Source organism: Sorex araneus, chromosome X (assembly GCF_027595985.1).
Source record: "Sorex araneus isolate mSorAra2 chromosome X, mSorAra2.pri, whole genome shotgun sequence".
In the NCBI taxonomy this organism is placed as follows: Eukaryota; Metazoa; Chordata; class Mammalia; order Eulipotyphla; family Soricidae; genus Sorex; species Sorex araneus.
In genome coordinates, this window is record NC_073313.1 from 140,488,040 (window position 1) to 140,776,397 (window position 288,358).

The 288,358-nt window shown below is 44.6% G+C and overlaps 7 protein-coding genes and 1 pseudogene across 8 annotated transcripts; 5 read left to right on the forward strand and 3 right to left on the reverse strand.

Moving 5' to 3' along the window:
* Positions 1 to 2,444: 2,444 nt before the first annotated feature.
* LOC129399783 (uncharacterized protein CXorf49 homolog) lies at positions 2,445 to 5,461 on the reverse strand. The gene is made up of 4 exons (XM_055121158.1): positions 4,178 to 5,461; positions 3,412 to 3,571; positions 2,828 to 2,904; positions 2,445 to 2,555 (listed from the first exon to the last, which is right to left on the reverse strand). The coding sequence occupies exons 1-4, from the start codon at positions 5,459 to 5,461 to the stop codon at positions 2,445 to 2,447; spliced, it is 1,632 nt and encodes a 543-aa protein (XP_054977133.1).
* A 655-nt stretch (positions 5,462 to 6,116) lies between these two features.
* LOC101555168 (uncharacterized protein CXorf49 homolog) lies at positions 6,117 to 10,079 on the forward strand. Its single transcript, XM_012935648.2, has 3 exons — positions 6,117 to 7,400; positions 8,674 to 8,750; positions 10,010 to 10,079. Exons 1-3 carry the CDS (start codon positions 6,117 to 6,119, stop codon positions 10,077 to 10,079), a joined length of 1,431 nt encoding a protein of 476 aa, XP_012791102.2.
* Positions 10,080 to 35,899: 25,820 nt separating this feature from the next.
* LOC129399784 (uncharacterized protein CXorf49 homolog) lies at positions 35,900 to 39,676 on the forward strand. Its single transcript, XM_055121159.1, has 4 exons — positions 35,900 to 37,207; positions 37,710 to 37,866; positions 38,402 to 38,478; positions 39,551 to 39,676. The coding sequence occupies exons 1-4, from the start codon at positions 35,900 to 35,902 to the stop codon at positions 39,674 to 39,676; spliced, it is 1,668 nt and encodes a 555-aa protein (XP_054977134.1).
* Positions 39,677 to 56,249: 16,573 nt separating this feature from the next.
* Positions 56,250 to 60,170, forward strand: LOC129399785 (uncharacterized protein CXorf49 homolog). The gene is made up of 3 exons (XM_055121160.1): positions 56,250 to 57,506; positions 58,172 to 58,372; positions 60,090 to 60,170. Exons 1-3 carry the CDS (start codon positions 56,250 to 56,252, stop codon positions 60,168 to 60,170), a joined length of 1,539 nt encoding a protein of 512 aa, XP_054977135.1.
* A 68,760-nt stretch (positions 60,171 to 128,930) lies between these two features.
* Positions 128,931 to 133,395, forward strand: CXCR3 (C-X-C motif chemokine receptor 3). Its single transcript, XM_012935696.2, has 2 exons — positions 128,931 to 128,981; positions 132,172 to 133,395. Exons 1-2 carry the CDS (start codon positions 128,970 to 128,972, stop codon positions 133,270 to 133,272), a joined length of 1,113 nt encoding a protein of 370 aa, XP_012791150.2. The 5' UTR covers positions 128,931 to 128,969; the 3' UTR covers positions 133,273 to 133,395.
* A 2,844-nt stretch (positions 133,396 to 136,239) lies between these two features.
* GCNA (germ cell nuclear acidic peptidase) lies at positions 136,240 to 163,155 on the reverse strand. The gene is made up of 15 exons (XM_055121161.1): positions 163,143 to 163,155; positions 159,375 to 159,849; positions 157,681 to 157,740; positions 154,729 to 154,806; positions 153,439 to 153,513; positions 152,572 to 152,618; positions 151,952 to 152,099; positions 149,240 to 149,319; positions 145,109 to 145,405; positions 144,113 to 144,188; positions 142,429 to 142,476; positions 140,984 to 141,128; positions 139,197 to 139,335; positions 137,929 to 138,133; positions 136,240 to 137,083 (listed from the first exon to the last, which is right to left on the reverse strand). Exons 1-15 carry the CDS (start codon positions 163,153 to 163,155, stop codon positions 136,834 to 136,836), a joined length of 2,136 nt encoding a protein of 711 aa, XP_054977136.1. The 3' UTR covers positions 136,240 to 136,833.
* Positions 163,156 to 165,193: 2,038 nt separating this feature from the next.
* On the reverse strand, positions 165,194 to 220,418 carry OGT (O-linked N-acetylglucosamine (GlcNAc) transferase). 2 transcript variants are annotated; one of them, XM_004621523.2, is made up of 22 exons: positions 220,167 to 220,418; positions 217,025 to 217,205; positions 214,921 to 215,164; positions 205,866 to 205,934; positions 202,394 to 202,510; positions 198,269 to 198,348; positions 197,059 to 197,254; positions 196,668 to 196,808; positions 195,440 to 195,540; positions 195,131 to 195,284; positions 194,940 to 195,041; positions 194,609 to 194,788; positions 180,704 to 180,862; positions 180,477 to 180,566; positions 178,742 to 178,867; positions 177,999 to 178,169; positions 177,786 to 177,902; positions 177,525 to 177,695; positions 176,691 to 176,843; positions 173,454 to 173,706; positions 172,882 to 173,005; positions 165,194 to 167,447 (listed from the first exon to the last, which is right to left on the reverse strand). In XM_004621523.2, exons 1-22 carry the CDS (start codon positions 220,201 to 220,203, stop codon positions 167,273 to 167,275), a joined length of 3,141 nt encoding a protein of 1,046 aa, XP_004621580.1. In that variant the 5' UTR covers positions 220,204 to 220,418; the 3' UTR covers positions 165,194 to 167,272. The 2 variants fall into 2 exon arrangements, with proteins under 2 accessions (XP_004621580.1, XP_004621581.1); XM_004621524.2 differs by having other exon boundaries at positions 217,025 to 217,175; positions 220,167 to 220,417.
* Positions 220,419 to 224,663: 4,245 nt separating this feature from the next.
* Positions 224,664 to 227,893, forward strand: LOC129399786 (acetyl-CoA acetyltransferase, cytosolic-like; annotated as a pseudogene).
* The last annotated feature ends 60,465 nt before the right edge of the window (positions 227,894 to 288,358 follow it).

Sequence of the window (288,358 nt, forward strand, 5' to 3'; positions counted from 1 at the left end):
CTCCCCATCTCCAGTGCAGATCGTGTGTGTGTGTGTGTGTGTGTGTTTGTGTGTGTGTGTTCTGCTCTTATCGCAAGAATGGCTTCCATACATGGATTGGTTGGACAAAATCCCCAGGTGTTTGGAAAGTTTCATCGAACTTTCTCAGACAGTAGCGTGCTAGGAGATACCACTGTTGGGTGAGGGTCGAAACTCAAGCTTCAGCAGTCAAACCTGACTTTTCAGTTGGGGAGTTTTTACTGAAAGAGTTAATCCCCAAGGGGCTGGAGTGATAGCATAGCGGGTAGGGCGTTTGCCTTGCACGCAGCCAACCCGGGTTCAAATCCCAGCATCCTGTAACAGACAAGTAACACCCTCAGGAAAATCCATGTCACAGGGATGTTGAACAGTATTTCCCACCGGCCATGAAATACTGTGAACCACTGTTCACGAGAACATTGCAGCCTGTCACCCATGCACACTTGCCATAGAAAATGACTGGTCCATTTCAGCCCAGGGTCGGGAGATGGGTGGCAAGCCATCTAGGACACAAAGGGTGTCAAAGGAACTACCAAGTGCTAGAACACCTGTTTCTAGCTGCCAGTGGGCAGTTTTCTCCAACTTTGGCCAGAGGCACTCGTCTCCCTTCCTGGCCTCCTGCCAAGCAACTCCTCAGGACTTTCCTTCCCCGTGCACCCCTTGTTGTTTCCTAGCACACCCGATAGTGGCTTCTGACGCCACCCCCTCTACTGAAACCAAGGAGGGAGAACTCACAGGATATGGCACCGAGTGCCAAGAGCAAGAGCTACAGGGGAGGAGGGCGACCCTCCAGGCCCTGGGTGAGGTGCTCCTAAGCGCAGGGTCACCAGAGGAAGAAAAGACCTCCACCGAGAGGACAGGACCCGGGATGAGGTCCGATGGGATTGGGCGTCGGGGTGGCGGTTGAATTCAATTAAGCCCTTTTGCCACCTGCCAAAGCACGGATGCGAGAAAGGCTGCAGACAGCCAGTCCTGGAGAGATCCAAGTGCTTCTGACACAAAGGCGGGGTGAGGCGGGAACAGTAGGCCCTGTGAGGGACTTTGGGAGGAGGGAATGGAGTCTGGAACGGGGTCCTGAGTTCCTAGGGAAGAGGGGAGGGAACAATAGTGAGGAATGGGAAGCCTGAAACACTCCCACCCCCACCCCCACCCCCAGGGGGCAGCAGTTAGAAGAGAACATGGAGCAGTCCTCCATGTAGGGAGAAGGAAGAGATGTTCCCGAGGCCAGGTGAGCGCACACAGAAGCCAGACCCAGGCATGGCAGGGCTTTCTGACTGCAGGGCTTCTGCTCAGGGGCAAGGCCCGAGTACCCACGGGGAACAGGTCGACTGCAGAATGCCAGAGGCGCTGACCTGGAGAGCCTCTGAAATGAAGCAGATCCCCGTCCTGACCTAGAGAGAGGACAGACAACGGAACGTGAGAGGCACTTTTATTTCATACGGATAAGCAAGAGGAGCCCGTGATCAAGCAGCTGGAAATGAAGGTGATCAGCTTGTCCGTAGCTCCCGCGCTCCAAACGCACAGGCTGCTTCTCTGGTAGGAAGACGGCCATTCAACCTGAGAAACAGAGCACAGTCAGAAAAGGGCCTCAAGACAGGGCCAGCCCACAGCCCTCCCAACAGCCAGCACTTTGGGAAGCTGTGTGGGGTGTGCAACACTCACTGGAAAGGGCCTGGAACTTGTAGCTCAGGGACTTCAAGAGGGCTGAAACAGAGAGGCATTAGCAGGTGATCCAGACACAGGGAGATAAATGAAAACTGTCCCCTAGGCACCTCTTCCCTCCTCCCGCTTCCCCAGCGAATCATCTAAGCCCCTCAAACTCCCTCCAGCCCTCACCAGGGAGCTCAGGCACTCACCCATCACTCCCATTCAATGTTTTCTAAATGGCTACAAAAATATACCCAGGCTCTCATGCTCTGGGCCTATCAGACCCATTCGGGACCTGGCAAACAAACACGTAAGGGCCGTAGGAAGCCACAGCAGGGAGTACTGAAAGGAAGATTGGGGGAATAGAGGGAATAGACGAGATATCTCCAAAGTATCCTAAGACAAGGACAGCTGTAGACTTTTTGGATCAAGTGTAGACATAGGTCTGAGAACAATTTTCTCTCTATATATGCACAATGAGCTGTCAAGGCAACAAACTAAAGGAAGCATGAAAGACAGACAAGCACAGACAGAAAAATAGGGGGAGGGAGGGAGGGAGGGAGGGAGGGAGGGAGGGAGGGAAGGAGGGAGGGAAGGAAGGAGGGAGGGAGGGAGGGAGGGAGGGAGGGAGGGAGGGAGGGAGGGAGGGAGGGAGGGAGGGAGGGAGGGAAGTGGGAAACCAGAAAAGTGATCCGAGTCCAGGCCGGCTGGGTTCTCCTGCACTGCTGGACGCCTACACGTGCAGTCCACCCACACCGCACTCCACCCTTGCTTCTGCACTAAGAAGCCGCTGTCTGCGTCCGCCCCCGGTTGTGAGTCTGCCCCAGCCAGAGATTCTTCATACCAATTTGATCCTTAAGGTTGGTTATTTCCTCCTTTAGAACAACACACTTCTCGGCAGACATGTGGGAAAAGAAAAAAAAATGAGTTCATTCTGGCCTCCTCTTTCCTCCTGCCTGCTCCCCCACCCCACCAGCCCTACAACCCAAAGCCAGTGGCTGTATTGGCATCCCTCGTGGGAAGGAGGTGTCTCTGCATGCCGGAGGATGTGAACGGGGAGAGGGGAGGCGGCAAGGTGTGTCACTTTGGCCTGGACTCGGACCTTCCCCCCACCCCCAATCTGGTGTGGGCCTGCATATCCAGGAGTCAGCGGAAGCATTACCTGAGAGCAACCCTGTCCTCCAGGGAGTTGCTGCTGTCTTCCCTGTCTCGAGGGACGGTCAGGTGGTTCCTGGTCACCTGAAAGAGAAACACAGACTCCAGTCTCCAAGTCCCAGAGAGGGGTGAGAAGAGCCTACCACAGTCCGCCATGAGGCAGGACCTGGCTCTGTGGACAACGAGTTGTCCCTGCTCTGTACAGAAGCTCCAACCTTTTCCCAGGGCCCAGCCCCTGCAGCCATGGTCCACAATGACTGTGGCTGTGCGTCAGTCACCCACACAGCTGCAGCCACAGCCCACCTCTGTGACAAGCTATGTAGCCCGGCAAATGCCCGGAAAGTTCCACTGAACATCCACACCCCGGTTGCAGCTTAGGGTGCTCCTACAAACCAGCCCCGCCACGCAACCCTGGAAGAAGTTGAAGTGGCTTCATGTCAGCCCTGTCAGCATCTCTTTTCCTGCAGGTAAAGCTGCCTGGTTAGGCAGGGAGGCTTGGAGAGGAGAGGCTGGGTCTCCAGCAGTGACCGAACCAGTGTTCTCTCCTCAGCCCCTTCCCAAACCTCCCCAGCCAGACCCACCGAAACTCACTTGAACGTGCAGGCCCTCTGGATGAGGCATATCCCTGGTCTGAGGCCAAAGGCAGAGAGATTCCTGAAACTCGGAGGCCTCTAAGGTCACGGTTGCCGCCACTGCTGCGTTCTCTACGATACACACTCTGAGAAGATGGTCCTGGTCTGTGTGTTGGAAGCTAAAACAAAAATTTCCCACCGAGTAAGAATAGAAAACGGTGTGACTCGGCACACGCACGTGTGTTTGACAGGGGCTGTGTCCAACCCTGGAATAAGACAGGGAATCCCGAGGGAAGACACGGAGGGAATTCCCTAGCACATTATCCCTCAGCCAGTCCCCGGGTCAGGCTAGGTGGCAGGGCTGATCGAGGGAGAAGACAGCGACGGGAGAAAGCCCAGGGCCCCTATAAGGCAGGCTCGGGTAAGTGCCAGGAGGTAGGAATCAGAAGTCCATGAACGCAAACACCGAAGCTTGGGGCCCCGACTTCTCTGGGGGCGCGGGGGAGGGGGGGCGTGAGCCAGATCAGCGACCAGCCCTCCCGGTACAGCGGAGGAGGCAGGAAACCTCCAAACTTGTCAGGTTGGAGAACGATGGTGCCATCGTAAAGGGTGCTGGCTTCACTTGTGTCTCTAACCTAACAACCCGTATCCGGCATCCTGAGTGATCACAGGCATCCAATGTCACCCCCTCCCCTCCCAGGATAGAACAGAGGGCGCATGAGAAAAGAGAAGGGGTGTGTGGTGAGGAAAGGAGAGGGTGGGCAAGGAGGAGGTGGCCTACCCACCTTCTGGTCCTTGGTGACTGGATTTCTATTTGCATCGTTGTCTTCTCCGGTCACCTGCTCACGCTCCCTGGGCTTCCTGGCCACACATTTCTTCCCAACGGCACCAGTGGGCTTGGGCCGTTTCGTTGGCTGAGGCACCTGGGGAAGCCTCTTGGCCGACCCAAGCAGGGGCACACCAGCGATTGGTGGGAAGCTGGCAGGTTCCGGAGGAACTGCCGAGACTCTCTGGCCCCAGGAAGGAAAGATTCTCCCCAGCGCCACTTTGGAGGGACTCACAAGGTGCTTCCTGTCTTGGAGCTCTTTCTTCTTCCTAGCCCCTGGCGGGCTGCGTGTAGGACAAGCTCCAGAGCAGCTGGGCCTGCCCCGCCCCTTTCCCCAAACCGTACCAGCCACGTGCTTGGCGGGAGAGGTCTCCCGACGTGCAGCAGCCTGCCCCCCCACCGCCATGGGGGCTCCTCGGGCAGCGTAGGGCACCGAGGATCCTGACATGTAACACAGACTCTCCCCACCAACGAAACCTGAGGCTGGGGCCGAGTCTCCGGCATTCTCAGGGCTACTGGCGCTGGCTGCATCCACCTCTTTTGTGTATATACGCATTCTCACCATCTGCAGCTCACTGACGTCATCGGATGACTCGGTGTCAGAAGGCAGCGTGCCCAGGCCTTCTGCAGTGGGCCACCGCCAATCCCCGGAGACACTCAACCTACCCCTGGAGCCTCTCTCAGGGACCCGCCAGGCTCGCCCTCTCTCGGGCCCACTGACGCGGAGGGGGGCAACTGACGCCTTCGGCACTTCTACACGGCTCAGTATGCGCGCACCTCTAGCACGGGCCACCCAACGGGAGGGCACTTCGACCGAGCAGCTCTGTGGGGGCGAGAAACTACGGACGCCATAGGCATCCCGGTCAAGCAGCTGCTGTATGACGGTGGTCGCAGACTCTTGAGAAAAGAGGGCCGCAGGGGCCGAAGGGTCACCTTTGCCGTCCTGGTTGTCGTTGTAGTCGTCGTCGCCTCCCCCGCCGCCGCCACCGTCATCTTCGATGGCAGTGCTAGGACGTTCTTCTCTTCCCCAAAGCACTGCCTCCCTCGCTTCTGTCTCAAATTCATAGCCCCAGGGGCCCTGGAACCCGCCCTCACCCTGGCCACTGTGGGCCATCTCCAAGCTGAGGCCAAAACCCCGACCTCGAAGAGCTCTGGAGCCTCTTCGGAATACTCCTGTCGGTTCCTCATCCTCAGAGCTATAATAACTCACTCTGGAAAAGGGCCTCTCATCGGGGAAACTCATGTTGTGTCCAAGTCCAGGTAGCCCTGACTGGGGAGAACGCGGCCCTAGTCTTTACTGGCGGTAGAGGCAAGTCTTTGGTGAACCCTGGTCCCCTTGTGCCACTCGCAGCCCGCAGATGCAGTCAGACAACGAGTGACACAGAGCCTCTGCACACGGCTCTGAAGTCAGCCCCGCCCTCTATTTCTCATCCTCTAGGTCGTGAGTGTCCAATGAAAAGCATTTCCTTAAAGCTAAGGCTCTCTATTGGTTAGGACTTGGAGCGCAAAGGTTGATGGGGAGATGGTATGTGACCAATGAAAAGCATTTCCTTAAAGCAACGGCTCTCTATTCTATTGGTTAGGACTTGAGCGCGGAAGTTGGTGGAAGACGGTGAGTGACCAATGAAAAGCATTTTTCAAAGCAATGGCTCTCATATCTATTGGTCAGGACTTGGTGCGCAAAGGTTACTGGGAGATAGTGTGTGACCAATGAAAAGCATTTCCTTAAAGCAAAGGCTTCCTAATGGTTAGGACTTGGAGCGCAAAGGTTGATGGGAGATGGTTCGTGACCAATGAGAAAAGGAGGGCGGGGCTGACTTCAGAATCGTGTGCAGAGGCTCTGTGTCACTCGTTGTCCGCATTCTCCCCAGTCAGGGCTACCTGGACTTGGACACAACATGAGTTTCCCCGATGAGAGGCCCTTTTCCAGAGTGAGTTATTATAGCTCTGAGGATGAGGAACCGACAGGAGTATTCCGAAGAGGCTCCAGAGCTCTTCGAGGTCGGGGTTTTGGCCTCAGCTTGGAGATGGCCCACAGTGGCCAGGGTGAGGGCGGGTTCCAGGGCCCCTGGGGCTATGAATTTGAGACAGAAGCGAGGGAGGCAGTGCTTTGGGGAAGAGAAGAACGTCCTAGCACTGCCATCGAAGATGACGGTGGCGGCGGCGGGGGAGGCGACGACGACTACAACGACAACCAGGACGGCAAAGGTGACCCTTCGGCCCCTGCGGCCCTCTTTTCTCAAGAGTCTGCGACCACCGTCATACAGCAGCTGCTTGACCGGGATGCCTATGGCGTCCGTAGTTTCTCGCCCCCACAGAGCTGCTCGGTCGAAGTGCCCTCCCGTTGGGTGGCCCGTGCTAGAGGTGCGCGCATACTGAGCCGTGTAGAAGTGCCGAAGGCGTCAGTTGCCCCCCTCCGCGTCAGTGGGCCCGAGAGAGGGCGAGCCTGGCGGGTCCCTGAGAGAGGCTCCAGGGGTAGGTTGAGTGTCTCCGGGGATTGGCGGTGGCCCACTGCAGAAGGCCTGGGCACGCTGCCTTCTGACACCGAGTCATCCGATGACGTCAGTGAGCTGCAGATGGTGAGAATGCGTATATACACAAAAGAGGTGGATGCAGCCAGCGCCAGTAGCCCTGAGAATGCCGGAGACTCGGCCCCAGCCTCAGGTTTCGTTGGTGGGGAGAGTCTGTGTTACATGTCAGGATCCTCGGTGCCCTACGCTGCCCGAGGAGCCCCCATGGCGGTGGGGGGGCAGGCTGCTGCACGTCGGGAGACCTCTCCCGCCAAGCACGTGGCTGGTACGGTTTGGGGAAAGGGGCGGGGCAGGCCCAGCTGCTCTGGAGCTTGTCCTACACGCAGCCCGCCAGGGGCTAGGAAGAAGAAAGAGCTCCAAGACAGGAAGCACCTTGTGAGTCCCTCCAAAGTGGCGCTGGGGAGAATCTTTCCTTCCTGGGGCCAGAGAGTCTCGGCAGTTCCTCCGGAACCTGCCAGCTTCCCACCAATCGCTGGTGTGCCCCTGCTTGGGTCGGCCAAGAGGCTTCCCCAGGTGCCTCAGCCAACGAAACGGCCCAAGCCCACTGGTGCCGTTGGGAAGAAATGTGTGGCCAGGAAGCCCAGGGAGCGTGAGCAGGTGACCGGAGAAGACAACGATGCAAATAGAAATCCAGTCACCAAGGACCAGAAGGTGGGTAGGCCACCTCCTCCTTGCCCACCCTCTCCTTTCCTCACCACACACCCCTTCTCTTTTCTCATGCGCCCTCTGTTCTATCCTGGGAGGGGAGGGGGTGACATTGGATGCCTGTGATCACTCAGGATGCCGGATACGGGTTGTTAGGTTAGAGACACAAGTGAAGCCAGCACCCTTTACGATGGCACCATCGTTCTCCAACCTGACAAGTTTGGAGGTTTCCTGCCTCCTCCGCTGTACCGGGAGGGCTGGTCGCTGATCTGGCTCACGCCCCCCCTCCCCCGCGCCCCCAGAGAAGTCGGGGCCCCAAGCTTCGGTGTTTGCGTTCATGGACTTCTGATTCCTACCTCCTGGCACTTACCCGAGCCTGCCTTATAGGGGCCCTGGGCTTTCTCCCGTCGCTGTCTTCTCCCTCGATCAGCCCTGCCACCTAGCCTGACCCGGGGACTGGCTGAGGGATAATGTGCTAGGGAATTCCCTCCGTGTCTTCCCTCGGGATTCCCTGTCTTATTCCAGGGTTGGACACAGCCCCTGTCAAACACACGTGCGTGTGCCGAGTCACACCGTTTTCTATTCTTACTCGGTGGGAAATTTTTGTTTTAGCTTCCAACACACAGACCAGGACCATCTTCTCAGAGTGTGTATCGTAGAGAACGCAGCAGTGGCGGCAACCGTGACCTTAGAGGCCTCCGAGTTTCAGGAATCTCTCTGCCTTTGGCCTCAGACCAGGGATATGCCTCATCCAGAGGGCCTGCACGTTCAAGTGAGTTTCGGTGGGTCTGGCTGGGGAGGTTTGGGAAGGGGCTGAGGAGAGAACACTGGTTCGGTCACTGCTGGAGACCCAGCCTCTCCTCTCCAAGCCTCCCTGCCTAACCAGGCAGCTTTACCTGCAGGAAAAGAGATGCTGACAGGGCTGACATGAAGCCACTTCAACTTCTTCCAGGGTTGCGTGGCGGGGCTGGTTTGTAGGAGCACCCTAAGCTGCAACCGGGGTGTGGATGTTCAGTGGAACTTTCCGGGCATTTGCCGGGCTACATAGCTTGTCACAGAGGTGGGCTGTGGCTGCAGCTGTGTGGGTGACTGACGCACAGCCACAGTCATTGTGGACCATGGCTGCAGGGGCTGGGCCCTGGGAAAAGGTTGGAGCTTCTGTACAGAGCAGGGACAACTCGTTGTCCACAGAGCCAGGTCCTGCCTCATGGCGGACTGTGGTAGGCTCTTCTCACCCCTCTCTGGGACTTGGAGACTGGAGTCTGTGTTTCTCTTTCAGGTGACCAGGAACCACCTGACCGTCCCTCGAGACAGGGAAGACAGCAGCAACTCCCTGGAGGACAGGGTTGCTCTCAGGTAATGCTTCCGCTGACTCCTGGATATGCAGGCCCACACCAGATTGGGGGTGGGGGGAAGGTCCGAGTCCAGGCCAAAGTGACACACCTTGCCGCCTCCCCTCTCCCCGTTCACATCCTCCGGCATGCAGAGACACCTCCTTCCCACGAGGGATGCCAATACAGCCACTGGCTTTGGGTTGTAGGGCTGGTGGGGTGGGGGAGCAGGCAGGAGGAAAGAGGAGGCCAGAATGAACTCATTTTTTTTTCTTTTCCCACATGTCTGCCGAGAAGTGTGTTGTTCTAAAGGAGGAAATAACCAACCTTAAGGATCAAATTGGTATGAAGAATCTCTGGCTGGGGCAGACTCACAACCGGGGGCGGACGCAGACAGCGGCTTCTTAGTGCAGAAGCAAGGGTGGAGTGCGGTGTGGGTGGACTGCACGTGTAGGCGTCCAGCAGTGCAGGAGAACCCAGCCGGCCTGGACTCGGATCACTTTTCTGGTTTCCCACTTCCCTCCCTCCCTCCCTCCCTCCCTCCTCCCTCCCTCCCTCCCTCCCTCCCTCCCTCCCTCCCTCCCTCCCTCCCTCCTTCCTTCCCTCCCTCCTTCCCTCCCTCCCTCCCTCCCTCCCTCCCTCCCTCCCTCCCCCTATTTTTCTGTCTGTGCTTGTCTGTCTTTCATGCTTCCTTTAGTTTGTTGCCTTGACAGCTCATTGTGCATATATAGAGAGAAAATTGTTCTCAGACCTATGTCTACACTTGATCCAAAAAGTCTACAGCTGTCCTTGTCTTAGGATACTTTGGAGATATCTCGTCTATTCCCTCTATTCCCCCAATCTTCCTTTCAGTACTCCCTGCTGTGGCTTCCTACGGCCCTTACGTGTTTGTTTGCCAGGTCCCGAATGGGTCTGATAGGCCCAGAGCATGAGAGCCTGGGTATATTTTTGTAGCCATTTAGAAAACATTGAATGGGAGTGATGGGTGAGTGCCTGAGCTCCCTGGTGAGGGCTGGAGGGAGTTTGAGGGGCTTAGATGATTCGCTGGGGAAGCGGGAGGAGGGAAGAGGTGCCTAGGGGACAGTTTTCATTTATCTCCCTGTGTCTGGATCACCTGCTAATGCCTCTCTGTTTCAGCCCTCTTGAAGTCCCTGAGCTACAAGTTCCAGGCCCTTTCCAGTGAGTGTTGCACACCCCACACAGCTTCCCAAAGTGCTGGCTGTTGGGAGGGCTGTGGGCTGGCCCTGTCTTGAGGCCCTTTTCTGACTGTGCTCTGTTTCTCAGGTTGAATGGCCGTCTTCCTACCAGAGAAGCAGCCTGTGCGTTTGGAGCGCGGGAGCTACGGACAAGCTGATCACCTTCATTTCCAGCTGCTTGATCACGGGCTCCTCTTGCTTATCCGTATGAAATAAAAGTGCCTCTCACGTTCCGTTGTCTGTCCTCTCTCTAGGTCAGGACGGGGATCTGCTTCATTTCAGAGGCTCTCCAGGTCAGCGCCTCTGGCATTCTGCAGTCGACCTGTTCCCCGTGGGTACTCGGGCCTTGCCCCTGAGCAGAAGCCCTGCAGTCAGAAAGCCCTGCCATGCCTGGGTCTGGCTTCTGTGTGCGCTCACCTGGCCTCGGGAACATCTCTTCCTTCTCCCTACATGGAGGACTGCTCCATGTTCTCTTCTAACTGCTGCCCCCTGGGGGTGGGGGTGGGGGTGGGAGTGTTTCAGGCTTCCCATTCCTCACTATTGTTCCCTCCCCTCTTCCCTAGGAACTCAGGACCCCGTTCCAGACTCCATTCCCTCCTCCCAAAGTCCCTCACAGGGCCTACTGTTCCCGCCTCACCCCGCCTTTGTGTCAGAAGCACTTGGATCTCTCCAGGACTGGCTGTCTGCAGCCTTTCTCGCATCCGTGCTTTGGCAGGTGGCAAAAGGGCTTAATTGAATTCAACCGCCACCCCGACGCCCAATCCCATCGGACCTCATCCCGGGTCCTGTCCTCTCGGTGGAGGTCTTTTCTTCCTCTGGTGACCCTGCGCTTAGGAGCACCTCACCCAGGGCCTGGAGGGTCGCCCTCCTCCCCTGTAGCTCTTGCTCTTGGCACTCGGTGCCATATCCTGTGAGTTCTCCCTCCTTGGTTTCAGTAGAGGGGGTGGCGTCAGAAGCCACTATCGGGTGTGCTAGGAAACAACAAGGGGTGCACGGGGAAGGAAAGTCCTGAGGAGTTGCTTGGCAGGAGGCCAGGAAGGGAGACGAGTGCCTCTGGCCAAAGTTGGAGAAAACTGCCCACTGGCAGCTAGAAACAGGTGTTCTAGCACTTGGTAGTTCCTTTGACACCCTTTGTGTCCTAGATGGCTTGCCACCCATCTCCCGACCCTGGGCTGAAATGGACCAGTCATTTTCTATGGCAAGTGTGCATGGGTGACAGGCTGCAATGTTCTCGTGAACAGTGGTTCACAGTATTTCATGGCCGGTGGGAAATACTGTTCAACATCCCTGTGACATGGATTTTCCTGAGGGTGTTACTTGTCTGTTACAGGATGCTGGGATTTGAACCCGGGTTGGCTGCGTGCAAGGCAAACGCCCTACCCGCTATGCTATCACTCCAGCCCCTTGGGGATTAACTCTTTCAGTAAAAACTCCCCAACTGAAAAGTCAGGTTTGACTGCTGAAGCTTGAGTTTCGACCCTCACCCAACAGTGGTATCTCCTAGCACGCTACTGTCTGAGAAAGTTCGATGAAACTTTCCAAACACCTGGGGATTTTGTCCAACCAATCCATGTATGGAAGCCATTCTTGCGATAAGAGCAGAACACACACACACAAACACACACACACACACACACACACACACGATCTGCACTGGAGATGGGGAGAAGGTGATTGCTAGGGTGAGGAAGTGGAGAAGTTGGTGAGTTGAATGGTGATGCTGGAGGGTCTGAACAGAGTGTTCTGCTTTGGCCATCCTCCTGTCCCTCCTCTGAGCACACAGTCCTTATCTTCCATATTCAGACCGTCTTGCTGCATTATGATGCTGCTGTAAACAAACACACAGCAGGCTAGGACTCTATGCCGAGTCCGTCTGTTGCAGGGGGAAATAAGTGACAGGCAGTGACTCTTAGCGAGGAACACTATACACCCGGGCCCTAGCAGGAATGATGCGGTCTGTCAGACCCTTCTCCTAATTCGCTGTGCCCTCTGTGCCTTCCCCTTAGACCCTATTCACAGTGGTAGAGTGTAAAAAAACACGCTCGCAGTACGTGTGTTCATGGGCACTCCGGGCGCCTCTCTCACTGCCTGCGTTCAGTGCTCTCGAGCCGCTGTGTCGAGCGGCAGAGTATGGACTGGATCGGGATGACTGTTGGCGATTGGCAAGCGAGGGAAGAACGCGAGGACCAAGCTGGTTGCTGACTAGTTGCCGTTTATTCAATCGCTCATCTCTCCCATCTTACACACTCTTCCTTCCTAGCCCCTCATTCCTCGATCCCCGCTCTCCGGATTCTCTCTGACTCTGACCTCTGGATTCTGACTCTGGCAGCTTCTCTCCCGACAACACCCTGACTCTCTTTTTCTGCCTCTCTCCCACTGTCTCTCCACCCCACCCTCTGCGCCCATGCTACACCCAGTCTGCTAGCAAAATGAACATAAGAAAGCCCTTCCTCAGGGATTGAGTGATGATATACAGAGGGTAGGGCGTTTGCCTTGCACGCGGCTGACCCGGGTTCGATTCCCAGCATCCCATATGGTCCCCTGAGCACTGACAGGAGTAATTCCTCAGTGCAGAGCCAAGAGTAACCCCTGTGCATTTCTGGGTGTGACCCAAAAAGCAAAAAAAATAAATAAATAAAGCAGTCCTTCCTGTCTGCCCATCAGGCTCCAGGGCAGAAACACCCCTTAGGGGTCTTCCTTTTCTCCTAGCATCTTAATTAACATTCGAATATCAGTAATTTTTGTATAGATACAGTGAGAGATACATTGAGGCTTGTAGGGCAGCTCTCCTGGGAACATCTTGCTACAGAGTCAGACTACAGTTCTCAGGCCAGATGAATCATTCCTAACCCTAGCAGGGTCCCGATCTAGTTATTACTTTCTGGATCATGACAGAAAATTTGTCCATGACCGTGCTCTGAACTTTTAGTTAAGCATTACACAACTTGTCCAGGCCCATCTCGATGCCAGGGTAGCACCTAGCTCACTGCTTGTCCTCGTCAGGACCCCTTTTTTGAGGGGATATGAAGTAAGGGCAACTGAGGCTTACCTTGAGAGGACAGAAGCCCAGGAAGTAAATATCACTGAGTGTCAATTCACTCCCAAGTTACAAAAGCATAGCATTTACTGTCTTCCTGTGCCCATACAAAATAGGGCATTGCTCTGAATAAACTGTGCAAAGGACTTAAGGATAAGAAAAAACAGTATTTAAAAGTCAACAGAGCACAAAGAAAGATGTTACAAATAAACACAGAGGAATGGGATCACAATTGGGATGGGAGTAACCCAAAGAAACCTAAGCTCCCTGCTGCAAGGCAGAAAAGACAAAGCAATGTCATCCTACAATAGTGTGAAGAGCCTGCTGAGCTCTGGGCTCCATTGCGCTTGCTTCCACTACATGACCAGCTCCTGGGAATCCATGTCCCTCCTTCTCCCTGCCACCATGGACACCAACACCAGTGTCCCAACTGATCTGTTGGACCTACGGGGAGGGGGATGGCATACCCAGGTGATGGAGGAGGAAGTGAGCACCGGAGAGAGGGAGGAACGTATGGCAGGCAGGTAAATGGTTCCTGGACCCAATAATTATGTTATCTTGCTTGGCAACTGCTAGGGTTGTGTTACTGATGTAAATTAGGGCGGCTACTTCGTTCAACTTATGTGGTGGGGTTGGGGGTGTGGTGGGCGTGCAGAGATTCTCTTCAGAGTTTTCCAGGCAGGTTTGATTATATCTTTTTCTTTCCTTTCAGAAAAAAAATACAAATTTTTATTCTCAATATTTTTAATTAAATCACCGTGAGACACCGTTACAAAGCTTTCATGTTTGAGAAGATTCAGGGAAACTTAAGTGGGATCAGCTCCCAGGCAGGAATCCTTTCCCCACACAGTCTTGATCAGCTAGGGTTCAACTGAAGTTCTAATGGATGTAGTCAGCAGGTTCAGCTCTAGGCCAAGTAAGGCAGAGGGGAAAAAGGTGCAAAAGGCAGATAAAAAGCCCGAGGAAGGCAACAAGCCAGGAAAAGGCCAGGAAGATGTAGCAAGCTAAGACAGACAGAGTTTTGCCAAGGGACCATCCTTTTTCATAAGTCATTGCCGGCACTCAGGCAATATGAGAAATTCTACATCGATACCCAAAGATTCTCCTTTAGGTTGCTTATTGAGGGGCTTCCAACTCGGTAGTTGAAATAAGGAGCATCTTGTTGACCTCTGTAACACCACGTGGCGTGGCCTGAGGACAAGCTAAGGCACAGGGAAAGATGGCCAGTGCATGGAAGTTTGGCATTACCAGACCTTCTTGCAGTTCGATCTTTTTGCAGGAAGAAAAAGAAAAGGGATTATCAAAGCAGAGGAGGCAGGAAAATGCAAGATCATATGATCAACTGTTTGTAGTCAGATCGTTGACTGTCTGTTAGAGCCAGGTTTGATGAAACCAGAAGTATGCAACCCAGCAATTGAAAAGGTTTAAGAAAAGGAAATTCTCAATCTAGATCTTACGGGAAAAGTTAACAGTTAATCTTGATTCCCTGAAGTTCCCTCAGCTCCAGAACCTGTATTTAGAAAGGGCCGGGACCAAAAGTAGTTCCTCAGGATTCTGGTTGATCTGCAGCAACGCTGCCTCACAAAAGTGTGGTCATCCAGGTCGATTCTCAGCGGAGCATGCGCTGGTATCGGCCCGAGACTCCCCAAGTGTCCTGCTGTTCCATGTATATAATTTTTCCCTCCCCTTCCTGCGTCTCTAAGTTCGTCCCTGCTTAATAGACCTCATAATATGGTGGACGCCACACCGCGTTTCTCCCAGAAAAGGGGAAGGAACTGAGAAAGGAGAATATTTCCTCTCGTCGGCCGGCGTGGGCCTGTAGCTTAGTTTACAGTCCAGAGAAATGGCTGCTACTTTGATTACCTTCAATATTTCAATAAAAAAACTCAGTATTATTGTTTGGAGTTTCCCCCCACAGTCAGACTATCTCTCCAGTCTCAGCTATGGAAAACTAATTATTAAATGCTTCATTGGCAGCAGGGCTGTCTTTCTTGGAGGAAGACTCCAATAATAGTGAGTGTTGCACTGAACTATGGAAAGTAATCAAGGTAAAGAGAAAATGAAGTGAAATTTATCAATTACACAGGTGGGGATGGGGGTGGGGGGACGGGTGTTGGGAGGTAGACTGTGGTCTTTGGTGGTGGAGTGTGGGCACGGGTTAAGGGATGGGTGTTTGAGTATTGTATAACTGAGACATAAGCCTGAGAACTTTGTAACTTTCCACATGGTGATTCAATAAAATAAATTTAAAAAAATAGAAAGGGCCGGAAGCTAGAAACAAAAGCAGCAGAGTGACAAGAGCTTTGTGAGACATGGCAAAGATAAGCTTAATGAGAATTTAGGGTTGCTTTACAAATAACAGAGACATAGAAGACAGCAAAAGAACATTGGCAGTTCAAATGTTTTCTTATGCTTATATCAAAGTTTGGTTAAAAACTAAGGGCCTCTTTCTGTGTCTGAAAGCATGGTTGTATCTGGTGTAGAAAGCTCAGGATTTGAAATAACTAAGGTACAAGAACTATAGAAATTAAGTAAAACAAAAGGTTTCTCAGGTTTCATAAAAATGGATAGTTCAGCTATGAGGCAATACTCCTGGCCCTTGTATCTACTGAAGCCTGCTTCGTGAGTGTAGGGGAGAAGGCAGATGGAAAAGAGAAGGGATCACTCAGAAAATCATGGCTGGAGGAATCGGTCGTGATGGGAGGTATGTGCCGAAAGTAGATATAACTAAGAAATAACTAAGGTTCAAGAACTATTGAAATAAAGTTAAAAAAAAAGGTTTCTTGGGCTTCATAAAAATTGATGGTTCAAAGGTCTTATGCTGTTATGGCAATGTACATATTTGTATCTGTAATGGATTAGAATATTTGACCCAGAAAATCTTGTGAGTTGAAATAATTATGACACTGGTTCAAAGAGTAATGGTTTAGTTTAGAACATGAGTTTCTAAAGTTGTAAAATTGGTTGCAAAACTTATCCTACCAGTGCTCTATTTAATCGCCGAGAATTTTGGTACCTAACATTTCTCGAACTACTAAGTAAAGAGTTATAAAATGGGTTAATCTCAGATGTCAGCCTGCTGTAACAGTTTTTGAGAAGGGAGAATTTCATGGGAAACCTGGGAAAATAACTAGACAAATATTTCTGACTGTATTGTTAGTCCATTCAGTATGTGAAAAATGCATGCATTTATGATAACTTTTATGATAACTTTATTTCATGCAAAGCTTTGACACCAGGTATCAACCTATTCCCCACCTTCAGACAAGTGTGAAATCCTGATTGTTTCATGGTAATCTATGAGTGTTTAATACTTTTATGTCTGTTTACCTAGGCATCAGAATTCTAAAGAGGTCTCCTAGTTAATTTCTAATGTGAAGTGATCTTTTGCCCAGTGAATATACATTGTAAGAACTTTAATTGTGAGCATTTTAAGGTCTTTTGAATATCTACAGAACTGATCTAATGCTTTTGAAAAAGCACTAGAGTACAGGTTTCTCGTGTTAAATGAGATGATTGATAGCTTGTGTCTAATTGGGAGATCATGTTGTACTAATAGATGTATGTCGTAAGTCAGAAAGTTATTGCATGGAGATATCACCAGTGGGAAAAAGGAAAGGAATCCTGTTAAACTGAAGTTGGTTTTGAAATAGGATGAAGGAAAGTTACAGGACAGAATGAATGTTAAGGAATACGCAGAAGGTTTGAGGTTGTGTTTTAAGGAAAGGAACTGATTAAACTGTATTGTTATAAGAAACTCTCTACATTACATATGCAGATTGTTCTAGTAATATTTTGGTAAGCTCTACAGAAAAAAATATTGAACAGTGTCTGGACTCCTGTTACAGTGCTCTTAGAGAATTGAATTCTTCAAAAGGCTGCAGGAAATCAAGATTTTTCTTTTTTAAATAGTCAAGTATCTTTAATTTAAAATCACGGATCTATCAAAAGGTGGGACCAGAATTCAGTCTTAAGTATTTTCATTACATTTGTCTAAGTGCTGTTTTTTTTTTAATTCTTAAAATTTTATTGAATCACCGTGAGATAGTTACAAGCTTTCATGTTTGGTTTACAATCTCACAATGATCAAACATCCATCCCTCCACCAGTGCACATTCCCCACCACCAATATCCCGAGTATAACCCCCCTTTCCCACCCTCCCCCTGCCTCTATGGCAGACAGTATTCCTCATACTCTCTCTATATATACTTTTGTGCATCATGGCTTATAACAGACACTGAGAGGTCATCATGTTTGGCCCATTATCTACTTTCAGCACGCATCTCCCATCCCAACTGGTTCCTCCAGCCATCATTTTCTTAGTGATCCCTTCTCTATTCCATCTGCCTTCTCCCCTCATGAAGCTCATGAAGCAGTCTTCCAGCTATGGGGCAATCCCCCTGGCCCTAGCATCTACTGTCCTTGAGTGTCAGCCTCATGTGATGCTACCCTACACTCCACAAATGAGTGCAGTCCCTCTATGTCTGTCCCTCTCTTTCTGACTCATTTCAGTTAGCATGATACTCTCCATGTTTATCCATTTATAAGCAAAGGAAATCAAAGTTTTTCAACATGGGATTAAGTGAATCAGAGAAGTTAAACTGTATACTGGACTCCTAGTACAGTGCTCTCAGATAATGGGAAGGCAAGGTTTAAACATGATGCTAAATTGTATCCGTTATCGGTACAGATTTAGCTTCTTTTGACTAGGAACCACAGCAAATGGGTATATTACATCTCACTGTGAGTAAAGTGAGAGGCTTGCTTTTGTCTTCTTTGTACCTTCAGTATGTGTTTAATGCTTCATGGTACTATGTTGGTTTGCATAAATCCAGATAAAAGTCTTTTCTCTCTGAAATAGGGTCTACCCTTCACACAGACAGGAAAAACCAGTTATGGGACCCCAAAGCCCTCTTCGAGGGAAACAGTCAAGGGATTGGTCTAAATGACAGGAGCAGGTATTAAACAGGTATGGTACTGTTTGAAGAACCTACACAGCTCAGAGGGACCCTAGAGGCAGGGCAGATCAAGGAAAGCCTGGAAATTATCTCTGCTATGAAGAACCAGGAATCTGGGAATCTGCAATGACTAAGAGAGCCTGGGCCTACTGTCAGCATCAAAAAAACAAACAACCAAAAAAAAAAAACAACACGTAAACCAGGACCTCTCCCAGCCGTGAAATGGGATGGGATGGTTTCCTCTGTTCCAGGACACTCCTAAGGTAGGTGAGAGGCCTGAGGCCACATCTAATTCAAACTAAAGGGTCGAGGCCACGAGGCCTTGTCCAGATCATTGTGGGACATCTTATGGCCAGGCCCGGGTAACTCTGAGGTGCCAGATAAGATCAATGCTGTTATTGGTGTGTGCCCCCTGTCTTTAGCCAACACCAGGACTTTTCAGTTAATAATGGGTACCACAAATGGAGAGTTCTCTAATCTTGCTGTGTTTATGCAAAAGAACAAGCCAGGTTTCTTAAGTCATCTGGCAAATTTCTAATGAAGGTAGAGAGAAATCCTTGTTTCTGTAGCTTGCTTTTTGTTAAGAACCTGATTCTAATTCTACAGAGGTGATTGAAGAAGTGCATTCTAATCTTGGTTTAAGAGATACCCCCTTTAGGAAATTTAGATAAAACTTGCTTTACTGATTGTAGAAAAGCAGCCTAGCATACATAGGAATTCAATGTTGTACATGCTGTCACTAGCCTGCCCAGGGTATCGGAAGCCAGAGCTTTCCCAGGATAACCTCAGCTTAAAGATCAGGATCAGTTGCTTCCCCCAGACAGACAATTGGCTAATGTGCTGAGAGTAGACACCTAAAATGGTTCTAAGTATTCTTTCTTAGTTAATGTTTATAGTCATTTGGAAAGAAGAGAGATTTTTTTAACAGTTCTCAATTCTTGTTCCATCATGGGATTAACTCCTCATTTAGAGAGCACATCCTCTAAACCAGAGCAATCTGCAGAAGTAATAGATAGGCATTGGAATGAGGTTTCCAGAGAGAAGTTGAAAATTACGGACCCCTAGACTAAAATGGTAAACTATTGAACGGATTGAAATGAAACAGTAAGGGAAGTAAGTCAGAACTGTGCTTTCTGTGCCATTAATGAACCTAGTGAAAAATGTGGGCCTTCTTTCTTAGCACCTGTTCAGCATCGAGGAACTTATGCAGAGGTGGATTGGCAGCTTGATGTCATGCAAATGATCAAATGCTCAAATGTTCAAGGTATAAATATCTATTAGTTTTTAGTGATAGCTTCAGTGGGTGGGCAGAATCTTTTTCCATCTGTACTGAGAAAACCAGAGAGGTTCTTCGGTGTTTCTATGTCCACGAGAAAATCTGGACACAGGAGGTCCTTTTCTATCAACCATGGATGAAACAGTTATTCCTTTCCATTTTTATACTAGGAATGGTATGCTGTTGCTTTAACTCCCATGTTTTCTAAGACAGCAAACAACTCTGTCCTTACTGGATCAGAAAAGACCTTTTCCTCCAGAGTCTAATCATTATCAAAGTGATGTTCTCTTTCAGATATCTTCAGGAGCCCCACCAATTCATTGCCTGGGGCCCATGAAAATGAAGGTATCTTGAGATTTCACCCCTTGTGCAGGCAGGGTCAGAGTCCCTGTGTCAGCAGGAAGCAACTCCAGAAGACAGAACTTCAACCGTTCTCCCTTGAAGATTCAAGGTGGTGAAATCTCTAGGGGGTTGTAGGCATGTAGACAGGGAAATGGCCTCGGCACTGGAACCTAGGTCAACTAGATTCCTGGGAAGGAAAGCTCTAAGATTGATCCATCCTGTGGATACTCATAAGACCTTGACCCTGTGGAGATTGGAAGCCCCCCATAGAGGAAATTCCTTGAATACCCTAGCATTTGGGAAATGTAGGTAGGTAGATCAGGGAAGCCGCCGCCCCCCTAAAATTCCAATTGCCTTTTGTGAGTGCGAACCCCATTGGCGGAGGAACTCTGCTCACTTTTTAGTTCTTTTGGGGTCGACTGCCTCTACTCCAACTCAGCCTTGAAAAAGGAAGTGTAGGCTAGAGTGTATGATCTCTCTCTTCTCCACTCATTACTGGCTCACAGGTATCAAGGCCCAGCTCCATGCGGGGAGCATTGGCAGCAGGATTGGCAACTCTCCATGCAGGGCTAGGAGCACACCACCAGAGTGAACTCCACATCCATGCATATTGGGAGATCTGGACTGAATTAGCCGACATGAGCCACCCGTGAGGTCCTTACGCCATGAGCCTGATCAGACCAAGTGCTCTGAAGGTGGGTAGAATCAAGACCTTGGTCCATGCTTCACACGTAAAAGCTGCTCCCCCTTTGGAGACAAAATGACACCGGCCCGTGGCATAACCTGACGACAGGAGATGACCTCACTCCAGAAAAGACTGGAGAAAGTGGCTCAAAGGGACTATGGGAAGAAGGGCACCGGTTATTCTCTGTTTCTGCATGCTCATAATGACAGCCGCAGAGCGAGCTCCTTACATGCCCCAGTTTTGGCACTGGATACTCTCTGATCCTGAAACAAGTAGAATTAACCTTGATCTGTGCCAGTTCTGACACAAGCTGGGATGTGTGTTTGTTCAGGGTCCGACTGAGCCTATTGTCTTACCTGTAACCCCTTGCTTTTCCCCTTCTTACTTTGCCAACTCCAGTCCCCCTGAATTGTGTTTGAAGGTAAAGATTGTGCTTCATGAATATTGTTATAGGAAGAGAGCTGGGAAAGTCAACTTGTCACCCTGGTCCCATGTCTTCCCCCTTGAGACTCCTAGAATTTCTGGTTTTGCTCCTGACCGTGGGCTTCTGCATCCAGAAAAAGTTGGTGTCTTTTGTTAAAGATAGGATGAATGCGGCACAGTTGATGGTTCTCAGGCAGGAGTACGAGAAGCTCCCAAACCTGATGAGCCTACACTTGAGTGGCCAGAATGAGGAGGATTCCTCATCAGAAATAACTAAAGGGGGGGATGTGAGGAAAGGACCCACTTCGCCGGGGATCTGCCATGACAGGCTTTGTGGCCTTCTGGGTAACTTAGGCCTCGTCCAGGAGCAAGGAAAGCAGAGAAGCCAGATGCTTTTGTCAAAGATTACATCTCTAGAAAAAGATTAGATCTGCGGAATGTAACTGTTAGGGAGGGGGCTGGATGTCTCGGGCCAAGAAAAGGTATAAGAACTCGCTGAATTTAGTGCTCTGTGTCCTTGTTGAAGCCTGCTGAGTAGGGCGAATACTTGGACCCCAGCTGGCTGGAACAATAAACCTCGCTATGTGATTTGCTTTATCGGCTCTGTTCTCTGTCCTTGAGGGGGGGTTGACTCCACATTCTAACATTGACAGATGAGTGGCTAAAGAAGTGGTCAGAGGTGCCCCTTCCTCCAGCATGTGGGGCTAGCCTCCAAGCCTTGGAACCAACCTCCTGGTACTGATCTCTACTATTTTTGGCTGTTAGTCTCCTATTCTGTTATTTTATTTTATATTCCACAGATGAGTGCAATCTTTCTATGTCTGCCTCTCACTTTCTGACTCATTTCACTTAGCATGATACTTTCCATGTTGATCCACTTATATGCAAACTTCATGACTTCATCTTTTATAACAGCAGCATACTATTTCATTGTGTAGATATACCAAAGTTTCTTTAACCAGTCATCCGTTCTCGGGCACTCAGCTTTTTTCCAGATTCTGGCTACTGTAAACAGTGCTGCAATGAACATTCAAGTGCAGATGTCATTTCAACTGTACTTTTTTGCCTCTCCGGGATATATTCCCAGAAGTGGTATTGCTGGGTCAAATGGGAACTCAATCTCTTATTTTTTGAGAAGCGACCACACTGTTTTCCAAAAGGGCTGAACCAGTCGGCATTCCCACCAGCAGTGTAGGAGGGTCCCTTTTTCCCCACATCCATGCCAGCAGCTGTTGCTTTTGTTCTTTTGGATGTGTGCCATTCTCTGTGTTGTGAGGTTGTATCTCATAGTTGCTTTGATCTGCATCTCTCTGATGATTAGTGATGTAGAGCAGTTTTTCATGTGCCTTTTTGCCATTCGTATTTCTTCCTTGAGAAAGGGAATACCAGGTAAAGTGTGGTCTGAGGACTCGCACGGGGTGGGAGATGCACTCTGAAAATAGAATATAGACCAAACACGATGGCCACGTAGTGCTTCTGTTAACAACCACAACACCCAAAAGGAGAGAGAGAGAACACGGGGGAATGCCCTGCCACAGAGGTGGTGTGGGGTGGGGGGGATGGGGTGGGAGTGTGGGAGGGATACTGGGAACATTGGTGGAGGGGACTGGGCACTGGTGGAGGGATATAAACAAAATGCAAACATGAAAGTTCACAAGTTTGTAATTGTAACTCATGGTGATTCACTCATAAAAAAATCTGAAATTAGTAGTAAAAATAGTACATCTAAATTAACTCAGAAATCGCTGCTAGAGAAATTGTGTGATGCAGCTGACATTTATGCCAGCTTAACGCAAATTTATTTTTTTAATTTTTATTTATTTATTTTTTAACGCAAATTTAAATGCTCAAATTGATATAAAATGAGAGAAGATCATTGCATAAGCCAATGGAAATGTTTTCATGAAAAACTACAGTAACATCTTATAGACATGTATGCATTTTTGTTTTCCTTTTAAGGATAAATTATGTAAGCTACTAAGCCTGTCATCAAATCAGAAAACTCTTCTTCTTATTACCAAAGCCACAAACTTATAGCACATCAAGTCCCCATATATATTTTTTCTTTTGTCACTCTTTTTCTATAAAACACAAGTAAATTTTTCATACTAAAGGAAAAAAATAGAAGTGGTCAGAGGAATAGATAAACATGGAAATATGCATCCCATGGAATATACGTGCCTATCTATTTGTTGGATAACTTTTCTGCCATTAAAATGATGAAATCATCCCTTTGGTGACAATAAAAGGTGGAACTGGAGGTGATTATTCTATGTGAAATATGTAAGGGAGTGAAAGACGATTTATTACCAGTGTTTGATTCCTATGTGGAATACTAATAGCCAAAGTAAACTGGGAAAATAACAAAACTGGCCCCTAGACTCGGTGAAAAGTGTGTTATTATTGGAGGGAAGATGGAAGAGGCCTGAAAGGAATGCATAGAGGAGTATTTCTGGTGTCGAGGTCGTTCTGGAACCTTATTGCTAGGTATGGCATTACAGCGTTACAGGAGTAAGAAGCCCAACCCCTGAAATTCCATGACGTGATACATCAACAATAATAACAACCATAATAATAAGCACCCTGATGAGCTATAGACCATAGGGGAACGGAAAGGAAATAGAAATTCACTTATGAAACATACTATACTTACATATAATTGGAGAACCCACAGGCCTACTATTCAACAAGTAATTTTGAAGTGATCAAGCCTCATAAAGATCACCCAAGTGGGAGAAAAAGGCGTGCACAGCACCCCAAATTCCCTTTAATAGATGAAAGCCTCATTAACCTCTGACAGCTGCTGTGAGCAGTCCCTTTTTTAATTGCCATCCCCCACCCCCCGATTTCTGACTGCCTGTGAATTCTGCGTGGCTCTTTTTGATAAACTAGGAGTTAACAATTGTCCACCATAAAATTCTGCCCCAGAGCTTAGGCTCACCTGCAGGCTAAGATGATGGGCAATACCTAAGACAAAAGGCCAGACAAGGGTCTTTTAATACCCTTGCATCCTCTGTAACACTTGTCAGTTGATAAGAAATGCAAAGAGCCCAATTTTCCTTTAAAAGGGTCTACAAGGAAACCTTTCTCTTTAACCTCCCTGCATTCTCTGTAACACAGACTCAGTTTTCTTACAAAACCCCCACAGAAAGAGCCACTTAGTCCCACCTGGGGAATTCATTTTCCTTTCTCTTAGGCTTTCCCATAAAGTTTTCTGCTTCCCAACACTGAGTCTGGGCATCTTCATCAGACAATATTTTCATTCTTGAATATATCGAAGAACCTGCGTCTCACGGACAAACAAAGTGACCCTCTGTCAGTGTTCCTGCATCTCCTTTCTGGGAAGGATGTCAAGCTCAAGTTTCCATGCTATATTGTTCCTTTTTTTGGGGTGTGGGGGAATTTAGGCAACACAGGCAATGCTCAGGACACTTAGCAAGACACTCGCAGCCGAAGAACGGTAAGTGCGCCAGACCTGGGGTCCCTGTTACCCGTTTCTTTGTTTTTGGACTCCTTTGTTTATTGCCCTGTCAGAAAAATTGGGCACCCACCATCCAGCCTGAAGGAGACTAGCACTGTGTGGCCATGCTTACGGTGGGTAAAATGTCTGTCCAGCTGCCCTTCTCTGTGATCCCCACTTTCCCACGGAGAGTGGAATGTCACAGTTTAGGAAGTTGGGTTTTTTTCTGGCAACCCAAAAATGCTGCCTCTGCTCTTGCTTCTGTCCCAGCGGCCCGACAGCAGCTCGAGTCCTTAACACAGCATAATTGGCTCACACATGGTCTCCCCTTGGCTTAGAGGCTCGCACCCGGCCCTCCAGCGTGTGCCCTGACACATCTTTAAATTGGTCTCCACCTTCCAGTCACCCGTCAGTCCTCTGCCCCTAGACTCGGTCCTCCTCTCTGCAGGACCCTATGGCATTTTCCCGAAGACTGACCGTGAACAAGCTTGTTTCCCTGGGAGATGGTCCAAAGGCCCGTGCTCCTGAGCCCTGTGGCAGCGCAGCCTGCCCTTGCTCTGGTGGCCTTTTGTGCCATGGGCAGTGGGGTGTTTCGTGTGAAGGCAGCAGAGGCCACAAGGCCAGCCAGGCAGCAGATGATGCGAAGCTACTACTCTAGGGGTCAGTAAGGCAGGAGTCCAAAGTCCCTCTCACTCCCAGTTCCAGGTCATTCTTACTCAGTCACCTTCCTCCTTTCTCCAGGGGGCAGTTCACGGATGTTTATTTCAGATCTCTAGGCATGGTGTCCGACTGAAACTGTGAGAAGCAGAAGATTCCTCAAGATGATCATAGAAAAGGGGGGAATGTGAGAAGATTCCTCAGTGAGATGCTAGCAAAAGGGGAATATGAGAAGGAGCTAGCTTGCCACTTCTCACCCTGGTTGAAAAAGTTGTAGGGGGCAGCTCTGGCCAAGAGGGATGTATGATTTAACTGAGTTAACTAGTTTACAGTAAGAGATCCAGAGAAGTTCCTGCAGGAACCTAAGGGCAGAAAAGGAAATTCAAAGAAGACATCACCATTTCCCAACCCCACTGGTAACCGCCTTCGCAACGGACTGTTATCTAGGTAGAAACCCACGTGAGGGTAGGCTGGAGAAGCCCTAGAAAGGCCACTTTGAACAAAGGAAGGGTGCGCATATGCTGCCCGAGCCCATGTGCTGCTTGTGCCCACGTGGCCGAGCACATGTGCCTGAGCACATGTTGCCCGCATCTCCCCTCTTGAAATGTATACTTTCATGCTTTTGTGTCTAGCTTATAAGATGCTTTCTTGATATATGGGGACTTTCTTGATATGTTGGGAATGTCTTCTTCATTGGGAAGGTTTGTTTTCTTGATAATTTGCTTCTGCATGCCTTCGTTGACTTTGGAACGTTTGAAGTTACTTTTGCCTTTGGAATTGTTTTCCTTTGAGCTTGCTCCTGAGGCCTCAGTGCCCAGGATGGCTATATACACCCTTGGCTGTAAACCCCCAGGGTCGAACTCCGACCTGACTGCAAAATCAGGACACCTCGGTCCCAGCTAGCTGGATTAATAAAGTCTCGGTGTGTGGTTTGCAATCCCGCTAGACTCTTTGTCCCCCTGAATACTGAGGGCTGGTCTCGGTCCTAAGAAAATTTGCCGGCATCTCCCTACCTACCAACCCCTTTGTTTGGGGGCTAGAGCCTGTTTATATTAGCACAGAGTCCAGAACTGATAGTTTTGGCATTCAAAACTATTTTGCTCATGTCAGGCCCCCCGGCAAGGTCTGACACCTATGGCTAAGTGAAGTGCTCCTTCTGTCCTGGCTAGGACCTCTGTGAGCGGGAAGCTCAATGATTGCTGGCTTTTCTGGTGCCGCTTTTACCTTGTGATGACACACCACACTTAAGGATGGGGTAGGCTTCACCGGTAAGGGGCAGTTAAGTCTGACAGGGCCGTTCAAACATGTGCTGCAAGGTTTGAACTCGCGTGTGGAAGAGAGGACGCTCTCTTCCCCTCATTGGGTAGGTAGCAAATAGGGACCACGGGGGCACTCAGGAATCTCCCTATTTCTACAGACGGCGACCACCACCTCCGGATTTACTCCTTAAGAGAGCATTCGTAGAAACTGGCAATCATCTGATCCAGAGACTCTCAAGGACAGACAGGTTCTACCCCGCCCCCCTCCACACACACACACACCTCAGGCCTTAGTACCCTCTGGATGGTGATAGGAACTGCAAAATGTTGATTTTGCTACCTGTTTTACCAATCAATGAGAAAATGGTGAGAATTCCACCCCTCCACCCGATAGTTACTCTGGGAACTGTGCCTGGCAGTCCCAACCTTACACAGGCACTGGTGCTGCTTCCCTCTGAGGTGACCCAGTGGCCTGCCTTGCCTCTGCCTAGAAGCTGCCAGTTGCTTGCCCCTCCCCGCTCTGAGGCCACTCAAGGGACTAGGTCCTGTGGCACTCACTGACTCCCCTCCTGCTGGGCTAGGCAGATAGCTCTAGAGGCATCCTGCAGGGCCTCACTCACTCACAGTCCTTGGAAGCCCTATGCATTTGTCTCACTGTATGTAGCACTGGGATGTTAGAGCCACGTTGAACTCAGAAGTAGAAATCCTGAGACTTCGACAAGCTGCTTCGTCACTAGAGGTCAGAGTGATATTCAATCCAATAATTTAAAAATGTGGGTGCTTTTGGACCATGTTAGAGCAGTATTAAACTAGAAAGTTTCTAAACAGAATGTTGAGCCTACAGAGAAGCCAAAGTTCTCAATAAGAAACCTAGTGGCTGGAGCGATAGCACAGCACGTAGGGCGTTTTCCTGGCATGTGGCCGACCCGGGTTCGATTCCAGCATCCCATATGGTACCTGGTGCACCGCCAGGAGTAATTCCTGAGTGTATGAGCCACGAGTAACCCCTGTGCATAGCCGGTTGTGACCTAATAAGCAAAAAAAAAAAAAGAAAAAAAAAAGAAACCTAAATTTCTTATTGGAGGATATTACATTGTTCCCAAACCTGAAATTCTTTTGAAATTTTGAAAATCTTTGAGAAAGGAGGATTGCCCCATAGCTGGAAGACTGTTTCATGAGCGGAGGATAGAAGGCAGATGAAATAGAGAAGGGATCACTAAGAAAATGATGGGTGGCGGAATCACTTGGGATGGCATCATAAGCCTTTAGGATATCTATAGAACTGATTTGATTTTTTTTTTTTGGTTTTTGGGTCACACCCGGCGATGCACAGGGATTACTCCTGGCTCTTCACTCAGGAATTACCCCTGGCGGTGCTCAGGGGACCATATGGGATGCTGGGCTTAGAACCCGGGTCGGCCGCGTGCAAGGCAAACGCCCTACCCGCTGTGCTATCACTCCAGCCCCTGATTTGATTTTTTTTGAAAGAGTATTGCAGAGTACAGTTTTCTTAGCTAAGGAGATAATGATTCGCAACTTGTGTCCAAACTTTTTGGCAAGCAAGGTGTACTAAGTTCAGTAAAATACGTAGGTTCGACCTATGGGATGTGACTATATGGAAGGAGTATAGAGGTATACTTTAAGTAAGAAAGATAATGGATGGAGATAGCATCAGTGGGAAAAGAAAGGCATCCTGTTAAAATGAAGGTGGTTTTGAAAAGGAATGAAGGAATGTTACAGGTTTGAGAATGTAAAGGAATGTAGGAGGTCTGAGGTTGTGTTTTAAGGACAGAAGCTATGATTATACTGGATTGTTATTTAAATTTCTCCTTATATCTTTGAATTATATCTGCAGAGTTGTCCTAGTTTCATTTTGGCAAGATCCACAAAAAAGATATTAGACAGATGATCTGGACTCCTGTTACAGTGCTCTTAGAGAATTGGGTGGAAAATCAAGATCTCAACATGGGACTAAATTAATTCAACATGACACTGTTTAGCTGTATATTCTATCTCTGCAGATCTTACTGCTTCTTTGGACTAGGGCCCATAGCCAACGGGTAAACCTCATCTATGTTAAGAGTGGACAGCTTGCTTTTTCTCTTCTCAACACCTTTAACGTAGTTAATCCTCGGTGGCAGTATTGTTTTGCGTAGGTCTAGGGAAATGGGATATCTTACTGAAAGATGGTAAAGGGCTTCCCTTTTTTACCCTATAGGCCGAATAACAAAATGTCTCACGTAGGCTTGGGAACCTCAAGGGAGAGCTATGAACCTCAACACTCAAAGTCTCAGGTGGGTCTTACAGAACCCTGAACGTTTGTCATATTGGCTTGACTTAAGCTTCAGTTGCCCCAAGATTGGCTTCAGATCCTAACACCCCAAAATGTGGGTTCCACTGAGGGCCTCAGTTGGACCCCGGGTAGTGTTTGTGCCCCCCTGGCTATGACATGGGAAAGCCCAAGAGCTAGAAAAGCACATTGGTAGGAGGGCAAGGTCTTAAAGAGACAGCCACGAATCAGAAGAGAATGGCGCAAGTGGAACCTCTGTCACCTTTAAGACCTGGAAGAAGGTCTTTGCCTTTGAGGTTAGGCAAACTGAAATTGACTCGCATGAGGCCTGCAGTTGGAAAATATGACCCGACGCTTCCTGGGAAAAGCCACTTGGCTCTGATTTAACTAAATTTAAGAGCTACTATCCCAGTCAGTCCTCACTGTGCCAATGCAAAATAACAGCCACGTTTACGAAAGACAAATGATGTGTGATGTTAATTGCAAAGGTGGAGAGAAAACCGTGCTTCATTTCAGCGACACGGTTTTGGTGTGAAAAGCATAATCTTGGTCCACGGAGGGATCATAAAACTCCAGTTAGAATCCAGGGTAAAATCGGCCACGCCCTCTAAGGCATGCAATGGGTTTGGCTCTAGGAACTTAGCCTCTGTTCAAAATGATTTTATTTGGGGTCTTGTTAGTTAATCTGTCATTGTGTTACCAGAAAAGAGCCCCTGAGAAGGACAAAAATAATTTCTAATAACCTTAAGTCTCTTGCCTGTGTCCTGTTATAGTTTTTCTAAAGAGATATCCACGTCCTTGGCCCACTCTCTATGCTACTTGACAAGAAAAACAGGCAGGGCAAGCTCAGGAAATGGCCCTTAAGGAAGGGAATCATCAGTATGAAACATCGCAAGGGTGGCCTAGCTGATGCTTGATAACCTGGGTGACCTAGTTTAGCCCGAAAAGCCATATAACTGGACACCAGAAGATAAGCATCTCGGCATCCTCTCTCCTACTTTAGCAGCTGTGTTTCCGCTCCAGCCCTGAAACATCCCCCTAGACTGAGGATACAGTTAGCAGTTAGCCTTTGACCTCCAAATATTACGCTCATCCCCTAGACACGAGGTCATTTCAGTCTATCCTGTGTGTACTATGCTTGGAAGGGAACATTGTGTCTTCGTGCATAAGTCTTGTTGGATACAGACCTTTTAAATATAATTTTTTATTAGTGAATCACTGTGACGTTCCATTACAAACTTATGAACTTCCGTGTTTGTATTTCAGTCATGCAGTGATCGATTACCCATCCCTCCACCAGTGCCCACTCTCTTCCACCAATGATCCCAGTATCCCTCTCACCACCCCCACCCCATCTCCCACCACCTCACCCTGTCTCTGCGGCAGGGCATTCCCTTTTGTTCTCTCTCCTTTTGGGTGTTGTAGTTTGCAATAGAGGTATTGAGTGGCCTTCATGTTTGGTCCTGATCTATTTTTAACCTACAATGAAAGCCTTCCAATTCCGGGAGCAGGCTTCTCAAAAGTTGTTTTCCTGGAAAGTACTTGGTCTGGGCCTGCTTGCGTTCTGCAATTCTCTGGCCCTTAGGGGACCTCTGCTTATCATAGCTGACGACAGCACCTGGTCTTATAACCTTCTTGTCAGGTTTATATCCTTTAGGCTTGAGTCCATCACTCTACAGATGGTGATTAATGAGGAACCACGGATGCAGGTAACTGAGGCATGGTATTGCAGACCTCCAGGCCTCCCTCTTCCTGAGACTCCCTGGCTGCACCAGAACCCCTATGTGAGCTACGTCAGCAGGGTTCCATTTCTCTCCATCGACCTGCCACATCCATCCCCAACACCCTCTCTTTAAAGTTCCTGGAGTTCCCAGGACCGTATCCTTCTGTCCCAGAACTAGGAGTCACAAGAATCAGATCATGAATGAACAATCCCCAAGGCAGGTGACCAGAGAGACAAACCATCCCGACAACCCTAGAGATGCTCTGCATCCTCTGTCACACAAAGACCTAGTTTTCGTAGAAAAAGTCTCACAAAAGAGCCACAGTTAGCTTAGTCTTATACTAAGTTCCTCCCCACTTGAGCAGCTCCTTTTCTGCTGCTCCTTTTCTTCTCCTTTCCAACAAACTTTTTTATTTTCCGGCTCTGAGTCTGAGCATCTTTATTAAATAATGAGATAACTCAATTGTAATTAAAAAAGGCAATCAGCAATCAAATATACCACTTCCTACCTATCAACAGTGGAATTACTTCATCCTGCGTGCACGCAACGTAGTTGAAGATAGGACAGCTAGGCCATAAAAGGCTCAACAAATTAAATCAGATTGACATCTGTTTTCTGACTGCAACATATTTATAAAATATAAATGCTTATATATTCATTTAATAAAATTAACTTCATAATTTCTATATAAAATATCAGTTATATTCAGAATTTTTTTCTAAATTCTCCCAGGAGATGAAACTCTTATACTACTACTATTTTTTGTGGGGGGCCACACTTGGTAGATACACACTAGGCTATTTTAAAAGATATACCATAAACCTATAGTTCTTATGAAACTTTATGATTAGCACACACACCACTAGGTGTGGCCCTGGTTGCCCCAGGACAGCTGGAAGACCTCACCAGAAAATAAATTGACCAAATATATCTCTGTGCAGGCAGACAAAGGAATTACTTTTGGATTCTGTTCTGTGTGCCAATACAATAAAATGGTAAATCATGCAAATCTAGAAAACAATAAAGTACTGGCAATTTTGGTAGTTAATTGCAAGGGTTGATTTTGCAGAGAAACTGGACATCCACTTTGTATGGAGGGAACGCAGAAGTTACATTCACTCCACAAAAGAGCTTATCAGAATTGCTTTAGCTATTTGTGGGGGCTTGCTGTTCCATATGAATTTCCGGAGTGTTTGATCAATTTCTCTCAAGAATATTATGGGTATCTCTATAGGGATTGCATTGAATCTGTATAATGCTTTGGAGAGTATTGCCATTTTCAAAATATTAATTCTTCCAACCCATGAGCAGGGGATATGTTTCCATTTCCTCCTGTCCTCTTTTATTTATTGAAGTAGTGTTTTGTGCTGTTCTTTGTACAGGTCCTTTACCTCCATAGTTAAGCTGGTTCTGAGGTACTTGATATTCTGAGGCATGACTGTGAATTGGATTGTTTTTTCTTTTCATATCACTTTCTTCTCTCTCATTATTTGTGTATAGGAAAAGGATGGACTTGGGGCATTGAATTTATAGCCTGTGACTCTACTATACAATCCCATTGTTTCTAGAAGCTTCTTGGCAGAGGCTTTAGGGGTCTCTAAGTATAGTATCACCTAATCTTTGATAAAGGAGCAAAACATGTGAAGTGGAGCAAAGAAAGCCTCTTTAACAAATGGTGCTGGCAAAACTGGACAGCTCCATGCAACAAAAGTAGGCTCAGACCTCTACCTAATGCCACGCAGAAAACTCAGATCAAAATGCATTAAAGACCTCAACATGAGAACACAATCTATAAGGTACATTGAAGAAAAGGTCGGCAAAACCCTCCATGACATTGAAGCTCAAGGTATCTTCAAAGATGAAACGCCACTGACCAAGCAAGTGAAAGCAGAGATAAACAAATGGGACTATCTTAAATGATGAAGATTCTGCACCTCAAAAGAAACAGCCACCAGGAGGCAAAGACCATCTACAGAATGGGAAAAGATATTCACCCAATACCCTTCTGATAAGGGTTTAATATCAAGGATATACACCATACTAGTAGAATTGTACAAGAGAAAATCCTTCAACCCCATCAAAAAATGGGGAGAAGAAATGAACAGAAGCTTCCTAATAAAAGAAATACAAATGGACAAAAGGCATATAAAAATGCTCTTCATCACCAATTATCTGGGAGATGCAGAACAAAACAATGGGATATCATATCATACCACAGAGGCTGGCATGCATCCAAAAGAACAAAAGCAACTGGTGTTGGCAAGCATGTGGGGAGAATGGGACTCTCCTTCATTGTTGGTGGGAATGCCGACGGGTCCAGCCATTTTGGAATACAATATGGCATTTCTTCAAAAGCTAGAAATTGAGCTTTCATATGACCCTGCAATACCACTTCTGGGAATATATTCTGAGGGTACAAAAAAGCAGAGTAGAAATGACATGTGCACCTGTATGTTCATTGCAGCACTGTTCACAAAAGCCTGATTCTGGAAACAACCCAAGTTCCCAAGAACAGATGGCTGATTAAAGAAACTTTGGTACATCTACACAACGGAATATTACATAGCTACTAGAAAAGATGAAGTCATGAAATTTGCTTTTCAGTGGATGGCCATGGCGAGTATCGCGCTAAGTGAAATGAGTCAGAAAGAGAGGGAACGACATAGAATGACTGTACTCATTTGTGGAATATAAAATATCATAATATGAGGCTAACACCTAAGGACAGTAGAGATAAGGGCCAGGAAGATGACTCCATGGTTGGAAGCCTGCCTATGAGCTGGGGAGAAGGCAGCTGGGAAAGATAAGGGATCACTATGTCAATAACGGTTGGAGGGATCACTTGGCATGCGAGATGTGTGCTTCAAGTGGATAAAGGACCAAACACGATGGCCTCCTTTTATTTGTAATCTATATTGCAAACCATAATCATTATAAGTAGAGAGAGAGAGAGAAACGGCAATTGTCTGCCATGGAGGCAGGGCGTGCGGTGGGACGGGGTGGGGATACTTTGGGACATTGGTGGTGGAAAATGTGCATTGGTGGAGGGATGGCTGTTCTATAATTGTATGACTGAAATTCAAACATGAAAGTTTTGTCACTGTAGCTCACGGTTATTTAATTTTTAAAAAAGTAGGTACAATCTGTGCTAAGTGGTGAAAAAGGAATTCAGATCCACTGCTTGTGGGAATGCTATTGTCATCTGGTCCAACACCTGTGGAGAAGAGAATGGAGGAGCCTCAGTAAACTTAGAAGTGCGCTCCACCAGGACACAGCAATTCCACTTTTGTGCATCTACCCTCCCCCAGGACTTAAAAAATATTCATTTAAAAGGACCTATCTACACCAGTATTCATTGCTGCATTAGTCCAAAAGCTAAGGTATGGAATCAACTTAGGTGTCCAATGAGAGATGAACTTTTGATGATGTGGTATATGTACATAATGAAATACTACACAGCTGCAGGGAGCGATGAAATCAAGCAACTGGCTGCAACCTGGTTGGAACTTTGAGATACCATGTCGATTGAGTTAGGTCAGAACAAGAAAGACAAATACCAGATGGTTTCTCTCATAACTGGATAAGGAAATGTAATGCAGTAAAGGGAGGATGCCCAGATCACCCTTGACCTCACCCAGAGCTTAGGAGTAGAGGGACATAGAAGGAAATAAAGCAAGGGGAACGAAAGAAGGTGAGAAAGGGAAGTGATGAGGAACAGGAAATCGGCGTTTCAGTCATACTGATGATGCGGGATAACGGTCGAGTTATACATTAAAAGCACAGACTTCACACGAAAACCGTGAGACCTAACTGCAACCACTGATTTTCTAATGCACCCGTCAAAGTGGCAGGTGGGGGTGAGTGGGGTGGTCAAAGAGATGCAGTATGGAAACAATGGTGGAGGGAAGTTGACACTGGTGGTGGGATTGACGTTGGAATATTATGTGCTTAAAATTCAACTTTCAATAACTTTACAAATCACATTCGTTTGAACCGCAAATAAAATCACTGTCACTGTCACTGTCATCCCGTTGATCATCGATTTGCTTGAGTGGGCACAGTAACGTCTCCATTCATCCTAGCCCTGAGATTTTAGTAGCCTCTGTTTACCCATCCTTCCCAATGGTGCCACATTAGAGGCTCTTCGGAGTCAGGGAAATGAGACCCATCATCGTTACGGTATTTGGCATATGAATACTCCATGGGGAGCTTGCCAGGTTCTTCCCCATGCTGGCAGTAAACTCTCGGTGGCTTGCCAGGTTCTCCAAGAGGGAGAACTCGGCTATCAGATGTCGCACTTCCGGGAGCTTGGTTTTTATAATCTCTGGATGTTGGCTGTTGACGGGATTACACAGCACCGGGTACAGTTTCTGGGTGTGATGGCCTAGCTACTAGAAAATGGGGAATCAGATGAAGGAAGCCCAGTCCCAATCAGAGCAGTCTTGGAGATCTCGGTGCACCTGGCTTCCTCTGCCAGTTCCTTCATGCGTGAGGATGAAGGAATGTAATGTAATGTAAAGTAATGTTGAAATATAAATATTAAGCCCCATATCTTGGTACATATTCACATAAAGATCCAGTACACCTGCATTTTTCTTTCAAATTTAAATCACAGTTAATTTCATCTTTTGCTAAAACAGATTATCTAGTTTATATGATAGTGTTTCTACTTTTTGTTTTTTTGCTGAAAAAAATTTCGATATTATTCTACTATATATTTTATATATATTATATATATTATTCTACTATATATTTTATATAACATAGATGAAGATAGAACAGATAGGCCATAAACGGCTCAACAAATTAGAAAAGATTGACATGTATTCTGACTGCAAGAGATTTATAAACTCATAAAATATATTTACATATTCATTTAATGAAATTAATTTCATAATTTATATATAAAATATAAGTTATATTCCGAATTTTTTTCTAAATTCTCCCAGGAGATGAAAATCTTATACTACTACATTTTTTTTGTTGTTTTGGGGCCACACTAGGTGATACTCAGGGCTTTTTCTGGGCTCTGAGTTCGGGGATCACTCCTGATAGGCTATTTTAAAAGCTATACCATAAACCTATAGTTCTTATGAAACTGTATGATTAGCACACACACCACTAGGTGTGGCCCTGGTTGCCCCAGGACAGCTGGAAGACCTCACCACAAAATAAACTGACTAAATATGTCTCTGTGCAGGCAGACAAAGGAATTACTTTTGGATTCTGTTCTGTATGCCAATACAATAAAATGATAAAACATGCAAAACCAGAAAAGAATAAAGTACTGGCAATTTGGCACTTAATTGCAAGGGTCGATTTCGCAGAGAAACCGGACATCCACTTCGTCTGGAGGGAGCGCAGAAGGCCGATGCCCCCACCAGAGCGTATCAGTCCCGTGGGCTCACTTCCGGGACAGGCAAGCGCTTCTCCCCGTCCCACAGAGCCCTCTGGGCAGTGCGCCCGAAAGGCTGCCGAGGAGGCAAGTCCTCCCTGCGAGTGCGCAGAAGAGGAAGAGGCGGGACTGGCGCCCAGCGAGCGCCCGCCATCTTGTCACGTGCGAGACAGGCAGGTTGCCGCAGTGTATGCCGGGCCTTTAAGCGAAGGCCCCGCACCCTATTGGTCAGGGCGCAAAGCGCAGCGGGTCGGCGGGCTGGTTTCTGGCCAATGAGCAGGAGGCGGGCGCGGAGGCTGATGACGTCACAGTCCTGCGCAGAGAGCCCGCCATTGCCCGCGGCGGCCGGTTGGTCGCCAGAGGCTGCTGCTCGCCTGTGGCCCGGGGCCAGTTGGCTGAAGGCGCTCCTCTGCGTCCAGGAAGGACCCGGCGCGTCCTGTCCCCACAGTCAGGGCTCCCCAGACCCGGAGCATGAGTTCCCCGGAAGATGAGGACCAAGCTGAGGTGACACTGCGTGGAGGGAACGTGGGCCCCAGGGCTGAGGAGACGCTCAGGTTTTTGAGAACAGGCCCCAGAGCCCCAGGCGCACCCGGCCTAGGCCTGGGCCGCACGGTGCCCCCCAGAGGCCGCACTGAGCGGGGCTTCCAGGGCCCCGGGGCTCCCGGCTGCGGGTCCCAACTGATGTCCGTGGGGGAGGCGGTGCTGTGTGACCCGGAAGGCCTTCTCGGCACCTCTGGCCTCCGTGGCGATGCCGGCAGGCACGAGGAGCGGCCTGACCTGATGGCCCTCATGCCCGTGTTCCCCGAGGAGGCCGAGGCGGCCCGGGAGCCGCTGGTGCTCTACCAGGGGCCACGGGATGTCCGCAGAAACCCATCCCCAGTGAGCTGCTGGGATGAGAACTCCGCCCGTTGGCAGGGGCTCAATTCAGTGGTCTGCGCTAGGCCCCCGTTCCCTCCCGATCTCATAGAAGTGCATCCGCCTGCTGCCAACTCTCGCAGCCTCAGTGGGCCCCAGGGAGGCCGAGACGGGAGGCTGGCCAGGAGAGGCACCAGGGGCCGCTTGCACGTGCCTAAGGCCCTTCTGCAGCGGGCCCCTTCTGCGGAAGGCCTGGCCAAGGTGGATTCTGACCTGGACTCGCCAGATGACTTCAGTGAGGTCCAGAGGGCGAGGGAAGGGAGAGGGGCCGCCAAGGCAGGGGCCTCCAGGGAAAGGGGCCCAAGCGGCACCCTGAACCCGGAGAGTTCTAGAGATACGCCCAGACGCACCAAGTTCCCTGGTCGGGAGAACTTGTTTTACATGCGAGGATCCATGCCTCCGTCCCCCCCGCGAAGAGTCCCCATAGCTGTGGAGAGGCAGGCTGCAGGAGGTCGGGAAGCCTCTCCTGGCAAGAAGTGGCTTAATGTGGTTGTGCCGAAGGGACGGGGCAAGCCCAGCTACCCTGCAGTGCCCCTAGATAGCAGCCTGCCCCTAGGCACTTCTAGGAGTGCGATCCAAGAGAAGAAATCCCTTGGGGGTCCCTCCAAATCGTCCCTGGGGAGATCCGGTCCTTCCTGGGCACAGAGAACGTCAACAGCCACGCCGGAGCCCGCCACATTCCCACCAATTCCTGGTGCCAAAACGCTGGGGAGGTCCGAGCGCCATTCCTTGCTGCCTGTGCCAAGCAAGCAGTCTAAGCACAATTGGGCCAGTGGCAAGAAAGCTGTGGCCAAGAAGCCAAGGGAGTGCGAGCAGGGGGCCCCAGATGATGACACGAAGAGAGAGACATCTCCCAAGAGCCAGGTGGGTAGAGATCCTCCTCCTCCCTCCACACCCTTCCCTTTCCTCACCCCTTCTCTCTACCTTGCTCCCTCTGCCTTCCACGTGGGGCAGGGGTGCCCGGGTCAGTAGGATGCCAATTGTGGCATGTTTGGCTAGGGAGAAAGATGACAATAGCATCCTGTAGGCCAGAAAATGTTCTCCAACCTGGCAGGTTTCCTGCCTCCCCCCACCCCCGGGAGGGCGGGCCGGAAGCTGGTTTGGCTCAGGGCAATTCTGCAAAAACTGGACCCCTGACCTTCTGATTCCTACTTGCTGTTACCTCCCACAGCCTACTCTGGACTAGACCTGGGTTCTTTCACTATCCTGTTCTTCCCGACTCTGCCTTCGGAACTGCCTGAGGGCCTGACTAAGGAAGGCAGTGCTATCAGGATTATGCTCTGAATTCTTTCTCTCCTTCCTTGCGTCAGCCTAGCCCCTGAAAATACACCTGTAGTTCAAGTTCATGGAAAGTATCCTGTTTTAGGTCCAGACGAGCAGGCCAAAGCATTCTGGCCAGGGCATGCGTTTTGCAGAAGGCAGCGGCGGCAGCCTCAGCACTAGAGCCCAGCGAGCTCCAGGCGACTCTCAGGCCTTGGTTTTGAGCCAAGGAGACATCAGTATCAGACAACCTGTTCGCTCAGGTGGGTTTGTGGGTTTGCTGGCAGTGGAAGAAGGCAGGGAGAGGGAAAATGCTGCCTCTGTGCTTGTGGGAGATCTCAGCCTTGCCTACTTGGAAGTGTGATGACAGGAAGCGAGGTTGGGAGAGGACAGCGTCCCGCAACCTCATTCCTTTCCCTGGGCTGTGTGGCCAGGGTCTTTTGTAGCAGTGTTGCTCCCTGCAGCTGGGATGTGGACTTTCAGTGGAACCGGTCCTTTTCTGTGAAGTCAAAGGAAATAGATGATACTAACTATATTTGCTGTAATGAAGATATATGTGCTCAGCCACCCTGCTTACCTCAGGGGCAGACTGTGACTTCAGCTGTGTGTCTAAGCCAAGGCAAGGTCACTGAGGACCACAGTTGAGGGGGGTGTCTCCATGGGACATTCTGGAGTTGCTGGCAGGGCAGCGGCCCCTCATTGCCAGCAGAGGGAGATGCTGCCTCAAGTTACAGCCCCTGTAGACACTGCCCACCCTCATCTGAGCCTTGGAGGCTGGAGTGTGTGTTTCTCTTGCAGGGCACCAGGAACAACCTGAGTATTCCCCAGGACCAGAATCTCTGCCCCAGTCCCCTGGAGGAACGGACTGCCCTCGGGTAATGCTTCCTCTGGCTCCTAGAAACGCAGACCGAGAGCAAATAATGGGCTCTGAGTCAGGGTTCATTGTCCCTCGTGCCATGCCCCACAATACAGGGTACTGTATCGTACAATATGGGGTTCCAGGAGGACCCCGTGTCACTTAGACGCTGGGCTTTGTGATGCAAGGCCAGGGGTGGGTGGTGGGCGAAGGGGGAGAGAGGAGGCCAGAGTGCTAATCTTCTCTCTTTTCCCCCTCTCTGCTGGCTAGTGTGCTGTGCTGCAGACTGAAATAGCAAGGCTCAAGAAGAGAATCGGTATGAGGACCTGCTGGCCGGGCCAGGGACATCGAAGGGTGCTGGGTCTTACTGCCGTGTATCGGGAGGGCGTGGGGCATCCAAGCACTGGGAAGGTACCAGATGCACACACCCTCAAGGAAACAAGGTTCCTTGGAGAGGAGAGCCCAGCAGGCCGGGCCCTGGACTCCTGTATGCCTTGACAGCTAAGGGAGTGTCTGGGAGAGGAGGCCAAGTCTTGCCTAGCCTCTCTGTTTGCTTTGCCAATGAAAATGAGCCCTGGAGATCTTGACCTTCTCCCTGCGTGTCTGGAGCTCTGGCTCCTCTTGTGCCTGTAACGGCCCAGGTATGGCTTTCATAGTGTTTCCTTATGGAGGAACTTATTTGACAAGTTTAAATTGGTTCTCGTGTACCCCAGAGCTTGAGAACCTCAGTCCATTTTGTGGTTATTTAGAAAACTTTGGCACATCGAATGGATGGGATGGTTGAGCCTGTCAGTCCCAAGGCTTCCTAGATAGAGGTGGAGCTGGTTGCAGGTTGCAGGGCTAGGCATTTCTTCTGGGGGCCCAGTGGACCAAGGGGGATCTCAGATCCCTCCCTGTGTCTGAAGTCCGGAGTGGCTGTTCATGCATCTTTCTTTTTCAGCTGACTTGGAGACCCTCGCTGACAGATTACAGGACATCTTAAGTGAGTGTTACATATACCATGCACCTTCCCTTAGTACGTACTGGGCTGTTAGCAAGGCTGCGCGCTGGCTGTAGTGGAGGCCCTTCTCTGACTGTGCTCTCTTTCTCAGGCTGAAGGACGGTTTTTGTGCGGAAGAAGCAACGTTCGGTTCCCTGGAGATACAGACAAGCTGGTCGCTCTCAATTCTGCCCGAACCTGCTCCTTGTTCATGAGACCCTTTGACATCCTGGTCTAAAGGCAGTTCATCATTAAAGTGCTTCTCATGTTCAGTGGTCTGCCCTCTCTCTGGGTCAGGATGGGGATCTGCTCCATTTCAGGTCTTCCAGGTCAGCCTCAGGCATTCTGCATTTGTCCTCTTCCCCGTGAGCACTCTGGGCCTGCCCCTAAGCAAGAGCCCTAAAATCATGCCCCTGCCATGCCTGGGTCTGGCTTCTGCATCATCTGTGCCTACACTCTGAAGGGTCTCCTTCTCCCCGAAGGTCCACTGCATGTTCTCACATAACTTGCTCCTCGTTGGAGGGGTCATGTTTCCCGTTTTTCACCACTCTTTCCTTCCGGATTCAACCAGAACTCAGGATCCCCTTCCAGACGCCAGTCCCTCTTCTCAGCCCTCAAAGGAACCACTGTTCTGCTTCTCTTGCCTCACCCTGCTTTTGTGTCTCGAGCCCTCTTGATCTCCCTGTGGCTGGCAGTCATCTGCCTTTCCTGCACCTGTGCTTCAGTACGTAGTAAAAGGGCACATTGGAGCTTGCATCCCCCTGTGACCCCCCCTCCCCAACCACCACCTTCCTCAACCCCATTGCCCGTCCTGTTTGCCTGTGGAGTCCTTTTCCTCCTGGCATTGTGCTCAGGAGCATCTGACCCAGGTTCTGGCACGTCGCCCTCTCTCCTTAAGTTCCTACATTTGACACTGGTTGACAGATCCTGTGGGTGATCCCTCCCTGGTTCCACTAGAGGGATGGAAGCAGAAGTCAGGGCCCAGGGCCCAGGTGCATGGAAGAGGAAAAGGAGATACACAGGGAACCAGGAAGGGAAACACTGGTTACACCGGGTGGGTGGTCAGGAAATAAGTCTTTTTGGTGTATCAGCACCAATGTGGGGGAAACTGCTCAATGCACACTGCACACTGCGCCTGCCAACTACTGGTCTAAGCACTGATTGGTGTTTTTATCTTCCATGTCTTTCCCAGATCTGGGGCCGGCCTTTCCAGGTTCATTCTTGGGTGACCACACACACGGTTGAGCTACCTTGTAGAGGTCCGCGGTGAGTGTCCAGAGCATGTCTTTTAAGGGCTCCAACTTGTCATGACGAGAAATTTTGCGCAGAAGTTTTGTGGATCTCAGTATACAAGTGGGACAGAGAGTACATTTAAGAAGCCCCATCTTTGCAAAAGGAGACACTCCCCCATAGCTGTGACCCTGTGGCTCTCTCGGCCAGTGTTAATAATGAGGACAAAGGTCCAAGCACACACATCCTCTTTCTCCCAGGCACCCGCTGTAGTGCATAGGTTTTCCCATTTGGGGGCTCCTGACTGGTACTTGCAGGGATTTTTAGTGGTTTCCAGGGATAGCTGGAGTTTGTCCCTGAGTTTAAGCCTTGACAGTGAGAGAACCTCAGTAAATCTTGCTAGCCTTCCTTGTTGACCCTTTCACAAATGACAGATGATTGTTAAATAAGTTTTAGCAGCTCCTTAAAGCTTCCCAAAATCAAGTGACTGTCACACAGAGAATTTAACTCTCTGTGGATCTGGCGGTTGCTGGCTTATTTACATTCCTTATATTTTTTTTTTTGGAGGGGGTCACACTCGGCAATGCACTGGGGTTACTCCTGGCTCATGCACTCAGGAATTATTTCTGGCGGTGCTCAGGGGACCATATGGGATGCTGGGAATCGAACCCGGGTCAGCTGCGTGTAAGGCAAACCCCCTACCCACTGTGCTATTGCTCCAGCCCCCCTGTATATTTTTTTCTGCCTGGGGATTTTCTCCACATCAGCTCAACATGGATGGAGAAACAGAGTTTTAAAATAGTGCTGATCTGTTTGGTTGAGAAATTCATAAATTTTTGTCTGTAGAGAAGATCTTGAAGTGTAAGGCACAAATATACTCAGTATCTGATCACCTGTTTTCACTCGGGGCGCCCCAGAGGGGGCGAGTGAGAGCCTCCCCGCCCCAAGGGACCCTGCCCTGGCAGCCGACCTCCACTACCCAACTACTGCCTGCCTCTAGGCCGCTTTCTGAACACATTATTAGACACTTTTTACCCATTTTCCATCATTACCACACCATATTTGATGGAGTTCAGACAATAGGCAACAAATCATATATATACCTATATATATATATATATATATATATAGGTATACACACACACACACACACACACACACACACATATATACCTCTTGGAGAGCCCGGCAGGATACCCCGAGTATCCTGCCCGCACGGGCAGAGCCTGGCCAGCTACCCCCTGATGTATTCAATATGCCAAAAAAAGTAATGATAGGCCTTATTCCCCTAACCATAAAAGAGCCTCCAGTCATTGGGAAAGATGAGTAAGGAGAGGCTGCTCAAATCTCAGGGCTGGGAGGAATGGAGACGTCACTGGTGCCCGCTAGATTAAATCGACGAACAATGGGATGGCAGTCATACAGTGATGTCTTTCCCAGTTAGACAACTCCCTCTCATCCTGGGCATCCTCAGATCCTTGATTAGAAGGGACCAGTTGGTTTCCATGGCCAGTGAGCGTGATAGGTCTCAGGGCTCTTGCCTGGTACCTGTACCCATGGAAGACTGCTCACTGCTCCCCATCACACACGTACTCTTGGACATGATTTATCTGTGTCCTAGTTCTTACCTCCTAGACTGCCCCCTTAGGACATCATTGTGAACTCTGAACTTTACCTCATTGCCAGAAAGGGTTACCTTCCTTCTGCCAAGAACCCCTGTGGCCCACCAGAAGTGATCCCCATGAACAGAGCCAGGAGTAAGCCCCAGGTGCCTCCCGGATGGAGTTGGAGGTTTTCCAGAGAGTATCATTTGAGTGAAAACAGAAGGAGTGGAACAGACTCAGAATGATCCTTCTCCAATGTGGGACATAAACTTTGTAAGGGACCATCAAACGTGCAAAGGCAAGAGAAACAAAGAGCTGGAGAAGTAGTCTTCAGTAGGAAGCTTGCCACTGGGGCAGTAGCTGGGAGTATAAGCTAGGGAAGGTAACACTAGGGCACTGTGGGAGGGGAAATGTGAGGGTTCCTGAGAAAAATTGGGGACAATGGTGGAGGAATTGGTGTCAGACATTGTACGCTTGAAACTCGGTCACAGATACATTTATAACTTCATAATTCATGATGATTAAATTTTTTTAAAAAGTACTAAGGAAAAAAACCCAAAGGAAACAACAGGTGGACCAGGAAGATACCTCAAAGGACTAGAGTGCATGTGCTTTGCTTGCCAGAGCCCCATGTTTGAGAGCAGGCACTGCTTGTCCCCAACATCATCTAGAATGGGCCACACCCAAAATAAGAGAAGACTTTAGAAAATTGATAAGAGGGGCCAGAGTGGCAATAGTACAGCTGTTAGGGCCTCTGTCTTGCACAATGCTGGCCTAGGTTTGATCCCCAGCACCTCGTATTGTCCCCAGAAACTTGTCAGGAGAGATCCCTGAGCACAGAACCAGGAATAATCCCTGAGCACTGCCACATGTGGCACCAAAACACACCAAAAAATGTATCACTGTATTTCTGTCATCCTGTTGCTCATCGATTTGCTCGAGTGGGCACCAGTAATATCTCCATTGTGAGATTTGTTTTTACTGATTGTGGCATATTGAATACACCCCGGGTAGCTTGCCAGGCTCTGATGTGCGGGTGGAATACTCTCAGCAGCTTGCCAGGCTCTCTCAGAGGGCCAGAGTAATCGAACCTGGGTCGGCTGCATGCATGGCAAATGCCCTACCCGTGGTGCTATAGCTCCAGCCCACCAAAAAATGTAGGATAATTAAAAGAACCCGCTAGGCATGAAAAGAACCATCAAGAATCAGACTGCCGAGAGGTCATCATGTTTCGTCCATTATCTATTTTCAGCATGCATCTCCTATCCCAACTGGTTGCTCTAGCCATCATTTTTCCGTGATCCCTTCTCTATTCCATCTGCCTTCTTCCCACCAGCCGTAGATGAAGGTTCCATTCTCACCACTACCTTGCCAACACTGCTATTTCTAGGCTTTTGGATATTGCACCTCAGCTTTGAAGCAGGTACCTCATGTGGGTGGCAGTCCAGCATGCACTAACAGGACATGCAGGCAATGGGAAATCATAAGTGACTGCACCCAGAAATTGGCAGTTTTTGTTCCAACCTTCCCCAAATGCTCACTGTCTTTTCAAGTCTTATTGTCATGAAATCAGATAGACCATCATAAATGTCATGGGACTATCAGTCTTCTCAGTGCCAGACTAGGATGTTCTTAATCATAAGGGGCTTAATCACATCCCCACTTACATCTCCGAACTTAACAGAGTGGGCTGAAATTCTCAGGCTCTGGCCTTGACACTGAACCATTGATTATTTACTGGGGCGAACGGAGGGGCAGTGGGTGGGTTGGACTATAGAGCCGTGTGTTGCTGTTCACATGCATGTGTTTGGGGAGACTTTCCAGGTGGTGTTTTTGCTCTCTGAGAGATAAGACAAATTTGTGTTTGGGGATAAGGTCAGCACGGGCCACCATGGATAGGGAGAGGAAGGGAGGAATGTGCATTGGAAGGGGACATGAAAGGCATGGACACAACTCTGTACTTATTCCCCAGCCTGCCTTCCTTTCTTTGATCACACTATGCCTCTGTTCCATATTCACACCAACTGTTGCTCTGATTTGCTGAAGCTTATATGTCATAGATCAGAGTCCACCCCAGGGTTTTCCAGTTCCAGGGGAAATTGTGGCATACCGTAAGTCCTTTATTACAGGAATATGTTAAGATCCTAGGCCAAACAACAAGAACTGAGTCCTCCCCGCATTCAGTATGCCATCTAGCTTTTCCCACACAAGACTGCCCAGGGAAGGAGAGATATAGAACGGAGACATAAAAAATGTGGATGGGAGATAAGAGGGAAAAGTCACCCTTCTACACATCACTGGTTTATGGACATTATATATGTATATACCACATATACTTTTTGGCCATTTTTCCTATAATATTGGCCATGGCTTTGCCTACTTTCGATATCTTAAATCACCTAGTCATGTTATTCTATATACCACTGATTTGCTGAAGCTTGTATACTACAGGCCATGCTACAGCTCAGAACTTCTAATTCCTGGGGATATTTGTGGGTAACCCTAGGCTTTCATTACAGAACTATATCTGGGCCCATGGCTAAAGGAGATGATCAGATCCCTCTCCTAATTCAGTATACCCTCTACCTTTTTCCACTCCAGCCTCTTCTGCATTCTTGGAGGCCATGGCAGCTGATTAGGAGAACGGCTGGGATCCATCCTTCTCATTCTTCTCCCTTCTAGACTATCGAGCACATGCATCTACACACATATAAACAACAAACTCACACAGACACAAGCACACCACCACCAATCACTACCACAAACCATCACTATTGCTCTCTCTCTGGAAATTTTGTTGAGATTGGTGAATCCAGGTATAATGCAAGGTGTTGAGCACTGGAGAAAGCTGAGTATTAGTTAAGTAATATGCTGAGTAATTTGCCCCTACGGATGTGCACACCCCAACTCCTACAATTAGTTATTTCACTTACTTTTTCCAATCAAAAGCATCTGAAGAGGATTTTTACTTTTAAAAAAATGTGAAAATAGCACACAGCACAATCACTTTGCAGTGGACAATTACAGAGGCAGTATGCACTCTGAGAAGCAAGTGTGGCACTGCTGTGCTCCTTCCTTTGAGAAGACCTTTGTAAAGACCATTCCTGTTATTTTAGGTTGCGTGTATTATTTTCTAGGGTTTACCAGTTGGGTTTTGGAATTTGGGAATCCTCAGGTTTTCCCATATAGATAAATGGCAATTGTTTGGTCACTTTTCAGCATTTTGGCTTACATAAGTATAATCATACTCCACTGTCAGAGAATGAAGGGAAACTAAGTAGCACCTATCCATTAAGTATGCACTGAAAGAAATTTTTATTTATGTGGAGAATTTTGGGGAGTCTACCCAGAGGTTCTTATGGCTTGATCCTGACTCTCTAGTCAAGGATCTCTCTAAGCAGGCACAGGGGACAAAATGAGGTGCAAGGGGTTGAGCACAGGTGAGTCGTGTGCAAGGCTTACTCACTGTATTATCACTCTGGCCCCAGAGTGGAGAATTTTGGAATTTCGTTTATTAATGTAACATTGGCTTATAACATTATATGGTTTTAACATCTTCATAAATAATCACCTATATAGTACATTACGTTCACCAATGAATGTCTATTTCATCCTGAAAAGAAAATCATGAGCCAAATTACCCCAAGGTCAAGTCCCATAGAAATGCTGTGGTTAATTTCAGGTCTTACTAAAACCCAAGCTCTACAAAGCACTCACAAAACCAGATGTAAAATAACCACTGACCTCCATTCAAATACGGAGCAAGGAAATGAACAGACACTTTTGCAAAGAAGCCAATGGGCATATGAAAATGGCTATCATCATGCATAATTAGGGAAGCGCAAATCGAAAGAATACTGATATATCAGAAAATCTGGAAACAGCCTGTGTTGCCAGGCTCGTGGTAAGAAAGGAACCCTCATCGGCTGTTGGTGGGAATGTGGTCTGGTTCAGCCTCGATGGAAAGCAATATGGAGATCTCTCAAAAAATTGGAATGGGGGCTGGAGAGACCATATCTATCCAGTCCCAACTCAGCTTTTTTTTTTTAATCTCCCAGAAACTTTTTTTGCTTGTTTGGGATTTTCTTTTGGGGGGAGGGGGCATACCCAGATGTAATCAGGGCTCACTCCAGGGTCTGAGCTCAGGGAACCAATCTAGAGTGCAGGGTAAATTCCCTACCCACCGTACAATGTCTTCAGCCGCACTTTCAGAAAATCTTGGCAAATCAAATACAGCATAACAAGAAATTCATTTATCATGACCAGTTGTAATTTATGCCAGCAATAAAAGTTCAATATACACAAATCAGAGAGTCTCTTGCCCTTGTGCCTGGCTTTCTTCACTGGGACCCCTCAGAAGGAGTGCGTTGAGTTTACCTCCCTGTCCCGAGGAGAGCCCCCCCAGCTGAGGACCTCTGGAACCCAGCCACAGCCATGCTCAAGGTCCCTCTCCACACATTCAGATGAGTCTCACACATGAAGGAACTAGCAGAGTAACCCAGGTGTGTGGGACCCGGGGCTGAGATCTCCAAACCTGCTAGGATCAGGACTGGGCCTCTACCGCTCACATCCCCCATTTTCCAGTAGCTAGGCAGTCACACCCAGAAACTGCCCCAGGCACTAGGTAATCCCATAAACAGCCAACATCCAGAGAATATAAAACCAAGCTCCTGGAAGTCTAGACATCTTATAGTGTAGTTCTCCCTCTTGGAGAACTTGGCAAGCTATCGAGAGTTTCCTGCCTGCATGGGAGAACCTGGCAAACTCCCCGTGGCATATACATATGCCAAAACCAGTAAAAATGATGGGTCTCATTCCCCTGACACTAAAAGAGCCTCCAATGTGGCACCGTTGGGAAGGACAAGTGAAGAAAGGCTTCTAAACTCTCAGGGCTAGGACGAATGAAGATGTTACTGAGACTGCTCGAGAAAATTGACGATCAACGGGATGATGATGATGATGATGATTATGATGATACACAAATATATATCATCATGATGATGATACACAAATCAATTCACATAAGACACATCAACAAAATGAAGGGTCAAAATAGGACGATCATATCATTAGATGTTGGAAAAGCCTTGGATAAATTCAATATCCATTAATAATTAGAACTCTCAATAGACTGTGACTAAAAGGAGCATACCTGAACGCAATAAAGTCCATATAAGACAAGCCCGAGTAATAATTGGTGAAAACCTTATTTTTAAGATCTCCAAGCAGACAAAGATATCCACTCTCACCATCACTGTTTGTCATAGTTTTGCAAGTCCAAGCAGGGGCAATTAGGCAAGAATAAGATATAAAATGAATCCGAATTGGAAACAAAGAAAGAAAACTATTGCTATTTGCAGGTGATATGATAATATATGAAAAAATTTTCTGAAAATTCCATGGGGAAAATGGATGCTACTACCTACTAAAAAGAAACGAGCACTTTTAAAAGTAGGAGGATACAAAATCCATACAAATGAAGCCATGACATGTCTATATACAGATGAGTTTGAGGAAGGGAGAATTAAGAAAGACAATCCCATTTGCAAATGCATGAGGAAAGCTAAGTTACCTGGAAGTAAATCTAAGAAAAGGAGGCAAAAGACCTGCACCCAGCAAAACTATAAGAGCTTAGTAAATGAGGAGACACAACAAAATGAAAAAAAAACCCTATTCTCAGGAGTTTAAAGAAAAAAGATTTGTTATTGTTGCTTTACTTTTAAAAATATTTTTGTTGAGGTATCACAGTTTACATGAAAATAGTCATTACTTTATAGTTGCAGAGCTGTATATCAATCTCTCCACCAGTGACTCATTCCAGTTCCCTCCATCATTATCCCACAGTCTCTCCCCTACTCCCAACAGTTCCAGGTTCTGTTAACCATATTTCAGGATTTGTTTCCATTGGGGATTGTCTAATCCTTCTTTTTTTATTCTTTATTATAGCACTGTGATTTACAAAGTTGTTCTTAATACGGTTGTCTCAGGCATTCCATGTTCCAACACCAATTCCACCACCAGTGTGGTTTTCTCTCCGCCGGTCTCCCCAGGGTCCATCATCATGAAGGAGATAACATATTATTTCATCAAGAACAGTTTGTATGACAAAGATTAGAAACAGTGCTGACAGGGTTTTAATCCACATGTTTTTTTGGTTATAACACATTGATTCACCAAGTTGTTCATAATACACTTGTTTCAGGCATTAAATGTTCCAGTACCAATCCCACCACCAATCCTACCACTAGTTTGCCCTTCCCTTCACCAATGTCTGCTATTTCCCACCCACCACCTCAGCCTAGCGCCTTGCAAGCACAAATACATTCACTTCATATTTTTTGTTATAGCACAAGGCAAATGCCTGTTGACCACCTTTATGTCCTCTTTGTGGAAAAGTCTTTTCACCCACCGCCTCATTTTTTTAAATTATTTATTTTATTGAATCACCATGTGGAAAGTTACAAAGTTCTCAGGCTTATGTCTCAGTTATACAATGCTCAAACAACCGTACCTTCACCAGTGCCCATATTCCACCACCAAAAACCCCAGTATACCTCCCACCCCCCACCCCTTACCCCGCCTGTGTAGCTGATAAATTTCACTTCATTTTCTCTTTACTTGATTACATTCCATATTTCAACACAAAACTCACTATTGTTGTTGGAGTTTCCCCCAAAAAACAGAGCCCTACTGACAACAAAGCATTTGATAATTAGTTTTCCATTGCTGAGAGTGAAGAGATATGAAGTTTAGGATTTCTGTATTTTAGTATTTTAGTAATTAAGTCCAGGGAGATTTATGTTAGAAATTGCATAATTTCCCCCTCCTCATTTTTGATAGAGGCTTGTTTGGATTTTGTTGCTACTGTTGAGTTTTTTTTATTTCGATTAATTATATTTATTTTATGCACACCTACATTTAAAAAATATTCACTATCTCCAAAATTACTTCTTATTTTATATACTTTATTTATTTTTTTAATTTTTTGTATTAAATCACCATGTGGAAAATTACAAAGCTGTCAGCTTTAAGTCTCAGTTATACAATGCTCAAACACCAATCCTTTCACCAGTGCACATATTCCACTACCAAGAATCACAGTATACCTCTCTCCCAACCCCCACCTCCCCAGCCTCCCACCCTGCCTGTGTAAGTGATAAATTCCACTTTACTTTGATTGCATTCAATATTTCAACAAAAAACTCACTATTATTGTTTGGAGTTTCTCCCCCCAAAGTCGGACCTACTGAAATGAAAGCATTTGATAATTTGTTTTCCATTGCTGAGAATGAACAGGTATGAGGTCGAGCAGCCGCAATAACGGCCGCACGGTTTTGGATTTCTGTATTTTCGTTTTTAAGTAACTAAGTCCAGAGAAATTTCTGCCAGAAATTGCATCATTGCAAGCTTGTACCTCTCTGCTACTTTATATTCCACATCTGAGTGCAATCCTTCTATGATTGTTGACTTTTGCGAGTGTTTTATATTCCTTGGTAATTAGCCCTTTGTCTGGTGTATGATATGCAAATATTTTCTCCCACTCAATGGTTGTGTTTTATTAAGGTTTCATTTCTTTCAATGCTCAGGATCTTTAGGTTTGTGCAGTCCCATTTGTTCATTTCTACTTTTTTCTTTGCAGTGAGTTTATATGATTAAACGTTTTTTCCAATGTATTTCATGAAGACCTGATGTCAAGGTCTTTAATGTATTTTGAGTTGACCTTCATGCAAAATATGAGATAGGGGTCTAAGCTATCACTATTTGCAGATGATTTGAAATGTAGATAGAAAAACCTAAGAACTTCATCAAAAAAGTCCTGAATCGGGCTGGACAGATAGTACAGCAGATAGTGTGCTTGCCTTTCACATGGGTAACCTGGGTTCAATCCCCAGTACCCCATATGGCCCCTAGAGCCCCAGTAGGAGTGATCCCTGTGGGCAGACCCATGAGTAATCCCTAAGAACTGCCACACATGTCCCAAGCAATTAAAAACATGATCCCAGAAATTACTACACGGTAGAGTAGCAGGCTAAAAATAATCAATGCACAGAATATGTAGCAATCTTACATGCAAAAAATGATGAACAAATTAAACCAATACTACTTTTAGAGAAAGGATAGACCAATTCTTCTAATTGCCTAAGGTTAAAGAAAATATTGACTTCATTCTCTATGAGTGAGAGAATAACGTACTCATGTTCTTTTTTATTGTCTATATTGGAGTTTCAGCTCAGCAAAAAATAGAATTGCTTGGAGAATGGCATCTTGAAAGTTAAAGTTGTGGGGGCTGGAGTGATAGCACAGCGGGTAGGGCGTTTGCCTTGCACGCGGCTGACCCAGGTTCGAATCCCAGCATCCCATATGGTCCCCTGAGCATCGCCAGGAGTAATTCCTGAATGCAGAGTCAGGAGTAACCCTTGTGTATCGCCGGGTGTGACCCAAAAAGCAAAAAAAAAAAAAAGTTAAAGTTGTAGTTACAGGTTTCTAGATTCTTATAATCATAAAAACTTTACTTAGGAAAAAAGAGGTTAAACGATATTTTCTTATCTTTTTCCTTTCCTTGAGTTTGTGGTTCATGAATGTGTACCAAAGATATTAAGGATGTCTGAGCAAGCCTGCCACAGAGGCAGGCTGGGGGCAGGGGAAGGTAAGGGTGATTGGGGGGGGACAACTGGTGACATTGGTGCTGGCAAATGTACACTGATGAAGAGATGGGTGTTGGAACACTGTATGGCTGAGATCTAATCATGAACAGCTTTGTAAGGGTCTATCTCACACTGTTTCAATTTAAAAAATTATTTTAAAGGATGTGTGAGAAAATGATTGTGAAATATTTAGCTGCACCAAGGGAGCAGATTTGTCTTCTGCAATTCTGCTAATGGGGTGGGTGCCTGGCTTCTCCTTCACTGATCAAATGGCTTCACAGTGCATGAAAACATGTTCCATGATTAATTCTAAAGGTCAGGAGACCAGTGTTCACAAACGCATGTGGAAATCAGTCACATTATTTCAAGTCAAGGATTGAGTTTTGTCAATGCAGTTGGTTTTGAGATTCGATAGTAAAGGAACCTTCAGCAAACAGGAGAGAACATACTATGTCCTTATGGATTCAGATCTGTATTAATAAAAATTGGACCCTTTAGTAGTGATGGGGTACACTAAGTTTATATATCATGCCAGGAACATTAATACTATTGCAGTCATATTACTAAATGATAAAAATTACAAAATTAAAAAATCCACAGATCTTGTGTAGACCAATAAAGGATAACAGTAGCAATGATGATTTAAAAATGATCACTGTATCACTGTCATCCCGTTTTTCATCGATTTACTCGAGCAGGCACCAGTAACATCTCGGTTCGTCCTAGCCCTGAGATTTTAGCAGCCTCTCCTTCCTCATTTTTCCAAACGATCAGAGGCTATTTTCAGGGTCAGGGGAATGAAACCTGTTATTGCTACTGTAATTGGCATATCAAATACGCCACGGGGAACTTGCCAGGCTCTTCCAATGTTTGCCATATAGACACATAAACAATATAAACATGTAACAAATATTTTTTTCTCTGGGGATGGGGGGAGTGGTTTGGCTACCCGCGGCTGTGCTTCAGGATCACTCCTGGCAGTGCTTCAGGGATCATGTGGTGCCAAGCACTGAATCGGAGTCGAACACATGCCTTATCCCCACAACCTCTCCAGTCCCCACCTTCTCTTCTGGTAAGCAGCAAAGAAAACATTTTTTCCCATCTTATTTTTTTGTTTTCTTTTGTCTTGTTTTTGCTTTTGTTTTTGCTTTTTGGGTCACACCTGGCAATGCACAGGGGTTACTCCTGGCTCATGCACTCAGGAATTATTCACGGCGGTGCTCGGGGGACCATATGGGATGTTGGGAATCAAACCCGGGTCGGCTGTGTGCAAGGCAAATGCCCTACCCGCTGCACAATCTCTCCAGCCCCTCCCCCATCTTATTTTAATGAATGAAGACACTAGTTTACAAACCTGGAAAGAGCTGTGTTAGGGTGCAGTGTTACTCTACCATGACCACAATGTCCCCCCAGCTTCTGTCCACTGGACCGCCTCTCCCTCTGTAGTCCCCAGCCCCCAGGGCGCCGGCCTCAGCTCTGCAGCCAGAGTTGAAGCTTAGCTTTCGCTGGATGACATCCGGATACAGGCTATGTTACCTGATGTGCCACACGTGAGTGAAATATAAAAACCCAACTTATATAAAAACCATGTATGTGCCTGTCTGCCGAGCGGGCCGGGTGGTGCGGCCCCAGAGGCCATGCCTCTGTAGTGCTCAGTGTCCCCGCCTGCTCCACTTCCCATGCACCAGGGCTCAGCCAGGCATTTTGGTGAACAGCTCCTTCCTAACTTTGGAACCCAGAAATTACTATCTACTGTGCAAAAAGCAAACCTGAAGAAACTTTAAGAACAAAAATCATTTTGTTAAGGAGCTGGAGCGATAGCACAGCGGGTAGGGCATTTGCCTTGCACGAGGCCGATCAAGGTTCAATTCCCAGCATCCCATAGGGTCCCCTGAACATTGCCAGTGTCATTCCTGAGTGCAGAGCCAGGAGCAACACCCGTGCATCGCTGGCTGTGATCAAAAAGAAAAAAAAATTTCTTAAATTAAGAATTCATATCTATTGGTAGAACTAAGCATCTGGGGAAGCAACTTCATGAAATAGGAAAAACACTCCATAAAATATAATAAGGTCAAACATAACAACAAAGACTTTGAGAGATACTAGAGATATACATACATACATACATACATACATACACAATAGATATAAATAATTTAAAAATTATGCAGAAGAGAAAGATTTCTAAGAAACTATCCTTTTATGATTGTGTAGATAAAATTCAAATATATATAAATCAATATAAGACAGATGAAAGACCTATTCAGTGAAAACTATAATTCACTTCTGAAAGAAATAAAAGAAGACACAGTATTGGAAATACTAATTTTAGTTCATGAATTGGGTGCATCAACATTGTTCAAATGCCCATACTACCCAAAGTGATTTACAGATGCTATGGATCACTATCAAAATTTGCAGAGCATTCCTAAGCGAACAAATATAAAAATAAAAATAACAAAATATGTAAATAACAAATATAAAATGCATTTATAACAAATGCTTCTAAAAGTCATGTACAATTATGAAACTCCCTGAATAGTCAAAGCAGTTCTGAGGGGAAAAGTAGATGGGAGGAGTTTGATTCCCAGTATCTAATTTGTACCACAAAGATAGAGTACTCAAAATTGCATAAGACTAGAACAAAACCAGACTCCTAGGTCAGTGAAATAAAATAGAGAGACCAGAGATAAAATCTCAAATCTATGAACAGCTAATTTATGGAGATGTGTCTAGGTATGTGAAGTGGATCAAGCAGAGCCTCTACAACAATTGATGCTGGGAAAACTGGTCAGCCACATGCAAAAGAATTATTAATAACCATGACTAAAGTAGCCAACTTACCTGAAGCAGTCTACTTCAAGGTTAAACACAGTCTCACAAAGTTTTTTGAAATGGTGTTTTCCTCTGTCTCACATACCTCTTTCACCTCTTCTACGTTCCTTAATTTCTGTTCTTTCAAAATCAGTAAGACTAGTTTTTGGGCCTTCAATACATTCTCTCCAAGAAAACTATCTACGTGACCATGAAAATAATATAATAGTACATAATAATAATAATGAATTCTATTGCTAAATGGAAAGTTTATGAATGGCTTGAGTGAATAGAGACAATTGTTCAGTATAAGACAATATATTCTTTTGTCTGTCTATTTGGGGGCCACACCCCGAGGTCCTCAGGGTTTATTCCTGGCTCTGTGCTCAGGGATCACTCCTAGCAGGTTCTATGAATCATACAAGGTGATGTATGATTGAACTTAGGTTGGGAGCAGTCAGGCAAGCGCCTCACACACTATACTGTACCTTTGGCCCCAAGTCACTATATTCTTCCTGATGTTCAACACGTTTTCTATCATACCTGATTTTTACTGAGAGTGGAGTACTAAAACTTTCAAATACTTGCTGAGCCTTGTTTCTCCCTTCAGTTCTGACAAGTTTCTTTGTATAGATTTTAAGGCCTGTTGTTAGATTTAGATGCATGTAAGTTTATCAATATTGTCTTCCTAGTTTGGTAGACTTTTTTTAAATCATGACAAGTGATTTTCTCTCTAGCAACACTTCCTGTCTTCAAGTCTTTATTCTTATGGCAACTAAAACACTCCTTCAAATGTTGGGTTCTTAGTACAACTTTCACTGTCTCTTTACTCTCAACTGATTTGTGTCATTAAATCTAAAGCTTACCCTCTGTTGACAGTGTATAATTAAATCCTATTTCTATATAAAGTTAATTCTTTGTTATTTTAGTGTTTCGTGTATTCAAAGCATGCATAGATTTACCATATTGGTCTTTCCCCCCACACCAAGGGGTTTTCAATGGTCCTGCCTGGTATTCCCAGTATGATGCCTCTTATTCTATAGACGAATGAGGTTATTGATCAGCACTGGTGAGATAGGCATAATTCATAGTCCAAGGAATGTCCTGGAAAGGCATATAATACCAATCAGTGTACATTGTTTTTCATGGATTTCTCCAATTTACATTCTCAAAGGATACCATAGCACCACTGCTGCGGTCTCTCATGCATCAGGTACCAGACACGCCCAAACTCCAGAGCCTCCTGACCAATGTGCTAAACCGGTGGTGTCACTCATAACCTCTGGAATCCTTTGAATGGATAACCACTTTGAGGCAATCCTGGTGTTGGAAATGATTTGTGGATTTAGCTCACATGTCAGATCAGTGTTAGAGGCTATGTATTGGTTTATGTGTTGGCCACTGGATACACTCTCTACATTGCCTGGGTGTAGAGAGGGGCTCGACTGGAGGAAGCACACTCTAACCTGTCCATCCTACCCTCCTGCCAATCAAGTTCCCTGAGCGTAGATCCACGGGCAGATTAACCTATGGAAAAGGAACACTTGCAACAGAGACCCCATGGCACTTAGATATGAAAACTATTTCCCCTTGGACCTTCACCGAAAAAGTATGCTGACCTCTGATGTAATTAGTGGGCTCATTTTGCTATTGGGTTGGTGAGCTGGAAGCTGGCACTTCCTTGCTGTGCATAGTGGTTTCGCTCAATTCTTTTGTTCACTTCTCACAACCTTTCTCCACCTTTCCACCTCCCCCACAAAGGTAATCTCCCAGCTTTGTAGAGGGGAGAGCTCAGAGCTTGATTCAACTTCTTCCTTGGGTGGGTGGAGCACACCTGGCTGCACTCAGGGCTTACTCCTGGTTGTATGCGGAATGATTTCAGGAAGTCATATGCGGTGTTGGTAACGCAAACTGGGATTGGCTGTGAGCAAGGCAAGCACCTTACCCTGGTACTATCCTGCACATTGGGTCCTCAGAGGAGTCTCTTTAAAATTCTTTTCTGGTTTGGACGCCACACTGAACAGTGCTCAGGGCTTTCTTTTGGCTCTATCTATGCTCAGAGGTACACTGGGCACCATACGTGGTGCTGGGGTTAGAACCCAGGTCGGTCACGTGGAACGCAAATGTTGGATGCTTGTTTTATAGGAGCCCTTAGAGTGGTGACTCATCAACAGCGCTCGGAGCAGGATGAGGTTGGATTAGAACTCGAAGAACCATCCCATCACGTGACCAGCCTGTGAACCCTGACCCTGTGAGCTGGGCCTTTAAGCAGAGGGTCTCCATCCTATTGGTCAGGGCTTTGGGCGTCGTGGCTGATGGGAGAGTTTGTCTGACCAATCGGAAACAGGCAGCGGCCGTTGACTTCATAGTAGCCACAGACGCGAGGCGCTTTTGCCTCGGGCTACTGGCGGTCGTGCTTGGCACGTGGAGCCACAGAGCTCGAGGCGGACTCCCCTCTCGGCCCGGGAAGGACTAGACGATCCTCCCCCGCAGTCAGGCTGCCGGGCTCGGGAACAGCATGCGTTCCCCGGATGACGTGCCGTTAGCCAGTGTAAGTGTAGGGCCTGAGGGCGGGCAGCAGGCCGGGGCGAGTGGGAGAGGTCCCAGGTCCCCTCCCGGAAATGCACTAGGCCGCGGCCTGGGGGTGCCGCTTGGCGGGGAAGGTGAGAGCAGACGCCGGGGAACCCAGAGCTTAGAGCTTCGGACAGAAGGAACGCCAGCGGGGGAAGCCGTGCGTTTGGATAGAGAACGCCGTCTTCACGCCTCAGTCAGCAACGTCACGGTCATCCACAGCGATGATGGTGACCCTCAAGTGACCGGGGCCGAGACAGCTACGAGGTCTGAGGCCACCACCGTGAACAAGCTCTTCAGCACAGAGGTCCAGAGTGCCGCCAAAAACCGTCCCTTAGACAACAGCCAGGCTGAGGCTTCCGAACGCTGGATGGGCTTTCAGACAGGGACTCGAGGCGCTTGGGCCCAGCGTCACGTAGAAGTGCCGCCGGCTTCAATACCCCCAGGAAAAATTGGTGTGGCTCAGAGAGGGCAGATCTGGAGGGTCCATAAGAGCAGCTCTAGAGGTAGGTGGGATGTGCCCAGAGGCCGACAGTGGTGCCATTCAGAAGGCCTGTTTATACTCCCATCTGATCACGGGGAAAAAGATGAGTCAGGAGAGATGCAGGCGGTGAAGATGAACGTATATGCAAAAGAGGGGCAACAGGCCAGCAGCAGGAGCACTGAGATTCCCAGAGATACAACCAGACCCGTGAATTTCAGTGTCCAGAAGAAAGTGTGCTTTAAGCCAAACGCTTCAGTGCGTTCCCCTCCCCAGGGCAGCCCTACGGCTGTAGAGAAGCAGAGTGTTGCAAATCAAGCCGCTTTTGTCAGGTTTCCTAATGTGGTTTGGGGTAGAGGGCAGGGCAAGCCCACCTACTCCAGAGATTCTGCTACATGCAGTCCACCAGCAGCCAAACCTAAGATAGTTATCCAAGAAAAGAACTCTCCTGGGGATAACTCCAAATTGAATATGGGGAGAGCCCTTCCTTCGTGGGGGCAAAGAGTTTTAGCACTCCCTTCAGAACCTACCACCTTCGCACCAATATCGGGTGCACCCATGTTTGGTACGACCAAGAGGTATTTTGTGGTGCCTCCACAAAGCAAGCAACCCAAGAACATTTGTGCAAACATGAAAAAAATTGTGATCAGAGAGCCAAGTGAATCTGAGCAGGTGGCCAGTGAAGACGATGACTCAAATCAAGATCCAACCCCCATGGGCCAGGTGAGTAGACCATCCTCCTCCTCCTTCCTGACCCTTCCCTTTCCCTTAACCCTTCTCCGTCTAAGCTGTCCAGTGGACATACGGTGTCATTGAGTGCTCATGATCACGGGGTACCAAATGTTGGTCATTTGTTTTTTTTTTTAATTTTTATTAGAGAATCACTGTGATGTACAGTTCCAAACTTATTTGTGTTTGCATTTTACTCATACAGTGATCATTTACCCATCCTTTCACCTGTGCCCATTCACCTCCACTAATGATCAAATGGGGGTCATTTGCGTAGGGGAAAACTTGAAGATAGCACCCTACATGCCAAGCAGTTTTCTTGAACATGGTAGGTTTTCTCCCTGGAAAAGGAGGGCTGGTAGCTGATTTGGCTCAGGGTAGCCCTGAAAAGTTTGGCCCCCAAGCTTTGGTGTTTACACTCATGGGCTTCTGATTCCTACCTCCAGGCCCTTCCCAGAGCCTGACTTCTAGGGGCGGCACTTTTTCTGAGTTTCTCTGTTCTGTCTCACTCAGCCCTGCCTCCTTGCCTTAGTGAGGGGCTGACTGAGGGATAACCTACTTTCCCTGTAACCCAGAGAAGTTCCTGTCTCATTTCCTATATCAGCTCAGTCCCTAAAAATACAGTGCAAGTTCAAATCTGTGAGAAATTTTTGTTTTAGATGCTAGCAACCAGACTGAAGCTATCTGGCCAGAGCATCCATCTTGCAGAGGGCAGCAGCGGCAGCCTTGGCACCAGTGCTCACCAAACTCAAGGAAATGGTCAGGCCACAGTTGTGAACCAGGAAGACATGATGATCAAAGAATCTCCTCATTCCGGTGAGTTTGTGGGTTTTTTTGCAGTAGCAGAAGACAGGGAAGAGGTAAAATACTGATTCTCTGCTTGTGGGGTTCTCAGCCTTCCCTACTTTGGAAGTGTGCTGATAGGAATTGATATTCTAAGAGGACAGCATGCAGCCCTTTCCCTGGGCTGTATGGCCAGGTGCTTTGTAGTGGTGTCTCGAACTGCAGCTGGGATGTGGACTTGCAAGGAACCCATCCTTTCTTGTGAAGTCCTGCTCAGCCACCCTGCTTACCTCAGTGGCAGACTTTGACTGCAGCTGTGTGAGTGTCTAAGGCAAGGCAAGGTCACTGGGAACCACAGTTGTTGGGAGTGTCTCCATGGGACATTCCGGAGCAGCTGAGAAGGGCAGAGACCCCTCACTGCCAACAGAGGGAGATGCTGCCTCGTGTACAGCCCTGTAGACACTTCCCACCCTAATCTGATGAACCTTGGAGGCTGGAGTGTGTTTCTCTTTCAGGGGACCAGGAACAACCCGAGTGTTTCCCAATACCAGCACGTCTGCACCTACCTTCTGGAAGAATAGACTGTCAACGGGTAACGCTTCCTCTGGCTGCTAGAAACACAGACAGAGAGCAAATAACTGGCTCTGAGTCAGGGTTAAAGTGGGTCCCACACCCCACAAACCACAATATAGAATACCTCCTACGATGAGGATTCAATGCCATTCTAAACACTGGGATTTGTGATGCAAGGTCCCCTGGGGAAGTTAGGGGCATAGAAAGGGAAAAATAGGAGGACAGAATGTGCTAATCTTTTCTCTTTCTCCCCTGTCTGCTGGGCTAGTGTGTTGAGCTGCAGCATGAAGTAGCAAGACTCAAGAAGAGAATAGGTATGAGGACCTGCAGGCTGGGTCAGGGACACGGAAGGGTGCTGGGTCCTAGTGCCCTGTATGGGAGGGCGCGGGGCGTCCAAGGACTGGGAAGGTACCAGGTCCACACACCCTCAAGGAAACAAGGTTCCGTGGAGAGGAGAAGCCAGCAGGCCGGCCCGGGCCATTGACAGCTAAGGGTGTGTATGTGAGGTGAGGCCAAGTCTTGCTTAGCCTCTATGTGCTTTGCCAATGAAAATGAGCCCTGGAGATCTCTTTGCATGTCTGCAGATCTGCTCTCTACCTTGCCTGCAGCAACTCTCTGGTATGAATTTTACCATGTGTCTTTGTGGGTGAATTTGCTTCACAAGTTCTGAATGTGTCTGACAAGCCCCAGGGCTTGAGAACTATAGTACTTTTAGTTGCCATTTAGTAAACACTTGCACATTGATGAGGCCAGAGCGATAGTACAGCGGGTAGGGCCTTTCCCACGTATGTGGCCCACCTGGGTTCCCATGTGGTCCCCCCAGTTTGCCAGGAGTGTTTCCTGAGCACACAGCCAGGAGTAATCACTGGACATTGTCGAGTGTGATCCACACACCTTAAAAAAAACTTGAACATTGAATGGATGTGATGGGTGATGGTGTCAGTCCCAGCGGTTACTACATAGAGGTGGAGGGATTTCAGGTTGCAGGGCTAGACGGTTTCCAGGGGGGTCTTCAGATCCCTCCATGTGTCAGGAGTCTGAGGTGCTTACTGATGCCTCTCTCTGTTTCAGCCCTCTGTGAGTCCCTGGCTGACAGACCACAGAATCTTTGAAGTGAGTGTTCCACTCTCTCTACTCCACTCCCTTCCTCCAGTCCTGACTGTTAGGGCTGCGGGCCGGCCTTGGCTTGAATCTCTTCCCTGACTGTGCTCTGTTTCTCAGGTGGAACGACATATTACTAGCGAACAAGCAGCCTGTGAGCCTGGAACCCGTGAGCTGCAGACAAGCTCATCATCTTCGTGACTGCCCAAACCTGCTCCTTGTTCGCTGGACACTCTAGCAGCCCCAGTTTAATGAGAGTTCATCATTAAAGCGCTTCTCATGTTCTTTGGTCTGCCCTCTGTCTGGTCAGGAATGGGATCTGCTCCATCTCAGAGGCTCTTCCAGGTCAGCTCTGGCATTCCGTGGTCGGCCTCTTCCCAGTGAGCACTCAGGGCCTTCCCTGAGCAGAATGTCTGCAGGCAGGCCTCGCCTCCCCCCACCATGCGCCATGCTGCCTGGGCTAAGGTAGGGAAGAGAGTTGTTTCTCAGTGCCCAACATGATGGGAGTGGGGGACCGGGAAGGTACCAGATGCACACATCCTCAAGGAAACAAAGTTCCCGGGACAGAACCCAGAAGAGGCTTCTGTGTGGCCTCTACCTGCCTCGGCAACATCTGTTCCTTCCCCCTTCAGGTCCACTGCATGTCCTTACCTACTTCTCTTCCTTTGGGGGTGTCATCCTTCCCGCTCACTACTGCTCCCTCACCTATTCAGCCAGAATTCAGGATCTCCTTCTCCCTTTCCTGACTCGGTCCCTCTGTTCTGCTTCTCTATCCTCACCCTGATTTTGTGTCATGAGCACCCTGGATCCCTCTGTGGCTGGCTATCAGCAGTCTTTCCTGCATCTGCTCTTCATCAGGTGGTAAAAGAGCACATTGGACCTCATCCCTTCCCTTCAAATGCCAAACCCCTTACCCAAACCTGTTGTATGTCCTCTTCTGTCTGTTGAGTCCATTTCTCCTTATGTCACACACTGGGTCTGGTAGGTCGCACTGCTCTCCTTTAGTTCCTACATGGGGTGACAAATCCTTTGGATAAATACCCTTCTCTGGTTTCACTAGAAGGATGGAACAGATGTAAGGTAGAATGGACAGGTGCATTGAAATCCAAAAAGAGGATGCACAAGGAACCAGGAAGAGAAATGGCTACACTTGGGTAGGTGGTCAGGAAAAGACTCTATTGTGGTGTATTTGGGCCAATGGGGGACGAAATTGCTTGCAGGAATTGCCGATAGGTGAGCCAGGAGTTGGATGACATTTTCACATCTTTCCTGTCCTACCAGATAGTCACCTCCCCTTAGCCCGGCCATCCTCATATCCTTAAGTGAAGTAGACCAGTCAGTTTCCATGACCAGTGAGAGTGATAAGTATTTGTGCTCCTTCATGGTACCTGTACTCACAGAAGTCTATTTGACCACCCCAAATCCTCATCACAGAGATTCTCCTGGACTTGATATTTCTGTTTCTTAGCTCTTACCTCCCAGACTCCCAGTCACCAACGTGAACTCTGAATTTTCTCTCTCTGACCCAGGGCTGAATGGGCCTGAGATTCAGAAGCACAGATTTGTGTTAGATTGTCTTTGCATAGGTTCTATCTGATGCCAGGCCCACTTCTCAAGGGACTGAGCATTTAATGCCCATAAGGGAAAGCGATTATGATGACTATCAAATATTGCTGTGTGAGTGTGGTTGTCTGTATGTCTTTGTAAATAAAATTAATTGGGGATACTCTCCCTGAAGAGACAATGTCATTCAGTGAACAAAGAGATTAGAGACTCTAGTCACGAACACACAGGCTCATGAGAGGGGGTGGGGATAAGGCAGTTGGAATAGTTAAGGGATCACTTAAAAAATGGTGGTTGGAGGAATGAATTGGGATGGGAGATGTGTGCTGAAAATAGATAAAGGACCAAATATGATAACCTCTCAGTATCTGTATTGAAACCATAATGCCCAAAAGTAGAGAGTATGGGGAATACTGTCTGCTATGGAGGCAGGGGGAGGGTGGAAAAGGGGGTGTATACTGGGGATATTGGTGGTGGGGAATGTGCACTGGTAGAGGGATAGGTGTTTGGACATTATGTGATTGTAACTCAAACATGAAACCTTGTAACTGTATCTCACAGTGATACAATAAAAAATAATAAATTTTTAAAAATTTAAAAAAGAACACACAGGAAGGACTATAGCAATAGTAGAGCGGGTAGGGCTCTTGCCTTGCATGCAGTCTACCTGGTTCAATTCCTGGCACTCCATATGGTCCCCACAGCCCTACCAAGAGTTATCTCTGAGAAGAGATCCAGAAGTCAGGCTTGGACACCTCCAGGTGAGGCCCTAAATCCAAGCAAAAAACTGTCAAGACCAGACAGAACGTTCGTAAAATTTTTTTAATTGAATCACTGTGAGAAAACACCATCATAAAGCTGTTTATGGGGCTGGAGTGATAGCACAGCAGGTAGGGCGTTTGCCTTGCACGCGACCGACCCGGGTTTGAATCCCAGCATCCCATATGGTCCCCTGAGCACTGCCAGGGGTGGTTCCTGAGTGTACAGCCAGGAGTAATCCCTGTGCATTGCCAGGTGCGACCCAAAAAGCAAAAAAAAAAAAAAAAAAGCTGTTCATGATTGGGATTCAGTCATGCAATGTTCCAACACCCATCCCTCCATCAGTGCACATTTACCACCACCAAAGTCCCAGTTTCCCTCTTATCACCTCCCTCCCCAGCCTACCTCTATGGCAGACACTTTTCTTCTTTCTCTCTGTCCTTTTCAGCATTATGATTTGCAATATAGGCACTGAGAGGTCATCGGGTTTGTTCCTTTAGATACCTTCAGCATACAGATCATATGCAGAGGGGTCATTTCTTCCTATCATTGTCCTAGTGGTACCTTCTCTATCCCAGCTGCCTTCTTCCCTTGCACTTGAGACAGGCTTCCAACCGTGGACAGTAAGTTGTATCTCATCATGGAGACATTAAGTCCTTGTATGAGAGATTACTAAAATGTTACAGGGTAAGCCTCGGTGTTTATGTTTTATTAATCAAGATAGATTGCCTTCTCCAATTTGGTGTGCTACTACTGATTTACTGGACTGGAGCGATAGCACAGCAGGTAGGGTGTTTGCCTTGCATGCGCAGCAGACACAGGTTCGATTCCTCCGTCCCTCTCAGAGAGCCCAGCAAGCTACCGAGAGTGTCCCGGCCACAGAGCAGAGCCTGGCAGGCTACTTTTGGCATATTCTATATGCCAAAAACAGTAACAACAAGTCTCACAATGAAGACGTTACTGGTGCCTGCTTGAGCAAATCGCTGAACAACAGAATGAAAGTGCTACTTAGTGCTACTACTGATTTACCAGTGTTGAAGTGTTTGAGATCTAGGAAGTATTCGAAATATCAGGAATTTCAGTATTTTTATCAGGAAGACACAGTGGTTACAGATTTTTAACTGTAGGTGTGTAGATGTGACTACTGGGTTTCAGGAAGTACAGGAAAGTTGAAGAAGGCAGCCCATCCTGACTGCAAGAAAGCCTGGAGATTCCAGCATAAATCCTGCATACCTGGATCTTCACCAGGTGAATTTCTCAGTGAAGTCCAACCCGAGACGGTGGAATCTGGCCAGCCGGAGGCATAGTGGCAACTTTGGACTGTGGGAGCAAGTGGCAGCTGGGGGGCTCTGTTTGGGTGGGCACCGGGCTAACATGCCCCGCTTCATGTGCTCCAGATGATTCAGCCATGCACATGTCCTAAAAGATTTTCTGCAGCTTCTTCTTTTTTTTTTTCTTTTTAGGTCCTACCCATGGAGGCTCAGGGGTTACTTCCTGGCTCTACACTCACGCAGTACTCCTGGCAACACTTAAGGGATCATATGGGATTTTGGGGACAGAACCTAGGTCAGCCTGTGCAAAGCAAATGCCCTACCCACTGTACTATCTCTCTGGGGCCTCTCTGCTGCTCTTTAAATTTTTCCTTTCAAGATTTACTTATGAATCTCCGGAGCAAGGTTAGAAAATAAGTTTGCATGGTAGCAACGGAGGTGGCCCATGAGCATTGGTCCTGCACATTTAAATATCGGCAGTTTAATTCCTCATAAAACTTGGCCCTGATTAATGGAGTCAGGCCAGAGGTATGGCGGCGATTTTAGGGTGTCAAGAAGCCCTCAGGCACCATCAGATAGTTGATGCTCTTGCTCAGAGAGCCCAGGTTGACCTGCCTGCAGTGCTGCACCCTCAGGGCCCCAGTGGTAGCAAAGGTGATGGCTAGGGCTGGGACTGGGACTGCGATTGGTGCACGGCGTGTGTGCTCTACGGGCTGCAACACTGATACCAGGTTGGATTCGAGAAGGACTATTCATTCACCAGAGAGTCTGTGACTGCAGCAGGCCCGGTCTTCAGAGCAGAGAGCTGCCAACACTCAGTCAGCGTTGGCACCTGTAGCGGAGCCACTGACATCTTCAGGAGTCGCGCTCCAGGCCCACATTCTGCAGCGACACTGGGTTGGAATCTCACTAGCACTCTTTTTGAGAGAGAGTATTCAAATGATATTTACATTCATCCACAGAGATTCTGTGGCCACCGTGGCCCGCCGTTCAGAGTGCTAAAAGCTGCCACTGCCCACCAGCTCTGGCACCCGCAGCCAAGCTGCCGCCATCTTTTCTCCCTGAATATTCTTTTAATTTTTAAGCTTTTTGGGTCACACCCGGCAATTCTCAGGGGTTTCTCCTGGCTCTACACTCAGGAATTACTCCTGGCGATGCTCAGGGGACCAGATGGGAGGCTGGGAATCGAACCCGGGTCAGCCATGTGCAAGGCAAACGCCCTACCCACTGTGCTATTGCTCCAGCCCCCTGTCCCTGAATATTCTTAATCTTAAGGGATTAATCCCTCCACTTAAATCCCTCACTTGAGACAGTGGGGTAAAGCCTCAGGCTCAGGCCTTTACACTGACCCAGTGATTATCTCTTGGCTAAGTAATGCATTGCACTGCTATCTATGTGTATGAGTTTGGGGAGACTTTCCAGGTGGCACTGGTGAGATAGTACAGTGGGTAGGGTATTTACCTTGCACATGGTTTAATCTCCAGCATACCATATGGTCCCCTGAGCACTTCCAGGAGAGGCTCCTGAGTGCAGAGCCAGGAGTAAGCCCTGAGTACTGCTGGGTGTGGCCAAAAACCAATAAAACAAAAACCCAAAAGCCCAGGCCCAGATGAATTCACTAGTGAGTTCTTTCAAACCTTTCAAGAGGACTTATTGCTAATCCTTTATAAGATGTTCCAGGAAATTGATGAAACAGAAACACTTCCAAATAGATTCTATGAAGCAAATACCACTCTGATACCAAAAGTAGACATAGACACCACAAAAAAAGAAAATTATAGGCCAATATCCTTGATGAACACAGATACAAAGACCTTCAACAAAATACAGGCAAATGAATCCAACAACTCATCAAAAATATCATACACCATTACCATGTAAGATTCATCCTGGAGATCCAAGGATAGATTAACACACAGAAGTAAATCACATAATATACCATATCAATAATGAAAAACAATTAAAATCGCATTATCCTGTCAAATGAAGCAGAGAAAGCATTTGATACTGGAAGTAATTGCTGTAGCAATTAGGCAAGAAAAAAGTATCAAGAGCATCCAGATAGGAAAGGAAGTCAATATCACTATTTGCAGATAACATAATACAATATTTAGAAAATCCTAAGGACTTTATAAACAATGCTCTTAGCAATAACAGAGTTGTATAGTACAGTGACAGGCTACAAAATTAATACCCAAAAGTCCATGGCTTTCCTATTTACAAATAATTAAAAAGAATAAATTGATATTTACAAATATGCAAAGACAATTTCAGTTCTTCTTTTCCTATTTATTTAGGTACTATTTTCCTGTGGGTTGTTTTTTTTTCTTGACTGGTTGCTCTAGCTAGAACTTCTAGCACATGGAAGAAGAGTAGTAAGAGTGGGCACCCTTCTTATGTTCCTGATATTAGAGGAAGCATTTTAAGCATTCCCATTAATTATGCCATTGATGTGTTTATCATGTATGGTCTTTATTATGCTGAGTATATGCTTCCTATTCTAATTTTTGGAGCATCTTTTGGGTCACACCCAGCGATGCACAGGGGTCACTCCTGGCTCTGCACTCAGGAATTACCCCTGGTGGTGCTCAGGGGACCATATGGGTTGCTGAGAATCAAACCCGGGTCGGCCTTGTGCAAGGCAAATGCCCTACCCGCTGTGCTATCACTCCAGCCCCTTTGGAGCATTTTTATCACAAAAGAATGCTGTATTTACATGGATGAAACTAGAACATATTATCTTTAGTGTAATCAGTCAAAAGGAAGGGGATATATACAGAATGATCTCTCTCATATGTGGGAGTTAAAGATACACGTCAAGACACAACAAAGGGCCAGAGGCAATAACTTAGTTTAGGAGGTTGTTAAAAGAAAGAAGTATTGGAGTACTTGGGGGAGGGAGCTGTGTGCATCAGTGAACAGTGTGGGTCTGGAATTATGTGCACAGGAAACCATCACTAACAGTATTGTGAGTTATAGAACTTTAATCAATAAATTTTTTCAATACATAGTTTTTGTGTTTCTATATAAAGTGTAGTGTTGCATTATATCAATATTTTCTCTTTATATAGTAACTATAAGATCTTTATAATTAATTGTATTAACAAGACTTGATATTTGTTTTGCATATGTCGAATTATCCATGAAACAAACCCTCAACAAATTGGGTGGTTCTAGGGAAAACATGTAGTACCTGGAATCAAATTCAGAGCCCTGATATGCACAAGAAGTGTTCTAACACCGAGTCATTTCCCCAGTACCCTTGCATTCCTCAAGATAATAAAAGAACTATTTACAATAAACCTACTGACAGCATTATACTCTGTAGCACTGTAGCACTGTCATCCCGTTGTTCATCGATTTGCTCGAGCAGGCACCAGTAACGTCTCCATTGTGAGACTTGTTACTGTTTTTGGCATATCGAATACACCACAGGTAGCTTGTCAGGCTCTGCCATGCAGGCGGGATACTCTCTGTAGCTTGCCGGGCTCTCTGAGAGGAACGGAGGATTCAAACCCGGGTCGGCCACTTGCAAGGCAAATGTTCTACCCGCTGTGCTATCGCTCCAGTCCAGCATTATAGTCAAAGGAAAAAAATGTAAAAGCCTTCCCTCAGAGATCAGGCACAAAGTAAAGATATAAACTTTCACCATTATTATTCTGTATAGTCATGAGGGTCATCACTGCAGCAATTAGACAAGATAAAGCAATCAAAGGGATACAAACTGCCAGAGAAGTAGAGGTTAAGCTATCACTATTTGAAGATGATGATACCATGCATAAAATACCCTGAGACTATTTAAAAATTCTTATACAAAAATATGCCAATACAGCAAACAGGCTACAGAGCAATACATAGAAATTGACCACAGTTCTATATACAAATAAGGAAACAGAAGAAAAAGAAGTTTTAAAAACACTACTCCAGGGGCTGGAGCAATAGCACAGTGGGTAGGGTGTTTGCCTTGCATGCGGCTAACTCGGGTTCAATTCCCAGCATCCCATATGGTCCCCCGAGCACCGCCAGGAGTAATTCCTGAGTGCATGAGCCAGGAGTAACCCCTGTGCATCGCCGGGTGTGACCCCCCCAAAAAAAAAACACTACTCCATTTAAAATAGTTTCCAAAATATAAAATACTTAAGTATCAACTTAACAAAAGAGGTGAAAGATTTATACGTTGAAAAGTGTAAATCAGTGTTGAAAGAAATAGAGGAGGACACAATAAAATTAATAGCATTCCATGTTCATGGATTGAAGAAGTAACATTGTTAAAATGGCCATCCTACTTAAAACACATATTCAATGCAATTCGCACAAAAATTCCAATGACATCATTCAATAACTTAGAACAAATTCTGTTAAAAGTTACATGGTATTACATATAAAAATCTCAAAATAGTCAAAGCTCTTCGGGAATAAAAGTTGAAAGGTGTCATATTTCCTGACCTTAAATTATACTATGAAGTTAGCATATCAAAACAGTTTGTTACTGACAGATTCTTATATCAGTAGAACACAGTAGAGAGAGACAAGAGGTAAACCCTCATATTTATGGACAGTTAATCTTTTTTAAAATGTAGGAGTACTGCTATTTATTTAGCCGTTGATTAAGCGGGTTGAATTGGGCATGAACTCCACATTACTTTTTTAAAAAAATTTTTAGCTGAATATTCGTGAGATAGACCATTACAAAGCTGTTCATAATTATATTTCAGTCATACAATGATCCAGCACCCATCACTCCATCAGTATACATTTCCCACTACCAATGACCCCTGTTTCCCTACCACCAACCCCCAACACCCCACCCCCACTCCCCAGCCTCCCTCTAGGGGAGGCACTTTTCTTCTTGCTCTCTCTACTTTTCCTTTTGTGCATTATGGTTTGCAATACAGGTGCTAAGAGGTCATGGTGTTTGTTCAGGGCATTCAGTATTTTTATTGGTAAGGCTTGAGTAGCTTTTCAATTGGGTGGCCTCTTTGGGGTGTGGACATGACTGCCGAGGCTACTGGAAGTACAGGGAGGTGGGAGAGGTAGCCCATCCCAGCCCCGAGAAAGCCTGGAGATTTCAGTCACAAAACCCGCATACCCGAGCCAGGAGTAACCCCTGTGCATCGCCAGGTGTGACCCAAAAAGAAAAAAAAAAACCCGCATACCCAAATTTTCAGTAGATTATATCTTGGTGAGGTCTGTCCTGAAATGTTAGAGTCAGGCATGGGGTAGGAGGAATGGTGGTGATTGTGGATTGTGGAAGCAAGCAGTTGTGGGGCTCTGCTTGGGTGGGTCCCTGGCTAACCCACCCCCCTCTGATTTACCCCAGTCTATTCAGCCATGCACAGCTCTGAGACTACCACTTTTGATCTCTTTAAAGATTTATTTATGGGTCTCTGAAGCAAGACGGTAGTGGAGCTTACATGGTGGCACTGGAGTTGGTTCATGGGGGTGGCTGCCAGTGCTTCCACGAGTATTGGGAAGTGTGGGGAGGTAGTTCATCCCAACTCTGAGAAAGCCAGGCAATTTCAGTCACAAAATCCACAAACCAGAATTTTTAGCAGATTATATCTTGATGAGGTCTGTCCTGAGATGGTGGAATCAGGCCGGGGGTATGGAGGCGATTTTGGATTGTGGAAGCAAGCGGCTGCCAGGGTCTCTGCTTGGGCAGGCACCAGACTAACCTGCCCCCCTCCTATTTACCCTGGTCCATTCAGCCATGCGCGAGTCCTAGATTAACTATGGCTTTTAACCTCTTTTGAGATTTATGGGTCTCTGAAATAAGGTCAATAAATGAGCTTGTAGAGCTGAGTTGGAGGTGAGTTGTGGGCGTGGCTCCCATATACCTAATTTTTTGCTGTTTAATTTCTTTGAAAACTTGAGCCCAGCCAAAGGCACAGAGGCAATTTTGGGGTATCAGGAAGCCTGAAGGCACCATCAGGCTGCTGATGCACTTGCCCTGCAGGTACAGGTTGACCTGATGGTGGCACCATACCCCAGACAGTTAATCCTTGACAAAAGAGATTGGTAAATGAAGTGAAACAAAGAAAATCCTCTTCAACAAATTGTATTGGGAAAATTGGATAGCTATATGCAAAAAAATAAAATAGAGGGGCCAGAGAGATTAGAGTGGGTAGGGTTATGGCCTTGCACACAGCTGACCTGAGTTTGATTCCTGGCATCCCAGATGGTTTCTTGAGCACCATCAGAAGTAATTCTTGGCTGCAAAGCCAGGAGTAACCTGTGCACTATGGGGTGTCACCCCAAAACAAACAAACAAACAAATTGTATTAGTATCTCACATGATACACATAAGTTAATTCAAAGAGACTAGACTGGAGCGATAGCACAGAGGATAGGGCGGTTGCCTTGCATGTGGCCGACCCAGGTTCGATTCCTCCATCCCTCTGGGAGAGCCTGGCAAGCTACCAAGAGTATCCCACCTGCACGGTAGAGCCTGGCAAGCTACCCGTGGCATATTTAATATGCCAAAAACAGTAACAAGTCTCATAATGGAGATGCTACTGGTGCCCACTCGAGCAAATTGATGAACAACGGGACAACAGTGCTATAGTGCTAATATTACACTAAAATCCATAAATCCATTGTAGAAAATATAGGCTGAATCCTCCAGTTTACAGACCTCAGAAGAGTTTTCAATTATTTGAATCCAATAGCAAGAATAATAAACACAAAATTAAGCAGGATTACAAAAATGTAAAAGGTTTCATATACGGCTGGACAGATAGTACAGAAGTTAAAATGCTCGCTTTGCATGTGGCCAATCCTGGATCAATCCCCAGTACTCCGTAAAGACCCTGAGCATAGAACCAGGAGTAATCCCAGAGCACTAATGGGTGTGGCCCCAAAACCAGGCAAAAATATGCATGGAAAAGATGCTAAAATTAAAAGACACCCTACTGAATGAGAGAATGCATTTGCACACAATACATCATATAAAGGGCAAAAATGCAAAATATGCAAAGCATTCACAAAGTTCAACAACAAAAAAACTGACAGTCCCATCAAAATGAAGAAAGAAGATGAACAGACACTTCCTTGAAGAAGATACATGTTTGTTTATTGTCACATTCTCAGGAAACTGCAAAACAAAATGACAATGAGAATGACTTTTATCATTAATAGAGAAAACTAATGTCAGTGGGGATATGATGAAAAGAGAACCCCATTCACCAGTAGGTGGGAATGCTGTCTAGTTTATCCTCTGTGGGAAAAAGGATGGAGACTTCTCAAGAAAATAATAATGGAGCATTCATGTGCCACATAGATTCCACTTATTGGCATTTGACCCCAAAACATCCATTCACAAAAATATGCAGACACATATGTTAATTGCAGCATTTAGTACAATCTCCAAGATGGAAACAACCCAAATGGTCATTCATTGACAAATAAATAAAGAAGCTGTGGTAAATATGTACACAATAGAATACTACACAGCTGTAAGAGAAGATAAAATCATGCAAATTTTTGTGACTTGGATAGAACTGGGAGGTACCATGTTAGGCAAAGTACTAAGAGAGAGGACAAATACTGGATGATCTCACTTATCAGTGGAATACAGAGAAAGTTAAAAGAATGGGATGTTTCAAATGATGACAAAACCTTTCCCCTGGAAATTTTTATTGACAGACTGAAAATGTTGGTGGCAGAGCAATAGTACAGTGGGAAGGGTGTTTATCTTGTACCCTCAGAAGCTGTAAAAAATAAAAATCTTCACTCAAACAGCCAATCTGGGTCCAGTTCCCAACACAACATATAGTCCCCCAATCTCCCCTAGGAGTGAGCCCTGAATGCAGAGCCAGGAGTAATCCCTGAGCATCCCCAGGTATGGCCCAAAACCAAAGGTAAAAAACCCCAAAGGGGCTGAGGCTAGAGAATACAGGGGTTATGCAATTAATTTTGCCTTGCACACCAATGACTCCATATTGATCCCCAGTATAACTATAATTCCATGAGCATGCCAGAGTGATCACTGAGCACAGAGCCAGGAGTAAGCCCTGAACATCTCCGGGTGTGGTCCAAAAACCAAAAAAGTTTATAAAGGTGATAGGAAAAGGGATAAAAGGAAGGCTTGGTGGAAGATACTGACACTGGCAATGGTATAAACTTGGAATATTGTTTATGTGAAACTCTATTATTAACAATATTGTAAATAATGGTACCTAAATAAAAATGAATTCAAAAAGTGGATAGAGAAGTTGACACTTGTGGTGGGACTGGTGTTGGAACATTATGTGACTAAGGCTCAACTATGAATGACTTTGTAAGTCATGGTGCTTTTATAAAAAATTAAAGAGTGGGGAAAATGGAAACAAAATTCACTTGTTTCATATGGGTTATCATTCCCATTTATAAGTTCATTTAGTAAAAATTCACTAAGCTATTTATTCATATCAAAGATATTTATGACATCTTTTCTAGTCATATAGTTTATAATAAAGTTTAAATACTCAGCAGAAAAGAAAGAATAATATGAAAACATGGTTGTAAATGCTCAAGAAATAAATGAATCAAAACTAATAAGAAACAAATAGCCTGCTACAAAATCTTAATATATAATTACACACCCAAAAAAGATAACATCTGGGTCAGGGAGAGAGGTCAAATTACTGGAGTACAAGCCTTGCAAGGAAAAACCCAGCATTATATGGCCCAGGCCACTGCAAGGAATAGTCCCCAAACACTGTGCCTCGAGTAGCCCCTGAGCCATGTATAACTCAAAAACAAAAACAAACAAAAATTTGCATGATAAAACTACCTACAATATTAAAAAATCCTACCTACAATATAATCTTCACTCAAAATTTCCCAATTTTGTTTTTTTTGCATCTGATTTTAGAAAGGCAGTCCTATTTCAAATCATAGAGCATACCTTGCATTCAGTTGTTAATTCCCTTTAGGGTTCCTTAAACTAGAATAATTATCCAGCCTTTTGGGGGATTGCAGACATGAATATTTTCAAAGGCCCTGGGGCTGGAGTGATAGCACAGCGGGTAGGGCGTTTGCCTTGCACACAGCCGACCCGGGTTCAATTCCCAGCATCCCATATGGTCCCCTGAGCACCGCCAGGAGTAATTCCTGAGTGCAGAGCCAGGAGTAACCCCTGTGCATCGCCGGGTCTGACCCAAAAAGCAAAAAAAGAAAAAAGGCCCAGTTCAGTGTTTTTTAAAAGTTTCCCAAATTTGGTTTGTCTGTTTGCTTCCTCCTATTACATTCTGGTTAATCATTTGGCACGAATACTACATAAGTGACTGGTATTTGGAACAATTTGTTGTTAATCTTGAGCATTTGTTTTTGAGGGTTATTTCTACCATTTCTCTTGGTATTAGTCAAGGCTGTTTTCTTAACCAAGCTCATTAGCGTCACAATTTGATTTATTTTCAAGGGAACCAAATTGGGACATGTGGGTAAGTCACAGCTCTCTGTGCTCAGGGTTTACTTCTGGCTCTGTGCTCAGGGGTCACTCCCGGTGGTGCTGGATGACCATATGAGGGGTCAGGGATCTAACCAGGGTGGTTGGCTATAAAACAAGTTCCTTGCCTGCTGTACTGTTTCTCTGCCCCTTCCCCCACCCAGGGAACCAAATTTTGTGATGCTATAGTATACTGGTTTCCTCCTTTCATTAATTCATTTTTCCTTTATTACTTCATTTTACTTTCCTTGAGCTGTTGTTGCTGTGATATATTTTAACTTCTCTTTAATTTTCAGTTACAGTCTTTTAAATATATTTTAAGCACCACTTTTGCTACATCACACAGGATTTATGAGTAATGTTAAGTTAATATTCACTTCCAAACCATAGACATGGTATGAATTTGAATTTCTATTTTTATCAATGAGGTCAACAAATTTTGACATATTCATATGAAGGAACCAAGAAAATATACAAAGTACCACTACATATATTAGTAGGCATGAAGCTTACAATATTCAGTGAAAGAAGCACTAAACAACACATTTATTTATTCCATTCATATAGCTATAAATAACAGAAAGCACTAGCTTATATCATTTCCAGATGCAATATAGACTACAAATCTGTAGGATAAAGCAAAGAAATGGTGGTCACAAAAGTAAAAATATAAATGCCTTTCTGGAAGAACTGGGAACTCGATCAGCCTTAGAGGATGCTGCCTGAGTTCTCTGCTACAAGATCTGTTTATGCAGAGGTTCACTTGAAAATTATTTTTTAACCTCATATTTATATTGCGAAACTTTCTCTGTGTTTTCCCTCACATAAACAGGGTGAAAAAAAACAATACTAAAGAAATAACGTCCCTTGGGACAGAGTGATAGTACAGTGGGTAGGGTGCTTGCCCTGCATGTGGCCAACACAGATTCTAGGTGACCCACTGACATCCCCCACTTTGATAACCTGAAAATTAATAAAATTGTGAAGAACAAGGAATATCCCAGTATAAATGTACTTCAGAAACCTGGGAATGATTCAGTACTAAAGTGCCTGCCTCACAGCCTGAGGCCACCACTTAATGCCAACATGCACTGTAGCTAGGCGGTCCAGGAAGCTCTGTCCTTTCTGAACTTTGCAGTCCCTGACACCTCAACAATTTGTGAAATCTCTAGAGCATGAAAGCCAGATGCATGCTAGTACCACAATTAAAAATGTGTGAATCTGGGCTGGAGAGACAATACAGCAGATAGAGTGCTTTTCTTGCATGTGGCCAACCCAGGTTTGATTCCCGGCATCCCATATAGTCCCCTGAGCACCATCAGGAGTAATTCCTGAGTATAGAGCCTGGCATAACCCCTGACCACCATCAGGTATGACCCTCTCACAAAAAAAAGAAAGTAACTCCTGGAAACCACCAAAAACTGTGTAAGCACTGCCATCAGAAGCATGATCCTTGGCAAGCACATATGTGGGAAAAAAACATGTATGAGCACACTGTGACCTTAAATGAGCACCACAATCAGCATACATGCAAGTAACATATATGCATAGAATATGTAAATTACGACCGAATGTGTATCACAAGCAAGCTTGTGTGGGACTCTCAGTTATTACAACAACAGAAAGAAGGGACGGGAGGGGCAGAGAGATAGCTCAAAGAGCTGGACCATATACTTTGTATCCAGAAAGCCTGAGTTCTATTCTAGTACTGCATGGTGCTCTGAGCACAGATGAGGGAGTAGCGTTCAAGTACAGTGAGCTGTAGCCAAAAATAAAAACAAAAAGTGTGAGGGAAAGAAAGGTAAAACATTGTAAATATATTGTGGTGCACTCAATTCTGCAATCACCCCATCCCAATTTGTGCTATATATATATATCCCCTTTTTTCCCCACTCTCTGAGGAATGAACTTTTCCTATTGCTCCCTTTTGAATAAAATTTATTTCACTATGTGTCTTTCCTGAACATTCTAAATAATATAATAATTATAAGCATATTATAAGCAAGTAACAACCAATGATACAACTGAAATTATTTCCTTCATTTAGAGTATCCACTGAGACCATCACTTAATTTTTATCAGTAGCCTTATTAAAAATTCAAAAATTTTACCAAAAATAGAAAGAATAATGACAATCTTCTCCACTTTCATATAAAGATTCAATATTAATGTGGTACATTTTCATTCAGATTTAAGTGTGAATTTGTGCTGAAAACTCACAGAAGCACTGTGGTTACAGATTCTCAAAGTATATTTCTCCCCTCCCCATCCACTTCCTCTCAAAGGTGAAAGACTGAAAACCAGAAAAAAAATGAAGGGGAAAATTTTTTCCTCCAAACGTTCCTACATTGTAATATTGACTTGACCACCTGAGAGCAGGGCTATTTTAGGCTGTTTATTGTGAAGGAGATGATATGCTATCTTTGGAGGTTCTCCTGTTCTTTGGGACTAAAAGGGTCATTTGTGCCAATAATGTGATGACAGAGGTAGTGGTGGTGGTTGTTGATTTAATGAGCTGCATTTCCCTTGCCTGTCTATCACTTCCATCTTAAGACCAACCTTAATCCCTCCATAGCAACTTTTTATTTTTATCTCTTTCTTTTCCCCAGCGGAATCTGAGGAGATTGAAGTGCTAGACTAGACAGACATCGCTCCAGCTCTCCCACACACACATTAACAGACAAAGAGCAGAGAGGTATAAGCTATCTACCTTTTGAGATGAAGTTATTCAAGGGAAACAAAGCTAGAAGAATTTTCCAGAAAAATTTCCTCTTTCACACATGAGTTCCCCTGCTTTTATATTTGCTCCCCTGTCAAGATAGTCCGAGTCTCTATTGGGAACACAGGCAGGGTCAGTAGGAAGAATGCCAGGATTTTTTAAATTTCATTGACTAAATGGAAAACAATTATCTGTGGCTACTCCCTCTGTTTAAAATTAAGCAGCAAAAAACTAAAAAAGATTTTAAAAATTAAAAAATAAAATAAAATTAAGCAGCATTTCCCATTATATTGCATTCTCTTGTCCATTATTTTAGAATTTCATCTATTTTAAAGGTGGGTCTCATAACAAAAAGAAAATGGAAACAAGTCAAACCTCCGAGATCATTCCTGATGGGACTTGGGCAACCATAAAAGGGGTGCCAGGGATTAAATCTAGGTCAGGTACAAGGCAAGCACCTTTCTGACTGTACTATCTCTCCAGCCCTTAAAGCTTTTCTCTTGGGGTGGAGATGGGGATGGGGGTGCTAGGAGTCAAACTCACATATTCTAGATATAAGCACAACATTTCTCAGCTCCTACATCAAAACTTTAAATGACTGTTCAGGTGGTTAGAGTCTTCTCATATTGGTAGGGATTTTTCTACTTTTTGCATGACTTTATTTTAATTTTTTTTCATTCCTTTCATTTGTTTTTTTTTTCATTTTACTTTCCACTGTCTTTTATTTAAGCACCATAATTTACAATACTGTTAATGATAGATTTTAGTGCACACAATGTTCCAACACCATACCCACCACCAGAGTGCATTCTTCCCTCCACCATTATCTTTTTTTAAGTCTCAGTCATATAATGATTGAACCCCCATCCCTTCGCCAGTGCACATGTTCCACCACCAAGAACCCCAATATACCCCCTCCCACCCAGCCCCCACCTAAGTAGCTAATGATCTTCATTTTATTCTCTCTATACTTTGGATACATTCAATATTTCAATAGAGAACTCACTATTATTGTTTGGAATTTTCCCCCAACAATCAGGCCTGCTGAAAAGGCATCATTTAATAATTTCTTTTCATTGCTGAGAATGAAGATTCTATGAGCTCGCGCGGCCGCGCAGTTTTGGATTTCTGATATTTTAGTTCAGTTCACAGTCTAGATGCATTTCTGTAAGAAGCCGCTCTGGGTGCCAAAATGGGTTAGAAGACCTCTTGGATCATAGTCTTCAGGACCAGAGGGTCTGTTTCGAGAGGAGCAGCTCTGGATCTTATCTGGGCTGAGGGCATGCCGGTAACGCCCCCTTCCCATGATCGCCTATGAGCCACAATATTGCAAAGTTCATACCTCTGGGTGGAAGTCTTAAGGGGTGGCTCTCGCCATGCCCTCCACCATTGTCTTGTGGTATCCACAGTCCCACCTCCTACCCTGGCCCTCAGTAAATCCAGTTTTTGTAAACCAGTTCTGAGGTTCTATTGCCTTTGACCGTCTGTTATTCTCATATCATGTTTATGTCCCATATCTGAGAGAGAGATCGTCTTTCTTTCCTATTTTGAGGTGAGGGACACACCTGAGAATGATCATGGCTTATTCCTGGCTCTGTGCTCAGGAATAACTCCTGGAAGTGCTCAGGGCGTTATGTGGTTCTGGGGATTGAATAAGTTTTGAACTATCTATACTCATAGACAGGAATTTAAGTATTGTTTCTGCCATATACTAGTTGTGTAACCTTGAACAATATCACATTTGTCATCAATATTAAATCATGACTCCTAAATAAATAAAAAATAATTTTGTGGGGGGTCAGGGGCTAAAGGTACTTGCCTTACAAACATAAGGCCATGAGTTTGATCTCTGGAGCTTTTCATATTTAAAAAAATGCTATATGTTTCTGCCCTAGTATACAAAAGAGAGCTAAGTATCTTCCTTACATATTGTTATGAGAACCAAATGAGATATTGGTTCTACATGTAATGTATTGTACCTATACACAGGGCCAATTACAAAGTAAAAATTCAACAAATTGTAACTCTTGTCATTGTTCTGTTTTCGGGGTTCTTGATGTGAACAAACTTCCTTGTACATATAGTTGGCTTTTCTTTTCTTTTTTTTGGTTTTCACTTCATTTTATTTATTTTTATTTTTATTAGTGAATCTCTGTGGAGTACAGTTACATACTTACAAACTTTCGTGTTTGCGTTTCAGTCATACAATGACCAAGTACCCATCCCTCTACCAGTGAGAGATGCGAGCCAAATGTAGACTATAGATCCAATACAATGACCACTCAATGCCTCTAGTGCAAACTACAACACCCAAAAGGAGAGAGAGAACAAAAGGGAATGCTCTGCCACAGAGGCGGGGTGGGGGTGGTGGGAAGGATACTGGGATCATTGGTGGTTATTTTTCTTTTAAATTACTTCCTTGAGTTAAATTTCCAAGGGTATGTAACTGGGTTAACAGTTAGGTTGTGCTTTCTTATAATTTAAATTTTTTCGGGGCCAAAGAGACAGTACAGCTGGTAGAGTGCTTGCCTTGCACACGGATGACCAGGGTTCAATCCCTAGCACACATGTTCCTCAGAACAACCAGGAGTGATAACTGAATTCAAAGCCAGGTGTATACCCCAAGCACAATCCTAAGCACAACTAAGTGTGGCCCAAGAAACGAAATTAAATTTACATGTTGAAATATATCATTTATATATCATTTATGTTTGTTAGGTATGGATCTCTTATGGATACATTTTTTAAAGCTGTTAACTTATTTCTAGCAATTCTTTATGTCAGTGTAGAATCTTTATAGACCCCTTCCCAACTCAGAGCTATCTGTGTTACTGGTTTTGCACCCTGTGCAATACGTTGGTAGGATAGCTTTTCTGTTCTTAATGCTCCACTACTAACTCCACAAACTCCTTCTAAGTTACAGATACCCTATCTGTATCCTTTAGATAGCAATGCTTTCTCCATAGCATTAAGAGGTTTTATCTGTGCAATGGCAACCACATGACATAAAGTCTAACAGCCATCTCTGTGTAAGTATCCTGATTTCAGAGATAGGAAAACAGAGGGGAGGAAAGTGTTTCGCAAAATCAAAGTATTGTGGCAAATTCCGCCTTCTAAATATAAAGTCTTCTCTTTGGGGGCTATTCATTCTGTTTGAGGGTTCACACCCAGCAGTGCTCGGGGCTTACTCCTGGCTCAGGGATCACTTCTGGCGGTGCTCGGGGGACCATGTAGGGTACTGAGGATTAAACCCAGTTGGCTATGTTGCAAGCCTGCTGTGCTCCAAGGTGACATTTTCTTACACTACATTTCCCAGCCTCTTTGCAGGTCTGCTGCTTAGTTTTCACCATAGAAGCACCCCTGAAAGAATTAAATTTGGAAGTGACATGATGAAACAGGTAGGCAGAGGCCCTTAGTTTCACTGGTATGGATAGCGTGGCAGCAGAGGTTGAGCAGATCACTCAAACAAAGTTGTTTCTAGATCAACTTCAACAATTTTTCTCACAGTTCTGCAGGAGATAATTTCCTTTCTGCAACAACTAATTAAAGTGGCCCATCCAAATCTTTTCTTCCTCTTTCCTTTCCTGATTAACAACCCCTGATTTTGCTGGGGAAAACAATACGTGGCAACTAAGACAAAAGAGACAGGCTTCCTCAAAGAAAGGATTTGGAGCTACATAAATGACTTTTAGCCAGTGATAGGTAAATAGAAATCGGTGCACAGAGCTTTTAGGAGAAGTCCTCAGAAATGCAATGACATCATTCTGTCTCAAGATAATGACCCTCAGCTGGGGTGGTATATGTCAGCTTCTCAAAGCTAAAATTTCATTTTGCTGTGGCTAAGTGTAACCATGCGCTGGAGCGATTTAGCACAGCGGTTGGGCGTTTGCCTTTCATGCGGCCGACCTGAGTTCGATTCCTCCGTGCCTCTCGGAGAGCCTGGCAAGCTACCGAGAGTATCAAGCCCGCACGGCAGAGCCTGGCAAGCTACCCGTGCGTATTGGATATGCCAAAAACAGTAACAATAAGTCTTTCAATGAGAGACGTTACTGGTGCCCGCTCGAACAAATCGCTGAGCAACAGGATGACAGTGACAGTGACAGTGAGTGTAACCATGAGCAAATATTCAAGGCACATATTTGTTCTGGCAAAATCAAAACTTGAAATACATTTGAATTATAAGATAACACAGATATGAGACTTGATATATGCTACAAACGCCCTCTACAGTAGATGTAGAATGCTCTTAGTTCTTTACACAGGTTTTCACATTCTCTCTCAACTCCGTTTAACAATTATGAGGATCACAAGGAACAAACTGTTCAGATGCTTTCATAATGTTAATACAGAAAATGCTTGACAAGCCAGAAGATGGATCTATTGCATTGTCTTTACTGTAGCTAATTCTTTCATTATAATCACATACTTGAATTTTATTTCGTATTTGCCAGTGTTACCATTGAATAATTCATGTCCATCTTATAAAAATCATATTTATAACTCAACAAACATTAAGTTTTCTCTTGTTTATTCCTATATTCCTTGTCATTCCCTCATAAGTTAATTTTGTTTTACCTAATGGTCCTATTTTCTTATTCTTTTAAGTTAAAATAATTCTACTTTCTAAAATTTTCCATCTACTATGATTTGTTTGTTTGTAGATTAAGTGCTGTTTGTGAACATTTGTTTTAATGTCCCACTCTTCATTCTACTCTGGATCTAATATTCTTCAAAGTAGTATTCTGTTAAAACTGAAATATCATCTTTCCTCCTAAAACTGGCTAACTACTTACACAAGTATATTTTCTAGGAAAGAATGAATGGGAGCGTGAAATTAGATGGCTGATCTTCTTTTTGCCTCACTGATCTTCCTCAGAGCTACCTTGAATACAGGTATGAAGGCTAGAGTTCAGACAACCACCCTGATCTTTTTTTTTGGCTTTTTGGGTCACACCAGTGATGCTCAGGAGTAACTCCGAGCTCTGCACTCAGGAATTGCTCCTGGCAGTGCTCGGGGAATCATATGGGATACTGAAGATTGAACCCAGGTCGCTGCTTGCAAGGCAATTGCCCTCCCACTATACTATCACTCCAGCCACTCCTGATAAATTTTTAACTGACTGGAAAGTTGACACCCTTAGTTACATGGTGGTGAATCATTTGGTGAAATTGTTATAGGTGACACTTTGGAAAATTGACTGTGATTTTTTAATTCTTCTACATCGAAAATTTTATGATTCAAAAGAATGTGGCTCGGGGCTGGAGTGATAGCATAGCGGGTAGGGTGTTTGTCTTGCATGTGGTCAACCCAGGTTCGATTCCCAGCATCCCGTATGGTCCCCTGAGCACTTCTAGGAGTAATTCCTGAGTGCAGAGCCAGGAGTAACCCCTGAGCATTGCTGGGTGTGACCCAAAAAGCAAAAAAAAAAAAGATTCCTGAGCACAGAGCCAGGACTAAGCCCTGAGCATTACCAGGTATAGCCTCCCTGCAAAAGCACCCAGGTCATTTAGAACCAAAAAGTAAAATGGATAGGAAAATGTGTGGGATGTGTCTCACCCATTAATGCCACTTGCCTATGTGGCATATCTAGGAACATCTCCTCCCCTGGGATAGAAATGAAATAGTGTACCATGCATCCAGTATTCTGGCTTGTTTGGAGGCTATCTGTGGAGCTGGTTGGTTTTAGCATTTTAGGCAAGATTTCTGGAAATCACTGAAAATAGGCAAACAGCTCATTGGAGCTGCAGTCCCACAGGCAGATCTAGGGTGAAGAATAGATCACAAATCTTTTGAAGGATCTGAGGATCTTCAAATAGGCTGATTGGCCAAAATCTTTCCCTCCACAAAGCCATTATGGAGACTTATGGAGGTAGTGTATATATATATATATACATATATATATATATATATATATATAAAATGTCCAAAGCCCAACCCCTGCAAATAATTAAAGGCTTACAGAAAATAGGGACACAGGGACCAATCTAAAGAATAAAATGAAACTAGAAATGATTCTAAAGAACTATAATAAAAGCTTTAAAATAATTCTCATATACATATCAAATTTTCTCAGGAACCAAAAAATAGTACAACAGGTAGGGCACTTGCCTTGGGATTCAATCCCAGCACCCCATAATAGTTCCCCAAGTCCCACTGAGGATGATCTCTTAGTGTAGGAGTTCGAGTAAGGGTTCGCCCTGAGCAGTGCAGGATGTAGCCCAAAACCATAAATAATTCTGGAACTGTAAAAAGTAGTGATTTTTCTAAAAATTCATTAGAAGAGTTTGACTGCAGAATTGACAAGGCAGAAGAAAGACACAAAACTTAAGGAGAGGTCAGCTAACATAGTTAAATCAGAAGAGCAAAAGAATAAGGAAATGTAAAGCAGGCTTTAAAGGCACTATTCAAAACACTGCACTTTAGGACTTTAAGAAAGAGAAGACTCAGTATCTGTATTGAAAAACATGATGCCCAAAAGGAGAGAGAGAGTAAGGGGGAAATTGTCTGGGAGGGGTGGGATGCAGGTGGGGGGAGGATCCTGGGGACACTGGTGGTGGAAAATGTGCACTGGTGGAGGAATGGGTGTTCAATCATTGTATGACTGAAACTCAAACATGAAAGCTTTCTAACTGTAGCTCACTGCGATTCAATAATAAATAAATAATTAAAAAAGAAAGAAGAGAGATAAAAGGACACCACCACACTCATGTAAAGAAATAATGATTGAAAAACTATCAAATATGAAAAAATAGCACACAGATTCAAGAGGCTTAAATGTTCCCAAAGGGTCAGAAGATAGCTTATGGATCAAGGTTACATGAATTACATGGGCAAGGGCCTGAGTTTAATGCCCTGCCTCATATGCCATCCCCCATCAAGCCTCACCTTGTGTATCCCTGGAAATTTCTGAGCACTACCCTATCTTAGGTACCCGAACAGCACCACATTGTCTGGCCCTAGTATCTAAGCATCCAGCCTGACTGGCTGAATATCACCAGGTGTGGTCCTGGGACAAAATCAAGGAACTGGAAAGGTAGCTCAATTGATTGAGTGCATGCAGGATTCCAGGTTAGATGTCCACACTATCTATATGTTCCCCCAGAGCACCATAGCATAGTATTGAACACTGCCAGACAAGGCCCCTAAACAAACCAAAACAAAATTTAAAATATGGTTAGAGGGGCCAGAGATACTACAGTGGTAGGGCACTTCTCTTATACATGGCTGACCAAGTTCAATGCCTGGCACACTGAAAGGTTCCCTGTGCCTGCCAAAAGTTATCACTGAGCACAGAACCAGTAGTATGTCCTCCGCACCACCAGTGTGGACCCAAAACCAAAAATAAATTAAAAAAATTAAAAATAGAGCCTGAGAAATAGTACACAATACAAGGTACTTTTCCTGCATATGGCCAACCCCTGTTAGATCCCTAACACTTCATATGGTCCCTTTGAGTGTAGTGATTATGAGCATAGAACCATAAATAAGCCTTGAGCATTGCTTAATGTGGCCCCCACACAAAACAAAAACATTAAAAACACAAGATTTTATCATCAAAATTTCTAAAGTCAAATGCATCTTAAAATCAACAAAAGAAGGCAATTCATCACATAGAAGAGAAGTTTCACAGATTATCAGTAGATTCCTTAGCAAAATTTTGCAGATCAAAAGAGAGTAGACTGATATATTCAAAATACTGAAAGGAAAGGACTGGAGCAACAGAATAGCGGGTAGGGAGTTTGCCTTGCATGCGGCTGTCCCGGGTTCGATTCTTCTGTCCCTCTTGGAGAGCCTGGCAAGCTGTTGAGAGTATCCCGCCCCCATGGCTGAGCCTGACAAGCTCCCCGTGGCGTATTCGATATGCCAGAAACAATAACAACAAGTCTCACAATGGAGACGTTACTGGTGCCCGCTTGAGCAAATCGATGAGCAACGGGAACAACAGTGCTACAGTGCTACTGGAAGGGAAAAGTGTCTACCAAGAATAGTGTTTTGAATAAAACTTTCTCCAAAATTAAAGATGAAGGAATTTCCAGATTAGCAAAAACAAGCAAACAAAAAGGTGTTCATTACCACTAGACCTGCTCTGTATGATGTGCTCAAGAGTCTTTCAAGTTGAAATAAAGGGATAGTAAAGTGCAGCGTAAAACCAAATCAAACAGAACATTCTCTGTGAAAAAGCAAACACGAGCAAACTTGTACTATGGTAATTTTTGTTACATAGAATTTAAATGACAAAACATAAAAATATAAACCTATGCTAGTGGGCATACACTATAAGATGCACGTTACCAATAACATAAAAGGGGTGGAGCTGTAAGGAGTAGAATTTTCTAGGTGAATAAACTTTTAATCAGTTTAAAATAAGATGTAAATCCTTGAGATATTTTATGTAATTGCAATGTTAACCACAAAGAAAATATCTGGAGGATATTAAGGGAAAAATAAAGGGAATAAAGCATAACAGAATAAAAATAATCAATAAAACAGATATGGAGCGACAGTACAGCAGGCAGGGCGTTTGCTTGCACACAGCTAACCTGGGTTCAGTCCCCGGCATCCCATATGGTCCCCCAAGAACTGCCAGGAGTGATTCCTGAGTGCAGAGCCAAGACTAACCCCTAAATATTGCCATTGTGACCAAAAAAGCCAAATAATAATAATAATAATCACTGTCACTGTATCATTGTCATCCCATTGCTCATCAATTTGCTTGAGCGGGCATCAGTAACATCTCCATTGTGAAACTTGTCACTGTTTTTGGCATATTGAATATGCCACAGGTAGTTTGCCAGGCTCTGAGAGATACTCTTGGTAGCTTGATGGGCTCTCCGAGAGGAGCAGAGAAATCGAACCTGGGTCGGCCGCATGCAAGACAAATGCCCTACCTGCTGTGCTATCACCCCAGCCCTCAGGACATTAATATTGAGTGCAATTATTGAGATAAATTTAGTGCCATCATATTAATAATAAAATTAAGTTAAAAATCAACAAAACAAAAAGAAGCCAATAAGAGAGAAAGGGGGAACAAAAGAGATAAAAACAAAACCATATGGAAAATAATACCAAAATGGCAGTGGCAAGTTTCTCTTCCCAAAAGCTACTTAAATGTAAATGAATAGAACTCTTCCATCAAAAGACAGTCTCACTGAATGGACAAATAAGTTTTCTAGAAAAATAACAAAATAAACAAAGCTTCCTGTTAAGGTACAGTGAGAAATCAGCGACTTATCACATGAAAGTTCTCATCGCCTCACTCTGGCTTTCCTAAGACACATGCACTCACCCATCTGAAGTTGCATGCTTGTGTACCAAATGAAACAAAAGGCACAGAATAGAGGAGTGGAAAAAGATCCTTGAAGAGATTCCCCCCAGCAGTGGATTCTGGTGTTTTTTGACTACAGCGTTTTGACCCTTCCTCTCTCCATCAAATAAAAGCACAGCCATCAGTTTACAGCCCAGAGACTCTTTGACAGGTTGTTGTCTGGAACCCATGGCGTAGAGACAGCATGGAGGGTTTCCCCTAGCCTGTTTCCTCTCCCACCCACTACCAGCAACACTGTGATCAGTTGAGGTTTTCAACCTCTTCATTATCTTGTCCCACTCTCTCCCCTTTCCAGTTATAGAAATAAAGAATTTCAAGACTAAAGCCATAGCATCACCTGCAGGAAAACAAAGGAAGCTAATCCAGATGTGCAAGCAGAAAAGCTCTTCAGGCAACAGTTGCAAAAACAGTATGGAATTCCTCAAAGACAATGACAAATCTCCAGAAGGCAAATTTAAGAACACAGAACCAGAAGAGTTAAAAGACAAAGAACCAAAAGCTATCAAAAGAGAAGTAAGTGTGATATATCAAAAAGAGCTACATGAACATAAAGAAATTAACTACACACATTCCGTGAGGCCAGTATTCTTTAATTACCAAACCAGAGAAAGCACCAAAATATCCCACTACAAACTGATATATATATTATATGCATAACATATAATATATATATTGCTTGGCACATAGAACTTAAATGACAAAATAAAAATATAAAATTATGCTAATGGGAGTACAGCATATAAGAATGCATGCTATCAATAACATAAAGGTGATGGAGTATAAGGAGCATATATATATGTATATCTTATAATATTTGTTTATATGTATTTTATGTATATATACATAGAGAGAGAACCAAGATATATCCTATAAAAGTCTTGGCAAATCAAATCCAACAATACATCAAGAGGATCATTCATCATGACCAAGTGGGATTCAGTCCAGGGATACAAAGACAAATCAACAACAAAAGAAAGGGTAAAAAAACACATGATGATAATCAATAGATTAAAGGGCTTTGGACAGCAATACACATATATCAATGATTAAAATTCTCAATAAGTTGGGGGTGGTTGAAACCAGAACAGAGCTCAGCATAATAAATACCATGCATGGCAAACCCACAGTTAACATATTACTCACTGGCAAAAAACTGAAAACTTTTAAGATATGGAAATAAACAAGGTTATCAACTCTCACCACTACTTCTCAATTGTTCTGGAAATCTTTGGGAGAGCAATCAGGCAAGAAAAAGATAGCCAAACATCCAAATTGGAAAAGAAGTAAAATTATCACTATTTAAAGATGATATAACAATACAGTATACAGAAAATCCTAGAGACTCCACTAAGAAACTATTAGAAATAATTAATTCAGCACTGGATAGAGAGAATACAGCAGTTAAGACCTTTTCCTTACATTCAGCTAACCCTGGTTTAATTCCTGGCACCCCTAGGACTGCCAGAAGTGATTCCTGAGCTCGGAGCCAGGAATAACCCCTGAGCACTACCGGGGATTGTCCAGAAACCAAATAATAACAATAATAATAATAAATTCAAGGGGTGGGGAATCAAATGAATAGTTCAACAGGTAAGGCACTCACCTTGCATGTGGTTGATCCAGGTTCAATCCCTTGCATGACATGTGGTCCTGTGAGCACTGCCAGGAGTGATCTTTGAGCACACAGTCAGGGGTAAGTACTGAACATGGTTGGGTGTGGCCAAAAAAAGAAAAGAATTCTGCACACTGAAGGTGAGGATGTAACTTGGTTCACCCTCTATGGAAAAACCACACTGAGATTCCTTAAAATATTAAAAATGGATGGATATATTCTACAGCAAGTAGAATGCGTACCTTGCATGCAACTGACCCATGTTTGATCCCTGGCACCCCATATGGTCCCCCACCAGGAGTGATCTCTCAGCACAAAGTGAGGAACAACCCAGCCCTAAGTACTGCTGGATATACCTCAAAAAACCAAAACACACAAATTAAAATAAAAATTCTATATGATCCAGCAAGATCACCCATAAGCATTTATCTAAAGAATGCCAAAATACTAATTTTGATAAAATATTTGTGCTTCTATGTTCATAATGGGAAGAGCCTGGCAAGCTCCCCGTGGTGTATTTGATATGCCAAATACAGTAACAAATAACAGTTCTCATTCCCCTGACCCTGAGAAGAGCCTCCAATTGTTGGGAAAATTGAGTAAGGAGAGGCTGCTAAAATCTCAGGACTGGAATGGATGGAGACATTACTGGCACCCGCTCGAGTAAATCAATGAACAATGGGATGACAGTGATACAGTAACAGCGATGTTCATAACAACCTATTCACAATGGTCAAACAAGCAATCAGTTTAAATGCCATACAACAAATCACTAAATAAAGAAGCTTTGATACGTGCATGTGCACTCTCACACACACACACACATGCATGCACACTCAATGTAGTACTACTGTATCATTTGAAAAGATAAAACTACATCTCATGGGAAAAAAAGATAAAACTGTGTCTTTTTGGATGAAAGGGATGGAGTTTTTTCCTTCTGCTAATATAATTAATTTTATTTTTGTGATTTTATGCACAGTTTTTCCTCCATAAAGACATAAACTATGATTACATTTTTTGTTATTTTTTCTCATGGTGAAAATAGCTATTAAAATGAAAGATATATAAGCTTACTGAAAAAATGAAGTAAAAACAATTTTAATAATTTCAAAATCATTAGCCTATTTAAAACTGTTTTATTTTCTGACATATTCTTTTTGATAGAGAACAGCAAACAAAACCTTGCTATGTGGCGTTCTTGGAGTATGCTGTGTGTTTTTAAGGCATTAAAAATGAAGAGGTCGGGCCCGGAGTGATAATACGGTGGAGAGGGTGTTTGTCTTGCATATGACCAACCCTGGTTCAATCCCAGGCATCCCATATGATTCCCCTGAGCACCACCAGGAGGAGTAATACTTGAGTGAAGAGCCAGAAATAACCTCTGAGCATTACTGGGTGTGACCCAAAAAGCAAAAAAAAAAAAAAATGACGAGGTCATTTTAAAACATTTTTTAAAAAGCAGAAAAAATAATTCATCTGTGATTCCAGGTGTAACTGGTGGCTACCTAGATACAACTACCAGTATATCTAAGACTAGGTACAACTAACTACTGCTAACATTTTGACTTTGGGAGGGATTTGGAGACCACACTGGGCTGTGCTCAGGGTTTACTCCTGGCTCTGTGCTCATGTATCACTCCTGACAATCCTCAGGGAACCAAATGCAGTCCTGGCTCAAAACTGAGGTGGCCACATCCAAGGCAAGTGCCCTACCCATTGTTCTATCCCTTTGATCTCATTTGGACATTTTAAAAAGGCTTTTTCTATATACACCAATCATATGAGAGATACTCATTCATATATGTACTTCGTAGTCATAGATTCAATACTTATATTTTTATATACATAGTGTTGGTATCTTTTTCTTTGCTTTTTGGGTCACACCCGGCGATGCACAGGGGTTACTCCTGGCTCTGCACTCAGGAATCACCCCCGGCGGTGCTCAGGGGACCATATGGGATGCTGGGATTTGAACCCGGGTTGTCCGCGTGCAAGGCAAATGCCCTACCCGCTATGCTATCACTCCAGCCCCCTGACCTATTAATGTTTAAATATCAATTACACCTTAGCCAAATTTTGTGTTTCCTATAAATTTTATTTGTGCTTTTAATGTTTCTTATTGGCAATAATATTCTACAAGGTATTCTGTAATAGTCAAATGGAACTAAGCATTATGGAACTAAGCATAACAGAAATAAGCATTACGGAACTAGAACTGAAAATTAAGAAAATAAATACAGTTTGGCAGGAGAGATGGTATAGGAGATAAGGCACTTGCCTTAAATGTGGCTATGGCATCATGATCCTGGCTTGAATCATCAACATCATTTTTGTCCCCTGAGTGAAGGCAGAGGCCACTCCTGAGCACAAAATCAGGAGTAACTCCTGAGCACTGCTGGTGTGACCCCCCCAACAGAACATTTTAAATATTATTTGACTTTTTGCCTCTACAATTAAAAAGGAGAAAAGTACAGTAAAAATACAAATCTTGCTATCTAACAGGAGAATACTGTTTGGGAACTTTTCAAAGATTCACTTTTAAACACTATAAAATAAAAGTGATTCACCAGAAGATACTTTGAAACTATTTAAATATAACTTTTCCATTTATATCGAGTCACATGATTTACAATACTATTGGTGATATAGTTTCACGCACAGAACATTACAACACACCCTCCAACAGTGTCCACTTCCCTCTACCATCTTTCCAAGAACTCCTTTTCCCCTTCCAAGGTAAGGTCAGTTCTACAGACCAATTCTTAGGTTCTGTTGACATTGGTCATTTGTTGTTTCTTTACTATGCTTCTTTAAATCCTACATATGAGAGAGATTATCTGTATCTGTCACTCTCTTTCTGACTGTCTTCACTCAGCATGATAACCTCCAGCTCCATCCACGTAGTAACAAGTTGCATGATTATATAAAATCTTAAATGCCATAAATAATAATGTCATTGAAATTGGTTGCTTGTTACATTATTTCTAACTTTCTTTTGAACACGTAGGCTCTCTACACATAAAGAAAAATAAAATGATTTAAACAAACAAGAAACAGTATGGAATTAAAATTGACAAATGCCAATTGTCTTTCACAGTGCTATTACAAATAAATAAATAGGGGGGTATGGTGCCGCTGGCAGGTCAACCTGTACCTGTGGGGTGAGTGCATCAGCAGCCTGATGGTGACTTCATGCTTCTTAATACCCCATAATTGCCACTATGCCTCTGGCTGGACCCCAACAACTTGGTACTAAGTTTTGGAGAAATTAAATGGACAAAAGTTAGGTATGGGGCTGGAGCAATAGCACAGCGGGTAGGGCATTTGCTTTGTGCTCAGCCGACCCAGGTTTGATTCCCAGCATCCCATATGGTCCCCTGAGCACCACCAGGGATGATTCCTGATCGCAGAGCCAGGAGTGACCCTTTTGCATCGACAGGTGTGACCCCCCCAAAAAAAAGTTTGGTATGTGTGAGCCACCCCCACAAACCAACTCCAGCTCAGCTATGTAAGCTCATTTGTTGGCCTTGATTTAGAGATGTATAAGTAAATGTCAAAAGAGACCAAAAATAAATAAATAAATAAATAAATAGTTTGATGATATTTAAAAAAACAGGATCCTTGGGCTGGAATGGTAGTATACGAGATAGGGTATTTGCTTTGCACGAGGCCAAGCCAGGTTCAATCTCCAGCATCCCATATGGGTTCCTAAGCACCGCCAGGAGTAATTCCTGAGTGCAGAGCCAGGAGTAACCCCTGGGCATCAGTGTGTATGACTCAAAAAAAGCAAAAATAAACCCAAAACAAAACAAACAAACAGAATCCAACTCTGTTTATACAAGAGACTGACTTTAGATTTAGAGGTAAGTTGGAAATGACAGAACAAAATCAGATATCCCATACAAACGAAACTGATAAAGAACAATAGTTATACTAATACCTAACAAAATAGACTTTAAATCATAAATAATTATGAGACAAAGGACATTATAACACCATAAAACAGACCAATTCACAAAGATATAGCAATTCTAAATATTTACCAAACTTTGCAGATCCTAAGTATAGGGAGGAAGCTTTGACAAATTGGAGAAGGAAATAAACTGCAACACATGAATAGTAGAAAACTTCAATATTCTGCTTTCAATAATGGATAAAACAACCACACAGAGGACCACTAAATTAAAAGAGGAATTAACAATGTATACCAACTGGGCTTAAGAACACCTACAGAAACTACAGCACCTAAAAGTTAAAAGGGAAAATGAGAGAGAGAGAGACAGAGACAGAGATAGAGATAGAGAGAAAGAAAGAGAGAGAGAGAAGAAAAGTGTCTGCCATAGAGGCAGACTGCCAGGGCCAGAGGAGAGGTGGGGATAGGAGAGAAACTGGGGACAATAACTGCAGGAAATGTACTCTGGTGAAGGGATGCGTGTTGGAACATTGTATGACTGAAACTCAATTATGAACTTTATATCTCACGGTGATTCAATTTAAAAAAAAATTAAAGAATATTTGAAGAATAGGGGCTGGAGTGATAGCACAGCGGGTAGGGCATTTGCCTTGCACGTGGTCGACCCGGGTTCGATTCACCGCCAGGAGTGATTCCCGAGTGCATGAGCCAGGAGTAACCCCTGTGCATCGCCAGGTGTGACCCAAAAAGAAAAAAAAAGAATATTTGAAGAATACTCTAACCAATAACAGTAAAATATCAATCTTCTCAAGTACCCAGGGAACACTCTCCAGGATAGACACATGATAGGCCACAAAACAAGTCTTAAATTCAAGAAAAGTTAAATCTGGGACCAGAGAGATAGTACAGAGGTTTGGGTATTTGCTTTATATGAAGCCGACCCCGGCTCAGTCCCTGATCACCTCCAGGAGTAAGTCCTGAGCACAGTCTGGAAGAAAACCAGTAAAATCTTATCACAGAACAATGAAATCAGAAAGCAATAGTGTAAAGAAAAATGGAAATTTTACAAAGAATTGAACATGTCATAGCATACTCTTAAACAATTAGGAACAAAAAGGTCACATGTGAAATTAGAAAACCTCTTGAGAGAGATGAAAATGAACACACATACCAATCTTATACAGCAAAAGCAATGCTAATAAGGGGTTGTAATTGCAAATACATACATTTAAAAAAAAAAGAAAGATCTCATCAACAACAGTTTGACATGTCAAGGAACTAGAAAAAGAACAAAACTAAACCCAGTGCTAGCAGAAGAAAGGAAATAATAAAGATTAAAGCAGAGATAAAAGAAATATAGAAGACAAAAACAATAGAAAACAGCAAAGTTAAAATTTCATTTTAAAATATAAACAAAATGGACAAATGTTTAGATAGATTAACAAAGAGACGCCTTAAAGAATTAAAATCTGAAATGAAAAAGGGTACATTTAAACAAATGCCATGAAAACAGGAAAGGATTATGTGGCAACACTATAGCTGTATGCTAAGAATTTGCTTTACCTAGAAGAAACAGACCAGTTCCTAGAAACACACAACCTTACTGAGACTGAATTAAGAACAAACAGAAAAGCAAGACCAGTGAAAAGTCCAGTTAAGTCAATAATCAAAAATCTCCCAACACAAAAGAATATCAAAAGAAGTCTTCTCTGAGGTATTCCACTAAACATATAAATAAATAATGCAAATTATTCTCAAACTCTTCCAAGGAAGTAAAGAGGACGAATACTTCAAAATCCATTTTATGAGGCCATCATTACTCTCTTAATCAAAACAAGACAGATACCACAAGAAAACTACAGAACAGTTTCCCTGGCGAATAGACTTGCTTTTGCTTTTGCCTCAACAAAATGCTAGCAAAAATCAACAGAACAGTAAAAAGATTATATGCCATGGTTAAGTGAGATCTATCCTTTAAATATGGTTTAACACAAAAATCAATCAATATGCTATAACTCAGTGTAATGAAATATTTAAATCACATGATCATCTCAATGCAGAAAAGGCATTTGACAAAAGTCAACATCTTTTCATAATAATGAAAAAGTAAGCACTCAGTAAATCAGGAATAAAGGAAATTATCTTACTATAAGAAAAGCCATAATTGAAAAGCTCATAGCTATAATAGCTAATACCATTTAATAGTAAAAAAGTAAATAAATTGGAAGTATGGTGCCACTCAGCAGGTCAATCTGTACCTGTGGGGCGAGTACATCAGCAGCCCGATGCTGCCTTCAGGCTTCCTGATACCCTAAAATTGCTGCTGTGCTTCTGGCCAGACCCCAACAGCTTGGGACCAAGTTTCCCGAGAAATTAAACAGCCAAAAGTTTGGTATGTGGAAATCACGCCCACAATCCATATTCAGCTCAACTATACAAGCTCACGTATTGGCCTTGCTTCAGAGACCCATAAATAAATCTCAAAAGAGATAAAATCAGCCCACTTCAGCTCATTAGTGGCCATGATTCAGAGACTTACAAATTAATCTCGGAAGAAAGCAGCATGTCACAGAGATGCCTCCGAAACCCATATATTTAATTTTTTTTTATAATTCCAGGAGCTCTCAGCTGCTTTTGCAGCTGTACAACATACTATGCATAACAAGCAATACAAAATATATTACTTAGCATCTGCCTATGGGGCAGACTTGGGTGGTGGTGGGAAAATTTGAAATAATGGTGGTAAGAAGGTGTAATGGTTGAGGGATTCGTGTTGAAACGTTGAATGTAAAGAATTAGTGTGAACAACTTTATGAAAATAAAATTTAAAGATTAAAAAAGTAACATGGAGTTCATGCCTGCTTTAGTCAGTTTAATCAGTGGTTGAATAAATAGCAGTACTCCTACATTAAAGATAATAATAACACATTAATAAATAAAGTTTGGCAAGAGAGATATAGTATAGGATATAGTACAGGAGGTAAGTCTTGAATGTGACAGTAGCATCATGACCCTAGTTTAAATCCATAACATCACTTAATGGTCTCCTGAACATGGCCAGATGTTACTCCTGAGCACAGAACCAGAGATAACTTTTGAGTACTGCTGGTTGGCCTCCACAAAATTTTTGGGTTTTTTTGCTTTTTGGGTCACACCCGGCAATGCATAGGGGTCACTCCTGGCTCATGCACTCAGGAATTACTCCTGGCAGTGCTCCGGGGACCATATGGGATGCTGGGATTTGAACCCGGGTCGGCCACATGCAAGGCAAACGCCCTACCCGCTGTGCTATTGCTCCAGCCCCTTCCACAATTTTTTTTTAAAATAGAAGCCTCTCCTCTAGGTTAAAGAACAAGACAAGGATGGTCTCTCATCACTTCTGTTCAACCTAATACTGAAGTATTCACAGTAACAAGTCAGAGTAACAAGAGAAAAAAAGAAATCACAATCAGAAAGAAAATTCTATTTGCAGATAATATTAGATGTAGAAAACCCTAAAGATTCCATATCAAAAATACCATTGTTAGGACTAATAAATTCAGCAAACTTGTCAACATACAAAAATCAGTTGATTTTTATACATTAGCAATAAAAATATGAAAAGGAAATTTCAGGGAAAAATAAGTTCCTTTTACTATAGCATCCAAGTGAATAAAATACTTGGGAATAAACTTAATCAAGGAGTCAAAATATTCACACGCTAAAAACTACAAAACATTTCTGAGATACGGGGTTCAGGGATGTGGCTCAGGGTAGAGTACAGGGACTGGAATGTGCCTTACAAAAGGCTGACCAGGGTTAGATTCCCAGCATCCCATATGTTCCCAGGAGTAATTCCTGAGTACAGAGCCAGGAGTAACCCCTAAGCACTTCCAGGTGTGGCAAAAAATACCAAAAATTGGGGCTGGGGCAATAGTACAGAGGGTAGGGCATTTGCCTTGCACGCGGCTGACCCGGGTTCGATTTCCAGCATCCCACATGGTCATTTGAGCACTGCCAGGGGTGATTCCTGAGTGCAGAGCCAGGAGCAACCCCCATGCATTGCCAGGTGTGACCCAAAAAGAAAAAAAATATCAAAAATTATCTTGAAAAATAACTCATAACTTCTTTAAAAGGTCCATAATAAAAAAAAACTGTCGTGTTCTAAATTCCAAATATTGGTCTATTTATTTGACAGACAAATATACTAGAGAGTTCTGATCAAAATGGCAGTGGTGCAGCAGCAAGCACCAGAAGGACGGCAACCCTCAATACTCTGAACAATGGGGCCACAAAATTTCTGTGTGAGCGAACATAGGTGCCCCTTGGATATTCTGGCTCAGGGAGAGTGCCATTAAACAAAACTGGCTGGTCGCCTGTTAAGGACTGGTATGCATGAGGATGGTGGCAGCATGACCACCAGCTGGTGGAGGTCCCACAGTTCTCAGTGCTATGGGTTGCGGCAGAGTTTTAACGGGTCTGAATAGGGCTCTTTCGGTCCAACTTGGCACCACTGTGAAGTGCGGGTCTTGAGGTCCCAGAGCTGAGGAAGTGCTCTGGATCCCCACCATAGGACCCTGGTGATTCGCTGCCAGTGGGGCAGCCCCATTGTCATTTCCTCCCCAAACTAGTGTATGCCACCACCAGCATATTATGGAAGAAATCCTCCCTGAGCACCAACTGTCTGAAGAACGAAGATGGGAGCATATGCCCCTAGTCAGGTTCTGCTGGACTTGTGGCTGCAGCATGCCCACCCAGAATGCCCAAGCTGCATACTGTAGCTACTCTGTACCCGGTGCTGGTCCCTGCCTGGTCTACTGCTGCTGTCACTACTGGGGCCCAGGGGGTGCAGCACTGTAGCAGGTCAACCTGGACCCATGGGCCAAGTGCATCAGCAGTTTGATGGTGCCCTCAGGTTTCCTGATACCCCTAATCACCACTGTGCCTCTGACCAGACTCCAAAAACTCAAGACTAAGTTTCTCTAGAAATTATACCACCAAAAGTTAGGTATGTGGGAGCCACACCCACAAACCATCTCTGGCTCAACCATACAAGCTCATTTATCAGCTTTGCTTCAGAGACCCAGAAATAAATGTCAAAAGAGATCAGAAGCCACAGTTAACTTCGGACCAACACAATGCTGTACAGACAGGGTACGTCAGAGGGGGGACGGGTTTGCCAGTACCTGCCCAAGCAGAGCCCCCAGCAGCCACTTGCTCCCATAATCTAAACTCACCACCATGCCCCAAGCCAGACTCCAGTGTCTTGGGATGGACCTCACCAAGATATTAATTTGCTGAAAATTTGGGAATGAGGGTTTTGGACTGAAATCTCCAGGCCTCTTGGTGTCAAGATGGGCTAATTCCCCCAACCTTCCTGTATTTCCAGAAGCCCCAGCAGTCACATTCACAACACAAAGCTTCCATCCGGTTGCAAACCATAAGGCACAAAAGAGGAAAGAAAGCAATAAGAAAGGTGCCTGCCACAGAGACAGATGAGGGGTGGGGGGTATGAGGGAGGGGGAAGAGGGAAACTGGGGACATTGTAGGTGGGAAATGTACATGGGTGGAGGGATGGATGTTGGAACATTGTATGTCTGATACCCAATCATGAATAGCTTTATGATGGTCCATCTCATGGCGATTCAATTAAAAAAAAAAGGAAAAAAATAGACAAGAGAGCTCAAGAAAGTTTCTCCAACATGGGTTCCAAGTGGAGGAAAGGACAGTATCTTCAAAAAATTGGTGTTGGGTGAACCAGATGTCCACATGTAAAGAAATGAAGTTAAACCCTTATCTTATATCATACGCAAAAGTTAATTAAAAATAAATAAAGATTTAAAGATATGTAAGACCCCAAAATAACATAAGGGGAAAGCTTTATCACATTAGTCTTGGCAACTATTTCTTGCATAGGCAACAAAAGCAAAATAGGTATTAAACTAAAACTCTTTAGTGGATCAAAGCACTTAACAAGAGGCTGGAGTGATAGCACAGCGGGTAGGGCATTTGTCTTGCACGCAGCCAACCCAGGTTCGATTCCCAGCATCCCATATGGTCCTCTGAGCACCTCCAGGAGTAATTCCTGAGTGCATGAGCCAGGAGTAACCCCTGTGCATTGCCAGGCATGACCCAAAAAGCAAAAACAAAAGCACTTAACAAACAAGTGCTCACTCACAGCTGGTGGGAACATTGACTGGTCCAGCCTTTTTGAAAGACAACATTCCTCAAAAAACTAGGAATTGAGCCTTCATATGATCCAGCAATACCACTCCTAGGAGCCCAAAATTACAATGCTGAAAATCCATCTGCACTGTGTTGTTTTAGAATGGAAAAGGGGTTGGAGAGGTAGTACAGAGGGTAGAGCATTTGCATATGGCCAAACTTGGATCAATGCACTGCAACCACATATGACTCCCTGAGCACCACCACAAGTAAACCCTGAGCACAGCCAAGTGTGGCCCCAAAACCAAGACCAAAAATAGGATTGACACCTGTAGAGAAGGAGCTTTTTAGTGGCAGGAGCCAGAGAGAACCAAGGCACCCATCAGAGGAGACTGTTAGCAAAGGAAAAGAAAGATTCTTCCATAGCCATGGCAAGGGGAAACCAGAGAAAGGCCGAGACTTTCCAGTAATGTAAGTGATTCCACAGTATAAAGAAAATACTTTTTCTCCTGAAAGTATGAACATCTGAGAGCTAAAACAGGAAGCATTGGGTTGTCTGAGAATGGAGATCATCCAGAGCAAAGGAGTAAGGACATTTAAGGCAGTTGTAAGAGCCTAATAACTGGCCTCACCCTAGATGCTGACGTGGCAGGAAAGTAATTGAGAGCAGATGAAGATGGTTTGAGAGAATGAAGAGGCCAATGGTGAAAGAGAGCTAAAAAAAAAACAAGAGATCACACTTACAAAAGGGAGAATTCCAAGTCTGAAATCTTGAAAATGAAACTGGCTGAATGAAGAAGGCCTCCTATGTGTGATTAAATGTGTGGGAGGCTGAATGAGAGTAGAGATGGGGATTACTGAAATCGAAAGGAACAGTTAATGGGTCACATTTAATCCTCATATCATACCTTGGAAATGGAAGATGAAAATGCTGAAACAGCATTTCAGTAGCCAACCTGAAGTCATGTAGCTAGGAAATGGCACAGTTGCAATTTGAACTCAGATCTTCTACTCTAGTGTCCCATAGACTATGTCATGGAAGAGACCTGACCGTTGTTTTTCTGTCACTGCATATAGAACTTAAGATGGCATGAAGAAAGGAGGACATATCTTGCAGGTGAAGTTAGAAGTTAGCCCAGTTTGAACGTTCCTCAATATCAGACATGAATCTATAAGGTACATAGAGGAAAATGTAGGCAGAACTCTCCATGACATTGAAGCTAAAAGCATCTTTAAGGATGAAACTGGACAAACTGGATGAAGCAAACATAAATAAATGGGGCTACACCAAATTAAGAAGCTTCTGCACTTCAAAAGAAACAGTGAACAAAATACAGAAAGAGCCCACAGAATGGGAAAGAATACTTACCCAATACCCATCTGATAAGGGATTAATATTCAGGATATACAAGACACTTGTAGAATTGTATAAGAAAAAACTCCAACCCCATCAAAAAATGGGGAGAAGAAATGAACAGAAGTTTCCTCATAAAAGAAATTCAAATGGCCAAAAGGCACATGAAAAAATGCTCCACATCCCTAGTCATCAGGGAGATGCAAATCAAAACAACAATGAGATATCATCTCACACCACAGAGACTGGCACACATTCAAAAGAACAAAATCAACCAGTGCTGGCGTGGATGTGGGGAAAAAGGGACGCTCCTTCACTGTTGGTGGGAATGCCGACTGGTCCAGCCTTTCTGGAAAACAATATGGGCAGTGCTTCAAAAACTAGAAATTGAGCTTCCATATGACCCCACAATATCACTTCTGGGAATATCTCCCAAGGATGCAAAAGAGCACAGTAGAAATGACATCTGTATCTATATATTCATTTGCAGCACTGTTCACAATAGCCAAAATATGGAAACAACCCGAGTGCCCTAAAACAGATGACTGGTTAAAGAAACTTTGGTACATCTACACAATGGAATACTATGCAGCTGTTAAAAGAGATGAAGTCATGATATTTGCTTATAAATAGATAAACATGGAGAGTATCATGCTCAGTGAAATGAGTCAGAAAGAGAGGGACAGACATAGAAGGACTGCACTCATTTATGGAGTGTAGGGTCACATCACACGAGGATGATACCCAAGGATGGTAGATACAAGGGCCAGGAGGTTTGCCCGATAGCTGGAAGATTGCTTCATGAGCAGAGGGGAGAAGGCAGATGGAATAGAGAAGGGATCACTAAGAAAATGATGACTGGAAGAATCAGTTGGGATGGGAGATGCATGCCGAAAGTAGATAAAGGACCAAACATGATGACCTTTTAGTGTCTGTTGTAAGCCATAATACCCAAAAGGAGAGAGAGAGAGTATGGGGAATATTGTCTGCTATGGAGGCAGGGGGAGGGTGGGAAAGGGGGTGTATACTGGGGATATTGGTGGGAGGGAATGTGCACTGGTGGAGGGATGGGTGTTTTATCATTGTGATTGTAACCCAAACATGAAAGCTTGTGACTATCTCACAGGGATTCAATAAAATTTATATATACATATATATTTAAAAAAGAAGCTAGCACAGTTTGTTGAGATGATGAAAAAATAGCAGAGCACAGGGGTTTGCATCTGTACAAATCTGGTTCCTAAATTACAATATTAATTTTAGACTATCATCTTCTGGGGTCATTTCAACTCAAGTGTAGCTTTGGAGGTTACTAGTTATTATTATCATGTTATTAGTGACATGACAATTTGCAGAGCATTTTCACAACAGTCTGAAGGGAGCTATCATAATGATGCTCATTTTACTCAGAAGAATAAAATGCTCCAAAACTATTATGTGCCCATAATGATACAGGGAGTGAAAGATACAGACAAACCGTCCAGACATTATGGTCTTTTGTGACCCAACTCCTTGAAAGTAGGGTTTACTGCCCCGCCCCCCACTACTCCTGTGGTGTTGAAGAACTCTCTAGCTCCCATACTGCACACCTGAACTAAGACTCATAGGAGTGGGGTGGGAGCATGAGGAGTCTCAGTATCTGAAACCATATCCTTGGAGAGAATGACTTAATGCTCAAAAAACAAAATATAGTGATAACAGGCATGGCTTTTACCTTCCAAGAACTCATCACCGAAAGAACAAGAATTTTTTTTGGCTTGCATTTCCCTGATGATGAGTGACAAAGAGCACTTTTTTCCCCAAATGCCTATTGGCCATATGCATTTCTTTGAGGAAGTTTCTGTTCATACCTTCTCATTTTGTGAGTGGGTCGATTGTGCTTCTCTTGTCAAGTTTTACAAGTGCTTTATAAATCTTGTCTATAAACTCTTGATCAGATGAGTGCAGACAAATATTTTCTCCAAATCTGTGGGGGATCTTTTCATTATGGTCTTTGTTTCTTTTGTGATGCAAAGCTTTTGAATGTTATATAATCCCAGTTCCTGATGTTCATTTCCATTTGTTTGGCCCAAGAACCTTTTTATTTTTTTGTTCTGGGGTCACACCTTGCAGGTCTCAGGGGATACTCCTGGCTCTGTACTTGGGAATTACTCCTGGCTGTGCTCAGGGGACCATATAAGATGCTGTAGATTAAACCTAGGTTTGCTGCGTGCAAGCCCCAAGTGCCCTACTGTGTAATCACTGGGCAACTAGGGAAACGCACAGGTCTCTCTCGCTGCCTACATTCAGTGGTCTCGCACCACTCCCCAACCTGGGACGGACAATGCCATGGGCAGACGATGGAGGAAATGAGGCCGCCAGGCTGGTTGGTGATCAGTGGCCGTTTATTCCATTCTCCCCACCAGCCTGTTCCAGTCTCACAAAGCTCCCCATTCTAGTCTCACACTGCCCCTCATTCTGATCTCCTCCTGTCTCTCCTTCTTATCTCTCCACACTCCATCTTGCAGTATGGTCTCTCTCTTGCCTCTCTCCAACTCCCTGCATTGGGGGTAGACACCACACCCCCCCGTCAGGTAGCACAATCAATATATCAAAAGCCTTTCCTGTAATTTATTAGTTACATAGGTGGGGGGGCTAAGGGTGGGGGGCTAGGGGTGTGGGGGGGGTTAGGGGCGTGGGGGTGCGGGGTGGAGCTATAATGGGATTCTTGGTGGTGGAATATGTGCACTGGTGAAGGGATGGGTATTCGAGCATTGTATAACTGAGACTTAAACCTGAAAACTTTGTAACTTTCCACATGGTGACTCAATAAAAAAAAATTTTTTAAAAAGCCTTTCCTGGTAGCAGATCAGGCTCAAGGGTGGAAATACCACCTAGGGATGTTTCTCCTCTCCTTAGTCCAATAACTTAATTAACATCTTAATTCTACTTCTTAATATTAGTTATTTTGTATGGACACAGTAAGATACATTAAGCTTGTAGGGTGGCTCTCCTGGGGACATTTTGCTATAGATCTCAGACTATAGTGCTCAGATCAGATTAATCTTCCCTAACCCTAGCAGGGTCCTATCTAGTTGTACTTTTTGGATCATGACAGAATTTGTCCATGACCATGCTCTTAACTTATAGCTAAGTATTATGGCACTTTGGCCTGACCCATTTCAATGCCAGGGTAGCTCACTGCTTGCTCTGGGTCCATCCAGTCCCTTGCTGGGACCCTGCTTTTGGGGTGCTAGGAAGTAAGAGTAACCGAGGCTTAAGTTGAGAGAACAGGTACCCAGGAGTGAATATCATTTGGATCTATTAACTCCCAAGTTACAAATGCATAGCAATAGCTGTCTTCTTGTGTCTATAGAAAAAGGACTTTGCTCTAAATTAACTATGCAAAGGACTTAAGGAGAAGAGAAAAGCAATACTTACAAGTTTACAGAGTCTGATTAGGGGATAAAGGTGATTGACCAGTTGGAGAAGTAGAGCACAAAGAAAGAGGAATAAACACAAAGGAATGGGAGCACTGTGATGGGAGTAACTCAATAAACCTAAGCACCTTTTGGCAAGGCAGAAAGGACAAGCCAATGTTATCCTACACCCTACCAGCTGTACTATTGCTTTGGCCCCCAAAGAATTATTCTTAAAATGACAGTCTAAATGCTCATTTCAATGCCATCCTGGCTCATGCTGTGCTTATGGGAGCCCAAAGCCCAAAAGAGAAGCAACTCCTTCTGCATATGGCATTTAAGGTCAGCTTTTTAGAGCAAGAAATTCATCACAGCTAAGGAGACAACTGAGTTAGGGCAGAGCAGATGCAAGCAACATACGAAGGGACCTGTTGACTCATATGATGAACAAATTTCGTGGTATGCTTAGAAAGTGAGGGTCACTGTGAAGGAACTAGATGGTTGTGCCTTGGACATTCGGCTTGGAGCACTGGTAGCCAAGGGCAATGGAGAACACTGTAGTGTTCAGGGAAGTGATGGTATAAAGTTTGTATCCTGATAAGTCTTTACTGGGCACAAGAAAATCAGACAGGAGGCTATCTGCAAGGCTGCTAAAAACATCAAGTCGTTAACAAAACTGGGCACAGGACATCAGACTGAGCACAGGAAAATCAGATAGAAGGCCGCCACAGTGAGCTACTGGAGGATGTCAGTCTGAGCACCAGGAAGAAACTTTTAGGGGAGGAAATCTATTTGAAAACATCTGTGTATTTGCATTTTTAAGCTGAATCATAACAGAGACACCTGTTTGTTAGAGATACTGCCCAACTGCTGAAAAGTTGTTTATGTAAGTGACTTTCTTTATTTTCTCTTTGAGGTCACACTTTGCAGGGCTGGGGGCTGGTGCCCAGCTTGGTTCCCAGCTTGGTGTTCAGGGGTCACTCCCAGTAATATTGGGGGCCATGTGGTATAGGGGGATCGAACCTATATCTTCCATATGCAAAGCATGCACTCAAACCAACTGAGCTATCTATCCAGTCCAAGGGGATGTTCTTTAAAGCACTCTAACTATCTTACATACCAACCTTTATATAATACTATTTCAGATACACTGTTCCTAACAGGAGATTGTGTTTCCTAATTACAAACGTGAAAAAGCTTCATTTTCAAGTAGTTTTATTGAAATAATAAGGTTTACAACGGTTTTCATATTATTGTTTTATATCAGCAATTCTCTGACACCAATTCGCACCACCGGAGTGTCAGTAACATACCACCACTACCCCCAAATTCCCTTCTCCCCTCTCCCCATTTTTAGCCTTAGTTCACTGTTCTACTGAAGATATGAAGATATGTCAGTATTTGCCTTTACTGAGAACTGTCTAATCCCTTGTTCTGTTTCTTCATATTACACCTATGAGAGATCATCCAGTATTTGTCTTTCACCTTCTGATTCACTTCACTTAGTGGCCCCCTTTAGTTCCATTCAGGTTGCAGTGAATATGCTTTCATCTATCTGTAGAGCTGAGTAGCATTCTATTGTGTGGATATGCCACAAATTTATTCACTAATCTGTCTTTGGATATTTGGACTGTTTCACATCATGACTGTTACATTAAGCGCTTCAATAAACATATATGTATTAAAGAACATATAGTCTTTTACACTTCATATTCTCTGTATTTGGGGTAAATTTCAAAAAGTGGAATCTCTGGATAATATGAAAGGTCTATTATTATTTTTTTTGGTTTGTGTTTGGGTCATATCCAGTAGTGGTCAGGGCTTATTCCTGGCTCTGTGCTCAGGGATCACTTCTGGTGGGCTCGGTGGACCATACGGGGTTGCTTGGGGATTGAATCCATGTTGCCACATGCAAAGCAAGCAAACCCACTGTACTATTGCTCTGACCTGTATACTTAATTTTTTGTGGTATCTCCAGTTTTCCATATGGCTGAACCAGACAACAGCACCATCAATAATAGTGAATGAAGGTTACTTTTTCACCACTTTTCTAGTTACTTTTCTCACTAGTATGAGGTGATAGCTCATTGTTATTTAAGTTTCATTTCCCTGATAATCAGTGACAATGAACATGTTTTTCATATGCCCATTGTCCTCCATCTGTCTTCTTTGAGAAAATGTCTTTTCATCACCTCTCTCCATTTTATGGCAGCATTGTTTTTGAGCTTTGTAAATGATTTACACAGTTAGGAAACAAACCCTTTGTCAATCTATGATGGGTGATTGTTTTCTCCTGTCAAAGCTTTCGCTTAAGCATGTTTCCCCGTGTAATTATATGTTCTCTCTCACTATGCTCAAGTTCCAGGCTGAAAAGTGTGTTTCTTTCTTATAACTAGTTCCAGCTCATAAATCTAGGTATGTAAAAATATTACCTCCTTCTTATTTTTGTAAGCAACTGTGAAAATACACCCCATCTTGGCAATGTGGGGGAATTCTACTTGAGTCATTCTTATAGTTCCTGACTCACCAAGCTCAAGATTGGTCTTGGAAAATTCCCCAGTGCCAGATGTCTGAGGGGACTCCAGAAGGTCATAAACTGTCATTAATTCGTAAGTTTCCACGAAGTTATCTGTAGTCATTTGTCCATTACTGTTTCTTTGGGAAGATGAAGAAACCTGCCAGATGGCTGGCAGCCCTGGAATTTCTGGATGAAAGAGAAGGTGACCAACAAGAAAGTCTCTCCGCTGTGAGACGTTAACCAACTCCTCAGCTCATGACTAGAAAGCAGAGACCAGACAGTGTACCAAATGTCCTCTCCCCTTCCTCATGGAGGCCACGAAGTACAGAGCTGGCTTCACCTGGTGAATTATGGGGAAGAGCAGGGCAAAACAGAAGGAAAACAACCTTCACCAATGGCATCCTCTATCAGGACATAAAAGGTAACAAAGTACAGAGCTGACTTTACCTGGTGAATTATGTGGAAGAGCAGGGCAAAACAGAAGGAAGAGAAAACAACCTTCAGTCAATGGCACATAAAGGAGTAAGTTGATAAATTACTGATAGGATTAATAAAATCATATAAAAAGAAAAATATATACCAAAAGAAAATATAAGAATTTATGGTTAAAAATAATGCAGGGCCAAAAAATTAGCAGGGTTTTCACCCCACATCACTTGTCGCAGTGGTATCTTCCAAGTGATGTTGGTAACTTTTCTACTAGGTCTATGTGTGGTAAGTAGCAGGATTCCTCCATTACCAAACAACACTATATCCTAATTCCCAGACTTATTAACATGTCATGTTAGTCTGAATATAAAATTACAGTGGCTGATAAGCTGACTTTGAGAAGGGAAGAGTCCCTTGCATTATTGGAGGAGCCAATCCCAAGGTGAAGAGGGAATCAAACAGAGACCAAGAACTCAATCTGATACTGGCAGCCTTGAAAAGAGAGGAAGAGAGCATACGGTAAGAAACATGGCGGCTGAGGTCGGAGAGAGCACTGGAGGTATCTATACTTGTCTTGCACAGTCAACCCTGGTTTGATCCCCAGCACCCCTTATGGTCCTCCCTGAGTGCAGAGTCAGGAGTAAGCCCTGAGCAGCACCAGGTGTGATCCCCAAAAAAGAAATGTAAGGAGCATCTATAATCTATAAAAGGCAAGGAGACAGTTTTTCCCTAGGACCTCCAGGGCTGCATTCTTGCCAATACCTTGACTTCATAGTTCTGCAAAACTATAGGATAAGAGATTGGTGGGGTTTTGGTCTTTTTTTCTGTTTTGTTTTTGTTTAGGGGCCATACCTGGCTATGGTCAGAGCTTACTCTTGGTTCTAGGCTCACGGATCACTCCTGGTGTTCCTTGGGGATGGTATGCAGTGCCAAAGATCAAAGATGCAAGGCAATCACCCAACCCACTATACTAACTGTCCAGCCCCCCAAATTGGTGGTGCTTTGTCAAAATTTATTACACAGAAATAGAGGATGAATACAAATGAAAGAGGAAAAAAATGCTTTTTAATTGCCTGTTCCTTTTCCCAGTGTAGCTGTTTCCATTTCCTGGTCAAAGGTAACACCAACACCACCATGTTGTTTACTCCCTTGCTTAGAGACTAGCAGAGGATGAGAACAGATGGATCAGATAGATCACAGCTGGTTATGACTACATAGGCTCTATAAAGTCAATGAACTCACATTACCATCCAATCCATCTAAAAGCCAAGTCTTGTTTAGGAACGAGGGTCAGCAGGTGTTGAATAAACGAGCAGGTATTATTCCTGCCAGACTAACAATGGGCCTGTACTTCCCATCCAACTGAAATTGTGAGTTATTTGTGGTTTGTATTGACAGAGAAGCTTTCAGAGACAATCTGCAATTCATCTTGTTCTCACCCCACTGGTGTGACTGTAAGAGGATTTACTGAGATAAGGCCACCATCTGCCTTGCTCCCTGAATGATGACAATGAGTTAAGCCCTCGCCAACCTGTGCTGTACATATAGTCCACGTGGGAAATAAAAGTCCCATATGATTAACCTTCTGATATTTGGGTGCTTTTTTGTTTGTTTTGTTGATGGGATCAGAGTATAGCCTAGCTTGGGCAGATAAGCCTGGGTTTTATCAGGAGCTCTTTCTCTTAGGCCTCTTAATTCATGTGGCCACAAGAGTTGAGGCTAAGCCTTCTTCATTCAGAAAGAAATTTGACTAACCTGAACTCTGGTCACAGTTTCATGCCCTTGGTCTCACCTGACTCTGATTGATCTCTGCTTTCCCATAGTCTGATAGGATACTGTATCGGTGATGGTGCATTTGGTTGCAAGTGAAATGAGTAAAGGATAGGGTAAGCCATTCACTACAAGTAATTTCTCTCATTTCCTAAATCCAGTGATATCAGGGTTTATTTTGGAGCACAAAGATGTCAATGACTCATTCTATGCATAAGATAGGCTCATTCTATCCTAAGTTTTGCAAGCATGCTGATACTTGGCCTCAATATTGTTACATCATAGCTATAGGTTCATACAATCATGCCCATACAAAGGTTGAGAAAAGAAACGGTTCACCTATTTTTTCCTTTTTTCCTTTCCTTTTATTTCCTTTCCTTTTCTTTCTTTTTTTTTAAGAAAAAGGACCACTTTCCCTGAAGCTTTTCTTGCTGATTTCCCTAAAAGTACCATCAACCAGAACTTGGCCTCCATAAATGGCTAGCCTACTGCAAAGGAGTCAGGGAAAGGACATAGCTGCCATTTTAAACCCCCCTCAAGTTATGGGAGAAAGGCTCTTCATTTTGGTACAGGTAGGATGGGCATGAATGTTGGGCAAATAACCAAGGGAGTCGTACAGAAACACTATCTGCTTCAACTTTAGCCTACTTCTCAAAAAGAACATTTTGGTTTCCCATCCAGTGGTGCTCAACAGGTGGGCCATCCCCTGAACGAGATATCTCTGAAGCTCAGAGGCTTTTAGGGACACACCCAGCACTGTAGATGTGGGGACATGCTGTTCTAGAGTTCAAATGCAGGGCCTCACATATGCTAGACATGTGCTCTACCAATTGAACTATCTTTACTTGATGCCACAGCATATTGGGCTGGGTATCCTGCTCCCTCTGGGTCCCCATTGTGACTCTTGGATTTACTCTGAGATGTGGGTTAGCTACTTCTACTCTATACCATACTGCTGAGGAATACTTGGATTATGGCAGGGCTGAAACACAAAATGGCACACAACCTGTGACTGAAATATCACTAGAAACTGCAATGCCTGCCTCACTGAATTTTTATTCTTTTGTGCTTATTGGAGAGATTAGGAAAAGAATAGTAGGTTAAGAAGATAAGGTTACCTTCAGAATTCCCCACACATTTCAAGCAAAGGATTTTTCAGAATTGTCACACACAGCTTTCTCTATACTTGATAGTAATGGGTGGTGGGATGGAAGAGAAATATGCAATTTTGTAAGATATTAACATTTCAAACCAAACCTGAATGTAATATTTTAACAGTAAGTTTCTAGTCTCTTTTACCTACAACTCCTCCTGAGGGCTATAGTAGTGATGATTTTTTCAAGAATAAACATGTCCCGGGACTGGAGTGATAGCATGGCAGGTAGGGCATTTGCCTTGCATGCGGCCAACCCAGGTTCGATTCCCAGCATCCCATATGGTCCCCTGAGCCCCGCCAGGAGTGATTCCTGAGTGCATGAGCCAGGAGTAACCCCTGTGCATCGCCAGGTGTGACCCAAAAAGCAAAACATAAATAAATAAATAAATAAATAAATAAATAAATAAATAAATAAATAAATAAATAAATAAATAAATAAACAAACATGTCCCATTGGACACTTAGAAGTCAGGAAGCCCTAAGAGTCAGAGCATAGAATAGAATTAAAGATGTTGGAGCAATAGTATATCAGGTAGGGCATTTGCCTTGCATACAGCTGACCTGAGTTGGAATCCGGCACCCCCTGCAACCCTCCAAGAGTGATCTGAGTGCAGAGCCAGGAGTAAACCCTGAGCACTCCAAGGCTCAAATTTTTTTAAAGGGGATTAAAGAGAGACCCCAATGTCTGGCTTTCAGTGTTCTTTTGACTGTAAATAGGCACAAATATCACCCCAAACTTAGGAGCCCAGCCATTTAATCCAAAGAATTTATGTGGGATAAACAGAAGGATTTCTCCATGAGCAGCAATATAATCCAAGGAATGTATGCCAGATAAACAGAAGGATTTCTCCATGAATGTCTTCACTAAGTGAGCCAGTTCCAAGTCCTCAGAGTACATGACTGTCAGTTTACAGGATAACTAGTAGTACTGTTAGAGGTAGAAGGGTAGCTATCAGAGTAACTGTTTCTTTGGAGGCAGCCTAGCCCAGCCAATGATAAAAAGTTGTGTCAAGAACAGCATGTGTCTTGCCACTTATGTGCTATATTAAACTTTGTGAGCATTATTTTCCTCTTTTTCAAAATTATAATCCCTGTTCATAGCAATGTCACAGCGGAAGTTTTGGAGGTAGGTGCCACTGTATATAACATCTCGGCGGTGCATGCAAGAGGCAATATAACAGGTCTCTACCCAGACCATCTGATTAGTTGTTTTTGTGTAACCAATAAGAAGAATGGGTTTTCACACCCTTGTTAATATTGGGCATAAGCAATCAGACAACAGAGGGAAGGCTATCTAAAGTATATAAGTTCAGGTCATGGGTCGCTGGCAGTTGCAGTCCTGGAAGAGAAACAAGAAGAATCTGTGGCAGGGAAGCTGCAAAAGAGCTGCTGCTGCGACTGAAGAAAAGCTATAGCTGTGGGAAGCTGATGAAAGGGAGCCACTGTTCTAAGCAGAGGTTGCTGTTGGCCTCTTATAAGAAAAGACTGTAACACTGAAGGCAACTGGTGGTTTGCATGCTATTATTGTCCACAATCCTCAAGAACTCAGAAGCTAGCAGTATTTGTTCACAGTAGTCAGAAAGTAGAAACAACCCAGATGTTCACTGATAGTAAGGGGCCAGAGCAAAATGAGGGCATTTGCCTCACATGCAGATGCCCCAGGTTTGATCCCCGGCACCCCACAGGGTCCCCTGAGTACCGCCAGGATAAATTTCTGAGTGCAAATCCAGGAATAGCAATTGAGCATCACCAGGCGTGGCCCCAAAACAAAGCAAAAACAATGTTCATTGATGAATAAACAAAAAGTGATATACCCATATTATTCAACCAAAATGAAAGGGTATTTTGACATATTATTACAATGTGTTACAACATGCATTTTAAGATAATAAGCTAAGTGAAATAAATCAGTCACAAAAGAATAACTATTATATGATTCTGCTTATATTAGGTACCTACCATAGTCAAAAACATAAAAACAAAGAAAAACAATGGTTCCCAGGCACAAGGTGAGGAGAATGGGAATTAATGTTTAATGGGCACAGAATTTCAGTTGAGGAAGATGAAAATAGTTTGAAAAGGATGGTTGTTATAGTTACACATCACTTATGAGGGTAGTTAATGTCAAGTACAGTACACTCACAAATGATTAAGATGGAACTGGAGACACAGTACAGGATTAAAGTGTTGGCCTTTGCATGTGGCTGACCCCAGTTGGATGCACACCACTGCATATGGTTCTTCAAGGACCTTCAAGGTAATCTCTGAGCACAGAACCAGAAATAGCCTTTAAGGACCATTGAATGTGGCCTAAACACCCAAGATTAGATAATAAAGATGACAAAAATGAAAAAGATGCAGTTATAAGTATTTCACCATGATTTTTCCAAAAGGCATGCAGACTACCAAAGTAAAAAAAATAACTTATATTTAAAAAAAATCTACCAGGGGGACAAAACAATAGTACATTGACATTGGGTAAGGTGCTTAGCATGCACACGGCCTACCTGGGTTCAATCTCCAGCATCCAATATGGTCCCCCGAGCCTGCCAGGAGTGATTCCTGAGCGCAGACCTAGGAGTAAGCCCTGAGCATCACCAGGTATAGCTCCCAAACAAAGAAAATACATCTATAAGAGAGAAAGGAAGGAAAGGTAGGAGGAATGAGGAAAGAAGTCCTTTTGGAGGGGGCACGGCACTGAAACATTGATGGAGGGAATGGTGACAGTCACACCCAATACAGAAGGGTGAAGCTAAACCTCTATGTTTCCATAATAATATAAACCAAGTCAACGAAAATAACAATGAAAATATTACCTAAATTAAATGATTAAAAATAGAGTTTGATTCCACACTGATATACCCTTATTCTGAATAATTATGGGGAAAAGGTTTATATCAGACACAAAATTTAATAAATAATACATTCTTCTTGATATTTGTAATTAGCAACAAACATCTAGGACATGAACATTAACATTTACAAAAAGCAACTTCAAAGACAACTTTCTATTTTACATTTTCTGTAATTTTGTTATTTTGGGGGGGGCAAACTCAATGGTACTTGGGTGCCCAGGGCTTACTCCCAGCTCTGTGCTCAGGAGTTGCTCCTCCAGGTGCTCAGGGAACCATGTGGTCCCAAGGATAAAACCCAGGCAGGCCTCCTGCATACAAAGCATGTGCTTAGACTATTGATGTGTTTCTCTAACCCATTTTGTCTTTTCAATAAAATAAAATGGTTTGGAATGTTGTGGTAAAGTGAAATACTCAAATAAATGGTATTAGGGAAACTATCCCATGGGGGAAACTCATAAAATTAGACCCTGTCTCACACCATGTACAAAGGGCAACTCAAAATGGATTATGGGGCTGGACCAATAGTACAGTGGGTAAGGCATTTGCCTTCATGCAGCCAACCAGGTTTGATCTCCCACATCCCATAAGGTCCTTCAAGCACCACCAGGTGTGCCCCCAACCCCCCAATGGATTAAGACTTCAGTATTTTAGGCTTCAAGGAAAACACAAGCAGAACTCTCCATAAAAATGACTCAAAGACATCTTCAATGACACAACCCCATTGGCAAAGAAAACAAAGGCAAAAAGAAACAAATGAGACATCAAACAAAAAAAAGCTTCTTCACAGAAAGAAGCTACAACTAAAATAAAAAGACAGGGGGCAGAGTGATAATACAGCAGATAGGGTATTTGCCTTGTACATGTCCGACCCAAGTTCGATCCTGGCATCCCAAGCCCCTGCCAGGAGTGATCCCTGAGCTCAGAGCCAGGAGTAAGTCATGAACACCTCTAGGTGTTATCAGAAAACAAAATAAAATCAACAAACAAAAATCCCAGACCGAGTCCATTATTTCACAAGGGCTAGAACAATAGTACAGCAGATAGGATGTTTGCCTTCCATCTGGTTCACCTGGGTTGATCCCTAGCACCACAAATGGTCTCCCAAGTCCCACCAGGAATAATCCCTGAGAACAGAGCTGGGAGTAAACCCTGAGCACTCATCAGGTGTGGCCCAAAATTTTAAAAAAAATAATAAAATAAAAGACATGCTACTTTCTCCAAGCACAGGTTCAATCTTCTGAGCACTGATAGGAGTGATTCCTGAGCACAAAATTATGAGTAAGTCCTAAGCACTGCCTGGTATGCTCAAACCCCCCCCCTAAAAACAAGACACCCGGACATACAAGCTATCTCGGACCCAAGCAACGTGCTGCAGAGATGACTCTGGACTTTGCAATAGGCCACTTTCACAGGGTCACTCCAGATGAGGGCAGGTGCCATGCCTCCACCTGCCCCCTAGGAATCCTGGTCACTGCCATCTTCTAGAACTCAGTGAAAAGCTCCAGGTATGGGTGAAAGTGGCAGCAAACACCAGGTCTCACGGGACAAGGGAGGAGTGGGCCCTTCTCCTCCCCCACCCCTGCCTCGATGGGACTCTAAGATGAGGCCGACATATAGCCATCATCTACTTAAGCTCCCACACAGCCATGATCCAGAGACACACAAACAAATCACAAACCCGAGCAACTTCCTGCAGCTATCTCTCCAGACCCCAATTATTTAAATTTTAGAATTCTTAGAGTGCATGGCTGTTCTCTCGGCCACACAACATTATATTGTATCCATAACAACCAATACAGAACACATTGTCAAGCATTGCCTTTTCAGCAGGTATGAGTGGTGGTGGGACTGGTCTTGAAATATCAAAGGTAACCAAAGTAGAGAAATAGAGTATTGTGCAAAGTGTCTGCCACACCGGCAGGGGTAGGTGTGGAATAGAGTGGTGGGATACTGAGGATTTTGATGGTGGAAAATGGGCAATGGTGAAGGGATGGGTGTTTGATGATTGTGTGACCGAAGCACAAACATGAAAGCTTTGTTACTGTACCTCACAGTGAATCAATAAAAAGGGGGAAAAAACAAGACACCCTACTGAATTGCAAACAAATTATAAATCACACATTCAACAAAGGGCTAGTATCCAAGAAACATAAAGCACTCAAAGTTCAACGAACAAAAACAAAACAACCCTATCAAAAATGGGGAAAGGAGATGAACATACACTTCCTCAAAGACAAACAGGCCCAGGGATGTGGATCAGTGGTAGAGCACTTGCCTCCCATGTGTGAGGCCCTGAGTACAATTCCCAGATCCCAGCAACACATGGTCTCTGTAACATTGTAAGGAGTGACCCCGAAGTACCAACCCAGGAGTAACCACTGATTACAGCCAGGCATAACCAAAAAAGAAAGACATAAGATGGCCAACAGGCAAATGAAAACATATTCTTTATCACTGATAATCAGGGAAATGTACATTTAGACAACAATAATATTCATGGCAATGAGAATGACGTTCACACCAATGAGAATAGTTTACATAAAGGAAATCAGATTGTGATCAGGGATTACAGTAAAAAGGGAGAGAGAGAGAGCTGGAGAGATAGTACAGTGGGTAGGGTTCTTGCCTTGCAGGTGACTGACACAGGTTCAATTCCCAGCATCCTATACGGTCCCCTGAGTCTACCAGGAGTGATTCCTGAGTCCACACCCAGGAGTAACCCCTGAGTACCAATGGGTATGGCTCCCCAAAAAAAGGAACTGTGACTCACTATTTTGACTCACTGAATTTTCTAGTTCAGTCTCTAGGGAAAATATTTTGGAAACTTCTCAAAAGAGTAAAAATAGAGCACAAAATAATTAATTCTTTAAGATATTTGCATACCTATGTTCACTGCAGCACTATAAAAATAGCCAAGATATGGAAACTATCCAAGTGCCCAACAATAGATAAATGAGTAAAGAAATTCTGGTATAAGGGCTGGAGTAATAGTACACCTTATACAATAGGTAATACACACCTTATACAATAGGTAATACACAACCTTACACACAGCTGATCCAGATACCATACATGGTCCCCTGATCCCCTCCAGGAATGATCTCTAAACACAGAGCCAGGAGTGAGCCCTTACCACAATTGGATGTGGCTCAAAACACAAAAATACAAAGAAAGAAAAGATGAGGGCAGAACAAGAGCACAGCAGGCAGGGCCTATGCCTTGTACCTGGGTTCAATCCCCAGCATCCCATATGGTCCTCCAAGCACCACCAGAAGTAATTCCTGAGTGCAGAGCAAGGAGTAACCCCTGAGCATCACCAGGTGTGACCTAAAAAACAAACAAAACAATTGTAGTGTACACAATGGACTACTATTCAGCTGGGAGAAGGGATGAAATGCTACATTTAGCTGCAGTTTGGAAAAAAACTGGAGTGTGTTGTGCTAAGTGAAGTAAGTCAGAAAGTCATCTCACTCATACGTGGAGTGATACAAAGCAAGGAAATAGATGGCGGCCAATGAAAGCAAACCCTAAGATACTGCAAACAGAACTGAGAACTGAGGCCGCCAAAATTGGGAGGTAGGGTGGCAAGAAGGGGCCTAGGGACAGTAGAAGAAAGATACTGACACTCTGCTAGTGGGCTTGATGTTATAAAATCATAAAACTATTATAAAATATTATACCTTGATAAAATTGAAACAAATGAAATACACATGAAGTATAGATATCATAAAAATGTATCAATGATTCCTGCTCAAATTATAAGCCATAATTACAGTTACTTAACAACAATAAAAGAAATAGAAAATAATAGAAATGATCACCCAGCTCATATACACAAGGAACTGGAGCCCTAAGGAGTTAATGGTTAGGATTCTAAGCAAGATTCCACAGAAAAGAGCAGAGAATAGTCCCTTTTGGAAACCTCTACTTCAGAAAGATTTAGTCAATTTAGTCAATTTAGTCTTCGTATCTGTTAGGCTGAACCTATCATTAGGCTCCTCAACATTGCCAAAACACAATACTTTGGCACTGCCAACATTGAGCCCATTCTCATCGCCAAGTTCTCATTCAGAAAGACACGACTTGTTTCAGACCCCCTAACTCCAACTTAGCCAGTCATGGTGCAGCAGTGCGCAAGAGCCACTGTCAGTGCTGCTGGAAGAACAGGACCTGGTGCCAGGGATAAAACCTCTCTACCTCTCTACCTCAGGGCTGGAGCAATAGTATAGTGGGTAAGGGCTCTTGTCTTGCATGCAGCCAAGCCAGGTTCGATCCCCAGCATTCCATATGGTCCACTGAGCATAATTCCTAAGTGCAGAGCTAGGAGGAACCCCTGAGCATTGATGGGTGTGGCCCATAAGAAAAATCAAACACATTTTTTAAATAAAAAAAAGAGAGAAGAAAACCTCTCTACCACTTGAACCACATCCCCCAAGCCCAGGGTTATCCTTTTGCTAGGTTTTGATTTGGTTAGGCTGGGTTTGGTTTGGGGGACACACCCAGCAATGCTCAAGTCTTGCTCGTGACTCTTTGCTTAGAGATTACTTCTGGCAGGGCTCAGGGGACCCTGTGGGGTGCCCAGGATCAAACCAGGGGTTCCCATGGCAAGCGCCTATACCACTGTACTATCTATCTAGCCAGAATTATCCTATTTTTGAAAAACTGTTTTAGGTAAATAAGCTTTGTATTTTCCCCAAAGAACTCTTGGTAGCTCTCTTCTGGTTCTTTATGTCCCTGTGGTTTTACATCTTGGGGCTAAGACATCAGAGGTTCCAGAAATGCTTTCTGCGTGTTGCTGCTCCTTACACTTTCTAAGTACATCCCCCTCCAACACCCTGTAGACAGCCACTTTTATATTGTTATTATCTCATTGAGAAAGTCAAGAGGGCTAATTATTGATGGCAACATTATGACCCTTGTTATTGCTCTTAAAGATAATATTCATTAATAGCTATAATTTGAATCTCTCATTGTCTGAACGCTATGTTCGAGTGGTTTTCCACTCTTATCATATATTACAATTCACGGAGAGCTCTTGAAAACCACCCATTCCCAGACACTCTCCCAGGCCTAATGACATGAGAAGCACAACACAGTCATTACTCTTCATCAGGAATAATTACCTCTCCAGGTCTTTGTGTGCAGGGAGTCCAAGTCCTTGACACAACATTAATCTGTAGGAGAGCTTGGTCAACATCCAGTCTGTTCCTCTCAGCCTTGCAATTGCAGCATCAATACCATTTTAATTTTCAAGAAGTTGTTTCTGCCTGTTCACTACTCCCATCTCCACTCTGAGTTTTCTTTTATTTTAATTTTTTATTTTTTTATTTTTATTGAATCACCATGTGGAAGGTTACAAAGCTTTCAGGCTTAAGTCTCAGTTACACAATGCTCAAACACCCATGCCTTCACCAGTGCACATATTCCACCACCAAGAACCACAGTAAACCTCCCCCCTACCCCCCACCTCCCCAGACCCCACCCCGCCTGCATAGCTGATAAATTTCACTTTACTTTCTCCTTACTTTGATTACATTCAATATTTCAACAAAAAACTCACTATTATTGTTTGAGTTTTCCCCCCAAAAGTCAGACCTGCTGGAAAGGAAGCATTTTATATTTTTTTTACATTGCTGAGAATGAAGAGATATGAGGACATGTGGCTACAATAGCGGCCACGAAGTTTTGGATTTCTGTATTTTAGTATTTTAGTAACTAAGTCCAGAGAAATTTCTGCCAGAAGTTGTATCATTGCAAGCTCGTACCTCTCTGCTACTTTATATTCCACCTATGACCACTCCAAGTTTTCTGAAAGCCCATTTTTCTCAAGTCACCATTCCTCACCATTCCTCTAGGTCCAGTACTGCAGATAAGGCACTTGCCTTGTATCTGGCCAACCCTTGTTTCATCCTTGTCACTGCATATGGTCCCTTTACCACCGTCATAGTGATCCCGGAAGGCAGAGCCAGGAGTAAGTCCTGAACACAAGCAGGTGTGCCTCCCAAAAAGCAACAAGATATTTCTATAGCGATAGTACAGGATTTGTGGGGAAAATGGCTGGTTAGTACTATGGTTGGCTGATAAGGCTTCCACTGTTATGTCCCCTTATGAGGAAGTCCTCACTAATACTCCTAGTCCCCAGAAACTAGAAATGTTATCTTATTTGGAAAAGGGGCCTTTGTAACTGTTAGTAAAAGATCTTGCTATAGGGAGATTGTCCTGCATTATGTGAATACACCCTAAATGCCATCACAAGAATTCTTATAAGAGCACAACAAAAGCAGAAGTCATGGGGCTGGAGCAATAGCACGGCGGGTATGGCATCTGCGTTGCACACAGCCAACCCGGATTTGATTCCCACCATCCCATATGGTCCCCTAGCACTGCCAGGAGTAATTCCTGGGTGCAAAGCCAGGAGTAACCCCTGTGCATTGCCGGGTGTGACCCAAAAAGCAAAAAAAAAAAACTCATAAAAAGCAGAAGTCATGCAAGGGAGCTGAAGTTTGTAGACTTCATGTGCCAAGGATAGCCAACCAGGAGCTGCTATAAACTGGAAAAGGCAAAAACTGATTCTCTTTTCCCTTTTTGAGGGAAACTGGGAACAATGGTGGTGGGAAATGTACACTGGTAAAGGGATAAGTGTGGAACATTATATGACTGAAACCCAACATAAACAACTTTGTAATTGTACATCTCACTGTGATTCAATTCAAAACTAAATTTTAAAAAATGTTTTAAAAGAGCCGTTAGAGGAAGTGTGATCCCTCAGCATGGTGAGGAATATATTTCTATTGTTTGCACTCAGTTAATGGCAATTTTTATGGCAGTTTTAGAACTAAGATAATGAGTATAGAACTCTTATCCTTAAAACAGAACTTCCTTCGGGCTGGAGCAATAGAACAGCGGGTAGGGCATTTGCCTTGCATGCGGCCCACCCGGGTTTGATTCCCAGCATCCCATATGGTCCCCTGAGCACCACCAGGGGTAATTCCTGAGTGCAGAGCCAGGAGTGACTCCTGTGCATCGCCAGGTGTTACCCAAAAAGAAAAAAAAACAAAAACAGAACTTTCTTGGAGCTGGAGCAATAAAACAAAGGATAGGGCCTTTGACTTGCATGGGGCCTACTCGGGTCTGATCCCCAGCACTCCATATGGTCCCCAAGCCCACCAGGAGATGCCTGGGTACGGTGCCAGAAATAAGCTCTGAGCACAGCTGGGTGTAGCCCAATAAACAAAATTAATAAATTAATTAAAAGTTTAAAAATAGAACTTCCTCAATTGTTCCCAAACATAGGCTCTGGACAAGAGTCCCCCAGAATACATCTTGTGCAAGGTGACATGGCCCACATATGCCATTATATTTAGACATATGTGTGTGTATAGCACTGTTGTCCTGTTGTTCATCGATTTGCTCGAGTGGGCACCAATAACGTCTCCATTGTGAGACTTGTTGTTACTGTTTTTGACATATCGAATACACCATGGGGAGCTTGCCAGGCTCTGCCATGCGGGCAGGATACTTTCAATAGCTTGCCGGGCTCCCCGAGAGAGACGGAGAAATCAAACCCGAGTCGGTCACATGCAAGGCAAATGCCCTACTCACTGTGCTATCGCTCCAGTCCATACATATGTATGTGTGTGAGAGAGAGAGTGTGTGTGTGTGTATATATATATATATATATATATATATATATATATATATATATGTAAAATGTTTCTACCTTTGAAGACCTACTTGTGAACTCATCTAATACATATTATGGGTACCTACTATTTATCTGTTAGGAGCTATTCTATTGAAGGTATTGGGAATATAGTAATTAACAAAAAAACAAGCTCATGTTTCTTGTCCAAATGAATGAATCAATAAATAAATGAGCTAAATATCAGGTGACCATAGATATCATGAAGAATATAAAAGATAAAGGTATAGAGAGGTTGAGGGGAGGATGGGTGTAAGAAAAGGCCAGGGATTTTCCCTGAGAATTTACTTAAATTTATCTACAGTCAAAAGTAATCAACAATAAATAAGCCAAGTATCAGATGATCATAGATACTATAAAGAATATAAATGAAGAAAAAGCTTTTGATAGAGAGGGACAGGAGAGGATGGGTTTCAGAGAAGGCCAGGCATTTTCCTGGGGAATTTACTTAATCTCCAGTAAGCCTCTCAACAACCATTTTCCTTCTCATCATATAAGATAGGTATCTTCATTTTGAAAATGAGAAAACTGAAGCTAAGAGATGTGAAATGATGGTCCCAAATCCTAGGGTGATTATGGGATTGATACTCGGGCCTGTTGCACACCAAATAGCCCATTTACTACTGCCTACGACATACTGCTCACTACCCTCCAACCCTCAGTGCCTATCTGGAATTTTCTCTATAGGTCTTTGATTCCCATAGTAGAACTAGGGGTTCTAAGTGTGAGACATATGAGGGCAGGAGCTCAGCTTTCAAAGGGTATTTCAAGCCAGAGACTTGCCTACAGAAGTGCATTCAGTTACTTCTAGTTTGGTAGTCATAGGGTTCTGAAGCTTCCTGCTTCCTCCCCTGGGTTCTCTCTGTTTTCTGTCCTGCCCTTTCACCTGGGTTGCAGGATGCAGCAAAAGATTTTTTTGCAGTGCTGGGTGTCAAATACATATTTGACCCACACACTGTAAAGCAAGCACTCTACCACTGAGCTACTTCCCCTGCCTCCCAAAAGGATTGCTTTTATGTCCCCAGGGCTCTCTTATACACCTTTGAGCCCTGGGGTGAATAAGATTCAGGCAAAGACCAGTCGAGCAGTGGAAATTTGGAGCATGCTTGCAACAGCACATGGGTCATTTGTACTTCAGAAAACAGCGTGGAGAACCAGGCTAGGGTCAGATCATGGTAAGCCTTGAAGGTAGGGCTGGGAGATCTCCCATTGTCCGAGCTAGTGTTTGCCAAAACATGTAGTGCAGACAAATTGTATTTGGGGATCATCATAACAATAACATGAGCAGGTCCTATGTGGAAATGAAAGTTCTTCAAAGAGGATAAACCAATCCCCATCATGTTGGACTTCCCAGTGAAAACCAAGGGGGTCACCATTGGGGTCTACCCTTACTAGAAGGATGACTAGAGACTCCATAGGGGTTGTGGGCTAGAAATGATCTGTCATTGCTATGGATTTCAACTCTAAATCATGACTTTCCCCTCCATGGCACCCGGTTATCCCCACTTCAGCTAATATTCTCTCTCCATATAACTTGTCTCCCAACCCCTACCTGTCCTAAACATCCACCAATTTGCAGTTCTACCTTTAACTCCACAAACTCTCCCCTGCTCCTTACATTCAAATGCTTCTCCAGCTACAGTCAGGGAAGCTCTATGAAAGACCGTTACTTACTACCAAATATGCTAAAAATTCATCTGAGTTCTATGGGAGATTTGTCCTAAGCATTCTCCCTCAAAAATCTCAAATTGGGGCTGGAGCAATAATACAGTGCGTAGGGCATTTGCCTTGCACACGGCTGATCCGGGTTCGATTCCCAGCATCCCATATGGTCCTCTGAGCACCGCCAGGGGTGATTCCTGAGTGCAGAGCTAGGAGTAACCCCTGTGCATTGCCAGGTGTGACCACCCAAAAAAAAAGCAAAAAAAAATCTGAACTTGGTTAAAATTATTATTTGTTTTTATTTTTTTTAACCAGAGGGATTTAGCTTTGAGTTTCACAACTCTGCTTATTTGCTTCTTAACTACCCTTGTGCATGTACCTAGCACAAGGAATGTGAGGTGATCCCTTGATCCAGGAAGGGGCCCCACCTTGCTATTTGCCCCAGCACTGGTTCTGGAACCTGGGTTGAAGCTTTGCCTAAGGAGCAGCAAACCGTATCTGGGGTCAGCTGCCGTTACCTCTGCTCTCTTAAATTCACCCAATCAAGTTTAGCCTTTTCAAAACCAAGGCAGTAGAGGTAGGTGATTAAAAAATCTTTAAGGCCAGGATCACCAATGTGTGGTTTGAAATCCAGGCTCTGTCATTTATTAGTTACCCTGGGGAAATTTACTTAACTTCTTTGTGTCTGATTCCTCTTCTTTCACAAAGAAATGAACACAGAAGGACAGGAGAGATAGTACAGCAGGTAAAACACTTGCTTTCTACACAGCTGGCCCTGGTTCCATCTCCAGCACCTCATATGGTCCCCCAAACCCTACCAGGAGTGATTCCTGAGCACAGAGCGAGGAGTAATCCCGGTGTGGCCCAAACATCAAAAATGAAAAGAAATGAATACCGAGTCTAACACTAAGAGTTGTTTGAGGGCATGTGTGTGTCCAAGTGCTTCCAACAGTATTTGGCACACGGCAAGTCTAGTATGATTGGTGAGTATTGCTATTTCCATTCCCTGTCTGCCCAACATTTTGTCTGAGTCAGCAATTAAGTCTGTGAGGGAAGAATTTGGAGTCTCATAGGAGAGAACTTGGGATATCATAGGAAATATCAAGTTTCTAATTTGGTATGTCCTCCAGCTCCCACTGAAACAGGGTCAGGGTCAAGCATCTAGGCCTTCTGCACGGCAGCTAAAAGTAGCTAGACCTCAGCACTAGACTCTCATTGGGAAGGGCCCAACTACTCCAATCCACATGAAGACCAGAAGGCATTGGATTCAAAGTGGCATTCAAAGCCTCCAACCAAAGGCGTCAATGGTTGCATCAGTTGTGTGACTCAGACAGGACCCAGGCTTAAACTCTCCAGTTCGGGGTTACAGTGCCTCAAAGCAAATGCAACTCGATGTGCCCAGTTCTGGGAAAACCTCATTGACCCCTGTGAGGAAGACAGGTAACAATTCATATAGAGCACCAACAATATGCCAGGCACGACTCTCAGTACCTTGCCTTTTTCCCTCTGGAGAGGGCACACCAAAGTACAGAGACGTAAAATAACCTGGGCATTGCCCCCCATTAGCAATGGCAAAGCCAGGTCCTAAGGCCATGAGTGCACCTGCTCTGCCATGGTAGCCCAGCACAGAGCACATGGACAAAGTCCTCAAGACCAGCAGGACCTCATGCTATAATCTTCAGTAATGCATTTGACTGATTGAGGAATTTTCCAGAAGACCCAGCAGGTGGAGTCCAGGTGCGAGTCCTAAGAAGGGTCCCAGGAAGGCAGCTTAAGACACCTTAAACCAAAGACCTTCTAAGGTCAAGACCCGGGAACAGACTTTCCATGCTAGCTTTTGCTCAATGGATACCTCTGAATAGACGCTGTAATCAACATGGGTTCTCTCTTCCTTGTGAGATTCCTTGGCAGCCAGGAGGCCTGCCCATACTGCCTGGTCCTCAGGAGGGATGGCCTTCCTGGAAGGAACCTCATCCAACTTTATGGGCCCATTTTTGCTGGGAAAAGATCTCCAGGCTCTCAGCTGATGACAATGAGAAGCATGCAAACCTCATCCCTTCTCTTCAATACATCACCCCAAGGCCTCGAACACAGCTTGTATTCTTTGAAGGCCCATGGGTGGAGAAGGCTGAAAAGGCCTTCCAGTGAATGGAAACTCGGAGGGAGCCAGATAGTGAGGGGTAAGTAGTCCAAAGCAACCTGAGCCTGTAGGTGAAGAAAAACAGGGAACAAACTGTGGGAGGTGATGAGGCACAGTCCTAGTAGAAACATTTGTTCCTTGTCACCCCCACCTTCTTCTACTCTTGAGATCACTCAGCTGGTTCTTGGAGTAGGCTCCAGCCCCAAACCCATCCTGTGTGAAAGACAGTCTTTCAGTAACTTGTATGTGGCTATACTTTTAAATTCACAAGAAGGCTACAGGAAGAATATAAAGAAATTCTTTCCTCCTTGTGGCTGGTTATTAGCATGTCACCTTATTCGCTTTGTCTGATGCACAGCATCTCTCTATGCATATTTGTTTACCAACTCATATGAAGGTAACTTACAGATGTGACTACCTTTATCTCAATGTGTAAATCTCGCCAAATATCTTAGTGCATATGTGCCAGAGATACATATGTTCTTTTACATTGGAGGGAGGGATTTTAGCTAATGCCAAAGCCATATTCAACTATCACAAACTGCCACCTTCCCAGGGGTTTTCTCTTAGATTAATTTTATCTTATTTTCCTTTTGACAACTTTTATGGGATTTTTGGACTTTTTGAATGGAGTGAAGTTTTTGGGCCATACCCGGCTGTCCTCAGGGCTTACTCTTGGCTCCGTGCTCAGAGATCACTCTTGGTGGGGCTCAAAGGAGCAGGTGCAGTGCCATCGATCAAATCAGGGTCACTCACATGCATAACAAGAACCTTAACATTTATATCTCTCTAGTCCTGCCACTGATTTAATCACATTGATAATATATGAATAGTCAGGGCCAGAGCAATAATACAGTGGTGTTTGCCTTGCATGCAGCCAACCCGGGTTTGATCCCCAGCATCCCATATAGACTCCTGACCAACGCCAGGAGTAATTCCTGAGTTCAGAGCCAGGAGTAAACCCTGAGCATCACTGGGTGACTCCAAATGCCAAAATATACATATAGTTTCACATATGTATATATGTATGTATGTATATATATATATATATATACATATAGGCTGGAGTGGTAGCACAGCGGGTAGGGCATTTGCCTTGCATGCAGCTGACCTGGGTTCGATTCCTTCGTCTCTCTCAGAGAGCCTGGCAAGCTACTGAGAGTATCTCGCCCGCACGGCAGAGCCTGGCAAGTTACCCATGGTGTATTCGATATGCCAAAAACAGTAACAACAAGTCTCACAATGAAGACTTACTGGTACCCGCTCGAGCAAATCGATGAGCAACGGGATGACAGTGATACAGTGGTATATATATATACATATATATATATATATGAATAGTCTCCATATGTAAAACATTACAGACAAGGCCAAAGAGGATGTCTTGGGCACCACCCTCAATGTCAGTCCCTCTAACCAGAAAAAGCATTCATATATCACAGGTCACAGCTTGAGGTCTCTGCCACTTGCTGGCCGTGTGGCTCTGAAAGTTTTTCTGAGTTTCTGTCATCTGTAAAATTGATGATGATAAGAACAGTAATAATATCTCAGCTACTTTGTAATTGTGAATAACCACTCAATTCACCTGAAACATTATCAGAACAGAGTCTGGCACATAATGATGTTGTCGTTCAGTGTTACCTGGGGGGACCACATCCCATGGGGTCACCCAAGGAAATTAAATAAGCACATGCTAAGCCAGCACTGATCCCAAGGGCTGATTTGTTCAACCTGCTCACAGGGGAGAGACTACAACACAAGCAAGAAACCATCAAAGATCAGCTGTAACCTACACCTAAGAAGACTGGATAAGCCCAAGCTAAGATGTAGGGCACGATGGGAGCAAATGCATGTCGATCCCGGCAAAAGGAAATTATCCAAGCCAGGTCTCCAAGAACAGTCATAGAGTGGATAGACCAGTTCTGACACTCCCACAGACTCTCCCCAGCCAACTGGGCTTGGTCCTCAAGATCCTGCATTTCTGAGAGTCTGAAATTATCTCCCTTGGCAAGTGAAGCAGGACAAAATGTAGGGCTTGGTGAGGTTGACCTAAGCTCCATATTTGGCACAAGTCCCACTGGGTGAATCTTGCCATCCCACAGATACTTGGTAAGGCCACATGGTGAGGAAAGTGTAGCTCCTGAAAGAACCAGTAGGCTGGGGGTACGGCAGGGGGTCTCCAGTCCCAGTCACCAGGATCACACACTACAAAACAGCCTGGGTTTTTAAAACCTTGGCATTGGGGGCCGGGGTGAGAGTATCGTGGGTACAGAGGGTAGGACGACTGCCTTGAATGCAGCTGGCCCCCAGCTTTGATCCCCAGGTCATCCTATATGGTCCTCCAAGCCCTGCCAGGAGTGATCCTCGAGTACAGAGCTGGAGTTAGCCATGAGCACAGCCATGCATGGCCCCCAAACAAAAATCCAAAAACAAAACTTTGCCATAAAATTTACTTACTTATGACAAGTTCCGTCACCTCTCTGAACCACTGTCTCAAAAAAGAAATTTAATCACCACAAACCCTTCAAGTTGGAAAGAGACTGTGCCTAAGAGAAAAAGAGTTTTCTGGCTGAAGCTATTTTTGTTTCCAGGGACAGGACAAAGGTCAGTGTGTTTCGGGGTGAGTTGGATCCTGAGCTCTGCTCTCCTGCTCTCACAAACCACTTCTGTTCTAGCCAGACTGTCCCCAGTTGACAAACACTTCCTTACCACCGCAACGGTTTCCACAGGTCATCTTCTTGTACTACCTCACAAATAGCAGCAACATCTTTCCCACCTCCCATCCCGAAGGAGGTGCTCCCCGCTAGCTGGGTAACTCATGGTTGTGGGCTGTGACTCTCTGACACCACCCCCCAACACCCCACTCCGAGACTGCCAGTTGCAGCCCATGGTCCCCAGCACATAAAAATATTTTTGCCGGCATATATGCTGCCCGAGCAATAGTGCTGCTTGCGCCCGCACGGCTGAGCATATGTGGTGCCTGAGCACTTGTGTCACCCGCATCTCCCGTCTTGAGATGTGTACTTTCATGCTTTCCTGTCTAATGCTGGGATGTGCGTAAGGGCCTCTCTCTGCCCTTGGAGAAGCCTATGTTCTCTCCTGAGCGCGTTACTCTGTCTCTCTTACTCTCCACTCTCCCACTTTTCTCTTCCTCCCTCCCTTCAAAAATCCTCCAAATAAAATCTGTTTTACTTCCCAAAAAGAATGTTTTTGCCTCCTACGAGGTCCTAGAGATACAAGAAAAGGAGAATAGAAGCTGGCTCCTCAGTTCTGGGATTGCCCTGTGACAGTAGTCCTTCTCCTAGGAAATTCAGGACCAACAGGCAGAAGGCAGCCCCGAGTCCCCGCACTGTCCCGGGCAGACCCACAATCCTGCCTGGAGCTGGGATGAGGCTTCATCTCACAGAAGAAAGCCCTATCATAGCAGAGATGTCTGGCTGAGGCCGACCCAAAGCTCCGGACTCCCAGGGCCTGGTCCTCTAACAGCTGGGGGTAGGTGGTCAATATTAAGGCTCCCAGAGACACGTGGAAGAACTTTAAGACAGGCTGAGAGACCGTCGCAGCTATAAAGAAGGAGGAAATGATCCCCTTCCCTGGTCAGCCCAACGGACAGCTGTGGAGCCCCTCCTTCATGTGAGGGTCTGAGCCCAGGGTGAGCCTCCCAACTCCCCAAACCACAACTCATGAGGTGTGAAAAAAAGAAAAAAAATAGGGGGAGGGGTGGCAGAGAACAGACAGGTGCATATTTCACACCTTGACCACAGGTGGGGCCACAAGAGCTTCACTCTGACTAACTTCCTCCGCCAGCTTCCCCACTGGCAGCAGAACTCTCCGTGCAGGGCCCTGCCTGGGCGGATCTCCCCAGGGACTGGGCCTTCCCCTGACCTGCCCTTGGAGGCTTGGTTGGGGCCAAAGGCCAACGTCAGAAAAGGGCCCATTCTGCAGGCGACTTCTGTCCTCGGAGCCGGGACGAGGCCACCGACATAGCTCCCTCCTAAGCCCTGCATTTGAAAGTCACACCAAAAAAATGAAGCCGCCCTGGTCACATACTTTCTGTGTCACTCACTGTCCACAGAGCAACATTATCACCCCCAGACTTGACCGATGATGGGGAGCTGAGGCTGGGAGAAGACTGACCTGAGCTTATCCAGCTGTGCAAGAGGATGAGGCCTGGACCCCTCACCCACTGAGGTGACAGCGTAAGGCAGCAGGCAGCCCTTCTGGAGGGGTCATCACCAGGCCTTTGACTACACTCCCTCTCACTCAGTATTCTCCCAACTACCAGGATCCTTGCAGCTGGGATGGGCTCAGTTCCTCTCACCATGCCCTGCTGAGGAGACCCGCTCAAAATGATTCTGTCCTTTGTCCCAGTTCCCATAGAGTGGATCGGGGCCAGAGCCCAGAGAATTCAGCATTCCCCTAGCATGGCAGCCATACAGCACGCGGGGCAGCGGCCATCCGCAGTGCCAGGGCTGGCTATCAGGATAGGGCGCAGTATAGGAAAGAAAGCTCTCTGTGCCTTTCTGGACCTCTTCTGGCCTGACCTTGTCTCTTGTCTTTTGCCCAACAATCCAGGGAATGGTGGGGGGAGGGGGGCGGTCACTGTCACCTTGTGATAAATGAGGTCCAGGAAGATCAGGGCTCCCTAGACTTTCCTTTTTCATGTGGGCTGGCACATCACTTGTATCACTTGTCATCTCATTGCTCTTCGATTTGCTCAAGCGGGTGCCAGTAACGTCTCCATTCGTCCCTGCCGCACCCTAGTGTAGCCCAATGATATCAGCTGGCCCATAGCCAGGTCCATTGAGGATCCACATTGGGTTTTCAGCCTCCGTCAACACAAGCTATTTCCCAAACTATCACCTGATTTCATCAGCATTTCATACATCGAGAGTCCCTGATGGAGGGTGCGGAGAGCAATATGGATAAAAATGGATAGAGAGCTTGCCTTGTATGCGGCTAACCTGGGTTCAATGCTGGGCTCCCATATAGTCCCCCAAACACCACCAGGAATGATTCCTGAGTGCAAAACCAGGAATAAGTCCTGAGCACTTCTAGGTGACCCCCCAAAAAGGAAATGAAAGGGTCATTTGGGTAGCAAAATAGGGGTGCAGGCAGGATATAAGATCCTCCTTTCACTTGAACAAACAGAGCATTTGGTTGTTCTCTTTTCTCCCAACTGTAAGCTCAACAAATGGAAACTTCATCAACTATCTCAGGTACCTGTGGTCCCAGCTCCCGCCCTTGGACCTTAGTGTGAAGACAGTCACTTGGCAAGACCTGCCCATTCTCAGTGTCAGACCTTCTGGAACCCTCTCAGTGGCCCCAATGGCACTTCCCGTGGCCTCCTCAAGGCCTTCAGTTGCCCCTGGCTGGTCCCTGTGTGTGAAACTATCTTAGCACTGGGACATCCCATTTTCTTCCCACAGGTAGAAGGCAGGGACTCTGGTCCACAATTGTGCCTCTTTCCAGTAAACTGGAATGGAATTCCAGGCCTGGGTCTGGCAGCTCTGGTGAAGCCACACTTAAAACTCAGCCCCGGGGCTGGAGCGATAGCACAGCAGGTAGGGCATTTGCCTTCCACGCAGTCAACCCGGGTTCGATTCCCAGTATCCCTTATGATCCCCTGAGCACCGCCAAGGGTAATTCCTGGGTGCAGAGCCAGAAGTGACCCCTGAGCATTGCCGGGTGTGATCCAAAAAGTAAAAAAAAATCAGCCCCCAAACAACAATATCTTTTGGATAACAATATCTTTGCCTGTCTGTCTGTCTCCTTTTCTTTTGGAAGAGATTAGAAGACCTGTTTAGGATAGCTTAGGAAACCCCAGGCCCATTAAGAACAGCATCAGGAGAGCTGAGAAAAGCACAGAAGGGAAAGTCAAGGACAAGAGAGGGAAGGAACAGTTATGGCAACCTTCAAGGACAAATGTGCTCTACAAATACTATTTGCAGCTTTTCTTTAAAGTCATGAATCCTCTCTGAACTCGGTCCCAATCCGTTCTCTTTTCTCTCACCACAGAAACAACTGCTGTCATGAAGTTGCAGCATGTTCAGTCTCTGTTTTGGAACTTCTAGAACAAATAAAACTGTTGTGCTCACAACGATCTTGCATTGCCTTTTGGGAGTGGTGAATTCTAGAATTTACGAGAGTGATTTCATACCCGGCACAATATTCTGTAACTTGCCCCCTCCACCATGTGGTCACTGGCATTTCTAGACACATTCATGTGAGTTCATTATATCTTGCATGAATATACCAATGTTCATCCATTTCAAAAATCTGAAGACAGGGGTCAGAGCTAATACAGGGATTAAAGCGTTTCCCATGCACACAGCCAAGCCCAGTTCAATCGCCAGCACTATATGAGGTTCCCTGAGCACCACCAAAAGAAATCCCTGAACACAGGAGTAAGCCCTGAGCACCAACTGGGAGTGATTCCAAAACCCCTCCCCAATAAAATACGTATATAAAAAGAAATTTCAAAGTTGAAGGCAGTGTGATGAGCAGTGAAAGGACAGTTGTGGGTTCAGCCCTCACACACTTTTACTGTGTGTTCCCTTCTGGGATTCACCCCAGGAATAACCCCCACCTTATAAGGTTGTGTGGTTGCAGTGAAGTTGGTACAGAAAAAGTGACTCAAGCAGCATTTATCACATGATTAAGCTCATGTCTACTAAGTTCATGACTAGTCTAAGTTCCCTTTCCTTTGCCCTGTGGCTTAGAGAGGGGAAAGTAAGGGGGGTACGGGGAGGGGGGGCCCGGAAGGGAGGGAGGGAGAGAGCAAAGAAGGTAGAGAGCACAAAGGACTAGATTTCTTGTGGCAAATTTCTTTAGATCGTTTTAATGTTTGAAAAAGACTGCTCTCCCCTTTCCTGTCTGAACACACATGGCTATCCAACCCACAAGCCTGCAGCCCAGGACAGATGAGCAGACGCTGGGAGCACTGAGGTGCAGTGCAGCAGCAGGGCTAGCCACAGGGGTCCCTTGGAGTCCCCCGCCTCTGCTCCTGTCAAGGCAGAGCCCCTGTGTCGCAGGCCGTACCCTTCCCTAGGAGCCAGTCTTCCTGCTCTCCGATTTGGGGCCAGCTCCTGCGGAGTTCCAGTCTTCCCTAGTCGGAGAAATGACTGGGACAGAAACTGGGTGGCCGTGGGTCTGGGTGGCTCTGTGGCAAAGAACCTTGTGCGCCTCATTTCCTCTGCAGTGCAGGTTCCCAACCACAAGCACCAAGGCAGAGGGCCAAGCAGCACCGTCTCGCCGCCTCCAGAGCGCCAGCCCAAGCATGCTGCTCGAGGTGAGTGCTGCCAGGCCCGGCCTGACCCCCAGCTGGGAGCGGGATGGCCAGGAGCAGGAGCAAGCACCAGTGCTGGCCCTCGACTCAGGCCAGCGGAGGGTTGCGTGGGCAGGGAGAGGTCACTGGGGTTCTTTGAGGCGCATGGGATGAGGAATTAGGAAGCCACTGGAGCCTCAAGACTGTTCTACCACCACAGGAAAATCCCCTCCATTCACTGGCTTGCGTGTGTCACCTGCGAGATGCAATCAATTGAGGGGACCCTCCCTGGTGGCATCTGAGGCTCCCCGCAGCTGGGTTAGAACATAAACTCTTCCACACTGAGGGGCCGGAGAGCTAGTGGAGGGGTGCAGGAGTTTGCCTGGCAATGCAACCAAGCCTGGTTCAATCCCAGGTACTGCATAATCCCCGAGCACTACCTGACTCCTGAGCACAAAGCCAAGAGTAGTCCCCAATGCGCGGTGTCATTCAGAACACCTCCCCCACCCCCAACCTGTGGGGGGAAAAGAAAACCTCTTCCAAGCTGAACTGATTGTCACTAGAAAGACCTTCAGTTCTAGTGTGGTTTTTTGCTGGGGGATGAACCTTTCTCAAGAGCTTGTGGGCCTTTGGTATAGGGGAAAGGAAAAAGAAAGGATACATGTTCTAGGGAAATAGAAATTCAGGTACTCCATACCAGGGCTGCGGGGGAAGAGGGGCTAGGGAAGGGTGGGGGGCAACAGCAGAGGCAGCAACCGGGAGAAACAACTGTGGGGAGGTGCCTGAGAAAGAAGGTGCTAGAACTAGGTGTGGCTCAGCACAGCAAGCCTTGAAGGCTAAACAATGACAAGTGGGTGAAAGGGTCAGGAAAAACTCTTGGCACAAGAGAGCAGCTTTTCCTTTTCACTTTTTCGGAGTTACCTGAAGTGTTCAGGGATAACTTCTGGTTTAGTGCTTGGGAAGGGGAACCATGTTGGGTGAGGGAGCGAGCCTGAGGTTCCTGTATCCAAAGTATGTGCTCCAGCCGATAGAGCTCTCTCCAGTCCTCAAGGTTTGCTTTATTAACTTTTTTGAGTTTTGTTTTGGGGTCACACGTGGAGGTGCTCAGTGCTTACTCCTGACTCGACACTCAGGGATCAATCCTGGCAGTGCTCGGGGGACCATATAGGGTGCTGGGATCAAACCCAGGACAGCCATCTGCAAGGGAAATGGCCTACCTGCTGTACTATCACTCGGGCCCTATTTTTACTATGTGAGCCACATCTGGCAGAGCTTGAGAGCTGTTCCCAGCTAAGTGCTTAGAGATCATGTGTGTGGGAGGTGGGGGGAACGCAGTGCCAGGAAGTACATCTGGGGCTCCTATATGATACAGAGCACAACTCTAATCCACTAAGCTATCTCTCCAGCCCCAAAAGGGAAACTTTTTTTTTAAGGCTAGCTCTATTTTATTTTTTTTAATATTTATTTTATAAGTTACTTCACAATATTTTATTACAATTAATATTCAAACACCAATCCCACCACCCTTATACCTTCCCACCACCAAATTCGAGATGTTTCCATCTCAAGACCCAATCCCTGTCCAAATACACAAATGAAAGAATATTTTGTATTGTTTGTTATGAAGAGCTGCTGAACACACTTACAAAAGAGTGTTCATATAGAAAACAGTGTGAAGATTGTTCTATTTTGGCAGGAGTTATTAAGACATTCTATAGGATATCACTAACATGTTAAAATTTAGGTGATGCGAGCTTTGGTATTTATGTCTGAAAATACGTATATAGGGGCTGGAGGAATAGCACATCAGGTAGGGCGTTTGCCTTGCACTCGGCCGACCCAAGTTCGAATCCCAGCATCCCATATGGTTCCCTGAGTACCGCCAGGGGTGATTCTTGAGTGCAGAGCCAGGAGTAACCCCTGTGCATCGCTGGGTGTGACCCAAAAAGCAAAAAAAAAAAACATATATGTATATATATATACACACACACACATACTTCCCTCTATGATTTGTTGCCTACTGTCTGAACCCCAACAAATATGGTGTGGTAATTGTGGAAAATGAGTAGGAAGTGTCTTATGAATATGTTCACTCACCTGTGAGGCTCGGCCCGAGTGTTTGGAAAGCGGCCTGGAGCATGGTGGCAGTTGGGTTGTGGAGGTCGGCTGCCGGGGCTTGGTCCCTTGGGGCAGGGTGGGCTCTCACCTGCCCCACTCTGGGGTACCCCGAGTTAAAACAGCCTGGCGTGGAGTCATGGTTATGGGGGCCTCGTTTTCTGCTTCCTTCCGTGAGAAGTAGCCATGAGTTCTGCATGGTGGCCAATGAGATTATCTGGCACTGGCAGGAGGTGGCTTATGGGCGTGACCCCTGGGTCGCAGGAGACTGGGGGAAGCAGGGAGAGGATCTCTGCTCCCGGGTGAAGGGAAACTTTTTTGGGGGGGAAGTCCACCTGGTGATGCTCAGGAACTACCTAGGGCAGTGCTCAGGGGACCACATGGGATACTGGGGATTGAACCCGGGTCAGCAGCGTGCAAGGCAAACACCCTACCCACTGTACCATTGCTCCAGCCCCAGAAGGGAAGCTTTTCCTACTGCCCATAATCACTGGCCGATGAGATGGCCAAGAGGGGTGAGAAAGAGACCAATCTTTGAGAAAGAAAGTTAATATCCCAGGTCTCAATCTGGGCGGACTGTGTTCAGGAGGAGTGGCCTTGGGAAAAAGGCAAAGACGGCTACCAGGTCTGTTTTGTTTGGCTTGGCTTAGAAGCCATACCCAGCAGTGCTCAGGGATTACTCCTAGCTCAGTGGTCAGGGTTCACTCCTGGCAGGGCTTGGGGGACCATATGGAGTGCCAGGGATAGAATCTGGGTTGCCTGGTTCAGCTCTAGTGCCTGGCCCTGGCCTGGGGCCAGCCTCCTAAGGGGCCTCTCCCAGTAAGGCTTCTTAGGTCAATCTGGAAGGAAGCAGAGGCTGGAAGGATAGTACAGCTAGTTCAATGGGTAAGGCACTTGCCTTGCACACAGCCAATCCGGGCTCAGTCCCCAGAATACCACATGCTACTTCGTGCCCACCAGGATTGATCCTTGAGTACAAAACAGACCCTGAGCACAACTGGGTTGTGGTGGTAAAATAAACATAAAAGAATCTGGAAGTAATGAAGCCTTTGTGCAGTGCCTTCTCCCCTCCAACCCCCCACCCCATCTCCTCCCGCAGATGTTAGGCCAGCACCAAGTGTTCCAAACCACTGACTTTGAGTTCATCATGAATGAGACTAGCCCTCCCTTTGACTACGAACTGGACAACAAAAGCGACACCTGCTGCACCTTCCCACCGTGCCCACAGGACCTCAGCCAGAAGTTTGACCAGACCTTCCTGCCGGTCCTCTACAGCCTGGTCTTCGTGCTGGGGCTGCTGGGCAATGGAGCAGTGGCTGTGGTGCTGCTGAGCCAGCGGGCGACACTGAGCAGCACAGACACCTTCCTGCTCCACCTGGCTGTCGCCGACGTGCTGCTGGTGCTCACCCTGCCACTCTGGGCAGTGGATGCTGCTATCCAGTGGGTCTTCGGCTCTGGCCTCTGCAAAGTGGCTGGGGCCCTCTTCAACATCAACTTTTACGCAGGGGCCCTCCTGCTGGCCTGTATCAGCTTTGACCGGTACCTGAGCATCGTGCACGCCACTCAGCTCTACCGCCGGGGGCCTCCAGCCCGGGTGACCCTGACCTGTCTGATGGTCTGGGGGCTTTGTCTGCTCTTTGCCCTCCCAGACTTCATATTCCTGTCAGCTCTCCAAGACAAGCGTCACAAGGTCACCTACTGCAGGCATAACTTCCCACCCGTGGGACGCACGGTACTGCGTGGGCTGCAGCTGGTGGCTGGCTTCCTGCTGCCCTTGCTGGTCATGGCCTACTGCTATGCCCGTATCCTGGCTGTGCTGCTGCTCTCCAGGGGCCAGCGGCGGCTGCGGGCCATGCGGCTGGTGGTGGTGGTAGTCGTGGCCTTTGCCCTCTGCTGGAGCCCCTACCACCTGGTGGTGCTGGTGGAAACCCTCACAGACCTGGAGTTCTTAGCCCGTGACTGCAACCGAGAAAGCCACATGAATGTGGCCAGATCAGTGACGGAATGCCTGGGCTATATGCACTGCTGCCTCAACCCAATGCTCTACGCCTTTGTGGGTGCCAAGTTTCGAGAGCGCATGTGGCTGCTGTTTGTGCGCCTGGGCTGTCCTGAGCAGAGGCAGCACCAGAGGCCACCTTCATCTTCCCGCTGGGAATCCTCCTGGTCTGAGACCACAGAGGCCTCCAACTCGGGCTTGTAAGTCGCGAATGGAAGTGCCCCTTCCAACATTCCTCTGGACGCTGCACACTGCAAACACACACTGGCCGCTCCTCCCTTTCTACAACCTCTAGCCCCCAGACATGCCCCAGGGAGCCACTCTCTGGCCTTGGGGGCCCATGCCATTGCTGATTCTTGGCTGCAAAGTCTCATCTACTGCTTCAGAAGTGCCTGCCATAGAGACGAGGGGTGGGGAGTGGGGGGTGGGGGGAGTGAAACTGGGGACATTGGTGGGAAATGTATACTGCCGGAGGGACTGGTGTTAGAACATTCTAAGACTGAAACCCAATCATAAATAACTTGTTAACTGTATCTGTGATTCAACTAAAATAATAATAATAATAAAAAAAAAGCAAGTGGCTGCCTTTACCTGTTCTTTCCTTGGCTGACCTTTTTAGATCTTTTGGGGTAGTTGAGGGTGGAGGTGGTGGCACACTGGGTTGGCGATGCTTAGGAATCACTCCTGACAGGGCTCGGGGCAGAGAACCATGTAAGATACCAGTACCAGGAGTTGAACCTGAGATGGCTGTAGTCATGAGAAAAGCAAGTATCCTACCCGCTGCATTGTCTCTCCAGCCCTACTGGATTCAGCTCCAGCCCTTCTCGGTGTGCAAGGAGCAACAGCCAATGGCTTAACACATATTGCCTCTATAGGACTTGGCCAAGTCCTCCAGCTCAGCAGCCACTGCAGCTGTCGTCCAAGACCGTTGTCTTTGTTCATGAACTGTCTAGAATTCTGCTGAAACCTTCAATAAACAAGAAATCAAGACCAGGTGTGTCTGACACTGGTGGTGGTTTTGGAGTTGGAATGCTGAATGTCTGAAACTGTTACCTAGAGCTTTACTGAGTAAATGAAAACTAATATCAAAAGATTGAAGAGATAGTACAGTGGGTAAAACACTTGCCTTGCACACAGCTGACCCTGGTTCAACCCCTGGCACCCCATAATGTACCCTTAACACCACCAGGAGTGATCCCTGAGGACAGAACCAGGAATAAGCCCTGAGCAACACCAGGTACAGCCTAAAAACAAACAACGAAAAAAGCTTCAATAAGATACAAAGACCAGGGCATGTCAGGAGTATACCAGAGGGTGCATTATTACCTATATCCCTGCCTGCCCCTGTGCTACCAATTCCAAACATGCTGATGTCCCACCTGTTAATGCCTTTTTTCTGCCCTCTTTGGTCAAAGTCACACAGGTACCTGGGTGTGAGGCCAAAGGCCAACCAAACCACTGGGTGGATACTTTGGTCCTAATTTGAGTAACAGACCTTCAGACAAGCACATAATTGTGTCACACGCCCCAGTCGCTCAGAGCAGCAGGAGAGGTGTGATGAGGAATACACAGAAGGCTATGTTACAAAGCAAACGTAGAGCACATGATGACCAGGGGCTCAGAACTCTGACAGAGCCCCTCTGAAGACAGAGAATGGTGCAGAATTTAAAGGGCAAGGAGTTATTTACAGGGGGAAAGGACAAGGAAAAAATGGTATTTCTAGGCAGAAGGGAGGAGAGGCAAAAGGACTGGAAAGGCCAAAAGCAACAGTGCTTGATGGAGGAAGGAGAAGCAGTACCAACGGGCTAGGGCTGAAGGGTAGGGAAAAGGTTGAACATGTGAAAGAATGAGCAAGTGATGGTATGAGACCACTGAGAAGAGCGCAGTGGTTACTCAAGCAAGCAGGATATAGGTCCTTACTGGGGAGCTGGCCATGGGACTGCAGAAAAGCAAGATACATTTGCCAACAAGCACATAGGTCAGTTACAGGCCTGCAGAGGATACATTTCCAATAAATTTAGTAAGGGTGATACCTGATGATTTAGCTGGGAAAGTTCACACAACTGTGTAACTTCTCAATTCCATCAGGACATGTGGTGTCAGCCTTCAGTTTTATGGCTACTGAAAACTCATTTAACACATACTCCCTAAAGAAAGTACCTGTGAAGTTATAACTAGTAAAGATGTGTTGCGGCACACTATATAGTGGGTCTCCAAAGATGCCCACACTTCTAGACAATGTGAATGCTAGCATTCATGGCAAAAGAAAATTGAGGGTCCTTATCAGCTGACCTAAAAAGTATGATTCTCCTGAATTACTGAGGTGGAGCCAAAGTTCCTTAAAAGTGAAAGGCAGGCTGAAGGGAAAAGTCAGAGAAATGGATATTGCTGGATTTGAAGTTGGAGGAAGGAGGCCACAAACCCAGTAATGCGGGCAGCCTCTAAAAGCTAGGAGGGGTCAAGGACCCGTTCCCAACCCCAAGGCATCTGGAGAGGAACGCAGCTCTTCCAGCCCAAACCTTGATCTTAACCAGAAAGGGCAGTGCCAGACTTCTTATCTCTACTTGAATTGTTAGACAATACATTTGGGATACTTGCTGTCACTAAACACAATGTTGACACCAATTTTTTATTTATTCCAGACATCTTCTAGGAGGGAAGAAGCAAATGAAATGCAAGTAGTTGGAAATGCAAAGGTAGTACAAGACAGACTTTTTTGGGTTTTCATTTCATTGTCTGGGGGCCATACCCTGCAGTACTCAGGGCTTTCTCCTGGCTCTGTGCTCAGAGGTTCCTCCTGCCAGGCTCAGTGGACCATATGTGGTGTCAAGTGTCTAGACTGGGTTGACCACATGCAAGGAAAGCACTTTATCCACTGTACTACGGCTCCAGCTCAGTATCTGCCTTGCATATGGCCAGCCAGGGTTTGATCCCTGGAACTCTATACGATCCCCAGGCCTACCAAGGGTTATCCCTGAGCACAGAGCCCTGAGCACCACTGGCTGTAACCCAAATTAATACAAGCAAACCAGAGAAACACTTAATGAAGACTGTTCTTCCAGACACATCCCAAAAGCTCCAGATGCTGGGGCGAGGGGTGTATTTTCTTCTCTAGGCACAGGTTGTCAATGAATACACTTTTAAAACAAGTAAACTTCAGAAAATGTTTATTTTTTAAAAGTTTTATGAACAATTACATTGGCTCAAGAGGTTCTGTTCAATGTCAACAGCAACCGAATGCATGAAACACAGCTGTCTTTCATGTCTCTAGTTGGTTTAACAAGTTACATCTGACATAGCCACCCAGGCTTTGAAGTACTTCCCCTAAAACTTGTTCTCTCTCCAGCACTATTCTTTACTCAACTGGCCCCTCTCAAAAACCTATCTTTCACATCTTGTTCTAAGTGTTAAAATGGAGTCTAAGTAAAAAACCCTAAAAACCTACTTTTTATTATTACAATACAAACGGCCAGGCATCCTACCCCTGGTTAAGAACAATCATGAAGCTCAAAGTAAGGCAATTGGCCTTGCAAGCATCCTCTTTAGCCATCGCTGACACTACACACAATCCTAGTGGTTACTCTGAGCAGAGGTAAAAATAGCTCAAGCACTACAAAAAACTCTGCCCTTATCAAAAAAAAAAGCATTTTTAACAACATGAAACAATACTCTTAAATGCAAAGCTTCAAAAGAATTAATATTTTCCTAAAACGTCTTACTTTTCTAAATTTTCTTTCAGGTCAAGCAAATCTACTCCCTAATACCTTAAAGCAAACCCATCTGTTTCTTGGCTAAAAAGGCCTTGCTGAGCTCTTTCATCACATCCCCATGACAAATCCCTGCGGTCTTCTTCTTAACTACTCTGTAATGCTCCTTCACATACTTTGCAAAAGGCCTCACGTGGGGAGCGATGGGGGTACCATCTTTCCGTGTTAATGGCACCAAAACCAAAGGCCCCCAGCAGTTTCCACATATAAAGCGATCTGTGTTCAGAGATTTCGAATAGCGGCCAACCCTAGTGAGAAAGGAGACATCAAACAACAAATGAATCAGTCACTGTACTGTACTCTCTCTGAGCTACTGGTCTAGGGCCCAAAAGCTTACCATTTCTCCTGTGAGTTCTCAAAGAGTGAAGGTGAGACAAGAAGCAGCAGCAGCAGGGCTCAAGCCAGTTCAAAGCAGGAGAGAATGAAGAGGGCATAAGAAGGGCTGAGATAGTATAGTGGGTAGGGCACTTGCTTTGCATGCAGCCAACACCTGCAAGGTTTGATCCCTGATGCTGCGTAGTAACCCCAATCCCACTAGGAAAGATTCCAGAGAGCAGAGTGAGCAGTAAGCTCTGAGCTCTACCAGGTGTGGCCCAAAATCCAAGGAGAAAGAAAAGAAAAGGGTAATGAGATTTTTCTCCTGGGCCCAAGAACTAGCTCAACTAGCTGAGGCCTGGGTTTGACCCAACGCACTCTGGAGCACCAAAAGGAGTGCTCCCCGAGTACAGAACTGAAATAAACACCTAAGTATCAATAGATGTGGGCCCAAAACAAGTTTTTTAGAAGAGCCCTCACTCAAGTCAGAAAACTATGTACTTAGCAGTAAAATCATTGAAAAGCCAATTGCAAGAAAGAGTAAAAACCCAATTGGAAAAAGCCCTAGGAGAGGGGCTGGAATGACAGTACAGCAGGTAGGGCGCTTACATTATATACTGCCAACCTGGGTTTGGTCCCTGGCACTCCATATGGCATCCCCAGCACTGCCAGGAGTGATCCCCAAGTAGAGTCAGAAATAAACCATGCACACAGCCAACTGTGGTCCCAAAACAGAGAAAGGAGGGGAAGAGAGGAGAGGAAGCCAGAAGAACCTTACCTGGATTTGCACTGAGTGCATTCATAATGAATCTTGTAGTTAATCTTGTAGTTATGACAACGGGTGATCTTGGGCAGCTCAGGGTGCACCATGTTTGATTTTCTGGCATAATACTTCCATGTACTACCATGACAACTATGGATGCCATCAAGAAGCCAGGATGCCACATGGCACATTTCATGGATCAAAATATCACGGAGTCGGTCTTAGAAGAGGAATTAAAAAATCATGAGCACTGTCTTCTGGTTTACAACCAATATCCACACACTCTCCACCCCACCTGCCGCAAAGCATCTTTTATCACATATGCAGGCAGGCAAGAGTCTGCCTCACTCCCCGGGACTCTGGGAGTGAAACGTCCACCTCGGTCAACCTGATCTTGCTAATGGCAGGAAGCCTTCGATGAAAAGCCTTTTCAGAACAGCTCCAAGGTACTCCCAATCTTGCAGCACCCTACCAGAAACACATGCAGTCCGTGTCTGATTTCTCACTTAAGGGACAGAATTGGATAGGGTGGAAGCAAGGGATTTGGTCAGGAGCAGTTCCATGGAGAAATTGGGCCTTAACAATTTATTGGATTGGACATAGAAGTATGGCAACTCTAGCTGTGGTGGAAAATGTGTGCCAAGTTTGGGGCCTGGAAGGCACTGTGTGACTGAAGCCAGCCTCTTTGGAGCACCAGCTGGTGGAAGGCAGTGAGAGAGAAAACTGGCCAAATGAGGCATGAGGCTCCAGGCTGTAGGCATCAGCAAGGCCAAGGTTCCTCAGGAGTGAGCAATGCACAAGCAGGGGAATGAGTAGGGCAGGGAGAAGAGTAAGGTGACGAGCACCCAGGCCGAGAGCAGAGGCAAAGACAGAGAGGGAATGATACTAAGGAGAGTCAGTTCAAAGATCTGGCAATTGGCCAGAGAGAACTGGGCCGAGGAGAAACATGGACAAGTTGGATCTCAGGACAGTGAGATGTCCAATCAGTGTCGTCTAAGTCAGTGTTTCTCAACCTTCTTTCTAACCATGCACACCGTGTCCTACCTACTGATCCCTCTAATCCCATGCCCTGCCTCCACGTACATAATTTGCCTTGGAATAACTACCGAGAGGGGGATGACCTATATGGCCCCGAAGTGTGCAACACTGCTCTAAGCAACACACAGCAGGACTATCCACTCAGGAACGGTGGGGAAAGCTGGGGGGGGTGCATATAACAAGAGCAGCACCTGAGGGTGACAGGGTTCCCCTGGCAAAGAGCACTGCTGTGCTCCTGCAGTTACCTGCAGAGTCGCAGATTTTCAGAGCAATATCAATCGTGGCATAGCGCTGGTACTTCGGGTGATTTGTCCTGCAAGTGGTGCAGAGCCCAGCAGTTCTCAACATCTTATTATTCCATTTAATGTCTATGTTCTCCGGCAACTGACAAGAGAAAGAAAACCGTCCATCAGGAGGCAACTGGATGCCAACCAGAAACGAGCATCTTAAAGAGTTTTGTACACCTAATTTTTTTCCCCTCTCGTCTATGCCCAGATGGCAGGACAGCAGGGGGTTTCGCTCATACACATGTGGCTGTGGCCAGAGACTAAGGAAAGTTTGGGCACAGGGAGTTACTGGGGTACTGTTCCAGAGAGAACCAGCAACAGGTAAGAGAGTAGCAGACCCCAGCAAGGGGACACAGGTGACAGGATTTCAGCTGCAGTGCAGACTAGAAACACACTGGATAGAGAACAGTGTAGGGACAAGACTAGGTCATCATACACTGTGAGAGACTGAACGAGGAAATCATAAGCTAAAGCAGGCATCAGGGAACCAGACGAGTAAGGTCGCACACAGATAAAAAGGAGAGGCCTGCACATTTGGGAGGGACCCAGACGCATCTACTTAAACTGCAAAATTAACTTTCATTTGTTAAGCATTAAAAAAAATTGACATCTCAGGGCTGGAGCGACAGTACAGCGGGTAGAGCATTTGCCTTACATGCGGCAAATCCGGGTATGATTCCCAGCATCCCATATAGTCCCCCGAGCACTACCAGGAGTGGTTCCTGAGTGCAGAGCCAGGAGTAATCCCTGTACATTTCCGGGTGTGACCCAAACAAAAAGCAAAAAAAAAAAAAAGACATCTAAAGTTGTACAGAAAACAAAGGCCAGGGGACCAGAGTGATAGTACAGTGGGCAGTGTGTCCACACTGCACACAGCCCACCCAGGTTCGATCCCCATAATCCTATATGGTCCCCAAAGCATCGCTAGGAGTGATTCCTGAGAGCAGGAATGGGTCTGAACACTGCTGGATGTGGCCCCAAAACAAAAGAACCAAAGAAAGGTCAAATCACGGCACAGGTCAAGATACTGACCAGGCAGTCGGAACATTTGTGACCCCTTATAAGGAGACTGGGAGATGACAGAAACCTGCACAGAAGAGCTACAAAACAAGTGTCAAATACATCTGAGAACATCCCATATGGTCCCCTGAGCTTGCCAGGAATAAGTCCTAAGCAGAGCCGGATGTGGCCAAAAGTCAGAAATAAATCTTAGCTAACAAGTGTTGGCCACTATGCTATAGGCACTATTATTGGCACATTAGATGCAGTAACTCTCAAGTCCAACAATAATTCTATTTAAGAGGTGCTATTATTGCTCCTGTTTCACAGATAGAAAAACTGAGGCAACAAGGGGATAAGTAACTTGCCCAATTCCTTTAAGCCTTCAACTTGAACATTTCCTTCCAGACAGGCCAGCCTCAACATACACTCTCTCCCCCTACAATTTTGTTCTCTCCACTTCCTTCCTTTAAAAACTGGAACAATCTTCATTTCCTCCAAGCAATTCAATTTTCTAACTACTCAGGTGATTTCTCTCTCTGCTCATTTTCTGTAGTAGTCATAGCCATATACTGCAACCCCCAAATATTATTTAGTTCTTTCACTAGACCATAGGTACATCTCATCTTCCCCATCTGGGGTTACCCAGGGTCAGATAATTATAAACAGCACATCTGTACGTCAGCACCCAAGTGTGCGGGGCATACTGCAGGTGCCAAAAAGTGACGAGTCCCTTATTGATTCACCTTGTTCTCAAAGACAGAGCTGTTAAACAGAGCATAGATTTTCTGGACCAGTTCATCTCTGTTACGCTTAAAATTCTTTCCAGAATAGCACTTCTCATTTTCTATTCCACGTAGGAAACATCCAGGGATATTGCAGTTGGCATCCCTGCAAAGGAAAATTCAGCTGAATTTTGTGTAGCTAAATAAACAGAAGAAAATGCACATATACAGAGAGGTTGGGGGGGTGGAGAGATGGTCCAGCAGGTAGGGCACTTGCCGCATACGTGATCGATCTAGATTCAATCCCCAGCACCCCACTAGGTATGATCCCTGAGTGCAGAACCAGGAGTAAACCCTAGGCAATGCTGAGTGTTGCACCCAAAAAAAGGCTATTTTTTAAAAAACTTCCCAGTCCCTTTTCAGGATCTTATGAGGGCATGTCCCAAGGTTCCACTGTTTTCTCTTTTCTCCATGTACATACTCAGAGGCATAGAACCCATGGTTTCCACATATACAGGAAAGATCCCACCCAACCTGCATGGAGTCTACATGTCTCTCCTGTGGTTCAGCTCTGAGTTTACAGTTGTTTCATAGAAATTTCCAACTAACAGGAATACGTCTCCCGCTACAATACATTTCATTACCCAACTTCTGTTTAACAGGCGGAAACCTTCCGAAACTTTTTTACTTTTTGGCTTTTGGGGGGTAAACACCCGTCAATGCTCAGGGGTTATTCCTGATTCTGCTTTCAGGAATTACTCCTGGTGGTGCTCAGGGAACCATATGGGATGCTGAAATCAAACCCTGGTCAGCCATGTGCAAGGTACTACCCACTGTACTATTGCTCCGCTCCAAGACATTTTCAAATCCATTTCCTTCCTTTCCTCATATTTGATTAAGCACAAACCTAATCCTGCTCTCTTTATACATGTTTTCTTCCATCTTGCCCCTCCTTTCCATCCCAGTCAACTTCCTTTCAGCTGATTTTATGCGATACTGCAGCATTCTTATAACTTCTGTTCCTCACCTCTAGGTTTTTCCTTCTACTCCAATGTTCCAGATTAATTGCCCTAGGCATGTCTAATCATATACCTCTGGTTTACATTCATTGCTTGATCTGGCATGCAAGGCACGAGTGATGCTGTTCCACCAACCCCTCTTTTCAAGCACCATTTCTAGTGGAGCCAAAGCAGGCAAAAGCTAAACATTTCTGGGACACAAGTTGTGATTTCTGATCACTCACCCCTCGGTACAACCTGCTTGCCCATATCCTAGAATGCCGCATCTCCATCCCTACCAAGAACCAAAAATCCTCAAAGGCATAAACATTTTAGTAGTGCAAAGCATGGCATTTTCACACATGCAAAGAACTTTCTTCTGTTATCATAATCACCACAGCCACCCTCCAAAGTCATTGTGAATACTTGCAAGATTTCCACTTTCAGTGCAGATGGTAAGGTGCTTACCCCAGTTCGATCCTTGGCATCATATAGGTCCCAGTGAGAAGGCAGTCTCTGTGGTTAAATCAAATTAGTCTGGCCCCAAACCCCGACACATCCTTCTTTACCCCCCTTTAATATGCATTATCCCAAAATATGGATTAACAAATGTGCAGGGACCAGATAATACAGTGGATAAATCACTTGCCTTACATGCAGTCAAACAAAAATTAAAATTAAATTATAATAAACATGCTGTCTTCTCATAAAACAAATCAAATGTAAGCATACACTATCCCTCAATATAAGTGTTTAAAATGATGAAAATTATGGATTTGGGGCCATACTGGGTGTGCTCAGGGCTTACTCATGGCATTACCCTCAGGGATCACTCTTGATGGGCTCAAGAACCATATGGGATACTTGACCAAACCCAGGTTGTCCACATGCAAGACAAGAGCCTTATCCACTATACTATCACTCCAGTTCTGACGTTTTCAAAGGGAGAAAAGTGAGAAGCTCCTAATTCTAATAAGAAAAAATGTTCTTTTTTCTTTAAGTATTCAAAGTGTTTGTTGGTATACACAACCTGTGGTTTTCATTATCAATTATACATAGTAGTGTAACTTTTTTTTTGCAATTGTCTGGAATTTCTATAAATTTTTACTCTGGATGGAGTAGGGCAATGCCTCAAACTGAGTTAATCATATTCTCTCAAGCACTGTTCGAATACCCCATAGGAAATGCAAGCATGCTGTAGGATTGCAGTGTAGCTTAATTTGTTAAAAAGGAACTCTGAGCAGCCTAATGTTTAAGCTTAAGAAAGTCACAGAGGGGGCAGAGACATAATACAGTAGCTACAACATTTGCCTTGCATGCAACCAACCTGGGTTTGACCCCCGGCAAGCTATACGGTCTCGAGAGCACTGCCAGGAATAATTCCTGAGTGCAGAACCAGTAGCATTTTTGGGTCACACCCCATCCCCAAAAAACAAACCCAAAAAGTCACAAGAATCTAACCAAGGAGTAAGAATAACTGGATTCGTTTAACGTACTAGAAAACACTAAAAGACACTCTTGACTGATTCCAAATTCCAACACATGAGAGCATGCCATTACTGCTCTCACAATTTCTCCCACATTGGCTTTCGTTTACAATAAACTGATGGCCATGTAACTGAAGAAGAAAGATGGGTAGGTAGTCTCCTTTGGCTACGCATCATTAATTGTCAATGTGTAAAGAAAAGGAGCCTCTGGGGCTGGAGCGATAGCACAGCGGGTAGGGCGTTTGCCTTGCACGTGGCCGACCCGGTTTTGATTCCCAGCATCCCATATGGTCCCCTGAGCACCGCCAGGACTAATTCCTGAGCGGAGATCCAGGAGTAACCCCTGTGCATCGCCAGGTGTGACCCAAAAAGGTCAAAAAAAAAGAAAGAAAAAAGAAAAGGAGCCTCTACACCCAGGGAACCATGGAGACCTTTGCAGAGTGTCCCCACCAGACCTACCAGGATGAAGGGAGGAAAGAAGCCCAAGAAGTTTCTCTTCCTCCTATCCTCCCAACTCAAAAATGAAACTTTGGTCCCCTTCCCAGCCTGACTCATTCATCCCCTTGAAATCCCCACCCAGGGGTGTGTACCCAACCCTGTGGAGTGTTTATAATGTGGCAATGGTGCAACCAATTCCTTTTCTACTGATCAAGAGTAGCACATACTTAGTCTCATGTTCTTCTTTTTCTTCACTGGACTTCTTCTTCGAACGTCTACACTTCTTTTTTGGTGGTTTAACAGCTGAAAAGAGAGTTATTTTAAAACTGTATTAGGCATAGCTCAGAGGCAAAGCACTTTGCTTTACAATGGCACAGCCACAAGTTTAAGTCTAGGCACCTCACCATGTGTTTCGAGTTCCTGGGAGCACGAATATCTGGGATCCCAGGCACCATGACAAAACAGCACAAAGCTCATAAACTAAAAAAGTGTCAACAATAGAATCCTTAGTTCACTGCAACCAAAATGTATAAAACCAACACAACCTAATGTGTGCGACCTCTGCTCATCACAAGAAAGGGGGGAAAATTTAAGAGGGTTACAGTTATAGTATAGTGGGTAAGGCACTTGCCGACCCCAGTTCAATCCCTGACACCATATTCTGGCAACACCAGGAGTGATCCCTAAGCACAGCGCGTGGAGTCAGCCCTGAATGCTGCCAGGTGTGACCCCCTTCAATCATAAATAAATAAAATTTCTTCAAGCACTGACAATTGAACTGAATTCTACGAAAAATGGCCATACCCAGGACAAAGTGCTGGGCGGCTGATTCCCAGTACCATATACCCTTCCCCAAATGTTCCCTGAACAGAGCTAGGAACAGTCCATGGGCACTAAAAGGTATAGCCCAAACCTGCCCCCCACCAGTGCATGGGAACAGTGCATGGGAAAGCACTCAGAGTAGATAAAACTAATTCTAAAACATGGGACTATGAGAAAGTTCTAGGTTCTTATTCCCTATCCCCTTAGAGATCTCTTTCACGGGGATGTCTGTCCCACGGTCACAGGAAAGCTACTATTAAAAAGGCATAGTGTTGGGAGGCAGGGCAGGCAGACATAACAAGATAAACATATTCAGGGAAAGGGCAAGGATGGCACAAGGATACAGAGTTGGTAGGGTGGTTTATTGGGTGGGACAGCAATGCTTGGCTTATTTGACTTACCAGTAGTAACAACTGTATTTTTGGCCTTGCCTCTCCTTGAGTGCTTTGGCACAGGAATGCACTCTTTATATATGATCCCCGGTCTACCATCCGATTCTTTAGACTGACCACATTTTGAGGAATGGGAGGGCTTTTCAACATCAGCTGAGTTGCTGTCAGAGTCAGCATCTGTAAGCCCTTTCTTATCACTCAACTCTTTAGTCATCAAAGAGACCTCCTGGGGATTATCATCATCATCATCATCAATAAGTATAATAGGAGCACTGCTTGGCACAGATTTGACTTTCGGATTCGGATCTAAGATTCAAACAACACAACCACCTATAAGTGAACTGCTCTGAAACACTCAACTTTGGATTACTTTGCACAAATGAAACAAACCAGGAAGCATAATACTCATTATGAATGACACCGATTGTTTCCCCTCCATTACTTTTTAACATTTTACTGAGAACAGAGATAAAACAGCAATCCAAGTCCAAAGGCAATTTTCAAATCCCACTAAGTACCCCAATGTCAGTTCTTAGTGGTTCCCAAATACAGGTCTGGAGACTTGTATCTTTTTGGTGATTAAAAAATAAAATAATTTTAAATTATAAAATAATTTTGAATTTAAAAAAAATGAGCAATTTGTATTATAAGTAACACTGTCAGCACTGTCATCATCCCGTTGTTCATTGATTTGCTCGAGCAGACACCAGTAACATCTACATTGTGAGACCTGTTACTGTTTTTGGCATATCAAATACGCCACGGCTAGCTTGCCAGGCTCTGCTATGCGGGCAGGAGGGATACTCTCGGTAGCTTGCCAGGCTCTTCGAGAGGGACGGAGGAATCAAACCCGGGTCAGTCACGTGCACGGCAAACGCCGTACCCACTGTGCTTTAAGTAGTACATTTATTTTAAAACATTTCCACTACAGGTGGAAAATGTCTTGTTTCCAAGGAAGGATGACTTCTTAAACCACAGTAATACCCACTCTTTTTTCTTTCCCTATTGCAGATCTGAAGTTCTTTAAATAATCAATTCAGACAACAGATGAGACTCTCAAAATATTTCCAGTCTGCAATTCTACGATGAAATTTTGTGCTATAAATGTTATCTCCACGTTTGCCTTTACCCTGGTGAACAAATAATTATCTGAGGCCCAGATTTGCTCCCTGGCACCTCATGGTCCCTGTGGCACCACCAGGAGTGACCCAAGCACTGAGCCTGGGAGTAGCCCAAGTACTGCTGCATGTGCCCTCCCCAAAAAAAGACAATGCAAAGGCTAGAGGTTGGAGGTCACGAATATAGTTCATGGCTAAGGAAGAGAAACTAGAACAATAAAGTGAAGGGTTTCTCTCAGCAAGTTCAACTCTTTATCATTTATTTAAAGGACTGACCTTTATTGAGATTTTGAACGCACTAAATTTTTGATGCTCTTCATACCTCATGAAAATAATGTGATAATAGATGGTAGTTGGGACTGTTTTATCCCCATCATTAGACAGATTTTTTTAAAATGAGAACTTTAAATGAGGGCTGGAGCGATAGTGCAGCAGGTACAGTGTTCGCCTTGCATGCAGCCAACCCAGGTTTGATTCCTCCGCGCCTCTCGGAGAGCCCGGCAAGCTACCAAGAGTATCTCACCCGCACAGCAGAGCCTGGCAAGCTACCAGCAGCATATTCGACATACCAAAAACAGTAACAAGAAGTCTCACAATGAGACGTTACTGGTGCCCGCTCGAGCAAATCAATGAGCAACGGGATGACAATGACAGTGACAGTGACCAAGATTTAAGTTAGCGAGTCTATAAGTATAAAGCTATCAAAAGCACTGATGTGATTGAGAGTGAGGGCTTGGGAAACACTGGAAATGCCACCCCTTCGCCAAGGGGCCCTATGACTGGAAAAAAGGGCAGCATGACATGTTCCCCAGTGCCCGCTCAGTGCTCAATTTCTGGCCTTCTGTGTTTTCAGATATGAAAACCAGGGCAAAGGCAAATGGAGAGATGTACTTCTGGCACAAAGTTCATCTTGGACATTTTTATTTATTATAAGTAGCGTATCTGTTGTCTGTTTTAAAACACTTCAACAACTAGGAAAGTCAGACGTTTTCCATCTGCAGTTAAAATGTTTTTACCTCTCCCCACCCCGATGAAGCCCGAGTTACCACCCATGAACGGCTCCTGGCTCCTCAAGGGCCATGATCCCAGAGGCACACAAACCAAACTCAGAACCCAGCAGCTTTTGGCAGAAATGCATCTGGACTGAGCATTCAACTACTGTGCCATGCCACCCCGGGTGGAGAAAGGTGCTTGTCCCTTCGCCTTTTCTCCCCGGCCCTGCAGTGGCCGCTACCTTCTCAGAGCCTATTGGACAGCCAGGTATGAGACTGCATTCACGTGACACATGGGGCCTTACGGGATGGGGGATGGAACCAGTCCCTCTCCTCGTCCTGACGAGGCCCCAAGTTGCCTCCCATGAATAGCTCCTGGCTCCTGAACGGCGATGATCCCAGAGGCACACAAACCAATCTCAGAACCCGGAGGCTGTTGACAGAAATCCCTCCAGACTTATAACTAAAATATCTGAAATCCAAAATTGCACAGCCACTTTGTGGCCACGTGACATCATATGCTCTTCATAGTCAGCAATAGAGAACAAATTATCTAATGATGCCTTTTCGGATTGTTGGGGGAAATTACAAATAATGGTGGGTCTTCTGTAGAAATATTTAACGTGATCAAAGTGGAGAGAGAATAAAGTGGAAATCATCTGCCACATAGGCAGGGGGAAAGGTGGGATGTGGGGGTATACTGGGGTTCTTGGTGGTGGAAAATGTGTACTGGTGAAGGATGGGTGTTTGATCATTGTATGACCGAGACTTAAACTGCAAAGTTTTGTAACTGTTCTCACGGTGATTCAAAAAATAAAAATAAATTTTAAAAAATAAAAGGTTTTAAGACAGAGAACATACATACTACTTATAATAAATAAAAAATGTCTAGGAGCCAGAGAGATAGTATAGAAGGTAGGGCAGCTAACCTTACAGGCAGCTAACCCTGGCTCAATCCCAGTACCCTATATGGTCTTGCAAACCTGCTGGGATTGATATCTGAATGCAGAACCCTGAGGCTCCCCCAGCCTCAGCAAAAAAAAAGACTGCTAGAGCTGGAGAGATAGCTCAAAGGACTAGACCATGTGCTCTGGCCCAGGTCTGCTCCCTGGCACCTCATGGTCCCCAGGACACCAACATGAATAACCAAACACTGCCTGGGAGTAGCCCAAGTAGTGCTGAGAATGCTCCCAAAAAAAACAATATAAATAAAAATAGTACAATGACAAAGGAAAGAGGTTGGAGGTCAGGGATGTAGTTCAGTGGCAAAGTACAACACCTTGCATGTATGAGTCTCTGGGTTCAATCTCCAGCACCACAAAATATGTACATTCATAAAAGTATACTGCGTGTTTTTGGAAAAGAAATGAAGTTCAAAGTATATATTACAACTCTTTGGACCTTTCCTTCCTGAAAAATTACCCAAATTACAATACCAAATGGAATGATGTGCAGGGAAACAGTGAAAATAACCAGCAGCCAGGGAGCATTCTACATTCCTTTATCCTGGGATGGACACCCACAGCTAAGGGGCCCACTGGCAGAAAGGTATAAATGGCTCAAGATGTGACACAGTGGAAGAACACAAGCCTTGCCTGTATGCAGCTCTAGGTTGAGTCCATGGAAGAGAGAGGAGGAGGAGGAGAAAGGGGAGGTCAAAGCAACAAGCCTTGCTTCAAAGCCCATCATTGAAACACTTATCTTCCAATTGAAGGGAAGAAGCAGAGCTACCTTCAGGCTTCTGTCTCAGATCTTGACTCTCTCCCCTCCTCCTTTGGTATCATGAGGCAGGTAAGAACTTTATTGAGGGAAATGTCCAAGGTCTAAGGCAATAAGAACAATGGCTATGTCCGAAATTTCCCTGGGATGGGTAGAGAATCCAGCCACACCAGTGGCAGCATGCATGAGACAGAATGGCAGCAGCAACCACCAAGTGATTCAGAACACAGCAACTGTCGCTCCAGATCCCGACAGAACTAAGCATGAGGCAACTGAGCTCAGCTACATCCAGAAGTTATTAAAATACTTGCCTTCTTTTTCAATTGCAGTTTTCAACTTCTTACTGTCCGCAGGGCAATCATCATCCGAATCTGAGTCGACAATCACATAGCTAAGTGATGAGACCAGAAAAAGAGAAAAGTGAACAGAATGCTTTTTTTTCCCTGGCATTTTCTACGTTTCCGTTATAACGTGATCATTAGGAAATGCTTTTTTGATGGTTCGTCTCCCGCAATAACTCTGTGCCCCTTCTTTGGAACAACTCAATTATTCCTGATTTAACCCCAAATTGAACTTGTCACCTGCATCCCCAAATTCACTCTTCCTACAGTTCCCTGACTTTGGAAGCCACCAGAGTGAAACTGAACCAAGATTTGGGGGTACCCACAATAGGCCTCTTGGACTTTCTTATTGGTTTCTTATTTTCATTTGGAGGCCATTCTCAGCAGTACTCCAAGTCCAAGGGCTGGGAAAGAGGCAGTATGCAGTGCCAAGGATGGAACCCAGAGCCCTACAATGGTAGACAGATGCTCACCAACTTGAACCATACCTGTGGCCCTTAAACTAGACAGATGAAATATATAAGTACCTATCTGTCAGAGGCTGCTTTTATAAATAGAAAACTGTTTTTAAAATAGAAAACTTTTCTATTTCAGAGTTGAATACATTGGGCCAGATAGCGCAGTGGGTAAGGTACTTGCCTTGCACACAGACAACCCAGGTTCTATCCCTAACATCGCATATGGTCCCCCGAGCTCCTCTGAGAGTGATCTCTGAGCACAGAGACAGGAATGAAAACCCTGAGAACTGACAGGTGTGGCCCAAAATCCAAACAAACAAGAGCCAAATAGTTTTAGAGGCCAGAGATCAACAGGCTAAGTTCATGCTTTGCATGCAAGAGGCCCAGTTTCGATCCACAGCAACACAAGGTCTCCCAAGCACAGCTTGGTTACCCTGGAGCACAGAACTGGGTGTAGTCCTTGAGGACTACAAGTTGTGGCTCAAGCCCTTCCCCCAAATTGGATACTTTGGGGCCCAGGGTCAAAGTGGTAGCATACAAACCTAATATGTGTACGAACTCTCTTGAGTTCTACCCACAGGACCACATGGCCTCCTGCATACTTACAGGTATAACCCTGGTGGCTTCTAGTACTTCTCGGTCTCCGAACACTGAACCAGAGAGCTGGGCCATAAAACAACTACATAATTTAAAATGTATTATCAAATAAAGACTATAACTTATAAAGATAACACAGCAAAGGATCCAAAACAAATCATTTAAGAGGCAAAAAACAGTGAAAGACTGAATCTTTGGTTGTGGTTTTACACAGCTGGATACATCAAAACTCACCAAATTTTATATTAAAACATGCAAACTTTGGTACATCTAAATCATACCTAAATAACCCTGACTTTGAAACAATAATCACACTCTTTTCAAGAATTTGCTATTACTTGGTTGAGAAACTGACCAATTAGATAGCAGGCCTCGAGGCCAAAGGAATCTGTTACTTCAAACACAGAGGAATGGTATTGTTTGTTCTTAAATCTTCCCAAAATATTCTTCCCTAAAAAAAATGTCTATCTCAGAAGACAGCAGCATGCTGCAAAGATGTCTCCCCACCGTGCACCAGGCTGATTTCACCTGGGCACCTCGGAGGGAAGTAGGTGTTGTCCCTTCGCCTTCTCCAAATGAACCTCGGCAGCTACAAACCTCCAGAACCTAATTGCCGCCACGCTCACAGCCAATCTTCACAGGCTTGTCCTGAGGCCCCCACGCTGAAAAACCCAGGTATGTGAGACATGTCACTGAATATTCCAGGCTTCACGAGGCCAGAATGGGCCACTTCCTCCCATCTTCCTGTCCTTCTGGTTTCCTGGCAGCCACACCTACGAACTGCCTCTGGGCGCCATTTATGCACATTAACAACTAAGATCCAGAGACTCACAAATGAATCTTTGGAAGAGAGCGGCACACTGCAAAGATGACTTCAGACCCCAAATATTAAAAAATTTTTAATTCCAGGGGCTGGAGTGATAGCACAGCGGGTAGGGCGTTTGCCTTGCACGCGGCCGACCCAGGTTCAAATCCCAGCATCCCATATGGTCCCCTGAGCACCGCCAGGAGTAATTCCTGAGTGCAGAGCCAGGAGTAACCCCTGTGCATCGCCAGGTGTGACCCAAAAAGCAAAAAAAAAAAAAAATTTAATTCCAGGAGCGCGCAGCCACGCAACATCTCATACTATTCATAAGAAGCATACTAAACTGGGCTGGCGCGATAGCACAGCGGGTAGGGCGTTTGCCTTGCACACGGCCGACCCGGGTTCGATTCCCAGCATCCCATATGGTCCCCTGAGCATGGCCAGGGGTAATTCCTGAGTGCAGAGCCAGGAGTGACCCCTGAGCATTGCGCTGGATGTGACCCAAAAAGCAAAAAAAAAAAAAAAAAAAAAAAGAAGCATACTAAACTATTCAGCATCCGCCTGTAGGGCGGGCTTGAGTGGTGGTGGGAAAATTAGAAGTAATGGTGGTGGGATTGATGTTGAAATATTGAATGTGATCAATTATTGTCAACAACTAGCACAGCAGGCCTTGAAAGTGGCCAACCCAGTTCCATCCCCAGCACCACATATGGTCCCCTCAGCACTGCCAGGAGTGATTCTTGAGCAAAGTGTCTGGAGTAAATTTTGAGCACAGATGAGTGTGGCTCAAAATTAAAAAAGAATCACTAGTTTTCTACTTACCCATCAATCTCCTTGTAGGATTTCACTTGCACTTTAGGCTCGGCCTCCTTGGGGGATTGCACTTGCACTTTAGGCTCAGTCTCCCTGTCGGAGGCTTGCACTGCTGGCACAGCCACCTTGTAGGATTTCACTTTCACTTTAGACTCAGCTAAATCAGAGAAAGAAAAAAGAGAGAAAGAGAGACGGAGAGAGAGGGAGAAAAAGAGAAGGGAGGGATGGAGGGAGGGATGGAGGAAGGGAGATAGGAAGGAAAAAAAGGGCATCAGAAAGAACCTAAACTACTATAAAATATGGATATGATTAACCCTATCTTTAACTCCCTAAAATTAAGGTACATAAATGATAGCTAAATAACAGTGATGTTATACCCTTATAGCTTCCACGATAATATAAATACGGAGACCTAGAGTGAAAAGGTAGAGGGAAAAAAATTGGAAAAGAAACAGATTAAATTCCTGAAAATGGAAAATAAGTAAAAAACTGTTTCACCAATCTAGAACACCCTAGAAGAGAAACCAATAAAAAGCTTACAGAAAATACCCAAAATCGCCTTTCACATTTCTAAAATGGCTTAGTTGAATTATACGGCAAAATATAAAACCACTTTGGGCTTTACTTACGGGGCACCGATTCATCATCACTGCTAGAGTCCAGATTTATAATGCAGCTGCAAAAAAAAGGAAAAACTTTAAAGGGAGGCAAATGTCCAAAAATCTCAACTAGAACTGAGAAGATAGCTCGGCTTTAGAGAGTTTGCCTTATACATGTGCGATCCTGAGTTCAATACACAGAACCACACATATTCTCAGAGACCAATTTCGGAAAGAAAAACATTACAAGGCCTTAAGTGCTGATGAAATTAAGTGCACAGTGCAATAGAAGAAAAAATAAGAAAACAACAAGCTCCCCAATCTTTACTGTAGAATATTAGGAAGATGTTAAGTATAATTAATTCGTTATCAGTGAAAAGCCTGTATACTGCTAAGTAATTTATTCATATTTAAAATATGACAGTCATTGAAAATGGAGCTTTGCTTGCAAAGCAAACATTTTGCATATATACATGAGGTCCTGGGTTAGATTCTCAGCAACACTCTTAATGAAAATGAGAGTTTTTCAAAATATTTTGTCTAAAAATATGAAGGCTAGAGAATCGGTTCAAACAACATCTTATGCTCTACATTCAGGAATCCTGGGCCCAATCAAAGCACCACATGGGCCCTGAGCAATACCAGGAACCACTCTCTCATCTTGAGAAAGGAGTCATAGGAAAAACAACTCAAGGATGAAAAGACGGCATCTGAAAATACAGAGAGTAAGGAGGTGAAAGGAGGACCTCAAGTCCTGACACCTGACAACTGCAAGGCCAAGGTCCATCTTTAGCTGAACACAACCCATACCCAGCAATGTGGCCCTGGTGGCTCCCTACACCACACTGTATCACAGGGTCTAAGCACTGAATTTTCTGCCTTGTACAACATACTTACTCAGGAGGCTTCAAGCTCCGGGATCTCTTGCGTTTTTTACCTACAGAGACAAGAGTCGAGGTGCAACTTGAAGTCCTAGAAATGGATAAACAGATAAAAATCTGTTATCAAATAGCACGGAGTCAGAAGGAAGCCCTGAATACAGACATAAGAGAAAGCCCTGCGTACTGCCAGGTAGCGCCCAAAAATATGAAAAGTGGGGCTGGGGGTGGCAGCTAAAAATAGTACAACAGGTAAGGTTCGTCTTATACAAAGCTGATCCAGGTTTAATCACCAGCGTCCCATATAATTCCCAAGCACTGCCAGGAGTGCAGAGCCAAGAGTAAGGAAGCCCTAAGCACTGTCATGCATGGCCCACAAAGCAAATAAATACACGTGTGCACACAGACACCCCTCCTTTAAAGGCAGGGGAGATTGTTCAAAGGGTCAAAGCATGTGTCTTGCATGTGGAAGACTCTGAGCTAGATGCTGAGAACCACACATACATACAGAAGTAACTAGTGTTTCAAATTTTTTTTAAATATGGAAATAGGAAATGGTTCCAAGGATTAAAGCAAATACTCTGCATGTGGAAGTCTTGGGTTTGATCCCCAACACCACAGGGTACCTGGTACAATACCAGAAACTCTCCTAAAACATATCACTGGGTGTGCTCCAAATTGTTATTTTTTTAACATAAAAACAAATTCTGAGAAAGGGGCCATAAGGGAAAAAAACTAGAGGGTGAAGAAATGGCAGTTGAGGGGTTGGAGAGATAGTATATAGTGGGTAGGGCATTTGCCTTGCAAGTGGTTGATCAGGATTTGATCTCTAGCATCCCGTATTGCCCCCCAAGCACTGCCGGAACATTTCTTGAGAGTAGAGCCAGGAGTACTCCTGAGCACTGTTGGGCATGGCCCAACCCCCCCCCACACACACACACAAATAGAAATAGCAGTTGAAAATCCAAATAGTGTGGCCGGAGTTATAATACAGAGAGCAGGGCATTTGTCTTCCATGTGGCCAAAACAGATTTAATCTCTAGCACCCCAGCACCACCAGGAGTGATCCCTGAGCTCAGAGCCAGGAGTAAGCCCAGAATACCACCAGGTGTAGCCACAAAACATCTCCAGAGTAAGGAGGGGAATGAAGAAATATATCAAGTGACAGAGGATATGCCTGGTACCTGCAGGACCTAAATCCATCCCTAGCCCCACAAGGTCCTGGCCCAGCACTGCTAGATGTGCTCCCTTACACTGTACTACATCATAGGATGCCCCCATACAATACTGACTTGCAAAGTGGACTTACTGAGCCTCTGTCTCCATTGGTTTAAGTTCAGTTTGTTCTTTCACATCAGAATCCAAAGTCAAGCTGCAGGTCGCAGCCCTAGAAATGAGGAAAATGTGCTCTTGGTTATTCTGAAACCTATTAACAATAGTAGCATTATATAAAACCGAATAGTTATATTTCATTTATTTTCTTACATATGTCTGTGCTATGCACATTTTTAAGGCACAAGAAGGTCTACAGGAGCAGAATGACACAAAATATTACAGGACAGCAAGGTACACTCTAATTCCTATAAACAAGACAGCTAACTACAGTTTGTATACAATGGAAGAGGTCTGAGAGGAAAAGGAAGAAATAGATGGTTAAAGAGACTGATCCAATGCCACAGATATGCCTCCAGATCCTACACCAGGCTGTATCAGGAGCACTCGAGGGGGGTGGGTGAGTCCCTCCTATGCCCCAGCAGCCAAAAACCTCCAGACCCCAATCACCACCATGCTCATGGCCAATCACAGGCATGGGATGAGCCTCATCTATGAGAATGAATCTGCTGAAAAATTCGGGTATACAGATTTTGTGGCCGAAATCTCCAGGCTCTCAGAGTCAGGAATGGGCTCCCTCCTCCCAATTCCCTGTGCCTCCAGGAGCCTGGCAGTCACACCCACGAACTGCCTCTGGCACCATATAAGCTCATAACAGTCATAATCCAGAGACTCACAAATAAATATGGGAAGAGAAAGAGCAACACCCACAGAGATGCCTCCACACCCCAAAGTCACCATCCAGTTAAAAATTTAATTCTAGTTGTTTCACCCTATTTAAAATTTTAGAGTTCAGGGGCTGGAGCACAACACAGCAGGTAGGACGTTTGCCTTGCATGTGGCCAACCCGAGTTCGATTCCCAGCATCCCATATGGTCCTGAGCATCGCCAGGAATAATTCCTGAGTGCATAGCCAGGAGTAACCCCTGTGCATCGCCAGGTGTGACCCAAAAAGGAAAAAAAAATAAATAAAATTATAGACTCCCTGGAGTGCACAGCCACAAATGAAGCTCTATGACATATCATACTCTGTCCCACTGATATACCAACAGTAGCACACCACATTTAATGGTGTGTTGTGTAGAAGGCAACGTATTTTGATATGTATACAAGCACACAAGGGGCAACCTATAACAACATGTTAGTAATCTCTTATATAAAGGATTAATGGATCCAGGGTATGATACAACACTCTTCACTTTACTTTAAGGAAACTTTTGGATCATTTTTAGCAGATTATTCATAACAAGCAATACAAAATAACTTATTTAGTACATGCTTTGTGGGCAGGTTTGGGTGATGGTGGGAAAATTCGAAATAATGGTGGTGTGATGGTGTAATAAATTATTGTGAACCTAAAAAAATTAAATAGAAGATTCCAGAGGCCATCTAACTACTCTCGGCACCAGCAGCTTCTTGCAGAAATGCCTTCAGACTGTGAACTAACCCACGGCCCCATGCCATCCCAGGAGGGGAAAGGTTTTTCTCTCTAGGATTTTCCTTTGCGGGTAGGGGGGTGCTGGGGGGGGGGCGGTGTGGCAACTGCCACCTTATAAGGCCCACTAAACAGAGGTACGAGCTTGCAATGATGCAATTTTTGGCAGAAATTTCCCTGGACTTAGCTACTAAAATACAGAAATCCAGAACGGCATGGGCGTAATAGCGGCCACGTGACCTCATATCTCTTCATTCTCAGCAAGGGAAATCAATTTATCAAATGCTGCCTTTTCAGCAGGTTCGATTTTGGGGGGAAAATTCCAAATAATAGTGAGTTTTATGTTGAAATATTGAATGTAATCAAAGTAAAGAGAAAGTAAAGTGAAAATTATCAGCTACACAGGCGGGGGGTAGGGGTGGGGCGGGAGGTATACTGGGGTTCTTGGTGGTGGGACATGGGCACTGGTGAAGGGATGGGTGTTTGAGCATTGTATCACTGAGACTTAAGCCTGAAATCTTTGTAACTTTTCACATGGTGATTCAATAAAAAAAATTTTTTAATAAAAAAAGAGACTTATCCAGTTAGCTTACCCCAGAACTCTCACAAAAAATCTATGAGATCACATTACAAGGCTTTGAAACATAGATAAAATAAAATCCCTTATAAAATGGAACAGGAGCGGGGGCAGAGAGGAAATACAAATGGGTAAGCAGTTTGCCTTGCACACAGCTGACCCTGCTTTAATCCCCAGCACCATGTATGGTTCCCTGCGCACAATCAGGAGTGACAGCACAGGGCCAGGAGTAAGCTCTGATTACTCCAGGTGGAACCCAAAACCAAACTAAAAACAATTTTGAGGGCACAAGAGAGAACTCAAATGGCCAAAGCATGTGCTTTTGCACACGGGAGGCTCAATATGTAAGTAACAATGAGTATTTCCAATTTTTTTCAGAAATATAAAGGCCAGGGAAATTATTCAAAGGACTAAAGCATATGCTTTACATGTAGGTGCCTTGGGGCTGGATCAATGGCACAGCGGGTAGGGCGTTTGCCTTGCACCCGGCCGACCCAGGTTCGATTCCCAGCATCCCATATGGTCCCCTGAGCATCGCCAGGAGTAATTCCTGAGTGCAGAGCCAGGAGTAACCCCTGTGCATCGCCAGGTGTGACCCAAAAAGAAAAAAAAATACATGTAGGTGCCTTGGGTTTTATCCCGCGCACCACATGGTCCCCCCAGTAACACTGGAACTGTGCCCAAATGCAAAAATCATAAACATAAATTCAGAGAAAGTACTGGAAGATAAAGAAATTGCAACTGAAAATCCAGAGAGCAAAGAGGGGAATAAGGAGAGAAATGAAGTTTAAGAGCACATGCCTCCAGGCATCTGCGAGACACAGACCCAACACCTCTGGATATGTTGCTGGCTCCCTCAAACATACTGCATCACAGAGCCTGAGCACGGAACCTTCAGGCTTGCACAATACACTTACTCAGACGGGGCATCTGTGTTGGTGGGTTCCTGTTCTTTTGATCCAGATTCCGAAGTTAAGCTGTAGAAACCAAATGTGCTCTTGGTTATCCTGAAACCTATTATTATTGCTTAGTGCTATATACAAGCCAAGAAGTGGATTACAAGTGCCCTATAGTGAGTAGTGCACTTGCCTTGCATGTGGCTGACACGGAGTTCTATCTCCAGCACCAAATGGTCTCCGAGAACAACTGGGTTTGGTCCAAAAACATACCAAGAAACCCCAACACCATCATCCATAGTGTGTGCATAGGGATTTTTATGATTATAGGAAAAGAACCAGCAACAAATTACTACCTCAGAAGGAAGGGGGCATGTACATGTAAGGAGAATTTTTTCTTTTTTGGTTTATGGGCCACACATGGAAGGGCTCAGGAGTCACTCCTGGACGTTCTTGGAGGACCATAGGTGGTGCTGGAGAACAAACCCAGATCAGCTGTATGCAAGGGGAATGCCTACCTATTGTGCTATCTCTCCAGCCCCAAAGTTTGATTATTTTTACAATGGATCTATAGTTCCTTGGTTATTTCTGGAACTCTGTAAAATAAAATCAAATCTAGTTAAGTGTATCTGTGGTTCATTCTTCACTGATTCAACATTTACTGAGCCTCTACAAGAGCCAGCATACCACGTGACCATTGCTTTTCTGATGTAATTGTTCAACTGAATGTCACAGGGTAACCATTGTCCTCACTCCCTTTTTCTTGTTGCAAAGACTCAGGCAGTAGGAGCAGAGGGGAGTTACACACACCTGCCTGTGTGGCTTGCAACATCAAGGGGAATTTGAAGCGATAACCAAAAGGCATGGAAGGCAAGTGATATAAAATATTTTTAAATGTATTTCATGGAGCTGGAGAGATAGTACAGAGGTTTAGGAACTGATTCGCAATTCACTGACCTGGCTTGAATCACTGGCACTGCTTTGGTACCTGAAAACCACCTAGAGTGATCCCTTAGCACAGAGCCCTTGAACACTGCTCAGTATGGCCCAATACCCAAACACCAAACAAAAAAGGAATAGGAATAATCCAATTTTCTGGGGCCAGAATAATAGTATAGTATAGTATGTGGTATGTTTGTTTTGGACACAGCTAACCCTGGCACCCTATGTAATTCCCTGAGTCCCACCCAGATGTTGCCCCCAAAACCCAATTTTCTAGAAATGAAAGGTTAGGAAAGTCTTCATATTTTACAAATGGTACTTACATCTTAATAAGGACTCATTAATTGAAAGGAAAAAGGAAAAGTCATTTTTTCTAATGGTCAATTATTTTCAGATTACTTGATGATTAATGACCTTTTTTCATGGACTAAATTTTTATATATATTATAGAACTCTATTTTCCAAACCTGTGTACTATGTTTTATACATTTTCCCATAGTATGCTCACATGGTAAAGGTGGTAGGGGATGTACAGGGGAGGGCAGGTAAGTATTCTAATATACTGTTATAAGGATAACAATATACTGTGCAGACTCTAAACAAAAATAAGCCCCTTTTTTAGAGGAAGGGATAATTTGCCAACAAGATATAACTAAAAGGAAAGAGAATCTGGGGCTGGAGCAATAGTACAGCAGGTAGGACACTTGTCTTGCACACTGCTAGATGTCCCACACCTAAAACAAAACAAAAAAACAGAATTTTTCAGTTTTTACCTATCACCACCCTGGACCTTCACTGGTTCATCAGCAATGTTGGACTCAGTCCTCATTGGTTCATCAGCAATGTTGGACTCAGCCTTCATTGGTTCATCAGCCTTCATTGGTTCATCAGCAATGCTGGACTCAGCCTTCACTGGTTCATCAGCAGTGCTGGACTCAGCCTTCACTGGTTCATCAGCAGTACTGGACTCAGCCTTCACTGGTTCATCAGCAGTGCTGGACTCAGCCTTCACTGGTTCATCAGCAGTGCTGGACTCAGCCTTCACTGGTTCATCGGCAGTGCTGGACTCAGCCTTCACTGGTTCATCGGCAATGCTGGATTCAGCCATCACTGGTTCATCGGCAATGCTGGACTCAGCCTTCACTGGTTCATCAGCAATGGACTCAGCCTTCACTGGTTCATCAGAAATGTTGGACTCATTTTCATCTGTAGTCAAGAGAAAGGTACATGCTTTCAAGAAACCAGAACCTAGAGCTAGAGAGATACAAGAGTAAGATGCTCGTTTTGCTTGAGGTTGACAAAAAGGAAGGAAGGGAAAGGAAGGAAGAGAGGGAGAAGGGGAGAGAGGAGGGAGGGACAGAAAGACGGAGGAACAATTTGACCTTCTATAATATGCATCCTTTATGCAGCTTGGAAAATATGAGGGCACTCAATGATTAGTCCCACAGTGTTCCACACTGCAGGGCTAAGTATATACAAACCCCTGTACTATCTCAGACTTAGCGTTTCAGTACTCCAAATTCCCATATCACCAGCACCCCTTCCCAGTTCTCAAAAGGGTCACGGAGACAGCACAGTGAAACAGGGTTAGATCTCCAGTGGCCCAGAAGCCTCTGGGCACTATGGTCGGGGTAATCTTCGGCACCACAGACCAGGCAAATCTGCAGACCCTGGCTCTGTAATGCCACCTAATGGACAGGATGATTATTCACCAATCTTCCGAGGGCCCCTCCCACCCGCTGGCAACACATTCCCAGGAGACCCCGTAGTTGCCACCCAACTACAGCTCCTACGGCTATTTTTATCTAGCTCCTTATCGGCCATGATCCCAGAGGCACACAAACCAATCTCGGAACCCAGCGGATTTTGGCAGAAAACCCTCCAGACTTAATTACTAAAATAGCAGAATTCCAAAATCGTGCGGCCACTATCGTGGCTGTGGACATCATATGCTCTTCATAATGAGCAATAGAAAACAAATTATCTAATGATGCCTTTTCGGCAGGTCTGATTGTTGGGGGGAAATTCCAAATAATAATGGTGGGTCTTTTGTTGAAATACTGAATGTGATCAAAGTAGAGAGAAAGTGGAAATCATCTGCCACATAGGCAGGAGACGGGGTGGGATGAGTGGTATACTGAGGTTCTTGGTGATGAAAAATGTGCACTGGTGAAGGGATGGGTATTTGATCATTGTATGACCAAGACTTAAACCTGAAAACTTTTTAACTGTTCTCACAGTGATTCAATAAATAAATAAATACACACACGCATATATATATATATATATATATACACACATATATATATCCGGATACATTCTGCGACTTGCACCCTTCCCCCATGGCCCCTAACGCCATGCCCCCCATGTATACATATATGTATATATGTATATGTATGTGTATATATATATGTATATATATATATATATTGCCACCAAGCCTTGGACCCTTCCTCCTTACTATTACCACCCCCTAACCTTTTTGTTTTGGCTTTTTGGGTCACACCTGAGCGGGGGTTACTCCTGGCTCTGCACTTCACTCCTGGCAGTGCTTGGGGAACCAAATGCCGGAGATCGAACCCTGGTGGGCCACATGCAAGGTAAATGCCCTACCCACTGTACGATGCCTCCAGCGCCAGCAACCCCTTAATCTTAAACCAACCATTTTAAGGGCCAGGAGATAGTATACTGGAATAAGTCCCAACCCCCAGTACTCTGAAAACCCCTGAACACCTCTGGGATACCGGAGTATCACAGACCCAAAGCAGCACCCAATCTGCAGGCACTGGAGCACTACCCAGCAGGCAGAAGTACTTCAGGGAATGACACCACTAGAGGGTCGCACCCGCCCCCCAAAAAACATGAATTCAACTAAGACTTATTCCACCCCCCACCATCTTTTTGTTTCAGGGCACACATGCCTGTCCTCAGGGAACTATGTGGTGACAATCAAACCCAGGTGACCTGCATAGAAGCTGTGCTCCTCCCAACCCACTACCACTTGGCTAGTCTTGTACCAAAATTTTGTACAAAACCAGGTCTCAAAGCCCTGCACTACCGCTACGTCCTGGCCGCGCCACTGGGGCACTCCCTTCCCCCAAGACCAGCCTTCACAGAACGCGAGGCTTCCATTTCCGACTCGCCTCCTTCCGGTTCGGCCGAGCCGCCGCTCGCTGCCTCGGCCCCGCCCCCGCCGGCTCGGTCTCGGCCCCGCCCCCGCCGTCTCAGCCTCGCCCCTGCCTCGCCCCCGCCGTCTCGGCCCCACCCCGCCATCCCTAGCGGCCCGCCTCGCGCCGCCTCGCGCCGCCTCGCGCCGCCCCGCGCCGCCCCGCGCCGCCCCGAGCCGCCTCGTGCCCCTCCTCCCTCTCCCTCCCGCCTCCCGCCTCCCGCCTCCTGCCTCGATTGGGGAGGGAGGGGGAGGATCAAGATTTTCATCCCCGCATTTTCTTTGGCCTCCAGCCCGAGTAATATTGCCAGTCTCAGTTATCTCACGCCATCAGGCCCCGTGGAGACAGCTCTTACATCACCAACCCCACCACGCACCACGCCTCCCGCCTCCCGCCTCGATTGGGGAGGATCAAGATTTTCATCCCCGCATTTTCTTTGGCCTCCAGCCCGAGCAATATTGCCAGTCTCAGGCATCTCACGCAATCAGGGCCCGTGGAGACAGCTCTTACATCACCAACCCCACCCCGCCTCCCGCCTCCCGCCTCCCGCCTCCCGCCTCCCGCCTCCCGCCTCCCGCCTCCGCCTCCCGCCTCCCGCCTCCCGCCTCCCGCCTCCCGCCTCCCGCCTCCCGCCTCCCGCCTCCCGCCTCCCGCCTCGATTGCGGAGGGAGGGGGAGGATCAAGATTTTCATCCCCGCATTTTCTTTGGCCTCCAGCCAGAGTAATATTCCCAGTCTCAGTTATCTCACGCAATCAGGCCTCGTGGAGTCCACTCTTACACCACCAACCCCACCACGCCTCCCGCCTCCCGCCTCCCGCCTCGACGGGGAGGGTCAAGTTTTTCATTCCCGCATTTTCTTTGGCCTCCAGCCCGAGTAATATTCCCAGTCTCAGGCATCTCACGCAATCAGGCCCCGTGGAGTCAGCTCTTACACCACCAGCCCCATCCCGCCCGCCACTGAACGCGACCCCCCTGCGGCTGAACTCCACTCGCGGACTCTCACCATACCCGAGCCCACTTGTCACCTCCGTGCGGACTACCCTGCCCCAACCCACACCCGCTGAGGAATCACTTCATGCCCCCGAGATCCCTTACCCCCCGCCCCCCACACCCCACAAATTTTACTACTCCTGTTACTACCTGGCCAAACATGAAATTCTTTTCTAGCATCTTAAAATTTTTGTTTCTGGGGGGGAAAAAAGCCCATTTTGCGAGAATCTCAGCCCCAGAACCCCCGGAGGGGCCACTGAAATGTTCTTCTGAAAAGTAACCCGAAATGTTCCAACCCCGTTTTTACTAATCGGTGCGACTAGTATGCGCTTCACGATGGCCCCCGCTTAGTGCCCATCACAAGAGGATGGTCATTTCCTTACCTGCTGCCTCCATGGCTAGCCGAGTGGCTCCCCTCGACGGCAAGCGCCCACTCGCGATGCGGGAGCGGCGGCGTCTGCGCGGGGCGGCGGGCGCGCGGCCTTATATAGGGCGTCACGGAGCGCGCGCCCTCCCTGAACCCACCTATCACAGGGCCCGCTTCGCGCTGCGTGATCCCGACGCAAATTTAAAGTTCGCGGTATTTTGCGCATAACCGGTGCGAAAGAAATAACAGTGTTTCTATATCCCGGGCCACGCCTACTCGTGCCTGTTACTGCGCGTCCTGGGAGCGCCATTTTAGGAATTCGGAGCCGAACCCGCTTCGGCACCCCGTGACCCAAAATTCATTTTGCATGATGGTGAAGGGGGTGTCCAGACACCAACCTGATGGCTCGAATTTTCCTCAGTGTAAGGACTTAGTGGATCCAGTTCCTTCTTCGATTTTCTGTCAGATGTTCGGCAAATTCCCGAACTTGGAGGATGGGACAGAGTGGGGGGCAGGTGAAGGAGTTTGTTAGACATTCTAAGATGGAAGCAGCAACCCGGCGGGGTGGCAGCAAGTTTTGGAAGCAGCAAAATAAATTTTGAAAGTGACTCTGGAAGTAGCAAAATAACTGGCATTCCCTTCACAATTCTCTAAACCCTGGAGCTAGAGGGCATTTTGGTGATCATTCCCAACACGGTGCAAAAACGAAACATGTACGAGGAAAAGATTTTCTAGGGCCGGAGCGACAGCACAATGAAGTGGGCATTTGCCTTCCTGCTGTCAACCTGCGTTCGATTCACAGCACCCCTCATGATCCCCTGAGCACAGAACCAAGAATAAACCCTGAACATCACAGGATGTGGCCCAGAAAACGAAAAAAAAATTATTAGAATGGTTACAGGTTTTCTGAAATTACTGTATTATAAACAGTTTTATAAATCATGATTTTTTTCCTGCTTTTTGGGTCACACCCAGAGATGCTCAGGGGTTACTCCTGGCTCTGCACTCAGGAATTACTCCTGGCGGTGTTCAGGGGACCATATGGGATGCTGGGAATCGAACCCGGGCCGGCCGCGTGGAAGGCAACCGCCCTCCCCCCGTGCTATTGCTTCAGCCCCTAAATCATGATGTTTTAATAAAGCTTCAAATTATTTCTCTTAAAAGAAAGAAATGCTTACAAGATCTTAAACGTCTTGGTTGGAGGCTATAGCGATCTGTCGGTGCTGGGAGGTAGTTTACTCCTGGCTGCGTGCTGGACACCCCTCCCTGCAGCGCTGTTGGGCCATGTCACGGAATCTAACACCGTCTTCAGCTTGTGCTCTTCTCCAGCCCTACAAATTTTAAGTGTCTGGAGAACAAGTTACAAATAAATATCCTTGCACTTGAAGCTACTACTTTAGAATAAATTTCTTACTAGATTGCACAGCCCCTGGCCACCACCAGTAGCCAACTCCCAGAACAGAGCCAGTAGCAGCAGCGTGGTCCTTAAACTAGTAATCATTTAAAAAATTACAGGGGCCAGAGCGATAGCAAAATAGTCAGGGTGCTTGCCTCGCACAAGGGAAGCCCCTGTGTCACCAGCATCCCATATGGTCCCCCACGCACCGTAAGGGTTAATTTCTGAGGTCAGATCCAGGAGTAACCCCTGGTCCTAAGTAAGATGAACCAAATAGGTGTGCTGGAAGTCTTAACGAATCGTATATGAAGCCCACCACCCAATTACATTTGGCTAAGAAAACAAGTCATTAAGAATCACATTAGTACTATATGGAAATCTGGTCCTTTCAAATATATATATATTGAGGCTGGAGAGATAGTACAGCGGGTAGGCGTTTGCCTTATACACAGCGACCCAGGTTCAATTCCCAGCATCCCATATGGTCCCCCAAAGCCCGCTAGGAGTGATTCCTGAGTGCAAAAAGCCAGGAGTCAACCCTGAGCATTGCTGGGTGTGACCCAAAAAGCCAAAAGAAAAAGACAGTTTAATATATATATATATATATCATCATTGGATGACCCTGTTATTCTGTCCATTACTCATTAATAACAATAAAAATGAATCAGTCATATTAAGGGCAAATCATTCATTTATTGTTTAAAGAGCGCAAGACACATCTGGATTTTCTGTACCACAATTTAAACATTTTACTCTTTTGATAAAGCAGAATATAATAGAAAAAAGAACAATTATTAGTTTCCAGTAATAATTTCTATTCAGAATTAAGTCTTCCACACAGACAATGTTACCTGGAAACAAAAGCCTGTTACAATAAGCAAAGCTTCAAACAGAGCGGCTTAACTTTTTTGTGCCAGGAAAAAGTTCATCCCTGTAGAAGGAATGATACGCTATGTAAAAATGTCTGTAAGGTCACACAGCCCCAAAGGGCATCAGAAGTATATTCTCCTATTCCACATCAAGTATTTCAGTGAATTTCAAACATCAGTTTATCCACACCATTCCATTCCAACAACCTTTACCTGATACCTCAACCAGGTATTTTTAAAAAATTTAAATAAATTAAGAAATCTCTAAACCGATGTTTCTTGATTTACAATTGTTAAAAGGTACACAGTTCATTAACACGTAATTCTGGCTAAGAATTACATTTGAGACTCCTTGCTCAGATTTTGGTTAACAGTAAAAATCAGAAATTCAAGTTCTTATTAATCAATAATTTGTCAGCTAGGATACATTCAGGCATCAGCTGCAACTACAGAATAGGTGCACTGCCTCAGCACTTTGGAAAGACATAACCTAGAAAACTACTAGCAGACAAAAATTATCTGTTACTGGATAGCATACGTGCAGTACAGCAAAGACAAAACATATAATCATGTTGGCTTGTTAAGTCTCAAGCCCTCAATCCTTTGTTGAAGTTCAATAATTTCATCCCTATGTTTTTTAAAACCAAGAACTCAAGCTCCAGCAGGACTAAAGTCCAAACCATATAGCAGAACAGTTCACTACTGAGGCTGAATCCATACACACCTCAAGACCAAGTTCCGAAGACAGTTATTATATAACAACCTAGAAACCGATCTTTCAGACTTTACCTATAAATATTTTGATGGAAATTATTTAACGCATTAGAAATAACTAACTTACTGAAATATTTGAATTCTTATACTTACCTGGGATTTCATTTCTGCTGAAAGAAATAGGAAGAACAGGACTCAAAAAAATCAAACTAGAAAGGAAGGTAAAAATCTTATCACACAACTATCACTTTTGGAAGCAGCATAAAGGAAGGGACAGTTAAAGGTAATAGAACACTGATGAAATAGGTCAAAACTAGGCAAAAAAATCTACACCATCATTAATAACAGTACCATATCTGTGCCCTTAAATAATCACTCCTAAGAATTTTCATTTGGCACCAGATAATGTATTAATAACAACAACAACAACAAAAAAAAACCACTCTGGAACGTTTGAATCTGATTGGGTTTTGTTAGGTGAATCACAGGAGAAAGTTTAAATTCAGGAAAGAGGAAAAGAAGGAAATGTCAAACAGACCAGACAAAAATTTTAAGTCATCATCTAAACCAACAATGCACTGATAAGCTTCAAAAATTAGATCAGACACTAACACAACTGATATAGACTCATGTGGTTTATAAAACCGATAAAAAGACTACACCAGCAAAGTCTCCAATAATCTGTAGAGTTCAGAAACTTAAAACAAGGAGCAATCTTTAGCTTAAAACCCTATCTCAAGAAGATCACTTCACATGAATAAAAACACCTGAAACCAAACATTTTTAAAAGCTTCAATAACCCAAAATATAAAGAAATTAATCCAGAATACTCAATCCATAGAATCACAAGATGGCTGGTCAATCTTTATCTCCCCTCCACACTAACCATCCCATGGAAGACCAAAGGAGATCAGAACTTCCAGACCTATGCACCACCAGGTTGCTGACAAATTCTATGGAGATTCCTTACGGAACAGCAGTTTCCATCTTGTGTGTCTCCCTACATGCAGGATGCAAGTCTGGCTGTGCTATTCTATATTCATCAAGTGTCACCCATCTGCAACATGATACTGTACAGAGGAGTGAAAAGTTCGTAATCTGGTTCCCTTTCCCCCAGAAGGTTGAGGCTCAGGTATAGGGTGCTATTCCTGTATATACAGTCTTTATTTAGGCCGACTCTGAGACTTCAACAGGTTTAATCATGTGATCGGGTTTGTTGCCAGCTGCATAATGCTCCCACATCTGTAGATAGAGCCTCTCTAGTTCCATTGTATATTGTTTGGTGTTGAACAGAGGGCTAGATATTCTCTGCTTCCAGACTTTGCCACGAATTTTCTTCAGGCTGGGTAATAAAAATAAGAATAACATTTACAAGTCATCAAAATCTCATAACCAGCATCTATCAATATCTTGCAACCTTTGCAATAATAACAACCAAGCTTCTTTACTGATTGGTTCCAATTACCTCCATGCTAAAAAAAAGGGTAAAGTCATAATATGATGCTAATAATTTCTATTTTTGCAGTCCCAAAGATAGAACCTAGGTCCTCCACACACATGTGATTTACCACTGAGCAACAACCTCACCACCACAAATAACTGATTCGGCATCTGCATCCTCTAAAAATGGGGGGTTGAGGGGGTTGCTCTTGGGTCACACCCGGCAATGCTCATAGGTTATTCCTGGCTTTGTACTCAGGAACCACTCCAGATGGTGCTTAGGGGACATACACAATTCCAGGGATCAAATCCAGGTCAGCTGCATACAAGGCAAGAGCTCTACCTGCTATATACTCTCTAGTCCCCAAGAAACAATTACTAACAGTATTATTAACCACAGAATCTCAAACAATAAAAATTAATAATAAATAATAATAAAAATAACAATAAGGGCCAGAGAGGTAATACAGGAAGTATTTCCTTACATGAAGCCAGCCCTGGTTCAAATTCCTGGCACCACAAAGGGTCCCCTAGACTCTATCAAGGTTCACCCCCTAAGCATTAGAGCCAGCAATAGACCTTGAGAACTGCAGAGGCCCAAAAACCTAAAAATAAAAGAAAAAGAGAACTGGCAGTGACACACATTTATTCAACATGCCACTAGTCAGAATATAAAATCACTGTCCTTTCAATAATTTAGCAATGTGCATTTAAAAAACTTCAACGTAATGGTGGTGGTATTGGTGTTGAAATACTGAATGTCAACAATTACCGTGAACAACTTTATGAAAAATTTCAAGTTTTTAAAAAATTTAAAAACGTAATGCAGAGTTCATGCCTGCTTCTATCAGCTTAAGCAGTGGCCTAATAAACAACAGTAGTCCTATGAAGAAAAAAAAACCAAAAAAAGTTATCCCCAAGTGCAGAGCCAAGACTAAGACCTGTGCACTGCCAAGTGTGGCGCAAAAACCAGAAAGAAGAAAAAGACTCATTTGGCCATGCAAGGTTATTCACTAAAGAATCACAAGAACTAAGACAAAATGAGTTAAGTATTCAGTTTGTGGGTATTTTTAATGAAATAGAAAAATGCTCTAAGGAGAAAGAAATGGGTTTGACTAGCCCCACAATACTCTATTTGAAACCTGATTGAACTTTTTATTTAGATAGTAATAAACAGTACTGGCCTTAACAGTGGCTGACCCAGGCTCAGTCCCCAACATTCCAAATGGTCACTTGAGTTCCTCCAGGAGTGTTCCATGAGCACAGAGCCAGGAGTAAGCCCTGAGCACCGTTAGGTGTGGACCAAAGAAAAAAATATAAATAGTGAAAACAATAAAAAGTATTCCTGGGGGCTGGAGATAGTACAGCAGATAGGATACCTGCCTTGCACACAGCCAACCTGGGTTCAATCCCAGAACCCCAAGCTCTGCCAGGAGTTACCCCTGCATGCAAAGCAAAGAGTAAGGCCTGAGGAGCCAGAAAGATAGTACAGCAGGGAGGGTGTTTTGCCTTGCACACAGCCAAGCCAGGTTCTATCTCCAGTGTCCCATATGGGACCCTAAGCATCACTCAACACCAGCTATGATCCAAAAAGCAAAAAAAAAAAAAAGTAAGGCCTGAGCACCACCCCATCCCACCCTCAAAAAAGTATTCCGGGGCTGGAGAGATAGCACAGTGGGTAGGGCGTTTGCCTTGCACGCGGCCGACCCGGGTTCAGATCACAGCATCCCATATAGTCCCCTGAGCACGACCAGGGGTAATTCCTGAGTGCAGAGCCAGGAGTAACCCCTGTGCATCGCCAGGTGTGACCCAAAAAGCAAAAAAAAAAAAAGTATTCCTACTAGTACCAATACTGTGGTTCTAAGAAATAGGGGAACATTAATTCTCCTGGAAAAGGATGGTCTCTCCATTTCCCTTCTGAATATATCAGCTGTCATAAGAATCTTATTTGAGGGGGGCACACTAAACTCAGAGCTTAGTCCTTTCAGGGCACAGGGGACCACATGAGATGCTGGGAATCAAAACCAGGATGGCCATGTGCAAGGCAAAACTTTTTCGGTCAGAGAGTAATAGCATGACAGGTAGGGAGCTTGCCCTGTATGCAGTACTATGCAGTACTATTGTTTCACTCCAGTCCTCTATTCTTTTTCCAAAAAATTGGAGCCAGGTCAAAGAGACCAAAATGTTGCCTTGCAGCATGCGACTAATCTTGGTTCAATCCCTAGCACCACCTATGGTCCTCTGAATGTAGAGCCAAGAATAAACCCTGAGCATAATTGGATATCATTCAAAACTATCCCTTTAAAAATAAACCAGGTGGGGGCTGGAGTGATAGCACAGCGGGTAGGGCGTTTGCCTTGCACGCGGCCGACCCGGGTTCGATTCCCAGCATCCCATATGGTCCCCTGAGCACCGCCAGGGGTAATTCCTGAGTGCAGAGCCAGGAGTGACCCTTGTGCATCGCCAGGTGTGACCCAAAAAGCAAAAATAAATAAATAAATAAATAAATAAAAATAAACCAGGTGGTGCTCAGGGGAGTCAAGCTGAGTCAGGTACTCAGCTTCAGTGCTGCTGAGGGCCACCATGGCTACACCTGAGAGGAAGGGACACTCTGCCTTGCCAGGGATCAAACTCAGGGCCTCCCAGATCCTCTCCTACTTTGAGCCATTAACCCCTCTGAGATCATTGAGAATCTTCTAGAGTACATATTGCGTGGTCCAATTTTATATATAGTGTTTAAAAAAAAATCACAGCAGTGGTTGTGTCTTGAGATTTCGTGAGGAGAATAAACTGAGAAAAGACATAAAAGAACTTTCTGTCTGGAGTTCTGTATCTTACTAGGGATTTGAGTCATTAACATGTTTCTCAAAACTCACTTAAGATGTGTGCATTCCAGGGCTAGGGAGATAACAGGCATCAAAATCCTGATCAAATCCCCAGCACAGGGGTCAGAGAGACAGTACAGTGAGTAGGGCACTTGCCTTGCACACAGCTGACCCAGGTCCAATCCCCAGCACCCACATGGTCCCCAACTCTACCAGGAGTGATCCCTGAGTGTAGAGCCAAGAGTAAACCCTGAGCACCACAGAATGTGTGGTCCCAAACCAAAAATATGCTTTGAACTTTTAAGTGCTACTTCTCAGAAAAACACGTCAGAGTAAAGAAAAGCTCTCTTAAGAGATAATGGCCATAGATACTGTGCAGGGGCTATGTAGCACAGGGGTTATGGTTCATGCTGTCAGCCCAGCTCAGTTCCCAGCATAACATGGTCCCCTGAACACCACAGGGCTATTCTGGCAAGACAGGGAAGAACCCGAACAGCACCCGTCCCTGGGTCCTCACACAGAACTGCAGCCAAGAACAGCTAAGAGGGACCCCAGCAGTGCTTGGGAACCCCGCTCCCACCCCCCAGAGGTATGACTACAGTACATTCTTTAAGTATCCCCCCTCTAATTCTTACCCATTTGGGGTTATTTTAGATATGTTTCAGTTTTTTTATGTTACTAGGAAGAGCCATTATTATGATCAAAGATGTATTTTTTGTTTGCATTTCTTTTTTTAAGGCTGCAGAGGCTACACCTGGCTGTACTTAAAGCTTACACTCCAGGGGCTGGAGCGATAGCACAGAGGGTACGGTGTTTGCCTTGCACATAGCCAACCCAGCTTCGATTCCCAGCATCCCATATGGTCCCCCGAGCACTGCTGGAGTAATTCCTGAGTGCATGAGGCAGGAATAGCGCCTGTGCATCACCAGGTGTGACCCAAAAAGCAAAAAAGAAAAAATAAAGCTTACTCCTGTCCCAATTTTTAGGACTCTTAAAACTTTTGAGGAAGATGTTTGAAACAGCCCATGTTGAGGTAGAGACACTAAATGAGGTAAGACAAACAAGTGACTTGCACGCAGCTGTGCAGGTGGCTGTGACCCTAGATCCAATTCCCAGCACTGCACATGATCCTCTGAACAGTACCAAATACCAAGCAGGGATCACTTCTAAACAGAGGCGGAAATAGCCCCTGAGTACCACCACATGCCCCCAAACAAACAAAAGCAAAATAAAATCAGGCCAGCTATTTTTAAAGTCTATATTCTCTCTTGAACCCGTATCTCTCTCTGTCTCTCTCTCCCCTCTCTAGTTTTCCACTATGGAAAGGCCCATGTTCTCTTCTGAGCATGTATCTTTGGCTCTTTCTCTCTCTTTGAACACATTTCTCTCTCTCCTCCCTCTCTCTCACTCTCCCTCCCTCCTTCCTTCCCCTCACTTTAAAGTTCTTCCAATAAAAACTATTTTGCTTCACTAAAAGACACTGCACCAAAGAGGCAGTTCCCGGGGTTAAGGTGCTTGACTTGCACACGGCCAACCCCAGCACCATATGTGGACCCTTGAGCACTGCCTGGAGCGACCCCTAAGGACTGAGTGAAGAAAAAGCCTGAGCACCATCAGGTGTGGCCTCAAAGTCAAAACAAAGAAACACAGAATGGCTGGTGCCTCAATGCTCCCTCATCACTGATACTGTACTTAAAATCTTTTTATTTCTAGGGGATGAGGGGACAGCACAACGGTTAGGGTAAACGCACCCAACCTCTTTCAGTTCCCAGCACCAAATGGCCTCCCAAGCACACTCAAGTGTGGCCCTAGTGGTCCCCAGCACCAGAAGGCCGAGCAGCACATCATCCTCAGGTCCTAGCACAGAACCACCCATCTTATTGGCTGACTATCACAAGTCACTCCCAGATCTCCTAAGGATCGCTTGGGAGCCCCCTCCAAATTACAGGTACACCTCTATATTAATTTACATTTCTACTACAGAGAAGGAAAATTTTTCGTGTAAGTCATTTGTATTTCTAAGTCAACAAAGTTGTCTGGCCATTTTCTTATTTCCCTATCCGCGGATCTGAAGTGTAAATTGGGGCAGAGAGATCGTACAGGGGTCAAAGGTATTTGCTTTACATGAGGCTGACCCCCGATCAATCCCTGGTATCACGTATTCTGCCCCCACAACCCCATTACTAGCTGGAGTGATCCCGGAGCAGAGCCATTTTGGTGGCCCCAAACTCAAAAGTAATGAAATATGAATGTTCTTTAGTCTTTATACAGCCATCTATTGCTATTGACATAATTTTAGCCATTATGTAGTTAAAAACAGGTTTCTGGCATAATTTTCAGCCATCTACATAGTAAAGACTATCACTTCATTAATGAAAAGTTTAGGAAGTTCTCCTACCAACAGATTAATCCACCTAGTCTACATTCTATATTTTATAGTTTTATAACATGCTAAAATTTCCTTAGTTCTTTCACGTAATCATATTAATTTGTTTATGGAAGTTTACTTACTATTCTAGATCAGTTCCCAGCTTCACAGCTATGTCTTCATATTCTTGTCGACTTTTAGCAATAAGCTCAAGACAACCTAAACAAGTGAGCTGGGACGCTGCAACTCGAGAAGCAAGAGTCTCTCCTGTAATAAGACAGCAATTGCACATCTGAGAATGTGAACACTACAATTATTAATGTTCAAGTATCTAGACAATGCATGTGAAAATGGCATGCTGAGACTTGAGCACATTTTTTTCTGTTATCTTGCCCTAAATATTGTTTTTAACATTGACGCGAAGAAACAGCATACTGGGTAGGGCACTTGCCTTGCACAAAGGCAACCTGGGTTCAATTCCCAGTACCACATATGATTCCTAGAACTATACCAAGAGTGATCCCTGAGCACAGAGCCAGAATCCCAACCACCACTAGGTGTGGCAAAAAAAAAAAAACACCCAGAAATGTTGTTCAGGGTAGGGCTCATGCCTCTTAGGTAAGAGCCCCTGAGTTGAAGCCCAGCCTACTCTCGCATAATATCCCAAAATGAGATGTTAAAGATGATAGATTCCAGTCATTTATCAGCAACTCACCTGGCATAGTTACCATAGGTGTCCCTGCCCAGAGGACATCCATCCCAGTGGTGTGTCCATTACAAAGTGGAGTGTCCAGGCAAACATCGGCCAGCTGGCCTCTCCTTACATGTTCTTCTTTAGGAGCAACAGGGGAAAAAATGATACGGTTCTGAGGCAGGCCCATGCTTTGTGCATACTGCTGAATATTAGGTTCCCCTACTGCAGGAAAACGCAACAACCAGAGCACACTGTTGGGAACCCGCTTCAGAATCTAAAAGTGGAAAATAAGAGAATTAATTTTCACTCCAACCTCCTCAAGCAAGGCTCCACCACCCCCCCCCAGACTCTATTAATTCTACTATATTCTTTACCAGAGAGAAGCCTACTGAATTTAAGTCTTTGATGAATCAGAGTAAATGAGTTTTCCTTTAGGAAGAAGATAAATCGAATGTTTGAAGCACATGCCTTTGCATACCCCAGACCCTGAGTCTGACCCTTAGTATCACACAGCTCCTGAGAACTATCAGGTATAGCCATGGCGGCCTCCAACACTACCAGGGAGTCAACCCCTCCCCCCACACACACAGTTCCTCTTCTGCTTAGCTATCCCCAGAATTCAAAGAAGACAGACATAAGACAGCACAAAGTAACTAACTGGCAAAATTGAAGGCAGTTACAGGTAGTGGTTTATGTTGATGAAATTTTCCACTTCAAATAAAATATCATTTTATTTTGGGAGGCTGCACCCAGCATTACTCAGGATTTTGTCCTGGCTCTGTACTCAGGGGTTACACCTGGCAGCACTTAGAGGAACCATAGGAGGTACCAGGGATCAACTGGGGTCAGCAGCATGCAAGACTTATGTGCCTTACACTCTCCAAGCCCCATCAAATCCAAAATTTAAATCCCCTACCCATGACATAATAAAGTTAGCCCTTTATTTGCCTTATCTAGGTCAAGTGTCAGCAAATTATTTATGTACAGAACTAGAGAGCAAATCTTTTTCAGCTTTCTGCCATATGAACTCTGTCGGACAGAAAAGACATATTTACATAAACAATATGCAAATAAGTAGGTACGGCTAATAAAAACGCCAATTAAAAAGTCAATAAAGCCCCATTTTACTGGGCTGAATTTGTCCATGGGTCATTATTTGTTAAGTCCTGACTGAAATCTAACTCTACTTAACAACCCACACACAATTACCAAGCCTTCTTGGAGAGTCATAAGAACAGAAGATCAGATTTTAAGATATTTTGATATTTTAAAAAGATAATACAGAGCCAGAGAAAGCTCAACAGGATGGAGAGTACATAACCCTGAATTTGACCCCAAGTACCACATGGTCCCCAAAAAGCACTACTAGGAGCAAGCCAGGGTACCAGGGATCAACTGGGGTCAGCAGGAAGCAAAGCCCATTCCTGCCTCGGCACTACCAGGTGTGGATCAGAGTCAAAAGAAAAAATGAGGGCGGAGTGGTAGTCAGGGGGTAGGATGCTCACCTTGCACATGGACAATCTGGGTTCAATCCCCAGAATTCCACAGTCCCCTGACCCCACCAGGAGTAAGCCCAAAGCAAAGCTGCATGTGACAAAAAAAAATAGTAATTCTAAAAAATGTCACAAATATTAGAAAACTTTAAAAAAACAGGGCCAGAGATACCACAATGGGTAAATGGATTGCCTTACACGTAGTCAACCCGGGTTTGATCCCTGGCTTTCCACTTGGTCCCCCAAGCACTACCAAGAGCGATTACTGAGTGCAAAGCCAGGAGTAACTCCTGAGTATTACCAGGAATTCTGGGGAGTTTGGCACCTCATATGGTCCCCAAAGTCCTTCCAGGAATTATCACTGAGCAGAGCCAGTAGTTAACTAGTCCTGAGCACCGCCAGGTGTGCGACCACCTCTACCACGCCCCCCCCATAAAAAATAGAACAGGAAAAGAAAGGGAGCCTGTTATGTGGAGCAAGATTTAGAACTTTCCAGGGTACTTCTTATTCACACTATTCTAAAAAGTTATGGCCTAGAGAACGGGGAGATAGCTCAAAAGGCTGGAGCTCACACCTAACAAATAGATTCTAAAATTAATCCCTGGCACCACATAGTCCCCTGAGCACTGCCTGAAAGTTCTCCCCCTGCCAAAAAATAGTAGTAATGACACTTATCAATCTCTTCCTGGTTATAGTTTAAAATAATTAAACATGAGTTGATACACATGAGAAAATACGCTAGGTGACGGGCCAGCAAACTACAGTCTGTGATCTAAGTCTGGTACAAGTTGCCCATTTATAACCAAAACTTTATTTGTACATATCAATGGATATAGCATTTCCAAGTGCAGAAAATATCACAGTTGTCATGGTATGTACTACAAACTGGAAAAAGCTACCATGTAGCACTAAGGAAAAATGTGCCTATCCTGATTTGTTAACACATAAATGAAAACAGTTCATAGTGTTTAGACATTAGAAAAGTTTACAATTATTTGGGGCTGGAGCAATAGCACAGCAGGTAGGGTGTTTGCCTTGCACTCAGCCAACCCGGGTTCGATTCCCAGCATCCCACAGGGTCCCCTGTGTACCGCCAGGAGTAATTCCTGAGCGCAGAGCCAGGAGTAACCCCTGTGCAGCACTGGGTATGACCCAAAAAGAAAAAAAAGAACAACAACAAAGTTTATAATTATTTTCTTTTTGTTTTTGGAGGCGGGTATTTTCTAGGGATTGAATACAGAGTGTCTCACCATATACACTCTACCACTGAGCTACATCCATGGTCCAATATTCATTTAAAGTGCAGAAAGAACTCAACAGCTACTGAATGGGCAAGGGAGGAAGGCAACCTAGCAAGATGGGCCTACATATAGAATTTTTACTAGTCTCTAGACACGTAATGTCTGGAAATAGAAAATAATTCTAAAATTTTAATCTATAGGACCAGAAAGGAGGCTCAATGGGCTGGCACCCTAGTATAATCCCCAGCAGTATATGGTACCCTGAGCACTGCCAGGAACAAACTCTGATCACCGAGCTGGGAGTAGGCCACAAGCACATTTGGATGTGGGCCAAAACAAAACAAAAACTTTATGTACACATGGAGCCAAAGCAATAGTACAACAGATAGGACACTTGCCTTCATGCAGCCTACCTGAGTTGAATACCCGGCACATGCCATATGGACCCCCAAGCCCCTTCAAGACTGACCCCTGAGCACAGCCAGGTGTGGCCCAAAAACAAAAAATTATGGACACATACTCACATTTGCCCACATCTGTAGAGTAGAAGGATCAATTTTATATAACTGATTAAAGTTACAATACACAATTGCATCCTCTGGTAACCCATACTGAGAACGGGTGGTCACAATAATGGTACGGGGAACCTCCTCTCCAGTTGCAGCCTTATTGTTGATCTAGAAGATAAGAACATGATTTTCTTAAGTCACCACAATCTGTTTTTCCTTAAGATTCTTTAAGATTCAAAAGCAAATGACCTTTTAGCCATGTCAATAAGCTATGAGAAAATAAGTTTTTGGGCCAGAGAGTACAGTGAGAAAGGAAGACACTTACATTATATGCAGATGACAGAGATTCGATCCCTGGTACCCCATATGGTCCCTGGGTACCACAAGAGTGACCCCTGAGCAGAGTCAGTTGTACTGAGCACAACTTAGTATGGCTCAAACACGCCACACCCAGCAAAACATGCGGGGGAGACACAGTTACAGTGGGTAAGGTGTTTGCCTTGCATGCAGCTGACCCAGACTGTTACCAGGCACAACATATGGTCTCCTGAACTCAAGAGTCAGGTGTGATCCCTGAGCACAGGGGAGGAGGGAATATTTTACGCAGGTATAAAATTATCTTAATTCGTGGGAATACCTCCCTGCAGCACCACCAGGTGCCTCTGCAAACAAATGGGTGCATCACAAAAACCAAAAACAAAATCCAACAAGCGTTTTTATAACCAGACAGACAAACCTATGTAAGATGCTGATTTCCACTGAAAGAATATTCTGCTTACTTCCTACAGTTATTGGGAAATAAACAGACAAGTAGTTAGTACCTATCATGGCCTATCATTCTCTTCTTACCTGGGTAGTTGCCAGTCCATTGCTAATGCTGAATCCATTTATTGTAATCTGGATTTGTCCTCTATTAATCATTTCAATAACTGCTTCTGCAATGGTATTCATAGGGATGACAGGCATATTAAGAGCTGTACTACTGCTATCTGCATTATCTCCTCCATCTGGACATTTCATCTGTTGAGGGGGGAAGAGATACAAACTGGATCATTATGGAAAACATTATGGAAAACTTAATTTCTATGGCAGTATTATCCAGGTTCTGACCTTGACGATTTTCACATCTGGTAGACTGTCAAGGAATGCTTTGAGATCGATGCCATTCAGAACAATCCGATTGTCATAAATATGTCCATTGGACTTAAAATCAATGACTGCTTTTTTCTATCAGGAAAATAATTGACATGTTTTAGAATATACATAGAATAATAACAATTAAGAATATATACAAAAAAATTTTGCAATTCCCTCATAGGCTACCTTCAGGTGAGGAAACATGTTAGCATGATCACCAATAAAGAAAGTATGGGGCATATAAGCCAATTTTTCAGAATACTGCTCCGCAACTTCAGCTGGTGAAGTTTCCTGATCAGTAATGATATAATCCATGAAAAGTGCACCACTAGTCCCAGGGTATCCCAGCCACATTGCCTGAAAGAAATTGAAATAAAAAAAATAAGACCACAAACGGAGAACCTTCATCCAATGATTCCAAAACTAAGTAAACAATAAGCAAAAGCAATCACAGAATTTTAGACTTACACTCATTGTGCTAAACATTTTTCGACTCAAAAGACAGAGCCATTTATACCCAATTGTGAAATGCATGTCTCTATATTCATGCATCTATAGGTGATGTGTTCTATATCAAAATTCTTTGCCCTATGCATTCTAACCTATACTCTTAATACTCAATCAACCAGGTCAGCGTTTCCATGTGCGTCAAATATTGCAGTGTTGCTTGGGCCCAGTGGTGTCGCAGACCACCAGGGCCACCCCGGCAATGCACGAGCCATTAGGCCCTACAGTGCTCACCCAGCAGTGTTCAGGGCCATGTGGTGCCACAGACTGGACTGCAGTCCCTAATCCCTATCTTATCTCCCCAGCTCCTGTGCCCTGTTTGACATGCCGGCCCCAACCCTACTGATTTAAACGAGAGGGGGAAATCACATCACTATTTTAACCCAATACATAATGTATGTAATGATTATTAATTCCTTCACCTGAATAGGAGCTGGCCTAAGAGCAAAAAGTTCATTTCGTGCACCCTTGGTATAACCATTCATATTTACAAGGATGTGAATTCCATCCTGATGGATGCGATCAGCTGCTTTTCCATTGCATGGAATCTATAAAATTAAAAATAAGAAATATATATAAACTCAGACTAAATCAATTTTCTTTAATGGCATAAAACATAATCAAACAAGATACAAAAGTGTAAGGACAAACCTTTAATGCACAGTTTAAAAGAAAAAAGGTAAAACAAAAGTATTAAGAAATTAAGTATTAAGTATTAAGAATAATGTACATTGTAATTTTTAATGAGCTTTTTTGTTCAGCATAGGGTATACATTAGGGTGAATGGAAGTATAAAGTACTGACAAACAGATTGTGAGAAAAGTTATTTTGGTGAAGACAGTAGATTTGTTGAAGATATTAGACTTTAGTCAACAAGCAGTTTAAGTTCCTACAGGTCTCAAATATGGAAAGGAGTATGCTTCTTGGTCACAAAATAATTTAGCTCCACACATCAAAACTGAACAGTTATTTGCAAAAAATGTTGCAGTATATTACTTAGTAGATAGCAAGAGTCTCACTAATCTGCTAGAACTTCAGTAATTTATGTATGTGTATATATACAAGTACATGTATACACACATACATATTTGAATTATCAGACATACTATACATACTGCATATCCCTGCAAATCTACAAAATGACCAACAGAATCAATAAGTAAAATATAGTCTATATGATCAGGAAATAAACCATATCAAAGTCTTAAAAACTTTTATGTTCCTGGGGCTACAGAGGGTACAACGGGTAGGGCGCTTGCCTTGCACGCGGCCAACCCGGGTTTGATTCCCAGCATCCCATATGGTCCCCTGAGCATCACCAGGAGTAATTCCTGAGTACAGAGCCAGGAGTAACGCCTGTGCATCGCCAGGTGTGACCCAAAAAGCAAAAAAAAAAAAGTTCCTAAATAACAATATAACTGTATCACTGTCATCCCATTGTTCATCGATTTGCTCAAGCAGACACCAGTAACGTCTCCATTGTGAGACTTGTTACTGTTTTTGGCATATCAGATACGCACAGGTTGGTTGCCAGGCTCTGCCGTGTGGGCAAGATATTCTTGGTAGCTTGCCGGGCTCTTCGAGAGGGGGGGAGGAATCGAACTCGGGTGCAAGGCAAACGCCCTAAACTCAGACTGGGTTTTTTCCACTCCAGCAGAGCCCATAATCTCTCTTGAACACTTATCTATCTCTTTCTCTCCCTTTAGATTTCTCAAAGCAAGTTTCTTTAGATAAGGCTATTCTGCTTAACTGAAAAAAAGGCAAAGACTGTATCAAAGTTCATCTATTTATTTAAATGTTTTATATTATCCTGAGGCACTGTCTTGCTCAATTCACACAGTTAATATAAAGTATATACTGTCACAAGTTGCTAGCTCAATCCCTAGGAAAGCTTTATGTCCAAAAATACCACATTTATATTTAAAACTTAATCAGTGATTCTCTAATAAAATTTTTTTTAAAAATAAAAAATTTTTAAAAAACTTAAGCAAAGTCGATGCCTATGCTTCTTATAACTACAAATGACAATAAATAACATCCATTATTGCAGGTACTAGGCAATATTTAGTACATATCATGAATAATATAAGCTAGTTGAGTTTCACTCCTGATTTGCTCAAAATGGAAACACTGGACACTTTTAAGAGTTTAACCTACCTGAGAAAGATCTATGAAATGATTGGCTTCTGCCATCACCTTCACTCGGAAGTTTGTACCATCATCTGGACTCAAGGCATAACAAAACACCTAAAAGGCAATGCAGAGCAAACTTAGTAACTCAAAGGTCACACTGGTCTTAACACCTAACAGTGACAATAAACCTACCAATGTAAATTGGTTAGTTCATAAAATCAATAGAGCTTGGATTCAAGGAACCATCTTACCTCAAATTTATCAGGATTGTGCATGCCTGGAATAGACTGCATAAGGTGAGAAGTAGGATGATTCCCAAAGTCAGAACTCACATATCCTACTCGAAGTCGACCATCACTCAGCTTCAAGTCCTTTGGATGGTCATACGGGGGTTTATGAAGGACATTAATCTAACAAAGGAATGCAACATTTATTAGTAAAGTTAAAATACTACATAATTTTCATCCAGGAAAACTAACTAGGAAATGGACATCTCCATAAAACTCAGTATAATAATCTATAAGGAAAAACTCCCTTAAATATATATAGGGAGCTGGATCAATAGTACATAAGATACTTGCCTTGCATGTGACTGACTGTGTTAAAGCAGAGCCAAGAACAGCCCTGAGCAAACAGTGAGTTTGGCTCTCCCAAAATCAAGTACAAGCTAGATAGAAAGCAACTATGTAGGGCCAGGAAGATAGTATAGAAGGTAAGACAACTGCCTTGCACAGTTGACCCAGGTTCACTAATCCCTGGCACCACACTCCTTAGCATCCCAGAAGTTACAGAGCCAGGAGAAAGCCCTGAACACCACTGGGCGTGACCCAAAAAATGGAAAAAAAAGCAAGTATGTGTCTCCTGCCAACTCCCATTAGCCTGCCATCAGAGGAGACCTGATCAATGGAGTACCTGTGTTTTTTAAAAGTAGGTAGTCAAAAGCCTGAGGTGTACTGGTAAAAGGGAGGCTACATCCTCAAGAAGCAGGGTTCCAAGGGCTAGAGAGATAGTACAGTGTTTAGGGCACTTGCCTTGCACACCATATGGTTCTGCAGGCCCCATCAGGAGTGATCCCTGAGCAAAGAGCCAAGAGTGACCCCAGGTGTGCCTCCTCACCAAGAAAAACATCAAAAGCAAAGTGCCATGGAGACCAAGTGACCAAGGAGAAGAACAGGCCTTTGGGGCATAATTAAGTCTATTAATCCAATAAAGTCCTCCATTAAGCAAGGAAAGACCCCACATGGCTCAAAAAAAATGGGACAACGCTAACATTCTGAACTCCAAAATTTTAGTAGTCAGAGTGACATGCTGGATCTTATTCCCCTATACCCCACCCCAGGATGTCTGCCTTTAGTGATAAGAGCCAATAGCCTTCTGCAAAAGAAGCCTGCTGGGGGAAGATAGAGCAAAAGGTAGAACACAAACACAAGCAGCACCCTCACACGGGGCCTCACTTTAAAAAATAAACAAACCTAGGGGGTTACGGCACTTGCTAGCATGCAGCCGACACTGTCAGATGCCACGTAGGTCAGATCCCCAGCACATTTGGCCTCCCAAGTACACTAGGAATGACTCTTGAGCACAGTCAGGAGTAAGGCTGAGGCACCAATTGGTATGACCCCCAAACAAACAAAAACCCTTCCCTACAACTGGAGCCTACAGAGTGACCCTTGGCAGCAGGATATAGCCCAAGCAGGGAATGAGCATAACAGTGGAGACATAACTCTCCAGGGAGGGCCACAGTGAGTTACTTCATACAAAAAAAGAAGATAAAAAAGCGGCGGAAACGCCTTCCCCTAAAAACTTTCAGAGCTAAGCCACTATTAGTACTTTGGAGTGGGGCTGGAGGTACAGTAGGTAGTTTTGCCTTGTATGCAGCCAACCTGGGTTCTATCCCCTACATCCCATATGTCCCCCCCGCCACACTGCCAGGGATAATTCCTGAGCACAGAACCAGAAGAATGTGTGCCCAAAATGTGGCCCCAAAATGAAGACTCTGGAGAGATGCTATATATTCAGGAAACTCCTTCACAAAGGTGGGCAAGACTGCCAATAACAATTGCAGCTGGGTGCTACAAGCAGACATTCAAGCCCAAGGACTCCAGTAAGCAAAGGATGAGGCCACCCACCATGGGAATAAAGCGCAGGGGAAGACTGTCCCGTCAGCAAGTCAAGCTCGGTATTCGAGCAGGGCTCAAGAACTACAGATTTTTGAGTTCAGAGAATGGATCCAGTCAGTCATAAGAGAAGTCAGCAAGGGACTTTATACCTAGATTGGTCCTCCCTATTCAGAGCATTAATGGATGGAAATCCCAAAGAGACTGACCCTTCTATCCAAACAAATCCTAGGTCCTGGAAAGCATAACAGATTAGAATCTACTAAACGAAGGAAAAACAGCTATTAACATTTTTTTGGGTTTTGGGCCACACACAGATGTGCTCAGGGCTTACTCCTGGCAGAGCGCAAGGAAACATATGGCGTAGGGTGCTGGGTTGGCTTAAGTGCCTGATCCACTTTACTACCTAGTCCCGTAATTTTTTTTTAATTTTGGGACAATGTAAGAAAAATTCTTCAGAAATCCATCTTAATAACACAAGAAAGAGGAGCACAACAATCTAAATTAACTACTGTGGGAGCTGGAGCGATAGCACAGCGGGTAGGGCATTTGCCTTGAAAGTGGCCAACCCGAGTTCGATCCCCAGCATCCCATATGGTCCCCTGAGCACCACCAGGAGTAATTCCTGAGTGCAGAGCCAGGAGTAACCCCTGTGCATTGCCAGTGTGACCTCCCCCCAAAAATAAATTAACTACTGTGGAGACACCTGATGATATATCCCAAGTATATACCGCTGTGCTATCGCTCCAGCCCCAAAGAGATAAATATTTTTAAAACCAGCAATTCTTTAAAAGAAAGAAAAGAGGCAGAAGAAATACTGGGTGGGAGTAGCAGTATAATAGGTAGGATGCTTGCCTTGGATGCACCCAACCTGGGTTTGATGCCCAATACGCCAGATGGTCCCCAAGCTCCACCAGGAGTAAGTGCAGAACCAGGAGTTAAGTCCTGAGCACCACTGGGTGTGGTCCAAAATTGGAAAAATAAAAGTATTAATGACAATGAAAAGGAAGCAGAGAGACTGTTTTGAAAGACAACAGCTGAGGGACACCCAAAATTCAAGAAAGAATTAACTTTACTGGTTTAGGAGGTTGTAAAAAGACACTCAATTTTCTAAAATCAAAATGTTGCAAACCAAAGCACATGATTAAAATCGTAATTTTAAAATATATTTATAAAATATATTTATAGACAGAGGAAAACATGCATAGCACATAAAGGCACCCCAACGAAGCTAACATCAGATTTGTAAAGAAACGCTAAGTATGACATTGACAAACCGAAAGGAAAAACAATCCAAGCCAAGAATACGGCTCCCCACCGAGATGTGACCCCAGTGGTCGCACGTGTGCGGCCTTCTCTGCAGCTGCACAAGCATGATCCCAGAGGCCAGCTAAACTACTTATGGTACCGGCAGCTTCTTGCAGAATGTCTCTAGACTGTGAACTAAACCATGGACCCATGCCACCCCAGGAGGGGAAAGGTTATTCTCTCTCGCCTTTTCATTGCCCCAGGGAGGAGGGGGGGCGGCGTGGCAACCGCCAGCTTACGAGGACCACTAATGAGAGGTACAAGCTTGCAATGATCCAATTTCTGCCAGAAATTTCCCTGAACTTAGTTACTAAAATACAGAAATCCAAAACCGCGTGGCATATTTCTTTATTCTCAGCGATGGAAAACAAATTATCAAATGCTTCTTTTTCAGCAGGTCTGATTCTAGGGGGGAAACTCCAAACAATAATAGCAAGTTTTTTGTTGAAATATTGAATGTAACCAAAGTAAAGAGAAAGTCAAGTGAAATTTATCAGTTACACAGGCAGGGGTCGGGGGGTGGGAGGTATACTGGGGTTTTTTTGGTGGTGGAATATGTGCACTGGTGAAGGGATGGTTGTTTGAGCATTATAAAACTGAGACTTAAGCATGAAAGCTTTGCAATTTTCCACATGGTGAGTCAATAAAAAAATATAAATAAAAAATAGATACCTTCTACTTTAACCCCCATCAAAAAAAAGATATTCAAAGTAGTTATTTTATCAATTACAAAGACAGATACTCAATGATTGTATTCTGAGTATCTGTGGGACATTTTAGAGGAGATAGATCAGGTGATGTGTATTTATTGGTCAGGTCCAGTTAATACAATGGGGAAGAGTTTAAACTACTTTCTGGTTGCATGATCTTCAGCAGGGAGCTTTTTCTTATTTTTTTTTATTTTCTCCCTCTGTAAAATGGTAAGAATAGCATCTACCTCATATAAAGGTTATCACAATTAAAAGAGATGAGTCACTTAAAGGGCATAACTTGATGCTGATAAAAAAAAAACAAACTAAAACTACTAGGGGCTGAAATGGTATAGGGGTTAGGGTGTATGAACTGGCTTTGATCATAGCACCACAAGACCTCCTGAGCATCACTGGGAATGGCCTTGGAGGCCCCTAGGCATGGTGAGGGTGACCATGGTGGGCCCCGGCACCACAGAACCTGAGCAGCACCTATCCTATGGCCTAGCACTGAACCACCAGCCCAGTTAGCCGAGAAGCACTTCAGAGGGGCCCTCAAGTCCCCTAAGCAAATAAATAAAAATACAAATCTTCGCTCACTTTTTTCTCTCAAGTGCCTATGCATTGAACAGAAAAACTGGTCCAGTTAATTAAAAGAAAAGATGGAAAGCGTAATAATTTTTTAGAAGATAGAGATTATCATGTATTCCTAAAGGCCCACTAATTTTAGTTATGAATATAATCTCATTCTCAATATAAAGGTAGTCAAGTAAGCATTGCTTAATCTCTAAACCAAAAGCTAAATAAAATTGTAAGATGCAAATGTAATCATGTGGTTATGTGTTCATCCTTCATATGACTTGTTAATGGGTTTCTTGGAGTCTGGACGAATAAAGGCAAGTTACTGGGTTTGATCCCATGTGGCTCAACTAACTAATTTAGTTCATGTTTACTTAAGTCAAACGTGGCTTATCAGTTTGCAAACGTTTGATTTTGGAAGGAAGGGTAGTTAAATTAAGGGATCAGCACTTAGGGGAGTAGAAGAAGGGATTCAGTCAAAATGATGGTGGGTTAATTCAGTGATAACATTAGTATATTTTTAAAAGAACAATAGGGGCCGGAGCGATAGCACAGTGGGTAGGGCGTTTGCCTTGCACGCGGCCGACCCGGGTTCAATCCCCAGCATCCCATATAGTCCCCCAAGCACCGCCAGGAGTAATTCCTGAGTGCAAAGCCAGGAGTAACCCCTGAGCATCGCTGGGTGTGACCCAAAAAGCAAAAAAAAAAGAACAATAAAAAGTGATGTTTAAATACACATACTTTGTAAAGCACATTGGAAAGAAACAGTTAAATTTTGATTTCTATGTGATCATCTTCACCCTCTCAAAAAAGGGAATAAAAGTAATATCCCAATCATTGTTAAAAAAAAAAGGAATACGGGGCTGGAGTGATAGCACAGCAGGTAGGGCGTCTGCCTTGCATGCAGCCAACCGGGTTCGAATCCCAGCATCCCATATGGTCCCCCAAGCACCGCCAGGAGTAATTCCTGAATGCATGAGCCAGGAGTGACCCCTGTGCATCGCAAGGTATGACCCAAAAAGGAAAAAAAAGACACCTAGTGGGGCCAGAGCGATAGTATAGCAGGTACAAAGCTTGCTTTACACGCAGCCAAACTGGGTTTGATCCCCTGTACCTCATATGTTCCCATGAGCTCTGAGCCCAACCACAAAGGATCCTTGAGAGTATGGCCAAGAGAAAGCCCTGAGGATCACCATGTATGGCCAACTGAAAAAAAATACACCTGGCAAAATAATCAAATACAGTAAGGGAAGAAATATTTGTCCATATAAACAATACCTAGTGGAGTTTACCCCCACTAGACTAGCACCGAAAGATATGTTTAAAATTCTTTAACATATAGCCAAAACAATAGTACAATGGGCATAGCTCTTACTTTGCATGAGGCTGACGAGTGTTTGATCCCCAGCATCCCATATGGTCCCAACCATATGGAGCCACCAACAGATGTTAATTCCTGAGTGCAGAGCCAGGCAAAAGCCCTGAGTATCACTAGGTATGGCTCAAAAAAATTTTAATTCTTTTACTGAGGGTCTGGAGCAATAGTAAAGTAGTTAAGAGTTTGCCTTGTATGTGGCTAACCCAAGTTCAATCCCTGGCACCTCATACAGTCCCCTGAGACAATCAGGCATGATCCCAAAGTGCAGAGCAGGAATAAGCCAGGTTTGGCAAAAAAAAACAAACAATAATTAAATATCAAAGGGAGGAAAAGAATTTGTCACTCCCAAGAACTTTGGGGCCAGAGATAGTATACTGAGTAGGGCACTTGCTAACACAGGTGAACCTAAACTTATATATCCTTAATGCAAGACACTGACAGTAATATATCAAAAATAGGAAAAGATCAACATACTGGATGAATCATCTGGAGATTAAGTCAGTAAGGGAAGTTAGTAAGGGAAATAAATAATGCAAGTCTAGTCTCGTAGATTCTATAAGAAGCTTAAATACATTTATGAAGATCAAAATCATATCAACCATCTTTTCTGACCACAATGCTAAGCTAGAAATCAACCACAGAAATTCAAAAAGCTCAAACATATGGAAACTCAACAACATACTTCTGAACAATTCTTAAGTGTAAATGAAGAAATTAAAAGAGAAATAGAGAGGCTGGAGCAATAGGTAGGGTGTTTGCCTTGCTACGGACCTACGTTCAATTCCCAGTATCCCTTATGGTGCCGCAGACACTCATCAGGAGTAATTTCAGAGTAGAAGTAACCCCTGATCAATGCTGGGTGTGGTCTAAAAACGAAAAAAAGAAAAAAGTAGAAAATTATCTGGAAACCAATAAAAATGAAGATGCCAGCTATCAGATCCTCTATGATACACTAAGAATGGTTTTAATGGCTGGGGCCAGAGCGATAGAACACTGGGTAGGGCGTTTGCCTTGTACAAGGCCAACCTGGTTCAACTGCCGGCTTCCGATATGGTCCCTGAACACTGCCAGGAGTTATTCCTGAGTGCAGGGCCAGGTGTAACCCCTGAGCATCACTGGGTGCGACCCAGAAAGCAAAATTAAATAAAAATGATTTTTAAAAAGTTAGAAAAAGAAAAAGAAAAAAGGCAAGAATTTAAAAACAAAAAAGTGGTACTAATGGCTATCCCTTTCCTGCCCTATTTCTCTCTCTGCTGTCTCCCTTCTTATCCCTCCTAGCAAATTTCTCTAAGTACAATTATTTTATGTCAAAAACAGGTGTTATGATCATAGGGAAGTTCTTGATAATACAGGCCCACATGAATAAAAGATAACGAATTCAAACAATATAATCTCACATCTAAAGGACCTAGGACAAAAGAACATCAAATGAAATCAAGTCAGTTGAAGAAAGGATTAAAATTAAGAGAAAATAAAATTAGAAATACGTGCAATAGAAATCAGAGACGGAACAAAGAAGTTAAGTTTATTTTAAACAAAAAGATAAAAATAAAATTAAAAAAAAAAGAAATCAGAGACTACACAAAAGATCAAAGAAACCAGTATTTCTTTGAAAGCCTAAAAAATTAATAAACCTTTAACAGTGTTAAGAAAAAGAGAAATCCCTAATATTGAAAAAGTTGAGGGACTGGAGAAAAAGAGAGCTCAAAATCCTGAAGCACATACTTTGCCTGAGAAAAGCCTGGGTTTGATTCCCAGCACACATGGTCTCCTAGAAAATGCCAGAAGCTACCCACAAGCATCAAGCCACTTAGCACCAGTAGGGAGGGCCCTAAAAGCAAAAAAGAGTGACATAACTACAGGTTATACAAACAAACAAAGGACCATGTGAGACTGTGCAAACAATCTAGAAAAAGAGGACTATGTTTTAAAATTAAAACAGTAGGGGCTGGAGCGATAGCACAGCGGGTAGGGCGTTTGCCTTGAACGCGACCGACCCAGGTTCGATTCCCAGCATCCCATATGGTCCCCTGAGCACCGCCAGGGATAATTCCTGAGTGCAGAGCCAGGAGTAACCCCTGTGCAGAGCCAGGTGTGACCCCAAAAGCAAAAAAAAAATAAATAAATAAATAAAATAAAACAGTAGTCAAATATCTTCCTAACAAAACTCCAGGACCATCAGGTGGCTTCACTAGTCAATTCTTCGGAACATTCAAAAAACATACAACACCTACCCCTCCCAAGCCCTTCAAAAAAGGGGGTAGGAGTTAAGTTCCCACAGGCATATTTTTAAGACCAACATTTCCCTGATCTCAAGCCAGACAGGACCAGATGAAAACCAGAAAGTGATAGATCAGTATTTCTGAACATAGAAGTAGAAAATCCTCAGTGAAATATTAGCAAACTGGAACTAGAGAAATAACAGCACAAGAGTTTAGAGTTCCTGCTTTGCAAGCATACGGTCACCAGTTCAAATCTATAAGCAGTCTATAATCCTTGATGCCACAATCAGTATCTGTAGGGGGTGTGTGTGCAACTAAAAAAGATGTAAGCATCATAGTCAGGAAGTACAACCCCTGCCAAGCACATATGTCAGCAATATAGCACCCCCAAGCATCACAATCATAAGCTGCATGTCAAGTAAGAGTCCTAGTGAGCACATGCAAGCAAAACAAGAGAGTAAATTTCAGTGACCATGTATAAATACCACAACCTGATAAGCGACACCCTCCAGAGAGCACTATAGCCTCCAGAGAGCACTCTAGCTAATAAAACATGTGAGCACCACAGCTAGGTTGTCGGTGCGATCCTGAAGAAAGTAACATTCTTCAAATACTAGCCAACTATGGGGCTGGCACAGCAGGTAGGGCATTTGCCTTGCACGCGGCCAACCCAGGTTCGATTCCCAGCATCCCATATGGTCCCCTGAGCACCACACCAGGGGTGATTCCTGAGTGCAGAGCCAGGAGTAACCTCTGAGCATCGCCGGGTATGACCCAAAAAGAAAAAAATAACTAGCCAACTAACTTCAGTAGTATACGCAAAGAATCATATGCCATGATCATGTAGGGTTCATTTTAGGGATGCAAGAATAGCTCAATATAAAAAAATAATTTACAGCGGGTAGGGCGTTTGCCTTGCACGCAGCCAACCTGGGTTCGATTCCCAGCATCCCATATGGTTCCCTGATCACCGCCAGGAGTGATTCCTGAGTGCAGAGCCAGGAGTAAACCCTGTGCATTGCCGGGTGTGACCCAAAAAGCAAAAATAAATAAATAAATAAATAATTTAATGTCATAAACCACATACACCAATGAAAGGAACCATAAATTTCTTATCAATAGATAATAAAAAAGCATTTGTGAAGATTTGACATCCACTATTGATAAAACAATTGAGAGTATAGAAGGAACATATAAAAACCACATATTACAAATTCACAGCACCTATCACACAGCTATTATCATGGTGAAAACCCAAACACTTTTTGTTTCCCCTTAGATTTGGAACACAGGATGTTCACTCTCAACACAATTGTTAAAAGGTTTTGGGTGCCCTAGCATTTAAGCAAGAAAAGAAATTCCAAACAGAAAAGATCAAATTCTAAAAAAAGACTACTTGATAATATACATAGAAAAATCCCAGGGCTGGAGCAATGACACAGCAGGTAGGGCATTTGCCCGGCACGCGGCCAATGCGGGTTCGATTCCCAGCATTCCATATGGTCCCCCGAGCACGGTCAGGAGTAATTCCTGAGTGCATGAGCCAGGAGCAACCCCTGATCATTGCCGGGTGTGACCCATAAAGCAAAGAATGAGTATACCTTGACCACTGCTGGGTGTACAACCCCCCCCACACACACACCAAAACCGAAGGGGGCCCATAGTAACACTACAGCAGATAGGGTGCTTGCCTTGCACATGGCCAACCCAGGTTCTATCTCCCAGCATCCCATATGGTACCTCAAACGCTACTGGGAATAATTCCTGAGCACAGTCAGGAGTAAGCCCTATGCACAGCTGGGTATGGCCCAAAAACAAAAACAAAAAAAAATCCCTGGCATCACATTTGGTTCCCCGAGCCCTGCCAGGAATGCTACCTGAGCACAGAGCCAAGAAGGAGTAAGCCCTGCCTGCCAGTTGTGGCCCAGAAACGAAAATCAAAACCAGCTACTAGAAATTATAAATGAATATGAAGACTGTAATAAAGTAATAGGAAAAGAAAATTTTCTATATGCAAACAATGAACGAAGAAAATTAAAGATAATAATCCCACTAGCAACTAGAAGAAGTTATTTTGCAGATACAACAAAGCAGCAATATCCAAATCCCAAAATAATGAGCAAATTAGGAGCCAAGCAGTAGTACGGGAAATAGGGCTACCCTGTACACGGTTGACCCAAATTCAATCCCCAGTACCCCAATGGTCCCTTAAGCCTGCCAGGAGTGATCCCTGAGCACAGCACCAGGATTAAACACTGAACAGAGCAATATGTAGCCCAAAAAAAGAACGCTGAGAAAAAACTCTTGCCCTCAAAAACCAAAACTTGAAAATACCCTAGCTCCCAGCAACACCACTCATACACAAAGATATGAAAACACTAATTCAAATCATACATTATACCAGAACATAAAATACATTAAGAAAAAAAAGGCAGAACACCCCCAAGATCTAGACCTCCACGGAGTCTTCAATGATAGATGCCACTGGCAAACACTACAGAATCAAAACTAATGGGATCACATCAAACTGAACTTTCACATGGCAAAAGAAACATGGGCTAAAACTAAATTACAGTTGAATGGGAAAAAATATTTGCACATAACACATCAGATAAAGGATTGATATACAGCATGAAGTACTCACAAAGACCAACAACAACAAAAAATTTTAAAATCCATCAAAAATGGGAGGGGAAATGAACAGACACTTCTCTAAGGAAGATCAATGGATGGCCAACAGACACATAAAAATAAGTCATCACTTATTATCAGGGAGATACAAATCAAGATGACAATGAGATATCATCTTACACCAGTGAGAATGGCACATACAAAAATACTGGGCACAATCCCTATTGGCAAGGATGTGGTGAAAAAGAAACTCTCATCCACTGCTAATGCCACTGTCGTTTGGTCCAATCCCTATGGAAAACAGTATGGAGGGTTCTCAGTAAACTCAGAATTGAGCTCCCAAATGAGCCACCAATTCCACTTTTGAGTATCTATCCATACCACAGAAAAAGCCTTCATTAAAAGGACATATGCACAACATTATCCATTTCAGCACTCAGTACAATAAGCTAAGATTTAGAACCAACCTGGTTGCCCAACAACAGATTAGTGTATCATGAAGACAAGGTATATATGCACAATGCAACAGTACACAGTTGTAAGGAATGATGAATTGTGCAATCTGCTGCAACATGAATGGAAAAGATATATGTTAAATGAAGCTATAAGAACGATGAACGCAGTATTATATCGCTTCTATGTGGTATTTAGAATAACTGGATGGGGGAATGCAACAGTTTAAAGCTTGCTCATATCAATGCAAGCTTGCTCAGATCAAGCTTGGCCCTGGAGTATGTGGATAAAGAAAAAAGATGGGGAGAGGACACAAATGAGAATCAGTGGGGGCCTTGTCAAGGGTTTCAGGTACAAAAGTGGTGCAAAGGAATGATAGAGCCAAATATCCAAACCACAGAGTCAACAACACTGAAATCATGAGACCTCAAATTTTAACAACTGAATTTAGAAACGTTCCTGTCAAGAGGGCAGGCTGGAGTGTGTGTGTGTGGGGGGGGGGGATATGGGAAAGAACCTGGGAACATTGGTGGAGGAAAGTTGACACTGGTGATGGGATGAGTGCTGCAATATTGTATGCCTAAAACCCAACTATAAATAATTCTGTAAATCATGGTGCTTTAATGAAATTTTTAAAAAGAGAAAACTTTTTTGTAGGATATTTGTAGTCCTACATTCAGAGATATGGTTCACAAAAACAAGGGAAGTTGTGTTGTGCATGGCCAACCTATATTTGGTCCCCAGCATCTTTATGGTCCCCAGAGCACCGTTAGTGATTGTTGTGTGCAGAGCCAGAAGAAACCCCTGATCACTGGATGTGACCCAAAAACAAAAACAAAGGAGAGAGACCGGAGTGATAGTCCAGTGGGTAAGGCTGACCCGGGTTCAATCCCTGGCATCCCATATGATCTCCCAAGCAATGCCAGGAACAACCCCTGAGCATCACCAGGTGTGACCCCCAAAAAGCAAAAAAAAAAAACAGGAAGAAAAGCCTAAACACCAAACCTATTTAAATACTGACAGATTACCTATATATTCATTGCAACACTGTTCACAATAGTCAAAATATGGAAATAACCCGAGTGCCCTAAAACAGATGACTGGTTAAAGAAACTTTGGTACATCTACACAATGGAATACTATGCAGGTGTTAGGAGAGATGAAGTCATGAAATTTGCTTATAAATCGATAGACATGGAGAGTATCCTGCTAAGTGAAATGAGTCAGAAAGAGAGGGACATAGAGGGACTGCACTCATTTGTGGAGTGTAGGGTAGCATCCCATGAGGCTGACACCCAAGGACGGTAGATACAAGGGCCAGGGGGATTGCCCCATAGCTGGAAGACTGCTTCATGAGCTTCATGAGGGGAGAAGGCAGATGGAATAGAGAAGGGATCACTAAGAAAATGATGGCTGGAGGAACCATTTGGCATGGGAGATGCATGCTGAAAGTAGATAATGGACCAAACATGATGACCTCTCAGTGTCTGTTGTGCCCAAAAGTAGAAAGGGAATATGGGGAATATTGTCTGCCTTAGAGGCAGGGGAAGGGTGGGAAAGGGAGGGTATACCCGGGATACTGGTGATGGGGAATGTGCACTGGTGGAGGATGGGTGTTTGATCATTGTGAGATTGTAACCCAAACATGAAAGCTTGTAACTATCTCACGGTGATTCAATAAAATTTAAAAAATTAAAAAGTAAATAAATATTGACAGATTAAAAAAAAAAACAAGTTGTGGGACCAGAAAGGTAGCACAGTGGGTAAGGCAGTTGCTTTGCACACAGTTGACGAACCCTGGCTTGATTCTAGCAATCCATATGGTCCCTCTGAACATTACCAGAAATAATTCCTGGGTGCAGAGCCAGAACTATGCCCTGAGCATTGCTGGGTGTGGCCCAAAAGCACTGTAGCGCTGTCGTCCCATTGTTCATCAATTTGCTCAACGGGTACCAGTTACGTCTCCATTTTGAGACTTGTTACTATTTTTTTTGCATATTGAATACATCACGGGTAGCTTTCCAGGCTCTGCCATGCAGGCAGAATGCTCGTGGTAGCTTGCCAGGCTCTCTGAGAGGGATGGAGGAATCGAACCCAGGTCGGCTGCATGCAAGGCAAAATGCCCTACCGCTATGCTATCTCTCCAGCCCGTGGCCCAAAAACAAAACAAAAATCATTGTGGTAGGGGTCAAGGAAATAGCTCAAGTAGTAAAGCATATGCACTGAGTCTGATCCCTGTAGACCCTAGGAGCATCCAGCACTGTCAAGTATGACCCCTAAAAAACCTCAAATTTGCATCATTTCATGGGTGTGTGCGTACTTCTATGTGGACAATGGAATGAATACTACTTAGCAATTTTAAAACATGATGTGAATAGATAAGACAGCAAGTATGGTACCTGCCTTGCAGAAAGTTCAACCCCAGCACCCCATATGCCCTGCCAGAAATAATCCTTGAGTATACAGTCAGGCAAAATTAAGCCCTAAGCACAGCCAAATGTGACCACTTGCCAAACAAAAAACAAGGAATAAGTTATGACTGAAAGAATCAGGAGTACTCAATGAATGGGGGGCTTCTGAGATGGCTAATAGAAGTCCATTTACCTTTGTGGGGGATCAAGGACGAACTCAGGTCCCATGAATGCAAAGCATGCACTTAGTCCACCCTCCCATTTCCATTTATGTTCATGTATAAATATTCATTCAGACACACCTTTCTTATCATTTTTGGTACCTGGATTTTACTTAACAAAGAGATTAAAATTCAAAAGAATCATACCTTATCCAAGCAGAGGTTCCCATGTCTCTCAGCAATAGCCTTCCTGAAGCCATGTGAAAGAGGGTATAGCATACTATGATGAGGATGTACAGAAGGTAATCTATTCTTCTCTAACTGGTCAGCCACAATACTGACTAACTTCTTCATTCGCTCATCATAATCTGTCCAATCACAGACAATCTGGAAGACAAAAAAGAAACGATCATCCAGAAAATCCTAATTCTAGGATTTAATACTTCATGCATCTTTGACCTAAGATAAATGGATCACTATGTCAATTAAATGTGATTTAATAATACTGAAAGCTTATTACTAGCCTGTTAGTCTTTACCTGCAGGCAATGAGCCAAATTACAATAAGCATCAGGAAAATCAGGTTTAAGCTTCAGAGCAGTACGGTAAGAAGCTATTGCTTCTGGAATATTCCCTGAATCCTGCAAATAAAACAAAATATGGAAGGTTAAAAAATGTCTGAGTTAAAAGTTGCTATTAATTATTGTTCCAAGACTTATAACAGTAGTACCTTGTGAATAGAAGCCAGATTACTGTGAGCATCAGCAAATGCTGGGTTAATCTGAATGGCTCGAGTATAACATTGCAAGGCTCCCTGAACGTCCTGCATCTCTTTTAGAGTATTTCCCATATTTGAGTAGGCATCAGCAAAGGTAGGACTGATTCTAAAACAGAGAGCACAAAGGCTTTATTTATTTAGTACAAAAAGCCTTTTAATCCCCTGTAATGCTGTCTATTACCACTTTAGCATATGCCAAATGCCAAACATTAAATGAAAACTTGGAAACAGAGAGGGTGGGGTGAGTTCTGAATCTCTTACCGAATAGCTTCCTTATAATGCATCAGAGCTTCTTGTAGTTTTCCTTGCTGTTGGAGTACACTTGCTAAATTTGAATGGGCAGCAGCAAATTCTGGGAATACCTAGTAAAAAGCCAAAATAACAAAGGTTTTTAAAATGCTACAACAATTATCAACTTACCACAACAAACTTTGCTCAAAGACTTTTATATATCTCCATTTTTAATTTCTTTAATTCTACTCAGTCTTCAAAGGCTAACAAGTACCTTAATTCTAACTCTTCCTTTGATACTCTGCTTTGAAACATAATCAAGGAGATCTCTCCCTCTTAATTTATGCCTACCACCTCAGCACCACTGAAATCCCATATCTACTTATCACTAATATAACAGGTAATACATGATATATATGTTACAGATCATATACCAATCTTACTTGACTTATAATGGAATCACATCTTAATAAATCCCAATATTCTTAAATTAGGGCCAGAGATTACAGGGGTTAGGACAGAAGCAAAACATGTACCAGACAGACCCTGGTTCAATCCCCGGCACCATGGTCCTAAGGACAGAGCAGTGCCAGATGTTGCCCTGGAGGTCTCCAAACATGAGCCCTAGTGGTCGCCAGCCCTCACATTGAACTATCCAGCCCAATTAGCCAAGAATTGACAGGAAAGGTCTGCAGGCACTCTAAGTACTGCTTGGGAGCACCCTCCTCCAAATAAGAGAAAAATATCCTAAATTGAAAATGATGTAACAATTGCTAGTATAAGCACATTGTCACATCATAAAAAATGGTTTGCACTGAATATGTATCACTTTGATACCAACATAGTGATAAGATCTTAACTCAAGGGGGCCAGAGAGATAGTAAAGCAGGTCAGACACTTGCCTTGCATGCAGCCGACCCCAGCTTAATCCCCAGAATTTCAAGTTTCAAAAAAAAATCTTGAGTCAAACCCTCAAGACTTGGGAATATATGTACTCACTGATGACTTCTCTTGAACTACAACTTATGTTTCAGTTCATTCTGCAGATCTTACCTATCTGTAAAATAAACTCTGTATTTACAGATCTTCTTAACTGCATTTAGAGATCTTCTTGACAGTACCTCAAGTACCTTTGGTACTCAATGACTGGTGCAATAATAATTCAGCATTTTTACAAAAGAGGCAGACGACATGGCCAACCAAACTACATTCCCTGATACCACAGAAACAAAACTCAGCCACAACTTTCTCAACATACTTCTAATGCTTTACGGTACAAGCGAACTGCTTCTTCAATGTTTCCTTGTTCTCGTTTGATATTGGCTAAGTTATTCAGAGAATCTGCGTGGGTGGGGCATAGTCGAAGAGCTGTATTATAACAATCTTCTGCTTCAGCAACCTAGAAAACAAAGTAACTATTAAAAACCTATAGCAAAGAATAACAGAATAATATTATTCTAGTAATTGCTTAGGAAAACCTAATGACTGACAGTGTTTCAGTGATCAGATTTTTTGTTATTCTTCCTCACGACTAAAACTACCAAGTCAAATATTCTACCACATATCAACACTTAAAAGAGTAAAGTACAAAAAAGACTTTTTGAATCCTACCAGGCAACAGAGGAAAATGACAGAATAAAAATCCTTACGCTGCCCTTCTCTTTGAGAGCATTGGCTAGGTTGCAGTAAGCGTCAGGGAAATGTGGTTGCAGTTCAATCGCTCGCCTGTAGGTGTCTATCGCCAGGTCTATCAGGCCTTGCTCATAGTATACACAAGCCAAGTTGCCATGTACCACTGCATGGTTTGGACTCAGACTAAGAGCACGAAGGTAAGCTGCCACAGCTCTGTAAAGAAACACACACAAACACACACAATGCGACCAACTTAATGGATGCCTTGTCGTAATTCATGTGATACTATACCAGGGGAATGCATCAATTGCAGTTCACTATAACACATGCCACACTATACTGAACTTCAAATCAAAATGGTAGCTTTTGAAAATTTCACAATGGAAAGATTCCTAATTTGTGTAAGAACGAGGCTTCCAGCTCCTCCGGCAACCACGGCTAGAGAAGCTGCCAACATGCCCGCACATTCGCAGTATATGGTCAGCACAACTGATCCAGCTTCCTCAAGCAAACATCCAGCACTGAGCCCAATAATCTCAAGGTCTGCAATTCCCTTTCTGCTGCAACAGACTTGGCTATCACAAGGTGGTGGTCATGGAACCAAAGGCCAACGGCAAGGGCATCATGGTGGTCATGAAGCAGTTACTGACCCAAGCAGAAGTTCACCACCTCTTACGTGCAGACCACCATCACCAAGAATGCACACACCACCCACAGCAGCAATCACCAACCACATGGTCCAAAAGAACAAGTACCACCCCAAACTTCATAGGGTGGCCACCCACAGAGCCAGGACCATCTTGCATGGCCAGAAGCCTGTGATGGTGAAAAGTGGGCACATTCCACAAAGAGCTCCTGAGTGCAACCCCCATATGGTAAGCTGACTTTTTTTAAAAAAGGTTTTCCTTTAACAAAGAAAAAAGTCAGAATTTACTTAGCTCCCTGAAACTGATTAAAGAAATAACTTAATCTAAAAAAAAATCATTCAAAAGTCTGACAATAAAGGAAATTTCAACTTCCAAAGAGCAGAATAAATGGCTTTACAGGAAGACAACAATGAATAGTGAGGCAACAATATTTTTAAGTAGAAGGTAATACAAGTCATGCTCAAAAAAAAAGCCATATGCTAAAAAAGAATACATTTTGACAGATCATTGTCATCATTTCATTCCAAACTCTCAATACAATAGACTCTAAAAAAATTTATCAAATAAAATTTTCTCTCACCTGTCAAAAATCCGCGCCTCTTTTAAGACATTTCCTAAATTGATGTAAGCATCCAGAAAATTGGGGTCAAGGGTAACAGCCTAAAGATTAATTACAGGGCAGTTATTTAGAGCAAATTTGGGTTTTACCATATTAACTTCACAATTACAATTTTTTTAATTCTAAGATCATTTTAGAACCTGCAATCATTTTCTAAAGAAAAACTCTTATTTCACTTTTTAAAGAAGTGTTCCCAATATTTTTCGGGGGATGCTGGGGCCACACCCAGCAGTGCTCAAGACATACTCTTGGACCTACAATCAGTGATCAGTTTTGTTAATGTGGTGTCAGGGATCAAAACAAGGTCAGCCACGTGTAAGACAATCACCTCAACCCCTATTCTATCTCTCTGGCCCTTTGTTCTTTTTTTCTTTTTTTGCTTTTTGGGTCATACCCAGCGATGCTCAGGGGTTACTCCTGGCTCTGCACTCAGGAATTACTCCCGGCGGTGCCTGGGGGATCGAACCCAGGTCACCCTCGAGCAAGGCAAACGCCCCTACCTGCTGTGCTATCGCTCTGGCCCCCCTGACCCTTTTTTCTTTCAATTTAAAAACCCAATTAGTATCACCCACTCATGACTCCTCATATACTAAATTTTCATTTAAAAAGTTTTTTTAAGCATTGGGAAAAAATGGTCATACGGTTATCGATTTATTAATAACAAGCAATATAAAATAAACTATTATGGACCTGCTATGGGGGCAGCCTTAAAGGGTGTTTGGGAAAATGGCATAGCGGTAGTGGGGCTGGTGTTGGAATACCAAATGCCTGTAACCAATTATCACAATTTTGTTAACCACAGTAAAAGGGGGTGGGGGGCATGAATTGTGTCCTAAAGGGATACATTTTATTATTCTCTTCTAGCTCTTGGGCCACACCTGACAGTGCCCGGGATCGCTCCTGGTGGGCTCAGGGGCTAATTCCAGATGCCAGGGATCAAACTAAGTCAGCCACATGCAAGGAAATGCCCTACCTGCTGTACTATCATTAAGACCCATGACTCACAGATCTGAAAATTTTTGATCAGAAGGGTTTGTTTTGTTTTGCTTTGCTTTTTTTAGGTCACACCCAGCGATGCTCAGGGGTTACTCCTGGCTTTGCACTCAGGAATTACTCCTGGCGTGCTTGGGGGACCATATGGGATGCCGGGGATCGAACCCGGGTCGGCCGAGTGCAAGGCAAACGCCCTACCCGCTGTCCTGTCACTCCAGCCCTTTTTGTTTTGTTTTGATGTTCGTTTTGGGGGCCACACTCAGCTGTGCTCAGGGAGCCTTCCAGGATGCCAGGGGATGAAGCAGGGTCAGCTGCGTGAGCTATCTCTCCCACCCTGAGAGATTTTCTATACACATTTCAAGTGACAGCTTGTACAACAAAGTTTAGAATTCAGAAATTCAAAATTAGTGCAGAAGCCTCCAGATTAGCATAAGGTCTCCCAAGGTGCCCTTACAGCTGCCTAAATCACCTGCCCACATTGGGAAGGCATAAGATGCACCATATGACATTTTGGCTGTTTTCCTACAGATTTTTTCCTTTTATTTTGGGGTGACAACAGGCTATCCTCAAGGATTACTCCTAGCAATGCTTAGCGAACTATATGCAGTGTCAGGGTCCTAACGAGGTAGGCTGTGTGCAAGGTGAGCACCTTACCCCTTTACGATTCTGAGGCCCCTTCTGTTTGTTTTTGTTTTTTTTCATTTTGAGGTTAATAGTAGTGCTAAGGGATAATCCCATCTCAGTATTCACATCCCTGGAAGTGCTCAGGAATAACATGTGGTTATCAGGAACGGAACCCAGGCCTCTCACATGCAAAACATGCACTTTGCAGCCCATAAGGCCATCTCTCTGGCCCACTACAGATGCTACTTTTTAAACTAAATTTCCTTCTTCCCTTATGTTCAAATTGATAGGTTATGTAATAAATTCTAAAATTACCCCTCAAAATATCAGTTGTCTGGGGGCTAGAGCGGTAGGGCTACAGCGGGTAGGGCGTTTTCCTTGCACGCAGCCGACCCGGGTTTGATTCCCAGCATCCTATATGGTCCCCTGAGCACCGCCAGGGGTAATTCCTGAGTGCAGAGCCAGGAGTGACCCCTGTGCGTCATCGGGTGTGACCCAAAAAGCAATATATATCAGTTGTCGTTTAATGCCAATGTTTTGAATCTTCATTTTTATTACTATAATCTGTTCAAGGCATGAAATCAGGGGCAGAGAGATAGGGTAGGGCGCTTGTCTTGCACATGACCAAGCAGGGTTCAATTCAAGCATCCCACGTGGTCCCCTGAGCACCACCAGGAATAATTTCTGAGTACAGATCCAGGAGTAAACCCTGAGCACCACTGGATGTGGCCCCAAAAAACAAAATAAAAGGAAAGAAAATCAGGGGCTAAAGATATAGTACGGTGGGTAGGACGCTTGCCTGCACATAGCTGATCTGGGTTCACTTCCCGGCAACCCATATGGTTCACCTAATTCCTGAGTGAGCACCACCTGGAGTAATCCCTAAGCATCGCCAGGTGTGGACTAAAAGAGAGGGGGAGAGGGGGAAATGGCAAAAGGGGAGAAGGAAGAGGAGAGGGAAGGAAGGGAGGAAGGGAGAGATTTTCCTATAGTGTTTCCCCTTGTCTAGATTTTGCTGACTGCATAACTATGGTGTCTTTAATGTTTCCTTATCCCGTCCACTTCCTGTAAAGTGGTAGTTAGAACTACAGAAGCTCAGTCAGACTTGGGACTTTTTGTTTGTGAAGTCATTTCACTGGTAGAACTTCTCTCCCAAGGTATATAATGTCTGCTTGTGTTACTTTTTAGATCACTGATGAATACCTATTCTACTAATTGTGATACTCTAAATCCTATCAGTCTTAATTACTGGCTGAAGCACTTCTATAAAAAATTTTCAATGAATAAAAATAAACTTTCCCAGGGTTATCCTCTCAAGTTAATGTTCTTCCTTGAATACATCTCACTTGCTTATCTCTATGTATCTTTGCTTGCTTTGTTCCACTCTAGAGAAGCCCATGTTCTCTCTTGAACACGTACTTCTCTCTTCTTCCCCATTTCTAAGAAAATTTTAAAGCAGAGTAACTTTCTCAAATCAACTATTTCTAGTGAGTGACCTGAGCTCTTGTTCATAGAGAAAGGAAAAAGTGGGGCTGGAGCTGTAGTACAGAGGTTAGGGCGTTTGCCTTGAACGAGACAGACCCAGATTCGATTCCCGGCATCCCATATGGTCCCCCCCTAGCAGCGCCAGGAGTAGTTTGAGTGCAGAGCCAGGAGTAACCCCTGAGCATTGCTGGATGTGACCCAAAAAGCAAAAAAAGACGACAAAAGCATTATTCTTCCCCTTGAGATAAGTTTTTTTCTTGGGGGCATGGGGTGAGGGAAGATGCCAGAGATCAAACCCAAATCATGCTTTACCAAGTCACATCCCTGGGACCTTAATAAGCTTTTAAAATGAGTTGCACAGGGGCTGGAGCGGGTAGGGCGTTTGCCTTGCACACAGCCGACCCGGGTTCGATTCTCAGCATCCCATATGGTCCCCTGAGCACCGCCAGGAGTGATTCCGGAGTGCAGAGCCAGGAGTAACCCCTGTGCATAGCCAGGTGTGACCCAAAAAGCAAATAAATAAATAAATAAATAAATAAAATGAGTTGCACAACTTCAAAAAGTGACCAGTTAATTTCCTTTTAACATAAGTACAAACTCACAGATTTAAAGAGATTTGATAACTTCAACATATTTGTTATTACTCATTCCTATTGACACTAAAGTCCCTTTTTTAGTCGGTGGGAATCTATTCCACTTGCCTCCTGAGTTGAGTCCTTCTGAAACAAATACATAAAATCTTCCTTGTTTTCAGTGTGACAAAACACTGTAATAGATTATTTTGTATTCTTCTTGCCCCAATGCTGGAATCACCTTTTTTATCATGAAACTGCTTCCTTATCATAAAGCTGACTTTTTTAAAAATAAAGGTTAACTACAAATTAGAAACTGTGATTACCATCCAGCAAACACTGCAATTCCGTCAAAGACATTATGTGACTAGTTATGGAAAGGTCTACTAAAATATCAGTATTAGTGACTCACCTTTTCAAAGTGATGAATTGCAAGCCAAATCTCCCCTTGTGCATTGAAAACACAGCCAAGATTACTCCAAGCTACCGCAAAGTTCGGTTGCGTCTCAATTGCTTTCAAATAACATGCCTTAGGAGGGGTTAATGAAAGAAGATGGGAGGGGAAGGAGGTAAAGGGAAAGGGGAATATTTGCAAAGGGGGAAAAAAAAAGATTGGGGAGGGGAAGAAGGTGATATCATTATTCCTTCTCTGACCAGCCAAAAGTGACCCTGCAGCATAGGCTCGCTTGCGCCAAAACTAATGCGCTGCCACAGCTGGCTGCTCCTGCGCCTGCGCCACCAGAACCCAAGTGCAAACCACCATTTTCAGTTCTGCCAACTAATGGCCGACCCTTACACTGGAATTTATCTGGCAAGTTATCTTAAAGCAATGGCCTCTTATCTGAACACCCAAGGGCTCTTGCTAAGCTTATAAATGCTATCTAGAGAATGTGACTTAAGGCCAACTTTTCCCATCTCCTCCCCAGCCATCTCTCATTTCCCCAAAGTGTGTTCTGTAATACATGAATAGGTGTCACTAGAAAAAAAAAGGATTTCATGATCAAATAAATTAGAAAAACTTTTACTAAAGGGCTTCCCTAAGCTTTCGGTAATACCTGGAGGGTTCCCTAAACTTAGTTGACCGTGGAACTCTTCTCTCATGGGGCACATTTCAAAACGTTTATGAAACACATTTTGGGAAACTACTCTAAACAAGACTAACATCAAAACTCTGCAACTGAGGAGAAAAAGTGTTCTTTTTTCCTGCTAAGTCAGAAATTATAAAGTCATATCCTCACAGACCGGGTACGCATCTCGGTTGTAGAGATGCCTCCAAAGAGCAAAGCCCTGGGTCTGATGCCCAGCATTGCAAAAAATAAATAGGTAAACAAATTTTCAAGTAAGCTACATCCTCACAATGCTCCCATCTCCCAAGGAGGACTAAAGCTGAAACCTCATATGACAGGATTGCACCTAGGTTGAGGTCCCTGTAATGCGAGCGCAAACATCGCTTGCGCAACCTAACAGCACCGCACTGCGCAATCGCTGCGAACTGCTGCGCTACATAGAACACCCCTAGACGTAGCAAACGGCCAACCAGATCCATTAATCTACTAGACAGGCCCATAGAGAATATTTGTTTAATGAGATTAGTTGGACTCGAAGTATGTTAAGACCCAATTTTATCCAAAAAGGCTACAGAATGGGACTGAGGGAGCCAGTCAATCAGATTACTCATCTAGTCAACCGTTCACAGGGGCTCATTGCACGCATTGCGCATTAACGCTGCGCAGCCTTTGCGCTACTGCAGGGTCACAGCGCATCATCAGAAGAGCAGAATGCTGCAATCCAAACAAAGAAGAAAAAAGGAAAAAAATGAACAACAAGAAGAGTTAGAAGCTTTAACTAGTAAATTATCTCTAATAATTTTAATATCAATTAACTTTTACTTATCTTTGATAGAATTGTGGCCATAGTATAAAACATTCTCTTACATAACTTGCTTGTAATAAAATTATTTTAAGCTGTTTCTGAAGCCACAAGACAGAAGATTCAGGCATGGAGGCAAATTGTTTCGCTGTGGCAGTTACAAACCCGTTACCATATTTCTCATCATGTGACTTTTCGGTGCGTTCCTTGCTGGAAGAGGAGGAGGTGTGTGTCTGCCCTAGATCCAGGCCTCGAGCTCCCTTCAGCGAGGCACCTTACGCATGGAATAGGAGGTTTCACCCACCTGAAACCTTCTAAATACAATATCAATGGTGAAAAACCAAAAACAAGAGAGAAAATAAAAACAAGATCATTAGTAAAAGTTCAACAAAGCAATTGAAATTCTTTGGATGTCTATTACATATGGGAATGAGGACAGTCTCAAATCTGTAACATGGGAAACATGCAGAAGGGAGAGGGTTAATCAGGGCTATTGCATACAGCGGGGATTTTTTTTCTGGAAGAAAGGCTCTTCATTTTCTATAAAGACAACTTAATTTTGCTTCTATCTACTAGGAACATGCTGGCTTGAATTTTCAAATGCACTGATTACAAAAGAAAAACATTGCATTTCACTCAAGAGTATTTTCTTGTTTGCTAAGTTCTCGCAAAAACAGAATAACATTTTTCAAACTAGGTGTCTCCAGAGCTCTGAAATAAAGAAGTCAGCAACCTAAGGCAGGCGCAATGTCTCAGCCTAAACCAATCTCTAAAGCTGCAGTGAAGTGCAATTCATGTTAGCTGTCCGCTTGGTGGGGTGATAATTAACAGGAGCTGATCAAGTATTTTTTCAAAAATTACCAATTCGATTTATCATCTAGGATTGAAATCAATTACAATTAGCTGGAAACCTACAAAAGGTTAATCCAAGGTGTCAGCATAATTTATGAGCTGAGCTATGCACTTAAAAACCGTGCGCTTTTAACATTAGATGGTGCTGAAAAGCCTTCGCCCTCCCTAGATCAAGCAAACAGACAGCTACGCTGCGCATACACTCCACGCATTAGCATGCGCGTGGGGCTCAGAGCAACAGGTGGGAGTTTCAGAAGCATTCTGGTTTCTCCCCACTCCTCACCCCTGCAGCGCGGTTGCGTAAGGTGGCTTGTAACAAAACAATTGCATGTTTAATTTAATTTAAAATTACACCAAAAGCTTTAATAACCCAACCTGGCGTTCAAATTCAGTATTTAGAAACAAGGAATGCTAAAAGCCACCTTTCCACTTTGGCAAGTTTTCTTTCGATCAGTCCATTTCCCAAACAAGCCAGCTTTGTCCTTCTATTTTTTTTTCCCGAGGAGGTGGGATGGGGAGGAATAAAAGAAGGAAGAAAGAGAAGGTAGACAACTAGGACTGGAAAAGAGGGGGAAAGAACTTGAGGAAAGGAAGTGGGGACGAGCGAAGGGGCGGGATATTCCAATTATTAATTTGCAATCATTTTTAACAGCCTTTCTTCCACTGTGAAAGGGTAAGGAAGATGGAGGGAGGAAGGTTAAATAAGAATTTTAAATGCCAGTATTACAGGGTAACATTTGGATGAAATTCTTCTCCACTTACAAGCCACAAAGGACTTAGAAGAGCAGCATATTCAATGGCACCTGCATCATACAGGAGTCTTGAGCCAAATCACAGGCGCTCTGCTTGTCACCAGCAGGCAAGCCTCAGATTTGAAGGAATGTTATTTATTCCAACATGAGATCATGTCGGAGCCCACTGTTAAAAGATGATCTAGCTCAGCAGAAAGGCTCCAAAATGTTCAGGTTCTTGCTTTACTCCCAGACTTAGAACAGATATGCCAAAGCCTGGCCCTGCTCTAGTCTGGGGTGATTCATGCCGTCAGTTTTCCTCTGTTTCATAGGACTGTTTTGTGAAGATAGCTCAATGAAGAGTTGAAGACTTGGCAAAAAGTACAAGTTTTCGTAACACTGATGTTTAAATGTGTTCTAGCAAACACCTACCTTGGCTTCTTCCAAGCGACCCAGGGCTTTGAGCAGGTTCCCCAGGTCACTGCGAACACAGTACAAATCCTGGAAACCCAGACAGATTCATCATTAATTATATTCTGCTTTCTTCACCGAAAATGTCTTGAATACTAGTGCTAATATTCTTTAAGATCTAGCTCCTGGTCATGGTATTCAGTCAACTACTGATTAACAAGTAAAAGTTCAGAACTAAAAGGTCTCATCCTCAACTCCGAACTGTGAAAGCTCTAAAAATTCACCGGCTGGCTACACCTGACCACAACTAGCAAGAAGCAATTCATAGAACTTACCATCCCTGCTCCAATTTGGTATGAGGACTCAGCCCTTTTGCTGCAGAAATATGAACGTGCTTTACTAAAAGGCAAAGCTTCCCCAGGCATACCTGGGAATTTTATATATGGTATCATCATCTTTCTAGGAGCCCAAACATTCTGAATTTCAAAATGCATTTGGTCCTAGCAGCTTTAGATAAGACGATGGGCCTTATTTATAGTTTCTCTCCTCAAACATAAGTCATGCTAAAAAAAAGCTTCATCCCTTTGGTTCAAGTAGTTTGTCCAAGGTCATGATCAATCATGATCAAGAGCTAAACATTCTCCATAGTGGGGGAAAAAGTAGGTATGGTTAGCTATCAGTAAACCTAACCTTGGGCTCTTTAGCATATTTAAAAACTTGGACTTCAGCTTATCTGGATTACGACCTAACCAAGTCTTCCACCCTGGCACCTGCCACTTAATACTGATATTCATTAGCATTAAGTGCCATTAGAATTGAGTAAATAAAGAAAGGCGGGTTGAGATTGAAGAGGGACTACAGCAGGCAAGGTACTTGTCTTGCACACATCCGACGAGGTTCAATGCCTGGCACACCATATGGTTCCAGAACCCTGCCAGGAGAGATTCCTGAGCACAGACCCAGGACTTAGCCCTGAGCACTGGGTGTGGCTCAAAAAACAAACACAAAGGAAAAGGAGTTGATTCTGCTCTTATTAGCCGTGCAATATTGCTGCTAGTCACTTGATTCACCAGTCTGTTCATCAACGTGGCCAGTCTGGGTTCACTCCCCGGCATCCTGGATGGTTCCCCAAACACTGACAGGAGTGATCCCTGAGCACACAGCCAGGAGTAAGCTCTGAGCACCACCATGTGTGGTCCAATTTTTTTGTAATGAGGATAAATTTTTATGTGTTCTTGTTCACCTTTTCCCATCAAATCTAGTGTCAATGAACAATGATAATAGGGGGCCGGCTTATCATCCCAAACAGTTACAGGTGTAAAAATTTATTAGGAGGCCAGAGAGATATACAACAAGTAAGGTGCTTGCATTGCATATAGCCGCTTGTGTTCAATGCCCAGCACTGCATATAGTTCTCCAAGGCCCACTAGGAGTGATTCCTGAGGACAGAGCTGGGAGCCCTGAGGACAGTTGGATAAGACCCAAAGAAACAAAGGAGAAATGGGGTCAAATGATTATTAAAGTGGGTTGGTAAGGCACTTGGCCTTGCACACCACTAACTGGGGTTGGATTCCTTAGTACCCCATATGGTCCCCAACCTCCACTAGGAATGATCCCTGAGCACAGAGCCAGAATAAGGCCTGAGCACAGCTGGGTACAGCCCAATACACCCCTCACAAAAAATTTAGTTCTAAAAAGTAGGATTTTGTCCATTTCACCCAAGTATCATCCTCTATTTTATCTTATGTACAACCACATTATGATATCCAGAATCAGGTGATTTATCTTCACATATAAAAAAATTTTGTCAGTAAGTAGTATCATTTGTTAGGTGAACCAAGTCAGAAAGCAAATAAACCACCACCAAGCTGTACTCTTATGGTTGTCATAACTAGCAATATGTGGTCATTTTGGAGAGAGCATGGCTGTCTCTCTCCCAGGACCTCATGCATAAAGCCCAATGGCTAAATGAAACTCAAAACATCAGAGGTAGAATATCATTTATCTTATTAGATACATTCCTTTATGAATTGTGACATTTCTAACCTTATACGAAGCCATTAATTCTGTCATCTGTGTCATTTCTCTCAATTTTAAGGATCACCTGTTTTGGCAGACATAACTGAATAATTCAATCTCGTCACACACATTCCTTCTGCTAAGCTTATTGTGCAGTCTTTGGACTTTTACCTACAGCTATGTGATTTCTGTGCCATAATCAGAATCCTTGCAATCATTTAACAATTTTAGCTGACTTGCGTAATTTTACCCTCTGGGTTCTATCAACTCTTAAACGGAAGCAAGTTGTGACACTGTACCTATATTTAGCTATATCATCTAGAACAGCAGTGTTTCTCAACCTTTTACCAACTGTGACCCCTTCCAAACTTGTTTCCTTCCTGGACACGGGCCCATCCTGAACCCCACCCACTGACTCACCACTTGGAATATCCTAGGGGCCCTCACAGTATGACACCCCCCCCCCCTAGGGTGTACTGGAACAATCCAGGGGAGGAAGTGGTAGAAGCCTCAGGAGCAATTCAGGGGTACTTTTCGCATGTTCACTTAAAGGAGGTAAGTGCTAATTATTTTTCTGAAAAGGGGACCACAGGCCAAATAAGTTTGAAAACCTCTGAACTAGAGCCATCACAGCATATTGTATCAAGTTGTGTCAATAATCATGGGTAAGAAGAGACTATCTTTGAGGCTGGATAAATAGTACAAAGAGTAGGGTGTTTGCCTTGAACATGGCCAACTAGCATTCAATCCCCAGATCCCATATGGTCGCCAGGTATGAGTCCTGAGCATAGCCAAGAGTAAGTCCTTGGCATCACCAGATGTGGCCCAAAAAGCATAAAGAAAAAATGAGACTATCTTCAAGATAATTATCAAATAATTGGGGCCAGACTGATAGTACAGCAGATAGGTCACTTGCCTCGCTCGTGGCCAAGTGGGTTTCAATCCCCAGCATCCCATATAGTCCTGAGCATTACCAGGTATGGCCAAAATATATATATATAAGATAATCAGTGAGGTAATTTTAGAAAAGGTAAAAAAAAACACCCCATGTTAAATAGTTAAGGTCAATTCTCTCACTTAGCAATCAGTACTGTTAGGCACAAATAGGTAATTTCTAAAGAGTCAAGGAAAGCACTGCTTTCCCAAAGTTCAAAATCTAAGATATCAGTTCTAGGGGCTGGAGCAATAGCACAGCGGGTAGGGCATTTGCCTTGCACACGGCCGACCCGGGTTACATTCCCAGCATCCCATATGGTCCTCTGAGCACCACCAGGGGTGATTCGGGAGTACAGAGCCAGGAGTAACCCCTGTGCACTGCCAGGTGTGACCCATAAAGCAAAAAAATATATATCAATTCTGCTTCCTCTATCAAATCAAAAAAGTTTGCTAAGAGAATCACTATGCCTAAGACTTAACGGGGAAAAGCAAAGACTTTTTAGGGAAGCGAATGAAATCAAAGGAGAAATTTAACCTGACAAAGGATGAGAAAGCTTTATAACAAAGAAGTAGGAAGTTTCAGACACGGAAAAATAGTATGAATAAGGATAAAGATGGAAACATGTAAGACTTTTCCTGTAGAACTATGCATCCTAAGATAAACATGAGAAGGTTGCTTAGTTTAGAGGTGCTTAAGCTAAGAATGGTTCCTGCTTTCCTTCTAGATAGAGCCACCCTATCTCCCCAATGTCTATACATACACACAAGTAAAATCAGGTTGATGAAAACCTAGTAGTTCTCAATTGCCTCTCAAATTAAATTCAAACTCCTCTGTCTCCATTCTTACTAAATCTTCCAATTGACTCTCTACTACACTCACTTCTTGTTACTACTTGACTCACCACTTCAGCCAAGCAAGTCTACTTAATATTTACCTTCCTACAGAATGCTTAGGCTATAAGCACCCACTTGAGAAGATCTTCTGATTAATACTCTAACAATTATCCAGGAGATTTCACCTTTTTTCCTTTATGAGCCAGGCCCTGTCTTATATCATCCACAACTTCATTCCCACCACACATCTCCCCAATTCCTCCCAAAGCACTGAAATATTGGCATTTGAATAAGCAAAGTTTATAAAAATCACAAAAGAGAAATAAAAACATACAGTTTCACTAAGTACGGTTTGAAACAGCAACAAATGACAGTAAGATAGGATGGTAAAAATGATAGCAGCCCTTGGGGCTGGAGCGATAGCACAGCAGGTAGGGCGTTTTCCTTGCACGAGACCGACCCGGGTTCAATTCTCAGCATCCCACATGGTCCCCTGAGCACCGCCAGGAGTGATTCCTGAGTGCAAAGCCAGGAGTAACCCCTGAGCATCGCCAGGTGTGACCCAAAAAGCAAAAAAAAAAAAAAAGGATAGTAGCCCTTAGTGCAGTGAATCCACAATCAAAGTAGCAATCAATGATTCAACAAACTATAGGCTTAAACAAGGTTCTTTAGAATAACTTGGGGGAAAAGTCATTTTACAAAGAACAATTTTATACATGACTCATAAAAGAGCTTTATTTATAAGTATGGGCAACTCCAGTTAGCCATCATGTGTAAAATTATCAGTTGCCATAGCAATTTCATATACAAAGGACTAAAATTCCAGTGAAGGGGGGGCCAGAAAAATAGTACAGCAGGTATGTTTGCCTTGCACGCAGCCAACCCAGGTTCGATCCCTAGCATCCCACATGGTCCTCTTAGCACCACCAGGAGTAATTCCTGAATGAAGAGCCAGAAGTAACCCCTGAGCATCACTGAGTGTGACTCAAAAAGGCAAAACAAAAAAATTCAAATGAAATCATTAAACCATCAAATAAATGCCAGAGAGTTCAACGAGCCAGAGTACATGCTTTGGATACACATGCCCCAGGTGCAATTCCAAGCACCATACATGGCCCCTGAGCATAGTTAGGAGTGACCCCTTGAGCATCAATTCAAGAGGAGGCTCTGAGCACTGCCAGATATGGCAAAAACAAAAAGCCCACAAATTATCTAACACTGCATAAGCCAATTCAGAATCTGAGAATATAAACAAGCTGTCTTTAAAATGTCTAGGGGCTAGGGTTAAGGTGCTTGCCTTGCAACCCCAGTTTCAATTCCTGAGACCACATATGACCCCCGACCACGGGCAGGAATAGACCTAAACACCATCAGGAGTGGCCCAAACCACCCCCACCTCGGTAATTTCTAACATGGAGTCACAGAATAACCTCTAAATTGACATAGCATCCAGATAAGCACTGCTGGGACAGAGATAGAGTTCGATGTGTTGACCACATCTTAAACATGTGAGAAGCCTGAGTTTGATCCCAAACACTACATGCTCCCCCCATTCCAAAGGATAATACCTCAAAGGGGAGTAGCCCCTGATCACAGCCTGATGTGGCCCAAATACAAAAAAAGGATAAACACTACTGAAAAGATATTAAAAATACTACCATTGACGTTTCACTTTTCACTGCTGCAAAACAAAAATAATCTGAATTTTGTATATTTTTACAAGTACATCTATGATGCAGGTGAACAGTATATCTTAAACAAGGGTATACTGAGAAAGGGTCAGGAGGGGCTGGAGTGATAGCAGGTAGGACGTTTGCCTTGCACGCGGCCGACCCAGGTTCGATTCCCAGCATCCCATATGGTCCCCCGAGCACCACCTGGAGTTAATTCCTGAGTGCATGAGCCAGGAGTAACCCCTATGCATCACAATAAAAAAAGAAAGAGTCAAGAATCTGTCAGTACTGAACTTACCCAAAAAAAGGATATTTGACAGTAAGTTAAGACTAGATGTGGGGTAGGGAGCGCACAGGAGATAACAGCAGCTTAAGGCCTCACCCAGCAGTTTAAGGCCTCACCCACCTAGGGTGAGGCCCAAGTTCAAACACAGCTGCCTCTGCCTGAGCCACATGCATATTCTGAGTCAATCCTGACAGCTCCTACCTTCAGTGATTCCTTGCGGGGGTGGGGGGACCCTCATCTCCAGAAATAAATTTAAAACATCACCATGGCATATTTAAGTAAAATCAAGGCAACCTTCTGCACAATCCCATTTCCATTGTTGATGAGAAAGACAAAGCAGCACCTTCTTCTGGTGGCAACAGAAGCGATGGGAATGCATAGCTGTTTATTGCATAAAGGGGGAAGGCACAATCATATGCCTCTGGTTTAGCAGACTGGATAACAAAAAGCATGGTTCTGTCTTCCACTCTAGTTTTTCCTTCTCAACCCATTCCTACAGCTAAATGTGCTGTCAGAAGCACTAACTGCTCTGCTACAAGTGTAGGCAACTGGAAACCAAGCCAAGAGGATCAGAGTTCAAGATGTTTGGGGCCACAGTTGTGTAAGAGGACAAAATAAGTCTGTAATAGATCAACAAGTGAAGGGTGAAACCAACAATGATTAATAATAAAGAAAAAGAAATTTCTTTTTTTTTTTGGTTTTGGGGTCACACCCGGCAATGCACAGGGGTTACTCCTGGCTCTTCACTCAGGAATTACCCCTGGCGGTGCTCAGGGGACCATATGGGATGCTGGGATTAGAACCCGGGTGGGCAGCGTGCAAGGCAAATGCCCTACCCGCTGTGCTATCGCTCCAGCCCCAGAAAAAGAAATTTCTATGACAAGTAGTTGCACTGATAAGCCCCAAGCCTTGGCAACAACAGGGTCCCGAGCCCCCCTGGTAGCATCTAAAACTTTTTGTGGGCAACTAGAGCTAGGTAGTTACAAAAGAAGGCCGGGAATATAGCTCCAAAAGGTAATATGCATGTGTTACGTGCAGAAGGCCTGGGTTCTATCACCAGCACAGCATGGTCTACACCCCGAGAATCACCAGGAGTAACCCCAGTCCACTGCACTGTGAGTAGCCCCCGAGCACAGCCAGGAGCAGCTCTCCTCCCCCCCAAAAATGACAAAAACAGGGACAGAAAGTACAGGGGTTAAAAAAGCACTTGACATGCATGTGGCCAACCCCACTCTGAATCCCTGGCACCACATATAGGGTCCTCCCCTGAGAATCCCCAAAGATCACACCTGACCACAGCAAGGAATAGTTCTTGTACACTGCCAAGTGTGGTCCAAAACCCCAAACCTTACTTCTACCCAAAAAAGAAAAAAAAATACAGAAAAATGAGGCCTGATAAATACTAGGTAGGGCATTTGCTTTGCACACACTCAACCTGAGTTCAGTCCCCTGAGCCCTGCTGGAACTGAACCCTACGGAGTCAAGAGTAAATCTTGACCATCACTGAGTGTGGCCCAAACGCCAAAAAAATTACAAAAGGTCATTCAGATAAGACAAATAACACATGATGATCAAGATAACATAGTTCCCAGTGCTGAGCATCCACAATCAAAACAGAAGCAATGGTTCAAAATCAGAGCTACTCCTTAAAGAGTAATTCACAGAGCTGCATACAAATATACATGGATTAAGTGTCTCAGAAAGAGTGCCTAAGAAATCCGTTTCACTAGGTACCTCCAAAGTTAACTGGAAAACTTTCACTATATCCCTAAGAAAGCTTGTAAGTATAGATAGATCTATATAGATCTGTCATCCCGTTGCTCATCGATTTGATCGAGCGGGCACCAGTAATGTCTCTCATTGTGAGACTTATTGTTACTGGTTTGGGCATATCCAATACGCCACGGGTAGCTTGCCAGGCTCTGCTCTGCGGGTGCAATACTCTCGGTAGCTTGCCGGGCTCTCTGAGAGGGGCGGAAGAATCAAATACGGGTCCGCCACGTGAAAGGCGATCGCCCTGCCGCTGTGCCATCGCTGCAGCCCAAGAAAGTATATAAGTAAATAGAGTATTTTTAGTTTTCAAAGTTAACTGGGAAGAGGGGCACAGAGATAGATCAAAGAACCAATGTACATCTGGGATGCCTGGATTTGATCCCCATCACTGCATGGTTCCCTCCCCAAGCACCACCAGGAACAAAACCAGAGCACTGAAATCACCAAAAAACTGAAAAGATGTTAACAGATGTCATGGTAGAAAGTTATTTCAGATCTTTGAGCATACTAATTTTAGTTTCAGCTTCCAAGTAAGAAAAATATAGAATTATGGAACAGCAGAATAGGATTTTAAAATTGCTCAAGGGTTGCCTTGAGCAGTGTATCCTCTAGGCATACCATAGTCTATTTCATCTTGCTCTAAAGGCTTTGGTTTTTATATGTACTTCATCCTTGTTACTGTGTCATCCCAAGAGAAGTTGTATTTGTAAAATCAGAAATAACACCATCTATTTTGAAGATCATCGTGAACATTACGTTAAACCAATATCCTAAGTAGTTAACACAATGTCAAAATACATAGTAGACTTTAAATAAATTATGGCTATGATAGGGTTTTGTTGTTTTCATCATCATTATTTGTGGTGTATATCAATTAATCCAATAAGTATCAATCCAAGGGGCCTCACAACAGGCAAGAAAATGCCTTACTGAGTCACATCCCCAGCACCACTACACTTAACTCTTAAATATATATCTATCTTCTTTCTTCTTTTGCACTTCAAAAGTTCTGAACTAGTTTTTTGTTTATTAGAGACTGGTAGGTTTTTGTGGAATTGGGGGGTGCTATCTATACGGGATGACAACACAGTGGGCCAGAGAACAGTAAGTACATCAGGCAGGGTGCTTGCCCAGCATTGTATCTTCAGTATTAAACTGTGGACAGGTTGGTGGGAGGGGGTCGCCAAAGCCTCCTGAGTACTCTTGGTAGATCCCACCCACCTCCACAAAGATGCAAGTAGTGGAATGGGGTAATGGCTCAAAGGGCTAGAGCATATGCTTCGCATGAAAAAGGCCCAGGTTCAATCCCCAGCATCAAACAGTCCCCTGAGCACTTCTGTTCAATCCCCAAGCCACACCAGATATGGCCATCAACTCCCCCCACCGCCCAAAAAAAGAAAAAGGGGAAAAATGCAGATCTAGTCAAAGCAATTTCACCAGTTTAAGTCAACACACAAACTCATAACTGTATTCAATTCAAAAAACTCTTAATGTCTGAATGAAGTTTCTTTCTGGACTTTTGTGAAGGAAAAAAAACTGTCAAAATTTTACTCACAGGATTGTACTGAAGAGCAGAGACGTAAGCTTGCACTGCTCCTTCCATGTCCCCTGCTGCTACCAATGCAGCTGCCAGGTTAATATAACCATCAATGAAATCTGGTTTGAGACGCAATGCATGCCGGTAATGTTCAATTGCTTCCTGCAACTGCCCTCTTTCCTTGTATACATTTCCCAAATTTGAATAGGCTTCAGCCAGAAGAGGGTTCTGTTTAATTGCCAAAGTGCTAAAGTGAGCAGACCTGGAAAAAGCAAAAAGGCGTTGATGCATGGGTATGCATGTTAAATAAAGACACCATGGCCCATATCCGACTCAAACATTGTTTCTGAAGATCCTGTGCTACTGCTAAATAATACATTACCTTTTAAACAGTAGTATAAAAAAAATCTGGAAATCAAAGTATTTCAAAAGTTAAAATTTTGCAAATTTCTAATTTAAACACTTTCTTGCGAAATATAATTCTTACCAGAATATTACCAAACTGCCTCATTTTAACCATGATTATTAAGATCAACATGAAAAGATAGGCTGGAGAGAGAACAGTGCAAGTAGGTTGCTTGCCTTGCATGTGGCCGACCCAGGTTCAATCCTCATACAGTCCTCTGAGACCTTCCAGGACTGTACCTGAACAGAGTCAGGAGTAAGCCCTGAGCACCACAGGCATGCTCCCCAAAAACGAAAAACTCAAATATAAAAAGAAACTGCTTTTTACATGTGTCTCTTTAGATTTGTTCCTAAGATTTAATAACATCTTTAATGTCTGGAATTGCCTGTATCAGCTTATACATGTAATTTCTTTTATTTTATGATGTCCCTGATTCTGCCCCCATCATAATCCCTAAAAACAACTATTTTACTTCAGGGGCTGAAGGGATAGGTACAGCGGGTAGGGCACTTGCCTTGCACACTAATTATGAAAGTTTAACTCCAGGTACCCCGTATGGTTCCCCCCAAGCCCATCAGGAGCGATCCCTGAGCAAAAAGCCAAAAGTAAACAGAGTACCACCAGGTATGGCCCAAAAACATTTAAAAAATATTTTACTTAACTGAACAATAAGGGTCAAAGAGACTCTCAAGGGTCTGGGCACATGCTTTGCATGCAGGAGGCCCATGATTAATCCCTGGCACCACATGGTCGGTCCCTTGAGCAACTGTCAGGAGTAACACCCAAACAAAGAGTCAGAAGTAGTCCCTGAATATTGATGTGGCCCATAAAACAAAAAGAGGGGTCAGAGATCCAGTACGGTGGGTAGGGTGCTTGCCTCGAACGCAGCTGAACCAGGTTCGATCCATGATATTGCACACAGTCCCCCTGAGCACCACCAGAAATGATGCCTGAGTACAGACCCAGGATAAGTCCTGAGCACAGCCAGATAAAGCCAAAAAAAGAAAAAGAAAAGAAGCCTAAATAAGTTAGAACAACAATTTATTACAAGGACAAGCACACAGGGCCAGCGCAATAGTACAGCAGGGCGCTGGCCGTGCACGTTGCCAACCCAACTTTGATCCCCAGCAATCCTTATGGACCCCAGAGCCAATCCTTATGGACCCCAGAGGAGTCATCTCTGAGCTCAGAGCCAGGAGCAAGCCCTGAGCACCCAAAACCAAAAAAAATTAAAATAAAAAAATAAAGGGACAAGCAGATTCTTCCCTTTTCAGCTGATTGCTAAAACACAGAACTTATTACCATCTGCCATTTCAACCACATGCACCTCCTACCACATTATATACATCATCAGTTTATAGAGCATCTCCGTTCCGCAAGCTGACGCATCTTAAGAAGGTGAGACTGGATGCTCCAACTTAATACTTAGAATGTTTTATTACCAGAAAAGAGTAATAAGTACCTGCAAGCAACAGACCTAGACAGAAACAAATCTAGAAATGGTCCCTTGCCATTTCTAATCATAATATAATCACAACCACAAAGGGAAGGCGAAAAGCTGGCAGCTGGGCATGTCACAAGTAGGCAAGAGAGCAGATGTGCGTCGGTGGCTCAGTGGAAACCCAGCACTGAAAATTTCAAGTTCAAATATTTATCATTTTCCAAGTCCAGCAGCCAGAGGCAGCAATCACCACCAGGTACCCCCACATCTCCTACCTGTCCAGCCTTCGACACTGGAAGTGTATAGATGAAAGTAATAAAAGCACACCAGTATTGTCTGGCTCTTGTCTCCAGAGCTGCATGCAGTGTCTCTCAGCTGCCTCAAAATCTCCTGCCTGATATTCTCGATGTGCCAACTCAGCTAACCCTTGGAAGGAAAGCATACGTTTCGTTGGTTCTGGAGAATCATCAAAACATTTGAGGGAAGGAGGGGGGGAAAACAAAAAGTTAGAATGCAAACAAAAAAATGTAAAAATATGGTATATTAAACTTAAAGATGAAAATGCTTGAAACTATGTAAAGCACAAGAGTGTTCTGCACATAATTTACACTCCCAAGTTAACATCAGGTGCAGAATTGGCATTGTTACAAATTTATCCATTACCTTTCTTTCACAGACTAGACAGAAATATATGCTTTCAAATAAGATTACATTTTAGGATAAAAACTTTTATTTTTAAGTTATAAATGAGAGGCAGTATCTAAAGATTCACTAAACATTATTCCTTATGCTTGAGTACACATACAGAAATAAAACATAAGGTGTTTCCAAGAGAAATACATTGTTCCATATTTTAGGCTGGATTTCCTAGAGTCAGAATACTGGTGACATACTATCTTTTCATCTCCCTTAGGACAACAAATGTTTTTAACTCTCAAAGTACATGTATACAGTTTATATTTAACTCTTTCATTAAGTTAATCAACACTAGATACAAGCATAAAGGAGGACAGAATGTGAAAACCACAATGAGGGCAGAGAGCTCGATGGGTGCATGCTCTGCCTACACGAGACTAGGGTTGAATCCCCAGCACCACATGGTCCCCAGAGCACTGCCAGGAGTAGCTGTGAGCACCACCGGCATGGCCTCCCAAAAATCAAATCATCAAAGTGCCATTTTTATAACTGCTAAGAGTGTAAATTTAGCATGAGGCAAAACATTTTAAAGGGGTCAAACATTTTCAATCAAGACCCAAGATTATGCTGCTCCTCTACCACCCCAAACTCACACTGAAACCAAATTAGCTAAATCCCATCCAATGTGATTTAACACCAGCGTTTTCCAAAGAGCTCTACCACTGGCTTTAAAACAGTGCCAACATTCTTATCTATGTCAACCAAGCAGTTACCTACAACTGCAATGGCTTTTTTTAAATGGGAGAATGTTAAACATTTGATAAAGAAGGACAAATAAATGAAGTAACTCCTGTGGATCTGTGACTTAGATACACAAAGAAAATTCTGCTGTGCATATATGGCTTAATTTGGATAGATACACGAAGGACAATTTTTAAAAACCCAGAAAAGGAAAACGACAAAACAGCCTAAGTCTTGATTAGGACTTAAACAGCAATAAATATCTGGGAATTTGTCCTGGAACAGAAGCTTGGAATGGGGACCCATGAACGAAATTACTTTTAATTCTACCAAGGTCACCATGACAAGCTCAAATTTAAGCCTATCATCACAGCTGGCTAGCGATCTGTACACTTCAAAAAGCAAAGAAAATTTCTGGTACAACTGCCCACTAACACAAGAGCAGAGACTAGCATCCAGTCTGGGGAAGGCCAGACATGGCCAGAAGAAAACGACATTTTAGACATCTTAGACCAAGGGTCTAGAACTTCCCAGGTACGTATTTAAACTCATTATTATCGCTTTTCAAAGCTACGTATCTGCTATTTTATAAACTCTGGAGATGGAAACTTTCTCAATATAATACGTATACGAAAAGGGCTAGCTAGCTCAGAATCGCAAATCTTTAAAAAAAATCTCTTGCGAGGAAGGCAGAGGGGAACACTAGGAACCCCATTACCTACAGTCATGGAAATGGTCCAAGATTCACCTTATTCCCGCAAAATCCGAAACCAGCAAAACCTATCTACTACATCTCAACGGAAGAGGCGAGGGGCCGGGCACGGGACACACGCTTGGGGCTCTTAGAAACGCGGCCCAATTGCACCTCCCCAGCCCGAAGCGCCTCAATACGGAAAGGCAGCTGAAGGGCATCCCTGCAATTTGGCTGTTTTCAAGTCTCTGGACTACGAAATGCTCTCGTCTGCATTTTCGGCAAGAGCAGAACTCCACTGCACTTGTGCAGCCACACTCCGATTGCTTTACAAACTCTTCAAGCAGGGATGGAAACTTAAGAAAAGAAAAAGAAACACACACGCACGCACACACACACACGCACACGCACACACACACGCGGACCCTATGGAGAAAAGAAGATAACGGAGCTGAAGGATGGGGATGGAGGACCCAGCGGCGGGGGAGTGCGGCGAGGGAGGCACACAAAGCCCCGAATTGGGCGGGCGCGGGGGGTCGGCGGCGCCGCAGGCCGGGAGCCCCGCGGAGGGAAGGGTGTGGTTCCCGCGGGCGGGGAGGGAGGGAGCGCGGGCTGGGAACGCCAGGCGGGGGGCCGCGGGTGGAATTGGGCGATGGCAAAAAAAAAAAAAAAAAAGGAACCCCTGGAAATTTCCAGACGGCACCCGGACCACTGGGCCGGAGCGAGCAGCAAGGCGCGGCTCGGCGGGGTGCCGGCCCCGGTCCCCTCCTCCCGGGCTTCCGCGGGGCCACACCAGCAAGCGAGAAGCGTTTTTTTTTGTTTTATTTTGTTTTTGTTTTTTTGGGGGGGGGGTTGTTGTTTTGTTGGTGCTCGCCCTGGGGTGATGCAGAGTGAGGATCTGATCACCTCGGCAGGGCACCCCCACCCTACGGGCACGGGGAACGCCGCGATCGGGCTGAGGGGACGGGCCGGGGCGGGAAAAAGCCGGCTAGGGGGCGATGCATTGGAAGCGGGGGAGCCATCGGTTGCGCAGCCAAGGGGGGAAAATAAAAAAAAAAAGGGCAGGGAAGCCGAATGCAGCCCGAGGGGGTCTCCGCGCGCACGTGGGCTCCGAAGTGTCCCCGGGGAGTGAGGGGCCGGGACACGCGAGGCCAGGGAAGAAAGGGACCGGCGCGTCTGAGGGGCAGACAGAACGGAGATCCCACCCGATGCCGGCAGACGACGGGCAAGCTAAGCGATGCCAGGGATGCCACGGGGGGGTGACCCAAGGGAAGGACCGGAGGGAGAGGAGGCGGGGGGGCGGCTTGGGGCCGCGGGGGGCACTCCAAGGTAGAACGGGACACCGGTACCTGTGCTGTCGGCCACGTTGCCCACGGAAGACGCCATCTGGAGCTTCTTGAGAGAACCAGAGGGTAACTGACTCCCGCTGCCGCCACCGCTGGCAAGAATGTTTCCAGTGCTAAGAGTTGCAGTACTCCAAAGAGTGCGTTCGAGTCCGGGGCGGCAGCAGCCAGGCCAGGAGTCCCAGCCCAGAAACTCTACTTGGCCATCTACCTCTCGCGGTCTTGAAATGGCGGCGACGGCTCCTCGGCCGAAACAACACGGGCCGGAACTACTTTCTGTTACAATCAAGTACCCGCGCGGAAGCGGCGCGGTAACCAGCGCTACCAGCGCTACCAGCCAAAGGACCAGATCCCGAGTCCCCCACCTCTCTGTAACCTTCCGCCCGCGGCCCATTGCGACAAACAGGACTGCGCCGAGAGCGCATGCGACCAGCCCTGTCAACTCGCGCCGGGTTGGGAAATTTGGGGTAGCAGTCTCCAAAATTTTTTTTTTCGACTGTAGCGGAAGCATCAGCACACAACGGATACATTTTTGCCAAATGCCCCGAGCGAGCTGAAACTGTAATTTGTTGTCAGCACGAGACTACCTGAAAAAGTTTCATCCACTTGATGGGTAGGGAAGCGGAGAAATCACTGGCTGGATGAATCAATTTTGAGAAAGTTCATTTAAAGGGTTACTGACGGAGCGTCAGAACCATTGCTGAAAGCCGGGGGAGGAGGGCTTCCATTTGAACCTGACTTGATTCTGACCCCAGCTATTAGTTTAGGAACCTTGATGAAAAAGGACTGCTACTTACCCAGAACCAAATGTATGGACACATCTCTGATTTTTGTCCTCCCCTCCCCCCCCCCTCGACATTTCAAAATCGTTTCGGTATTCAGGCTAGTTCTACGGTACCAGGGCAAATGCTTTCATAATTCAGGAACATGGTAAGAGTTTGCACTGCAAAGGCAACCATAAAAAAATATTAAAGATGATTCATATGCGTTTGAAAATCAGTGATTTCTGAGCTGTGTCTTCAGTGTCATCTGAGAGCTTTGCAAATCATCACAGTGGGTGACTCCAATTGCTAAAGACAATTCAACAGTGATAAATGAATTCACTTGCCATCTACCTAAACCACACATCTAGATTGAGTCAGTATTGCTTCCACTTCCTTCAACAAATCAGCTCTTAAGATCCTCCTGCAGTTTCAAGTCCACTGTTCAGACATTTTGTCACATTGGTATTAACTCGAACCTCATTTCTTGTTCCAGAAAGGACTTAGAGTAACTTCTCACACGGGCAAGAAATGATTACAAGGTATAGAGGCAACAAGTTGGATTTTTTCAGAACTTTCAATTTCAAAAAGTCTTTGATATAAGAAAATAGGTTAGCGAATTTCTTCAGTGTTTCTACTGTTTAACCATTTTGCTAGAGAGAAAGTGGGAAGAAAACTGGGTGAGGGCTAGATCTCAGCCTTAAAGCATGTGTGAAGCCCTGAGTTAGGTCCCCAAGCATACACTACTCTCCCCCCAAAAAACCTGTTGGGAGATGTGGCCCGGTGGTAAAGCACTTGACAGTCAGGGGTTCTATCTCCACCCTACCCTATACCTCCCCCAAAAAAAGAAAAGAAAAAAATTTAAGTCCTCAGGTTTCAAATTCTTTAAGGCAGCTCACAGCTCTTCATTGTAATATGAACACAGAGAAAAATTATAGTATTTTTTATACTATTTCTTTTATGACATGCATAATCAAGTCAGGCTGGAGCGATAGCACAGCGGGTAGGGGGTTTGCCTTGCATGCGGCCAACCTGGGTTTGATTCCTTCATCCCTCTTGGAGAGCCCGGCAAGCTACCGAGAGTATCTCGCCCGCACAGCAGAGCCTGGCAAGCTCCCTGTGGTGTATTCGATAGGCCAAAAACAGTAACAACAAGTCTCACAATGGAGACGTTACTGGTGCCTGCTCGAGCAAATAATCAAGTCAATGAAGTGAGGCTGGAGCAATAGTACAGAATAGTACAGCAGGTAAGGCTCTTGCCTTGCATATGGCTGACCCTGCTTCAACTGCATAAGGTCCCCGGTGCTGCCAGAATCAATCCCTGAGCACAGAGCCAGGAGTAAACCCTGGACTAACAGATGTGGCCCAAAATCAAACCCAAAAAATCAATGAAGTGGTAAAACTCACTACCCAAATTTTTCTTGGAAGAGAGAGAAGAAAAGTGCCTGCCAATAGAGGCAGGCGAGGGGGGGACTGGGATCATTGGTAGTTGGAAATGTACACTTGGTGAGGGGTTAGGTATTGGAACATTATATGACTGAAACCCAATCATGAGCAACTTTGTAACTCTATATATCACTGTGATTCAATTAAAAAATTTAATTATCCTAGAAACTGGTTGTTTTCTTATGTTGATTTAACTAGTAAACAGCCCCTCCCTTAAAGTGTTCCATCTGCGGTGAATAAACTGAGTTTTTCAACTTAGAAAACATACATCTCAGGTTCCATTGACAGATGTTTAAGCCTTACTGATTACTAGCTATTGACTAATTAAATAAAAGTTTTTATTGTTAACTGTTAGGTCATATTCCCAGTTAAGTAGGCTATTTGACCCATGGGATACTTGGGGTTTAAGGTAGGAGAGATAGGAGAATGTTATGACACATTATTGTTCCCGGGGAAATCTGAATGGTGGGTTTCACAGTGGTTGAATAAAAGAAAAATCCCTGTGGGAGCCTGGGAACCCACTCCAGGTATCATGGGGGGGGGGCGGTTACTTTGAAGGACAAAGATCTTCAGTCTTCAGTCAATCAAGTAACAGTTTACTAGAGTCTCACTGAGCAAAGCCAGGTGGATAACATAAAAAATCAACTAGATGAGACCTCAGCCCTCTACTAGAATGTAGCTCAGCAGTAAAGCACTTGCTTTGCATATGTGAGACCCTGCGTTAAAACACTAACCTCCGAAAGAAAATATTTGCCTCAGGAGATTGAAATGCAATGAGGACCATTCAAAAACCACTAGACCCAGAACACAATGCAGAAAGACCATCTGCACTCCTGTGTTCATTCTAGCACTATTCACAATAGCCAGAATCTGGAAACAACCCAAGTGCCCGAGAACAGATGAGTGAATAAAGAAACTGTGGCACATCCACACAATGGAACACTACATAGCTGTAGGAAAAATGAAGTCATGAAATTTCTTTATACATGGATGGACATGGAGAGTAACATGCTGAGTGAAATGCGTTAGAGGGTAAGGGACAAACATAGAATGATTGCACTCATTCGTGGGATATAAAAATATAGTGTCTGAATAATACCCAAAGTCAGTAGAAATAAGGGCCAGGAGGACTGGCCAATGGTAGAAAGCCTGCCACGAAATGGGAAGGGGAGGGCAGTTAGGACATAGAAGGGACCACAATGAGTGATAATTGGAAAGGATCGCTCTAGACAAAAACTGAGCATTTATGGGGCTGGAGCAATAACAGAGCGGGTAGGGCGTTTGCCTTGCATGAGGCCGACCCGGGTTCGATTCCCAGCATCCCATATGGTCCCCTGAGCACCGCCAGGGGTGATTCCTGAGTGCAGAGCCAGGAGTGACCCCTGTGCATCGCCAGGTGTGACCCAAGAAGAAAAAAAAAATCCTGAGTGCTTAAAGGAGGTAAAGTGATGTGCATGATACCCTATCAGTAACAGTATTGCAAAGCATACTGCCTAAGAGGAAAATGAGAGCGAGAAAGAGAGTGGTGTGTATAGCACTCTGAATATCACTGTGATTTAATTAAAAATGTTTAATTATCCCGGAAACCGAGTTGTTTTCTTTTTTTATTTGCTTTTTGGGGGCCACACCCAGCAATGCTCAGGGGTTACTCCTGGTCCTGCGCTCAGGATTTACTCCTGGCAGTGCAATGGGGGACCATATGAGATGCCGGAGATTGAACCCAGGTCGGTCATGTGCAAGGCAAACGCCCTACCCGCTGTACTATCGCTCTGGCCCCTGGGTTGTTTTCTTAAGTTGATTTAGCTAGTAAACACCCCCCACAGAGGCAGGCTGTAGGGGGGTGGGGGGGAAGGAGGTGGTCATGAGGGAAACTGGGGAGGCTGGTGGCAGGAAATGCGGTACTGATGAGGAGATGGGTTTTGGAACACTTTGTGACTGAAATTCAATCATGAGCAACTTTGTAACTGAGTATCTCCCAGTGATTCAATAAATAAATAGTTTAAAAGTCAATAGAGGACAAAACAGGAGAGTAATATTTAAGCAATATCAAACATTTGTATCTAGGGGTCAGAGACATGACTCCGTGGCAGAGTCTGCATATGTGATGTTCTGGGTAATTCCTTACACAGACAAAAAAAAAAAATATTCGTGTCTATAAATATCCGGGGAGGGGGCCAATCACTTTAGGCTGCTGATGAAAAAGGCCTGAATATTGAAATATTCAAGGAGGTGTATTTGTGTGTTTCTTCTCTTTCCCGGAATTCCAAAAATATTTGTTTTCCTTCTTATGCGCCGCATGTCTAAATTTAGAATCATCTTAAATACATCAGGTGATTCTTCAACCCCAATCCCAAACTTTGCCACTCTCATGACGCGGCTCCCGAGGCATTTCATTTTCTGTTACGGCTTAAAACAAATGGCCCCAAATTTCGCGACTGAGAACAGCCCACATTTCAGAGAAGAGGCGCCTGCGCTCAGCAAGAGAGCAGGCAGCTGTCTGGGGCTGTGGCCGCCGCCGCCGCCGCCGCCGCCACCAGCGCTGCTAGCGGCGGCGGAAAATGGTTCCAAAGGTGACACGCAGCTGAAACCCCGCAGCAGTAGCCCCGCCACTCTCCCAGTGTCTCCAGGAGAATATCGCAGTGAGAGACCGACCCCCCTGCAATGGTTAACCACGCATCACAAAGAAAATGAGTCTTGGGGGCTGGAGCAATAGCTCAGTGGGTAGGGCGTTTGCCTTGCACGCGGCCGACCGGGGTTCGATTCCCAGCATCCCATATGGTCCCCTGAGCACCGCCAGGGGTGATTCCTGAGTGCATGAGCCAGGAGTAACCCCTGTGCATCGCCGGGTGTGACCCAAAAAGCATAAAAAAAGAAAGAAAAGAAAATGAGTCTTTAGACCTCCCAGAAAGCTTTGAACCTCGATAACAAAATAAGCTGGTTTGATGGTAGCACCGGACACCGGTCCATTTGGAAAACGCCCTCTCGTAATGGATTGCAGCCGTGGTGAAGCTTTGACAAAACGAAGAGGTCAGTGATGTTAATAAAGCACATGCTCTGCAGGTGCGAGGCCCTGGGTTCGAGCCCAACAACACGAAGGAAAAAAGATAGGGGTACGGGGATGGAAGCGAGGGAAGCAATGAGATGTGATAACTTCATTTTTATTTGATTCGAGTTTGGGTTTGGGGCCACGCCCTGGCCGGGCTCAGGGGGTGACTCCTGGCTCTGTACTCAGAATTAGTCTGGGCGATGCTTCGAGGACCTTATGGAAGGCCAGGGATTGAACCCGGGTGTCCCGCGTCCAAGGCAAACACCGTACCCGCTGTACGCTCCCTCTGGCTCCTTAATTTTTATTCTGGGAGGAAGGAGCTCCCAAGCGGTGTTCAGATGGTACAGGCAACGCACTCAAACAACCAATGAGACCATTCAATGCGAAGGTTCAAGACTACAGTGGATGGGGCTGGAGCAATAGCACAGCGGGGAGGGCGTTTGCCTTGCACGCGCGGCCGACCCGGGTTCGATTCCCAGCATCCCATATGGTCCCCTGAGCACCGCCAGGGGTAATTCCTGAGTGCAGAGCCAGGAGGAACCCCTGGATTACAGTGGTGATTGAGCTTTGTGGTGCTGGCCAGGCATCTTAATGTAGTTCATCGATTCGCTCCGGTGGGCGCCAGTAACGTCTGCATTGTGAGACTTGTTACTGTTTTTGACATATCAACTACGCCACGGGGAGCTTGCCAGGCTCTGCCTTGCGGGAGGGATACTCTTGGTAGCTTGTCGACCTCTCTGAGAGGGACAACGGAGGAATTGAACCTGGATCGGCCGCGTGCAAGGCAAACGCCCTACTCGCTGTGCTATTGCTCCAGTTCCCTAATGTAGGTACCTTTATTTATTTTGTTTATTTTGTTTTGCGACAATACCTGGCAGTGCTCAAGATTTACTCCTGGCTCTGTGCTCAGGGTTCACTCCTAGCAGGCTCAGGGGACCATATGGGATGCGGGGGATCGAACCCAGGAAGGCCGCATGCAAGGCAAGTGCCCTTCCCACTGCCCTGTTGCTCCAGTCCCTGATGTAGGTCGCTTAGAAGGTGACCTTTCCCCCCAAAAAAAAGTCAAAGGGGGGCGGGGCGGAGAAATAGTACAGTGGGTAGGGCACTTGCCTAACATGTGACTGACCCGGGTTTGATCTCTGGCATCCCATATAGGTCCAGGAGCACTGCCGGGAGTAACTCCTGAGTACAGAGCCAGGAGAAGTAACCCCTTGAACATTGCTGGGCGTGCCCCAAAAACCAAAAAATCAGAAAAAAGGTGAGCTTCGGGGGCCAGAGAGAGAGACAGTGGGCAGGGCGCTTGCCTTGTACACAAATGAACAGGGTTCAATTCCCTGCGCCACATATGGAACCCCTGCCCCGCCCCCAGCTCCACCGAGACTGATCCTTGAGCACAAAGCCGGGATAAACAAAAAAGGGTGAGTATTGCATATTGCTATATGCAAGAGCTGATCTTGCAGCATCCTGAGTGCAGACTCAGACCACAGGATCTTCACCTCAGTGGCAGTCACTGAGATCAGCTCGGGTCTCAAGCCCATTCAGTGGGGTGCTGTGCACCGTAGCCGCATGTGAGCTGGGCACTACAGTTATCAAAGAGGTCCTGAAGTGGGCTGCCACGGCTCCCAAAGAGGGACAGGAGGCACGGAGAACATGAGCCTGGTCCCATACTTGACTCACTTGTAGACGGGAGTGAAGATTGAGTTAATACCCCTGAGTGACAGCGTCCTCTGTGGAGGACTCACAGCGCATTCCACAACTACCATGTGACACCACAGCTGAAAATGTAGGCAAAAAAAAAAAAAAAGAAGTGAATCGAGATCAGGACAAGCTTGAAGTTCTGTCCCGGAACCAGACAGAGGGCGCACCTACAGACAGTCATTTTGACAGTGAGATAGTGCCCGTGTTTGTCCCGTTGGAGAAAGGTCTCACTGAAGTGGAAAGAGTGAGTTTCCTCAAACACTTGAAATCATGAGGAAGCTAAAGCAGCCGTAAGCCATGAGTAAACTAAAGCCTTGCTCCCTGAAGGACAGTTTCTGGTGACCCCCGCTAATGCTTCCGTGCTGCCACTGCAGTTCTCATAAAGGAATCAGAAGCTGTGAAAGCTATCACCTTTAGCTGTCACCTTTAACACTGATTTTTCTTGGCACAAGTGGGTGTGGATCATTCCATCATGGGAATAGGACCCATTCCAGCTATAAAGAAAGCTGTTGCAAGAGCACGTTGGTCCCTGTAGGACACTTTTGAAATCAGTGAAGTCTTTGCGGCCCTAACAATCACAAAAGAACTAGGGTTCGACCCAGAGAAGCTTAACATACAAAGAGGGATGGTGCCCTTGGGCCACTGCCTCTGTACAGCTGGCTGATTCTTGTCAGCCTGCTGCACACCCTGGATGTGTGAATATCAGGGTGTGAACATCACAAGCTGCTGCTCTGTGCATTGAAGGCAGAATGGGAATAGCCTTGTGTATTCAGAAAGGCTAACCTTTCCAACTGAGACTACCCTTGAACTTCAGTTCTGAAAATTACTAAGAATTAGCTTGTCATGTGCAGACAGTAGACTAAACCGAATGCAGAGAATACCTCCCAAGGCAAGAACTCAGGCTTGTCAGCTTGTTGTCCTTTTAATGTGTAACACACAAAATACAGGACAATGGCATCGAACATGACTATAAATAAAACGGATTGGATCATTAAAAATAAAGATTAAAATAAAAGTTGGCCATTTTCAGCTCAAAATCAATAAGACAAGGAGAACCCTCTGGAAGTTCTGTCAGATGAGAACATGCTTGCATGCCTGCCTGCCTTCCTCCCTTCCTCTCTTCTTTCCTTCCTTCCTTCCTTCCTTCCTTCCTTCCTTCCTTCCTCCCTCCCTCTCTCCCTCCCTTCCTTCCTTGCTTCCTTCCTTCCTCCATCCCTCTTTCCCTTCCTTCCTTCCTTCCTTCCTTCCTTCCTTCCTTCCTTCCTTCCTTCCTTCCTTCCTTCCTTCCTTCCTCCCTCCCTCCCTCTTTCCCTTCCTTCCTTCCTTCCTTCTATATATATATATATATATATATATATATATATTCTTTTTTTTTTTGGTTTTTGGGTCACACCCGGCGATGCACAGGGGTTACTCCTGACTCATGCACTCAGGAATTACTCCTGGCAGTGCTCAGGGGACCATATGGGATGCTGGGAATCGAACCCGGGTCGGCCGCGTGCAAGGCAAACACCCTACCCGCTGTGCTATTGCTCCAGCCCCCGAGCCCAATTCTTTTAAAACTAACCTGGGGCTGGAGAGATAGTACAAAGTGGGTGAGGCATTTGCCTTGCACATGGCCAACCCAGGTTGGATCCCTGGAACCACATATTTTTCCAATTTTTTCCAGGAGAAATCCCTGAGCACAGAGCTAGGAGTAATGCCTAAGTAGAGCCAATGTGACCTCCTCAAAATAACCCTCACCTGACTAGATCAGTCTCACCCAGGACCATATCTATTCACTTTCCTTTCTTATTTATTTTTTATTCTTGTAGTTAAAATAGCATGTTTATAATAATTTTATGCTTATAGACTTAATACACAATTACCACTGCTCACCACCAGCAAAGTTCAGCCCTGTCCTTATATTACTTCCAGTCCACATCTTCATTTCTCCATCCTACATTAAAATTCCTTCTATCTGCATAATTCCTTCACAAGTACCACCTAAGCGAAATTACTAGGATGTGTATCACAGGGTGGGAGCAGGAATTTGGGGAGCCATGTAAGAATTCTGCCTACCAAAATAGCAATGAGTAGCCCTGAAAAAGGAATGGAAGGTTCTAAGTACCACATGCCATTTAGTTTGAAGCAGACAGGTAGATAGAGAGACAACCTGGCAATTAGTTTTTTTGGGTTTTATTTTGGGGGGATTGTTTGTTTGGTTTTGGGCCAGACCTGATGATGCTCAGGTCTTACTCCTGACTCTGTGCTCAGGAATTTCTCCTGGTGGTACTCAGAGGATGTCTGGGATTGAACCCGGGTTGACCCCGAACAAAGCAAGCTATCTCTCCAGTCCTGAGGCAATGAATTCTTGGGATGTAATAAAAGCAAGGTTGAATTTGAAGAAATTACAGTCACCAGTCCTAAAGCAGCTAGAAGCATTATGGCCTGACCCACTTTGTGGACATAAGAACTGAGATCTGATAAAATTCTAACTGGCGCCAGCACAGACCCAGGCAAGGCTGGATTCCCCCCACCTCAAGCCCTCTGGAGAGAAGCTCCAGAACCCAGCAAGAGTGAAGGGTGATGATGAGGATATGAAGGCAGATCACACCAAAAGTTTCAAGCTGGTCGTTCCCTTGACAATGTCCTAGCAATGTACTCTTATCTAGGTAGAAAGTCCCCCATGGGGCTCCTTGGGAATAATTATTACCAAACTTATACTTGGCAGAGGCAAGCAGGGCCCCTCATCATTCTGGGGTGTAGACCCATCCCCACCTCAGCTCTCTCTTTTCTTCCTCATAATCTCTAAATAAAGCTGTTTCACTTCACTATTTGACCCCTGAAACTCTTTTCTGTGAGAGAACACCACCAGTGGGACCTGAAAAGTCTGGGGAAATTTTAGGACTGATCTTCCTTTCCTGCAATGAATAATTCCTTGATTCCGCCTGAGTCCATAGCTCCCCAAGAAATTAGGTGGTGGGGGTCATCTCTTGCATGTTGCGGAATTAGTGGACCTCAGGTGCAGCTTAACAGCTGCCTCGTGGGGCTGGTGAGATGTGAGATGTACACCGTGCAGGGGCTCACTGCAGACTTCCTGGGTGGGTAGAGAGTGGAGTGAGAGAACGTCCTTCTTGAGGCTGCCATGGCTCCCTCCTCCCCCCTTCACATAAGTCACCTGCAACTGTTTCACATACTGAGCTCAACTTTCCTCTACAGTATTAGCCCTTTCAACTGGCTACATGTGTATCTCCAGACAACAGAGGACTAAAAAGAGTAAAAAGGTGCAGAGGATATAGCACAGGAATCAGGAATCATGTTTTGATGCACAGGACCCCTGTTCAATTCCTTGTATCACATGGCCCCCTCAAGCACCACCAGGTATGAGCCTGATGACCCCCAGAACTGCAGGGCATAAGCATTACCACATCCTCAAGTCTGAGCATTCAGTTGCACATTGCAGCTGGCTGAGTATCACTGTTGGTCTAGTATCACAGGGAGCTCACAGGCACCTTGGGCACTGCTAAGGAATCCCCCATCCCAACCAAAAAGAGAAAAACAGCACTGAGAATGTGGCTTGGTGGTAAGGGACATGCTTTGCATGTGTGAGGCCCTGGGCTCAATTCCAGCACTGAGAAATAAAAAAAAATGATGGGGAGCATGCCCCACTGTGCTCAGGACTTTCTCCTGGCTCTGTGCTCAGTGTTCATTACTGGTGGAGTGCAAGGGAACATATGTGGTGTAGGAGAACATTGGGTTTGTCCTTTCAGCCTTGCTGCAGGGAACTTAGGTTTTTCTGGGTTACACCCATCACAGTGCTCCCATTCCTTTGTTTACCTGTAAACTCTTCTCTGAGCTCTCCTCCCCAACCAGCTAATCACCTTTTCCCTAATCAGATTCTGTTATCTTGTAATATCAGATCCTTCTAAGGACTCTGAACTTCTATTGTAAATTAGTGTCTTTTGCATAGTTTACCTTAAAGCGATGTCATTTCTGTATGGACACAGGAAAACAGTTAATATTATGCTTTGTAACTTGGGAGTTGATTGACTCCAATAATATTTACTCCTAGACATCTGCTTTCTCGACTTAGTTGCCCTTATTTCCTAGCACCCAAAAAGCAAGGTCCCAACGAGGGACGGAATGGACCGAGGGCAAGCTGTGAGCTACCCTGGCATCGAAATGGGCCAGGCCAAAGTGCCACAATACTCAACTATAAGTTGAGGGCATGATCATGGACAAATGCTGTCATGATCCAAAGGTAATGAGATTAGGACCCTGCTGGGGTTAGGAAGATTAACCTGGCCTGAGGACTGTGGTCTGGAATGTATAGTGAGATGTCCTCAGGAAGAATCAAACTTTAAGCTTATATCTCTTGCTGTGCTCATACAGAATGACATTGCTAGAAATATTAGAAGTAGATTTACTACAACTATGTAAGTGGATTACTAACTGAGGAAAGGAGAAAGCGACACACCCTTGTTTGGATCCCACCCTTGAGCAGATTTAATCTCCTTAGATGAGATTTTGTCCTTGAGGAGTGGTCTTACCACTCTTTGTTGATTTGTTAATGTTCAGACCCACCTTTGTGTTACCACCCTATGTGATTATGTGATTGCTATATAAATTTAAGACTGTAAGATCTGGGGGAGGCGAGAGAGAAGCAGAAGGGGAACGGAGATTGGAATAAACTGCAACTGATACCGACCAGCCTGGCACTCGTTCCTTCCTTCACCTGCCCATCTCCATCAGCCTCCCCAGGGTTGGGGAAGAGGCATGAGACTACCAAAAACCCGGAGGCGGGAGAGATAGAGCCCTGCTGCTCCCTTTTGTGAACACACAATGTGGTGCCAGGAATCAAACTTAGATTGGCCAAGGCAAGGGCCTTATCCACTATACTCTCTCTCCAGTCCTCTTATTTGGGGATTACGGGGATCAAACCTGAGGCCTCACACATGCAAAACTTTGCTCTCAGCTACCTCCCTGGACCCTTGTTCCTAAGAAGACTTTTTAAAAAATGAGAGCCTAAGGTTGGAGAGATAGTACAAGGACTAAGGCATTTGATTTAAGCCACCACCCAGGTTTGACTATCCAGCACTGCATATGGTTGTCTCAGCAAAACCAGGGGTCATGTGGCCAGAGTGACTTTACAGTGGGTAGGCATTTGCCTTGAATGTGGCAGACTTGGGTTCAATCTCTGGCATCCCATTTGATCCCCAGAGCACTGCCAGGAATTATTTCTGAGTGCAGAGCCAGAAGTAACCCACCTGAGCATCACTGGGTATGATCCCAAAAGCCAAAAAGAAAAAAAAAACCCATCAGGAGTCACTCCTAAGCACTGAAATTAGAATAGTCTGAGCCTGGAATAGTATCTGAGCACTGCCGGGTATGGCACAAAAAGGGGAAAAAAAGGGTCTGGGGTCTAGGTTAGATGCCTGCACCCCACTGGTTGCCTAGCACTTTGCTGAGAGTAGCCCTCCCCAAATACAAATAGAAATCTCTCTCACTCTCTCTTACATACATTCATACATACATACAAAGTGAAACAGCATGATCCCATAATGTTCAAGGTATCAAATTCATGCCTCAGATAAACTAAAGGACTTGGTAGGGGGAACCGAAACCAAGCGGGGGACTAAATTAGCAGGGACCAAAGGTAATTGCATCCTCTACTCTATATTGATAATTGATAATTGCGTCCTCTAGTCCATATGGTGGGCAGAGTGCTGCTCTGAGTGATTCTCCACAATTTGGGTAAAGCCCCACACTTATTGGTACTCGGAGCTTACTCCTGGTTCTGCACTCATGGATCACTCCTGGCAGGGCTAAGGGGACCATACAGTGTGCTGGGGACCAAAGCTGGGTTGGCTGCATACAAGGCAAGCACCCTACCTGCTGTACCAGTGCTCTGGCCCTCTCAGCGATCTTGACAGCTGCTTCTGAGGTGAAGAGCAGGATCTTAAAACTAAAGCATAAACTGAAAAAAATAAACCTCTCAGGCTTCATATTGCATGCTGAAAATAGGTGAAAGGGTGTCGAGCTGCAAGAACACATGTGTGATATCAAAATAGCTCTGGAATTCATCTCCTACCTCTGTTGCCAGAGTTACTTCTCTGCTTCTGGCCCGGGCAATTACAACAGCCATCTAATGGGTCTCTGGGGCTCTTGCTCTGATTTACCTTGTTTTGATTTTCAACACTCCACATTAGGAAATCTACAATATAGGGCCAGAGAGAGGACCAGAGAGAGAGAGCACAGCGGGGAAGGTGCTTGCCTTGTATGCAGCCAACCGGAGTTCGATCCCTGACACTGCCCAGGCCCCCACCAACAGTGATCCCTGACCACAGAGGCAGGAGTAAACCCTTTGCACAGCTGGGTATGGCCCAAAAACCAAAGACAGAGAAATAAAATCTAAAATACAGACTAGAATGAAGTCAACCTCTTGCAAACCCCACAGGCACTGTGCATAGTGTATCAGTTTCACAGTTAATCCAGGCTCCTCCGCAGCCATACCCCTGTAACTCAAACTCATGTGGCCTGAAGAGAACCAGCTGTTTCGCACTTCTAAATAGGCCTTCTTTGGACTTTCTCCCTCTATCAAAACAGCCATCCGCGTCTATGTAGAAAACTCTTATTTATTCTTCAAAATCTCTATCTTGGGGCTGGAGACACAGTAGCCAACCCAGGTTGGAACCCTGGCATGCCATATGGTCCCCCAAGCCCCACCAAGAGGGATCTAAGCAAAGCGTCGGAAATACTCCCTTAACTACTCCCTTAACAGTACCCTCCAGGCTATTTGCATTTCTGTCTGCTAAACTAGCCTCAGAAACCAGTAGCCTTGGATGCATACTTCAAACCAGTTATCTCCCCTTCTATACCTTGTCATTTGCAGCAGACTGGGGGGGGAGGGAATGTCCATAAAACGGTACAATTTAGTCCCACTGTTAATTTTCTATCTTTAGCCTCAGCTGAATCTCTTCTGCAAATAACACTGTATTCACTCACATCCATCCTTCTCTCCTGCTGAATGTCCACCTACCTGTGCCCTAAGTGTCATTAAGTTTTGCTGCGAGGGACCAGGGTCTCGCTTATGTGAGGCATGACTTCTGCAACAGGTTCCTATTCCATCACTTTCTGATTTCAATCTGTGATGTCTTTTCCTCAGCATTAAACATGTCTGGTTCTCTCCCATTAAAAGTCAAAATAAAGGGATTGTAGGGGTGGGAGTTCAGCGGGTAGGGCGCTAGCCTTGCACGCAGTCGGCCAGGTTCAATTATAGCACTCCATATGGTCCCCCAAACCCTGCCAGAAGTAATTCCTGAGTGTAGAGCCAGACGTAGTCCCTAAGTATCTCCAGGTGTGACAAAAACAATAACAAAAAAGGGGACTGTTAAGTTAGTATAGGGAGTTAGGTGCTTGCCTTGCATGCTACCAATCCCTACGGTCCCCAAAGCCCTATCAAGAGTGATCCCTTAACACAGAACCAGAAGAAAGCCATGAGATTCACCGGATATGGGTCCAAAAAATCAACAACACTCCCCCCTCCAAAATACCACCAAAACCAAACTCTTGCTTACCCCTGAATTATCCCCAAGTACCGATTTCTCTCCTTACTTTCAGAGTTTGGGCTGGAGCGATAGCACAACGGGTAGGGCATTTGCCTTGCACTCGGCCAACCCGGATTCGATTCCTCTGCCCCTTTCAGAGAGCATGGCAAGCTACCGAGAGTATCTCACCCGCACAGCGGAGCCTGGCAAGCTACCCGTGGTATATTCGATATGCCAAAAACAGTAACAACAAGTCTTACAATGGAGACGTTACCGGTGCCCGCTCAAGCAAATCAATGAGCAATGGGATGACAGTGATACATTGACAGTGATACAGTGATACTTTCAGAGTTTAAGCTACTCCAAACACTGGTAGTCTGATTTCTATCCCCTCAAATTCATTCACCCTCAACCTACTGTAAAATGTTACCATTGAAATCCCCGGTGACCTCCAAACTACCAAAGCCAACAAACAGCTGCTTGGGAATCTTGAGATTATTGTACTTTTCTACGCAACTTGATAGTGTTGATCATTTCCTCATCCTTAAAACATTTGTATTCCGAGATTTCCATCACATTAAATTTCTATCATATGAACATTCCTTGCCTAAATGTTCAGCACTTTTTAGATCTCTTTGTTCTCATTCTTGGTTGTTCTATTTTTCTTGCCATTAAATCTCTTCTTCCCAAAACCATTACATTAAGGGTGCCACAGTGTGTACTGTAGAGGGCGGGCATGTAACTCAGCAGTTGAACACAGCCTTGCCTGTGTGAAGTCCTGGGTTTGATTTGGGGTGCTGCAAGACAAAACAAAATAAAGCAGAATGGTAATGGTGATTAACTTTTTAAAAAGAAAGAAATGAAATGAAAAAAACTGTGAAGGGTCTGAGATTTTAGCTCACTTGCAGTTATGTCTTTTATATGTAGGAATACTAACGAAATAGAAAACAGTGTCTGGAGTGTTAGGACAGTGGGTAGGATGCTTGCTTTGCATAGAGATGACTCAGGTTCAATCTCCAGCATCCTGTGTCCCACGAGCACCACCAGGAATGACCCTTGAGTGCAGAGCCAGGAGTAAATCCTGAGCATTGCTGGCTCTGCTATTTTAAAAATAGTAGACTTTTCTTTTTTCTTTCTTTCTTTTTTTATGTTTCTGAGCCCCCTGGAAGTGCTCTGAGGCCATGGTTGTGCTGGGGATCAAACCAGGGTCGTCCATGTGCAAAACAAGCACCCTATCCACTGTACCATCTTCTGGTCCCAGTATTTTTTATTTTATTTTATTTTATTTTATTGCTTCTTGGGTCACACCTGGCGATGCACAGGGGTTACTCCTGGCTCTGCACTCAGGAACCACTCCTGGCGGTGCTCAGGGGACTATATGGGATGCTGGGAATGGAACCCGGGTCGGCCGCGTGCAAGGCAAATGCCCTACCCGCCGTGCTATCGCTCCAGCCCCAGTATTTTTATTTTCAGAGAAGCCATAAGCAATGGTTCTTGGTAGCCACCAGCTCTGCACTGGTTAGTACTTGGGAACCATCGTGCTGGAGATCAAGCTCACAGCCTTGCATGTGCCTTAGCTGTCTTCCAGACCTCTGAAAATCCTTTTATTTGAAGTGCCTTTCAGGGGCTAGGGAGATGATACTGGGGTTTGGACTCATGCTTTGAGTGAATCCAACGCAGTTTGGAACTCCTGCACTGTGTGGCCTCCTGAGCTCTACAGGCTCCCAGCACTGCCAGGTGTGACTCAGAAGGCCCCCAAGCATCACTGGGGTCGTCCGGGGCTGGCCTCTACACTGTAGGGCCAGAGCAACCTCACATCCGTGGATCCTTGAACTGAAACGCTGTTGACTGAGTATTTTCAGGCACCGCTTGGGATGCCCCTCAAAATAAAATAAAATTTAAAAATTAAGAAATAAAAATAAGGCTAGCAATATATACAGTTGTTAAGGCACCTGCCTTGCATGCACCCTATCTGGGTTCAATCCTTGGCATCACATAGCACAGAGCCAGGAGTAAGCCCTAAGCACTACTGGGTATGGTCTCCCCAAACAAAGAAAACAAACAAAAAAAGAAAAATGTCCCTTCAGTGGCCAGGTTTGATCAGCAACCTTAGGTTTGATTCTCAGCATCGCAAAAAAAAGGAAAAAAAATCCATTTCATACTTACCTGGTGGGCTGAAGTGATAGCACAGTGGTAGGGCATTCATCTTGCATGCAGCCGACCCGTGTTTCATTCCTCCACTCCTCTTGGAGAGCCCAGAAAGCTACCAAGAGTATCGCACCCACACAGCAGAGCCTGGCAAGCTACCCGTGGCATATCTGATATGCCAAAATCAGTAACAATAAGTTTCACAATCAGACGTTACTGGTGCCCACTTGAGCAAATCGATACTCACCTGGTAAAGAACTCTCATGATCATGAAGGTGATTTTCCCTGGGCAAGGTTTATCTACTATGCTCTAGATGTGTGGATATTGGGATTGCCCTAAATGTGAAAAATTCAACTGTATTGTATTGTGTATTGTGTATTGGGGGGCTATGTTTGCAAACTCCTCTGGTTTAAAATAATCTTGGGGCCAGAGGGATAGTATAGTTTTTTATTTTATTGAATCACCATGTGATAGTTACAAAGCTTTCATATTCGAGATTCAGCCACAAAATGATTGAACACCCATCCCTCCACAAGTGCACACGTTCCACCACCAGTGTCCCCAGTATTGCCCCTGCTCCCATCCCAGTACTCACCCTGCCTCCATGGCAGACAATTTCCCCAATACTCTCTCTCTACTTTTGGGCATTGTTTTGCTCAAATTTTCCTACCAACATTCAAGCCTGCCTACCAAGGGCAGATGCTAGATCATTTATTGTCCCTTGCTTATTTTGAATATAATGGGTGCTGTGGCTGCATGCTTCAGGAATCCTAGATTATAGATGGTTGGGTTCCAGAGACATTTCTGTAGGATATGAATCCATTTTGGGATTCAATTGGGCGTCTCTGGACCAGAGCAGTTGGAGTGGAGATGGAGCCTGGAGGCACGTTGCGGGCTTGACAGCCAGGCTGATGAGCAGGCAGGGAACCGGGGAAGGACAGCCCAGGGCCTTTGCTGCCATGCAGCATGGAAATTTAGTCCTGGAACCTGCATACCTGGGCCTTGTATGTGGCAGCTCTTGGTCACCGGGATTCCATCTGGAGAAGGTAGGGAGAGTGCACCTGCTTCATCTGGGGTGCCCTGGTGAAATTGGCTCAGTATGGGGCCCAGAGAGATCTCTGGTTCTTTGGTGTCTTCCGGGACTCGCTGCTGTGTCTCTGGCTTTTGATCTCTTTCAAGATTTATTTATGGGTCTCTGAAGCAAGGCCAGTAATAGAGATTACAGGATAGTGCTGGGGTTGGTTCATGGGGGTGACTGCCAGTGCTTCCATGTGTATTGGGAAGTGGGGGGAGGTAGCCCACCCCAACTCCGTGAAACTCTGGAGATTTCAGTCACAAAACCCGCATATCGAATTTTCAGCAGATTATATCTTGGTGAGGTCTGTCCTGAGATGGTAGAGTCAGGCCGGAAGAATGGCGGTGATTTTGGATTGTGGAAGCAAGTGGCTGCTGGGAGCTCTGCTTGGGGATGCACAGGCCAACCTGCCCACCTCCAATTTACCCCAGTCTGTTCAGCAATGTGCGGGTCTGAAATTAACTGTGTCTTTTGATCTCCTTTGAGATTTATCTATGGATCTCTGAAATAAGGCCAATAAATGAGCTTGTATAGCTGAGCTGGAGGTGATTCGTGGGTGTGGCTCCCACATACCTAACTTTTGTTCGTTTAATTTCTTGGTAAACGTGGTCCCAAGTTGTTGGGGTTGGCACAGCGGCAATTTGGGAGTGTCAGGAAGCTTGAAGTCACCATCAGGCTGCTGATGCACTCACCCCACAGGTACAGGTTGACCTGCTGGCGGTACCATACCCCCAAGTGTAGAGGTTAAGGTCCTTGCCTTACATGGTTAGATGTGCAGCACTACATATCCTTCCTGCAAGCACCGCCAAGAGAGATCCCAGAGCACAGAATCAGGAATAGACCCTGAGCACTGTTAGGTGTGGCCCAAATCCTCTCCTCCAAATGTCTCATGGCATGGAGATGGCTCAAAGTGGATACAGCACATGCTTTGCATGTAGGAATTTCAGGTTCAATTCCAAGTACAATAAGGTTTGCTGAGAGTAGTGGGAGTAAACTCCTAGAATGACACCAGGAGTAGCCCCTAGTATCAGCTGATAATACCTCCACCCACCCAAAATAAAAGATCTTTTCAGAACAACAGGTTGTTCTCAGCTAATACCTCTGACAGATATCACCCATCAGAGTTACTCTCTCATCACCAAGATCCAGTTGATCTTCAGGAGCCAGAGAGATAGTGTAGTGGGTAAGGTGCTTGCCTTGCATGTGCCTGGCCTGGGATCGATCCTTTAAATCTTATATGGTCCCCGAAGTACTGTCAGGAGTAATCCCTGACCACAGAGCGAAGAATAAGCCGTGAGCACCACCAGACTGTCACTGTCATCCCGTTGCTCATCGATTTGTTCAAGCGGGCACCAGTAATGTCTCTCATTGTGAGACTTATTGTTACTGTTTTTGGCATATCGAATACGCCACGGGTAGCTTGCCAGGCTCTGCCGTGCGGGCAGGATACTCTCGGTAGCTCGCCAGGCTCTCTGAGAGGGGTGGAGGAATCGAACATGGGTCAGCCGCGTGAAAGGCGAACGTCCTACCACTGTGCTATTGCTCCAGCCCACACCATCAGAAGTGGACCAAAAATTAAGAAAAAGAAAAGAGAGCTTTTCCTCTTTTAGAAAATTGTTTATTATAGCACCATAAACTACAAAGTCTTACAAAGTTTTGTATTAATTGAGTTTCTTGCATACAATGTTGCAACACGAATCCCTTCACTAGTGTCTACTTCCCTCCATTAATGGCCCCAGTTTCCCATCTGCCATCCAGTCTGCCTCTATAGCAGGCACTTTTTTCTTTAGGTTCACTCTTTCTCTGTGTTTTTTTTCCGGAGGGGGGTACACCCAGCTGTGTTTAGGGATCACTCTTGGTGGTCCCCAGGGAAACATATGAGGTGCCAGGGATGGAACTTGGGCCAGTTCTATGCAGGGCAAGTACCTTATGTGAGGAACTGGCCCAGAACAGACCACAGGAATCAATTTAGCTTTCTCAAGACTCTTTATACAGGAGTCCGCATGGCAGAATAATTTGATTTTCTGCCCCTGAGCAAAGAATTCGGATACAGGCACCCCGGGTCGCAAGAAGGGTGGTGGTCAGACCAGATAACCAGACCCATATCACAAGACCCATATTACAAGACCCATATCACAAGACCCAGGACTGCCCCCAGAACCAGGACATTCCTGAATATTGGCGCCAATACTGATCTTTAAAACCATAGGCTAAGGAGTGATGTCCTTTTAAATGGATTGGTTAAGAAAGTTTGTAATATTACAAATCTATTGGCTATGAAATGCGCGGGCTCTGCTGTAACGGCCGGGGAAGGCCTATATAAGATCTCCTTTGGAGAAGCTCGAGGTCTTTTGCCCAACCTGCTGGACCTGCGTGTCCGCGTAGGCGGCTGGACCCTGGCTAGCCAGTCTTACAATAAACCCTGCTTGTTGTTTGCAGTCTCTGGAGTTTCTTTGTCGTTATAGGGAGATCTCGATCCGCGCCCTAACACTTTATCCACGGTTCTCTCTCTCCAACCCTAGGGTTCGCTCTTTGGGTTGCACATTCTATGGACTTTGACAAATGTTCAATGCCATGTAACCACCACTACAATATCATACAGTATGGTTTTACTGTCCTAAAAATCCCTTGTGCTTTTCTGACTTAACCTAGTCTTCCCCAACCTCTAGCACCACTGATTTTGTTTCCATAAACTTTATCTTCTAGAGCAGTTGTAATTTGCAAAAATATTGAATACTGAGTCTAGTTTATAAGAAAAGTATAGGCTGAAGGTATAATGCACCAGGCTGAGCACATGCACTCCCTACAGGAGGCCCAGATACAATCCCCAGCACCACAAGGTTCTCCCTAGCAAGGACTGCTAGAAGTGATTCTACAGCCGTAACCTGGAGTAAGCCCTGAGCTCATCTGGGTGTGGCAAAAAAAAAGAAAACAAAGAAAAATATATTTAGTAATTCAGATGTTAAAAAATGTGTCTCTTATGAGGCTGAAGAAATAGCACAGCGGGTAGGACGTTTGCTTTGCACATGGCCGACCCGAATTCGAATCCCATATGGTCCCCTGAGCACCGCCAGGGGTAATTCTTGAGTGCAGAGCCAGGAGTAAGCCCTGTGCATTGCTGGGTGGGACCCAAAAAGCAAAAAAATAATGTACCTCTTGTATATATTTGTTTCTCACCCACTTGCAGGCTCACAGTTTCCAGAAGCCTTGGAATTTCCTAAGTATTGAGGGTGTTAAAGGTGCCTCTTGTTATGTTAATGAAGGCAACTAGAAAAATACCTGCTGTGAGGGCTGGTTGTCAGGGAAACCAACAAGAATAGAACTTGAGCTAGAGAGTAAACAGGTTTCCTGAGTTCTGTCAGTCATCCTAGGGAACTGAGGGAATCTGAGAACGGATCCTGGGAACCTGAGTTACCGTTGGCTGGCTGAGCAGAAGCTCGGGCAAGAAGCAGGGCGTGAGACTGGTGTCTGAAGCAGATGGCTATCTTGGGAGCCTGAGCCTGATTCTATCTCTAGGTTGAGAGTTGCTGAGCTGAGCTGAATTCTCGGCTATCTTTCTGCTCTCTGAGAATTGCTTATTGGTGTGAGAAAGACTCCACACAAACTCATGTACTGTGACTTTAGAGAGCGTAGGCGGGGGACGCGTGCGCTCTGTAGCCAAGAACCGCCTCCCCAGGCCGGTCTCTGGCTACAGATGAATAAAGGAATGGGAAACGGGAAACAGAGGAACAGGGCCGCGGGCTGGTTGGCAATCAGGGACTGTTTGTTTCTGTCTCTTCTCCTTCTCCTTTCTTACAGCAGTTATTTCTTCCCCAGCATAGATCTCTCTCCCCTTACAGTGTCATTATTTTTCTTCACCCCTCTCTAGTCATATAAAAATCATGAAGGGTAGGGGCTGGAGCGGTAGCACAGCGGGGAGGGCATTTGCCTTGCACGCGGCCGACCCGGGTTCGATCCCCAGCATCCCATATGGTCCCCCAAGCACCGCCAGGAGTAATTCCTGAGTGCAGAGCCAGGAGTAACCCCTGAGCACGGCCGGTGTAACCCAAAAAGCAAAAAAAAGAAAAAGAAATCAAGGGTGGGATTACACATAGGTGTGGTTGAACATTATCATAATAACACAACTTCAGGGGAAGTTGTTCTAGGAGATTAACTCAAGAATAAAATCTCATCTGAGGGTTCAGTACTCTAGATTAGGAGGAGATCAGCTCAAGGGTGGAATCCCATCCAGGGCGTATTGTTTTCTCCTTTCTTCAGCTAGTAATCCATTTAAATAGTTATAGTAAATTTACTTCTTACTAATATTTCTAGTCATGTTGTATAACCACAATAAGAGATTATATTGAGCTTCGTGGTTTTTCCTGGGGACATCTCGCTATATATCCCAGACTACAGTCCTCAGGCCAGGTTAGCCTTTTCTAACCCCAGCAGGGTCCTTCTTTTTGGTTATGACAGAGTTTGTCCCATGACCGCGCTCTTATACTTCTTATGGCATTTAGCTTGTCTGTTTTTGATGCCACAGTAGCTTACAGCTTGCCCTGCGTCCATCCTTGTCCGTCACTGGGACCCTCCTTTTGGGGGGTGTTAGGAAGTAAGGGCAATTGAGGCTAAGTCAGGTAAATATGACAGATGCCCAGGAGTAAATTTTATTCAGAGTCAATTAACTCCCATGTTAAAAAAGTCAATTAACTCCCATCAACTGTCTTCCTATGTCTATACAAAACGGACATTGCTAAACCACACAAATGACATAAAGGAAAGAGAAAGCAATATAGGATTATTAGTGCCTGATGGAATTGGGTGTGCCTCAGGAGCACTTTTGTGGGAGTAACTGAAAAAAATCTAAGCTCCCTTCAGGAGAAGCAAGGATAAACCAATGTTATGCAACACTGTACAACTGAGCTACAGGATACCAGTCAATAATAGCACAGAGAATTCCCATAGGTCTAATAATATATCCCTAATTACTAGCATCTTACATTAGTATGGTACATTTGGTGAACTTAACATTATATTGATCATTATTACTGATATCCATACTTTCTTCCAGTTCCTTGCATTTTAGCTAATTATCTTTAATAATTACTTTTTTTTGGGGGGGTCACACCCGGCGATGCACAAGTGTTACTCCTGAATCATGCACTCAGAAATTACTCCTGGCAGTGCTTGGGGGACCATATGGGATGCTGGTAATTGAACCCGTGTTGTCCCGCGTGTAGGGCAAATGCCCTACCCATTGTGCTATTGATGCCTTTCCCTATCTACCTGCCTATATCACTGGGAATCGAACCTGGGTCGGCCGCGTGCAAGGAAAACGCCCTACCCGCTGTGCTATCGCTCCAGGCCCTGCTGTTACTATTGACTATGGTCACCAGGCTAAAGTTTATCGAATTTTCCCACAAGAATGGTTCTCTCCACCACCCCAACCCCACCTCTTTCTACTCCTGCCCCAGTTCTCTTTTTTATACGCTGCTCTTTGGGTGAAAGTCACTATGCATACTCCCAATTTTTTCTCTTTTATTCCTTTTTTTTTTGAGAGACACACTCAGTGGTACTCAGGGCTTACTCCTGACTCTGTGCTCAGGGATCACTTCTGGTGGGCTCAAGATACCATACGGGGTGCTGGGATTCGAACTCAGTTTGGTTGGTCGTGTGCAAGGCAAGCGTTTTTCCCTCTCTACTATTGCTTTGGCCCACATACCTAATCTTTTTGTTCTGTCTTCTTTTGGGGACCATGCCCCGAGGTGCTCATGGTTTACTCCTATGAGGGCTAGAGAGATGATACAGGGATTAACACTCTTACCACTGAACCCTAGTTGAAACCCAACATTTCATATTATCTCATGGACAGGGCCTGGGGTGATCCCTGAGCACGGCTGGGTGTGTCAAGTGAAAAAAAAAAGTAAAGCGTTATTAAGGGAGTTTCATGAGACACAGATGAGCACCACACAGAGAGGCCCAGTTCTTTATTACAGAAGCTGGTGACCACGAGTAGATTAGTGTCCTAAAGAACTTGTAGCCCTTAGCACAGTCAACGATTAGTTTAAGAAAGGCAAAAATACTAGTCAGACAATGGATACAATGGGGTAAAGGGTTGCAGGAGCTGTGATCAGCGAAACAAGTTACAGAGGCAGAAAAAGCTTATTAATGGTTAAGCTAGCTTACAGCCAGTGGAAAAAATGGCTTACAGGTATGGAGCTGTCACGATTGTGTGGGGCAGTAGTGATTCCAAGAACTGAACAGTTTGTTTATGGGATACACTTTTTAATGGGGACTGGAGCGGTAGCACAGTGGGCGGGGCATTTGCCTTGCACTCGGCTGACCCGGGTTTGATTTCTCTGTCCCTCTCGGAGAGCCCGGCAAGCTACCGAGAGTATCCCGCCCGCACGGCAGAGCCTGGCAAGCTCCCCGTGGCATATTCGATATGCCAAAAACAGTAACAACAAGTCTCACAATGGAGACGTTACTGGTGCCTGCTCGAGCAATTCGGTGAACAACAGGACGACAGTGCTACAGTGCTACTTGTTAATGGATCACACTTGACCCTTGGAATGATAAAGGGGAGTTCTCTTCCTGCTGATAGAATAGAAGGAGAATAAAGAAGGAGTTCCTTATGTCAGGAATCCTTACCTTAAAGGAAAAGAAAACAGAAAAATGCTCCATCTCCTTGAGGGAAGAGAATCTACATAAATTATTTGGAGTTCTGAAAAGGACATTTCTCTCTTCCTGACACTGGAAAACCTTTCCTGGGACCTACAGAATATTTTACATCCTATAAGAATGACTGGTTGTTCCTTGCGTTGAATAAATCTGACCAAGAATCAGATGCAGGTTCTTGAGAAATTAGAGGGAGAACCAAGTTTCATTTATACGTGCAGACTAGACCTGGCTAACACCAAAATGGGTCGAACCATGAATGCAGGTCACATAGAACTTGTATAGGTTAGATACAGGATATATCAATTCTTTTTTTTGGGGGTTGGGGGTTGAGACCACATCCAATGATGCTCAGGGGTCACTCTTGGCTCTGCACTCAAGAATCACTCATGGCAGTGCTCACATATGGGATGCTGCGGCCATATACAAAGACAAATGCCCTACCCACTGTACTATCACTCCAACCCAAAGATACGCCAATTCTATGGGAACATTTTTTTCTCATCTAACATACACAATGGGTACTAACATATGTAATGCTTACACGATCACTGATTAATACATTCTGTTTTATTTTATTTCTAATTTTATTTTAGTTTTATGAAGTTCTTCACAATATTTGATTACATTTAATATTCAAACTCCAATCCCAACACCAATACACCTTCCCGCCACCATATTTCCATCCTGAACCCCAAACCCTGCCCCCAAAGCAGAAATGAAATAATTTATTTTGTATTGCTTCTTATAAATAATCCACTAAAAGTGATCAATAAAGGTTTCTTAGAGGAAACTGTGTGAAGATTGTTGTATTTCACCCAGGAGCCACTAAACTCTTCTATAAGAAATTAGTAACATGTTGTTAAAGATTGAGGCTTGTGTGCATATATATATATATATGTATATATATACATATCTGTATACATATATTTCCCCCTAAGATTGGTTGCCTTCTACTTTAAACCCCATCAAATGCGGTGTGCTATTCTTAGTATATTAGTGGTGTAAAGTATGAGATGTCGCTGCCACGTGGTCCAGGAATAGATTCACTCATGGGTGAGGCTCATCCGAGCAAATACATTATGTTTTAGGTTCCATATTGAACATTTACTGATTCTTTCTGTGACCCTGTTCTATTCCTGCTCAAGCAACTCCATTAGACTAGCACTTCTGCTCTGTTCTGGTCATAACTTTATAATGTATGGCTTATTCGTCTTTGCCCAGATCCTAGAATTGGTCACTCATAGGTACTGCCAATAGTTTTCTGCTTCTGTTCCAAATTTCCCCACTACTTTGTACGTAGCACTGCACTGTAGCATTGTCCTCCCGTTTTTCATTGATTTGCTCGAGCGGGCACCAGTAACATCTTCATTGAAATTAGTCTTCCCCCTTAAAGTACATATTTAAAAATCTTGACATGTAGGGCCGGATTGATATTACAAAAATACATTTGCCATGCATGCAGCAGGGTTCGATTCCAAGCACCCCATCTGGTCCCCTGAGTCTGCCAGGAAAGATCCCTGAGCACAGAGCCAGGAGTCATCCCTGAGCACTGCCAGATATGGCCCAAAAACAAAACAACAAAAAAAACTTGATACGAAGTTAGAGATATGGTACAGTGGATAGGGCAATTACCTTTTACATCGCTGAGCCTAGTGCAATCCCCAGTACTGCATATGGTCTCCAAGCCCAACAGGAGTGATTCCTGAGCACAGAGCCAGGCGTAAACCCTGAACACTGCTAGGTGTGACCTCCAACAAACAAAGAAAAGAAGTACTTTGGGCTGGAGCGCTAGCACAGCGGGTAGGGCGTTTGCCTTGCAAGCAGCCGATCCGGGTTTGATTCCCTGCATCCCATATGGTCCCCTGAGCACCGCCAGGAGTAATTCCTGAGTGCATGAGCCAGGAGTAACCCCTGTGCATCGCCACGTGTGACCCAAAAAGAAAAAAAAAAGAAGTGCTTTACATTGCTGTCAGGTAAGCCTTGAGGGGCTGGAAAGTGTACAGCAGGCAGGGCGCTTTCCTTACAGGTGGCCAAGGAAGGCATATGGTCCCCAGCCTGCCAGGAGTGATCCCTGAGCACAGAACAGGAGAGAGCCCTGAGCTCTCCTGGGTATGGCCCAAAAAAGGAAAAAAAATGCGTGAGCATCACAGCCAGCAGGTATGCAGCCCCCAGTCATCACAAGATCCACACCGTCAATGGAAGGAAGGGATAGCCGCCGTGGGAATATTTTTTGGACTATGTCTGGCAATGTTTAGGGGTTGTTCACATGGTATTCTTGTCTGATCGTTTTTTTTGGGGGGGCACATCCAACTCCTCAGGGCCTACTTTGACTCTGAGCTCAGGGATCACTCCTGGAGAGGCTTGGGGGACCGAATGGGGTGCTGGGGATTGACTGTATGCAAGGCAAGCACCGTGCCTGTGGCACTATCTTTCCAGTCCTGCACAAGGATGCTTTATTGATAGGAGGATCACGTGGTGCTGGGGATCCGTGCAAAGTAGGCCTTCAACCCATCGAGTTATCGCTCTGGCCCATAAAACTGTTTCTTGTTTTTGGTGTTGTGGCCACACCAGGCATTCCTTAGGGCTCACTCCTGGCTCTTTGCTCGTGAATCACTCCTGGTGGGACTCGGGGGACCATATGGTGTGCTGGGAGTTGAACCCAGGTAAGCTGCGTGCAAGGCATGCGCCTTTATCACTGTCCTATCTCTCCAGCCCCCATAAGTTTTTTAATTGAAAAGAGAAAAAGAAAATCACAGGAGAGTTAGGATAGCATTGTCATTTTGGGTGGATCCTGAGCTGCCAAATCTGCCATCCTGCACTCCTGCTCAGCCTCTTCCAATTCCACTGTTTATTTTAGATAAACTTGCGTCTTTCTGCCCTTAGAGCCCTGAAACTCAGGCTGAGTGGTACCATGACATGGGCTTACTAGCTTTTAAAAAAAATTTGTTTTCATAAGGTTGATCACATTAGTTGATTACATTCAATACTTCAACACCAACTCCACCACTATTCCACTATTCCACCTTCCCACCACCATTATTTCGAATCTTCCCACCACCATTCAAGCCTGCCTGCCAGGGGCAGATACTAGGTAATTTATGTTCTATTGCTTACTATGAATATCATGAGAGGTCATGAGAGCTTTCGCGGCCACGGGCTTCTGGAATTCTAAAATTGTCAATGATTTGGGGTCCAGAGACATCTCTGTAGGGAGCTAATCCATGTGGAAATTCATTTGTGAGTCTCTGGATGGGGCTAGCAGCTTAACAGTAGCAAAGGCTGCACAGCAACAGCCTTACCCCACCTCTCCCTTTTCTGAATATAAGCACCTCGATCTGGAAATCTGCACAAGTGTCTAGAGAATAATGGCAGATGGTATTGATATTGAACTAATGCTTGAGGCTCCTTACAGGAAGGGCAAGACGGGTAATCAAGCTCTTACAGTCCCAACCCTCCTAGAGAAATGAGCAAAGCTCTCAGGAACAGCGTCCACTTCAGGAAGCCGCTAGGGGCTGGCTGATAGCATGGCCCCTTGGAGCTTAGGCAGAACTAGAGCCATGGGACTGACCAAAGGGACCGTAGACCGTGGATTAAACCTGAGAATAGGGCTTCATTCATGTTTTCTAGAAATTCTTTAACCATTTCGACATTGTAAAGCTGGACAACTTATTATGTAACCATAAGAGTAAAATTCAACATATTGGGAGTCGGAGCCTTAGTAAGGCAGATAGGACTTTTGCCTTGCACTAGGCTCACACGGGTTTAATCTTTGGCACTTCGTAAGGTCCCTTGAGCCTGCCAGGAGTAGTCCTTGAGTGCAGAGTCAGGAGTAAATCAGTGAGCACTGCTAGGTGTAACTTCCCCCAAATGAAAAATGTATGTGTGTGTGTATATACATCACTGTATCACTCTCATCCTGCTGCTCATCGATTTGCTTGAGCGGGCACCAGTAATGTCTCCATTGTGAAACTTGTTACTGTTTTTGGCATAGGGCATATGCCACAGGTAGCTTGCCAGGCTCTGCCTTACAGGCAAGATACTCTCGGTAGCTTGCTGGGCTCTCCAGAAGGGGCGGAGTTATCCCACCAGTAGTGTATATATATATATATATTGTATATAATATATGTATTATATTGGGGCCAGAGTGATAGCACAGCGGGTAGGGCGTTTGCCTTGCACGCGGCCGACCCGGGTTCGATCCCCGGCATCCCATATGGTCCCCCAAGCACCGCCAGGAGTAATTCCTGAGTGCAAAGCCAGGAGTAACCCCTGAGCATCGCTGGGTGTGACCCAAAAAAAGCAAAATATATATATATATGTATTATATACAATATACACACCACACGCATATATATGCATATATATATGATTTGGGGACTACACTTGGCGGTGTTCAGTTACTCCTGGCTCTGCACTGAGGGATCACTCCTAGCAGGGCCCCAGCGAACCATACAGGGTGCCAGGGATCAAACCCGGGTTGGCCACACTACCTGATGTACTATCGCCCCCCCCCAATAAATTTAACATGTTAATATGCAAAATAAATGATCACAGTGAGAGAGTGTGATAAAATAAAAAAATGACAATTCCATAATTACTTCATTCATCAATTTTCCACTTCTATGGGCATTTTGGTGGTGTTGAGTCATCCCAGGGGGCTCAGGGTAGAAAGGAACTAAAAACTCCCGGTGAGCACCTGCAGACAGGGCTCATGAAACCACCTAGAGATTTTTTTCATCCTGTTAGAATTCCTGGAATTTGCACAGAAGCTGCTATTTGGCAATCACTTGCACAGAGGCTGCTATCTGGGAACAACTCGAACAGAAGTTCCTACCCCCTCATTCCATTCCAAACCTTTTCCACAGCAAATAAGATACTCAAGCAGGCAGCCCCACAAGGTCATGACTTCACTGGCCTCTTTAGAGACGGGGAACCTTGCTGCGGAGTGTTCTTCCCTTCTTCCAATAAACCTCCTTCCAGCCTGACTCCTTTCGCTTTCAGTGTCTTTCTCCCCACAGACCTGTTCCCAGACCTTTCGGTTGTCAGTGGGGAGAAGTAACTTTGTATATCATTACTACGAACGTAAACGCTACTGTATCCCTATTACCCAAACTGTGCTAATGATTTTTAATAGATAGCTGTTGGCCATTATTTTTTTTAAAACTTCAACTATAGGATACAGAGAAAGAAATAGATCAAGGTGGGAGGAAGATGAGAAAGGGTAATAATGAGGTAGTAGGGGTGAGGGCTTTGGTTATACTGGTGATACAGGACAGTGGTATAGCCATATATCCAAAGCAAAGACTCAAACCCTGAAAACATGAGATCTAAGCTGCAACCACTGAGCTTTGTCATGTGCCTGTCAAGGTGGCAGGCCAGGGGGAGAGGTGAGCGGAGGAATAGAGCACGGAAACACTGGTGGGGGGAAGCTGACACGGTGGGTGTTCAAATATTATACGCCCAAAATGCAACTATCAATAACTAAATTACTGTTCTTTTATTAAATTAAAAAATGTGGGGCTGGAGCGATAGCACAGCGGGTAGGGCGTTTGTCTTGCACGCAGCCGACCCGGGTTCGATCCTCGGCATCCCAGATGGTCCCCCAAGCACTGCCAGGAGTAATTCCTGAGTGCAAAGCCAGGAGTAACCCCTGAGCATTTCTGGGTATGACCCAAAAAGCAAAAAAAAAAAAGTAAAAATTCAAGTACAGAGAGAGAGGAAGAGAGACTGGAACCATTGAGCAACAGTACAGCAGGTAGGGCACTTGCCTTTCATGAGACTGATCTAGGTTCAATTCCTGGTATGATCCCCTGAGCACCACCAAGAGTGATCCCTTAGGGCAGAGCCAGGACTAAGTCCTGAGCATTGCCAGCTGTGGACCAAAAAGCCAAAAAGAAAAAAAAGATTGGGTGGGAAAGGGGGAGTATACCCGGGATGTTGGTGGTGGGGAATGTGCACGGGTGGAGGGATGGGTGTTTGATCATTGTGTGATTGTAACCCAAACATGAAAGCTTGTAACTATCTCACGGTGATTCAATAAAATTTAAAAAAATTTTAAAAAAGAAAAAGAAAAGATTTATTGCAAGAATAGACTTGGGCTGGGAAGATGGTTTAAAGGGCTACAATACCTGCTTGACATGTAGAAGGCCCCAGGTTCAATCCCCAGTACCAACGGTGAGCTGGTGTCACCAGTGCCCAAGCAGTATAGTCAGGCCCACTTCTCTGGGAAGGCCCAGCCCCCAAAATAAAAAGAATTGAAAAAGGAAATAGGCTTGCACAGTTGTAAGCATTTGGTCACTGTCACTGTCACTGTCATCCCGTTGCTCATCGATTTGTTTGAGCGGGCACCAGAAAATGTCTCACATTGTGAGACTCATTGTTACTGCTTTTGGCATATCAAATATGCCACGGGTAGCTTGCCAGGCTCTGCCGTAAGGGCGCAATACTCTCGGTAGCTTGCCGGGCTATCTGAGAGGGGCGGAGGAATCGAACATGGGTCGACCGCATAAAAGGTGGTCCAGCATTTGGTAGGCGAGTTCAAATCCACAGGTCATGGAGGCTGTAAAGACAGTACAGTAGGTAGGGAGCTTGCTTTTCACACAGCCAACCCAGGTTTGGTCCATGGTACTCCATATAGTCTGCCAAGAATCACCAAGAGTAAGTTCTGAGCACCACAGTGTGTAACCCCAAAATAAACAAAAATATTATAGGGCAGTGGATAGAAATAGGAAGGTTGGAACATTCAAACTGCAGAGCCAACTTTGGGTTCAGAGGATAAATTTCTCCTTCATCAGGAAAGAATTACCTCCACTCTATGGCCTTTCAACTGACTGAATCAGACTTCCCAGATTATCTAGGATAATTCCCTCAAAGTCTACTGGTTATAGGCTGTAATCACATCTACAAAAACCTCTAATGGGCTAGGGATGTGGCTCAGCAGTAGAGCACATGTATGTCTCACACATAAGATGTCCTGAGTTCAATTCTCACCACCACCAGGAAAAGTACAAAAATACCTTTCCAGGACCCTAAACACGTGTGCATCAGCTTGCTTCCTAGCTCCATGACACCCAAAGGTGGTACCAAGCAGCAGCTGGAGGTTGACCTGCACCTATAGGCTTTCAGCTGCAACATCTCCCCCAAGTTGTCAGTGCTCGTCTTCTGGAACACATTTACCATGTCAAAATGCTGGGTTTCAGGGCCAGAGCAACAGTACAGTGGGTAGGAGGTTTGCCTTGCATGTGGCCAACATGGGTTTGATCTCCGACGCCCCATATGATCTTTCAGGTCTGAAGGAGTGATTCCTAACCGCAGAGCCAGGAGTAACCTCTGAGCACTGGCAGGTGTGCTCCCCCTAAAAAAAAAAAAACAAGAAAAACCTCAAAAATGTTGGATTTCAAAAACCTGAATGTATTGGCCAATACAGCACATGAATTTCATTCACTCTGCTGTTTTGTGTAGCGTCATGACCCTTTAAAGCACTTCCTTGGTAACTTTTGCCTAGAAACATGTTAAGTTTGGGACTGGAAAGAGAGTAAAAGCACTTGCTTTGTACATGGAGAGCCTTGTTTTGAAAGTCCCCTGAGCCCCACCAGGAGTGGGTCCCTGAGGGAAGAGATAGGAATAGTCCCTGAGAACAGTCAAGTGTGATCCCGAAAAAACAAAAACAAAAAACTAAAGTTTTGTTTTCTGTTTTTGGGTCACACCCGGAGATGCACAGGGGTTACTCTTAGCTCATACACTCAGGAATTACTCCTTGCGGTGCTCAGGGGGAACATATGGGATGCTGGGAATCGATCCTGGGTCAGCCGAGTGCAAGGCAAACGCCCTACTCGCTGTGCTATTGCTCCAGCCCAGCAATGTTTGTTTTTAATCATAAAGTTGTATAGAAGTAGGAGGATGCTGTCTTCCACCAGGCGATATGCAAATATCTCAGGCAAGATGATCGATGTTTCTGAAGGAAGAGGAGGAGAAGATCCTGTGGAAGGAAAAAACAAGGAGACTATGAGGTGACCAACTTTTCTACCTTCTGCAGCAGCACTCTTTCCAGTCTTGGTCCACACGTGAACTACATTCTGTCCATCTGCCATGTGTCAGGCCTCACCAACCATCTGTCTACCCCTCCAATTAGCCCTGACGCTGAGTGGGGGAGGAACACAGATCTTTTTAACGTTGGGGGGGTTGAAGGTTCAGAAAAATCTAACAAAATTTAACTAACATTTAGTTATTGCCTCAGGTTTGAAGGATTGCTGAAATGGACTAAATTGACCTAAAAGTGGAGTCCAGGCCATTAACGAGAAGGCAGAGTCTCAGGCCCTTAGCCAGAACTCAGAGTCTTGCCATGTGCTGGCACGCAGGGAGAAGATGGTCTCATTTCCTTGATCTGTCAAGAACACACTAACCCTGGCCTGCATGGCTGTGATTTAGTACGGCAGAACCACATTCATGGCTCAGTCTCCGCATACACGTCACAACATCAGTCCTTTTCTGGAACTAAATATCAGCAAATATTCTCCTCGTGGAAAATTGAAATGAAGCCATGTGTTTGCAGTGATTTGTGATTTGAAAGAACTCAGAGTTAAAAATCAGGATTTCTCCAACTTGGGGAAGAGGTTTAAAAAAAAACCCACAGAAATACCAACGTTATTTTTATTCGATCATTTGGGTCTATAGACTAATCAAATTGGTACTTAAAAAGACCACCGGAGGAATCAGAACGCTAGCACAGCCGGTAAGAGGCTTGCCTTGAACATGGCTGATTGATTGTGGTCCGATTCCTGGAGCCACATATGATCCTCCCAGCCCAGCCAGGAGTAGGAGTTAACCCTGAGTACAGAGCCAGAATAAGCCTGAAGACTGCCTGAGGAAAAGGAGCCGAAAGTGCAGGAAGGAAAAGAAGGTGAAGGATTGAGGGAGGAGATGGAGGAGCAGAACACAGAGGGGAAAGAAAACATGAAGAAAGGGATTTTAGGAGGTTCTCAGGAGGTCTCCATAACAAGGGCTAAAATGATATGGAGAAATTTGAAAAGGGGGAAAAAAGAACCAGGCACATTACACCACAGACACAATGCAAAATTGTGAAGGATTTAGATAGACTAGACAGTGGGTAGGGCGTTTGCCTTGCACGTGATCGACCCGGGTTCGATTCCTCCGCCCCTCTAGGAGAGCCCGGCAAGCTACCGAGAGTATCCCGCCCGCACAGCAGAGCCTGGCAAGCTCCCCATGGCGTATTCGATATGCCAAAAACAGTAACAACAAGTCTCACAGTGGAGACGTTACTGGTGCCCGCTTGAGCAAATCGATGAACAATAGGACGACAGTGCTACGGTGCTACAGGCAAGATGTTTTACCCCATACTCTACAGAAGAGAAGGAAGGAGTCTGGAAGTGGAAACAATTGCCTTTGGCAGCAGTATCTGAGCTTCTGTGGTAATGGATGGCTTGCTGCCAAGTGCTCAAGAGGTCACTGGACAGAGCGCCTTATGATCAATCCAGAGGAGGAGTGCCATAATATCTGACTGAGAAGTTCCACTTTGAAGAAATTAGCCTGTATTTTCTTTTATATAGTCTATGCATGCACATGTTCTAAAATAGATGTTTTCAATGGCACATGTACAACAATGTTCACTGAGATATTGTTTTGCAAGTGTGAAAAATTGGCACTACCCTAAAAGTCCATCAGTTGAAAACTGGCTCTCAGAAATCGTGTTTGGTACAGCTTAGCAGTGATCCTGTGCAAAAGCAACAAGAAGCAGCTCTCCAGGGATGGCTTGAGAAGAGCTCCAGGATAAAAGCCAGATGCCAAACAGTGGGTATATAATGCTCCTATTAGAGTGGGTTTTGTTTGTTCTTGTTTGGGGGCCACACTCAGCTGTACTCTGGCCTTATTTCTGCCTCTGTGTTCAAAGATCACTCCTGGTGAGGCTTGGGGGACCATGTGGGGTACTATGAATTGAACCTGGGTCAGACTTGTGACTTGTGCAAGGCAAAGCCTCTACCATTGTTTCAGCCCTATAGTTGTTTTTTTTTTTTAAAGTATGGGCCTTCCCAGTGGTGCTCAGGGGCCTGGGGTGCACGGCCAAGATATTTAGCCAGGCTAACTGTTCGTTGCTAACCTGACATGGTGGTGCTGGGTACCACAGGAAACACACATGGCAATGCTTAGGCGACCATGAGGCATGAGGTGCTGGAAGTCAAACCTGGGGCCCCAATCATGCAAAGCATGACACTCCTTCCTTTTGAAATACTTCCTAGGGCCTTGTTTGTTCTTTCCCCCTTTTCCCTTCCATTTGAGGCTGCTGCTATTGTATTAATGACTGGAGTCTCTTTCTCTCTTTCTTTCTCTCTCTCTCTCTCTTGCTCCCTCCCTCTCTCTCTCTCACACACACACACCTGGTTGTGGTGCTTGCACAATTGATATGGTGTTCACTGCAGGCAGAGGGTGAGGGACGGAGTGGTCTGCATGCTTTAGTGGCTAAATTTGCATGTGTGATCACCGGGGCTTGCACTTTTTCAGTTGTAGTGGTAACCACTTATAAGTTAGCACTGTAGCACTGTCATCCCATTGTTCATCGATTTGCTTGAGCGGGCACGAGTAGCATCTCCATTGTGAGACTTGTTACTGTTTTTGCTTGTTGTTACTAGTTTTGGAATGTCGAATAAGCCCTTGGTAGCTTGCCAGGCTTTGCCGTGCGGGACACTCTCCATAGCTTGCTGGGCTCTCTGAGAGGGACAGAGGAACCGAACCCGGGTCGGCCCCCGGGCAATGCCCTACCCCCATCACAGCCTGGCAAGCTACCCGTGGGGTATTTGATATGCCAAAAGCAGTAACAACAAGTCTCACAATGGAGATGTTACTGGTGCCCGCTTGAGCAAATCGATGAACAACAGGACGACAGTGCTACAGTGGTAGCCACGCAGGAGTCACACACTTTAGCTGAGGTACTTGCACACACCTGGATGGGGTTCTCCAGAGATTACATCAGGCTTCCAAGACAGCACAGCTCCCAGATTTGAGTGGTGATTCCTAAAGCCTGGAATAAAAAGGTCTTCTGGGGCCACAGACCTGTGTTCTGGGATGACAGTGATCTCACAGCGAGCACCAGGGTCTGCATAGGCAGCAGCTGGTACCTTACTGGCCAGCAGCGTATCTCTGCCTCAGTAAGGTCCTCCTTGATGAACACAAAGCACGCGTTTTCCCAGATGTGGCAACAATTTCTCCTATGCAGGCTTGTTCTCCAGATGTCGTCAGATGGCCTTGCCCATCATGGTGTTTTTGCCCACCAACATCACAGCCTTTGCTTGGAGGGCCATGAGGATCCACTGCGTCTGCTTGGAGTCCATATCATCTGCTCCCACAGCAGAGCATTTTGGAAAATCATCCAAAAGTTGAATGATCTTCAGGAAGCATTTGGACTTCCAAGTTGCCCTTTCTTTCCTGGGCATCATGGTGTTGCATCAGGAATTGCCACGTGGGATTTAAAGATGAAGTCACTCTAACGAGGACACCTGATGAGAGAAGCTAACACCATTATTAACATGTTCTTCCAGATCTTTCACCATCCTCGCCTGTGATGCCAGTTTCACTCTTACCTAGTCTGCCTGTTAAGCATCCACAGGTGTGGCTAATTCAACAGTCCAATCGCCTAAACCTTGCCTTTCCTCCAAGAACTTCATTCTTCATTCCATTTCAACTCCCTCGCTCAGAACCACATCCCTGGCTTCAGCATTGCCCAGAAAAGAAAACAACTTCTGAAACAATGTGTCATACCTAGAATTGCTCAGGAGCTCTCTTCATCTTGTGCTCAAGAGTGACCCCTGGCATTGTTGGGGGACCATATATGATTCTGGGGATTAAAACCAGGAATGGGGGCTGGAGCAGTAGCACAGCAGGTAGGGCGTTTGCCTTGCATGCGGCCGACCCAGGTTCGATTCCCAGCATCCCATATGGTTCCCTGAGCACCGCCAGGAGTAATTCCTGAGTGCAGAGCCAGGAGTAACCCCTGAGCATCGCTGGGTGTGACCCAAAAAGCAAAAAAAAATTAATAATAATAAAAAATAAAAAAATAAATAAAACCAGGAATGGCTACATACAAGGCAAGTGCCTTTCCCCTGACCTATCTCTGCAGCTCTTTACTTCTGAAATCGTAAACCTTAATCTCATACAAAGTTAGAAGGGATGAGGGCTGGGGATGGGGCTCTGTTGTAGTGGATATGACTCGCATGTGTGAGGCCTTAAGTTTAATCCCCCCAGCATTGCAAAAATTAGATAGAGGAAACTTTCCACTTGTAGCAAATATGGATTGATTTATTCTGCCCGAACCAATAAAAGAACAAGACTGTCCAGACATCGGACATCAGGTACATGATAATGATCACAGCAAGAGCAGAAACAAACAACATGAGTCTTATGACTATCCCAGCATGCTGTCTGGAGAGTCTGTAGGGCATAGTTCAGAGAAGTGGAAGCCAGGCATAGCCTAGCAGTCTCTCAGACTTGAGAAAACAGGAGCCCAGAGAGGCCATGCTAGCCAAATCTTGCAGGATAGGGTGCCCGTGAGAAAAGAACGGCACAGAGAGAAGATTCTGCAGATAAAGAGCAGCCCACTGAATCTTTAACTGAGTACTGGTCAGTGAAGGCACATAAAGAAACTACCCAGAACTAATGGTAGGAACCACTTAAAAGAATTAGAGAAGAATGGAGCCAGAGATACAGTATCGGGGTTAAAGCATCCGCCTTGCACACGGCTGACCCTGATTTTATCCCTGGCACTGCATATGGCCCACGCGAGTACTACCAAGAGCGATTCCTGAGCACAGAGCCAGGAGTAAGCCCGGAGCACCTTCACATGTGGCCCCAAAACAAAAAAGAAGATAGAGTGGGGAAATGCTCAAAGCTTAGACAGGTACTAGAATAGTTTATATTCCCACCAGCCAGAATGAAGAAAATTGCATAATTTATATGAAATTGACTAGAATACTATAGCGTTTTGCCTCACTAGTGGAGAAAAATTAGCCAAACAATAAAAATCCTTGGTCCTGGCTTTAAAGTAGCACTGTAGCACTGTCATCCCGTTGTTCATCAATTTGCTCGAGCGGGCACCAGTAATGTCTCCATTGTAAGACTTATTGTTACTGTTTTTGGCATATCAAATACACCACGGGTAGCTTGCCAGGTTCTGCCGTGCGGGTGGGATACTCTCAGTAGCTTGCCGGGCTCTCTGAGAGGGACGAAGGAATCCTGGCTTTAAAAGGAAATTGAAACGGGGCCAGATCAATCATACAGCAGGTATGGCACTTGCCTTGCCTGCTGCCAACCTGGGTTCAATTTCTGGCACTGCATATGACTCCAAGCCCCACCAGGAGTAATCCCTGAGCATCACTGGATGTGACCCAAAACCCAAAACCGAAACCACAGAAAAGGAGTTTAATAGCAAAAATAAATAATAAAAGCCTCAAAAAGATCAAATTGATTCCAAATAATTTCTAGAACAAAGCTTAAGCACATTTGTAGTAGTATAAATATAGTCAATACCCACCAAGGTAAAATTTACAGCATTTGGCACCCTTAAAAGTATATATTCTGTTTTTTTTTTTTCTTTTTGGGTCCCACCCGGCGATGCACAGGGGTTACTCCTGGCTCTGCACTCAGGAATTACCCCTGGTGGTGCTCAGGGGACCATATGGGATGCTGGGAATTGAACCCAGGTCGGCCACATACAAGGCAAACGCCCTACCCACTGTGCTATCGCTCCAGCCCCAAAAGTATATATTCTGAGCTGAAGAGATAGTATTGCGGATAGGGTGCTTGCCTTGAGCACAACTGACCCAGGTTCGATCCCCAGAATCCTATAAGGTCTTATAAGGTCCCTAAGTACTGCTGAAAGTAAGCCCTGAGTGCAGAGCCTGGAGTAGCCCCTGACCAAATGTGGCCCAAAAACAAAATAAAATAAAATTATACACCCAGATGTCTTTTCTGCATTGTGTGTTTGGGTCCCGGAGGTATATTCCGAGGAGTGGAATTGCTGGGTCATGTGGAAGCTCAATTCCTAGTTTTACTGAGGAATGTCCATATTCCTTAAAGGCTGGACCAGTCAACATCCCCACATGCAGTGAATAAGTGTCCCTTTTCCCTTGCCAACACTGGTTATTGTTCTTTTTGATGTGTACCACTCTCTGTAGTGAGAATTGATATCTCATCGTTGTTCTGATTTGCATTTACCAATGATTAGTGATATAGAATAATTTTCCATGTGTCTTTTAGACATTTCTTCTTGACGAAGTTCCCATAATATGGAGACAACTCTGGATAAATAAATCATGGTACATATATAAAATGGAGTATTACTCTTCCATAAGAAAAGATAAAGTCATGCAGTTTGCCATAAGTACTCAGGGTTTACAACAGGCTCTACACTTGGAGATCACACCTGGAGGGTTCAGGGGACTCAGGCAAGTGCTTTACCCACTGTACTAACTAACTCTCCAGCTCCTGTTTTATAAAATAATGAAGCCACTGATTCAAGAAGTCCTATGCTCTCCATGCCATGTACAAGAAACATCAAGAGAACTGAAGAGATAATCTAGTAGGTAGGGCTTGCTTTGCATGCAGCCAATCCAGATTCGATCCCTAGCACCCCAAATGGTCACCAGCCCCACCAGCAGTGATTCTTGAGTACAGAGCTGGGAATAATTCCTCAGGACCATCAGACGTGGCCAACAGAAAAAGGAACCAAAAGAGACATTAAGAATATTTCCCACTCGCTGGATGCTGGAGCATTTGCCTTGCATGTGGCCGACCCGGGTTCGATTCCCAGCATCCCATAAGGTCCCTGGAGCACCGCCAGGAGTAATTCCTGAGTGCTGAGCCAGGAATAATCTCTGTGCATCGCCGGGTGTGACCCAAAAAGAAAAAAAAAGAAAGAAAGAAAGAAAGAAAGAAAGAAAGAAAGAAAGAAAGAAAGAAAGAAAGAAAGAAAGAAAGAAAGAAAGGAAGGAAGGAAGGAAGGAAGGAAGGAAGGAAGGAAGGAAGGAAGGAAGGAAGGAAGGAAGAAAAAAAAGGAATACTTTCCACTTGGGTTGAAAGCTGTGTGCCAAAAGTAGACTATAGACCGAACATGATGGCCACTCAATACCTCTATTGCAAACTACAGCATCCAACAGGAGAGAGAACAAAAGGGAATGCCCTGCCACAGAGGCAGGGTGGGGTGGTGAGGGTTGGGATGGGGGTGGTGGGAGGGATACTGGGAACATTGGTGGAAAAGAATGGGCACTGGTGGAGGAATGTAAACGAAATGCGAACATGAAAGTTCATAAGTTTGTAACTGTACCTCACGGTGATTCACTAATAAATTTTTTTAAAAATATAGAAAAAAAAGAGAATACTCTCAACTAATACCCAAGAATAGTAGAGATAAGGACCGGGAGTATTGCTCCACGGCTTGGAAGCCAGCCTCACATGCTGGGGGAAAAGGCAGCTCAGATAGAGAAAGGACCACAAAGTAAAGGGTGCTTGGAGGACCTGCTCAGGATGGGAGATGCGGGCTGAAAATAGACTATAGACCAAACATGATGGCCACTTAATACCTGCATTGCAAACCACAACACCCTAAAGGAGAGAGGAAAAGGAAATGTGCCTGCCAGAGAGGGGGGGAGATGGGGGAGTCGGAGGGATACTGGGAACATTGCTGGTGGGGAATGGGCATTGGTGGAGGGATGGGTACTTGATCATTGTAGGACTGAAACGTAAACGCAGAAGTTTGTAAGTCTGGGGACAGAGCGATAGTACAGTGGATGGGATGCATGCTTTGCATGTGACTGCCTCGGCATTCCATATGATAGCCCAGCCCTGCCAGGAGTGATTCTTTTTCACAAAGCCAGTAGTAGGCCCTGACCACAGCCAGGTGTGGCCCAGCTTCCATCACCCCGTCATCCCCATTAAAATTTTTTCGCTGTCACCTCCATGGCTGATCTTCATAGGCTTGTCCTGGGCCCCCCACGCAAGAGAATTAATGCACTGAAAAGCCCCAGGTATGTGGGACCAGTGACTGAAAACGCCAGGCGTCAAGGGGTCCTTCTGTGACCTGGCTGTCATGCCCACTAACTGCCTCCACGTGCCATTCAAGCGCATTAACCACCATGATCCAGATAAATCACAAATGAATCTCTGAACTGGGCAGCTTGCTGCAGGGATGCCTCTGGACCCAAATTATTTAAATTTTAGGATTCCAGGAACGTGTGGCCGCTCATACTATTTTTCTTGTTTTGCCTTTTTGTTGGATCACTGTGAGAGAGACCCTTACAGACATCTTAATCTATTCAAAACAAAATAAACTATCTAGCATCTGCCTATGGGGCAGGCTTGAGTGGTGGTGGGAAAATTAGAGATAATGGTGGTGGGAAAGAGTAATGGTGGTGGGATTGGTGTTGAAATATTGAATGGAATCAATTATTGTGAACAACTTTATGAAAATAAATCTTAAAAATTAAAAAAAAACAAAAAGGATATGTGCCAAGTTTCAAAAAAGGAAAAAACTAGATAGTGAAGAGCAAACTAAATCCAATGTTATTTGAAAGAAGGGAATAAGGAAGATTACAACAGAGGGAAAAAAAGCAATACGGGGGCTGAAGCTATAGTACAGCTGGTAGGGTGTTCGCCTTGCACGTGGCCCATCCCGATTTGATCCCTGGCATCCCATATGGTCCCTCAAGCAATGCCAGGAGTAATTCCTGAAGGCAGAGCCAGGAGTAACCGCTGAGCATTGTTGGGTGTGACTCAAAAAGTAAAAAAAAAAAAAAAGCAATATGGAGATTTCATGAAGCCAAAAGCCAGTTCTTTCAAAAGATCGAGAACACTGACAAACTTTTACCTAGCCTGACTTTAAAAAAATAGAGGAACCAAATTACTAAAAAAATAATGAAAAATTAAACATTAATTTAGATATCACCGAAATGAAAAAAATTTCGAAGGGATCTGGAGAAAGTCTTTGATGGGTGAGCTCTCGCCTTTCAGGTGTGACGTCACCAATTTGCGCCCTGACATCACTCCTATTGCTAAGTGTGTGCGAAGTGTGGCACGCTCTCAGGTGCCATTTGGTATTCTCAGTGCCACAATCAAGTCAGTCACAATCAGTGGTGCAGTCTCTCACTCACTACAATCAACGGTGTGCAAGCACCACAACTCCAAGTGTGTGAGCACCACAAGTGGTGCAACCCTCAGTGAACACCACAACCAAGTGTCTGAATACTACAACCCAAGTTTGTGCTATCCCTGTTTTATTACTGTAGTGATCTGGGGATCACTACAGTAATAAAACAGGGAGGCAAAAAATTTTAAAAAGAACAAAGAGGGGGCTAAAGCAATAGCACAGCAGGTAGGGTGTTTGCCTTGCCAACGGATGACCTGTGTTCGATTCCCAGCATCCCATATGGTCCCCCGAGCACCGCCAGGAGTAATTCCTCTGTGCAGAACAAGGAGTAACTCCTGTGCATCACCGGGTGTGACCCAAACAAACAAACAAACAAACAAAAGAACAAAGAGAAGACTATAAATAACTGTAGGCTGACATGTTGGAGAGCATAGATAAATACTTCAAGTCACACATTCTAAAACTGAGTAAAACCTAGAAAATCGAACTAGACAAATAGGGAGACAGACTTGTTGAACTAAAACAAACAAACTTGTAGGGGCCGGAGCAATAGTAAAACAGGTAGGGCATTTGTCTTGCATAAGATTGACCTGGGGTATCCCTGGCACCTCATATGGTCCTGCAAGCCCACCAGAAGTGATCTCTGGTTGCAGACTCAGAAGTAACTCCCGAGGACAGCTGGGTGTGTCCCAAAAACAAAAACAAAAAAGCCCCAAAGCACCTTCCCAACAAAGAAAAGCCACAGATATATGAATTCACTGGTGAAATCTCCCCAACACTTAAAAAATTATTTTTCCCATACAACGGAAAAGGCTTATTAACAGTGACAGGTCATCAAGAGGAGGCCAAGTGCTCGGGTCAGAACATCTAGGACTGGTACTAAGCTCAACGCAGCCACTGGGCCTCTTGCTCTAATTCCTGTGGTGTGACTACATCACCCTCACAGACCGAGCTTTCACATGATGGATGATGGAGCGACTTGTACCTCAGTGCACTGTCCCTGCAAGCTGGTCCTGCCCAACATCTTGGTGATTGGGGCTAATTTGATGCGACTCATGTCTATGATGGCATCACCATCTCCCCAATATTTAAAGATGAATGAACAACAGTATTCTCAAACTTTTAGGAAAAAATCGAACAGTGGGAATCACTTCCTAACTCATTCTATAAAGTCATCATTAATAACAAACCCAGATAGAGACATTGTAAGCAAACTACAGTTCAAAATATCATATGAACACAAATGCAAAAACTGCAACAAAATATAGTGAATCAAATTCAACAGTATATTGAAGGAATTCTATACTGTGTGGAATTGATCCCAGAGATGCAATAGTAGTTCAAGATGTGAAAATTAACTGACTTTCACACCACATTAACACACCACATTCAGGATGAAGTAAAAAAATACATAATAATTTTAATGATTGCAAAAATGCATTTGATCGAAGACAACATTTTTTTTAACTTTTTAAAAAATTGAATCACCACGAGATACAGTTACAAAGCTTTCATGATTGAATTTCAGTCATACAATGATCGCACACCCATCCGTCCATCAGTGTACATTTTTTATGACAATGTCCCCAGTACCTTCTTCATGCCACCTGACCCCACCCTTTGCCTCTATGGCAGACAATTTTCTTCTTGTTCTCTCTCTACTTTTAAGCATTATGGTTTGCAATACAGACACTGAGAGGTCATCATGTTTGGTCCTTTATCTACTTTCTTTTTTTTTTTTTGCTTTTTGGGTCACACCCGGCATTGCACAGGGGTTACTCCTGGCTCATGCACTCAGGAATTACTCCTGGCGGTGCTCAGGGGACCCTTATGGGATGCTGGGATTCGAACCTGGGTCGGTCGCGTGCAAGGCAAACGCCCTACCCGCTGTGCTATTGCTCCATCCCCAGGTCCTTTATCTACTTTCATCACACATCTCTCATTCCGAGTGATCCCTCCAACCATCATTGAATTAGTGATTCCCTTCTCTATCCTAACTGCCTTCTCCCCCAGCTCATGAGGCAGGCTTCCAACCGTGGAACAATCTTCCTGGCCTTTGTCTCTACTGTCCTAGTGTGTTAGTCTCATATTATATCATTTTATATTCCACAAATGACTGCAGACATTCTATGTCTGTCCCTCTCCTTCTGGCTCATTTTACTCATCATAATACTCTCCATGTCCATCCACTTATAAGGAAATTTTCATGATTTCATCTTTTCTAACAGCTTCATATCCACTGTGTAGATGTACTAAAGTTTCTTTAAACAGTCATTTGTTCTCAGGCACTCGGGTTGTTTTCAGATTTTGGCTATTGTGAACAATGCTGCAATGAACATAAAGGAGCAGATGTCATTTCTACTGCACTTTTTTGAACCCCCCGGGATATATTCCCAGAAGTGATATTGCTGGAAGCTCACATGGAAGCTCAATTTCTGTATTTTTGAGGAATGCCCATATTATTTTCCAGAAAGACTAGACCAATCGGCATTCCCACCAACAATGAAAGAAAAACCCTTTATCTCCACATCTGTGCCAGCACTGGTTGTTCTTGGTCTATTTTTTTTTTTTTTGCTTTTTGGGTCACACCTGACAATGAACAGAGGTTACTCCTGGCTGCGCACTCAGGAACCACCCCTGGCGGTGCTCAGGGGACCATATGGGATGCTGGGATTCAAACCCGGGTCGACAGGTGCAAGGCAAACGCCCTACCTGCTGTGCTATCACTCCAGCCCCTGTTCTTGGTCTTTTGATGTGTGCCAGTCTCCGTGGTGTAAGATGATATCTCATTATTGTTTGCATTTGCATCGTCCTGATGACTAGTGATGTAGAGATCTTTTTCATGTGCCTTTTGGACATTTGTGTTTCTTTTTTGAGGAAGTTTCTGTTCATTTCTTTTCCCCATTTTTGATGGGATTGGAGGTTTTTACCTTGTATAGTTCTACTAACGTCTTGTATACCCTGATATTAGCCCCTTATCTGATGGGCATTGGGTAAATAATTTTTCCTGTTCCGTGGGTTCTTTCTGTATTTTGGTCACTGTTACTTTTGAGGTGCAGAAGCTTCTTAGTTTAATGTAGTCCCATTTGTTTATATTTGTTTCCACTTGCTTGGTCAGTGGTATTTCATCCTTAAATATGCCTTTAGCTTCAATGTCATGGAGGATTCTGCCTACATTTTCCTCAATGTACCTTATGAATTCAGCTCTGATATTGAGGTCTTTAATCCACTTTGATCTGACTTTTGTTACTGGTGTTAGAGAGGAAGACAACTTTCTTTTCTTTCATATTTTTTGGGGAGAATTTGTGTGCGATTGTGAGCCACATTTAGGGTGGCACATGGTATATCCATGGCTTTTTGTTCAGGAACAACCACTGGCTGTGCTCAGGATACCATATGAAGTGCTGGAGAATGAAATAGAGTTATCTCTATTGCAAGGCAGTTTTGCTTTAGCACATCTTCTATCTGTCCTACCCCAAGATAACAATTTTTATAATGAAAATTCAATAAACTAGGAACTTCTTGAACATAATAAAATCAGGGGAACCACAGGAGTAGCGTGTGACTTAGAATGCCATTCACACAAATGTGAAGTCACTAGTTCATTCCCTGTTCTTACTGTACAGCAAGGTGCAGATCACAGCTAGTACAACGAAGCACATACAACTAAGAAAAGATGTGTGAGCACCATTGTCAGGAAATATGACTGTGGACAAACACATCTGTACACACTTCAGTAAGCCCTGGTGAGCACTAAATTCAGATTGTTGTGTGAGCAGCTTAATTGTAAAATACGACCCCAGTGAGCATATGTACAAGCACCACAACATAAGGAGGATAACCCTCAGCAAGAACAGCAACTAAAGGTGAAAGTATCACATACAACCCCAGATCATGTCAGCAACAAAAAGAATGGGAATGGGTGAGTGGGTAGGGGCAACAAAATAAAATAAACACAATAAAAGCAGTATATAGTATATACTTAGTGGTGAAAGCTTTTCCCCTAAACCATAAATAAGGCAAGAATGCACACTCTCACCATTTCTATTCAACAATAGTACTGGAAGTTCAATGATTGAGCAATTAGCACAATTTTGGGGGCGTGCACACTCAGTGGTGCTCAGGGGTTACTCCTGGCTCTCCACTCAGGAATGTCTCCTGGAGGTGCTTAGAGGACCATATGGGATGCTGGGGATTGAACCCGGGTTGGCCATTGAAAGGCTGTACTATCACTCTCGTCCCTAGCACAATTTTTAAGTAAAAAAAAAAGAATTTCTGCTGAAAAGGAAGAACATATTTTAAAAATCACAGGTGATGGACTGGAGTAATAGTATAGTGGGTAGGGCAATTGCCTTGCATGTGGTCAATCTGAAGCCCTCCCACATAGTCCCCTGAGCACTGCCATGAGAGATCCCTGAACGTAGAGTCAGGAAGGAGCCCTGATCACACATCCAAGCGTGATCCAAAACCAAAAAAAAGCACAAATGATGCAATTTTATATCTGGATGGAGGGAGGGAGAGACTGATGGAGGAAAGAAAGGAAGGAAGGAATGAAGGAGAAAGGAAGGAAGGAAGGTAGGAAGAAAGGAAGAGAAAATATGAAGGAGAGAGGGAAAGAGAAAATTGAAAAACAAGAACAAAATGGCAAATCTCAGTTTCTGGTTTTGAAATTTAGTACAAAACTGCAGAAATAAAAAAGTTTGCTATTGGCATAAGGATATATACATACCAATGGAATAGAGAATCCAGGAATAAATACTTGCGTAAATGGTCAGTTGATTTTTTACTAGAATGCCAAGACTATTAATTGGGAAAGGACAATTTTTTCAAGAAATATATTGGAACACTGCAAAAAATAAAAAATTGCCTCAAAATTGCTGCTGTGCCTTTGGCCAGACCCCAACAACTTGGGACCAAGTTTACCAAGAATTAAACAGCCAAAAGTTAGGTATGTGGGAGACACACCCACAAACCACCCCTGGCTCAGCTATATAAACTCATTTATTGGCCCTGTTTCTGAGACCTATAAATCTCAAAAAAGATCAAAATATGCAGTTAGGGCCTGTAGCACAGAAGTAGGTGGGAACCCATGACTGAGAGCCCCAGGCTTGCTTGGATCAGGACTTGTCCTCCTTCCCCCCAGGTCCCCAGTTTTCCAGAAGCTTGGCAGTCACACCCACAAACTGCCCTTGGCACCATGTAATCTCATCAATGGCCAAGACCCAGAGACTATAGACTGAAGCTCCCAGAAGAGAATGACACAGAATTTCCTGGACATTATATTCTGTCCATAACAAACAACACAAAACAAATCGTCTAGCATTGCCTTTTCGGCACGTTTGAGTGGTGGTGAGAGTGGTGTCGAAATATCGAGTGTAACCAAACTAGAGAGAGAGTATGGGAGAAATTGTCTGCCACACAAGCAGGGGAAGGGTTGGAACGTGTTGGGGGTGTGTGGGGGAATACTGGGGATTTTGGTGGTGGAAAGTGTGCACTGGTGAAGGGTTGGGTGTTTGATGATTATATGACCGAAGCTCAAACATGAAAGCTTTGTAGCTGTATCTCACGGTGAATAAAAAAAAAGGGGGGGAAATAATAATAAAATAATAAAATTAAGTTAACATTAAGAATAGAATAAAAAAAGTAATGTGGAGTTCATGCCCAATTCAATCAGCTTAATCAATGGCTGAATAAATAGCAGTAAACCTATATTATAAAAAAATTAATAAATGATTAAAAATAAATAAAACAAAATGAAGTTAGACCCTTTCCTTATTCCATGTAAAAAGATCACTCCCAAAGGATCAAAGTACTATATGTAAGAGCTAAAACTAAAACTCTCAGAAGAAATGGGGAAATATTTATGATATTTTGTTTGGCAATGTTTTATTGCATGTGATACCAAAAGTAATAAAAAAAAGAAAAATAGGTCAAGAAAGATGACACATGAGTCAAGGCCTTGTGTGTGGGATCCTGAGCACCACAGGGAACTATTTCCAAACACAGAGGTTTGCCTTCAAACACTGTCAGGTGTAGCCCAACACCCCCCAAAGCAACAACAAAATATTAAAGTAGGTCAGTTGGACTTCATATATTTTAAACTTTTTGTTTTTGCTTTTTGACCACACCCAGCAGTGCTTAGGGGTTACTCCTATCTCTGCACTCAGGAATTACTTTCAGTGGGCTTGCGGGACCATATGTGGTGCTAAGGATCAAACCATGGTTGCTTGCATGCAAGGCTAATGCCCTACCCACTGTGTGGCTCTGGCCCCACATTTTAAACTTTTGTGCATCATAGTACACTACCGAGAGAGTGAAAAGGCACTTTACAGTATAGGGTAAGATATTTGCAAATCTTGGGGCTAGAGCGATAGCACAGCGGTAGGAGGGCATTTGCCTTGCACGCGGTCAACCCGGGTTCGATTCCCAACATCCCATATGGTCCCCTGAGCACCGCCAGGAGTAATTCCTGAGTGCATGAGCCAGGAGTAACCCCTGTGCATTGCCAGGTGTGACCCAAAAAGCAAAAAAAAAAGATATTTGCAAATCTTATAACTGAAAAGGAATTAGTACCCAGAATACATAAAGAACTATAATTCAATAATCTTAAAATGGGGACATTTTAAATGGGTCAATTGTAAAGAGGGGCCAGGGATGTGGCTTTATAGTAGAGCATTTTCCTTGAATGTGTGAAACTTTGGGTTTTATTCTTTTTTTTTTTTTTTTGCTTTTTGGGTCACACCTGGCAATGCACAGGAGTCATTCCTGGCTCATGCACTCAGGAATTATCCCTCACGGTGCTCAAGGGACCATATGGGATGCTGGGATTCGAACCCGGGTTGGCCACGTGCAAGGCAAACGCCCTACCCGCTGTGCTATCACGCCAGCCCCTGGGTTTGATTCTTGACAACAGATGGTCCCCTGACCATCTCTGGGGCACTGAACAGTGAGTAACTCTTGATCACAGCTGGGTTTGGCTCTCAAGCTAAACTTCTCCCCACCAAAGAAAAGACCATGGGGCCAGGGAAATAGCACAGCAGTTAAAATGCACACTTTGCATGTAGAATACCAGTACCACATGGTCCTTCACACATCACTGGGTGCAGCCCTGGAGGTCTCCAAGAATTGACCAGGTGGTCCTCAGCACTGCAGAGTCCAAGCAACACCAAGTTCTTGGGACAGAGTATTGAACAACCATCCCAGTAGGGTGAGGAGTCCTGTGTCTTCTAAACACTACTTGGGAGGAACCCAGATGTTATTGTCATACTGGTCTCTTCTCTATCTTACCTACTCTCCGCCCCCCACACACTTGTGGTTGATTCCAACCATTGACCAGTCCTCCTATCTCCTGTTCTTCCTGGATATGGATGTTAGTCTTCTACTCTATATTTTTATATACCACAAATGAATGCAATCATTCTATATCTGTCTCTCTCCTTTTGACTCATTTCACTCAGCATGATACTCTCCATGTCCATCCATTTGTAGTCAAATTTAATGACTTCATTTTTCCTAACAGTTGCATAGTATTCCATTGTGTAGATGTGCCATAGATTTTTTTATCCATTGATCCATTGTTGAGCACTCAGATTGTTTCTGGATTCTGGCTATGTGAGTAGTGCTGCAATGGAACATAGAAGTGCAGATGGTGTTTCTGCTATGTGTTTTTGGACCTCTGTGGTATATTCCCAGAAGTAGTATTGCTGGGTCAAATGAAAGCTCGATTTCTAGTGCTTTGAGGAATGTCCATACTGTTTTCCAAACAGGCTGGACCAGTCAGTATTTCCACCAACAACGAAAGAGAGTCCCTTTCTCCGCACATACAAACCAGCACTGGTTGCTCTTGTTTTTGGATGTGTGCAGTCTCTGTGGTGTGAGATGATATCTCATTGTTGTTTTGATCTGCATCTCCCTGATTACTAGTGATGAAGAGCATTTTTTTATGTTCTTTTTGTCCATTCTAATTTCTTCTTTGAGAAAGTTTCTGTTCATTTCATTGCCCCATTTTCTGGTGGGGTTGAATGTTTTTTTTTCTTGTAGAGTTCAGTGCCTTGTATATCTTGGATAAGGGAATGTTTTTCAACCATAAAAAATAATGAAGTTCTTGGAGTTGAAGAGAAAATAGTACAGTGGGTAGGGCATTTGCCTTGCACATGGACAACCTTGGTTCAATCCACAGAATTCTGTATGATTTCCTAAGCCATTAGTTATAGTCCAGAGTACATAGCCAGAAGTGACCCTTGAGAGCTACCAGATGTGCCCCCCGCCACCGAAAACTGAAGTTTTCATACAGGATACAGCATGGATGATACTTGAAGATATAATTATGCTCAGTAAAATAAGAAGGGCTGGAGCAAAAGCACAGTGGGTAGGGCATTTGCCTTGCATACGGCTGACCTGAGTCCGATTCCTCCACTCCTCTAGAAGAGCCCGGAAAGCTACTGAGAGTATCTAACCCGCATGGCAGAGACTGGAAAGCTCCCTGTGGCGTATTCTATATGTCAAAAACAGTAACAATAAATCTTACAATGGAGATATTACTGGTGCCCGCTAGAGCAAATCAATGAGCAACAGGATGACAGGGATACAGTGATACAGTGACAGTAAAATAAGCCAGACAAAAAAGAAAAAGTGGATCAGAGATAGTATAACCTGTAAGGTTGCCTTACATGAAAGTGACTTGGGTATATTCCCTGACACTACATATGGTTCTACCAGGAGCAATCCCTTAACACAGAGCCGGAGTAAACTCTGAACACATCTGGGCGTTGCCCTCAAAACAATGTTAAAAAAAATGGGTCTGGAGCCATAGTACAGTAGGTAGGGTGTTAGCTTTGCATGCAGTTAACCTGGGATTTTCCCAGCATTTCATATGGTCCCACAAGCACCACTAGGAGTAATTCCAGAATGCAGATCTAGGAGTAACCCCTGAGAATCTCAAGGTATGGCCCTAAAAAAGCTGAAAAAGAGGAAAAGTTGGGGAGATAACTCAAAGGGCCGGAACATGTGTCTGCTATTAATTTGGAAGGCATGTCTTGGCTTCAATTCCTAGCACCATATGGTCCCCTGAGCACTGCCACTGTGGCCCCAGGACTTCTGGGGAAGGACATTACAATCAGTTAGCCCCCTGAGTTGCTTTAGAGACTTTTCCTCAAAAAAGGAAAAATAGGGACCAAAGAGACAGTACACACTTACACACTTACTTTACACAGGTTCAATCCTTGGTACTCCACATGGTCCATAGAGGCTGCCAGGAGTTATTCCTGAGTACAGAGCCAGGAGTAAGGCCTGAGCACTGCCGGCTGTGGACCCAAAACCAAAAAAATATTATGCTCACTTGAAGTACTTTAAATAATATATTTTATAGAGACAGAAAATAGAATGGTGGTTACTGGGACTTTGGTAGAGCAGGGTGGAGAGTTACTGCTTAATGAGCACTAAACCTTCCTTCTTTGCTTGCTTGGTTCTTTCCTTTTACAACTGAATGGGATGTACAGTTATCTCAAAATACAAAATTCAAACAAAATCATGCATTTGTTATTTCACTGATCCTACACAGGTTCTGGAAGCTAGGCGTTTTTTAATGTAAGGATCAGAGCTCAAGGTCTCTTGAGAGCAAGGCTGCCGTCAAAGTGTCAGCCAGGACTGCATTCATTTCAAGATTCAGTTCAGCTGGAGAGATAGCATAGCAAGGATGGCGTTGGCCTTGCATGTGATAGACTCCAGTTCTGTCCCCGGCACTCTATATGGTCCCTGAATACCACCAGGACTAAGCTCTGAACGCAGAGCCAGGAATAAGCTCTTAACACCACCAGATGTAGCCATCAAACAAAACAGAACCCAAAAAAATCAGCTGGAGCAAGACCAGCTTCAGCATTATTGCTATCGTTGACCATGAGGTACACAGTTACAAAGCTGTTCATAGCTGGGTTCAGTCATACAATGTTATAATACCTATCCCTCCACCAGTGCACATTTCCCATCACCAATGTCCCCAATTTCCCTTCCACTGCCTCATTTCCCCCTCCCATGTCCCCCGTCTCTATGGCAGGCACTTTCCCTCCCTTTCTCCTCCACTTTTCGGGTTTGCAATACCAATACTGAGAGGTTATCATGTTTGTTCCTTTACCTACTTTCAGCACTCAGTTCTTATCCAGAGTGACCATTTCCAACTATCTTTGTCATAGTGGTCCCTTCTCTATCCCAAGTGCCTTCTCCCCCAGCACCTGAGGCAGGCTTCCAACTGTGGACCAATCCTTCTGGCCATTGTTTCTACTGTTCTTGGGTATTAGTCTCATATTATGACTTTTATATCTCACAAATCAGTTCAATCATTCTATGTCTGTCCCTCTTCTTTTGACTCATTTCTCTCAGCATGATACTCTCCATGTCCATCCATCTATTGTTTAAAATTTTTTTACTGTACTGTATATCTTTATTGTACACAAACATAATCCCCTGCAATGATTTTAATTTATAGACATCATTAAAAACTCAAATTGATCAGGTAAAAAACAGTCATTAAACATTTAAAATAAGCAAATATAGCTAAATATTTATGAGAACAAACTAAAATTAAGATTTGTAAGTTTTACCAGTAAAAAGGGTTCAGGCATTAATCTGAACCCTTACATTAGTATAACATAAAGATATATAACTTTTTTTTTTTGCTTTTTTTGGGTCATACCTGGAAATGCACAGGGATTAGTCCTGGCTCTGCACTCAGGAATCACCCCTGGCAGTGCTCAGAGGACCATATGGGATGCTGGGAATCGAACCCGGGTTGGCTGTGTGCAAGGCAAACGCCCTACCCGCTATACTATTGCTCCAGCCCCAAGATACATAACTTTTAAAAGAGCATTTCTTTAAAAAGTAAGAAAATAATCTTTTTAAAAGTTTTTTTATTAAATCACTGTGAGAGAGGTGTCCATCCATTTATAAATAAATTTCATAACTTCATTTTTCCTAACAGCTGCATAGTATTCCATTGTATAGATATACCATATTTTCCTTAACCAGTCATCTGTTCTTGAGCACTTGGGTTATTTCCAGGTTTTAGCTATTATGAATAGAGCTGTGATGAGTATAGAAGTGCAGATGGCATTTTTGTTGTGTGTTTTTGGGCCCTTGAGATACATTTCCAGATGTGGTATTGCTGAGTTGTATGAAGTTCAATTTCTAGGTTTTTTTTTTTTAAGAATGCCCATATTATTTTCCAAAAACACTGGACTAGTCCCAGATTTTCTGGAAAACAATATGGACAGTCCTTCAAAAACTAGAAATTGAGCTTCCATATGACCCTGCAATACCACTCTGGGAATATATCCCAAGGATGCAAAAAAGCACAGTAGAAATGACATCTGTACCTATATGTTCATTGCAGCACTGTTCACCATAGCCAAAATAAGGAAACAACCCAAGTGCCCTAAAACAGATGACTGGTTAAAGAAACTTTGGTACATCTAAACAATGAATACTATGCAGCTGTTAAGAGAGATGAAGTCATAAAATTTGCTTATAAATGGATAGACATGGAGAGTATCATGCTAAGTTATAAGTCAGAAAGAGAGGGACAGACATAGAAGGACTGCACTCATTTGTGGATTATAGAATAACATCACATGAGGCTGACACCCAAGGACAGCAGATACAAGGGCCAGCAGGAATGTCCCATAGCTGGAAGCCTGCTTCATGAGCGGAGGGGAGAAGGCAGATGGAATAGAGAAGGGATCACTAAGAAAATGATGGCTGGAAGAATCAGTCAGTGTGGGAGATGTGTGCCGAAATTAGATAATGGACCAAACATGATGACCTCTCAGTGTTTGTGTTGCAAGCCATAAAGCCCAAAAGTAGAGAGAGTATGGGTAATATTGTCTGCCATGGAGGCAGGGGGAGGGTGGGAAAGGGGGGGTTATACCGGGGATATTGGTGGTGGGGAATGTGCACTGGTGGAGGGATGGGTGTTTGATCATTGTGTGATTGTACCCCGAACATGAAAGCTTGTAACTATCTCACGGTGATTCAATAAATTAAAAAAAAAGACTGGACCATCGGCATTCCCGCCAACAATGAAGGAGAGTTCCTTTCTCCCCACATCCATGCCAGCACTCACCAGTTACTTAAAAGTGAGACATATTGGGAAATCTGAATAAATACTGATGGGATATAATGTCAAATATCCTGGTTGTGATATAAGAGTTTTGCAAAATGACATGATTGTGAGAAAATATACAAGAGAACTCATTATTTCTTACAATGATCTCAAAACAAATTTAAGTCAAACAAGAAGGAGGTGCAGTGGGGATATGGCTTAGAAAACGGGAGGATATTCATCTCATGGAGGAGCCCAAAGTTGGATTCTTGTCCCTTGCGCACTGCCTGGGCTCTTCCCCAGCACTGAGGTGGAAGTAGCCTCTGGTAACTGTCGGGCATGGCCCAAAGACAGAAAGAAAGAGATAAAAACGGCAAACAAGGATGTATATGTGTGCGGAGAGACAGACATTTACAAAACATTAAGTATAAAGTGAAAATTGCAGAAAAATGTACAGCATTACCTCCTTTAGTAAACTGTGTATTATCTATTACAAAAATATGTCAAAATGCATTAAAATTCAATAAAACCCAAAATTTTCTTTAATGAAATTGAAGAAAATACCATATTGGATCCCTTTATCAAAGCAAACAAAACTGTTTTATTTTGTTAGTTTTTTCTTTCATTTTTTTTTTTTTGGCCACACTTGGCAGTGCTCAGCTCTCACTCTTGACTCTGCACTCAGGGATTTCTCCTGGCAGGCTCATGGGACTAGATGGGATGCTGGGGATTGAACCTGGGTCAGCTGTGCCCAAGGCAAGCGCCCCACCTGCTGTACTATTGTTCCGGTCCATGTTTTTAGAAATATGTTGCCTTGGTAAATGGTTCAAACCCAGGGCATCACACATGCAGGGCATATGCTCTGCTGCTGAGTCACATCACCAGGCCTTGACTTGATAGATGGCATAATCACTTGTAAAAAACGAAAGCTCGCCGAGGGGCGTGTGCACTCTTGGGCTCTCCGGGTGGCTGTGTCTCACCGCCCGCGTTCGGTGCTCTGGAACCGCTGTGTATCCGGACGGCTGGTGGTCAAGGACAGGCGAAGGAAGAACGAGGACCAAGCTAGTTGCTGATTAGTTACTGTTTAGTCAGTCTTCCATCTTTCTCATCTCCCACACTCCCAGCTCCGGCCTCTCTCTCTCGATCTACTCCAGCCTCTCTCGCTTCTCTCGTCTCTCCTCCTACTTGTCTCACCCACCTTGCCCTCTAGGCTACACCCAGCCAGGTAGCAAAATCAACATAAGAAAGCCCTTCCTGAGGGCAGGGCACTCCAAAGCCCTTCCTCACTCTTAAGGTTTTTTCCTTTCCTTAGTCCAAACACTTATTAACATCTTAATACTAGTTATTTTGTATGGACATAGCAAGAGATACATTGAGGCTGGCAAGGCAGCTCTCCTGGCAACATCTTGCCACAGACTCAGACCACAGCACTCAGGCCAGATTAATCATTCCTCACCCTAGCAGGGTCCAAATCTAGTTATCACTGTTTGGATCATGACAGCATTTGTCCATGATCAAGCTCTTAATTTATAGTTAAGCATTAGGCACTTTGGCCAGGCCCATCTCGATGCCAGGGTAGCACACAACTCACCGCTTGCCCTGGGTCCGTCTCGTCCCTCATCGGGACCCTGCTTTTGGGGGTGTTAGGAAATAAGGGCAGCTGAGGCTTAGGTTGAGAGAACAGATGCCCAGGAGGAAAATACCATGTAGAGTCAAATGACTCCCAGGTTACAAAAGCATAGCATTTGCTAAGTCTTCCTGTGTCTATACAAAAAGGACATTGCTCTGAATAAACTATGCAAAGGACTCAAGGAGAAGAGAAAAACAATATTCACAAGTCAACAGAACACTAAGAAAGAAGCTACAAATAAACAAAGAGGAATGGGAGCACTGTAAAGGGAGTAACCCAATAAACCTAAACTACCTGAGACTATGTTATCCTACAATCACTGTCAATGTCACTGTCATCCTGTTGCTCATCGATTTGCTCGAGTGGGCACCAGTAACGTCTCCATTCTGAGACTTGTTACTGTTTTTGGCATATCGAATACGCCACGGGGAGCTTGCCAGGCTCTGCCGTGCAGGCGAGATACTCTCAGTAGCTTGCTGGGTTCTCCGAGAGGGATGGAGGAATCGAACCCGGGTCAGCCACGTGCAAGGCAAATCCCTGTGCTATTGCTCCAGCCCAAATGGCATAACAATGTATTAAAATATGAAATTGTAATACTGCTCTACCTCTTCAGTATGGGTCAGAAATGTGTCTCATGGCAAAACACATATCTTGCTTGTGTGAGATCCTGAGTTTGATCCCTGGTATCATACACAAATAGTCACACACAAAGTCAACAAAAAATACCACATTGTTAATTTGGTCACCAATAGTCCTGATGTTTTTGAAAATATTTTTCTGTGTCATCTTATAACTTCATCCATTGTTTCTTTTCTGAACTACTCAAGAATCTCCTGATTTCTCTGACACACTTGCTAAAGAGAAGTCAAGAATGTAAAAGGAAAAAAATATGCCCATCCCCAGGTTATGAATCATATGTATCCTAAATCTGTTTCCCTCCATCAGATTCACACGTATGCGGCCTCCCTTCCTTGATCTGAAAGTTGGAATATGATCCAGTGTCAGCCAGGACACAAAATATTTGTGTTTGCTAGTAGGAGGAAGCTTCTGGTCTTATTTTCTAAAGGAGAGGGTGCTGTGGCTTTTACACCCTTTCTTTCTTCAAGCATTAACGGGATCACTGGAGCTGAAGTAGGTCATCTTGTGATCATGAGACAACAAGCAGGAGGGCAAAAAGCCAACATGGTAAGGTCTGATTATAAATATATGAATTAAGTAGTCAGAGAGAGAGAGAGAGTACAGTGGGTCAGACACTTTCTTTACACAAGACTGATCCGGGTTCGATCCTCAGCACCGTACATGGCCTTCTGTGCACCACAAGGAGTGAGCCCTGAACATTTCAGGTGTGCCTCCCGATCCCTGGGCTTCTTTTGTGAGAGTGACCAATCCCTAATTGTTTAAATTGAAATGTCTGTTCCTTACAATTACATATGCGTTATTGTGTTGCTTTGCTACTTTAAATTCATTAGTTTAAATGACTAGAGTATAATGGGTAAGGTGCTTGCCTTACATATGGCTGCCCAGGATTTGATCCCCAGCACCACATATGGGCTCACCTGAGTGTCACTTGAAGTGATCACTGAGTACAGAGCCAGGGTTAAGCCCTGAGCATAGCTTGTTGTGGCCCCCAAACAAAAACAAAAATCCCATCAGTTTTAGGTTATAGTCTTTTCTTGAAATAGTGACCATCAAGACTGGGCTCCTGGGTCAGAGAGATTCTCACTGGCCTGCGCACAGGCTTTGTAGGAGGGTGGCCCAGGTTTCTATCTTCCACACAACATGGTTGCCCAATCAACACTGGACTGACTTGACCCCTGAGCAAGAGCTGGGAGTAGCTTCTGAGTACTGCTGGGTGTAACCCCAGAACAAATCAAATCTAGAAGACTTGGTTCATTTGGGGTGAGGACTGGGGTAGGTCAGGGAAGGGATCACTACAACAATGACAGAGGGAAGTGGTCACTCTGGACCAGGACTAGGTGCTGGAAGGAAGTAAAGTGATGTGCATGCTACCCTACCAGTTAGCAGCATTGTAGACCACAGTGCCTAAATGTGGGGATAGGAAAGAAAGAAAAAGGAAAAAGTTTCTATCCTAGAGGCAGTCTTGGGGGTGGGAAGGAACCTGGAAAGATTGGTGGAGGGAAGAGGACACTAGTGAAGGGATTGGTGTTGGAATATTGTATTCCTGAAACTCAATCATGAATAATTTTTACTTTGCGATTCAATTACAGAATTTAAAAATATATTTGGTTTCTTCTACCTTTCCAGATATACCCTTTATGATTATCTCAGATATTCCAAATCACCTGCTGATATCACATGAAATACGTTCACAGGTATCTATGCCAGTGGAGATGTATTTTTCCCACTTTCTTTAAACACCATGGTTTTACACAGTTGTTCATAATGGTTTGTTACAGGCATTCAGTATCCCAACACCAACCCCGCCAGCACTGTCACCTTGCCACCACCATTGTCTCCATTTTCCCGACCACTCCTCAAACCTGCCACCATAACAGGCCCAAGATAATTTATTTTATATTGCTTGTTACCACAAAATACCTAATGGAATGATCAAAAATAGTTAAGTAAAAGAAAATTTGTGAAAATTGTTGCATCTCACCCTGGGGACACTAAGTTCTTGTCTGAGGGTTTACTAAGTTGTTGTTGCTCACGAAGCCTTCTGTGTTAATATTTTTGCTAGTCCAGATTAGTTGGCTTCTATGTTACATTTCATCCAATCTGGTATTTTCCTACCAGGATGTTAATATTGTAGAGTTTGGATTTTTAAGTCTTCGGGGCCTACTAAGTGACCCTTGTTAAAATATAAGTAAAATGACGTTATATTATGATCTTGCACATCAGAAAATCCAGAATATTTGGGGCTGGAGCAATAGCACAGTGGGTAGGGCATTTGCCTTGCATGCGGTCAACCCGGGTTCGATTCCCAGCATCCCACAGGATCCCCTGAGCACTGCCAGGAGTAATTCCTGAGTGCAGAGCCAGGACTAACCCCTGTGCATCCCTGGGTGTGACCCAAAAAGCGAAAAACAAAACCAGGAAATCCAGAATATTTAACCGAGCAGTGAGTTGACATGAAATTTTTGGCAGTTCGGCATCTATGCGGAGGTCAGCTGTGAGGCGGGGGAGTCTGGAAGTAGGCATGGTGGCAGCTGTTGGGGTGTGAGTGCAGCTCCGCGGGCTCTGGCAGGGCAGGAACTTGGCCGACCCCCTCCCAAGCTCTCCCCAGAGGTCTCAGTTGGGACCGGATACCTGAGAAATTTTTGCGACTACTTGATCTCTTTTGAGATTTAATTATGAGGCTGGAGCCATAGCACAGCGGTAGGGTGTTCGCCTTTCACCCAGCCGACCCGTGTTCGATTCCTCCGCCCCTCTCGGAGAGCCAGGCAAGCTACCGAGAGTATCGAGCCCGCGCGGCAGAGCTTGGCAAGCTACCTGTGGCGTATTGGATATGCCAAAAACAGTAACAATAAGTCTCTCAATGAGAGACGTTACTGGTGCCCGCTCGAACAAATCGATGAGCAATGGGATGACAGTGACAGTGATATAATCTGGAGTAGGGCCGGTAGACGAGTACATGGGGGTGGGGACGTGGGTCGGATATGTGGTTTTTCTCTGGACTGACTTTCCCAGATTTGTACAATGGCTTTTTTCTCTTTGAAATATCAGTTTTTTCAGTTACTTGCTCAACTTCTCGAATGTTATATAATCTCTCTGCTATCAGAGCAAATATTTTAACTATTTCACCACAGTACCTATTAATCAGGTGGTAAATTTTGTTTCTTGGTGTCTCTTCATTTCTCACACTGATGACTACTTAAGCATAAGAATTTCACCTTGGGAGAAAAGTGTCTGCCACAGAGGCAGGCAAGGAGGAGGGTGTGGCAGGAGGGAAATTGAGGACCTTGGTGATAAGGAAAAAACACGGTTGGAGGGACGGGTGTTGGAACATTGTTCATATGACTGAAACCCAATCACGGACAACTTTGTATCTCACGGTTATTCAATTTTAAAAAGTAAAGAAAAAAACTTTTGTGTTGGGAACAGAAAGATAATGGAACAGGCAAAGTTGTTGCCTTGCACATGGCTGACCCAGGATTGATCCTTGGCACCACATACTGGTTCCCTGATCCTTCCAGGGGTGATCTCTGATGGCAGAGCCAGGAGCACCCCCTGAGCACCACCAGGGGTGACCCAAAAACAAACAACAAGAACAAAACAAACAAACAGTCATCAGAGCTGTTAGGCGCAAATGGCAGAGTTGCCAGAACTGCATTCAACATATGTGGTATTTAAGGGGAATGAACTTACAACCTGATGCGTACAAGACAGGCATTCTAAGTTCTAAACTACTCTTTGGGCTTACTAAGTGATCCTTTTACAACATAAATAAAATGACATTATATCTTTGTTTAAAAAAAACATTCAAGGGACTGGAGCAATAGTACAGCGGGTCGGGCGTTTGCCTTGCACACGGCCAACCCGGGTTCGATTCCCAGCATCCCATATGGTCCCCTGAGCACCGCCAGGAGTAATTCCTGAGTGCAGAGCCAGGAGTAACCTCTGAGCATAGCCAAGTGTGACCCCCCCCAAAAAAAACCCATTCAAATGAGAAGGTGGAGAGATAATACAGGGGTTAAGTTGCTTTCCTTTCTTTCAGCTCACCCCGTTTGAATCCCTGGCACCGAATACGGTCTGCTGAGCCCAACCAGAAGTGATGCCTGAGCACAGAGTCAGGAGTGAATTATGAGCATTATTGGGCATGGCCCAGCTGCCTCCCCCAAGCATTAAACAAATAAACAAAGCCGATGAGGAGCAGAAGGATAGTACGGAGGTTAAGGGGCTTGCCTTACATGCAGCCAACTTTGCTCCCATGCCTGAGCACAGAGTTTGAGTAGCCCTTGAAGCACCGCTGGGTATAGCCCACCCCGCACACACACACAACCTTCAAATGACTTCCTATGTCACAAATAGTGTGTAGGGGTCGGCCTCCAGGACTCTCTCTGACCCATTTCATACAATTCCCCATTTCCTTGTTTACTCTGCACCAAGTAGTGTAGAATCTCCTTTATGTTGGGGTGACGCTAGGAGTGCTCACACACTCGCGGATGTTCGAGGTCTCCCGGGCGGCTCTCTCTCGCCACCTGTGTTCAGTGCTCTTGAACTGTTTCAGACCCCGGGGCCGCTGTTGCCAAGGGCCGACAAAGGAGGAGCGAGGGCCAGGTTGGTTGGTGATCAGGTGCCGTTTATTCCATCTTTCATCTCTCCAAAACTCTCTCCACAACTCTCTGCCCTAAACTCGCTCCACAGTGCTCTCTCCAACTCTCTCAGTAACTCTCCCCCAGTTCTTTGCCTGCACCCCCGTCTCTCACTCTCTCCAACTCTCTCTTCCAGCTCGCTCCATTCACACTCTGCCTCTCCAACCGTCTCGCTCTGCCTGCAGCGCTCACCCTGCCTCTCCACCCTCCCAGCTCTCTGCAGCCACTTGAAGCACCTCTTCTCTCACCAGGCCTCCCAAACCACGCCTCCCCCCTCACAAGCGCAATCAACATGTTTTTCAAGCCTTCCTGACCACCTGCAGCCCACCAGAGCAAAACAGCAAAACAGCAAGATGTGTTTCTCCTCTCCTTAGACCAGTAACTTAAGTAACAGCTTTATTCTATTTCCAAATATTTGCCATTCTGTATGGATACAGTAATAGACACATTTAGATTTGTAGGGCTACTCTCCTGGGGACGTCACACCACAGACTCAGACTACAGTGCTCAGGCTGGATTAATCATTCCTAACCCTAGCAGGTTCTGAATCCAGTTGTTACTTTTTGGATCATGGCAGAGTTTGTCCATGACCATGCTCTTAACTTATAGTTAAGTATTATGGCACTTTGGCCTGGCTCATTTCGATGCTAGGGTAGCTCACAGCTTGCCCTGGGTCCATCCAGTCCCTATTGGGACCCTGCTTTTGGGGATCTAGGAAGTAAGGGCAACTGAGGCTTAAGTGGAGAGAGCAGATGTCCAGGAGGTAATACTATCTGGAGTCCATTAACTCCCAAATTACAAGCTTGTCTTTTTAACTGTCTTCCTGTGTCCATACAAAAAGTAATTGCTCTGAAGTAACTAATCTGCAAAGGACATTAAGGAGAAAAGAAAAACAATATTTACAAGTCAACAGAGTCTAATAAGGAGGGGAAGGTAATTGACAGGTTGGGGAAGCAATCAACAAACCCAAGCTCCCAGCGGCCAGGGAGGAAGGGCAAACCAATGTTATCCTACAAAGTAAGATGGTCTCCTTGCTGTTTCTCTAATACACCAAGCACCTCTACTATTCAGCGTCTTTATTTTTGGAAATTAAAAGGATTATTGGAAAGTAGATGGGAAAACAAAGAAAAACCCAAGCTGGGGAGGAACATAGTAAATGATTAAGTTTATGCAACTTCTTTGTATATCCCCTTCTCTCAGACTGGAATGATCTTTCCTCAGGTAATCACACCATTTATTCCCTCTCTTCATTAATTTCTCTGCTCACATATCACCAGGTCAGAAAGCCCTTTGTCATTACCGTATCAAAAACAACAAATGGCCTCCCACAAACTGTCTCTGTACCCCTACCTTATTGTAGTCTTCTTCCTAGTACTTACCCTGTACACCTTATATGTAATTACTGACTCTCCCTCACCCTCCCTGCACTCAGGGATCACTGCTGGCACGGCTTGGGGAACCATATAGGGTGCGAGAGGTTGAACTCAGGTTGGCCACATGTAAAGCAAGTGCCATATTTGTGGTACTATTGTCCTAGACCCATCAGCACTATTTTTAGTTTAATATTTGGGGTGTGTGTGGAGAGTTTGTACAGAGATTAAGGCACTTGTGTTGCATATGTCGAACTTCAGTTCAATCCCTTGAGCACCGCTAGGAATGATTCTGAGCATACAGCCAGGACTAAGCCCTGAGCACCATTGGATGTGGCCAAAATTACTTCTCCCCGAAAAAACTTAATTTTTTTACCATTAGAGCTAGCACAGCTGCAAAAGCAACCATGCGCTTCTGGAATTCTAGATTGTAAGTGATTGGATTCCAGAGACATCTCTGTAGGGCATTAATCCATTTCCCCAAAACACTTTTTGGGGACAGGAGAGATAGCTCACTGGACCACGCACATGTTTTGTGTGCAGGAGGCCCCTGTTCAATTCCTAGCTCTGCTCAGTCCTCTAAGCACTACCAGGAGCAACCACTGAGTACTGAACTAGGAGTGACTTCCAAGAAATGCTGAGGTGGCCCAAAATACACTCCAAAGTGCCAGGTGTTGAATCCAGGTCTCCTGCAGGCAAGACATACACTTTACCAATGAGTCACAGTACTATCCTCTTAATTTGTTTTTCTGGGGAGAGAGGAGTTCTGGATGACATCCAGAAGTGCTCAGGGACCAAACCCAACTTGGTGCTTGAGGTGGATCCTAATGATGCTCAAGGAGCCGTGCAACACTGAGGATCAAACCTGGGCTTCCAACGTGCAGAACGTGTGCTCAGTCCTTTGAACTTATCTCCCCTGCTCTTCCCCTTTGTTTCTTAACTTCGCATACATAGAATGATGCTGTACAAAATTTTCTAAATTTGTTCTTTGTATATTATATTATCCATTTATGTTGATATTTGTAGCTGTAGGTTTTCTTTTATGTTTTTCATTTATTTTTATTAAAACACTGTGATCTACAAAGTTGTTCATAATACAGTTGTTTCAGGCATTGAGTGATCTAACTGGTGTTGACCAACTCCAACAATGTTCCCAGTTTCCCTCCCAACTCCAGGCTTCCCCCATGAGCGCATAAAAAATTTACTATATATTGCTTGCTTCAACAAAACTTAAAGGCATGGCAAATAGAATGCTTAGAAAATAGATCAGTAAAAACCAATTTGTGATTGCTATATGATTTTAACCTATGTAAATAAGGAAATCCAAACCCTTTAATACAATATAATAAAATGCTTATTCTGATTTACATAAGTAACTTTTCAACTCTGGAATCGGATGAGCCTCACACATGAAGGAACCAGCAGAGGAACCCTGGTATGCAGGACCCGGGGCTGAGATCTCCAAGCCTGCTTGGACCAGGACTGGGCCTTCTGCACCCAGATTCCCCACTTTCCAGTAGCTTTGCAATAACACCCACAAATTGCTCCTGGTGCCATGTAATCCCATCAATAGCCAAGATAAAGAGACTATAAAACAAAGTGGCCACGTGAACTCTTATAGTTTAGCCCACTGTTATACTGACAGCAGCATACATGTATTTGTTTTTTACATACTTGCTTGTATTCTCTTATATACATTCTCCATCTCTCTTGTAGAGCCCGGCAAGCTACCAAGAGTATCCCGCCTGCACAACAGAGCCTGGCAAGCTCCCCGTGGTGTATTTGATATGCCAAATACAGTAACAATAACGAGTCTCATTCACCTGACCCTGAAAGAGCCTCCAATAAGACACCGTTTGGAAGGATGAGTAAGGAGACGGTGCTAAAATCTCAGGGCTGGGACGAATGGAGACGTTACTGGCGTCCGCTCAAGCTAATCAAGGAACAACAGGATGACAGTGACAGTGATACAGTGAACTTTTCAACTTTGGAATATAAAATATATTGCATTAAATTTTATTTTGTACTTGTATCTCATTATGATCTCATAATAATCATGTCTTGCCTGTTATTAATATCACTTCACTTGTATCACTTGTCATCCGGTTGCTCATTGATTTGCTCGAGCAGGCGCCAGTAACATCTCCATTCGTCCCTGTCGCATGCTAGTGTAGCCCAATGGCGTCTGCTTGCTACAGCAACATGAAGAGTAGAAGTCATGGATAACCTTTTCCATTACCCTTCTGGAAGATGTGATAGATCCATCAGGACGTCGGGGGGCAGTCATCTTGGTCTTATAGTTGGCCAAGGACAGGTGGACGTTGCAAATATTTTTCCTGGCCTCTGCCGTGTCAGCCAACACTGCTGCTCTTCTCTCTTTGAGGTCTTCCTTTATCACTTCTCTGCACAGCTTTGAGAGCTCGGACATAGCTTGTGATTACCTGAGGCTCGTGCCAAACCACGTTGGCAAATGAGCTTAAGAGTTTCCGAAGACAGGTGTCTTTTTGTGGCTTTCTCTCTCTTGGCGTTCCTCGCACAGTCATGGAGGTGCTGAACTAGTCTATCGTATTCCTCGTCAATGTTGTCAACAACAGCATCTTCCCATATTGCCGCAATAGTGCCAAAGAGCTCCCAGTTGGTGGTCGTTCTGGGAATTCTCTTCTTAAACTTTGCAGCCCTTTCTCCTCACTCCGGAATTTTGCATGAAGGAGATAGTGGTCTGATCCCGTTTAGAATTTTGGGACAATAGCGACATCCATCAGGCAAAACTGTCAATTGAATATGATGTGGCCAATTTCACTGTGGAAATGTCCACCGGGAGACTCCCATGTCCAGCGTTTAGATTTGGCCTTCTGGAACTGCGAGTTACCATGGGTGGTCTTGCTCAAGATGATGAACTCAGGCAGTCTCTCATCCTGTTCGTTCCATTCTAGGCTGTTATTACCAATGTGGAGCTCTTCGGGCGACCTTCTCGGTCCTATCTTGGCATTAAAATCATTGTAGAAGGTGTGGTCTTTATAGAACTTCTCCAGCTCCATGTAGAACTTCTCAATTTTTTCTTTTTTGTAGTTGGATGCTGGCGTGTAGACGATGAAGATAGAAACTGCCGGCAATGAGCCACATCTATTCAAACAGAAGCGTCCAATTTGGGTTGTTAGGCATTCGAATAAATCAATGCTCATGGCCGAGTTCATGTTGACGAGGACACTGACACCACCGACGCCTCTACTGTCACATGTACTGAGGAACAGTTCTTCTCCAGTGCCGAAAATGGCGTGATGTGATGGGTGCTTTCTCATCTCTGTCAATCCAATGACGTCATAGTTGATCTTCTGCGCTTGCACCATCAGGTCCTCGATGGATGATTCCGATGCTAGCTTATGTGTGTTGAAAGTGCAGACCGTCATTTCAGTCCTTCATTTTGGCAGCCTAATTCTGCCCTGAGATTTTAGCAGCCTCTCCTCACTTGCCCTTCTCAACGCTGCTGTATTGGGGGCTTTTCCAGGGTTAGGGAAATGAGGCCCATTTTTGTCATATCAAATACGCCACAGGTAGCTTGACAGGCTCTGCCATGTGGGTGGCATGTTGTAACGATCTGCATGCTGACAAACACCTCACATACCTTGTGCATGGATGTGCTGTTCATGTACAGAAAGTACTGGCCAGATCTATGCAGTCGATGCAAGGAGTCCAGCCCTGCACCTGCCTGCATCTCTGGGCAGCACCTTTTCATTCGCTTTTCGATGGTTGGCACCGATGTCACCCCCTCGCCACAATGAGGCGATGAACCATCGAGATCGGTGAACCTCCCTACTCCTCACTTATCTACTATGTTCATAGTATTCTCACTTCTCTACTATTATTAATAAAGCTTTAAAAATTTTGAGTTAACATATTTTGGAGTTAACATGAAATAGGTGAGGCCTATATATGTACAACTTTTCCCCCAATACTTTATTTAAACACTGTGGTTTTACAAAGTTATTTATGATGATTTTTTCCAGACATTCAATATTCCAACACCAATCCTATCACCATCATCTTCCTTCCACCATTGTCTCCAATCTTCCCAAACAACCCTCAAGCCTGGCCCATAGCAGGGCCACATAATTTACTTTATATTGTTTGTACCAGTAAATTGCTAATAGAATGACCAAATAGAAAATTAGTGTAAATTGCATCTCACCTTGGAGACATTAAGTCCTTGTCTGGAAAATTTCTAAGGTGTTGTTACAAGTTAAGCCTTCTGTGTTAATGTTTGTGTTAGTTCAAGGGGCTGAGCACATGCTTCGTATGTGAAGGTCTGGGTTTAATTCCTGACACTGCATGGTCCTCCAAACACTGAACAGGAGTAGCATCTGAGTATTACTGGGTTTGCTCCAAAAAAACATTAGTTACTACTCTAAGTACTTTTTTTTCCTTTTTGGGTCACATCCGGCAATGCACAGGGGTTACTCCTGGCTCTGCACTCAGGAATTACTCCTTGCGGTGCTCAGGGGACCATATGGGATGCTGGGAGTCGAACCTGGGTTGGTTGCGTGCAAGGCAAATGACCTACCCGCTGTGCTATCACTCCAGACCTTACTTTAAGTACTTTTGAATAATTCTTTTGGGAGGGCAGATACCAGGTTGTGCTCAAGACTTACTCCTGCCTCTGTGCTCAAGGATCACTCCTGACAGTGCTCAGGGAACTATATGTAATGTTGGGGATTGAACCAGGTCTGCAGCATACAAGACAGTTGCCTTACTGGCTGTACTATCTCTTGTATTTTTATACATGTCCTCTGATATATTTGTGCAAAGTTTCTTCTAGTGCATATAGCTATAGAACTCCTCAGTCATAGATTATAACCATGCAAACAACATGATTATAACCTCAGTCAGATTTAATAAATGTCCAGATGTATCTAATGATTGTATTAATTTAAACCAATGACAGGATTCACATTGGGTTTTTGTTTTAGTTTTGGGACCACACCTGGCAGTCGTTGGGGTTTACTCCTGAGTCTGAGCTCAGGTATCACTCTTGGTGGGACTTGGGGACCATATGTGCTGCTGGGGATCAAATTGGGGTTGGCAGTATGCAAGGCAAGCGTTTTAACCCCCTGTATTATCTCTCTGGACCACTCTAGTGAACTTTTTAATATTTATCAGTCTGATGGATATAAAATGAATCTCATTGTGGTCGAACTTGGTATTTCCATGATTAGTCATGTGACAGCTCATGCTTCCATTGTTTATTGTTTGGTCATGTTTCTTCTTTTGTGAAATGCTTGTTTGTGCCTCTCTCTTTGTTCCTACAACCCACGGCCTCACACATGCAAGACAAGAAGATACGTACTCTAACACTGAGCTGCATGTCCAGCTACCTCTTCGTGTTTTGGGGTTCACTTTTCAGTTGGCTAAGTTGTCTTTTTCTTACTGAAACTGCTGCTCTTAATTCCCTGCCAGTTCCCAGGAAGAAACCGTCCTAAACATCTTCACTAAACAAATTGGAGACTTCATGTTACATTGCCTAGATGGAATTCCGTCTTTATCTATGTTTTCCCAGGAACCACACTCCTCCTGAAACCGGTGGAACCTGCAGATTCTCAAGGTCAAGAATGCCCAGAGCAGTATTATGAGATAATGTGTGGGACACCCATTTCTTAAACCTTATCTGGAGATGTTGTAATACCCTAATATAGTGGAACATCAAAGGAGAAATAGATAATACCACCATAGTATAGTGGGCCAATTAGTGCCACTCGGAAAACAGCAGACCCCTTTAACTTATAAAGCCCGGTAGACAAATGTCTCATTAGTGGCATCAGCTTTCTTTTTTCTGATCACTTGTATCACTTGTCATCCCTTTGCTCATGAATTTGCTTGAGCGGGCGCCAGTAACGTCTCCATTTATCCCTGTCGCGTGCTAGTGTAGTCCAATGGCATCTGCTCGCTCCAGGAACATAAGGAGCCTCAAACCGTTAATTCAGGTTCTTGACAAAGAAGTCTGACCATCTCATAGGTGGGTGGCCAGGCGTTCTTTTGACATCCTGTGGAATCTGGTCGGTAACAGCTCTAGTTCAGCAGTCATCTCCAAATCGCATTACGTGTCCAGCCCATCTGATTTTTGACGCCTTGGCAAACGAGACAGTGTCCCTGATTCTCGATTGTCAACAAAGGTCGGAACTCTGGATTCCTTCTCTCACTTGAGTAAAATGTGATATTCTAAGCATAGCTCTTTCTATTCCTCTTTGGGAGACCCGAATAGCGTTCTCATCCTGTTTTCGTAGGGCGCAGGTCTCTGAGGTGTATGTTAGTGCAGGAAGAATGGTTCAG

Coding starts and splice junctions, on each gene's coding strand:
- LOC129399784 (XM_055121159.1), top strand. CDS start 35,900: ATGAGTTCCCCGGAAGATGAGGACCAAGCTGAGGTGACACTGCGTGGA. Junction 37,208..37,709: donor AGACATCTCCCAAGAGCCAG/GTGGGTAGAGAT, acceptor ATCCTGTTTTAG/GTCCAGACGAGCAGGCCAAA. Junction 38,479..39,550: donor GAGGAACGGACTGCCCTCGG/GTAATGCTTCCT, acceptor TCTCTTTCTCAG/GCTGAAGGACGGTTTTTGTG.
- GCNA (XM_055121161.1), bottom strand. Junction 144,189..145,108: donor AAATACAGTTGTTACTACTG/GTAAGTCAAATA, acceptor CTCTCTTTTCAG/CTGTTAAACCACCAAAAAAG. Junction 137,084..137,928: donor TGCACTCAGTGCAAATCCAG/GTAAGGTTCTTC, acceptor CTTTCTCACTAG/GGTTGGCCGCTATTCGAAAT.
- OGT (XM_004621523.2), bottom strand. CDS start 220,203: ATGGCGTCTTCCGTGGGCAACGTGGCCGACAGCACAG. Junction 215,165..217,024: donor CAGTGTCGAAGGCTGGACAG/GTAGGAGATGTG, acceptor TGCTTTTTCCAG/GTCTGCTCACTTTAGCACTT. Junction 177,903..177,998: donor ACATGTTTCCTCACCTGAAG/GTAGCCTATGAG, acceptor TTTTCCTGATAG/AAAAAAGCAGTCATTGATTT.
- LOC129399783 (XM_055121158.1), bottom strand. CDS start 5,461: ATGAGTTTCCCCGATGAGAGGCCCTTTTCCAGAGTGAGTTATTATAGC. Junction 2,905..3,411: donor CAGAGGGCCTGCACGTTCAA/GTGAGTTTCGGT, acceptor TTTCTCTTTCAG/GTGACCAGGAACCACCTGAC. Junction 2,556..2,827: donor GAGGACAGGGTTGCTCTCAG/GTAATGCTTCCG, acceptor TCTGCCGAGAAG/TGTGTTGTTCTAAAGGAGGA.
- LOC101555168 (XM_012935648.2), top strand. CDS start 6,117: ATGAGTTTCCCCGATGAGAGGCCCTTTTCCAGAGTGAGTTATTATAGC. Junction 7,401..8,673: donor CAGTCACCAAGGACCAGAAG/GTGGGTAGGCCA, acceptor TTTCTCTTTCAG/GTGACCAGGAACCACCTGAC. Junction 8,751..10,009: donor GAGGACAGGGTTGCTCTCAG/GTAATGCTTCCG, acceptor TCTGTTTCTCAG/GTTGAATGGCCGTCTTCCTA.
- LOC129399785 (XM_055121160.1), top strand. CDS start 56,250: ATGCGTTCCCCGGATGACGTGCCGTTAGCCAGTGTAAGTGTAGGGCCT. Junction 57,507..58,171: donor ATCCAACCCCCATGGGCCAG/GTGAGTAGACCA, acceptor TTTTTGTTTTAG/ATGCTAGCAACCAGACTGAA. Junction 58,373..60,089: donor TAGCAGAAGACAGGGAAGAG/GTAAAATACTGA, acceptor TCTGTTTCTCAG/GTGGAACGACATATTACTAG.